Consider the following 288358-nt stretch of genomic DNA (forward strand, 5'->3'; position numbering starts at 1 on the left):
CAACAGAAAATTACAGCACCAAAACACAAACCCCATCAATTATTGTTCAGAACATACTTCCATTATAAGAATGCTTTAAAGTACTCAGAACATTCCTAAAGACTAAGAAAAGAAAAGAAAGGCAGAGGAGGGGAGGGGAAGCATGCTATCCTTGGGCAGAATATCTTCAAATACTCCTGCACCCAACAGACACTTTTTAAGAATTCTCTTTAGCTCTTTTGGAAGTTCTAAGTAATTGTTTAAGTTTATTTGTACCGCCTTATTTATATTTTATTATTTTGTTCTCTTTAATGAAATTTAGAAGAAAATTCAGACTCTGATGTGACTATCAGTGGCCTTTACCTTATGGTCCTTTCTCTTTGTTCTTACTCTCCATCTCTTCATTTATCAAATGCTACATTTGATGATCAAATATTTGAGTAGGATGACTATCCATTATTGTACAGCTTTGTGGTTGACATTCATTTAAAAAACTAGAGGGTGGAAGAAAGGTAATCTTTTTTGCAGAGCTCCCAGCAAATAGGCATTAATCTAGTTTGAAGATCTCATTATTTAAGATCTACTTTTAGTTCTAGGCACATAAATGCAAAATATTCTCAACAATGTGTCTGATGGTTCTTGTAGGATGTCCACCAAGAGGCCATGAGTCTCCTAAAAAAAGTATTCATTATTCACAAGTATTTACTGAGATTCATCACCTGTCTGCCACATTGCCTGTGCAGAGTTCATTGTGCAGAGCTAAGATTCGAATTTCCAGTTGCTTTTACTAAACACAAGTCATAATGTTCATTTCTTGGTTGGCCAAGTATACCCTGTGAAAGAATCACTTTGAGCAAACACTAATGACCGAGTATAAAAAAACCAAACCACCTTCCATTAATCACTTTGCAATACAGATTTGATATTCATTATTATGAAGAATATTCCTACGTTGGAAGGCAGAATACATACCACACACAAAAAGACGCACCAATACAGTAAAAAATAATTTGCTTAAAAATCACAGCAAACAGTAGCAGGCCGTAGGTTCTGTGTGTAATGACCCAGCTGGTGTTACTGCCATGGCTGCAAATTCTGCTGGGCTGCAGAATGATGTTGTATCGGTTGGATATCAAAAGCCTGATGCTGCTGCTGATCGACACGGCTGGAAGCATCCTGCATACAGCAGAGTGTGGCTTCCCCACACAGCTGGGCTCTAACTGGCCCCAGAGCAGAGCTGCAAACGGGGCAGAAGGACAAGAGGCACATTTATTCTGGAAGGCATGTACATTGTGAGGGTTTGGGGTCTGCTCAAATCCCACCAGAGAGACCTTTCTGCTCACTGGAAATCTGCATCTGAAAACTCTGCATGAGCAGCTCTAAAAGCTGTGCGAGGGGGAAGCAGAGGACGCGGGGCCTAACATCACGCACTGCGAGCAGGTCTCACTCCTCCAAGAACATCAGTAGCCTGAGCAACCTGACATAGTTGAAGATGTCCCTGCTCATTGCAAGATGCTTGGATTAGATGACCTTTCAAGGTCCCTTCCAACCCAAACTATTCTATGGGGATTTTTTTTAGAGTTGTGCAACTGCAACAGTTGCAGCATATGCCATAGCACGAAATTCAGCTGTGCCTAAGTACTTCAGGACAAACAAGAGTAACTTCTTCACCCTCTCCTCTTTTTCTCCTTCAAAATGGCATTTTCCTTTTAATGCAACTAAAACTTGTAGCTAGGGTTTGGCAGAAGATACTTTGCTAAAGCAGCTGCCTTACATTTCAAACAAAACTTAAACGAACTACAATCTTTGTAGAAGTTCAGAAAGAAAACATTTGTAAACTTAAAGAGAAGGTGGGGCGGGGGTAGAGCCTGAAAAGAGAGAGTGAACAAAAGTGCCCAGGTTAATAGCCATGGTGAAAGCACTCCACAAATAAGTGCAACTGTACCCCCACGCCAGTCACTTCCACACTTACAGCTCTGAATAAAATATGGTTCACTGATACGATGGTTCTCTAGAGAATTCACTTCTGCTACACTTATAATGCATGCCCAGAGCTACCTTTAGTATAAGTGGGCCAGGACTCCACTGCTTTTGACCTTTCCTGGCCAGAAAAAGCGTTCTTAGAAAGCAACTATTAAGTTGTGTGTGTTGAGTACTTGCTGACAGGAAATTTTAAATTCCCACTAGCAGGTATATATGAGTGCTAAGTGCTTGTTTGTCCATCCAATTAGTGGTAGGAGTTAAAAAAAGATGTGAAAGAAAGCATGCTATTTGAGTTCTCTGTACAATCACAACTTAACAACTCAGTTCAATGCTACAATATTTGTAATCAGTCTATACGGTGAAAACTAAAAGTATTTTTTATTGAACATGTTTGAATAATGGATAAATTTAAGGAAATTGTAATCTGTTTTGCTGAGAAGAAAAGCAGGCTAAATTAATTGTATAAATTATTCATTGTAAATTATGGGCTCAAGTCTGCTACAGTGTTTTCGTATATATACATTCATTTTCTGGCATCTCTGCTGAGCTTGCTAACGAGGATACCAATTAGTAACAACGGTGCTGGTAGTTTTATTTTAACTTTACTTGTCTCTGCATTTCCTGCTTTTGTCTGGTACCAGAAGCTGATGTACTAAAAGGACATGGATTCTTCCATTTCAAACAAAATTAGAAAATACTGGAAGTATAAAAAAATAATAGCAAATAGACAACTTGTCTGAGCTTTACAGCTTGATCCTTCAGTCCAAAGTTTGAATCCGTTTCAGCAAGTGCCCAGGCTTTGGTATAGGTATTTGGAATAAGCCTTCCAATGTTCACAGTTGTTGCTCATCTCTGATTATGAAAAAGCAAAATAGGTATCTGCCCCCAGTAACAAATATACCTCCAACTTCAGGTATGTAAAATAAACCTTATTCTATAGCAAATACATATGCTTGTATAGTGATTTGGAAAGATACATGCTGCATATCTGACAGGTAAATCAAAGTAAAGTCAGTCAAATAAAAATCTATCTGAGGCTTCACAAGAGACCCAGTGGTGTGGGGACTTAAGTTGTTTCACAGACAGACAGTCTGCATTCAGCAAAGCCCTTAGTTTTTGAAATTAAATTCAAGTTTTTCAAAAGTTTGAGACAACACTGAACTAAGGAACTCTAGGGTGGAATAATTTAATCTGATTTTATATGTCTACAATATAGGTATCTGTGAGAGACTACCCTGCATGGCTGCTTTTATAACAGTGCTTTCATTGCAGTTCCTCCTACTTTAGGTGTCTGCTTAGGTTCAGGAGACCTGCTGGACTAGCCACTTTCTGTCTGTGGACTACAAAGTAAAGCAGGAGGGTGATTAACTCAGGTGAAGTCAACCACAATGTTGATGTCTGGCTGACCACAGCCCCTTGTGCCTCAGGACCAAATCAGAGATGGATGAGGAACTGTATGTGGTAATGCCTTCCTCTGAAACCAAGTTTTATTAAAACAACCAAACTAGGATGTGAAAACACTAAACCCCCAAAAGATGACATACTGCTTTCCAGCTTACAGCCATTAGAGAGGTTTCACTTATTTCACCTCCCTTGCCTGGTGGAAACAATTAAGACAACTGAAACAAAAGTGACAGTGTCTTTACTAATAAGTAAAATTGTCTAAGGTCTATTGTCTTGTGAGCAAGGTGTGAGCAATGTGGTTTATGTCTGCATAACTAAGCTGTCTTTGACCTGCCAGCCCTGTGTGGCCTCATTCACGTCAGCTGTTTAAAAGAGTTTCTAATCTGCAGTATTCTCTGAAACGTGTCCAGAGTCTGTTTGGGATAACACTAATTGTCAAGGGCCAAAACTGCCATGGAGTGTGCTAACAATTTAGCAGTGTGGGGCTAGGAAGCACAAGGAAGCACCGGTTTGAGACTATCCCTTTATCTCCTTAGCTTCCTAGCCTGATCTCACTAGGACTAGCTTGGATTATCAGGCCTTATTATACCTATACAATGAGGTGACAATTAAACGACAGACACTACATGAAGGGTAAAACAGGAAACTTTCAGGCTTTACCTGGCTGCATCTTTGCCTAAAATCCATGGACTTTCTTTGTTACACAGTCATATCATACATCAGTCAAGCTTGCAGGGCCCCAATCCTTTAATCGGTTGCTCTGTTTATATACTGATTCAGAAAGGTCTACTTTGTACTCTTCCTGTTCCAAAAATGAACACTGTCCTTCGTTTTGGAAAACACATATAGATACAGCTTATACAATGTGACACGGTGGAAAAAAACTGTGGATTGACAGACTTTCTTCCAAACCCCTCATCTTGACTCTTTCAGTGAATTTATTTGAAAAACATTCATCAAAATGTCAACTCGCAGTTACCATTTCTGTGGCATTTTATTTGGTTTTAAAATGAGTTGACTTCATCTGTTAAGCTAACTTATGACTGTTCTCTGTGGGGTCTTCTGATTTCTCTTCATATCTGCATATTTCATCCTCAGTGTGTACCTGATCTCACACAGAGCAGTCATGGACAGGCAGCCAGGTACAGCAGACAGACTGATATTTTCTTACACTAAGACTACGGACAGATCTCTTGCCATGCAATGCAAAGTTTTGAGATAAGCAAATTCATCACAAACTGGCAGAATATAGCACTGCAGATATTACTTAGTCACATAATTGCTCAGTCTAAAAATTACAGTGAATCCAGGTAGTGCATTGAGCATAACTATATGGTTGCCTTTGCTGTTTTTCCACAACTCCCACTCCCTTGCTATATGTCCCTTTGCAGTCAGCTGGAGCAGCATCTCTGGAAAACTCAGAATTTCTGAAGGGTGATGAAACTTTTTGTTAAGGATTAATACAGCAATGAATCAGCACTATAAAACCAGAACAAAAATTCCTCATAAATGAAACTGTTGATTGTCAAAACAACAGCCTATGCCAGGGTTTTGATATCATTTGTCTCCTAGACTTTCCTCAAGTACTCCTTCTCAGCTTCAATGGGAAGCTGAAAAGAGTCCTTGAACAATACAAACATTTCTTGGCAGCAACTAAAATAATATGCATTGTTGACATTCCTTTCACAGGAATCTCTAGAAAGAAAATTTTAGCCTCTTTCCTGGCTAAAAGCAGGACATCAAGTAAAAAAAAAAAGGGACTCAAAGATGATGTCGCTGATGATGGAAACCCTTTTACCTTTTAAAAACAATAGCCACAAAATCTTGTGATCTCCACTAATCTTTACTCAGTCAAAATTTCTATTAAAACCAAGAGGAGTTTTCCTTAATAAGACAAAAAGCTCTTTCCCAAGTATTTTACAAAAAGGTCTTAAAATTCTGCACTTGTAATAGGGTCATCTAGAAACATTTCTGATATTTGTTCAACTGTAGACATGAATCAGGTTAAAATTATCCTCAAGACTTGAAAATTCTGGAATCAATATTTAGGTTAGTAATTAATTAAGCTAAATTGCTTTAATTAATTCATTAAATGAAATTGATTTAGTTCAACATTAGAAGAACCAAAAGAATGGAATCTTTGGCAGGTGAGGCTTATCTGCTCTTCAGATTTTCCATTGTCTTTTTCTGTGTTTTTAAATCGCTGCATAGCTTGTCATGCCTGAATCTCTCCAACATGTCTATATTGCTGCTGGGATATAGCTAATAGTTACAGAAAAGGCTCAAATAATTTTTTGGGGTTTTTTTTTCTCCTCATTGATTCCTGCCATGACCACCAGGATATTCTTGAATCTCAGCCTATGTATTTGTTTAAAAAGGAAAAGTTACACCACCAACAATAATCCAACCTTGCAAAAGGTGCTGCAAAATTTAATTAACATTTAAACATGCTCAGCGATCCTTAGATGACACAGAGTGTAAGTACAGTGTGACTGTTACACTTTGGAGTGGTGAACAACCATAAAACTCCCCACGTAGCACACCTGACAAATTACTCTGAGAAAAATGAAGGCATGTAGCTCACATGCCACTCAATTTCTGTAGCAGTGTTATAAAGGCCTTTGTATGGGTGAGTGTGCATTCGAACACTAAGCTACATACTGCTGTTATTCTTACTATTCACACATATTTTTCTTTGACTGAGCAGGTTCCAGCAGTCAGATGGATTAATGACATGTTGCTTCATAACAACAAGTCAAGTGTTCCTCCTCATGAAAAGATAAAATAAAATAAAACACTTCACTAACAAGATTCATTAAAAAGGAAAGCAGCCTGATTCAAACTGAGATCCAGTGTAGTGCACCTGCTGCACAGCCTGCCTACCAGCTCCAGCTGTGGGTAGTGAGGAGGGGTAAAGAGCTGGATGTAATCCAGCGGTGCTTGCCCGCAAAAAATGCGTTATCCTTTGGAGAACATGCTAGGATGCAGAACAATTTCCCACAAAAGACTTTATACAATTTCCATGTTAACTTTTGTTTCCTAAATCACAAAAGAGGGTCTTGCTGTTAAGAAAATACGAAATTAATTAATGCATTTTTCAGGCCTTCCCATGGTGCTATTTCTTGCCTCCTCTTTTCCCCCAACACAAGCTACTAGAAACAGTAAAATCACAAACTGCAGAAACACCAGTTAAAGATCTGAGCCTGCTAAGTGACAGGAATCTTCAGGTCAAATTGGTTAACCCTGGCGATGTTCATCTCTTAGTTCAAACCTTCAGCAGCTCCTAGGCTCAACCTCCAAAATGCCATCAGCCTCTTTTACAATCTACCATGAGTATTTTAGCATATGTAGGGCATTACCATTGCATCTTTTACACCTGCCAAATCCACCCATACCTTTACTGTGGTTATCACTAGTGACATAAAACACATGGGAAATGGCTTCATAAAACTGGTACACACAAACAAGTAGCACAGGTGTTTTTTTTCCTAAAGCAACGCATGCAAATCCACTCCAGGACTTGCTATTTCTGTTTCTCTTCTGTTTGTCTTGTAATATGGCTATTTGCACTGTTTCTGTCATAGGTTTCAATACAGGCAACTGAATGTCATGATCCTACTGAAATTGCAGAAGCTTTGATTTCTCTGAGCCTGGATTTATGTACCCTGCATCCTTTTTGTATTCGCTTATCCTACTGATTTTAGTTCTGAGCTGGTGCATCTCTAGATGTCATAGCACGCTTTGTAGTGCCAATGTTGTGAATAAAGAAGTACTGATAGCAGGTGGGGTAACTAACATGCATCCAACGCCACAAGTATCAGTTATTTTTCCATACTCTTTTTCTCACAAGGGATCGCTCTGTTGGTTCTTAGCAAGCATCAGGGCTGGAATTGAAGACTACAACGAGTCTTTAATCTTAGAAATCACAAATCAAGAAGTCCTAAAACAAAATATTGGAAGAGCTGGAAAGGGATCTTTCCAAGCCTGTCAGACTGCTAGAGCTAACTAATATTTACTCCTCTGCCTCAGAGCACTTCAGGAGGTAAACGTTACATTTTTTTTTAGTGCCAGACTTTTGAAGTTATCCTATAGGGTGCAGTCATCCCTATTTCATGCTTTAGGGTCAGATTCTGGGCTTCTAAATCACAAATTCAATAATCTAAGTAGTCCTCTTAAATCACATGCCGAGTAAGAGAAAACATTTTGTGAATGCCGTGTGTAATGAGCGGGGCAAGATGAAGAAATGACATCTTCTCTCCCTACTGAACTTGTAGGCCAAGTGCAGGGCTAGTGCTAGCGCCAGTGGCACTCAAACTGAATGTTACACTGAGCAGTCACATCTTCAGACATTTTGTGAGGAGGAAAGGAATTTGGCGTGTATGAAGGGAGAAGCTGTTCCAGCCATGAGGGGCAGAGTGAAAAGCTGGATTGGGAGACAAAGAAAGCAGTCAAATAGGAAGTGAAGCCAAGTGGATGTGAAAGGGAGGGGCGCAGAAGAACTGGGAAAGAGAGGACGGAGCAAGCTAGCTAGCTGCATTCTGCTTTACGTGACCAGTCCACGGGAATGTGTTACTGAACAAACTTAACGAGGAATGACTGAAAAAAGTATCCACTGCACAAGCAATCCGCACAAAGTTAAAACCTGGGACACACCTTCATTTAAATTACTATTTTTCCTTCAGCCCACAGATTTGTGTGCTATTGATGAAGACTTCTTTTCTTTATTATGTCATAGCAGGCCCCTGCCTAGATAATACAAGTGCTGAACCTGTGACCTTTTAAGCCATGCTGTCAGGCAGGGGGACTGCAGCAATGTGAAGCAGAGCTAACATCGAACTGGCAGGGTACAATGGCCCTATTATTGAGTTTGCTTGCACTTGTCCGACACTGGGTAAAATCCCCTGAACAATGTCAAGACCTTTTAAATGTCAAGTCTTCCTGGCTCTGGGCACTTGTGCCTGAAAGCTCCTAAAAGAGCAGCGGGGTCTGGACTGCGAAGAGTGATTGCAGGCTGTTTATGGAGGAAAGCGAGCAGGGGCAAATGAAAAGAAGAAAAACGTGCCTGGGAAAAGAGATTTTTGCAGCAATCTGTGAGATTTTGCCTGGTAATTAACTTAGGAATCATGCAATTGTTGCCAACAGTTGACCTGAGGCTGCCCTCTGGGTTGAGAGCTAAATTCCGTATTTAATAGCTACCGTGGGAGAGGTAGAGCAGATTGAAAGTAGCGGTGTTGAGGAGTATTTATTAACAAATCACTTTTAAAGCGGAGGGCAAATAGCCAATGAAATCTGGCTTGTGAATTTAATATGTTTTTGTCAGCATATGGTATCACTCAGAGGACATGAAGGAGGCACTTTTGTTACATATGTACGTGTGACTGGCAAGGAAGCTGTAATCAGGAAACTGAAGCAAAAATAGATGTTTCTTGTAAATACACTTAAGTAGAGGAAATGAAGCAACACTGAAACTGTTCAAACAGCGGTCATACTAATCCTTGTGAATTCTGAGCTGCACCTTGCAGGATGCATGGTCTGAATTCCCAGTAGCAGAAATGGGAATACACAGACAAGCAAATGCATCAATAGAACTTTTTTTTTTTCTTTTTTTGTTGAAGTCACTTGTGCAAAATATTATTTAATTGCAAGTCAAGACTTTGGAAAAGAAAAAAGATCAACTGCAATAAAGTTATTTAATATGGATGGACTCATCACATATCCATGCTCCAAAACTCCCACAGACTTCACAGAGTGCCCACCCCCAACCTGTTCCATCTTTTTGGTTCTTCGATCAGAGTCCACTATTTTAACAACTTAACTGAGAGTCACAGAAAACTCATAAACTGCAAAAGAAGAAAGAGGAAAAAGATGTACCATGTGAACTTGAATATATTCCTAGCATTGCCATTCTACCTTGCAGATTTCAATGGACTTTGGCTCAAGTCTGTAAACATGGGGAGGGTACTAGGAACAATAGAAATTTTCAGCAAATGGGTTCTTTTGCACTAATTCTCTAGGAAAACATAGTATTTCAAGGGTGCTAGAAGATCCTTGTGCTAGGTACTGTACTTTTGGTAATGGCAGTAACTTCTTTGCTGACGAGTCTTTAATTCATTTACTACCCACCACATGCTGCGGGCACTTACACTCGTTTGACACAGTATAGAACTGCTGTAATTGCAGCACACAATCCAGCTGAGCTAGACATTTGCAGAAGTAGTGCAATGATCAGTGTATCACTACTTCTGATATATCTTGTATTGCTGGATGAACAGTCCAAAAAAACACATCTAAATCCATGACACATACAGGTTAAATGATATATCTCCTGCAGTCACATTTTTCTTTGCTCCTTATATCTGCCATGAACTGACACGGAACTAGAATGCATTCAGACTTGGGCTTTTGGTTTTGTTTTGTTTTGACTTTTTAAATAAGGAACAGAACTCATCACATTTGAGAGAAAAAACTACAACAATATGAAGTTGAATGCGACACCATTCCTTCATGGTCTGATACTTTTCAATCTTGAATCAAAGATGGAAAGGTAAAGAGAAGGAAAATCTTGGACCAGTGATTCTTCCATGTGCAAAGCAAGCTCTGCTACCTGATTTGATAGTTATTTGCCTCTCAAAAGCAGTGTGTGACCAGAAATTCAGGCCAACAGAAAATTACAGCACCAAAACACAAACCCCATCAATTATTGTTCAGAACATACTTCCATTATAAGAATGCTTTAAAGTACTCAGAACATTCCTAAAGACTAAGAAAAGAAAAGAAAGGCAGAGGAGGGGAGGGGAAGCATGCTATCCTTGGGCAGAATATCTTCAAATACTCCTGCACCCAACAGACACTTTTTAAGAATTCTCTTTAGCTCTTTTGGAAGTTCTAAGTAATTGTTTAAGTTTATTTGTACCGCCTTATTTATATTTTATTATTTTGTTCTCTTTAATGAAATTTAGAAGAAAATTCAGACTCTGATGTGACTATCAGTGGCCTTTACCTTATGGTCCTTTCTCTTTGTTCTTACTCTCCATCTCTTCATTTATCAAATGCTACATTTGATGATCAAATATTTGAGTAGGATGACTATCCATTATTGTACAGCTTTGTGGTTGACATTCATTTAAAAAACTAGAGGGTGGAAGAAAGGTAATCTTTTTTGCAGAGCTCCCAGCAAATAGGCATTAATCTAGTTTGAAGATCTCATTATTTAAGATCTACTTTTAGTTCTAGGCACATAAATGCAAAATATTCTCAACAATGTGTCTGATGGTTCTTGTAGGATGTCCACCAAGAGGCCATGAGTCTCCTAAAAAAAGTATTCATTATTCACAAGTATTTACTGAGATTCATCACCTGTCTGCCACATTGCCTGTGCAGAGTTCATTGTGCAGAGCTAAGATTCGAATTTCCAGTTGCTTTTACTAAACACAAGTCATAATGTTCATTTCTTGGTTGGCCAAGTATACCCTGTGAAAGAATCACTTTGAGCAAACACTAATGACCGAGTATAAAAAAACCAAACCACCTTCCATTAATCACTTTGCAATACAGATTTGATATTCATTATTATGAAGAATATTCCTACGTTGGAAGGCAGAATACATACCACACACAAAAAGACGCACCAATACAGTAAAAAATAATTTGCTTAAAAATCACAGCAAACAGTAGCAGGCCGTAAGTTCTGTGTGTAATGACCCAGCTGGTGTTACTGCCATGGCTGCAAATTCTGCTGGGCTGCAGAATGATGTTGTATCGGTTGGATATCAAAAGCCTGATGCTGCTGCTGATCGACACGGCTGGAAGCATCCTGCATACAGCAGAGTGTGGCTTCCCCACACAGCTGGGCTCTAACTGGCCCCAGAGCAGAGCTGCAAACGGGGCAGAAGGACAAGAGGCACATTTATTCTGGAAGGCATGTACATTGTGAGGGTTTGGGGTCTGCTCAAATCCCACCAGAGAGACCTTTCTGCTCACTGGAAATCTGCATCTGAAAACTCTGCATGAGCAGCTCTAAAAGCTGTGCGAGGGGGAAGCAGAGGACGCGGGGCCTAACATCACGCACTGCGAGCAGGTCTCACTCCTCCAAGAACATCAGTAGCCTGAGCAACCTGACATAGTTGAAGATGTCCCTGCTCATTGCAAGATGCTTGGATTAGATGACCTTTCAAGGTCCCTTCCAACCCAAACTATTCTATGGGGATTTTTTTTAGAGTTGTGCAACTGCAACAGTTGCAGCATATGCCATAGCACGAAATTCAGCTGTGCCTAAGTACTTCAGGACAAACAAGAGTAACTTCTTCACCCTCTCCTCTTTTTCTCCTTCAAAATGGCATTTTCCTTTTAATGCAACTAAAACTTGTAGCTAGGGTTTGGCAGAAGATACTTTGCTAAAGCAGCTGCCTTACATTTCAAACAAAACTTAAACGAACTACAATCTTTGTAGAAGTTCAGAAAGAAAACATTTGTAAACTTAAAGAGAAGGTGGGGCGGGGGTAGAGCCTGAAAAGAGAGAGTGAACAAAAGTGCCCAGGTTAATAGCCATGGTGAAAGCACTCCACAAATAAGTGCAACTGTACCCCCACGCCAGTCACTTCCACACTTACAGCTCTGAATAAAATATGGTTCACTGATACGATGGTTCTCTAGAGAATTCACTTCTGCTACACTTATAATGCATGCCCAGAGCTACCTTTAGTATAAGTGGGCCAGGACTCCACTGCTTTTGACCTTTCCTGGCCAGAAAAAGCGTTCTTAGAAAGCAACTATTAAGTTGTGTGTGTTGAGTACTTGCTGACAGGAAATTTTAAATTCCCACTAGCAGGTATATATGAGTGCTAAGTGCTTGTTTGTCCATCCAATTAGTGGTAGGAGTTAAAAAAAGATGTGAAAGAAAGCATGCTATTTGAGTTCTCTGTACAATCACAACTTAACAACTCAGTTCAATGCTACAATATTTGTAATCAGTCTATACGGTGAAAACTAAAAGTATTTTTTATTGAACATGTTTGAATAATGGATAAATTTAAGGAAATTGTAATCTGTTTTGCTGAGAAGAAAAGCAGGCTAAATTAATTGTATAAATTATTCATTGTAAATTATGGGCTCAAGTCTGCTACAGTGTTTTCGTATATATACATTCATTTTCTGGCATCTCTGCTGAGCTTGCTAACGAGGATACCAATTAGTAACAACGGTGCTGGTAGTTTTATTTTAACTTTACTTGTCTCTGCATTTCCTGCTTTTGTCTGGTACCAGAAGCTGATGTACTAAAAGGACATGGATTCTTCCATTTCAAACAAAATTAGAAAATACTGGAAGTATAAAAAAATAATAGCAAATAGACAACTTGTCTGAGCTTTACAGCTTGATCCTTCAGTCCAAAGTTTGAATCCGTTTCAGCAAGTGCCCAGGCTTTGGTATAGGTATTTGGAATAAGCCTTCCAATGTTCACAGTTGTTGCTCATCTCTGATTATGAAAAAGCAAAATAGGTATCTGCCCCCAGTAACAAATATACCTCCAACTTCAGGTATGTAAAATAAACCTTATTCTATAGCAAATACATATGCTTGTATAGTGATTTGGAAAGATACATGCTGCATATCTGACAGGTAAATCAAAGTAAAGTCAGTCAAATAAAAATCTATCTGAGGCTTCACAAGAGACCCAGTGGTGTGGGGACTTAAGTTGTTTCACAGACAGACAGTCTGCATTCAGCAAAGCCCTTAGTTTTTGAAATTAAATTCAAGTTTTTCAAAAGTTTGAGACAACACTGAACTAAGGAACTCTAGGGTGGAATAATTTAATCTGATTTTATATGTCTACAATATAGGTATCTGTGAGAGACTACCCTGCATGGCTGCTTTTATAACAGTGCTTTCATTGCAGTTCCTCCTACTTTAGGTGTCTGCTTAGGTTCAGGAGACCTGCTGGACTAGCCACTTTCTGTCTGTGGACTACAAAGTAAAGCAGGAGGGTGATTAACTCAGGTGAAGTCAACCACAATGTTGATGTCTGGCTGACCACAGCCCCTTGTGCCTCAGGACCAAATCAGAGATGGATGAGGAACTGTATGTGGTAATGCCTTCCTCTGAAACCAAGTTTTATTAAAACAACCAAACTAGGATGTGAAAACACTAAACCCCCAAAAGATGACATACTGCTTTCCAGCTTACAGCCATTAGAGAGGTTTCACTTATTTCACCTCCCTTGCCTGGTGGAAACAATTAAGACAACTGAAACAAAAGTGACAGTGTCTTTACTAATAAGTAAAATTGTCTAAGGTCTATTGTCTTGTGAGCAAGGTGTGAGCAATGTGGTTTATGTCTGCATAACTAAGCTGTCTTTGACCTGCCAGCCCTGTGTGGCCTCATTCACGTCAGCTGTTTAAAAGAGTTTCTAATCTGCAGTATTCTCTGAAACGTGTCCAGAGTCTGTTTGGGATAACACTAATTGTCAAGGGCCAAAACTGCCATGGAGTGTGCTAACAATTTAGCAGTGTGGGGCTAGGAAGCACAAGGAAGCACCGGTTTGAGACTATCCCTTTATCTCCTTAGCTTCCTAGCCTGATCTCACTAGGACTAGCTTGGATTATCAGGCCTTATTATACCTATACAATGAGGTGACAATTAAACGACAGACACTACATGAAGGGTAAAACAGGAAACTTTCAGGCTTTACCTGGCTGCATCTTTGCCTAAAATCCATGGACTTTCTTTGTTACACAGTCATATCATACATCAGTCAAGCTTGCAGGGCCCCAATCCTTTAATCGGTTGCTCTGTTTATATACTGATTCAGAAAGGTCTACTTTGTACTCTTCCTGTTCCAAAAATGAACACTGTCCTTCGTTTTGGAAAACACATATAGATACAGCTTATACAATGTGACACGGTGGAAAAAAACTGTGGATTGACAGACTTTCTTCCAAACCCCTCATCTTGACTCTTTCAGTGAATTTATTTGAAAAACATTCATCAAAATGTCAACTCGCAGTTACCATTTCTGTGGCATTTTATTTGGTTTTAAAATGAGTTGACTTCATCTGTTAAGCTAACTTATGACTGTTCTCTGTGGGGTCTTCTGATTTCTCTTCATATCTGCATATTTCATCCTCAGTGTGTACCTGATCTCACACAGAGCAGTCATGGACAGGCAGCCAGGTACAGCAGACAGACTGATATTTTCTTACACTAAGACTACGGACAGATCTCTTGCCATGCAATGCAAAGTTTTGAGATAAGCAAATTCATCACAAACTGGCAGAATATAGCACTGCAGATATTACTTAGTCACATAATTGCTCAGTCTAAAAATTACAGTGAATCCAGGTAGTGCATTGAGCATAACTATATGGTTGCCTTTGCTGTTTTTCCACAACTCCCACTCCCTTGCTATATGTCCCTTTGCAGTCAGCTGGAGCAGCATCTCTGGAAAACTCAGAATTTCTGAAGGGTGATGAAACTTTTTGTTAAGGATTAATACAGCAATGAATCAGCACTATAAAACCAGAACAAAAATTCCTCATAAATGAAACTGTTGATTGTCAAAACAACAGCCTATGCCAGGGTTTTGATATCATTTGTCTCCTAGACTTTCCTCAAGGTTGAATATGATGGTCTGGAAATTCCTCACTGACTGTCTCTTTAGAGAGAGAGGAACCTGAAAGGATGATTGTGGTATGTATTCTGTTCCTTCTCAGGTAGAGGTCAGCATGAAGGTTCACCTGAGCCTGATGTTTCACCTGGTGGCACTGATTTTAAGAGAAAAATCCTAATGCCCCCTTGTTGAATAAGGCTGAAGACTTGGAAGTAGGCAATGCTAGTGCTGCCATCCTCTCCTGAAGGTCACTGATGTGATCACCTGGGCTCAGTATTCTCTAGGGATTGCCTATCAATCTATGCTTTCTATCAAAATACTTCTGGGATTAATTGCTATACTTTTCTGTATAGCTCTGGGAATCACACTGATAGAGGATTGTTTCAAGAGGAATCATAGGGAAAATGATCCTGAAGTTCCTTTCTGGCAACCACTCTGCACGGGCAAATACACTCATTAGAGGTGTTGACCAGGGATGGGGAGGGGTGTGTGTGTGCACAACAGGCCATCCCAAAGATCCGCAGAGATAGGAGATTGCTTTACTTTCTGCACTGCACAACCTGTGATTTGCTGGACCATTATTCAGCTTGGTTTCTGTTGCTATGTAAAAATTACAGACACCCAGTACCCCCTGGTAAAGGGTGAATGCCAGGTTGTCCTTGCTTCCTGCTTACAGAGTCTCTTAGTTCCTTGCAAGATGCCCCCAGTGACAGCAGACTTGACATTGCCACAGTTTACATCACATAGACAAGCTGTTAAGAGCCAAAAGAAAGCTGGTTCTTTCCTACATTAGTGTTGATTTTCAGTATAATTAATCCCTGCAGTCTAAATGGCATGGGACCGGATGCTGTTCCTTCTTTTTAAACTTAGCAGCTACCCTTGCTGAAAAAGCATGGTCTTATTTTAGTTGCCTTTTATTTTGCAATCCAATAAATTGTGAAAGTGGTTTTCTGCATACCGTTCTGCAGACACTGTAGTTCATCATTCATCTCTATAAATACTGTTCTAAAGAACAGTAAACATCACACTTTTTACCGTATGAACAGTAAGTAATAAATAATGAAAAAAATGAATACAGGATTATCATTCTGCAGATTACCTGGTGCAAAATAAAGAATTTCAGACTCACCTTATCCACTTTTAATTACTTTTTCAGGTACTTGAAACTCTTCACCAACTTGCCTCATATATGCTAAACTTATTAGCATGAACTAATGAAGAAATATTTATATATTTCACTAATAACTACTAGAGAGAGAGAGAGCAGCTAATTAAATGACAATTGGATGTGTGAAAGACTTCAAGGACAATAAAGAAGGACAACGCTTACAAATTAATGAGTAAGTGGAACCCTGCATTTACAAAAGACAACGCTTACAAATCAATGAGTAAGTGGAACCCTGCATTTACAAAATTTTCCCCTTTTTGTAATCACAAACCAATGTAGCTGTTTTTTCCCCACTGAAATAGTAAAGTGGCAGGCCTCTAATTCTGAAAGATTTAGTGAGAAAATGCTTTTTTGAAACCCAAAACATTAATTTAACCCACAAGCATAAGTGCCAAACACTGCTTTTTGTTGAATTCTAGATGAAAGATAATTTTTCAAAGTTTTCAAAGTAATTTCTTATCAGGGTGCCTTTCTAACAACACCTAAGGGTTTTCACTAGCTCAGGCTTTAACTTGAACTAGACTTCAGAGAAGCACACTTAAAGCCCAGGCAATAAGGAAGCAATCAGTTACAGCAGGGAAGAGTTGCTCACAGACTACGCAGTTGTTGCATCATCATAGAATCATGGAATACTAGGTTGGAAGGGAGCTCAAGGATCATCTGGTCCAATCTTTCTTGGCAAAATCCCAGTCCCAGCACCCTGTCCAGCTGAATCTTAAAGTGTCCAGCATTGGGGAATCCACCACTTCCCTGGCGAAGATTATTGCAATGGATGATTGTTCTCATTGTGGAAAAATTGTCCTCTTGTGTCCAATTGGAATCTCCCCAGGAGTAACTTGCACTCATTACACCTCATCCTTGGTTTGTGAGTAGAAAGACCAGCAGTGTCTCATTCCTGACTGGCACATCTAACATTTGTATGAGGGAGCAGTCCTCTATGCATTCCAAGAACTTGATGGATGATGTGAGCTGCTGTATTGTTCTTCCAACAAATGTTTGGGTAGTTTAAGTCACTCATAAGAACCAGGGTTGGAGGTTGATCGCAGATGCCTACTGTAAGACCCCTCTTATCACAGGGATCAGTTCAGTGTTGTGCTTGGTGCAAGTGGCCTGAATAAATTAAGTAATACAGTCTAATCTGAGTGGTTAAAAGGAGTCTACCCATTAAAAACCTGAAGTAAGTGTGCCCTCTTATACCAAGGAAGTACAAATTGAACTGTTGTCAACAAGAGGCACTTGGCACCTTTGGGAAAGCGAAACATTTTAATTTGGGTGCCTAAGTACATATTTATGAGCCTAAACTGGCTTTCAGTAATCTGGTCAGGATGTACGGAAACACATAGAAGGTTTCTAACATTGTCCATGCAGAGTCAACAGTCCTTGATCTGTGAAAGTCTCTATAAATTGCACCTTTCTGTTGCTGCTGAGTTGCAATTATGAGCCTTGTTTGGGAGGTATTGCCCTTTGCTAAATTGTTGCATATAAGGTCTGTGTCTTGAAAATAATTTATGGGATTTTGTGCCCATCCACCAGAGCACAGGAGAACAAGAAGCAGAGTTGTTAAAACGTGACCTGATATTGCCGGAAAATGCATAGTACACTAAATCCTAACACCTCCTTCCCAGCATCCCATTTCAGCAAGGCAGCTACTCAGGTAGACGCTGTGACTTCAGTACAATCATTTATGCTCTGAATTCTGCAGGTATTGAAAACTTTGTTGAATCACAGCAGCTGCTGGTACGAGTGTCCAAGCTCATTCTGTGGATGCCTACTAAAAGAAGCCAGGACGTGAGATTACAGCAGCCCAGTTAAACACAAAGACTGAAGTGTCACTGTAGAGTTTCATAGAGGAGGGAACTCCCACTGTGAGGAACCAGCACATCTAGCCACATTACAACTGCAGTGTACGTATGTTGGAAAGCGACCCTGGCCAAGCAACGCCTGCACAAATGGTCTTTTTCTTTGTTTTAGTCAATGGTAGAAACAAAAGAATATTTGTTTCAGTGGAATTACAATTTAAAAAAAAAAAATACCCTGAAAATATAAAGATAGTATTTAATTTTGTTTAGTTTATTTAGTGCCTACTAACCTCTCTTAAAATGCATCAATTTCTAAGCAAAGTTATCTGCATTCCCTTTTCTTCAGTACTATTGCTTTCTGATTTTAGTATGAATGTGTGTATTGCTTTAGTCAGGACAAAAGAAACATCAATACCGTCACTGATCTAGCTGTGACTGCTTCCTTCAAATCTACAGGCTACAGGCATTTGTGCCCAGAAAGTACAAATTCTCAAAAATATCAGAGCATTTAGCGTGCCATGCTCAACATGAGGGGGAGGTTCAAGAGGGGTACAGTGCCAAGGATACTACTCACAGTATCATGCCCACTGCATTCTCTAACATTGTGTGTACAGTGACGTTAATACTGTTTTTTGAAATATAATACTACAGCTTTGATTCAACTGCTACTGTCTCACAAACTGCTTGCAAAAAACCTTTCCCTCTTCTGGGAAAAAAAGCAGGTAATCAGATGTGCAGGCAACCTAGACCTAGTTCTAGATATGGGTGAGATATAGTACATAAGGCCAAAACCTTAAGTGTCACACATATTGCTCTCATTTTTATCTATCTTAAAGTCACTATACAAATGCTGAAAAAAAAAAAAAAAAAGTAAAATCAAATATCCTAGGCTAGCAATAAGGGTTACACAATAGGCCAAGGAAGACTGGCATTCTGGTTTTCAATAATAAAGTCCACTGGTGCTTCTCGTGAGCAGATACATCTGTTTCTAAACACTGTGTTGGAAAGCATGAGCACTCCAATTAATGTATTCAAGTTAATGAAAGACAAAATAAAAGATTAATATATTCCATAACCAGTCAAGAAAGGACACAGCGCTGATTATCAGAATGTGGCAGTTTCTGGTTGCTACATTTTTAATCGATTACTTACACTAGGACATGAAGTAGATCTTGTGGATATTTTCTAAAACATGTGTGTCAGCTCGCTATTCAGAAGTTCTGCGTGTACATGTTAGAAAACTTCCTGAAGTCACAGAAAGGGAGAAAATTTTTTCTCCAACCATATCATGGACTCTATCTTTACTACCTGAGTAAATGTTGTAGTTTCTGCTATTTATAAGCCTGGTTATTCCTAGCATGGCTTTAGCACAAGTTGCTTTGACAAATGTAGAGTGGGAATTATTCTGAGAAGGGTGTTAGTAGAATCATCCAAGTGTGCCAAATACATTAAATAAAAGCCTTATTGAAATAAATAACAAGATGAAAAGCTACAATAGTACCTACCTCACTGACAGGTTAATAGCTCAGTGTTTAAAGGCAGAAAAACAAGAGTGGGCGAGAACAGTTGATGGGTTGTGAGGTACCACACTTGAACCTCTTTGTATACCAGACTCACATAACTCCTGTTTCCAGGCTGTACAAAGTAATGCATCACCTTTTGGAGAATCTCTTTTATCTCCACTTACAACACAGGTAGCCTAGGAGCTCAAGCCTCTTATCTTTGGCACACAATATTTTGAGTCCTATCTATAGCCTTCCAGGTTTACACGTCTCAACATAGCATCAAGCTATGCCCTGAATTTACCCTGCTTAAATTTGGCCTCCACCATTGATGCGTCCTACATCACTGTTTGCAAGTGGATCCATTGACTGGTCTTCCAGTGCTGGCATTGGAGAAAAAAAACAAACCAAAACCAAAACCAAAAAACCCTCTCACTTGCTTTGTGTGTAGCTTTTGTGCCAGTTTTTATCTTGGCCTAAGATAAAGGCATGGGGGTTGAAACTGGGAGACAGAAATACAGGGGAGGAGGTTGGTCTGAACACCAATAAGGAACAATTCTGGCAATAACCCTCCAAGAGTATTCCAGATGTAAAAACTTTGCTGATACTTACACTCAATTCAGGCAAGAATTCACCTAAATACAAACCATGCTGTAAAAAAGGGATAAGAGAGTCTCAGATGTCTCAGAGACATCCAAATATGACCCAAATTCAGTGAGAAACACAGCATAACTTTGGGTAAGCATTGGGATTAATAGCAGCATTGGCATGAAAAAAAAATTAAAAGCCCAAGTGAACTAAGAGAACAGAACTGGGAAAAAAATACCAGACCTTATATTTATATTGACAGACATGGCATTGATTCCCTAAAATTAATCTGCTAGAGGAAAACTGAATACTAAGACAGACAGACAGACTGTAAGGGGAATAAAAAGGAGTGGCTGAGCTGGGAATTTCACCAGTGAACTCCTTTCCCAATAACAGCAGGAAAAAAAAGAAATGCAGGTTTCCAGTGCTCCAACCACATTGTTAATTAGCAGTATAATTTGTGCTGCCTTTAATGATGGCTTATTCTGCTCTGGTTGTCAGGAGAAGAAAACAGGAAGGGCATTTGGAAACCTTATGAAAAATAACCACTGTTTTAGGGCATTTGGGCTTGAAAAATGTACAGCTGTTGATGGATTAAAACACACACACACAACTCCCATAAACATTCGAAGAATAATAGATGGAAGGAAAATAGGTAATAAGAGAGTGAAAGATTTTGTTTATAGACTTGACTGGTTGACTAGGGTATAATTATGGGACCTGCTTCCAATCCATCCTATGTAAAATAATTGGTGTGTACAGGAGACGGATTTGCTCATAATAAATGGATCTCCTCACAATGGAGCAGAATGATATCAGTGTGAATACACTAGAATGACAGCATAATTTAACAGGAGTGATGCTGGAGGGTGGACGTTATTAGCTTCAGCATTTCTGAAAGCATGTTATACTTGCAGGCACATCTTATTTTCACAAAGAAGGTGCACAAGGTAAAAGAAGTGGCAGTCTTATAGATCAGAAGTTTTAAAGGAGTTAATTAGATCGCACTAATCTTTCAACCGTGCTGCTGCCAAGCTGTGCTAGGTGCTGCAGAAAGAAAGGTGACCAGCCTCGGTTTAGGCAAAATTGCTCACGTCTGTTTGGTGAAGAACAGATATGGTTAGTGTCCTTGCTGTTCTTCCAGAGCTAAGCTAACCAAGGCAGGTGAGACTAATATACAGTGCAAACACTCATTGTATTGTTCTGTCCCTGGCCTCCACTCCAAAGAAAACCAAAAATAAACCCCAGGGTTGTTCTATCTAGTAACATTGGCTATCAGACTCAGGGAGCCACTCTGCTCCTTTTAAGTGTACTTCAAGTTCTCACAGCTCCTGAGCAACGAGGAGCTAGGTCTGGCTACAGAAAAGACACCAAAGTTGATTGAGTTAAAGGATACCACCATAGCCCTGGTGGACTTTTTAAATCCCCTCTGTAGTTCTGGAGGGTTGAGATGTGTTCAACGTATTGACCTTCCTTTTATCAATCCCCTTTGAGGAATTTAGCATTCCAATCAGAATTAGAGCAGTTCAGAATGCATGCCGAGTTAGCAGTAACCAAGCATTCCCTGTTATATGTTACAAGTGTTCTCATGAACAAGCTTCATGAAAAGCTATCTCCACTGACCCTACCAAAAACCCTCACCAATCACTCTTGGGGCCTGAGGATCTGGAGATGAACATTCCAGTTGAGGAGGGTGATATACTGGCAGATCAGCATTACAGTATTGCCATCACTACTAGATATTTCTTTCCTGCCAGCAAGGAAAGAATGGGCAAGGCTATTGAAAACAGAAATATTATATTAGGACAATTTTGTTAAATTTGGACAGTCCAACTTAGCGAACAGAACCTTAGAATAGGAGTTAGGACTCCTGGGTTATACAGTTTACTGAGTAGCTGCCTTTTTTTGCTTATAGTTGTATGACATAGTCTATCTTACCTATCTCTCTTGGGTGTTGCAGAGCAGAACAAATAGATATTATCATTATTATATTCACTGGTACAGTAGTAGACACAAGTACTAAAAGAAATCCACAAGTTAGCTGTTCTGCAGTATGCAAGAAATAGTACTACTATTACTACTAGTCACAATTCGTTAACTGAGCAGAGAGTTGCAGAGTTATTTGAGGGTAATATACTGTCATCTATACCTATATTCAGTGGAAAGAAATAGCAGGGTATCTCTGCAGAAAAGCCACTTAAAAATGTATACCATACAAAAGAAAATGTGGTGAATGATTTATGTAACACACTTCAGATATAAAAATGCATAGGCATAACTTATTTATTTTTGTTAAATATGTTAATTTCATTTTGGAGGTCTTCATCCCCTACTTGCAATGCTAAGTTGACAAATCTTCTGAAGGCTGGCATAGGCCAAAGCTATAAGTTATATTTTAGTTATCCAAACTCCAAGATACTTGCTCCAATTTGAATTTATTAAGAATAATTGAAAGTGTATGTCAGAAGGGAAAGGACATAAAACACACCGCAGTTAAGTCACAAGCTTTGCCAAAACTTAAATAAAAACATTCATTTCCACCAGCTTTCCAAGGAAGAGGAGACAAATCTATCCTGGAGCAACTCCACTGAAGTCAGTAGGGTGGCACAGGGAATACATTTGGTCAGTGATACCTGGTGTATGGCCTTCTAGGAAGGACTGTGATTTATTAACAGATTGGCCACATTACTGTCTTCAGTATCTCAACTGCACCTTATCTACTCTGAAAAACACATTTCTCCAATGTATTATCCCACTCAAAACAACAAAGAATTAGCAAAGAATGACTGACCACAGAGCACTGCAGTAGGTAATGCAAGTACAAGTTTAGTCAGGGAACATTCTATTTACACACATCCCGATGGTTTTATTTCCTTGTCTGGAAAAAGCTAACATTTACATTGACATGGCCCAGGTAAACTCTGGGCTCTGGTCAATAAGCAGGAACAGGTACACAGGTTGGCGTATCACAGAACAGCTCAATCTTTGCTGCACACATGCCAGAACTGCTTATATTACAGCTCCTGAATCATGGTAGCTTACAGTGTGTCATATCAGCAAGTCTGCCGATGACACCCAGCTGTGAGGCGCAGTCAATGCACTGGAGGAAAGCAATGCCATCCAAAGGGACCTGGGCAGGCTTGAGAGGTGGGCCGGTGCAAACTTCATAACATTCCACAAGGCCAAGTGTAAGATCCTGTACATGGGTCACAGCAATCCCAAGCACAAATACAGGTTAAGCAGATAATGGACTGAGAGCAGCCCTGAGGAGGACTTGGGAGTGTTGGTGGATGAGAAGCTCAACATGAGCTGGCAGTGCACCCTGGCAGCCCAGAAAGCCAACTGCATCCTGGGCTGCATCAAAAGAAGCATGGCCAGCAGGTCAAGGGAGGTGATTCTGCCCCTCTACTCCACTCTCATGAGACCCCTCCTGGAGTACTGCATCCAGCTCTGGAGTACTCAGCACAGGAAGGATGTGGACCTGTTGAATGGGTCCTGAGAAGGGCCATGAAGATGATCAGAGGGCTCAAGCACCTCTCCTATGAAGACAGGCTGAGAGACTTAGGGTTGTTCAGCCTGGAGAAGAGAATGGTCTGGAAAAGACCTTATAACAGCCTAAAGAGGGCCTACAGGAGAGATGGGGCAGGACTCTCTTATGAGGGAGTGTAGCAATAGGATGAGGAGTACTGGTTTTAAACCGAAAGAAGAGAGATTCAGATTAGATATTAGGAAGAAATTCTTGACTGTTGAGGGTGGTAAGACACTAGAACAGACTGCCCAGAGCAGTTGTGGATGCTCCATCCCTGGAAGTGTTCAAGGCCAGGCTAGATGGGGCTTTGAGCAACCTGGTCTAGTGGGAGGTGTCCCTACCCATGGCAGGGGGGTTGAAACAAGAGGATCTTTAAGGTCCCTTCCAACTCAAACCATGCTAGAATTCTTATGATATTAAGACAACACAAAAATCAGTGGTTGTTCACTGCACTGACAACCTACAGTGATACCTGAAGCAGCATGCAGTTGTATAACAGATGAGAATTCCAAGACAGCACTTCCTTTTTCAGCAATAGTTTTGCTGTATTGTTAAAAATAACATCACCTAAAACATCACCTTCCTAAAAGGGAACACTCGGATAATTTCCTTCCTATTTATTTGACTCGTCTTAACACGGATGCTGAACCGTGACCTGGCAGAAGGGGTCCATGCCACCCGAAGGCTTTCAGGAATGGCCATGAACAAGGATGCTCCACCTTATGCCCATTTACACACAGCAACTGTGGGCATCCAAGCTGCAAAAGGTTTTGTAACCATGAGCAGCAGCCACTCCAAGGATTCTCAAAGGGAGTTTCAGTCCTACTCCGAACATATTGGCTATCAATAAACATATTGGCTAAAATCACTCCGAAGCTTACTCTCTTTTTGAGCACTTTGTAGGAACAAAAAAAAATTAGGAACAGGCAGCGAACACAGGACTGCAGCATCTAGAATCAGATGGCTTTCTTCTCCCCACCTTAAATTGCAGGATCAGCGCCACAGAATTGCCTTCTCCCACAAACTGTTGTGGACAAAGATCAAAGGAATAAAGTAAACTTGCAGCTCAGAAAAGTCACTTTTTTGAAATAACAGCCTTAAAGAATGGCCCCAGGAACATAGCTCTAAAGAAACCATTTAGAAACAATCTGATGCTGGAATTAAATCTAAACAGTAATTAAAAAAAACCTCTAAAACTACACATCAAGTCTAAGGAGACAAATAGCATAAACACAGGAGAAAAGTGCTTAGAGCTCTTCAGAAAAAAAGAAACAGTATTTTTTTCTACTGCTGGGAATTAAGAAAGCATTCTACAAACTCACATCTACAAAATGGTTCAGCAATAGGTTTGCAGGTGGAGTGAGGTGGATTTTACCCTGCAGATGCTTATGCACATTATGGCCTACTTAACTTTCAACAAAGAAACAAAAGTGTTAGTTAAACAGCGTTCTCCTTTGCATTGTAGGCTACCCTTCCAAAGCAGATAAACACCCATAATACATGAGTAAACACTTAGTAACTTGAAAATTGTGCTTAGCTGTCTTTGAGTCACATGAATGTGGGTGTGAGAGAAAAGGACATATGTTCTGAAAAGCCTCCGCAAGAGTTAAATCTGAAATCAAAAGCCTACATATTAGCCTTTACTGAGGAAGAGAATATCAAGTTCAATAGAAAGAAAATTAGGTAGGCATCTAAAAATTAAGGTTGTAGTAAGTTAAAACTGTAAAAATCACATATTGAACAATTTTTCTATAGGTTATTCTCTTTCTCTCCTTGATATCCTCTATAGTTGATCTTGGAGTAGTCTGCAACATTGCCAAACAGCTTTGCAAATGGTGTTTACAGTGAAGGTGTCCACAGATTCCTCCTGAAAAGCTATGTATGTGGATATTATTATTGATACCCATTCTTATTTCTTTCTTCCACCACCATCTCTAATTCCAGGAAATAAAATGGAAAGAATTATGGAAAAATGAGAAACCTAGATCAACACGTAAATACAACAGGAAATGCAAAAAGAGATAGCAGCTGACTCTCCACTGCTTCATAATCTATATAGTCATTTAGATCTATGCACCATGATCTGAAAATCCAGCTGTGCTCTTTCAATTACACTGTCATCAATAATAAAAACTCTGCATTCAGAATTTATCTCACAGTTTTGTTGCCGATACATGAAACAGCAGTGTACAGCTTGTTTTGCCTTTCTATCAAGCATACATAATAAGCAAAATCTGAAGCACAGGAAGATTTGTCAAATAAAAAGAGCCTTTCTAAACAACTTTTTTTTTTAAACTGCAACTCGTTTGTTTTCTGTCCTTCTTGTGTTTTGATTGTTCAGATAAAAAAAAAAAAAAAAAGAGACAAAGGGCTATAACAATCATTGTAAAGTACTACTGGTAAAGAAAGTCCATGAGTATGATACACATACATAAACAACCATGACAGTGGGAGGTATTGTTACTGTTCGTGAAATTTTTTGATTAACCGTGAGGCAGATTTCCCAAATACATATTATCAGAGTTACGCAGAATAAATGCACAAACAGCATAGCTCAAACAAAGGGCTAACGAGAATGTACCAGCAGGTGGGAATATGGGAAGAGACAACCGCCTGTAAATATGCCAAGGTACAGAGAAGAACTTGGGAAAGAAAGGAACCTGCAGCATGACTCAGACGAAATTGGTTGAATATAACAGAAGCAGGCCAGAAAAGAAACTAGAGAAACTCGAAGCTACAGAGAGCTGTGTTATTTGCACAGCCAACTAAATAGGTTGAGCAAATACCAGTCGTGTCAAGTGCCATGGAGCTAAGACCCAAGAGACAACGACAGGCTCAACTTCTGCTGATAAAGGCCAGGAGGATGGGGACTGGGACAGGGAACCACAAGTGGACATGAATCAGCTACACTGACATACCTTTGGCATACCTCCATGACCTAGAATCACAGGTTTTGACTGTAGTATGAGCCTTGTAGGATGGTGAAACCCAGCATTAACCATGGAGGGTTTATCACTCATCCCCAGTCCATTTGTTCAGGCCACTGCAGGGGACATTATACTCCAGCAAATTCCATGCTGAGGAAGAAAGGGGGACCTTACTGTGATATGGGACATGGGTGGTTGGCCTTGCTGAAGCTGGGATAGTGTTGTTTTTCTTTCTTGTAGCTGCTGTGTTCAGGATTTAGTATGAGGATAATGTTGATAACACATTGTTTTAGTTTTTGCTAAGTGATGTTTACCTTAGCCAAGGAATTTTTCAGATTCCCATAGAAGCTGAGAGGGAGCATAGACAGGACAAGCTGGCAAAAGGAATATTCCATACCACAGACATCATGCTCAGCATGTAAGTGGGGATTGGCTGGGGGCCAGGAATCCACAATCACTGCTTGGGATAGGCTGGGCAACCAATCATGAGGTGGTGAGAGTGATTTGTGTTGTATCAATTTAGTTTGTATGCTATTTTACCAGTATTATTTTCCTCTTTCATTACTGTTCTGTTAAACTGTCTTTATCTCAAACCATGAGTCTGTGGGGGTTTTTTTCTTTCCCTCTTCTTTTGCTCCCCTACTGGGGGATGGGCGAGGAGGGAGGAGTGAGTGAGTGGCTGCTAGGTCCTAGCTGCTGGTTAAACCACAACAGTGATCCACAAGACTCCTGTGCAACCTTGCAGTTTCTCTCCAGCTTTGGAGAGTTATAAATGCCTTCCTCTGTCCATGCCTGGAGGAGCTGCCTCATTAATGTACTACCTTAGAATCATGGAATTGTCTAGGTTGGAAGGGACCTTTCAGATCATCAGGTCCAACCTTATAGCTAACACTTACAAAAAACATCACTAAACTGTGTCACTAAACTTCATTTGGTTATGAAAGTTCTCATAATACTATGTGGTCATGTTTGGTCATTAACTAGCCTTTCAGGCACATGCCAGTTCAGTGAAGTATTTTTTGGCCCTGTAAATTCCATCTGCAGTTGTAAGTGTATGCTGCAACTCTTTACTTCACCTGCAAGCCACCTGCATGTAGTTGCTATGCTCTATGCTAATATTCTTTCACTGGCAGGTAAAATGACCTCTAAGAGCTAGTTATTAATAATCAAAACTGCTATTAGACATCCCTCACAAAAGACAGTGACAGTAAATCACTTAATGATCATAAAGAGCTCAAGAGAGATTTTCAGGGAGAGATACAATAGACATGCAAAGTATTGAACTGAAAAGGAAAAGCTGAAATAATCGTAACAGTATTTGTTTTGAAGGGAGACGCGGTTTCAAGAACAGTGATTGAACAGTGAATTTCAAGAGAATTAATCTCCTGCATGTTAGTCACCCTGATGGAATCATCCTGTAATATTCCACTTATCTCATAATATTCAATGTTATAACAGCATCCGGAAATTTTCTATCAAGAAGGTTGTTTGGAAGCCCACATACTAGCTTAAATGCTAAATATAAATATAATATAAACAAATGAATAGAAAGATACTTTAAAATCCATTTAATAGGTCTTTTTTGAGCACTATAAATATCCTGTGGTTCTCAGTTGGGGGTTTGAAAAACAGCTGATCCATGATTTACAGAATTGTGTCTTCAGTTTTTCACAAGCCAACTTAATTGCTTACAGGAGGCACAGATTCATTTGATGTTTCCTTTCAAAATAAACCTGTCTGACAGTAGAATTTAACAGGGTAGGGACCTTGTAAACAGATACTTTAAAAGGAACGTACTTAAATTCCCAATTTCATGTGTTTCAAGACTAAACAAAACTATCTCTGTTAAGATAGTACTGTATCATAAACCAGAATATACAGAAAAGGGAGATGATGCCTTTAAAAATATGAGGGCTTTATCAGTCTTTGTCTCCTATGAAAATTCAGGAAGTTTTCAGGGCCTTCATGAAAGGGATATGCTAAACCCCTGCTTTTTCTCTTGTACTATTTCTGAGATACTTCAGAAAGGAAATTTCCTCAGTACAGCTTAATAACTAGGAATATGATTGGTACAAAAAGTTACAGATGATTTTGGCATTATAGATCATGCAGGCAAGGCAGAATGCTTCCTGGGTGGCTTATTCTTTTAGATTTAGAAATGCACTTTGCAGGCAAATTTTAAAAATATAAGTAGTAAGTAAAATAAGCATCCCAGACATAAAAGAACACAAGCTCTGGTACTGTACTCCGAAACTATTATTTGAAAGGAAAAAAAAAGACCAGGATATTCCTTCTCAGTGAGTCAGTGCATTTATCTTGTGTGGTTTTCAGATTTGTTTCTTCAGACTCTTACGCCTATAGTTTCCCATCTCTGTTGGGCCTCTTATAAACACTGCAGGTACTTCTATGAAAATAGTGTGGCTGAATCCTTAGCACTGCAGGAGCAGGTGCTGGCACAGTCAGAGGCCATGGACAGGGAAAGGCAGTTTCTTACTTCTCCTGTTCCTCCTCCCCAGATCCAGGGGATCCTTGACAGCTCAGAGCAGCCAGCCTTGCATTAGGAGTTACACATTCTGTTGCTGGAAAAATGTTTTTTTTCTCCACCCCTGTTCTCATTACTTAAGTCTTTAAATCTCTCTGTTTGGTTGGGCCTGTGCTGTGGTATTGCACGGCACAGGCCAGGCCTCAGGCTCCATCATGAAGTCTGGTACACAGCTAGTCAGCCATGGAAATGGAAACTTAAGTTGGCTGTGTTCTCATCTCACCTGTGCCACTGGGTTATTGTGTTACCTAGGGCAAATCAGCTCAGCTCTCTACATGTACAAACTAATACATATCCATCCCACAGGGGTGCTGCAAAGACTGAGTAATTGATGAGCACTTGTGAAGCATTTTGGGAAGCTTGGATATAACCTGCTCTATAAAGGTAAATTGGGGGTGTGTGTGTGGTGGGGGTGTGTGGAGGAAAGGGGTATTTTCTTTCCAGACCGTTTCATTTTCCGTTTCATTTCCCTTCACTATTACACGGAACTGTAGCAAAACAAGAGCACTGAGATAGGGAAGAGTCAGTTTAGTAGCCCCTTCTACAGGATTTATAATGACATATAACTTCTCTTTGCTCAAGCTGTAGCAGTATATAGTACAACTTCCTCATGTACTCATGCTGTTGTTTCGCTGGTCTTTTTTTAATCTACTGAGGCTTTATGAAGGTAGAAAAATAAATGACTTTACTACTTATAAATCTTACAGTCAAGAAAGCACTTTAAGAGATCTAGGCTACACTGGTACAGCTAAGAAAATTAAGGTGTACCTACAAAAATAGCATTAAAAGAAAATAAAAAGAAAAGCCTCAAAAACCTTGAATCTCCATCCCTCTCACAGAACAGTCTACTGCATAATCATTACAACTCCCTCCTCCCTCTCCAAAGGGGATGTTTGAGTGAGATACATTGACCATGAACTCTTCACAGACAATCAGTAAAAGTTATTTAGCACAGATGTTGCTCTAATTGTGAGATACTGGGAAAATCAATGTTTAATGGCAGACACCCAACTCCACCCTGGCAATGCTCTTCAGTTAACATCACCAGGCTAGAATTTAAAACATGTAGAACAAAATTGGCTGAGATTAGTCCTCTAAAGTTGTTATCATCACTCACGACATCACATGGGTTTTTTTGATCCCTGAGTCACCCACTGATAAATAGAATGTGATTTATATCCATGTACTTCTAACCTTTGCTTATCTACTGCCAGTTTAGGGATGATGCTTTTTTGAAGTGCAGCACATACTATTCGAACGCAACAGAAAGACAGTTTCTACCCTAATAATAATGTTATACGTATGTATCACAGTGCACATTGTTTCAATATGAGGTTTTATCCTGAATGTTGAGAATCTCAGACAGCCATTATTAATGAAACACATAATCATAAGGCGTCAGCAAGAGGTGAATATGGAAGCAAATGCAGAGAAATAAGTGGTGTAAAATTTGGTAAAACATTGCCAGTGTACTCATAGCGATTCTGCATAAAGGATGAAGATGTTGATGACACAGGTGGCACCATTCATTCTTTGTTTTATTTAATGAGACCATCCTAAATGCAACCCAACAGAATTTGTTTCACCTCTCACTCTCAATATGTGGTCTCACCCTCTTTCTTTCCTGAACAATATATGTGTAGAAGAGACAAAATTGCATTTCCTATATATATAAGCTCAGTGACGTTCCTACATGACATACAGGAGCCTTACCAACAATTCGCAGATGTACGCACCACACAAAGGGGTAAAATGTAATTTGTAAGGCTGACTGACTGATCTGTATCCATCTGTACATTCATCCCAGGATAAGCATTCCATCTGCCGCAGATGCTAGCTACAGGGGTTTTGCAATTGCGGCTTTCGAGGCAGGGAGGCATCTACAATATACCTAAAGGGCTGGCTGAGAGAGAGAGTTACAAGGGTGTCGAGTTCCACAGAAGGGCTTTAAGTGGGTCAGCCATCCAGCTGCAGAACTGCATGACATATTCCATCTGAATTAACAACACTTAAAACCTGCATAATCAGTGAGAGTGCTGAGAGGAAATGTTCTCTGCAAAGGTTTACTTTTCTTTGGTGTTCACATTCAGAAGCAATTCCGTTTATAACTGAGAAACTAGGATCCTGAGCTCTGTGCTGCTCTTTCCCCTGCACTCCCTGTGTGGGAGTGCTTAACGTGTGACCCGTCCGTCTGACCTTAATTCTACTGAATCCTTCTCCTTTTTGCTCCCCGTGTCCACTGAATTAAAGAGCACACTGACTAAAATGCTGACACTATTGATCAGTATTCCTATCTGCTGCCTTGAAGGCTTTTGACTTTCCTATTGCAACGAAGGTGGTCTCTGCTGCCACATACACAAGTACATACTTAGAGCAAAAAGGAGAAAAAACAGACAGAACTGAAATAGTGCCTCAACTTTCAAAACAGCATCTGCAGTACTGAACCACACAGGACCCCAATCTATAGAGCACAGCACAACATTTTTACAATCTAGAACTTGAGTACCTTCCAATGCACTACGACACAAAGTGACTAATGTCTGCCGCGTGGTTTGCATTTTCTCTCTCACACCTACACCCACACACACATGTACAAACTGTGTGACTTAAGGGGAAAAAAAAAAAACAAAAAACAAAAAACAAACCAACAAACCTGTTAAAGCAGTATGTCTAAAAGCTGAGGGGAAAAAAAAAAAAGAACACGAGCATATCTTGATCAATGACCAGAGTTTATGGATTATTAAAAAGGCCTCTGTGACTGCATAGCCACATAACATGTTTTGCACACTTCTCTTGGGGCTGTAAGACATTTATAAAGGTAAGGCAAAACTTCAGGCTATTTCTGCCATGGGAGGAGTTACATTCTTCAGTAGATACAGTCACTGATATAAAAAGCAATAAAAAGACTGACAAGGAAAAGACGCCTGTAATACAATGCTTTGCATGTGGAACCTATTTCCACAATTAGCATCTTATTCCAAAAGGTACCTTACTGACTTTTGGGGAGTATTCAAGAACTAAGATGTATTTCAGTGGGCACAGTTTTGTTACAATCTAGCTGTCACAGAAATATTTGGGTAGAGCAGGGCAACAGAGCGATTTGGAAATCGCTAGTTGCTGACCACTTCCCTTATGGAACTACTCATATGGATAGTAATAACTTTCTTGTTCCATTTTAGGACTAACTGATTAATCAGTGACATTGTACCTCTGATATGATTTCAAAAATCTATCCAACCTTGCCAGAATTTTTTCTCTATCAAATAAACCACTCACGATCACCGAAAGTTCTGAAAGAAAAGATGTGATTTTGCCCAGTAACTTTTCTTCATCACAACTAGACCTCAGTGAGACACATACACAGAAAGTTCTTTAAATGTTTTAGGGTGACTGTATACAGTAGGACTCACAAGAAAGGAATAGAATTATTTCCAAATCAGTGAAAGGAAGAAACATTTTGGGTCTCTTAGCTGCTCTCACACTAAGCAGTACATTACCAGCTGCCAGGATCAAAGCTTAGCAGGAGTTCCTAAAGGGGCAAGTGACTACATAGTGTGACTGCTGATTACACCTTCCCCAGACAGCCTTGGAAAAGGAACGTTATTAAAACAGGATTATTTTAAGGTAGTGTTCTCAGTGTCTGTGTCAGGCTGAGCTCATGCGGTAAAAGCTTTAGTTAACAGCACAAGTAAACCACAGCCTGAGGTATGCCTGGTGGAGCCTTCATCCCTACATTTGATCAGAAAAATTCCAGCTGGAACATTTAGTTTGGAAATATGGATGCATAGTACAGGACACCTGCCGGTATTTTGTATGATTTACTTCCTGCAGCTGACTTGTCTAAATCGGACTCATGCTGCTCAGTAAGCCTATCCATCACAGTGGCCAAACCAAGATGCCTGTGAGGATCCGTGTCTCACCAGCAGCCCTGCTGAGGTCAGGAGCCTAGAGCAAGCAGCAATGCTACAGCTTAAACCAGCGAAGAGACCCGATATGACTCTGTCCTGGTGGAAATACACTGAACACGTTTTGCCCCCAATTTGTCCTTCCACTTCTGCCCCCAATTAACACCTTGGTAAAACTCTCCTTGCTTTCAAAATAAGGCCGAGTCCTCATCAATAGAGGAAATTTTAAAGTTTCTGAAGTTTCTAGTTTCTCAGAGAAACCCCTTAAATTGAAATGTGTCCTTCCTCTCCCCCCTCACCCCCTTTTTTTTTTTTTTTTTACTTCTTCTTGGACCTACAAATATGAGATAAAATCCTTGCAAGGAAAAAAATAAATTAGAATAGGATTTCCCTACTTCTACTTTACCCAGGTATATTGCAAGGAGTAACGACCTCTTACAAAATGTCTTTCTTCCTTTCTGTCCCAAATTATATGAAAAGATTGAGGGAAAAAATTAAAGAGAGAAAAAGTACTTATTTTTTCTCCAAGATTCAAGAAGAGTTCTTTGTTTGGGAGAGAGAAGAAAACAATAAGCCAAATCCCATCAAATAAGATGACATTGTTATCTTACTCAAGATGGTGGATAGCACTGTGATGGTCCTTCTGTTCCTGACTATTAAACAGTAATTTGGGGAGCTGCTTTTGCATACAGCTCTGAGGAAGGAGGTCCATCTCCCAGAAGATTCCAAAATTCCATTAAAGGTCTCCCATTTGAGCCCAAGTTCTGACAAAGTTCAAATGTGCTTATCTTTCAGTACCTGATAAGAATGCACATTGAGATTCACAGAATAACACAATCTATATGTGGAAAAGACCTCATACATTTTATTTTTCTGCACAAGCATCCTGTATGTTTAATACTTCTGTTTAAGTCTCATTTAAAATATTTCAAACTATAAAGTTTCCACCACATCCCTTGGGACATCATTAGACTCATAAATCTCAATGTTGGGAAGTTTTTCCAAGGCCTACCACCTAAGTTTCAGCATAACTTCACTACTTCCCTCCCCTTATTATACCAAGAAATTCTCTACTTCACAGATCCTCCCAACATCTGTAGACTTCCCCATCTGCAAGTCCACCACTGCTTAAGCAAACTTCAGTTACTTACCTTAATTTTACATTGTAACGCAACCCCTCCAGTCCCTTCAACCTTCTCACTGCTTTCTTTTTTAATAGTTTTCTGGTACTAGTATGCAGCTAGGTTATATGTCGTTTAGTTTGTAGTCTTTTTGAAAAGAATACCATTGTCTACAATTATAGCACAGGATCTCAGGGTTTAACTCTTCTCCAAAAATAGACAGAACAAACTGACATATTTTTTCCCTTCTGTGTATGTTTCAGAATTATAATTAGATTTATTAGCACTTGCAACTGTTAGTGAGAATCCATATCAACTACTTCTATTTTTTTATTATTATTTCTGCACCGTCCATTTGCCGGCACGAATTGCATCAGTAAGTTTTGAATGGTGAAATACAGAGCTCCTCACTGCTGATGTGACTGAGCTCAGACCAGGAGGTTCAATACGTTCTTTCCACCACTGCAGACCTCTCTGATGTTCCCTACACTAAGGGACAAAGCAACCGTTACAATTCCATGCCTGCTCTGTGCATACTTCCGATAGGAGCAAACTGTGCTTCTTGACCCATAACAGAAGGAATCTCAAAACCACATCCCAAGCGTGCAGGCAGATATGTTCCCTTTGGTGTTTGATCTTAAAACAGAACAAGTTCAGCCCGAACCAAATGATTTCTTTTCCCAAACCCCATGAACTTCTATTTTACGTTTCTGAAACAACACTAGAAATGCCTTCCCACTGTTAGCTTAACACACAGCAACACAGTTCAGTATGCCATGTGAGAGCGTAAATAGTGCAAAACTTCAGCAAGCTCAAATGCATACAAAAACCAGAATGAAATTAAACGCATGAAGACACTCCAGTAAAAAGGTGATTTCGTACCTGAGCTACAATACTTTTAATTAAGTAAACCACAATGTCTTTGATAATTTTCAACTATTATAACAATTATATAAGGAAAATGGACACACATAATTTAATACAACTACACCAGATAAATATGTTGGGGGGTGAAGTAGAACATCCTAGAATCTTGAAAATTCAAGGAAAGAATGGAAAGGTCAGTCAACCGTTCATTTTACTCAAGGATTGGTCTAGAAACAAGTTGCAGGTTTCCACATGAACATTCCTATAAAAAACACACATATTTCTTTGGTCTGCTTTTCTTATCACATAGGTCTCCATTGGAAAGGCCCCGCTACCAGACCACCCCTTCCCAGTCCAGTCACAACATCTAAAAAATCATTTCATAGTAGGAGGCACTTTGGCAAAGGCAGCCATGATAGTTTGGTGATATTGCTGAGCAAGTATAGGATATAATGAATTACCATCTACGATGCAGTAAAGAGGGACAGGAGAAAAAGGTTCTTGCAGGAAAAACAGAAATCAAAAGCAGCTTGTCTGAGTTTTCGCAGCACATCACATTCAATTCATTGGTTGAATCCAATCAAGCTATCCTTGAAATCCCATGCCATATATCACTATTAATTAGTTACTTATCAATCCTTCCTTTTATTTTAAATTACGTCCAAACATCTAAGTTCACACTCAGGCCAGAGATTCACATATGCTTTGAAACACAAACAGTCTTAGCCAATATCTAGAAGAACACCCTCCCCCTATACATCTGCTATGTCCAGCTTTCTGGTACTGAATTAAAATTTGCCTTGACACAGTTAGGGTTTCAAAAGGTATAAGCCTAAATTAGTTCGAACTCCAACAACATACATTTTAATCCTCCTCCAGGCACATACTTGGATACTTTTTCGTATCAAATCTAAGCATCTCCCTGGAATGTTTATTTAATGACCTTAGCATTAGCATCAAGAGATTAATCAGTCAACTGTAAATAACTCAAATGTGTCCCTGAGAGTTTAAATTTTGTCAGAGAAACTAACTATAATGAACAATAGAGAATTGTTCAGTTTTATTCTGAGGGCCCCTGGAAGGAAAAAAAGAAAGAGGAAGAAAAAAAGCTAATCCCAAGCAACTATGTTCATTTTGTCACTTCAGCATCTCATTTAGCTTATACCTCTGATAGATTGATATTTCACTCATTATTTCCTGTGTTCTCATCCAAATACCAAGACAGTAATAAATAAAGTCTCTTCTAAAGTGAATTAGCGATCTCCAACCCTGCTTTAATTTCAGAGGGTGGGACCGGTAATGTTTTTTTTAATAGGTTTCTTTTAATGGACTACAGGACGTTGTTGTAAGGTCACTGACCACACTGACAAGAGAGAAAGGACCGTGAATCGGTACTATTTTCAGGTCACTGAGTGACCAGGAGAGAATGGGGTGTGACTGGGAAGTGCCAGCTTTCATTATTCTGCTTTCATTTGACCTTTCATTTCCACCGTCCTTATTTACCTCTGCTGTAAGAGCTTCCTCTATTTTGACTTTTTCCTCTGTAGTATCCATTTTCAGCTGTAAACTCCTCATTCTATTGAGGAAAACTGTCAGGAGTCTGAAGCAGTCTGCTCAGGATAGGTTCTGTCCCAGGCCTCTCCCCAGTTTGGTTCCCAAACCCTTCTCTGTAACTGTCATGCATAATTTATACAGCAGGGCTGTAATAAAATACAGTTTTAGCCTATGGCAAGCACCCATACGGTTCAAGCTAACCCCGAGTGAACAACTACTGCTCACACAGTTGCCTCAAAGTGCTGTGTTCACTAACACATAAAAGTACAACCTATTATTCAAATTATATGATTTCTCTGGAACACTCAGTTATTGGGAAGCTTGGGGTTTTTTTGATGAAACAGTTATGTCTGTGACTGCTCTGCCTAAAATAGACAGTCACTTATCAGTGACAACATAAAATACAGTGGTCTGGGCTAGGCCACAGTGATACGTAAGAGATGTTCTGCCTTTGGGCTTACAGAAAATACCCTACTCCTCCTACATTTTATCCACCACTACAGTTCTGCTGAGCATCTGCCTCTTCTGTAGCACTGCTGGACTCCAGACTGCACAGTGCAGGTGTTGCAAACCATATAACTACAATATCATTTGACAAATAAGAGAGAGAAGAGTTGGGAAAGTTTAGACAACAAAAGAATAGAATGAAGGAGTAAAGGATGGCATTCAAAACAAAGCAGAAGAGGAAGATCTCAGGAGAGGTCTGAGGGAACTGAAAAGTGGGGAAAAAAAAAGAATAAACTTTGCTTCAGAATGTTCTTGAAAAATATTTCACACTTTACTCTTCATTTATTCAAAGTACTCCTCTACTATCCATGATTTTTCCTCACAAACTAGAGTTACATAAGAAAATAATGTAGTAAGATTCCTAAGTCTTTATTCAAAGAATTCTGAAGCTTTATAAAGGGATACTCAGAACCACAGTACTTAACTGATATTTGGGGTGGGGAGGAAGAATATGAAGGCAAATATAAGTAATATACATAAACATCTATACACTGATCTTTCGCATTCCCCCCAGGAAACACTGACACTGCAAGAGAAAAGATAAGGTGGATCACAGACCTTTGTTATGTTTGGGTTTTTTGGGTGTTTTGTTTTGGGTTGGTTTGGTTGGTTTTTTTAACAACAAAAAAACAGCTCCAAAGATATATATTGAGCACTGCTGGCCGCAAAAAATCAAGATCAAGGCTCCAACATTGTTGTCAAGCAAAAGACTCTTCTCAGCCCTCAGCACTTCTGCAGTTTACCATCCATCTTATCATCAGTTCTTTCAAAGACACAAGTGATGTTCTCTGTGCACCACTTAGCAAGTTCCTGAAAATCTGCAAACTTGTTCTTTCTGAAATAAGGAAACTGTTCCTACTAACTTGTGCCTTTAGAGAGGAAGAAGGGAATTTGGTCTATACAGGTGTGACACAGCAAACCAGAAAATTTGGCTATTCTTAAATATGAGATATTTAGCACAGCTGAGAAAGATCAAGTGCAAAGTATAAATAGCCTGGTGAGCACAGGACTTAGAGCAGCAGAAGAAAGATCAACAGGCCCCAAGGCTTTTGGGTGAGAGGTAAGACAGGGTAATTAGCCAGTGGTGAGTCAATAGAGAATATAAGAACTCACATCACAAAGTTCTATTGTTGCAAATCATTGATTGCTTACACACAATGCTATTTACTTTAATACCAATTTACTTTAATTCCACGTGTCCATCACCACATCTGTCATTGGTGAATTGGTTCATGTTTTTAAGACGCTCACATATTACATTATAGCCACTCCATTTCACACTAACAGCAATACTACATAATTCATCACTGTCACTTCAGGCAGTGTTATGTAGCTGTCTTGACCTGTAAAAAGAGAGGCAATAAAGATGTAGAGCAGCGTGGCTCTTTGAAATCTAGTCAGTCAAGCCCTGTGGCAACATGCTTTCAGAGCTGAATTTCTTTAGCAAACTCCAGATCAAGACAATTCTTCAGTGAAAAGCAGACGAAAAGAAGTTTCTGTCCCTGTTGTCAATGATTAAAATCACCGGTCTGCTAGGGACTGTTATACAGATGGATAGGTAATTCCTAGACAGGGAGCTCCACAGTTTTGAAGAATTTTTGAAATTCTGCACAGCTCAGAGACGTGTGACCTTCTGCATCCACTGGGCAGCATCTGTTTTAATGGAGCCACATATATCTGCTTATGCAAGCTGAAATTAGACAAGTCTGAACATCAGACATCCATCTGTATGGTCGGGATCTGACAGCCTGCAAGCCAACCACATTTTCCAGAGCAGCTATTGGGAACCAAACAATCGTAATGTCAAAATAGTCTGTGCAGCAGATCAGTGTTATGCAGCAACTTTTTATTTCTAGGTCCATATAAAGTCAGTCAGACTTTGCATGGATCAGTGTAAACCTATGAAAAGAAAATGAGAAAAAGAAACTGTAGGCAAGAAAACACTGTTGCCTTTTAAATAGCAATACCCAGAATAAAGTAAATTCTCAAGTATGTGAAAGAGATGGCTAGAGTACTTGGACCTATTTCTTTATTGCTTCGCTCTTTTACGAGTCTGCTCATTTCTTCCAGAAATAAGAGTGCAACTATTTCAAAGCTCAATGCAGCCACAAAGAGATCTCACCAGAATACATTAAAGATGCTTTTTGGTCTCTTGCATGACAGTTGCTATTAATATTGAAGCAATGAGGAACCAGTGATGTGGAAAAAGCGCAGACATACAGAGCCCAGCATAAACTCTCCCACATTTTAGGCAAACCACATTAACCAAAAAAATACCCATTGAGGCTTTTAGGTATAAACGCAAGACAGGAGGCAATTCTTTTTGTCTTTGACCTCACCTATTAAAAAAAAAAACAAAAACAAAGTAACATTAAAAAAGAAAAAAGAGTAAAAAATAAACTTCTGATTAATCTTGCGATAACTGTCCCAGCAAGTCAATAATACGACTCACAGAGAAAACGAGAAAAAAAAAAATCACTGTTGGAAGACACAAAGCAAAGTGTCACCTAAGGTCTAGTCTCCCGCTAAGGTATAATCCTTCTGTCCTCAATGCTAGAATGAAAAACTTACAAGTTCAGCCCAGGAAATGAAAAAATGGTCAGGAAAGGCTAGGGTTAGGGGACCTACCCAGGCAGAATTTGCTCCCATAGCCTGTCATCCAAAAAGGAGCATCTCTGCCTGCCAGAATGAGACACCTGCTCAGAAATAGCAGTTCAAGAATGTTTCCCTGATACAGGTAAATAATGCTTACTGCTTGGAGTTCAACATTGCAGCTGGGCAGTCTGGTAATTTTCAAACAAGCTTGAATGACTTAATGACAAGTAACAATAACATGTCTGATTACCCTTGCCTTAACTTCAACAGTTTTCAGTATTTGGTCAGTTAGACAATCAGGGCTGCAGTAAGAAAAATAAGGTTTCCATGGGAAGAGAAATATTATGATCCCTCACTCCTGTCAATTAGACACTCTGAAAATCACATTAACTGCCAGGTCCTAAACCTTAAAAACCATCCTATTCCCTTGGGTGATATACAACATGTCAATTCCTCATGCTGGAAAGAGTAAGCAGATAATTTAGTTCCCATCACAACTATTCCAACACTGCATGCCTGACAAAGACATCACCAAGACTAAGTGAATAGGGAAATAATTGTCCAGTCCTGATTTTCCATCTGCATTTCCATTTACATTCCAAGATCTAATCCTTTCATGCCTTCTACTGAAATCTTTGTCCATGCATTCATTTCTACCCAGAATGCATAAGAATAATAATTAGCAGTGAAAAATAAGGGGAAGAATCACAGAATCATCATGGTTGGAAGGGACCTCTGAGATGATCGAGTCCAACCAGAAAAAACCCCATCAAAAAAAAACCCCAAAACAACCAATAACACACACAACACCCCACCACATCACACCCACCCACAAACCAATAATCTTGGGCACTAGAGCATACCCCGAAGAGCCATGTGTACGTGTCTCTTAAATACCTCCAGGGATGGTGACTCAACCATCTCCCTGGGCAGGCTGTTCCAGTGCCTGACCACTCTCTCAGTAAAGTAATTCTTCCTAATATCTAATCTAAACCTCCCCTGCCGCAACTTTAGACCTCTTCCTCTGATCCTGTCATTATTCCCTTGGGAGAAGAGGCCAACATCCACCTCTCTACAACCTCCTTTCAGGTAGTTGTAGAGGGCAATGAGGTCTCCCCTCAGCCTTCTCTTCTTCAAACTAAACATGCCCAGTTCCCTCAGCCTCTCCTCGTATGACTTGCTCCCTAGACCCCTCACCAGCTTGGTGGCTCTCCTCTGGACACACTCCAGCACTTCAGTGTCCTTCCTGTTGTGAGGGGCCCAGAACTGAACACAGCACTCGAGGTGAGGCCTCACCAGTGCTGAGTACAGAGGCACAATGGCTTCCCTACTCCTGCTGGTCATGCTATTCCTGATACAGGCCAGGATGCTGTTGGCCTTCTTGGCCACCTGGGCACACTGCTGTCCACCAACACTCCCAGGTCTGCTTCTGCTGGGCAGCTTTCCAGCCACTCTTCCCCAAGCCTGTAGCGTTGCCTGGGGTTGTTGTGACTGAAATGCAGGACCCAGCACTTGGCCTTATTAAACCTCATCCCATTGGCCTTGGCCCATTGATCCAGTCTGTCCAGATCCCTCTGTATAGCCTTCCGACCCTCAAGCAGATCAACACTCCCACCTAGTTTGGTGTCATCCGCAAACTTACTGATGGTGCATTCTATCCTCTTATCTAGACCATCAATAAAGATATTAAAAAAGACTGGCCCCAAAACTGAGCCCTGAGGGACACCACTGGTGACCGGCCACCAAGCGGATTTCGCCCCATTAATCACAACTCTTTGAACATGGCCATCCAGCCAGATTTTTATCCAGTGAAGAGTAAAGAATGGTATAGCTAATCACATTCCAATATTAAGAAAAAAACCCAAACAACATCCAAATGCTTTCCTCCCCCTAAAATTACCTAATCATTACTTTTGATTACAAAAATTAAATACCAAGCTATTCTTCTAGAATTAAAGCTAGCGATTTCTGAACTATTTAGAAACATGACTTGAGAATATAAAAGCTAATGGGTGCTTACCTACCACCATTAAATACTTTAACCTTTTATAGTAATTCAGCATATTTAAAAAAACAAAAAACAAAAAACAAAAAAAAACCCAAAAAAAACCAAAACCAACCACAAAAGAACTCCCCAAACAAACAAAATGAAAAAGAAAGATTATTTGGGAGAATAAGCAAGTTGCTCTACAATGTTGTCATCACCCTCCTAGCCACTTGGCAGAGAGCTGTATGCCTACCAATGAAGGCATTGCATCTTCAAGCTGGAATTGTAGGGCTCTGAGAAGGTCTATCAAACTTCCCCATGCTGAAGCCTTGATTCTTTTTCTACCTAGAAGTCTTACCTAGGGAGAGGCTGTGGAGAAGGGTGGGCAGAAGATTTGATTCTGTACAGTCTGCAAGGGCAGTGACAGTAAGCACATCTCTAAAATGGAATAAAGGTCTTTCGGAGTTGATGAGGTTGAGCCAAATCCTCTGTAGACGGCTCTGAGTCTTTTTGTAGCTCTGAGTCTTTTTGTGGCCTGAATCTGCACCCTTTCTGCTGAGGTGGCGCCATAGCTCATTGAAGAGATTCTGCCCATCATTTCTGTATAGAAGGTGAAGCAAGAAAGCCATTCCAAGGCTACCTTTTCCATCTCCAAGCTAGACTGGAAACTAAGAGGTGGGAAAAAAAGAAGCACTATAAAAAGTAATATGAAACAGTAAGGAACCTTTCACAGTGCTTCTCTCCCAACTTCTCCTCCTTGTCCAGACCCTCTTTTATGCGTGTAAACACTGCTGCTTATGTAACCATGGGTTTAGCTTGCAGAAGTCGTCACAATCCAAGACCCTAATTTTGAATTTCACAGTACAATACACAAGTGCTGAAATCAAGCCCCCTCCAAATACCAAACTAAAAGGGACATAGGAGTCTAATCAAATAAAAACTGAGTATAAACATGGTCCCAAAGTGATATCTTAAAAACAAAACAAACCAAACCAACTTTACTGCATCTGTTTACTGAAGAATTTGTAAAGAAGATAGAAGTTTTCTTTTGCTCCTCTTTCTTCCCCACAAAAGTTTGTTTTCCTTTGCATAAAAATAACTTCATTGGAGAAAAGTGAATTGTGGGCAAAGTTCTCTAATAACAAAAGCAGTTTGATTCAATTTTATTTCTGATGCTCAAATTCTGTTCCTTCTCCAGCCTTTACATCCAGTCGCTATGGCAACAAAAGTGCTGAAAAATCCTCTGCCCATTTGATAATCATTTAACAACAAAAGAGATTGGGAATGGGAGAGTGGGGTAGTGGGAAACACCAAAAGGAAAATAAAGCCTGGCATAAAATAATTAAATCCCCACCCAAAAACCAAAAGAGCAACTTAAAAAAAAATAAATAAATAAAAGGAGAAGGACAAGAATTGAAATGGCCTACAGGACCTCTGTGTCCAAACTGCAAGTAGGTTTAAGTCTCTTATTATGTTCCCTCAGACACCACAATGTCTTTCAATTTTTTTCCAGGGGAGTATACATGCTGTCTGAAACATCCTTCAGGTAACTGAAAAAATCCAGAGGAACTGTATTAAGAGTCCAGAAGATAAGCAAAAAGCTAAGGATGTCCCTAACCAAACAAAGCCACATTCTGGAGTTTTTCTAACTTCTTCTTGTAAGAAAAGGAGGGCTGGGCCTACAAGTGTATTTCAATAGGAAATCTCTGAAATGCTGAATGTAATCCACTGAGGGGATGACCTGGCAGAAATCTCTGTCACCTTTAAGCAGCAGGGCTTATGCTCTCTTGATGATGACAGTGGTGGTCCTCAGCAGCCAGTAGCCTGGATGCATTCCTTCTCCCAGAAGAATAGCACCATTAAGGGCAATTTTCCATCAGGGTGAAAATTCTCCTGCCAGGCAGATAAAAAAGTTTCCTGCAGCATGTTCTTGCCCCTGACAGTCACATCAGGTGAAGTTCAGTTTAACTCCAAATACAGTGGCAGCGACTTCTTTGTCCCCACTAAGTCTGTGCTTGGGATGGAGCTCTAGAATGGATGAGACATGGAAGCGAGGACATCAAATGAGGTTATACACAATGAGACAGATACAGTGCACTGGCGATGCTGCAGTGGCCAAGCAGCTACAGGAGAAAGCCACGATGTTGGATCATTTCTCCAGCACAAATCCTTAATACCTAAACACAGGACATCTGCTCTTGCTTTTATGAATACCCTAGCTGTGAGTAAAATGAATACTTCAGGGTTTGGGTTTTTGTTTTGGTTTGGTTTTTCGTTTGTTTTAACAGCTTCATTATACCCCTATCCCCAGAAAAACTCCTCAAAAAAAAAAACAACAAAAAAAACCAGAGCACCCCAGCAAACATACATAAAGGACAATCCATTTATCAGAACATCCAGGTCAGCTTTCTACCCATCAATGTAGATATGGACACGGAAGCTATCAAGGTAGTAAGTGATTTAACTTACACTTTCCCCTCATGTTGAGATGGAAAACTGCATTTATCTTGACAACATTTCATTAAACAATGGTTTATCTGTTCAAGTTAATTCAATGGAAATAGAAATTCTTTTTCAAATCTTGATGCTAGAAGACAACAGCTCCTGTGTCACAGCTAGCCCATTTGATATGGGAAACTGCAAACGACAAAATGTTCTTGATATACCCTTGGCAAAATATTGCATCACAAAGAAGGTAAGGAGGAGAGGGAAGAAATTTGTGTGACAATCTTGGCTACTCATGCCTGCCAGAGAAAAGCAGCTTTGCTCTTTAATGGATAATATTAAGAATACCTTATGAAAAATATCTTCCAAGTATGCGCCTAACAGGGAAAGGTACAGAATTTTTACATGGCATCGAATTGATAAGCCCTAACATTTTTTAAGTAATTGCTATTTCTCAGTTAGGAATAATGTATCTTCAGGGTTTTAAAATTATTTGTAATGATTTCTCCAAGGTGCCACATCCCTGTGACATCTCAGCATTCAATGCAATTATCCAAACACACCTATTGGGTAGGAAAAGCTACATTATTCCCACCACAAAGAAAGGAAACTGCATACTACAAATTTATCCTTCAAAACCAATATATATGAAGGTCACTAGTACTGTTAGGAATAGAGGCTTGAGCCTTGCTTACATTTTGCAGTGCTTTCACCACAAACCACCCCTTTTTATATAATGGAGGGATGGTGAATACTCATCATCCCCAGAGCTTATGCCAAAAGGCTCTTCTTCTTTTATGCTTTCTCTTTAAATCAGGAAAGTTTTAATGTGGATCTATATCCATTGAGAACATTGACAACCCATTGGCCAACAAACTAAAATACCAAATAGGAAAACTCCAGAACTGGGAATCTTTGGATTTAAATCCAAGCCTCGAGTAAACAACTAGACTTTTATTTTCATAGCTGCTTCTAGATTTGCTTACTTCACATTCACTGCAAGTCTAAATTCTTGTCACAGACATTGAGGTGAGCACAATGGCAGATACAGACCCCTGGGAATTTTCGACATGATCTGCAATCCTTACTCACTCATATTTAAGTAACATTGATATGTATAAGGGCTTCTAACATTGCTTTCTTTAGTATCTCTGCCTGACCTGAAGCACAGAGCCACAGCACAAGCTTAGATAGACGAGCAATATCATACCTGAAATACAAATAACCATTCAAGAAGCTTTCCCCTGGAAGCCCCCATGCGCTTCACACTTCCAAAACTCATTGAAGAATTTCAACCAGAAATTGTCTCAATTCTTCCAAAACCCCGGGATAACACCACCAGAATGTTAATACTCAGTTTTATGCCAGTCTGGACCTAATTGATAACTTCCCAAAGTAGGCAAGTTACAGTGCAACATGAGGTTTCAAAATTCTTATTAAAGTCTTCTGTGCATTTCCCTTAGTGACAGGCAGCCAAATGACTGTTCAGATATAACAGACAAGATAAGAGGGATCAGGCTGAGCACTGACATTTTCGTGCCACCATTGCAGTGTGGCAATCCAGGCTGGGACCACCAATGACAACAAGAGAACACATGAGTGAAATGAGGTGTAATTTGTACAAATAAAGGCCTCATAACAAAATCATAACTTTAGTCTGCAGATGCCTGTGCTACAGAGCAGTGCAGAAATACACCATTCAGCCTTAGCTAAGTCATTTAACTTTTTGGCAGGGTATTCCATGCTGAACCCCATCTATTACTAAAGTATTACTATAACCTGAGCTAGATTCATTAAAGTGATTTCACATTTCACATTTTTCTGCATTGTATTATATTGCAATACAGAGACATTCCTTGCCTTACCTTGCATGCATGCAGGTATCTATTTAGCAAGATCTCTGCACTAATTTTTTTTATTTTACCTTTTACTTTTCACTCTTCACCTTAGATTTTCTAGAAGTTGTTCCCACTACCCTGTTTCCAGTCATTCTCTACTGACTCACATATGTGAGAGGCAGATTCCTAAAAGGAAAATATACTCTGCTTGCAAAAAAATCCATCAAAAAATACGCCTGCCCCCAACATTCATAAAGTAGGCAAAAAACCCAACAAATCTTGCCTTTTTATTTGTTGTTTGGGCTTTGCACCTTAAAAATACACTTAGATTAGAATTCAGAGATTTTCTTCCCACAATCCCAGACCAAAGAAAACTACTAAAAAGCATAGATTTCCTTACCTATCCATTTGAGTCCAAAAACCAGAGCTTTCAGGGAATCACCACATCATGCAGCAGTTGGGCTGAAGTCAGAAGAAAAAAGGCAGGGGTACTAATACTCCACACCTGATTTTGTAGCTGTGGAGAAAGAGGGCAACAAAAGGGTAAGAAGAGAATATGAAGCACATGGTTAAAATCAACCACTTAATTCTTTCACCTCCTCCTGTCTCTTTCTTCCAACTGTGTTATGGAGCAGACAGAGCAAGAAGGTCAACGGTAAGCAAGAGGGCACCAACCCAAAGTCAAAGACACCAATGTATGTTTCTATGAACTCTGTCTCTTTGTACTACAAGTATTTTCTAACGACCCCTGTCAAGCTATTCAGACCTTTTACCTGACCCATTGGGTCACCTATAACTTGTCATCGTATTACAGCCCTATAAAGCCTATGTAGACTCCTGATTACTATTCCTGTGATTTTACTATGTGTGTGTCATGATCATATTGGCTAGGTACTGCACCAAAACAGAAAAGAAAATATGACTTCTGCTTCAAAGAGTCTAACTCTCTAGTTACCATCTATTTCTATTTTGTGACTTACAGAAAAGTTTGTGGGAACAAGCCTTCTCTGTATTGTAGGCAAATGTCATCTTCAATGTATTGAAAGGTAAATTCTACAAAGTGTAGGCAGAAGTGGGTAGTAACCTCTCTCCATACACATAAATCATAGCTTGTCTCCTGTTCTCCAAAGGCAGGATTCAACATTAAGTCCCACTGGGAGAGGGGTGTGCCATCATTTCTTATGCAGGTGGATGCAGAAAAGGCTAAAAAACCTTGGGTTTACATCCAACTAGCTTGTGTTTCCATGAAAAGTTCATCAATTCTAATATCACACTTACAAGATTGTCTCCTGTTCTCTCAGGCATCCTGATTTAAGTCCTGACAAATCCAGGCATTTAACAGCACACTAAAGCATCTTTATTATTGAAGAGGTGCTGGCTGTATTGTAACACAGATGCTTACTACTCCAGTGGGATAAAACAAAATAATTAAGTGCAAAGATGTCTGATATTTAACTAGTGCTGTATTTAAATAACTCATTATTGCTATTTTATAGTAAGACAATTTTCTACTAAAATATAAGCAGTCATTTTAAGTAAATAGTATTATTCCTATCTATAATTAAAAATGACTCTTCAACATTTAAACACCCCTTTTATTTCAGAAGGATCCCAAAATTATATGAAAACTATTTTGTTCCAGAACACTTACATTTAACTCTACCCACACAGAAATGCAGACATTTCTATGAGAGATCCACTCCAAAATGGGTAAGACCATGGAACAGGCAGCTGGAGAGAAAACATGAGGAGCGTATTCATTTGAAACTACAAGAAGAATTTTGCCTGGGCAAAAAGTCATTCTCTAAGCTGGAGTCTCTTCAAGACACTGGTCCTAAAACCCTAAAGCAAATGAAAAACTGGAATGTTTCACTTTTTTAATAGTCATGTAATTAATAGTTTCCTTTTATATATAATTTAACACTAATTACACATCAAGTTGATTCACATAGGTGGGGAAGTGAGCTCTAGTATTTATATTCACATAATTTTTCAGAGGAAATTTTATTTAAAACCAGCTGCAACAAAATTTACAATATTTGATCTCTTACTATACAAAGAGCTTCAACACCTGTATACTTTAATATGACAGAGACATTTAGAAATAAAAGACAAACGTGAAAAATGCACTTTCTTCTCATTCCTTTTCAGTTAGGCAGGTTTTCAGTAGAGAAAAGTTTTCCACTTTTTACGGATCATGGCTGTGACAGATGAAATGTCTGTGCAGCACAGAATTTATTTTTCTTGCAGAAATAACATTCTACCAGTTGAGCCAGGAGATGGCAAGTTTTATGTGCTTATTTCAATTGAAAACATCTGCACTAGATAATATAAGCCGCTGGGTCACATGTTAAATAACACTATTATATGTGACTGCATATAACGGCTGTTTTGCATCTTCTTTGTAATGGTTTGTAACTAAGCAGAATTATCTTGGATCATTAAGTGAATTTGCTGTAACATTAACCCTTAATGCATTTATATTTCTTAGTTTGTCAATTAATTAAGGTCTGATTCAGTTAAGTACTCGAATATGAGCCGTTTCCAGGCCTATAACACAGGTGCCTGCATTGTAATTCATGTACAAAAGGCATTCTCAAATCACCTGCTTGCCTCCTGGAATCATAGATGCCCACAGATTTTTTATGTGAGAATTTCCAAACTATCCAGTTTTCTGTTCCTGAACATATCAGTGCTAAAGGGCTCCTTGCCAAAAACTATGCGCATCTTCTTTGAACTGTTAACGTCTAGATGGTTGTCTAAAGAGGTTTTGCAAACCTGAGTTGCCAAAACAGCCTAGATGCTGGATAAAGTCTGCAAGAGTTGTGAAACGTTGCTACAATACAGGCCCACTCCCACCACCACCAGCATCACTGCCTGCATCTCTCCCGTTAGGCATAGGCTTGAGCACCTCACTGGTATCTGGGTAACTCTGGTTATCCAGCCAGGTTTTTCAAGGATTGACTTAAAATCTGACATGCCTGAAAATCCCTGTATTCAGTCTGAATCAGAAGCTAGCCCACAGTGGAATTCTAATGAAAAATTAACATGCGTCCCATCACATTAAGGCTCCCTAGATTTGAGTAATTGATAGAGAAAGCAACGTGGAATGGGAGAGGATGTTCCATTTGCTCTAAGATTTCTAAAAGTTCACAATTGCATTCTAGTTATACCAATTAGTGACTTGTTGAAAACTGAACCTTTTTTGCTTCCCAATTATCCCTCACTTACGAAGTAAATCTGGAAATGATTTCTAGATAAGAGTTACATCAATGTAAGACTGGTGTGTTTGGCCCTTTTCCCAAATATTTATAACACTGGAATCCAACACATTCCATTGCATGATAACAGATTAATGTGTTGAAAAAGAATGAAAACATCTTAGAAAGCAATGTGCCTTCTATAAACACTTGGCTACAACTTGTGGGAACAGGTTTCAAAAACATGGATGCAATTTTATTCAATACACACTGGCAACCAGGAATCCTCTCATCATGATATACATACAGCTCATTTGCTTCTGCTAAATGAAGGCATCGATGATATATTCCACAGTAATTTACTTTCCTGGAAGTCTATATTGAAGCTGATAAAGGCTAATGATTGGAAGTTATTTCAGATAGCCCTACCCAACTTCTCTGCCAGGCTTCTAGGAGAAGAGATAATAGATTGTATTATGCTGCATCAGTCTAGATCGGTTCTATTCTAACAATTACAGAAATGAAAGGTGCAGAAAAACAAAACGAGGCATATTATTGTACCAGATGGTCCATTTTAGAATAATTCACATGCAGGTCTAGAATAAACTGTGGCTCCGATACCCACTAAATGCATTTGCAGACTGTTCCAATAATTTCAGTCCAGTTTCCTTACGTTGATCAGGACTGCAGAATTAACACATTTTTATGTGTTGGTTGCTTTCAGTATTTAATCTCATTTGTTTAACAGCATTATAACTTCCACTGGCAAGAGTTTATTCATTTATTTTGACATTCATATGGGCTACCATTGTAATTGTTTCACTATCTCAATATCCATCATAATGGGATCTCAGCAGGATTTTCTCTTAGTAATCTCACTTTGTAATTAGGGGTATCATATCCAGTCTTCTAATCAAACTGGCAGAAGTATAGTGGTTGCATGTAAATCATTTTACGTGCATTCCCAAGCTAGCAACCTGTGAAGCCCAGATGTATTTGCACTCAGTGAACTAATGCTAATAGCTTCACAGTGTCTATTTGACATGGCACCAAAAGGAAGTCTTCCCCGTTTCTGAGTAACAAAAAAGATTTTGTTTAGGACCCACAACATGGTTCTCCATTTCATCCACTCCTCCCAAGTCCCTTGGCATTAAATAATATTGCCTTTATATTCAACATTATACTGTGTAACCCAGTGAACCACAACATAACCTGTCATCACCTAATACAACAGGATGGAAAATATTTGAATGGTTGAAATATCTTTCAGGTTGGGTATTTGCTGCTATTGAGCTGGATCCTAGTTCCAAGTTAAGTTCGGGCAGCACATAGAAATAATTCTTCAGGATAGCCCTACCCCAAACAGGTAGTCTTGTCAGATCCCCATACTACTTCTGAGCCATCTGTTGCTGGGATTTTTTGCTTAACACATTCTTTGTGGTGAAAGAATGTGTGTGCATTAAGTTTTCTTTCTTCCGTTTGCTTCCATCTTATCAGTTGATTCAATAAGAAATATGAGAGTCCTGTAAACAGGGCAGTAAACCCATGTTCTGTATCAACGCTACTTAGGAATGAGATTTCCTGTAACATTTGAATGCGGCCTGAAATGAACCAAATATGCAGAGAATTGCAGGCCAAGCTCAGAGACAGCTAACTGATCCTGATTTAACAAGTGCTATTACACAGAGGGAGAGGTCTCTCTGATAATGAATGGCATGGAGAGGTTCTGTGTGTATTTAACACAGCTGCCATCTAAATTCTGAAATGCCACAGAATAACTACAGATGAGGAAAAGGTTGATATTTGTCTCTGGGAAGGACAAACAAGCTGTCAAAAGAAAGCATGAAGTCAGCAAAGATGTTTTTTAAACTATTACGGGCTAAGCCATGACAAAAAAAGGACAACACAATTTATTAGGAATCAAATGCCGTTTTACTAACAAAATTTTGGAACTGAGTATAGACCTTTTACCACATCATACTGATTTAAGGGGAATAAATTGCACCACCTAATTAAAAAGAATACAGATAATACAAAAGGACAGAGGCAGGGTTAAAGCTGACATTGGAGAGCTGTAATTTGCAACAAAAATCTGGAAATCAAAAGCCTGCTGGCAAGGCATGCACTGAAGTGAATGAGGTGACAAATACATGCGCTGTCAAGAGGGCGCCTGTACATCAGCTAGTGTTATAGTCTACTATTTTACTCAAACAAGTTTCCAGGGTTAGGAACAAAGCCAGAGAGTTCAACAATGAAACTTTTTTGTTGGCTCATCAAAACTGAAACTCTTTGCAGGCATAGATTCAGTTTCTACAAGGATCTCCACTTACACAAGTTGTTTGGTTTTTTATTTATTTATTTTTATTGTTGAGATATTCTAGTTCAAAAGGACTGCTATGAAACACTGAAACACCAGGAAGTTTCGGCTGAAAAGGACACTGCTCTGAGTTTCTAGGAAATTAATGACAAAATTCTACTGACCCAATCCTTTCCCCTCCAGCTTAGGTTATTAATTTGGAAACATTCTCAAGACCTTCAACATTACATCCCTGGTCAGAATAGGTGTTAATCTGAAATCTGTTCAGATAGGAAGCCCAACTTTTATTTTGTTTTACTATGGATTTTCCACTGTTGCCAGAGAGTCTGTTGCTACACATGGTTGTTTTCCTTCACTGTCTACAAGTGAGAAGTTTGCTTGCACTGAACATCAACAGGAGGCAGCTCTGTCAGAACTGGTTTGGAAACAGGACCATCTGAACAGAGCTGCTGTTATCATTTCAAAGCAATATAGAAATTCGTTTTCTTGTCGAGATTTAGGGGTTCTCTATCTCTTTTTGGTTTTGTATTTTTGTTTGGGATTTTTTTGTTTGTTTTGTTTTTTGGTTTTGTGTTTGGTTTTTTTTTTGGGGGGGGGGGGGTTTTTATTGTGGAGGAGGGTGTGTGTTTCTCTCGAACCATTTGTTTAAATTTGTCAGTGATCAAATCCCTTGTCCTGTAATAATTTTTAAATTTTTGTGCAGGACTGTTTTGCGTCTACTTTATGTGACCTGATGATAAGGAAAATAAGTTGCAAACCCTCTTTTTTCTTTCCAGTTGTGGATCAGTGATTAGAATGAACTAAACTAATCTATATAGTCTAATCAACGATTAGATTTTTGTTTCTTATTAATTGCTTTGATGAAGCAGGAGGTGCTGGGATGTCCCTCTTGCATGTTCATGTCAGGAAACTGTTCCCTGATGAGCAGGGGGGTGTGTTTGGGGTTTTTTTGTTTTTTTAAGTAGAAAGCCAAGTATAAGCAGATCAAGGATACAGCCAGGGCCTTTCAAAATTTTTCAAGAGAAAATGAAGCAAAGGAAGAAAATGTTTTTGCTCAGGAGCAGCAAGCAGGTCAGCGGTTAGGGCAGCAAGAGTGGACAAGGAGAGAGACCAGGATCAGTAAGGAACAGATTCTGCTCCTCCTTGCCATGTTGAATCTGTTTTCCAATATTTAGGTTCAAGCCAACGAGACCTGTGGAAAGCTCTTCTGGAGTAACCATGCAATCAGTGAACACAGGGCTGGGAAGGACCTTAAAAGGTGAACTCCCTTTCTCTACGTAGGATCAGCTCTACCTCTTGGCAGCTGCTCCCAACCTGCAGTGATTAAACAATTCATTTACTTCAGTATATAATGTTTTTCTTCACTTTTCTCTAGATTCTTTTCTCCTGATCCAAATCTTTGCTGAACCACAGTACCCAGAATTAGCCATTGCCTCACCACTTCTAAAGAGAATGAGAGAATTACACCATGTGCCTTACAAATATTACTCTTGCTTACATGCCCAATATAGTGTTTATAATTTTTCACAAAAGCATGAGATTATTGTCATAGTCATTGTGCCATTAACTACCACCATATATTTCTTTTCATTTGTACAAGGACAGTGATCACTGGTGCAACTATGAGACAGAATTTGAACTCCCAAATTTTTATTGATGGTACCTGTGAGAAAAATGGGGAAAAGGAGAGTAACTTTCAGGTCTCTGGCATAACAGCAATGCGTTCTTCCCTTGAAATGGAACAAATGAGCTACAAAGTAACTAAGACACATTAAGATGGAAATACCCAAGATATCGGTTTTTGAAAATCACTTTTCAGAGAATAACAGTGAAGCAAGAGAATTTGTATGTCTAGTAATTTTGCCCTTGATAGCATAATTGCCATTACTATTCAGATTCCTAGAGGATCTGATTTTACAGAGGTGCTGAGCAGCTGCAGTTAACACTGATTTCTGGTGGAACTGCAAATGATCAGGACTTCTGAAAAATCCATACCCACTGTGATCCAGTCCTTACAAAAAAAATACTACTTTTTTCATATTACTTGAAAGTTATTTATTTCCCTAAATAGGGTACTTCTGATACAATTCTCCAATAAATAATAAATCACACAAAGAACATCCTTCAAAACATCTATCTAGCAAATGCCTTGCGTGTCTAGAAAGTGCCTATTTTTTAATATTTTGGAAAGTTGCTTTTTAGTGTCAACCAGTCAAAGATTTGTTCTTTGTCAAAGCTCTCTCTGTTTATGTATGTTGGCAGAGCTTGGCAGCTAATAGCATGCAGTCTGAACCTGCTGCAGCACTTGGAGTTTACAAAAATCACTGGGTCAGAGCTCAGCAGGCCGTGCAATACACTGAAGCAGATACCATCCGCAAAATGTTTGGACACTAGAACTATTTATGAAGTTGTAAGTGGGCTTTTTTATTAAGAGTTTCAGCATTTGAAATGAGCTAACAGGAAATAGCCCAAACCTTTTCTCTGCTGGGCAGATTAATTCCAATCACATTAGTTGTCGTATTTTAGAAATTAAAGTCTGGGTCTAAACAGCTGCTGATTTTGTTCTGCATTTGGAGGACAGGGAAGTGGAGTTCTGATGAAGGAGAATTAAACATGCCTAACTTCTTCATTGGCAAAACTGTCATGGTGCTATTAACTATGAAGGAAGAAAGTGAAACAGAAATGAAGGCAACAGGCCATTGTTTGAATAATGCACATTTTGAATGAATAATTAGGCCCAAAACAACAGAAGAAAGCAAATATAAACACCAAAGGGGACCTCAGTGGAATACTAAACCAACACTATCATACAAAAGAGGGTGCATGGGTACAATTATAAATATATATTTACATATTTTACATGCTCCCATTAAGTAAAATCTACCATGTATGGATAGCTTATTTATAACACTTTATTTGATCAATGAGGTGGGATTTTGTTTGTGAGAGAGTTACCAAATCCTCACAGAAAATGTTCTGAGGCCAGATACATGCTCTGTTAACCATTCTGCAAATGAATGTATTGGACTGAACCATTTGACCAGATTGAACGTTGGAGGATTTTGTGTTTATTTTTTCCATAATTATATTATGCTGGTCTTCCAGACAAGTTGCTTAAACTATGCCATATGCCTAACAGTTCAACATAAATAATGAATAATCTCAAGGTAAACAGTGCTCAAAAATTCCTTAAGGTTTAAGCTATTAATTGAAAATATTCAGAGACTACTGACAAATTAAAATGGCATTCAAAGAAATCAGGACTAATTCATGAATGATTCACAAACAGAAGAAACAGCTGAATTCATAATTAATATTCTTTACTTCAGTAGTTCAAACACAAAAAATAACCCTATTTGAATGAAAAAAGTAGTGACCTGTGTTGCTTACCAAGGAATCACAAGACATTATATAAGAGTCCAGACTATCTCAGGAAAAGTAAGACTAACTATATGACCAGACGTATTGTGAATAGTAATCTGTCTAGTGAGTAAGTTGGTTGATATGCTGTTTCACCATACTAAATTGTTCTACATTTGCATTCTGTGCATTGTTTGCTGATGAAAGCTCAGAAACATGTTTTTTTGATAAGGTATAGAAAAGAATTAGAGTCAGACTGACTAAATTTCTGGGAATATAAAGGAACTACTTTTGAACAACAACTTGTTCAAAATGTTCCAAAATGTTCCATAACACTGATTTTTCTCAAAATTGAAAAATTCGAGGTTTTACATTTAAATTATTCATCATAAGGAAGATAACTTTAATTCTTGCTCTTCAGAACTTTTTCCTTCATAAAATATTCCAAAATTCTGGCAGTTTGATCAGGTTAGAAGAAAAAAACCTGAAAGCTTAGATTTCCTTCAGATTAGAACTGTTTTTAGCAAATACACTTCTAAGTACAAGACAGTCAATAAAGAGGTCATATAATTTGTTTTGCAGATGAAAACACACTTTGTGAATTCTTTTACATTTTTTATTTAATCGAAATGGTCAACTGAAAAAAAATAGTCAAACATTATTTCCACTAAATGTTTCATGACAGGAAAGAAAAATTAAAAAACAGTGTTCCCATTCTAATGAATATTTGAAGGCAAAAAAACCCCAAAGTTTGAATTTTAAATTATCTTCCCACGTTTTCTTAACAAGAAGCTTAATTCTTACATCACTAAATTTATTTCCTTATTTTTAGTGGAAAAAGGAGGGATAAATAAAAGAAGAACGAATGTTTTCCTCCAGTAAACAGATATTGAAGATGTTAATTCATTTTAAAATGACATTCAAAGCTCACGCTTCCTCTTTCTTAACTAATTCTAATAAGATTTCTCAACTAATGCTAATAAGAATTCCTTATGCCATCTCTTCCACCACAGTCACCACTCCCTGCTGTAATATTAGATCACAGTTATTCTACATTTTTCTTCCTCCCTGCATCTTTCTGGTATCCACCATCTGAATTTCTACACTCCAAATTTTTAGTACCAGTCTCTACTTCCAGAAGTATTTCCTGAAAACCCAACAGCACTTTATGTCCTCTTTTCCCTAAAACCCAATAAACTCTAGCTTAATTCCCAGACAGACTGCCAAACCTGCGAGGTCAATGAAAAGAATGCATTTTAAAGAAGGGCTGGAAATAGTTTGAATTTTTAATTTGGAGGAGAATTGGTTAATACTAAAAGCTGGGTGTTCCTTTCCAGGGGAAATACTGGAGGGCAGATGGGACAAGGAATTTCAGAATTTTGATTTTTATGTGAATTGCTTACAGCAGCTCAACCTTCAAAGTTTCACCTACTTCTTCAGCTTTTACATGTCTTAGTATAGAATCTGCATCCCTTCCATCATAAAAGTTGTTCTGTAATAAATAAAAAGCATAACCGTAATAGACCTGGTATTGCTATGAGCTTGAGTCTTCTATGACAAATTTTGAAAAAAATTAATCTGAAAACAGAAACAGAGCAAAATTCAGAGTCAAATCTTCTGCAGTGTTTGATTTCATCCTGAAGCAGAATAGAAACATTGAACAAATTACAAGGAACAAAATGCACTAAGAAATGTCAAAAGGTCCCATTTTGACATGTTCAGTTAAAACATCTGAATTTCATAGAAATAAGCAGTTTGCTTACTCGGTTACACTTCAGCATTAAACTTATTATTCTCTCAATCCAGTTTTGCCTCCCATCTCCATAGCAGGCAGGCATCAGGACCAAAATAAACCGTCAACAGCATACGTTAGCTCAGGTGAGTCTTATGATTCCAGAAAATGCACTAGAGAATACATGTTCAACCAAAACCAAGCTTATAAAAGAAAATAAGTTCTATAAAGGCAAAATTTATCTATCACAAAATGCCATTTTATTTTATACTTATTTAATATTGATCTGAAGCAAAATAATTTAGATCAGTGTCAAAACAAAATCAATACTCTTATTCAGGTCAACTAACATGAAATAAAATAGCAATTTTAATTTTCCATCAGAAAAATATGACACTTAAAAAATGCTATCATGCTTTCTCCCCCTTGGAAATTACACTTCACAGTGGAATATCATTTTGGTGAAAAATTCCCAACTACCTTTAGCAAAAATCCATGTTCAGGTACTTAAATATGTCTCCTGATTTTGCAGAGGCAGAATGTTGTGTACTTCCACCAGAATGGATTTGTACATAATATAGCCAGAAGGGATATTCCAATTCATTAGCCTGATGTCCTCTATAGCACAGTCAATAGAGATCCCCTGATTTATGTTTGAATTAGATTAAAAAAAAAAAAAAATTTCAGGGATGAAAAATCCGCTGCACTTCTTGGCAGGTTTAAGTTCTTCCAAAGGTTAAATAACCTCACTGCTAAATATTTGTACCTGATTTCTTGTCTGAATTTATCCTGTTTCCACTTCCAGACACCAGGTCTTATACATTCCTCTGCTAGATTGATGAGCTTTTTATTATGACGTGACTGTTCCCCATGTAGATACTTACAAACTGTGATAAACTCCCCGCTTAGCCTTGTCTTTGTTAGGATAAACAGATTGTGCCCTGTGGAATCTTTGACCATAACGCATGTTTTTGAGGGTTTTAGTCATTCTTGTGGCTATTCTTTGATGAGAGAATACTGCTGTTAGCAGACTGAATGCACTGAGTCCAATATTTGGAACACAAGGCCGGGTACAGTGCCCCTGGAGCTTAATGGAAAGCTTCCACTTGGATGCGAGGAGTTTCACTGTATAGTGCAGAATACATGCTCTTTTGTGAGAGCAGGGTACCAGCCAGCACACTGCCCGCTGATCTGCCTGCCCTCCACTTGGTTTCTCTCCAGCTCCCACCTAAGAGATTCTCTGCATCCATTTTGAGAGCTTGTATCCTACCGAGACTTTGGCCTTAACAGCATGCCCATTAAGTCAAAATAAAAGCAATACAAAGCACGTAAATTGAGCCGTCTCCAATGTGCAATTTGTGAATGCTCTTTTTATTGCCTTGATTTAAGTGGAAAGATTTGGAAATCAGGACCGAGAATCTCTCTTCCCCTAGATTCCTTTATGGGGGAATCAATGGGTGTTCATTACCTAAATGCTTTTGACAATCAAAGGCTAAACATTACTTTGCTGGTGGAATGAAAGTATTCAACAGTTATTTAAAAGTCTTTAACATGGGTATGCAGTTTCTGAGACAGATAACAAAATATTCACTTACAAAAAATAAGTCTTATGCTTCTGGCACAAACATTTCATCTCAAAGCATGTTTCACAGTTTCACTGACTGGTTCCTTGAAATACAGACAAAGTTAATTCACGTAATTTTGACTCAAGATGCTGACAGCTGTATTGCTGTTTTCTTTCCGGATTTCATAGCACCTTCTCTAAAAAAAGACTTCAAAGAAATTGAATTAATAGGCTGCTTGTCACTGACAAAGGTTGATTTTCTACCAGTCAGGAGGTACCCTCACTGGCCAAATGGTAACAGCTTGAGACAGTCTCTCAGTCGACCATCATCCTGTCAGGGAACAACCCATTGGATAGAGAGAAACATTTCATACATTTTTTTAGTTGGTGGGACAGTCAGCTTCCTGGACAAATAGAATTGTATAAAGCTTCTGGTCAAAAAGTGACATTGTGAACCAAAATCTGGATGAGTGTCACCTCATCAGATGATAGAAAATAAAATGATTGCTCTTTGAAATTTTGCAACTTTGCATTTGGAAAAAAATTGCTGTGGTTTTCATGCCAAGCATCATGAGGCGTGCACGTGCTGATCTGCCTCGAGGCAAAAAGCAACCTGAGCAAACTGATTCCTTTGGGCCCCACTCCCTGCAGAAAACTTCACACAATTCCATGTCTTTTCCGCACATCACATGCTTTTCCAGCCATCAGCATTTTTATCTGCTGGCTGCTGAAACATGCAATTTGAAGTAAAATGAGTCTTTATTTAAATCTCTTCCTGTTGTCTGATAGCTCTGCAGTAGTTTAACTGTTCATCATGAAACAATATGAGGCCGTTTCACCTGTATTTGTAGTCCAGTATGTTAACAAGATCTGTTCATCTCTTAAGTGATATGTATAACTGCCAGTCAAACAGCTGATTGAAACTAATGATCTCACAGCCTTTAAGAGATTTTATTGTTAACCCTGAAGGTTTTCATTTTACATTAATTTCTCAGTGTAGCAAACTAAAAATTGCTTTATCATAAAGCAACACTTTCTCACCACTTCATTGTTAGATATTCTTATTGATCCTGCTTTTATTTCAAATAAACAGCACGATTCAATCTCTTTGAAGTACTCTGTGGCCAGGTTGCCTTGGCAATAGAGCTATGTGGGCAAAGGAAATCCTCTCTCTCAGACAATTTTCATATTTTGAAATCTGGTTGCCTTCAGAAGTGAGCCTCATCTGCAAAAAGGGGGTCTTCAATCTGTATTAGTAAGTGAAATAACCTATTGGTTGTTCAGCAGCCCTGAGATTGTCTATGCAGACTGCTGAGGAGGAGTACAGAGATGTCGTCAAGAAACTACTTTTTGCTGCAACGAAACCTTATCCGTGATAGATTTTAACTTCAGAGAGTGAGAAAATTCCAACACAAGTTGTTTAGTCATCATTTTGCCAGCTACCTCCATTTGGCAACTCATCAAGTTGAAAGGGCACTGTAATGAATACTTCAAGGGTTTTAATTTTCTCTGTAGCATTTTATATTTTAGTCAGCGTCTTTACTTCCCATGCTATACAACAAATAGCACAAACATAAAACGGTATCTGGAAGAATCACATTAATATTAAGAACTACTATGTACAATGTATAGCAGGAAGGAAGAAGTCGGACAAAGAAACTGCTTTCTAAGTTTAAAAAACTCCCCATGCTTAGCCTAAGCAGGTTTTGTGAAACTGCAGAAGTGACACTTGTTCTTTTGGAAGTACTTAAAATTCAGTCCTTTGGCTAAAGTCTATAATTCAAAATTCCACTTATATACATATGTTGGCTCACTCTGTGAAAATTTTAATATGCCCTACGCAGTTCTGTCCTATCTGTGCTGTATGATGTGGACAAGTCAGCCTCTGTTGATTTAGGGAATTTAGGAGTATTCAGGGAATGGTGCAGCTAGACAGTCAGATACAGCTACTTGGTCAATATGTTGCCTTAGACGAGACTCTTCCTACTCAGACAGTAATAGAAGAGGCTTTTGTAATAAAGCAAGAAAGGCCTAAGTTATGTTACAGTTACGCATACGTGCATGTAAATATCAATATCAATAAATTCTACTAACTTCTCTGACAACACAAAAAACCAAATCAAAAAATCCTTAAAAGCTTCATGTCTGGGAGGACAGGGGATGAAGAAGATCTGTATTCATTTCAGATGGAAAGGACCTTAAATACACTTATACATGACAATCCAGCTCTTTAAGAAGTATTCTAAGAAAAAGCTCCCATTCCACCTTCTAGCATTGGTGGCTAGAAAAAGGAATTCATATTTTTCAGTCAAATGCTGAAATTCAGCATGAGGTGCAAATGTTGATTTACACCTATAAACCTGATGCAAATTGTTTAAAACTCGCTAATACAAAACCAGACTGAAATCACCTGACGGTTTTTCTTTAGCCACTTGAATTTTTTTTTCGTATAAGGTGTTCAGCTGTCTTATTTCAGAGAATTTGAAGAATCTGAGATAGGGCAACAATGGGCCCAAACAGCTTACAGTTACATCCAAGGCCTTGATAAGAGCTTTATAATGCTGTACTTGTTTTGAGAAATATCCACCATGCTGCTCCAGAGATGCAAGACACAACAGAATAATATGGAATTGACAACCAATATTCTTTTGTGAATGCAGCAGATTATAGTTACCTCAGCAGTCACCAGCAGAAGTGAGCCTTACCTTATGATGTAGACTGATGGCAAGCATGAAGATGACAACTCGTATTTATTTAGAAAGCCAGTAAAGAGGATAAATAAACCTGAAATGAGAATTTATCTCTCAGTTAACATTCAAAGGAAGAAAAATTAATCTACTGAAGGAGAGTGGAACAAAAGTGAATGAAGAAGTATGTCACAGTCTGTGAAAAAAAGCTTCGCTTGCTGGATACCTAGTCCAGCAAACAAATTTTACATCTCAGCTGAGATGTGTATACCAGGGGGTATACACAACAGTAAAACACTGAGGGCTATGCATAGAAAAATTATGAGAAAACACCTAATTGTTAACATTGCAGAACAGATGAGAGCTGAGTATGTGCACTATTCCAAACAGTAAGGAGTGACACCAGAAAGTAAATCAATCAATACCTGTTTTTAATTTAATTTTCTTGGTAGTCAAGACATACAAACACAGATAGCATGAAGATGAATGCCAGTTAGGAGTCAGAGCTGCAGACCTGCATTGCTGCTCAGATGAGTAGCAAGGCTCACAGAAACTCTTGAGGGTAAAAGGATGTCTAAAACAAAGATATTCTCTTTCCCTTTCAGAAGTGTACCGGGTTTAGATTGACTGGGTTACTGTGGCTGGGTAAAATGAGTTTCTCATAGTCTAGTGAATTGAGCTATTTTGGCATGAGGGTAGAAACCAGCATTCTGCAGATTTGTGTTTCTGGTTTTGAAGAAGGGTCTTCCTGTGGTCAAGAATTCAAGAATACTACATCACCATGTTAGGGCATAAGAAAATATTTAAGTAACATAGCAACACAAAATTTTCAGCTCGTATGTCCAATATCACGCAGAAAGTATCTTAATCCAAGTTTACTCACTACTACATCTTTCCCTTCCAAAATGCTATACCCTGTATAAGTTATCCAGCTAAATACTTTCTTTTCCATCCAAAGACTCTTTATGCATTTTGGTGCCAAATCTATTGTAATCTATTACTAATTTCAGTTTTGTTATTAAGACAACATTGCCTTTGCTAGTTCTTGAAAATGAATTGAAACCGGCACATTCCCATTAGATGATGCATCTAATGGGACTACGTTCACTAAGGCTTGTTAAATCCTATAGCTTGAATACTGAAAAAAGTAAACATAGTCATGAAATAAATAATTGTGTAATTAAACCAGTCATACAAAATAGGATAATGTCTGACTAAAGTCTCAGACATTTTAGCATGATTATGTGAGTAAAAGGCTTGATGTTGTTGTTACCTGCTCAGTCAGCACATTTTCCTAATTTATTCATTGCATTTTACAACTGTACAAACAGCTCACAACAGAGATTATTCCAGAAAATTCATTGAAGCTGCTTATGGAGTGCCTAAGCATAATGTGTAGGCAAGGCAGAAGCCTACTGTAGTTGGACTATATGATTCATCTGCGAATCATTATCCCCATTCTACAGACAGGAAATTAAAGCCTCAGTGAACATGAAGAAAGTCCTTAAAGCAACTAGTTTCAAGGTATCAGTCTTGGCTGGCTAGTTTAGTCTCCTTACTTGCCCTCTTTACAGTCAATGTAGAAAACTGAAGACCTCTCCTGAACAGCAGCACTGCAAAAGTACATAGAAAGTCTACAGCAGAAAAAGACATTGAATCCAAGTCCTTAAGAACTAAACTGACATTGTATTTTTGCCAGGTGTAAGGTCTCATCCAAGATGAACATCTACTTATGGACGCAGCCAGGTCTTGTTGTATGCATGTGTTGGAAGACTGGAAATAGAAATTAAAATAGGTAGACAAAAGCACAGTTGCTTTTTTACCATAGCCTAAAGCACATGTACTGCTCAAGAGCTTCCTTATCCCACTTTTTCCTTCTTCCTCTCTTTACAAATCCTCTTTTGTAGTAATATAAACTAGAAATGGGACTATGTCCAAAGTATTCTCATTCCCAGTGAAATTTCATCATCATTAGACTGCAGAGTTGATGCTGACTCTCACATTAGCCCAGCAAACTCACAGTTATATCAAGCAATATGAAACAGCTCCAAAAAGAAAGTTTGAGGCCCCTTCACTTCACAACTTATTTGTAAGCTGAGTCAGGGTGGTCTCCTAATAGGACTGAACTACATTTTTGAACACTGGGTCAGGAAATGAAGGAACAATACAGGCAAAGAGCCACAGAGCTATTGGATGACTGAAGCAATTGCAGAGGAGGAACACAATACTTTCCCATCTTTGGAAGAAAAGTCCAGATCTTCCTCAGATTTTAGCCTGGCATATGTTATGCCAGTGGAAATGATCTTATGCAGTCATGTGGTGTGCTTGCTTGTCCATTTAACTCTTCATAAGTGCTTGAATGTAGCCAATTTCTGCCAAATTGGACAGGAAGGCAGTGGCTTCAAAGGTATCATGTTCCTACAGGTTTCATGCAGATAAGCAGTAGTGCATTTGCCCTTCTTGCTGAGGGAAGGACAGCAGTTTGAGCTCACTCTTGCTGGACACTGGAGCATCCATACAAAGAGAGAGAGGCTACCAAAGACCCCCCTGTAAGAAAAGTGCCAAAGGAGTTTGCTCATTATTCAGTAACAGAGTTTCTGGCCAGGAGACCCCAAGCAGGGGGGGGAAGCAAGCTCCTGGCGCTGCACCTTCTGAAACTATTTGTTTCATGAAAAGGCTTTGGTGCTCAGCTCTTGCCTGAGTCTCAGAGCTGGGAGCTCTGGGTGGAGGGAGGCACCTGCCTGTGCGCAGAGTAAGTACCCCTCAGTCTCAGAGAAGAGTGAGGTTTGACATGGCTTTTCAGAAATGGTATTTTGTCACTTTGGCTTTAGAGGCAGGTGGCTGGAAAGGAAAGATAGAAGGAAAGAGGGAAGCAAGTAAGCAAATCTGGTCCAGAAAAGCAGTGATGTAATCCCTGCTGGACAGACTATCATAATACGTCATTAAAAACCTCTGGGATGTTTAAGGGAATTAATTAGTTTACAGTTTCTATAAATATATTCTTGAGTGGCAGGTGTTCTGGCATCCATATGCAAAGCCCAAATACTATTGTGAAACCACCCGCCAGGAAAAAAATCATGCTTATCTCCTGAGAAAATAGATATGTTGTGCCAATCTGTTCTTCTCAGAGTAGCATGTATGGCAAACCTTTTAACTCTGTCATGTCCACGTAATCACAGAGCGAAATGCAGAAATATGAAGAGCTAGTATCCCTGCACAGAGGCTGAGAACACTTTCTCTTTTTTTCACTGAAATTCTTGGTATCGAATGTTTCTTTCACAAAAAAAAAAAAAAGGTGATAAATAATTTACTTGCTTATCATAAGACACTGAAGAGCAGATTCTGCCCTCTACAGTTACTTCAGTTTTTCACTGATGTGAGAAGTGATTCAGCTCCACACTCAGATGTTTGCAAGTACTCTTAAGTCCTTCTGAGAGAAGTATACAGTTCTTTATACTTGTACCTTCTTTTCACTCAGATTCTGTATTCTAAGTTTAAACTGACATTGAGTTAAAAATTCTAGCCTTTAGCATTTAAACCTGTATCAACAATTAATATGCAACACAAAAGCCTGCTGTTTCTTGTACTGTGAGATGCTATGTTTACTTGAATAAGGAATCACAAAATAGTTGAGGTTGGATGAGGTCTTTGGAGATCATCCCAGCCAGCTCCCCTTGCTCAAGCAGGGTCACTCAGAGCTGGTTGCTCAGGGTTGGCTTTTAAACATCTCCAAGGAGGTAGCCTCCACAACCTCTCTGGACAACAGTTCCACTGTTCAGTGGAAATATTTTAATGAGCTTATTCTTTTGTTTCCACTTGGAGTAAAAAAGAATTGTTCTTTTGGCATGACTATTAATTATTGCCAGTGAGAACTATAGACTAGTTCCTCTTAGCTGTGTAAAGTATGTTCAGCTGGATAGCTGAAATCATAGAGTGACTGCACTGTTTTCCACCTTACAAATAATAGGTTAATAATCCACTAGTGAATTTTGGAAAGTACAAGGATACCTATGTATATATGTTACACAAGCGTTGACAAAAACTTTCCAACCACCTGCAGCTTTTGATTAATGGAAATCCAGCCAGCTCTGCCAAAACGATCTCTCCATGCCATTCCTGAGAGAACCTGTTCCTTATTTGCAGAGCAAAGGAATCCATCTCTCACAAATGTTACCCAATCAATTGACTGTCTTAATGTGCTGCTCTCTCGCTACCATGCCTTTCTTTTCTGTCCATACAGGGCTACCTTGTTCTGAACATGGTGCCCTGATCCCACCCCCAAAGTAGCAACAACTCTGCTAGGAGGCACTGTGCATCACAGGGCTTTCTTCATAACATGGAAGACCCACCCCTGTGGTCATGGCTGATGTGACTTTTTGTGGAAGTAGAAGTAAATCACAGGTAATTAAGATTAAGCTAGGCTGAGGTAATATCTATCACCCTAGAGAAATGAAATCTATATTTGACAAATGAATGTTTGTCTTGATGCTGAGATCACAGAAAAACAGTGCTTGGAAATCTTTTACTAACTCTCATCTGCCTATAGCTGTCATTTTGTAGCTAGGAGGTAGTCTTACTAAGTTTCATCAATTCCCTTGCCATTTACGCGGAGTACTGCAGTGCCTACAGAATTTACTTAGAATTAAAATAATAAAAAGACATATCTATGACTCTAGACTACTACAGCACCTTCATTAACTTATACAATAGAATGAAATCCAGCAGCATTAATTTAATCATTTCAGTAGGAATACAACAATGTAGAGAAATTACTTCCTTTCCCTTGATCGCTGCGAGAAGTTTGCTCTCAGCTTTCTCCAAATACTCTTCGAACAGCTGGCTTTTATAGCAGCCTGAAAAGTCACCACAGAAAGGCAATTTTTGACCCCAGGACAGGCAGCAATTTCAGTTTGCTCAGAGCCATCAGAGCTGCTCTCCTCTTTCATAGTGGGAAAGCTCTAGTTTAAGGATTACAGCTGAAACAGCACGGCCCAGAGGAGAAATCTCCCCATGTATCAAGTCCCATGTCAGAGCCAGCAATTTCAATTTCAGCTCAAAGTGCCCAGAGTTTCTAGAGCACCAGGATCACATTTGCCCATACAAAATACCTCCCATAATAAATAGCTGCATTCCTCAGTAGATGTACTTTCCAAATGATTTAAAGTTACAGCCCTTTTGCAAAGGATGGTGCAAATATTTAATCTTAAAATGATAGAAGTAGTAGTGGGGGCAACTGCAGTAAGTGCTAAAGCCAAAAGGAAAGGTTGCGGTCTTCTAGCCTGATGATGATGGTAGAGTGGCAGGCATAACATGAGAGTAGAAATGGCAGCATGCACTGCAGAAGCACTACTGTAAACCATTTTCATTGAGAGGAAGCAGTTTGTGGAAAACCAGCAATCTTTAAAATAAACATCAGGTTAAAGGGTTTGAGGATGACCCTTTTCTACTTTTTGTCTGAGGAAGATTAATCTTTGGAAGGCCACTTTAATCAAATATTATGCAAAGTCCTAAGTGGCATATTCACTGTCATTTCCATCAGAATCTAGGTAATTTTTAATTCTCATGACTTTTGCTACTACCGCTGGGGAACTGCATTCAGAAGTCCCAAAGTAGCTTTTGACATCCATTGCCCAGGAATTTAAACTTCCAAAATATATGTTTTTGAAGCACTCAAAAGCCCAGACCCTCTGAATACTTGCAGGTAAAGATCCCACACAAGTATATGCTCAGATGGGACAAAAATGGCATTTGAAGTTCCTTTATCTTGCCAGAACACAAGCCAGACTGACAGTTGGTTTCTACAGTATTATTAATTTATATTTATTAGCATGGAGTTCAAAGACATTAATATTTTATGCACAGAGGAAGAAATATCCCCTCTCATTATAGCCTGACCACACTGATGCTATCACAGTTATCACTCCAGATTTAAGAAAAACAACAACAGAAAAGCCCAGTACTACAACTGGGTTGTTCTGAGGGTGTAGAGTGTTCCCTCTGTTGCTGATAATATGATGGAGCCTTAGACAGTAGACGAGAGAGAACTGGTTTATAGACATTTTTTCACTTCCCTCTCACTCTGACAAGAGTCAGAGGATTCAAGTAGTATCTTTCTGTCCTCAAGGTGTATCCTTTCTTTACCCATTCCTTTCTTTCTTACTTTACATCTGCCTCTTTCTAGCTCGTACTGTGCAGCAGAAGTGTCTGTGGCAGGTAACTTCCCAAGCAGAAGTCCTCCTGTCCATAGATGAAGTCTTTCTCAGAGTCATGGGCATACCAAATGCAGAGGAGACCTTCTTTGATTAACTGCAGGTCTCATGGCAAACAATATACAATAGCTGCTGAAGGACAGAGCAATCTGACTCTGTGGGAATGATAAAAGCCAGTGGGCACCTTCTTATCAGTTTTTGCTTACTTATTCTTCTAGTATTTCTCACTTAAGGTCAGCCATCACATCTGCAGTAAAGTAATGGAGGCTTACTCCTTTTCTGTACAGTGATCTTAGGCTGTCCTGCACAAATATATGTGGGCAAAAAGACATAATTTTTATATTTCTCGGAGGACGAAATTTATTTCTGCATGTAGCAATTAGTCATGCAAATGGTCAGTAAGCAATGCTTCCATACCCTAATAAAATAAAATCTTTGGTTAATTAGGAGATGAAAACACATAAAGAATATGTGAAGTCTGCCTACTGTTCTAATGCAGGCCTTCAGCTCATTTATATTGTTAATTGAACAATTAGTATAGCTGAATTGTAAACCCGCAGGGGACAGGAGAGTGTAGAACATGTTCCTGCCACACTGCATTACTCTGATTGGCACCAAATAGCTGTGACCACAGGAAAGCCAGTTGCTCTCCAGAGTATTTCAACAACACAGGTGGATTTCAACCACTTAAGTGCATAACTGTTTGAATTTTGGTGAGACTGGTCATAGTGTACTTCTCCAGCAATGTCCCAGCCCATGAAGGCTGCTAGATAGGCAGATAGAGAAAGGAAAAATGGAATGGTCATGAGGAGTAATACACTATACCCAGAGAAGCCAGGCATTAAAGCCATCCTTATCCATGCCTCCTCTTCAGTCGTCAGAAAGTAACAATATCCCTGAGGCTACTCCAGTTGTTGTACGTTGATATGTATGTCTATGAATATTTAGTTTCCAGATTTTAGGCAACAATTGCTGAAATGCAAGACTTCTGAACCTGCTGATTACTACAGAAGGAAGAAAAATAAAAATGCATAAAGAAGGAGCAGGTTTAGAACAGCAGCTGACTGATGGCACACAAGAGGGACTCTGCAGGGGAGAACTTTCTACTGGGTTTCTATCGATAGCCTAGAATAATGCATGGGCTGGACTGGGTTGAAGAGACTCATCTATAAATAGGCCTTGTCTTTCTTTTGCATTGATCAGCAGACATAGGCACAGCCAAGGTATTTAAGGTGGATGATACAACCGGCAACAACAGAAAGGGAATGTTTTTTGCCTAAAATAATACAGTGGAGAAATTGCTCAGAACAGGTAAATAATGGAGTGTTATTGCTGAAATGTTGCTAACATCAGTACCTGCATGGGCTTTTTAATCTGTCACTCACAGTTAATGTTGGCCCATAAATTAAAGCCATCCAGGAGCTAATTGGACTAGCCTTCAGGTTCTCTTGAAGATTGTCTGAGGTTTTTACTCCATTTTTGCTGTTACGCACTGGGAATGCCAACAAGACCTGGAAAAGATAAAATTATTTTGATGCCCTGCCAGTAAAACATCACCACTCTGACGAAGAACCATGAATGGAGATGTGTTTCCTTCCCAATGAGAAGGCAAAAAAAAGAGGGAAGAGGGAGAGGAAGCTACACAGTTTCTCTTATCTTGTGAAATGGACCTCGGGACTAGCTGTTAACTGGGGATACTTCAGGGCATTTAGTGACTTGACAAAGCCACCACTAAGTATCTCCACCTGAACCAAAAAGTGAGTTACTTAAGAGGATTGGGTCTGTTAACCTTACACAAGTCTGCAATCCCTGTTTCACTGCACAACTACATCCATGCTGAGAAACCAACATTGCCTGAGCATAGCTGTCCTGAGAAGCAGGATAATATATTCTTTTCAGTGCTGAGTATGTCTCATGCTATGTGGAAATAACATCACCCATTACTGTGATGAAACATAGAGCTGCCTAACAGAAGACAGCTACTGATGAGGTCAGGAAATGAAAATTATACTGGCTCAAACTGGGTCTTTGTTATACCTATGAAACAAAACCTTAGTTATTCTGTTATTCTTTACACAATTTAAACAGGACAGTCTTCAAAGCAACTGCATGTGAAGTAGCAAAATGAACTATAAACAAGTGGAACACAATTATCTATGTTACAAATCACTCTGTCTGCCTTTTCCTTAAAGTATTGATTCTGTTTGCATATATCTTTTTCTTGGAGACCTTGCATCAAACTTCTTGACTACCTTACACAGGTAACTGAAGGCTAATTGAGACTTGCACAGAAATAATTGCTATGGTTTAATATAAAAAAATACGGAATGATTTTTCAGTGGAATAGTCTGTGAAATCCAGAGTTGCAAACCATTTGGCATATCATTATTTAATTCAAGGAAGCAAGCCACAAACAGTGTATGAAGAGCACTATTTATCCATTGAGAATACATGTCATTGTCACAGGATATTGTGCATTCTAAAAAGTTCACATGATTTCAAAAAAGCAATTAGACAAATTCATAGAATGGAAATCCAACAAGTGCTATAAAAATCAGAAATAAATACCTCTGTACAAGAACATCTGGCCTAGAGATAGCTGACAACGGGGAGATGTATACCAGGGAGGTAGTACATGATGTTTTTCCCAATCTTCCATTTTTCCCAGGTATCCAGTTAATCACTGCCAGTGACAGGATCCCGGGCTGTCCTAAGCTTTGGTCTGCATCATACAGCTATTCTTCTGTTCTTCAAAGAGAATTCTGCACTTACTGTTATTACACAGAGCACGTTTACTGTGTACAAGTGATATGAGATGCAAAATCATGTAAAAGCAGGCATTATTACTGAAAAAACCCTAATCGCTAAATCAAGATTCACCTCTACAGTAGTTAAATTTGCCACTGTATTTTAAAGTAAAGAACTTGGCAAGTCTAGTGCAGCAAGTGTTGATCTCTGCATTTTTAATGATGCACACCATATTACTACAGTTATTACTACTTTGCCACAGTCCAACTGAAACTATACTTTAGAAAAACTTCCAAACATTTATTTCCTTTCCTCTCTCATCTTGTGTGTTGAAAAAATCTAAAACGATGCTAAGAATTAAAACCATTGCCTTAACATGGGTAAAGATAGAGATGTTCTATGCCGTACTGAAGTTTCACCTTTTCCCTCCTGACCTCTGACAATAAGTGGTCCGAAGCAATCACAGCTTTGCTTCATAGTTATTTTTACCAGAAGTAAACACTGAAAACTGCCACTATATGTCATCTATGTAATCGTTTTTATTTTCAGTGCATCATACAAAGATTAACTGAATATGAATGCCTATGTAGATTTTTTTTTTAGTTTATTGATCATCACTGTTGCATCCAGCTAGGATACTGAACAGCTTACAGACACAATGGACAGCTGAGTAGTTCCATGATTCTCTTGTGGAAGAAGACCTAAACCCTAATCTTCCAGTTAAGCAAGAATGCATGGCTTTACTCATGCACACATCTGTGATGTCTTAATGAAAATTATCTGCATTAGCCTTAGTCAATCTGAATTTAACTGTTTATACAATCAGTGCCTAAATCTATAATTGCAAAAAGTTACCACCCAGTGTGTTACATTTCCCTTTCTGAATAAATACTACTAAAAAAAATAAAATTACATCCACTAAAAAGTTAGAGTTCTTGAAACACAGAAGAAAATTTGCTCAAAGTAAAACAGTCTTTTAGCTAGTCCTTTAAAATAAAATCAAACTTTATGACTTCTGAAAGTTGATATGTATTAGTTATGAGTCTTATGTGGCTTCTACAATTGCTCTCTGTAAAATTTGCCAGTTTTTTTTTTTTCTTTAAATCCAAAGCTGTGTATTTTATGTTAAAATTAGAAACTCTTCCTTTGCGGCCTTTTCAACTTAATTATACCTCACAATTGTTCCTGATTCTAGAGCTATCACAGATTTAACCTCAAGTGTCTCTATATTACTAGCTAACTCTTTACTGTCTAGCATAATAATAAAACTGCTAGACAAAGAAACAGCAGAGGCAACTCCAAAGTTTCTACCTCAAAGGCATTAAAGTACCTTTTTTCTTCCTAACATACATTGCAAAATCTAGCAGTGTGCATAGGTTTTATTTGAAGATTAAGATTTCAGTGTTGCATCTCCTTTTGAGTGAGAGTCGAACATTTTTTTTAGACACCCTTAGTTGGACCTAATCTTGGTATTACCTCCGTTTATATAAAGCTGGAATAAATCCAGTAAAGCAGTTATATAGAATAGTGCCAGAGTATGATAGGAATAATTCCTCCTCAGCCCTCCCCACCTGTGCTATGCTTTTAAAGATTGACTTTACCATTTCTTCACTGCATGGCAGCCCACTGTGCAATGAACTGTGCTGGTGCTCTTTTCTGGTGTTTACCTTATATGTCTTTACCACGAGGATGATGGGTACTTCTGAGAGTCAAACAGTAAATTAAATGAAGGGGGTGTGGCATCTAAGGTCTAAATCCCAATAATGTAAAAGAGTGGCAAGTGGGAAGTTTATGAGCCAAATGAGTTGTATACAGTCCAGCTACATCCATTATACCTGCCAGAGAAACAACCCCACTGACAGAAGTTTCCCTCAAGTGATAGGCTGCTGGGGAGACAATAAGGGTGCTGGTGGCAGTGTGAGCCTTTATTTTGTATGACGAAGGAAAAGCAGTATGGAAAGTGTTGAGAAAGGCTACAGCAGAAAGGTGTTCTTCCACAGGGCCAGAAATGCCCATTTTCATGTACTTGTTGCAAGCCCTCTCCTTCTGTCTGCTGCATTCATCACCTAGTATTAGGGTTGCCTGCTGGCAAGGGGAGGACAAGAAGTTGAAGAACTGTAGCCTGGTAGACCTGGTAAGTTTTCTGACTACCATTCAGTTACACATAAGGCTGGTATCAACCAGGGACATGGTGTTTTGCTTTTATTTATTTGATGCTTTTTTTTCTTAATTACTTGCTTTAGGAAAGGGTGCATTTCCCTCACTTTCCTTTCCAGGACTAATTATGTGGCATGTCTCCTAAGAAACCAGGCACCACTAGGGTGCTTCCCTGCCTTCCCTCTGAACAGAAGGGGCTGCCACCTCTCTGCTGAGTTTTCCTCACTGTCACCAGGCAGTTGCTAAGCGGGACCTGCAGATCGTTCATCTGACACATCTAGCTGTAATGGACAGGGAGCTGAGGCTCTACACTTTGACCTTTTGATCTACTTAGCTTAAGCACCTAAGCCAGATATACCCGCTCCAGTTCTACGGTGCCTTGAACACTGGAGACCCCAATTTTGCCTGAGGCCACAGGAGCTTATATAATACAAACATTAAAGCTCTTCTGTTAGCTGATGGCAATCTCTATAGCATTGGCTTGTCCCTTCTCAAGCAGCAATTATTGCAGTTTTGTATTGTAAAATCTCAATAAGATTATAACTCTTACCGAAATGCTTTGCTCCAGCATGACCAGCAGGGACAGCACACCCGAAGTATCCTTTCTTTTTCCAAGTAGGAAGGAATGGCCGACAGGAAGTTTCCAATAAAAAATCTCTCCAACACACTTTTCAAAATAGTCTGGATTTGATAACTTTCTGAATGTGATCCAAATAGCTGATATAATTAGGAAAACCAAATAAGCTTCCAGTTACTCAAGCGCTTCTTCAGTTCTGAAACAGAAATTATGGGAGATAATGAAATTTGCCTGCCTTCTGTGTCAGCCAGGTTTTTCTTTGTGTGTTTTTTTCCCCTCCTAATAGTACCTCTTCATGTACTAAAAGCTAGTATTTCTCCCTACAAATTCGTCTCAGAATCAAAACCTGTCTGAGGGCTCTACTGAAAACAGACTGTGTGCACATTAGATAATGAAGGGAAGAAACGACCACCTGGACAGCTGGAATGGATTTTAATACTACTGACACACAATTTCATTTTATTTATTACATCATTAATCATATTAGGATGCCTAAAACAATGAAGAGGCATCTTTATATGTTTCTAATCAATCAATCAATCACATTATTAAACCCAAGTGAGGTTTAAAATCAGGTCATCCAAGGTGATGCAACAAGAATGTTCTTTCCAAGCTATCTGCCTCTTTTGCAAATGCTTATAGCTAAGGAATGGTCAGTGATTGATGACCATTCTCTACAAAGCCATTCTTTCTAGCAGGGTTATTCATCTATTTTTTACAGAGGGAACGAACAAAATTGTGGAAAATCTGTTGGCTTAACATTTTGTACCCCTTGGGGGGATTTACCTGTGATTCATTCAGTTCAGGAAGTTGGGGGCTGGATCTCCTATTTTGAGAGAAATTTCTTGCTACTCTGTTTTTTCTAATGTGCATCTGAGTACTCCTCAGGAAAATCAGAGAAAGAAATATTTTTCTTACTGACATATACTTCTGTGAACAATCAACAAGCATTTCATTCTGAGCCTTGGTGATGAATGGTCCCAAGGCACTCTTCATAACATCAGGGGTTTCCTCTAAATGTCCTTGGGCAAATGGTAGATCAAATGTCTTTTCACTAAGGGTGGTGACATTCAGAGTTGTTTGGTTGCTAACTGCTGCCTAAAAACCAGCTGCCTTTCACTTGTGGTGGGCATACAGAGATTCTGAGAAACACTGCCCTTGGGGATAGGAAAGCACTGTAGAAACATTGGATCAACTTTTTACAGAAAAACAGCTGAAGGAATCTTGGATCACTGTCATAGAGTGAGAAAGAAATAAATGCATGTCAGCTTCATATTCTCCTGCTAGCCAATGTCAAACAAGTGAGGCCTGGCTTGAAACAAACACAGAATGTCTACTGAGATGCTCTGAAGAACTGCTCAGCAATAGGGATGTCTATCGGGGAGCTCACACAAATGATCTCTCCCTCCCCCAGCAACTTACCATTAATCCTCCTTCTTTGCTGTCACTGCAGGAGTTACTGCAGCAAAGTTGCACTCTGAGCTTCTGTTGGGAATGTGTCTGAGGCAGACAAAAAAAAAACCAACAAACAAACCCCAGGAATGTTCCAGGCTACCAATACCAGATAACTGCAAGTCAAGGGCAACTACTCTAAGGACTTCCACAATTAGATTTCAGTCCTCTCACTACCCCTTTGGTTTCTGAAACACCCTATTTCTCATAATCTCTCACACAATTTTATTTCCAGGGAAGCAGGAATCTACTGTTACCTCCCTTGAACAAATGGGAATTGAGGAGATAAGCAACTTACTCAAAATCAAACATCAGCCTTAAGAGAGAGGAAGGAATTGAATTTATAGCTCCAGAATCGCAAATTTTCACCACAACCCCTAGAACCATCATTGCTTTATTTACCATTAGGGTTTCAGGGTAGATGTTATGGCTACTTACTCCTTTAACAGGGTGGAACCATGTGGCAGTATACCCTCCTCTCCTTCTGTAGCCTCCTACAACTTACCAGTAGTGACAGGGTTCAATATCACGCCAGAAAGTTTTGAAAACAGGGACCCTCATCTGGAATTTTTGTCCTTCTAAGCATAACTCCATATATCCCAGCTACACTGACATACAGAGCACAATACATCGCACCAACTGCCAGCAGTATTTTATTTTTCTGGCTTCTGTGCTGAGGAGTGCATGATGGGAAAATCAGATTGGCCCTAAGGAGATAGTTAATTCTAACTTTCTGAAACCTCCTTATTTTCTTTCTGTGCTTATTTAGGTAATCACACTTCACTCTAGGGCATAGATTTGGAGTGTGCAATTCAAGCTGTGTTATGCTATATTATGATGCAATATAACACAGGGTAAGTGCTCTCTTCCTCTGGGATGCTACACTTTGAGATACACTACTGCCAACACGTAAGTTTCTGAAACACAACTAATGACAAAATTGTAAAATCAGGAAATACTGATTCCAACTTAACTTCGAAAAGGTTACAAAAAAAAAAAAGAAAAAAGAAAAAAGGACAGGGCAGAAGTTATAAACACTGTTGACAGTTTTAAATACAGAGCTTTTTGACAGGCATTTCTTGAACTTCCTTTGAATTTTAATACATTCAATTCTAAAGAGAAAAAACAGTCTCTTTTCCCTGCCTAGCCTGCTATTTCTGCGTAGTATCCAATTTCAGTATCTCTAACAAAGGCATAATCAGACTTATGATTACAGATGTGGGACATCTACTCCCACCACATTTCAAGTTGAAGCTTTAAGATCCACTTTTCACAGACTACTGCAACTACTTTTATTCAGTATATGACTTTCTCCTTTGTTCATAATCTCCAATTGTTTATAAATGTTTAACTATAAGGTGATACAAAGAAGCTGGATATTATGTTATATAAAAGATACAACAGATAAGAAAGAGCTGCAAAAATTCTAAGATAATAACAATAATAATTAAAGAACCCCAATCCTCATGCTCCCAGTTGGCTATTGGCAATTAAAGGACTTTAAAATAGGTCTCACTACACAGAGATTCCTGCTGGGCCTTTTATAACCTTCCTCCCTAGGGATTAATCGGTGGACAGAATCACTGCTGAGATAGGTGGCACGTGTGCCCAAATCCCCACGTCGCCAACCATACAGTGGGTAATTGGCTTCTGTCACATTACTACATTTTAGCTCCAAAACCCCATGTTGTCCTAATGGGAATAAATGAATGGCTGCTACTGAGAATAAGCACTGCTGCTCACTAAGAAAATCGCTCAAAATTGGACCAGCCTGAATCAACAAATTTGGGGAGACACTGAGCTTTAGTCTCACTAATTTCTTCGTATGGTTTAACATAAGGTTGTCACATACAGTACACTGGAAACATGGTACCTGCAGTTTTCACACAGGAAATTCTGAAAGGGATTGTATCTCAGCCAGAGATCTTTCAATCTCCCAGCTTCTCACTGAAGATTTAGAGACAGAAAATAAAGGGGGAAGGTAGGAATTTAGCAGCAAAGGCAGGCAGTTTATAAGAATAGCCCCAGTATGGTCACCAGCCCTTCTACTCTTACCCTTGCCAAAATATACAGGTATAACAGCTGCTGACGTGCTGCTTTGCTGATACTGCATTGATACATCACTTTGTGGAAGTGGGCTAATTACTTAACCCATGACAGATCATATATTCAATAAAATGCAACAAAATAGTAAAAAGTAGTTTTGGATCAGTCTGGTTCCTACTGTGTGCTATTGTGAAAGAGTGATTTTCAGATTATTATTACTGCAAGCCTTAACTATATTGTCTGGATCATATAGTCGACATCACATGGTGCAGGAAAATGATATATCCAGAAATTAATCAGAGGCTGAGGGCACACAAATGTCTTCCACATTACTCCCCTGCTGTTGCTCAGGGACAGAGTGAAAAGATGTGTCTTGTTTCTGTCTATGGCATCTGGTTCGTGTGACAATCTGACTCAAATGCCAACAGTCTGCCTTGAATCTTGGGTCTTAGACCAAGTAAACATTGGATTTTAATGAGGCTGAAATACACAGAAATGCTAAACTGGACTCTTGCTCCTTGGAGGAGCCCAGGAGAGTAGCAACAGGAGCACATGGGTGAGGTGAAAAATTACATCAACCTAATATCAAGCATTACAACAACAACAAAAAAAGGACTCCTATCAAACAAAACCTGTACAACGTGCATCTGGATACAATGTAGAGGTGGCTGCCTTTTCCATCCGAAGACTGACTGACGTGAGAATGCAAATCCTGTGTTTTGCCAACTATCTGGGCTACTGATAAATATAGGCTGCAGACACTTGGACAAAAGACCACTTTTCTTTATGATGTCAAAATTTCTAAACTTCATAATATCTATTACAAATTCAGCTGGACCAGAATTGTTAAAATATATCTTCATAACTATGTGAATGTAACTTATGTTTTAAAACACCACCCAACAGTACAATACAGCCTCTTTGTGTAAAATGAATAGATATGAAAATATCTATATTAATTCTATATTCATATGAAATATAAAAGATATATGAATAGATATATAACTTGATTAGTTTCTTTTCTCATCCCATGTGAACAGCCAGGACCAGCCATTTAGGAAAGATCAAATATTATGTTATTTTTCTGGCAAATGACATAATCTCTCCAAAGCATTCCAAGGTTTTGACCAATTCGCTTAATTGCTTTGCCTTATTTTTCCATTTGTTGGATAGGAATAGTGAAATTCTTACTGTAAGTCTCTCATAAAAGTATTTTAAAATTCAGCATTATATTCATTTCCTGACATATCTATGCAACTTCTTTGAAATCAAGGCTGGTTTCTACTATCTTTTCACTGTTTTCTCAGAAACATTGCAATTTTTGATAAGGACGCACATTTTAATTTGTTGGTTATTTACCATTCACATAGATGTGTTATCCCTATATTTTGATCACCAATGATATGTTATCTCAGAAATTCAAAAGTGATCACAAATCTAAGATTAGAGGAAGCTACTGACTCTAGTGGAGTACTCCAAAGTCTTAGGTGTCTTATGTTACTCATGTTTTGTACACATAGTCCTTTTGGGGAAGCTTGCAGAACTAAACACGTTAGGTAAAAATCAGACAACAGTCATTGCCATCATCATCTTTGACATCATCTCGTATCCTGGAGATACCAGAGTGAACTGAAGGGAATTACTATGAGAATGAGCAGAATTTGGTTCAGTATTTCTAGAGGATTTGGAAACTGAAGAATGCTACATGAGCACTTGATCTTACTTATGGTAATAAGAAAGCCTGACAACCCCAGTTTGGCATATCACTTAAGCATGTGCTTAAAAGCTAGGCATGTTCTTTGGGTGTGCGGGTCATTATGGGCCCCAATCAGTCGTGCAGTACTGTATATGCATGGAGGGAAAATATCCTTCCTGACCCCCTGCGGGCAATCATCTCAGCTCCTGAAGCATGAAATTAGAGTGGCCTTATCTTTGCTTGCATACTGTAACTACAAATGTTATTAGCGATCATAAATTTAACAAGCCCTATTTTAAAATCCATCCACAGCATTATTGCATGACTTTTGAAGATAGTCCTCTTCGAGAACTTACAACTTTTTCCCTTCCATCTTTTAATTTCATTTGGGTGAACTGGGGGAGGAAGGTCACCGTCAAACCTGCTGAAAGGCAAATATTAACAGTAGTGCTTAGCTCCATTTCAACTACCTTAGAACAAACAGCCACTTCCTGATGTGTAGAAATAATAACATTAAAATAAATAGCACTCTGTCCTTCCCTGTAGTCTATGCAAAGACTCCAAACCTTTACACCCTGGACAGAGGAAACCTCAGCTCCTAAATTACAAAATGTTCTGGTCTAATTGAAGTTGGCACCTGGCCAACTTTATATCACTTGAACCCACAACCACGGTTTGTTTGCCTATTTGTTTTTTTCTTGTAATGGGAAAGCCCACTGCAGCTCAGCAGAAATGATTAATCACCAGTACAGAGAAATCACCAATACAGGCAAGGATAATTGGCTGTATTTGGAGGACAGCAGGAAGAACAAAAGACCTATCAATGCCTAATATATATCAGCATAACCTTTCTGTTCAGAAAGGGATTCATTGCAGGTACTACTACTGCAGAAGGAGAGAAAAGGTGAATGGCAGTGCTGCCTCCCACACATGGAATACCCATCTCTCATGCACAATGAAGAACATGTGTTTCTCAGTTCAGATGACTTTGTACTTTAGCTAAAAGAAAAACAACTAAGACACAGTGAAAATAAACCTTCCGTGACCTGGGGTGGGGCAGAGTATATTTCTCACTTGACCTTACTTGAAACCCTTCCCTTCGGCAGATGAGTTCCCACTGAGACTTAAGCCATGAAGAACAGACAAACAGATGTTAATAGCATCTTTGCCGAAGCACGGTGCTAGTCCAGAACTCCTGCTGAAAATGCTACTGGGCTTTATCCTCCCTCCTGTAGGCAGCAGTGCTGAAGGAGGCATTCTGAAAGGATTACAATTTTGCTGCAGGATCACAAAATACAAAAAGCAGAGTTATGAGGGATAAAGCCCTTTACTGAACATCTTTTCAAAAAAGCTTACTTAAGAATCAGATGGAAAAAGACTGGTCTCTCTTCTCCTTCTTGCTTCCAAGCTTTTTCCAAAGTGAATACCCTGAGATTTACATTGCATTCAAATCTTCCGCATGGAGGCCATTGTTCACCCTCCTTGCAAGCCCCTCCTTTCATTCTGCTCCTGATCTCCGTGTCTTTGCTAACACTGATTTAAGTAAAACCATTATATCAGAAACCTTTCAAAGCAGCTGACAGAGCTTTCTGTACTTCACTCCAAGTATTTGCCACAGCAAAAATAATCCTTGCCGCAAAGTACCTGCAATCAACAGAAATAAAACTAAAAAAAGAGAAGAAATTAAAAAGTTCCTCACATCATATCCTCACAGAAAAATCTTGGAGTAGCTGCCACCTTGGCCAAGGAATGAGGCAGGGACTTACAGCTGTTCTCAAGCACAGGATGCTTAAACTAATGAGAACTGTAACAGATTCATTTTGTCTGCAGAAGAGGCACAGAGGAACATACATCAACATGTCAGGATTACTCTGCCAAAAGTTACATTTGTACCTTTGTTTTGAAAAACCATTCTGGAACATCAAGAGGAGCTGAACAGCATCTGTACTCAGCAGGTGGAACTATTTTTGTTTTAAGATTTGAGTTCTGGTACATGAGCTCTTAGGTCAAAGAAAAGCATCAACATTTGTCTTTTTTTAGCCGGATGCTATCTGCGTGTATCCATGAATACAGTGAGACTTGAAAGCTGTTTTCTAGAATAGTAGATGCAAACGCTCTCTTGTCCAGCTCAGAATACAGCACAGCAAAGGGAATTTATGAGGTTTCTGTGGTCTGAATAGCAGACTTTGGTGTAAACAAAAGAGAAAAAAATACTGGTGGGAGAAAGCATCAATGAAAATAAAGAAAACGGGCAACCTTAGAGCTTTTTAAATTTCTGTGGGGTTTCTAATTACTGTGGATTGGAGAAGGTGAAGAGTTGAAGAAAATGAGGACGTGCAAAAAAATAATGTAAAAATTAACTCTTATAGCAGAGAACTCAATCGTATAGAAAAGCAGACATAGAACCTCACCTCAGTACTGATGGACCAACTTCCAGGCCAAGCAACATGGAGCAGCCATGAATACAAGGCTATATGTATTTTCTATACATTGGACTGGGAGTAGAATATATTCTCCTTTTCAAAAAATAGTACATACACCATTTTTTTCCCTTTGAGAGAGAATGACTTTCTAATGTGGAGGAAATGGAAGTGCGACAATGGTTCCTAAATGTGCTAAAATGAGGTCTCCAGTTGGTAAATGGGTAACAGCTTCTCTTCTATTTTTTTTTTCCTCTTTCCTCAAGCTTCTGAACATTATTCAAAGATAAATACATTTCAAGTGTATGGATGCACTTACGTGCAAAGTGCTATTGCATCTCCTTTTTTTTTTTTTTTCCCTTCCTTGCTCCTAGTATTACCAAATGATTTTGAGCTGCAAGGCTTTTACATTAATGGAAGTTCCCATTCAGCCGAATTCAAAATCCTCTTTACTATGAATACCGAGAGACAACACAAGCAACACTAAAACTACATGGATGGCTTATTTTATTCAGGCATCAGTTACATTAATATGTGTAAGAAATTACTTCACATTTTTAAACACTTAAGAAAATAAAGAGGGCTAGGGTCAAGAGGGAAGAGAGACCTGCTGACAGGAAAGAAAACATGGGAAGATGCCCACTGCTTTGTGAGAAGAACAGACATCAGGTTGGCAAGTCTAAAAACTATACAAGCTTTGTGGTGGTTTCTAAGCTTCACAAAACCCCTCTCTGCAAGCTTTCACTCCATATTAAGAGCTTTTTTAATGCTCCAGTAGGTTTGCATCACACTCTGAGATGACCTGTATTGCGATGATTATTATAATCGTTACTATTTTTAATACTAATAATGCAATTTGTCATCGCAATTGAGCACAGAGGCCACAGGAGGCCATGTCTGCTCCTCAAAGCCAAACAACTGCACCTAGAGATACGGAGAAAGTATCAAAAGCATGCTGTCCCCTGTGCTGTTTTGCCCCACTGGAGTTCATTTAATTGGATATTGGGACTGACAACGTTAGCACACAGCCTGACAGGTGATGATAGGGGCCCATCTGTGGCTGGCAAACTGGACTGATCAGATCAGGAAGGTTGCTGGCTGATCTCTGGCAGAAGTTCAAAGCCTGAATTAGATCTTGAGGCAACACTTCTATCCTTGTATGATAAAGTGGGGAAGTGAATATGCCTTTAATTTGGAGATGAAGTATCGAGGCTACAGAGGCTACATCTGGGTTTTGGTCAGAGATGTATACCCTATTTTACACAGGAATGGATAGAAAAACACCCTCAAAAACTGAATCAGATGAGAGGCCTTTTTTTTTCCCTTTTAAAGTTTTTTCCCTTTTTAAAGCCAACTGTATATCACTTAACAGTACAAAAATAAAACTCTGACAAAGCAAAAATGGCAAAAAAAAAAGAGCAGAGGAGAGAATTACATCCAGAGTATGCACAATTCCAACTCAAAAAAAAAAAACCACCCAAAACCATCTTGTGAGCAAGGACTTTCAAGTAGGATATGAAAAAGATAACTTGGAGCTTATGATACAGTTAATCCTGATGCTACATCTACAAGCAGGGAAAATGGAGAGAAGATGTTAGGGTAGTTTGAAAACCAAACCAAAACCACAGGAACAAATCACACCCTTGTAACCTGAAAAAAAAAATCACTTTTATCTTAGGCTTAGGTGCATGAGATCAGAATAGAATGTGGCACAGGGCTAGATTATAATTAACATTTACACAGCAGCACACTTTGGTGGTGCCACTGCCTCATGAGAGACCCAAAAGAGGCTGATACGACTACTAAGAGGTGAGGAATAGGAGTATGCCTTCTCTTTTCTCCCATGGTTACAAAAAGGTCTCTGCAGGACAGGACGTAGCTTACACCCTGACCCATAAATATCCACTAAAGAGGAGCTTCAACATGAAAGAAGGTTTCACTCCACTAAGTGAAGGCAAAGTGGGCTTTCTGTCCCTTTGACCTTTATAATTTGCAGAAGACATGATTCCCTGAGGAGGACCCTTTACCTGACTCTAGTGCTCCCACCAGTAAAACAAACTGGCCTGTTGTTGTTGCACAGACTTATTCTGAGGTCGCCTTGACCAGTCTTCAAGCCTCCTTTCACAAAGAAGCTGCACCATTTGGCTTTCCAAGTGCTTGTCTTTCTTACTCCTGCTGCAGACTAGTTGACCGTCTTTCAAAGGTGGGCCCAGGAAGACACAATATGTGGGAGGGAAGGAGGAGGCGGTCAGTCTCTGAACATTCCTATGACTACACCTCCAGTTGCTTCTTTTCCAAAGCCTTCTTGTTTAGCAAGGATCACAACAAATTCCCCTGTGCACGCTCGCAGGGCCACCTTTTTTCAGCTTTTATTTCATTTGTTTGTTTCTTCAAAAAGATCAACAATATTACAAGAATGAAAATCAAGAGAACAGGAGAAAGTTAAACAGCATCCTGCTCTAAAACACTCTGGTTAAGGCAGAGAGCATCTATGCCACTGTATTTTAAGTAGGCATTTGGAAAAGAAGTACTTTGACAAGATGATAATTTAGTCCTTTTTGACTCCATCACATCAAAGCAAATCTATCTGGAAATTCTCACAGGAAACAAAGTTTTTCTGAAAAATGCCAAATTCTTGACCCCGATGTATTTTGTTTGTATCCCTGTTTGAAGTAAATCGAACAAATTTTGTGTTCTGTAATTTTACATGTTAGCTAGGTCTCCTAACTCTGTGAAATTAACGGCATAAGGTGGAGAAAACTGCTCATTCTCAGAATGATAAGACCAATGTTTGTGCTCCATGCCAAGGAATGGTATGCAGAGAAGCTCTTGCTTATACTTATTGCTATAACAACCAAGGTCAGCCAATTTTCGTTATTTGCCCTTTAGAGGGTCAGAAACAGAAAAAACGTGGAAGGGTCACATCTGTGGGGAGGAACAGACAGGAATGGTGGCCCAACCCTGACCAACTGGGATATTCCATCCCATCTGCCCCATGCTCAGGGGCAGTTGAGGGATCAAAGGGTCAAGGCTCTTCCTGTGATGGCCGATGTCCAAAGACGACCCTGTTTCTTCATCTGCTTTTGATCCCGATCCGTGTGTTCCTGACTCCAGAGCTGGAATCCAGTTCCCATCCATCGCTGAGTCCAGTCTGGGACTTTCCCAGTGCCTGCCAGTGATGGGACTGTCATCCTGGGAGCTTGATATGGTTTTGTATAGATTGTATCTATTTCATTATTTTCTTCTCTTTTATTTTAATATTGATTCTTCATTAAAGTAGTGTAGTTCATTCTAAACTTCTGAATCTCCTTATCTCTTCCTCTCCTCTTTTGCGGTGGGGGAAGCGCCATCTGTCAGTCCAGTTGCTGTGATTTCAGCTGAAACCATGACAGTTTGCAACAATAGGGGTGGTACAAACTTCTGCCTGAGCAAAGGAGTGTTACTGGGATCCCAGCTAGATTTGTCCCTGCTTCTGAGTCACTGGGAACCCTGCCTGGCAATTTCTGTCATCAGCTACAGAATAAGGGCATTCTCAGTTTGCCTTCCTTTTTTAATTGCCTTCGACTGGCAAGAACTGTCATTAAAAAAAGAAGTAAAAAACTCCTCACTCCCCAAAGCAACCAAACAACCCCCTCACAAATATACGGTGAAAGTAAAAACCTTCTTTAGTGAGGTGACCTTGATTTCTTTCTCTCTCAGTAAAGAAAATATGACTACACTGTCAATTCTGGATGTTGTTGATCTGAGATCACTTGGGCTTTATCTACGCGAGGCATTTACAAACATTTTCCCACTGAGCAGGAAGTAGTAGAGGTGACAACAGAGCAAATAAGCTCTGGAGGAAAGACCTATATTTTATTTGTCTTTTCAAATGACTTATCAGCTTTTTCAGCTGTTAGAATGCTTTCTCAGGAAAGAGGAGGGAGGACAAATCACTGATATTGCTACCTCCACTAAATCCAGGCCAGTCTCTCACTTGGGATAAGTTGGTGGAAACACACTGAGAGCAATGGATTGATGTTTATTCACAACCAACCTGAGAATCTGTATTTTCTTATGTGAATACAAACCCATAGAGAGCAGAACCAGGCAACGACTGACACTAGATTGATTTTCTCATTTTCTGAGTTTGGCAGTATGTTACACATCCCAGAAGCAGATTTGCCACTGGCCTAATACTTTCCTACATATATAATATTTCAGAGAATGCTGCTGAAGTCTTTGCCTTTACTAATTTAAATATTTGCCCATTTCACAAATGTCAGCTCAGTTTCTCCTGCTTCATTTCCTCACCACTCTATGGCACACAGTGGCTTACTGCAAGTGAAAAATACCAACCCTGCAAATTGCCAAACGCAGAAATGAACTATGTTAAATTCTTTTTTCTTAATATTGAGTTAATCTGGCTACTCATGTTCATTGGCTCAAAGTTTTACAGCCCTTGCAATGGCATCTATGCTCCCTGGAAACCAGTAGCTGCCACTGTTTATCTGCAGACTGCACCTACACAGGTGTGGGTGTGGTTCATCTCTGAAAATATTCTGACAATTTCTGAACAGTCCTGGCTCCTAGGCACAACACTGTTAAAATGCACTATGAAAGTACCAGTGAAATTAACAGACACATCCTATGGCGTCTGAAAGCTTTCTCGCTCGAGTTGCCCAAAGGGAAACCTTTTCTTTTCTACTTACAAATGACATGAATGAGTAAAGAAACAAGGTTGGCCATAGCTACTTGGTGCCTGATTAACAAAGTTCATGCTGCTCCAGTGTGCTTGAAGGATAATAATTCAATTTAAAGGTATACATTAGAAGCACATGTTACATCTGATTCTGTGCACTTTTAATTGGTTTAACTACCAGGTTTACAGAGAGGAGGTGGAACTCTTGCTGAGATGTTCACTCAGTACAGAATCACTCACCACAACACTGTCAGTTATCCAGAATAAAAGCAAGTTGTGTAGCTCCCTTCTTTCTCAGTGTTTTCTAATCCAACATTCCCCTTGCTCTCATATCCACCCCTCCAAGTACTAATGAAAGCAAACTTATACCATAGGATTTCACAATGTGTGACAAAAACTTACAAACAAAAAAAAAAAAGCACAAAACATTCCTCATTTCTAACCTTTACCAAAACTTCTGTTTAAAAACTGCACTATTACTGCACTTTTTAGGAAAGACTTTATCAAGTTTTGTCTAGCATAATTCAGTCATCAATAACAATATCACAGTTTTGCTTGTTATGTCATTTATCTGGCGTTACTCACTTTCCTTCTCATAAAGTGTGCAAAAGTGTTATTATAACCTTGCTGTTCTCTTAATTGCTGTTAAAATTCATAGCGATCAGAGCGCTCTCATCATTTTTGGCACCAGTTTCCAAGCTTTCTAACAGACTGCTTTCCACCTGGTTTCACTTCAGGATTCATAATTTCCCTCTCGCTGGCAACCCCCACTGTTGCAGCTGCATTTCTATCAGGCTAACACACACAGTTGAGGTAGAGACATCTTACATGGGGAACTTTGGTGATTTGGCCAGATGATTAAATCCCCCTTTCCCCCTCACGTTTCTCTCCACAAAACTCAAAATAGCAGAATATGCACAAGGCTGGGGCTCTGCATTTTAAGGACCTTTCAAGATGCGTTTATTTTTTCTCATGATGAGAGGACTTCAGCTGTGGGATGCAATGGAAGTTCCACCAGGTGAGACTTTCAGGATCAACTGGAAACAAAAGTGGAAAAGTGTAGCATCTTGTATTATGTCCACAGGATTGCAGACTAGGTGACCTAACAGACCTTATCCATCTTTCTAAATCTGTGAACACCAAGTAAATCTTGGTTTCAGGCTTTCTGTGCTGGTTAAGGAAAAATAACACCTAAGAAGCCTCAAGCCATTTCTACATTGAACTTAAACTAATAGCACAGATCATTTAATCTTTAAATTTTACATCTGGAAACAACACACATGGAGTTTTATAGCTATACAAAAGTTTCTTAAGTTCCACCATCCTGGACTCTGTGAAAGTCTGAGTATTTCCTCAGAACTTACAGTGTGGCAGTAATAAGACAGTGTTGTAAATGGCAATGCAAATTACTTTGAAATGTTCCAGATGTTTTTGAAAAACTATAGAAGAGTTCGTGGTTTTCTCTGAATATCTAGACAGAATGGTTTATATGGAAACATGTACATGGCTTTGGCTAATATATCAAAGAATCCTGAAATTTACAAATGCGCTCCTGAAAACAAGGTTTGCTAGTGGATGTAGCAGAGAGATGCTGCCAGAGATATGGATGCAAGCCAGTTCTCCAGGTCTAAATATCAAAGGTTGAGGGAACTCTTTAACCTCAGTATAAATCCATGTCTGAAAATATGTAACAGATACTACAGTGGAGCTCATCCAAATAACAGAACAAACACTCCTTTGAATCATAAGGAATCCAAAGTCAAATCCAAACTTTCTAAGGAGTCCTGTAAGTCTGCAATTATTTCAAAGGAAGTTGAAGGTGTTCAATAGCTCGGAAAAATCACATCCCAAAGTGTACAGAGCACACAGCAATACAGGTGCTGGTATTATTACTCTCTGCCTCAGGAGTTTTGAGAGAGACAATCCCCAGCAGAGGCTGTTTCAGATACCAGCCAATATTTCAGGTTCCAGCTAGTACAATCACATTAGTTATGTAAGCCACTTTCCCCAAATGCATTACTAGCTAATAATTTTGTACTTAAAGATACACATCTTTGACTGTTTTAAAGTGTTATTAGTGGAACTGAGAGGGCTTCAAGGAGGAAAAGTATCTTCCAGTATTTCACACATTAAAAATATTAAATAAAATGGGGAAACATTAAAGTTTAATGCTGAATTTTCAACGTCATATTTTTCACAATTTAACCCCAGCCTTATCAATTCATTTGTTGCCAGCAGTAAAAAACTAACCTGAACGCTTCTTCCAATCAAAGAACATATCTGTGGAACTCTCTGATTTTTTTGGCAATACCAGAAAGTTTTCAGCATTGTCTTAACTTATATCATCTGAATCACTACAATCATTTGTAATGCCATTTCCTTATTTAACAGTCTTTTATGAGATGACAATAACAATTCCTAAACCTTTACTGTCATTTGAAGGGATCATTGTCAAGGACACAGAACTGCTTCAAGTTAGAATAGGAAGGAAGCACAGAGAATAGCTCCCAGAGAGATTCCCCCCCCAAAACAAGCCTGAAAACAGAAAATTCAGGGTTCTTATTGGAACAATCTTTTGGCTTTTCTGAATCTTTGGATGCGCCATGCTCTTGTTTATGATCAAATGGAAAATAAGGGCATAGCAGCCTCATAACTCAGGTGTGGTAGCAAAGTGCCTACGTTCAAGGAAAATAAATACCCACTCACCCATTGACCAAACAAGGTGGCAGAAGGTAGACAGGCTTGATGGATTTTTCCTTATCTTTTCCACCAGATACATCATTATACTCCACCTGACTGTCTGAATTTTAACAACTTTTCACGCCCAGGGATCAAACTGCACCCTGTGAGGCTATGTATCATGAAGCAATACAAAGGGTAGTAGATTTTACTCAAAGCAATAGCTTTTACACATGTGTTCATGTGTACTTCACAGTTCTATCTGTGAAGACTGCAGTCACAGATCCTAGTTCAATTTCAGACAATCTAGGCTTCTTACCCAAAGGTCTCTGATAATATTGCTGTTTTGCTTCATCATATCTTTTCACCAGAGTCCTTCATGTTAGCTCATTCCCCTTCTCATCACTCTGTTTGAAGTCAGCTAATTAAATTATTATTTTCATTCGTTGTCACTTACTATCCGGAGCACATAGTCCCCACTGATCTCAATTCCCAAGTATTCCAGGCTGTGAGCACTTCACCTCACCTGCATGAAAATATTTAAAAGAATGCTATTTTCTCCTCAACCAGCTAGGCACATATTTGCATTTCTTTGCATAAGTGGCCACGGGAAAAAAAAATTAAATGCTTTGGGAAGGATGACTGTCAAATTGTATTGTCTTGAGAAGTTGACATTTGTCCATCTCCTGAGTGTTGTGCCTGTAGCTATGCATTCCACACTCTATTTAATTTAGCGCACACTTCCTTGCAGTTCAACTTTACCCTGCAGGTGGGTTCCCAGTCATGGCAATATTTTCCATACACTGCCATTTGGCGACATGATGAAATCAACTGAATTTTCAAAAAATGCAGAAGCCTGAGCTGCCATATATGAACACAGGATTGGGGTTTAAATGGAAATAACTTTGCAGCCATAATCACATGGCACCATTATTGGTGATTAATAATATAATTAATTATATTAAATATAGTATTAATTAATAACATAATTAATATCATTAATAATTACTATTAATTATTAATGAGTCATAATGAATGCTTGATTAGTTACCCATAGTAATTATTTATCAAGCAATTGGTTTCTGCTACCTCTAAATGAGTTTTTAAAAATCAAATCCATTTTACCTGTTATTTTTTAGCTCGCAAATTAACAGACCAAGCCATCAAATGTTTATATGAGGAGGATTTTATCCTTTGCAAAGAACAATAATCCAATGTTTTATCATTCCATGAAAGTCAGAATTAAGCACTGTTAAACCAGATCAAAAGCTGATTTGAAAAGTACCTTCCTACTCCTACATAATATGAATGCCATAACTTAAGGCTATAGTTTTTGTTCTTGCTTATTTAAAATCAGAAAACATGTATTTATAGATATTTCTAACAAGCATGGTACATTGGATAGAATGCAAAATATGCAAAGTAGTACAGCATGAAAAAAGATGCTTTTACTGAATGCATGACCTTTTAGGCCATGGACCTTGACCAGCTTTTGATTATATATATGAACATAACCCATCTTTTCTGCATTACGTGATCCAAGCAGTCATATTGAGGTGAAAAAGTAAAAATACACTAATATTGCAATGTTACTTGAAAGATACATTTCATTATGCAGGTGCCTATTTCCTTACAGGCTTTAAAGTTACAGCAAGGTTATCAGGGATCTTTAAACACATAAGTCCTTCATTCAGCTCTTTAAATTTCTGCCTTATTTCCTGACTCGGGAATAGGCTATAGTACTTCAGGTACACATGAAACTGCACTCCTTATGCTCAGCCAAATACATAGTCTGACTCTATCTTTTCACTGTTATAGTTTTGATTTTGTAACACCAACAAGGCATTTCAGATGTAATACTCTTTAGGGATTATTCTTGGGTGGTTATAGCTACTCAGCCTCTGGCTCTGTGACTCCACACAGACTAAGCAGTATTCTGCTGCATTCTTAGTAGGTATTCATTTACCTGGCTCACACCACATATTGTTGGGTAAGGCAGCCAGCCCAGAGAAGCAGGCTTCCTCTTGTCCCCTGTGCCAAGAGATTGGGTGCATACCTCTTGCCTTACACCCCCATAAAACCTCCTGTCATCCAGCCTTCTCCCACCCCACTGGGCCATCACAGGAGGGAATCAATTCATAAACTGCTGAAATCAATCTCAAGGGAACTCTTGTTTTACCTTATGCTTAAAGGCAGTCCTGAAGTAGAAGGAGGAAAGTGACTGACTACTCTTTCTCTTAGAGTTGTCAGAATGTAGGTGCTTCAAAAAATGAAACTAGAGGAATTTATCACATGGGCAGGGTGTAAGTGTCTAACACTTTAAACGGGTAGGAAAGTTTGCTCAAGAAATTTCCATGCAAAGCAGCTTCACTTTGTTTTGAACAGCAAGAACTGGATCATTTCAAATTGTACAGTGCTAAATCAGAATTGCTGAATGGCAAATGGCAAACAAAATCCTCTTCTGAGAGGAAAGGTAGTCAGAAATCTTAGGCTTGTTCTGATACACTTCTATTCAAAACTACTTCAAGGTGAAAGGCAGCTTAAAAGTAGTGAGCTTGAGCAGTGAGTTTGAGCTCCATGCTCAATACAACATGGAGCTATTGCCTTTTTCACTATCTTTTGCAAGTTTTATAAGGCTCACTTACATGACTTCTCTTGACTAAAATGTCTTTTAAAAGTCTCTTCTATTTAAGTATCAACAATTGTTTCCTAGCAGGGTTCTTCAATTGGTTCCTCAATCTCAGTGCATTTCTCGTCATTTGCTCACATCTGAGAAAAGTAAATTCATATTGCCAAAACCTCAGAATTACCATTTTAGCCAGGTCACCTGGAAGTCATGCAGCAACAGAATAATCTTAAAGATGCATTTGTGTCTCACTTGAGAATAGCCCATGTTTTTATAAAATGATTACAAGTTCCTATTTGTTATAGCTGCATGCAGACAAGCTGGGGAGAAAATTACCCCTTCTCAGCTTGATTCTGTCCAAGAGAAAGAATCTCTATCTTGCATTCTGTGATCTTCAGCTAAATAAGATGAGATATTTCTCGGGCAGAACAAATAAGAATTAGAACGCTCTGCAAGATGACATGCTGCTGTAGCCAGGATGAACACATAGCCCTTTCAAAAATTCCTCACGAAAATTCTCTGTTTATTTCAGAGATTTTTCCTGTCTTTGGATTTTATTTTGTCTACAGTCTTCTGTGATTTTTTTGCCGGTGGTGTTAAGAAAGTGGAGTAATTTAAGTGAGTGTATCCTGAGCACATGTCCCTTTCCCTCATCCAAAATTGTTGCTGTAAATTTCCAAGACTCGAAATTTAAGCAAAATTGATCTGCTTGTGGCGACACACAGTTTGTATTCTCCATCTTTCTTAACAGTTTCATAGGGGGTTTTCACATAGGCATGTCAACAAGGCAATATACACTTGTAGATACCACAGATACTATAAATTAGGTAAATTTCAGTCACTAGTGTTGGTCTGGATATGCAAACCACACATAAAATAAAATAGAGAAAGAGCATCCTGATGCTGATAGGAATTCTTTTGAAATACATCAGTTCAGCATCAGTACTCTCTGTGTTGAACACAGTTTTTAGGTAGCTCAGTCAGAAAAAAATGGAAGTTCTGAGTACTTCCATTTCACAAACAAGCTGAAAATCAAATAGGGAAAAGCTTTCTGGGAAATTATTTGCAAGCTCATGACTGAAAGTGCAGAAATTGATCAATAATGATAATAATATTATAAAATTAACTCACTTTGTTTGAAAGAGGAAAAGTGGCTTGGAAAGATGCTGTTGCTGTAGTTCTGTTGTATAAAACCAAATTAAAAGAATCGGATGGAGCTCACACACTTGTAACTGGCAGAACAAAAAGTGGCAAAAAAGTTGAAGGAAAATTTGTTCAAGGTTCCCCCCTAAATAGACAGAATTTAATATCTGAGATTCCTCATCCTACTTTGGTTCTATATATATGGATTCATCGTATTTAACTTTGCACAAATATCCATTATTCTTATCAGCAACAAGAAGAAATGCATAGCATCAGAGACAACTTCCCAGAAAACCAGACAAATCACATTACACCTGGTTCAGAATACTAATTTCTTAATGTTTATGCCTGTGTTTTGAGAAAGACAACAGCTTGGATTCATAACACCATCCAAACTTCAAGGCCCTACTTGTGCTGGTTTCTTCCTCTAATAGTTGGAGATGGATGCTCACTTTCAGAGAGTGACTTATCTCACTAAGCTAAGAATCACACCTGGAAGAAATGCCCTCCTCTCTGGTCCTCAATGTATATATTTGACACGTGGGGCTCTTCTGTGAGTGGGTATGCACACATGCCATGGAACATCTTTCTGAGGGTCCTTCCTAAGGACTACAAGATATATCAGCCCGAGTGGCCAAAGGAATGAGGTGGGAAATTGATACGCACACTATACATCTATGCAGTCTTGAGACAAATGCTGAAATTCTGAAATACCATGAGTGGAGTTGTTCAACTTCCTCCGTGCAACTAAAATGACCTCCACATCAGCAAATTACTCCGAGACAGGACAAGAATCGTCCGTGCTCAGGAGCAAGGCACAGGGTTGGGGCTTTACAGTCACTCAGATCTAACTGCCCCAAGTTAGATGCAAAGCCAGGGTGCTGAGGGAAGACTGCAAAGCAACCTAGACCCTGATCATGCACTTGAGCTGTTACAAATTTTACTTTTGTCCTCATTCCTTTTTTTCTTACACACACCAAACACCTTCAGATTTTTTTACTCCAGATTCACACTTCCTGGCAATCAGCAGGAGAAATGCTGATTATGATATTTTAAACAAACTTCATTTTAAGAAAAGTAGATTTCTTTTAAAATAGTTAAATAACTTTTGGGAGGGTTTAGGCACTATTGGTTCAGATTCTTTTGTTATAGAATACAGATTCAGCAAAGGAAAAAAAAAGTGCATATATCACTTGCAGCAACAAAGTTGGGGCAGTGGTGGTGTTGCAATTTGAAGGACTACAGAAACCCGATTTAATTTATTTCTATGACATAAAAATGAACTGGGCGATGGAAACAATCAGACTTTGGTATGGCAGGATTCCCCTCCAAAAACTGCTAAAGACAGAAGCACACAAAAAAGCACAATGAATTTTCTAGTGGCCCATCCATGTGTTTGATAAGCACACAGGACAATGTAAGCCTCATATTCTAATTTGACATAAGCATATCTGACTGGGCAGATTATACCAAGGGAATGAACAAATAACAGACATCATCCTCCTCATCCTAAATCTGTACTTGTGCTGTAGCTTGCCTTACAGTGAGCTTAAATCAAATCTACAAATGTTCAGGGCATATAAAAAAAAATAAATTAAACTGGAATGCAGAAAACAATAGCACTGTAGTAATACTACCCACCTATCTTCCTTTTCTGTAGCTTTAGCTTCTGTCGGAGCCTCCTTAGGTGCTCTGCTGTGCTCATCTTCTGTTAAGAACTTGTTTCAGAGTTGGAATTCCAGAAAATGAGAAAGATTATTCTTGCATAGGTCTCAGAGCACCGCTGGGTGAAAGCTCTGAACAGGAATGCTCTGTCCACAAAAGACCCAATTCCAATCAGGCAGAGCTCCAAGGCAGCAGGAGACCTAACAGATAAGGGCACATCACAGTTATGCAAGAGGGCTTCATTTCTGGAAAGGTAAAGCTGCAATGATGCCCAGATCGCTCTAGGACAGCAGCCAGAGACTGTGCCAACGGGAACACCTGCAGGGTGATATAAGAATATTGAAATTGCAGTAGGAGGGAAAATAAAAAATGCGGATGTCACTGGGGCTCACTCTCCTACCTGGGCATCTCTCAAGTTCAGGAGACCCTTTTACACATAGGTGCAGGGGGGCAATTCACAGTAAGCGATGAAGAGGTGAGGGTGTTAGGAAGAGGCAGTTAGACCCAAAACTGGCAGGAGCAGCTGCTGGAGCTGCAGTGATGTTGTATGACTCTTTCATCACTTTGTCCCTGATCACCTGCCATCATTATCACCTGTTTGCTGCAACCTCCCCATCCGGCCACCTCTTTTGCCCCAGCCAGAGCGTTGTTCTCCTCTTTCTCCTTCTGCTGTATCACTCTCCAACTACTTCCACACCTTTTTCAAATAAATGATCCCCTTTTGGTGAAGATCTGCCTCAGCTACTCCTTAGATCATTCTTCTCGTTCCCTTCTCTCCCTAAAAGGCTTTGCAGGTCATTCTGCAAGTCAAGCTCTGTCCTCTTCCCTAAGTTGCTTCTCTTTAACCGTTAGATGCTCTGAGGCAAAGCACTTCCTACAGGTTTCTACAATACCAGCCGCCTGAGGTGAGCAATGGGCCCATGAAATCCCACTGACCTTCTGGTTTCACAGCACTTCTGTACGTCATGGTGTTACAATATTTCTTTTTTAGTATTGTGAAATATTAAAATGTTGCCACCACCACTGCTCAGCTCATGGTGTTAATTCACAATTAACAGAGCACACATAAATAACACTAATAAGGCTTTGTGAGTTGAATGTGGGGAAAAAAGGCACTCAGTTTTGTGGAAAACACACTTCTGGCTATTCAATGAAATAAGCAAACCACTATTTTCTTCTTTATATATATACATCCACCTGACCATGCACTAAAGAACATTTTTACAGCAATTTCATACACTATTTTTAGATGTTATAAATAGTCCTTTTAAAACACCAATTGATGAAGCCAATTGGGATGGCCTAGTACTAAAACAGAGGAAGAAAGAACAAGAGCAAAAAGTCACATACAGAGGTATATAATCACACATACGCTCGTATGATGTGAAATCATTCTAAATTTAAATTTAAGATGCTTTTAAGAGAGGTACTGACATGGGATGGAGAAAAGGGGAGTGCAAATACAGAACAAAATTTCCAACTCTGCCAGCAATGCTGGAGCAGTGAAGGAGGAAGTAGTATATACACATGTACAACTAGACAGGAGAAAAATTGCAACACCAGGTTTACAGTAAACTATGTTTAAGGTTTTGCAAAGCATCAGCACCAATTAACCGTCAATCTTCCCCCATGTAGCCTGTCAGCATACTGAACTAGGGGCAGATATAAGATGGACAGGAGTTCTTAACCTGGAGAGAAAACATACTGCATCCAGCGACCTTTTCTTCCAGATGCCCGCTAGTCAGAAACTCCCTGGCATCCCCCAGTACCTGTTGAAAAGGTTTTTTCATATCTAGAAGTGGCCATCAGCCTCCATTCACTAACAAAAACAATACTGCACAACTTCTCAGCTTGCTGTGTTGTCCCTCCCAGACAGGCTTTTACTTTCAGAGATAAAAGTCTTAACAACCTGCTCACCTCTGCTCCTAGCACCTCACTCAGGTACTCATTAATTGATGCGATGGATTTCCACTTATCATGATTCATGTTGGTAATAGGGAGTTTTTCCCTCCACATCTGGTACCTCCAGATGTGCCACCAAAGTGCACTATGACTGCACTCACTGCTCCATTTTGCTTCTTCCTGTATGAAGTTTGCCACAAACTTCTCTGCTTCTCTTGGCTAGAAAGAGCGATAACTCTGTTCAGCTGCAGGCTGCCTTATTAGCATTCAGAGGCCACTGGGAGCCTCGTGCTCTCTCCAAAAGCTTTTTCATGATCAACACAAGTGTTTCCTCTTCTGCTCCTCCTTGGGCGCTCTGGAACACTCTCAGTCACAAGTTCACTCTTAGGGACTTGGGACTTGAAACCTGATCTAAACAGGGTTGGTGCTAGACTAAAATGCCAGGATCCCCAACCTCTTAGATATTTGTTTTTAATTTATATAAAAAAACACTCCTATACCTTCAGGCTACCCAAACCACTCTGCAAGTGAATGTGACTTCCTATGACAATACCACGAGCTTTTCTTAGTGCTTTTAGTGAGGCCAGATAATGGCTCATTTTCTGTAGTTTGTAACACTTGTGAATCAGTACATTTCATTTTCTGAAGTCATACCAGAGACTGGGACCCAGGTGAGTTTAATCTCTTTGGAGAACACTTGGCCTTTGTATAAATGCTCAGATTATAAACGAAGTCTTATGAAGCAATTCATTTTTGCATATAAGTGATCTTATTGCTTCACAGTTACACTGTGCAGTGACTTTGTAATTAATGTCTAATTTTCCAAAGCACTGGCAAATATTTTTGATTGCTTTTCTGTAGCTATTTCAGCTGGGGTTTAATAGTTTTCTTTATCTATCCCATTTATTAGTACTTCTGGTTTGCCCAGAGGCATCTTTTGGAAACATTAAAAAGTTAGGAAAAAAGATCCAACCAGATATTAGTTTGTGAATAATTTTTTTTCCTAGAGCTCAAAATGTTTTGAATTCAGTACAATTTCTAATCATCAGCTGGAACAAGAAGCAGCAGTCAACACAATCTAATTATGTACTGAGAACTGTTTGCAGGAAAGTTACAAATACTAATAAAGATTAAGCTTAACCATAAAATTATATTACATAAAAATAAATAACGGCATGATGCCTTTAAGGGCTAAAGTAGTATTTTTGTTCAAAATAAACATAAATGCCATCAAGAACATTCTGCAAATACTAGTAACAGACACACATACCAATCGTGAAAAAATCAGACTAAATTAAGGACTGTCATAGGAGGGGGCCTAGAGGCTCTGAGGGCATCTTCAATGGATTTCAAACACTTATCGTACTAGTTATTAGTTTAAATCCTGTCCAAACAATGAGCAACTGAACTGAGAGAATTATCTACAGCAATCAATTAATACCAGTAAATTTCTCTGTTTATGAACTGTCCATAAATCATTCACTGTATATGAATAATCATTTAGAAATGCATGTTTTATGCCTTGCAGCAGCCTATGGAATGCTTGCAAATTATTTGCTGTTCAAAATTTGTTGTCTGCACTATAGATTTCATCACAGTCGCATATTACAAAACACAACAATATTCTGCTCATGAGTTTTGTGGTTCATTCTGCATGATTTAAAATAAAATTAGACCACTTCTATGTACTAGTTTAAAAATAAATTTGAAAATTTTCATGCTGAAAGTTGATTGCAGTTGCTGTCCAAATACTATTAGTCTAAAGACAAGCACATGCTTGGACAGAGATAATTCATGTAATAAGTGTCCATCTTTCAAGCTACATGGAGAGAACACCTAATGTCTATCCTTGCACTAAGATAGTAAGGTAACTAGTGTTCCATGCCATGTACCATATAACAGAAAATTAGAAAAAAATCAAGGTATATTTACAAGGATATTCCTGGAGAAGTGCTGAAGATTGAAATTCGCAAACTGTTGGCTTAAAAACAGAATAGTCATGAGGAAGCCATCATGACACATGAGACATAGCTTCTTGAGTTCAGAAAGTGTTGGAGAAAGAGGATCTTTCCATCTCTATCTCAAAGAACATCCCCTGGCTGTTGCTACTGAGTTCAAGGGAACCTGTGTATTTGTAAATAATTGGATTACCCCCTGCACCCTTGTTTGCCAAAACACTACTTGAAGTATCCAGTTCTCATCTACAGATAAGACAGTCCCTGGAGTTCTAGTCATATCATCTATCCAATACTGAATCTACCGTTTCCATAACCAGCTGGTCACCTAACTCATGGAAGGAAACCCATACTACGAGAGAGAGGGCAGCACGCAAAGCCTGTGAACATTCTTGAAGAATACCCCGAACACTGAAACAGTTGAGTGCCTACGTAAGTTTTACAGTTCTGTTCTGAGATTATTTTCTTTGATATTGTCTTTGTTCCCAATAAATCTGAAGTGTACCAAAAAAAAAATATTAAAATTATATATATATATATCTATATAAGTACCTGGGACAGGACTCAACACAAAATTTCTTCATACCTTCATACCTCAACACAAAAATATCTTCATACAAAAGCATCTGAAGCATTCTCTATCTTTGAACATACTGGTAAATCATTTATGTGAAGTTGTGATCATAAGAAGCCAAAGATATAGAAGAGACCTTCAAACAGAATTTCAAGTTTCTACCTGACTTGACCGCTAGCTGGATACAATTTTCCATCAGTTGCCTGTTCACCATAGAACTTCTTGTCTCACTAAAATTAATAAAAATTACTGATTAATCCAGGATTTCACCCCAGTGACTTAACAACATATTCTCTGTCTTGGTCCAGCTCCAAGAGGTGGGTGAGAGAAACGTTGTAAGAAACCAGAACTAGCTTGAAATTCAAAGTTCCTTGGATTTCATTAAAAATCCACAAATTGGTCTATTTTCCAAGAGAAACGGGACAGGTGTCAAGCAAAAATAGAATCCTTTGCTGAGAAAACATGGCTTAACTATCAAAAATGTAGCAATTTCCATTTAGGCATTTTTCACTGTGAAAAATAGCTATCCTAATGAAACTGTGAATGAAGCCTGATTTGGGAGAAGAGTTGGAAATGAAACAGCAAAAAAAAAAAAAACAACCAACCAACCACAACCCTAATGTTGAAGTCCGCAAAACAAAATATGTAAATTTTGCAAAGCATTGTGTTGAATGAAACCACAATTAAAATGTTACCCATTCTAGCAATTTCCATAAATTATTGGAACAAATCCAGTTGATACAAATGGATTTTACATCAGGTTCCCAGTAACTGGGGGATATTCATTTTAACAAAGAGGTAGTTCCCTGTGTCACAGTTAAGATGCATTATTTGGCAGTTTTGATAGAGTGAACATTTATTATATGGATAATATTAATTCTATCAGCAAAAGCAGATGATCTTTTTACGTCAAAATGGAACCTCTGCTGAGCATTCAGTTCCTTTAAAAAGAACTTCTAGAACTGTGCTTAAAAGGAAAAATGTAACAAGTGCTACACGCAGGTCCTTGAAATTTACCTCAATACACCATTCTTCATCACACTATCACAAAATTCTTTTGATAGGCAATGTAAGGGATAGGTAATCTTAGAGCTATGCTTAGGAGGGAAAATGTGACTTGGCTCCCTGGAACATGAAAGAATGCTACAAATTAGATCTAGTCAAGTAGTACAAAAAGTCATTCATTAACATATACACAAAAAGAAAGTACCCAGTTAGAGCTATAATTATTCAAGGAGGTCAAAATTAGTCCTTCATGTACATTCAGTTCATCAGCAATCTATTTGCAAGAACTTTTGTGAATCCTAAAAAACGCCAGAATTTTAGCACCAGTAATTATCTTGAAAAACTTCATGAAATGTGCATTTTTATTCAATACTTAGCCTTTCTTATTTTAATTCTTCCAAGGAGGAAGTATTTTGTGCTAGCAACTGAACAATCCCACAATGTTAGTGATGGCCAGTCAGCAATGTAAAATAAAGTTTTCATTCTTACCTACTATTATCTGTCTTTGCCTCCGCGGTCACTAGACATCATCCATAATACAAGCAGGTAATTTGATATATGATATATGTTTGACTAACAGTTTTAGACAGTATTTGTGTGACAAGGAAGTAGCACACTGGATTAAACTATTGATTCATCTAATTGATATCCCAGTTCCACAAGGCATCCAAATGATTCTCAGTAATTGCAAAAAGATTCCTACAGCAGAATTTTTTGGTGTGCAAGTGTTTTTCCACCTTGAATGTTTTTTTGTTCTGCCTAATTCAAGCATGTAAGCTGACCCATAATAACTCTTTTGTCTTTAAAGAGTTTTACTAAATAAAGGCAAATAGATTCTGAAAATAACAAATCATATGGAAAAAAATTTTAACAACAGTCAAACACCAACAGATTCAAAAGGTAAATTAATGAGATAAAAGCAGCTACAATGGGAATATGTTATTTCAGTTATGAAATTACTATTTCAGTTATGAAATGACTATGGACTACTCATCAGCACAGAATAACTCAGGAACAGTGATTCAAGAAAACAAAGGTTGAGAAGCATAGATTTACAGTCAAAAAGTTGTTCTAAATTAAACTGAATTTTAATTAAAAAGGGAAAAGAAGGGAAATAGTAAAGCAGGAGACGAAAAGGGTAGTTATGCTTTCATTGTACATGTGTGTGAGTCAATATCGCTAATTTCCTTACTAACTATATAAGAGGAAAAGCAGAATTCTCAGACTTTTATAAACATAATAAATTTCTTTTAAAAGGAGGGAGGGGAGACTTCTAAAGAGAAAGCAGGCAGTAAGAGCCAGTCCTACCAATATCTGGCCTGCAGTGAGCCTCCAGACCCAGGAAAGGGAATATACAGAACTGGATAGTTTTACTTCAGAGCTTAGATGCCAGCTAAGCCACCAAAGCCTTCCATGCATGGATCATTCCTTCTGGCTTGAGTAGGGGTTGGGGTGGATCAGATGGCTTAAATAAATATTCATGGTCTACAGGAAAATTAGTAGTACAGAGGTGCTCTAGTTTTCCTGTGTTTTCTTCACCTTTGTGAAAACGTTACATCTCTAAGACTTTGTTTTCCTTAGGATAATAAGATCAGGATGCTCACAATACTGAAGAGTTACGTCAGCCAAAACTGATGCTAAAGATGATCTTGCAGTCAGCATAGAGAAGGATAAGACATGCTAGCAAGTATATTCATTAACACAGTTCCTAAAATTTCTGTTTGAGCAGGTTAGTTTCTGGCAAAGACAAAAGCTCATGGGCTTAAGACACAACTCACAACAGGGCAGCTCCAGCAAAATTACTCTATCCAGGAGCACGGCCAGCCATAAGGAGACCCAGATACTATGGAGGAGTATCTAGGCATCTTTCTGAGGAAAGTGGGGAACTCCCAAAGCTCACTGATGAACTTTGCAAATGACGTATGCTCATGGGAGAGTAAGGGCATTCCTCCACCTATTGAAAATGAAAAGACAGCTGAAAAACCTGTGCAAGAGAACCCCTGAAGGAAGAAAAAACCAACCAACCAACCAACAAACAACAACAACAAAAACCAAAACCAAAAACCCCAGACAAACCTCTATAAAGTTTTTCAGTAGGTTTTCCTGCATGACAAAGCGATCAGATTGGCTATTAGCATGGGGCCCATTTCATCTAGAATTTATTTGCTAGGATGGATATTGAGGCTGCGTTATTCCACCTCAGTATATTTTTGAGCTGTGGGTGTTCTGCATGATTAACAAAGACAAATATCATCTTTTACCAAGGTTTATTCCCATCTAGGCAATTGGATTTAGTCCATAACAGAGAAAATCAAATACAGCATTAGGAAATGCCATTTCTTCTCAAATACAAGCTTGTCAACATATGGAGTTTGTGTAGAAATATATTTAAATGGATATTTGTAGGGTGTTTGAACACGGAATGGTTTGGTTTTTTTTTTTTTGTGTGTCAAATGTATTACTTCTCAGAGCAAGTAGCTAATAGAGTTGGCAGAAGACACAAAGTGTGCAAGCAGTCATTCAACTGTGTAATAAAGATACCTTGGCCTCTACCACACCTTCTTCAATGTTACTTTATTGCAGGGTCTTTTAAAGCCACTCATAAATGCACCTCTTCGTAACTGGGCACTGACTTGTAATATTTCTGAGAGGTAGTCAAAGGGACAAGGCCTCTCGGAATGATGCTAGGGGATTTTCATACAACTGGCATTGCCTATGGTTGAAGTAAGATGTCCGCCAAAACAGAAAATGCATGCAGATTTGGAAAACAACATCATAAACATGTGCAAGACTTTGGTTTCTGTACTCTGCATATGGACAGACTAGGAAATTTGTCTTACCAAGACATCACTGAACCCTAGAAGCAATTAAATTTGGTATGTATCCCAGTTTTATGTTAAAGTGTATTGGTTACCTAAGAGTCTGCTTCTGGGCGTACCCAGATCTGCTATAGCCTTTTGGCCTGCCTCACACACAGTCCTGATCAAGATAAAAAATTAAGGTGTTCTTTTCTGCTTACATCTCCTAAGCTTCCCAGAGCATTGATTAGACTGGCATCTGATGAAAGGCAGATGTGACTGATAGCCATTTTCATATCCTGCCGTGTGCCACAACCTAGCGTTACAGGAAGATGTGGGATACATCCATTCCTCTCCTTCTGTATGAACCCATTACAACACATTAGATAGTGCTAAAATCTTGACAGTGCCTGCTCTTGGGTGGAAATGCTTTTTTCACTTATTGAAATAGTTTGTCTCTGAAAAAAAAAAAAAAAAGGGTTTATGATTCATGGGGCTGAATATTTTTTTTTTAGCTTTAAAGACAGAATCCTTTGCTGTAGTCAACTAATAAAAGACTTAACCACTCTAAGCACAAGACAGTTCTGCACATTGTTTCTGCAGTCATTCAGTATTTTGTTCTCCACGGTGGCACAGTTTTCATGCCAGCCAGGGATGGATTCTACCCTTTATCCAGACTTTCTTAACACCTGGTGGGTCGAAGACCCTCCCAGGAGGAGGTGAAAGCTAAGCTTGAATTTGACCAAGATCAAGAGGCAGGGAAGCAAGTTTAAGTCTCCAGGTCTTGTGCGGGTTTGCTCACAAAAAGGCTAAGTAATAAAAGGGATTGGAAAGAGGTGTGGGCAGCACCATCTGTTCCTGTTTTTAAATGAAAGAGAGAGATTCCCTGCTGTAGGCTCCCAGGAAAGGACATGGGGGTCTACTTTACAGCAATGATTTCATTTTGTTGGTCTTAATGGAGAAAGGATCTCATTTGGCTCTGCACAATTATAACCCCAGCCCTGTCTTAGAATTTCTCATCAGTTCAGCCTAAATGACTCCCCAGCTGACTGTGCTGAATTCAGCGCGGTAGTGTCTGTATCCCAGCTCTCTCCTACCCCTCTCAGCACCAAGGAGGAACCCTGTGCCACGAGAGGAGCAGCAGTGCATCACATGGTTCTGCCCTGTTCAGCACTGGGCACTGAAGCATTGGGCACGGCCGTGCCCTTCTGCACCTTCTGGGACGGCACTCAAAATATTTGCTTTTGGGGAGCCGTTGACTCAGGTTGCTCCCACTGAGAAACCTGCTGCACAGCACACAGTTAGCAGCCAGCTCACAAGGCTGAGTTGTAATTATACGCAGCCCCTGCCGGAGCTCTGTGGGAAGCCTGTCTATCCCTCTCCGAGTAACAGGAGGAGGGAGGACTTGCCTTTTCTCATTGAAGTGACACTGTGAGATGTACCCATCCATGCCACTGGCTGCAGGACCAAGTTCTTGATTAGGCAGTTAGGAATGCTTTTTTTTTTTTTTTTTTTTGCTTTTTTCAGCATTTCCCCGTTGATGTAAACATCTGCTGTCCTCAGTTATGACAGCAGAAAAGCGGCTGTTACAAACCCAACCACGTAAATTGTCAACAGTTAAGCTGTCTGTTTCTCTAACCAGTTGCAAAATAACAGTGAGAACTGCAGCAGATTTCTTACTATCATATGCCAACTTCTGCTCAGCTGTCCTCTTCCCATGTTTTCCTCTGCCCATTTCAAGAGAATGAAGAGATAAAGAGAATGGTCTGCCCCCAGTGATGGCAGTGGTAACATTATTATACCCACAATGTCGAAAAATGAAGATTTCCATAGAGAGCTACTGCGTGCCACGTAAATTAGAGGGTCACTATTCACCAATCCTATTAGTTTACAAATGCTCAGTGTTTCATTAGTTCCTTGACAGCTGCTCCAGGGAAAAATTTTCCTTTGAGGGTGAGACAATGAAGATGGCATTTCTGCTCATTCCGCTATATGTTAGCAAAGGGATTAAAAAAACCCCAAACTCCTGCCAGAATAAGTTTGAAATCCCTGGCTTTTGTCTGAAGAGAGTGAAATACTCCACAGAGAGGGTCAGGAATTGTTAACCTCTGTCGTTGGCATTCCTTAGGTATGAGCAGCAAGCATATCCTCAGAAGTCACAGCACATTTCACTGTATACTAAGGTATTTGTAAATTTTAGTTCAGTTTCAGCTAATAAAAGAAACAAGCACAGCTTCCAAGGGAGGGAGGAGAGGGAGCTCAACTTTCACATATGATACTACAGTAAATTTTTAAAAACAAGACAATCTGCTCCCTCTCCTGATATCTAACATGCAGCACAAAAGCATAAAACAGGGACTAGTTCAAACTAGTTGCATCATCGGATATTAACTAGTAGATTTCCATGTTTGAGGTGCAATATACTCTCTTACAAATCCATTATTTTTCACTACACTTTTCATTTTGTGCCTGTAAGACCTGAATAATCAGATAAATAATTTTCTTACGTGCTTCACTACATTTCCCCCTTCAATAGCATTCTTTTAATTCCTTTGTGGTTCCTTGATAACTAAAAGAAACTTTAATCTTATTAAACCCTTAAAAGCTTTCAATTTTTATGATAACACTTCCCTTTATTTATCTGAAACAATATTCTGTTTTCAGTCAAAAGTCATTATTAGTAATGTAGTTATGATGCACATACTATTGAGCTGAACTAATGATGAGAAATGTCCTTCATCTATACCTTTAACCTGACAATGTTCAGATCACCAGCCCTGCAAATTATTGGCCTCAGAAGTAAACAAAATGATGAAGGTAGGCTTAGAAGATACATTAATTTTTATATTCAAGAAAAGATCCTCCCAGCATTCTAGTCTTCCTCTTTCATGTTACAATCACAGTATCTGCCTGTTTTAAAGGGTCATCTTCCATATTTGGCCTCTGTCAGGGATACAGCAAAAGAGAGAAAGGTATGCATTTACTGAAAGTAAAGGAATTATACAAATGCCCTATACTCTTACCTATCAGGCTGATGTAAGTCTTTCTGGAGCAAGTATGATACTTTCAATTGACTTGATGAAAACTGTATTAATGGTAAGCCAAAACTCCCAGCCTTTAATAACCACTGATATAACTACCAGGGCTGACCTTTAATAACCACTGATATCACTATCAGGGCTGAAGCTGTATATATTTTTTTTAGTATTTGAGACAACAAATGTTTCAGCAAGTCTACTTCCTTGATATCAAGCTATGACTAAATGACCCAGCTTAAAAAGTTACCTTGTCTTAGCATTGAGTCTTATGCTAACTTATGTGGCAGTCATGAGATTAATTTCATTTAGCTAAAATTTTTCAAAGCCTGAATTAAAAACAGAGCTCTTAGTTTAATACGTGACTGATTTTATCTCATAATTTTTCTATGTGAAAGAAAGATAATCAGCCTTATACTGATTTTCCTCCATTCTTTTGCATGAACATGACCAAAGGGAAAAAATAGAGATGCAGAAAGGACAAGTAGATTGGTCATTGAAGATAATGTAGGCATGTGTACATGAAGATAATGTGGGCATATTTGAAGGCTTGCAGAGAAAAAGTTCACCATAGGCTTTATGCAGAGATAAATTTTGGAGTACTAGTTCCAGAAATTTAGATGACCTACCCCTTATTTAAAATTAACCATTAACAAAAAGATAGGGACAATTGACATCACTGTAGAGAGAAATTTCTCTTTCCTAATGGTATAGACTATGCCCATACAACAAAAGGGAGTTGTTATTGCAACACAGTGCAGCACTTTCATGTTAACTTTATGCTTACTATTAAAACATAATGAAAGCAAGCAGTTAAGGGCAAATTACTTGAATTCTTGTAACAAAAGCTTAGATTTCAGCCTCCAGTGTGAATGCTACCTACATTAGCCAAAGTAAAGCAATTCTGCAGAGACAGATCCTCTGAGCTTCAGGAAAATGTAAACTAAACAGCACTAGGTCTGTGTAGCTTTTTGATGATGGTAGCAGGCACAGTGAAAAGGTGCAAGAAAAGTGCTCAGAATTAGTTCTTCGAAGATTTTCTGCTTATGTTCATACCATAAGGGCAACACTGGCATGAAAATGTTACCGTCCAGCTGTGGTGTTCTCATTGATCATGTGCTTCTGGCTTGTTCTTAGGGTATGATCAGACATATTCAAATGGATAAAGCTGAATTAAGTGACACAGTCAAAGAGGATAAGGTCATACTAAAAATATGGAAAGTCAGCATTAGCATACAGGTATATATTAAGTTTCACTAAGAACACAAAAACCAGTAGATAGTAGTAGTAGTAATAATAATAATATACCACCAAATCTGAAATAAAGGGCTGATAAAAATAGATGAACTATACAGAGAAGGGGATTGTGATGGACAGAAGCATAAGGAGGATATAAGAAAGTATCCATCAACAAAACTGGGGTCCTTAAGTGGGTGTCAATGAAATTCTGAAAATTATATTTAGCAAGTGGCCTTCTTTACCCTCCTTCATTGTGAATGTTTTGGAGTTCATACGTTGGCTGATACTAATGTCACAAACTACATGATGAAGCCATTACAAAGTGGGAGATCTTCCTGGGGACGTTAATTAAGACAGAGGTCACTTGCATGAATTTGAAATAAGAGAAACTCAAAAGGAAAGCATGAGGAAAGATTGGAGATCTGGACATAAACTGCCAAGGAACTATTGAAGGACTGATATTATTTTGTAAGAAGGCTTGAAGGGTGGCCTTAAAACTGTGTTAAAATATCAAAATGGGAAAAAAGGCACAGAGGAAGAAAAACATACTATTTTCCACATGTACTGTCTTAGGACATTAATACTGGGCTTACATTTCAAAACAAGTGAGTTTTAGGTAAAAGGACAGTGGGGATATGAAGGTTGTGGTGTGTCCCCCAGGAGACTTTAAAAAAAGGTGAGATAAAACACTCACAGAAATATCTCCTCCCAGGGCAAGGAGATGGACTAAATAACTTTCTGAGATCCCCTCAGCTCCATTTGTAGAACATAGAGTCAAGAAGTGTCTGGATAACAGGACCCTTAAGGTTTGCATTCTATACCAGTCATCCAATTCACATATGCAAACTGGATGCAATCTGAAAATCAGGAGACTCCTGCTGTTAATACATTCCTTAAACAGAGCTTCCATGCAAACTTCCACATTAGACGTTACATCCAGAAAAATCCTCTCTCGTTGTTAAGAGAGGGTTAAGAGTTAGAGGAAACATAGAATCATAGAATGGTTTGGGTTGGAAGGGACCTTAAAGATCATCTAGTTCCAACCCCCCTGCCACAGGCAGGGACACCTCCCACTAGACCAGGTTGCTCAAAGCCCCATCCAGCCTGGCCTTGAACACTTTCAGGGATGGGGCATCCACAACTTCCCTGGGCAACCTGTTCCAGTGTCTCATCACCCTCACAGTCAAGAATTTCTTTCTAGCATCTAATCTAAATCTCCCCTCTTTCAGTTTAAAACCATTACCTCTCGTCCTGTCTTTGGCTCTGCAAACAACTGCTGTATGTTCATGAAGAAGCCAGTTCATCTGCCTGCATCTGTGAAATGAGGAATGTGCCATTTGCCTCATTCATACAATAGATGGGAGAGGGTTATGAAACTTATTCACATTCCTAAGTAGTCTGAGATCATTAGACACACAGACAAGGTGTCATTTTTCTGCACATGGGCATTGTCGGAAGACTAATCTTTAGTATGAACACAGCTATAAGAACGGCTTGCACATAAAAAAAATGAACTGTAGAACTTGTAACACTAATGCAACACTGCATGTTAGTTTCCTGTGCTTAAGACTTTATATTCATGAATATGGAAATTTCATTAACCACTATTCAGACCATAGCACTTTGGGGGTGGGGAGGGGAGAGAGAGGAGGGAGAGAGGAGCACCATGTGTAAACCTTCCAGCTGCCCTGCAGCGTGCACAGAGAGGTGAGATGAGGTCAGTGATTATTTATACAAGAAAAAATGGAGGAAACACTGGAACAGCAGGTGATTAAAGACACAAAGGAAAACAGGATAACAGTACTAGAATCATTGTACACGTGTCAATAGCAAATTATGCCTGCAGAGAAAAAGCCAAAACATTTGAGGTTTACATTAAACAGGGAAACCTGTTCTTTTCAAAGGAGATTTTAAAACAATAACTTCACGTGCAAATCAAGAAAGGGTCTCCTCCTTTGCCTGGTCAAACTATTACTGTAAAGTTGTTCTCCTGAATTCGGGATTAAAACTCGTTTTATCTTCACCCAGATCTCATCTGTGGTACATTTAACAGAATCAGACATTAAAAGTGACTCACTAACAATTAGGCTTCTGCTTCTGAACAGAGAACTCTTTGAACATGCATGCAGCAAGGGATGTTTTGGGGATGTTCTTTCTTGTGAGATGAAATTTTTAAAAAGAAGTGTTTCTCCAAAGGAAAATGCAAGAAAAGTCATTCAGGTGGTAGAAAAAAAACGTATAAACTTCAACTGTACAGAGGGAAGATGATGTTCTCTACAGAATGTCAAAAGCAGCATCCTTGCAAAATTAGATTGGAACAGTGAATTGTGCACATCCTAATTATATTAACAATGTTACAAAAATCCAAAAGCATAACAGCTGTTTCATATCTGAGCTGTGGTAAACAGAACCTCAGCAATCTACGCCTGAACCATTCAAACACTAGAAAAAATTCAAAGCTGCTTCAGATGTTTATATGGTAAATACACCAAGAAAGTAAAAAATATAAAGCCATTTGGCCACTCTTCCCTACCTCATAAAACACGCAGTAAAAAAGAAATGCTTATACCCTTTCTCTGATGCTCTGCTTCTCATGAACAAAAACATCTCTATTTGCACTCAGAGTCCTGTGCTGATGCCAGCCACACTTAGGACAAACAGGGGCTACTAGCAGCTAGCCTGGGATTTAAAGGAGCAGGGAGCGCAGAGCCAGCCTGACTAGGGCTTCATTTCTCCCCCAAAGCCAGTGCTGCCACCAGGATTACCTACACGGTTAAGCAGCCATACTGCGACAAGCTGTGGCACAGCAGTGCTTCTAAATATTTATGAAAAGTACTCTAAAGTTTACCATGCTGAGAGTAAAGATTTGCTCAAACAAAGATTCCAAATTTTCTATGAAAAAAACGTGAGCCCCCCTCTCTTCCTCTAGCCTCCCATAAAATTCAGCTCAGTAGAAAATTGTAAGAGAATGATGTGTAGAAGCATTTCAACTCCCCAGCTTCCTAAGGGAACTACTTAAGAACTCCCAGGCTTTCCATTACCTGCCAGTATGGGGGAATGAAAGCTAGAAATGGGGGAGCAGTGATGGAGACCACAAGTTCCCGGCTTGGGTTCGGGTGCAACTGAGCTTGCAGGGCAGCACACTGACGGACTCGGAGCTTGGAGGTGAAGACTCCCCAGCTCTCCCAAAGGATCTCTGACCCTGATTGACACGCCTTGCCCACCTCCAGAAATTTAGATGATTACAGAAATCCAGAAATTATGAGAGTTCCTATGCTGAATTGCTACAATGGCTCACAGAAGAATTATTTTTTTTTTACTGGGGATATTGACTTGATCCTGTGCATATTTTTTTTAACCACAGGGAAAAATAGAAGGACCATGATTAATAAAAGAAGATTCAGCATTATGATATTCTCCTTCCTTTGTGCATTTCATGTATACCCACAGTCTAACTGACCATCTACTCACCTTTCCAACTGTACTGAAAAAGGTTTATTTTCTTGATTGCCTTATATACATAAAATCCCCTGCTCTGCTTCTTTCCGTCTGCCTAATCTATATCTTTTCCTTAAGCTGAAAGCTCTTTGGAAAGAAAAGAGCTTGTCTTTCATAAATATATTTTGATGCCTAATAAACAGCTTTATTCCTCTTCTATAGCTGTTGGTAAATAGAGCGCACAACTAAAAATTACACTGTTTTTAGGTTTTCCACCGACTAATTTTTACGACTTGCAAAAGCAAGTTAATTCTTGATTAAATGGAGTGTGCTCAAGTATAGTTAAGATGCAATCACCTAAGACTGGCTGACTGATTAGGTGAGAAAAATAGGGAGAGGAGAGGCTGGCTCACTTTGAATCCTTTTTTTTTTTTTTTTTTTTTACTTTTTAAAAATATTTCATTTCTTAATTTTCTCAATAATATTTCCTAAATTTTTTTTTTTTTTTTTTTTTTTTTTTTTTTTTTTTACCTATTAAGAATACTTTCAATACCTTATAAACACCTAACTTTTCACAGAAATCAGAAAATAGAAAACAACACCTACTCAACGTAAAACCCAGCCTGGATTTCTAGTAAACATGACAGTTAGTTACATGAAGATTAAGTCTCAATTTTATGCACAGAACAAGCGTTCTTGAACAAAGCTTCCAATAGCCTATCCACAAAAGTTAACAGTTCCACCATCCCTTTGTGGTGACAGCCTTCAGCTTACCTATAATTAATACAAATCAGGTACATGCATAATACTTTTTCCCAGGCATCATTCATTCCTTATCACACCTTACTTGCTCCCCCTGGTTCTCTTTAGGTTCAGCCCCATGCCCTAAGTCCCATGGCACACCAGGAACAGACACTGACTAGCAGTGATCACTGCAAATTATTATTCTTCAGCCATGGCCTGCTCTTAAACTGGCCTGGAGATCTCAGAGAACAGTACTGGAGTCCTGGACAAAGCAGGCATGTTGTTAGGCCCACATTAAAACTTCCTCAGGTTCAAAGGAATTGAATGCCTTCTTTGTTTCAATACCATAAAAGAGGAAAGACAGCCAGGCACAGAAAGCAAATGTGTATTGCATGTTTGCAAAACTATAGAAACCAGTGAACATAAACAAAAAAAAACAACTCCAAGCCCCTACATATAATGTTACAGCCACTTATTAGTGAAATTAGACCCAAAGCTTTTCCTCCCCTCCAGTACTTTACTGATAAGCTCAACAAACTCTTCACACGCTAAGAGCTGGAGATCTATTTCTACAAGATCCTACACCATGAGGTTACATGCACAGATCATAAGCTTGATGTTTATCTTTCTCTTTATACCCCAAAACAGTGTGGGAAGGCTATCTCCAACCAAGGGTCTCCCTTCCCATTGTAACAAAAATTTTCTATACCAAAAACCACTTAGAATAATTTTAATTACTCATCCTGATGGTCCCATTGGTTTTGACTGGGGTTGACAAGTACAAGGGTACATGGGGAAAGGGGCCACTTTCTCCTTCTTTAAGTTTCTCTCTGGGTATTTGCTTGTAAGTTTTCCTGTAACTCCCACGCAGTAAGCAGGATTTATTCATGTTATATGGCTGTGCAGATTCAAGAAAGAAACTGTATTCCTCCATCGAACCTGCACGGCTGAGCTAGGAACAGGACACATTGGCACTACATTAACTAGTTCTTATTATTAAGAAGAACTTACAGTGTTCCCCTTTTCAGAGTGAATGCTGGCAGTATGAACTGTACCATGAGACACATTTTTACAGAGTCTGGTACAATTGTTCAACAGTGACTCACATCTGTAGGGAGTTCTTCTGGTAAGTAAGAGAACAGTAGCATCAGACACAGGAGTACATCTTACAGGCACACAGACTACATGCTACTCTAGTGTCTGCTGTTTGGGCTACATTACTTTAAATATAAACCAGTTTTCTCCATGCAGTTTAAACATATAATCTAAAATAAAGATCCCGTTTCACAAATAAGATGAATTTCTAGATGCTTTCCTGAATGTCTTAAAAACAATTACACACATAATTTAGAAATATCCACAATTCCAGAACAGAAAAGTGAGAGCATCCCAAAATTAGACTTGTTTCTATCCCACAGCATCAGTAAAGGTGAAGAGCACACAAGACAACTTGTAAGTTTACTTTTACTAGCTTTCCATACACTTCTCTACATAGCCAAAAACTTGTCACAAACCTGACATTTTTTTTTTCCTTAAATTCTTGGCTGCATATGAGTTTAATAAGTAATGTAAATTGGGCAGGCAGGTGACCTTGAGCCAAGTTCCTCTGAGAATCTGCAGCAGTGGTATATAGGAAGAAAAATTGTTCTTAGTCTAGGAGAAGGTACAAATAATTTACAAGAAAATGGGGCATTTGGAGCCACTGTGAATGGGACCAGCTGTGATTGATCCAGTAGGATCCAGCTAATCCAGTATCTTATCATCAATGACAAGAATTCACAGAAATATCAAAAAACTTATCATCATTAAAACCAAATGACCTGTGGAAGCAGAAAGCTTAATCAATAAGACTGATTCCCAAATAAAAGTCACTGGCTTTTTATATGGGCACTCTGTCATCTTTCTGCCCATTTGCATTCCTGATAAATTAAAATTGTGACCCCAAAAGATATGTCTCATACCTGCAGTGTCCAGAGGCCTCCCAGCACTCTCCTGAATTTAGCTGCTCTTCCAAGGTCCCTGAAGAAAAAAAGAGAAAAAAAAATGTCTAGAAATGAACTGGAGCACAATTCTGAAAAAAAAAACCTGAGCAATTGGGCTCGGAGCACCCCACATAGTCTCTGATGGCAGGAAAAAAAGAGGTGTCTTAGTATGTGACCTCTTCAATAGTCCCTCCTTCAGTAGGCAAGGATAGTCAGCAATGTCATTAAGTAGTAAGACAGCAGAGCAACATCACAAACCATATCAAGTATTTTCCACGCCAGCATACAAAATAAGCACAGGACCAGCTTCAATCCAAAATTCATTGCATTAAAGCTATGTCACAGGCCATTTAGATTGCATTTTCAGAAGAGTAAGATTTCTTGCTGGTGGTTCTCCATTAGTGTTATGGGGTCAGATAGGAGTCCAAGATCTAGACTGAATATAACAACTGGGCTATCAGCAGCTAAGGACTACGCTTCGGGGCACTATGAGAGATTTCCTGGTTTTTAACCAAGATCACCTTAATCAACAGACTTTCCCATCTGATTACCAGTTCTTGCTGGCAGATCTTACTTGTGGTTGCAGTATTGATGACACATCACACACTTGTACCATATCCCAACGTTGGTCTTTTAAATCACTATTAGGTCTCACAGAGAATTATTTCTCTCTGAGTGGGGCATTGACATTTCCTTGTTAAAGACTCTCACCTTTAGGGGAGTTTCTATCACCAGGGCTATTAACAGTGATCTGGATCTAAATACTGTACTGTATTATCCTCACCCACATGGCATAAAAATGGAAATTTCTGTAAGATTCAGTCTTGACCTTTGGATGAAAACCATTCTTTCCCTAGTTACTGCCTGAGGTACTCCGAGGTGTTTCTCTTCAAGCATAAAAGCAAAATGGTGATTTATGATTAGCATAAGAGAAAAATAGCTTGGCTATGACTTTATGACAGGGTAAGTCTATTTCTATGCCATTATTCTAATAAATCACAATGTTGCTACCTACTCATCCTTTCATGAGTAACATATCTGGGTGTTAAACCTGCACTCGTGTTTCATTCTCCTCTCCCAGATTTTTTATTTTTATATACACAATATATATTTTTATATATGTATATAAAAGTATATAATGCATATTTCACATGAAATACCCTATACATTCCACAATTCTAAAATGCATATACAGTAATAAACATAACCCCTTTGTCATTAAAATATTTTATCTTTGATTTAGAGGTAAAGCTTCTGTTGAATATTTAGAACAATTTGCGAAGAAGGTAAAACTCATCCTTCTCTGAAATGACAGCACAAAACATATGTGTCACTTCATTACTACTTCAATGCCCTTTTTGGAGGGCTAACTATTAGCACAAGGTTTACACCAGTTCTCTGCATAGGCTAAAACTGGCAAGGACCTCTTATGAATGCAGGTATGCGTTTCTTGTAACCCCCAGTCTTGCTGTCTCAGACTGTGCTTTAATTTCCCTAGTGGGCTGAGTTGCAAGTAACTTTGGCTTGAAGGAGTGACTAAGAGAATATAAATATGAATAAGGTCATAGTCTTTTGGCAAGTGGAGCCATCTGTTGCCACATATAGAAAAATACGTGTTTGTATTTAAATCTGTTGATGATATTACTCATCCACTTCTTTTGGTGACAGGCAATACTATAATGCAAGTTTACTACATTCATTGTCTGGATTGGATTTGGGGGGCGATAGGACTTCTTTTTTGGAGGGGAGAGGGAGGATCCTCACATATTGTTGCACGTCATGAGCTTGTTCCAGCTCCCACCGATATTTCTACAAGTTTTTTCATAGGTTCCAGCAGCTGCACTTCAGTCCAAATTAGGGTACAAAATTGCATTCTAAGAAAAACTCCTATCAAAAGTATTCAATAGGTGGTTTCCTTGCAAGAAGAGTATGGGGCTAGCCTTATGGTTATGTTGTAGCTATATCAAACTTATGCGTATGCCATTAGTCATATCTGCAGGCACCACAAAAGACTGCATTTTTGGGGGTAAGGTAACCATTTGATTTTTGTAATTTATCTTTAGATAGCAAAATAATAAACTGTATTCTAAAATCCCAAAGCCTATTCTTACAGTTAAATATTTAATTTTGCCTTGTTGGATAAAATGTAGATGCTTTAATATTTTGTTGAAGTCACAGGCCTGGAGACAGAGATCATCTAACTAAAGAAAATTAACATACTTTTATTATTGCAGATACCTTGCACAGGTAATTGAATATGAAGTTTTAATGACAACTACTGTATGATGAAATCCTTTTTTTTTTTTCTTTTGCAGCAATTACGAGTCCCTACTTACCAAAGGAAATTCAAATGCACAAAAATATGGCCTGTTATATCTGAACTGCTCCATTATATGATACCTCATGCTTGTTGTCTGCTAGCCATTTTATTCATTTAGGTCGAAGCCAGTTATAACCCAGTTAATTTTCTCAATAGTGATTTTTCCCAAACATCATATTCCGTTTGCTATCATCATGACTCTATGACTGTGATTATCTAGCAGTAAAAACAAAATTTTGATTAATCACTGTAGATAAGAGAAACAAATTCAAATGCAAGTTATTTTCTGGCATCTCTTCATTTTATTGAAGAGAAGCATGTGAATTCAATTAAATGTATTTAGGACATTTATCTAGTTAATGTGATTCTCAAAGATCATCTGGTGTATGTGATAATATATAATCAATATAGCCTGCAAGAGCCAGTCGAAGCTTTGTACAACACAGTCCAGGAGGTCACAGGGATATGCAAGTGTTCATTTGATTTGGTTTAGCTTTTAATGATGTACATCAGTACATCAGCACAGTTATCTTGAAGTCAGCTTCAGTAGAAAATGTTGTTGTCAGAGCACTGAGAAAAACATTGATGACTTGTGTTAGACTCAGGAGCTGCTGTGTTTAAGTTAAACTTAGTTTCATCAGACAGCTGGATAAAAGATCCAAGCCACATCCTAAACAAACCACATCCGTACTAGTAATAATGTATAATATTTAGCATATGACTTTTCAAAAACCTAGATGCAACAGAGTTTGAAAGGGCTGAAGGGAATTCTTGTCTCCTTTTTTAGAAATGAGGGAAGGTGGCATTAAAAGAGCTTATACTAACTCTTTCAATCTTATATGAAGCGTTAATAACAAATCCAGAGATTTACCATACAACTCAAGACTGTGGTATCTACTAAGTGATTCCTGCAAGAGCTAGCCGACTGTCATCAGCAGATCTACAGTTTTACAATGGCTTACCTAGCTGGCCTGTTTAAACACATCAACCTTGTTCCTTTCTTTTATTTTCATGGTACCATTTTAGAGCCTCACCTTACCTCACTGCTCAAAAAAAGTGCCTGATGCGAAGCCAAAATTTCAGTAGAAGTTTCTCAGAAAAGTACCTGCCAGATTACATGTCCGAACAGCACGTTCTGCTGGACCCTATTAAATAAAGACATTCGCCAAAAGGGTGGAGTAGACTGATGTAGTGTCAAGCTCATTACTGCTGGAGTAGCACTGAAGATGGATATCATCATGTTCAACCTTGTATTAGCAGCATCCATTATTCAATAAATTATTAAATTAATAGACAGACGGTAACAATGGGTGTATGTTCTCATTTAATTAATTAATGAGAAGGAACTCAACTTACGGTCATCTTACATCTATAGATTTAATAATTTATGGAATAATAATTTATTGATTTCCCACTATTTCTACAGGAGATAGAATTCTATTTCAATAATCATTCATTCTTGTCGGAAGTTGTTATTACCAGGCACTCTGGTGGCCATACATGCACTAATTGTGAGATGGACTAATCCTTCTGCAACTCCATTCTAAATGCTGGAACTGGAACACATTACACACACAAAAAAAAAAAAAAAAAAAAAAAAAAAAAATCACCAATACTGAAATAGCCTTACAGCAGCACAGCCACAAAATTGACCTCTAAAGAAATGAATGGATGAAGGGAGTAAATGGTGTTATGTTTCATTAGTTTGAACAGAACTCATTTGGCTCTTGTTGATTAATTAAGCTTTTCTAATTGAATAAAGTGCAGATTTTTAAGAAATATATTTTTGATAGGCATTATCGAAAGTGGAATAAAAGCTCTTTTCTAATTAAAAATGTTCTTTTTATATTCAAACCTGTGGCTTACATTGCAATATATTTTGATATGGCATCAAATACGCAAATTGGGAAATACTCAGCACAATTATTCATATATAATAGCTATTTTCCTACTTCTGAATTTTATTATTCAAATTATGATAAGTTCTCTGAAGACAAATGACACCTCTCCCATCTTTCACTTTACAGAGAAATCTGAAAAGCTAGTTAAAATTTATGATATTTTTGATTTAATTATACATTTTGGCTGAACTATTTTGGAGTATATAAAGTGATAAGATTTTGCTGGTTGCCAGTTTCACACTACTTGCTTGAATCTGTAGCACTGGAGAAGTGAATGAAAAAGTTGGTTTTCCGTCCAAAGAAACAGTACATCTGGAAATAACATTTAAAGCACGTCACTGAAGTGATGTTTACTCAGAAAGAGGATCCCAACTCATTCTGAAACTTTCAAAAAAGCAAAAAATTGTTTTTCCAAAGAAAGAAAGAAGGATGGATCAGTGTCATGTAGTATTTAGTGGACAGGTGTAATAAGAATTTAGATGGATTTTATAATGAACTTAGGTCCTGGCCTAAATAATTTGGAGTGTGGTCTATTAGCAGGCAGACTTAGGTGATAAGCAATACAGGCCAGTTAGAAAGCAGCCACCAATAGAAGAAGGAGCTTAATAAGTTTCTCTTCACTGCAACTCATTTCTGAACAACAAATGCTGCTACAGGTGAAGTAAATCACAGGAAACTCCACAAATAGAGCAGTTAAAAGCTCAACTGTAGAACTGAAACTTGCCAGAAGCTTGGAAGGCAAGTGAAAAAGATTAAAACGCTGCTTCTCTCTTTGTCTGAAAACAGTGGGTGAAAACAGAAAAGAAAAGGGAGTGGTGTTATTTCTTACAACAGTTGACTCTGAAGCACTTGATGATTTTAACAGTTTTCAGTTAACTTGGCAGAAGAAGCTGTATTGAAACTGTATTGCAGAATTTTGAAGAGAACTGCGTTCCATGCAAAAGGAAAGGTGAGACATGTTTTTAAATGGAAAATACAAAAAGTACAGAAGCCTATCTTGCAATTTTGCAGGAGTTAACTAAGCCCTTTATCAGCAGCTCAGTTGCTGTTGGGATGGATCTGGGACAAAAACCCTCAGAAGTGCTGGAAGAACCCAGAATCTTTTGGTACAGCCAACCAAAATTAGCTTTGTAATAGCAGTCATTTAAAGCAAACTGAAATTTCTGTATTCTATGTGACTGAAGTCACATTTGAAACAGTGTTTCGACACTGTCACAGTGAAGGAGAACTCAAAATAGTACAGGAAAACATCCTAAGGAAGAAAGACATGGAGAGCTTTTGCCAAAAAGCCAGTTTTTGCCAGTAAACCTACGAAAGGTGATGAGTGGCAAATAACAGATGGCAAGGCGAAACTACATATTTAGGGGAAAAAACACCCAAACACATGCAAACACCCAAACACAAACAACTGCAGCAAGTAATAAAGCTTTTTCAAGAGGCTGAGAAATAGCACAGCATGCAAGCGATAGAACAAGTGGACAAGATCAAGAGCTGTTCACAGGACAAGAATATGGTTCAGTAGAAGGTGAATAACCAATAAGGCCTCTATTAATTTTAAATCAACAAGAGTTTTCAACACAATTCATGTGGCAAATGAAAAAGCGTCTATAAAAGCCACAGACAGGAAGGAATTAGGCATGTAGAAGAGGGGGATGATCTTACCTCCATGAATCAGGAGGTGAACAAAACAGAAGGGCACATAAGGAGCGTCATCCCACACCCCTAGATAAAACCAGAACTGAATATATCCAGTATTTGGCTAAACAGTATCATGTCTGCAACCTCATCAAGGGAGTTAAGCATTGCTGGGAAGGCTAGCCAAAACCCATGATAATTTTAAGGTCCTATTTCCCATAACTGCAAAGCTCTCTGCAGAACAGACAACAGAAATGGAAATGCCCAGCTCTCCAGGTCACTAAGAGAATTCATTTATACTGAAAGTCCCAAATAAGGGGGAAAAAAGTAATTAAAAATTTTGATCACACAGTGGCTTGACAGTTTCCCCCTCAGACTTTATCAACAGTTTTAGTGCTTTTTACTTACTAGGTTTCATTTTACTGAGAGGCAGTTAACTTTTAATGAATGGTATACTGAGAAAAATATGCTAAGTTTAGAAGGATACGAAATGAATTTGCAAGGATTTTGTGTTAAGCAAAAGATCATTAAGACTGGTAGCACCAGGAAAAAATATAATAAAAAAATGTACAAAAGTAGGTGTAGATTTGTTGCTAGTGTTGATTGAGAAACAAAACCCCAACACACACACACCCCTGTTGCTCCCAACTGCTCCATCCTCAAAGGAAAAAAAAGGCAGCAAAACTAAGCAACAAGTGGAAAGAAAAAAAGTGCTCAACCAGCCACCCAAATAAACAACTCAAGAGTTTCCCTGGAGTAATATTGTATCTCTTTGCAAAAAGTTAGATAAAGAAATAATTGTGCATCTCAAATCTACTTTCATTGTTAGTGTTATAACTTATCTCCACGATATCTGACCACAGCACACAGTTTAATGGGCAGGAATTCAAGCAGAATGAAGGTATAGGCATGTCACCACAGCCATCCACTATTACCCATCTGAAGTATTGACAGAAAATGGTTTCAAAATGTGTGAGAGTTTTGTGAAAAGGCTACACAGGCAAACTCTAACTTATATTTAAGTCACACAATCGCAGAGCAATAATAAAGTACGAGTTGGCCTCTGCTGACACTCTCTTCCCCAAAATGGCTTGTGTTAGATATTCACATCACAGTCCCTAAAGAAACAGAAAATACCTAGAAAAAAACAAAACACCACAGTTGGATTTTGGGGTCCCAGAAATGGCCACAGCTTTCTCAGCAACACTATAAAGAGTAATAGTCGGAAACACAAGTGGAAGTAAAAGAGAAAGCCTGTGGGAGCTGTGAGATTTTCACATCCCTAACCCTACAGTAGCAAAAAAGACATTTTTTCAAAATGAAAAATGAAATTAAAATGGGCAAAGAGCTGACTTGTCCTAGGGAAACAGCAACCACAGCAGGCTGGGCCAGCTGAATCCCAGGACACAGCGCACCTGAAAAGAATAGTCTTAATGCTTCTTGACAGTACAGTAGGTAGTATTGAGAAACTCATAAGCCTGCAAAAGCACACAGAATCACAGAAACTAAGCAAACTTTCATCATGAGTTTGACAAACACAGAGGTCAGAAGCATTAGAAATTCTGTATCTTGTTTTGTTTCATTGGGAAAGGAAAATTCACATCTTTAGAAATACGCTAGTTAGAAAGGCTGATGTGCAGATCCAGGTGACAGCACAACGTATGGTGAGAAAGCTGATCTGAATTAAGCTGGATTCTCTGAGAGGCGCCAGCAGAGCTTTGAGCTCCATTTCAGGAAAATTAAGTACTTCAATTTACCTCTGGTGAAGAAACCACTTAAAGACATACTTAATAATAAGTGATTAGTCCTAATGACTTCAAATCAATTTAAAGCAAAATTTAAATAATTTCTGTCTGAAGAACAGAAAAAAAAAAAACAAACTATGAAAATTTTTATATGTGCACAGTACCACACATTTTCAAGTAGCGGAATAATAGCACCTCAATTTTTTTTCCTTTTGGTGTCTCACTCTCTTTAACATCTGTAAAGGTGATTTTGACTTCTTCCCCTTTTTTTCAGTGGTTTTTTTTTTGGTTGTTGTTGTTCTGAGTGTCTATATCGCTATTGGACATACAAATTAAGAGTTTTAAGGAAATAGGAACATGCTCAGAACCGTTTAAGGACATTTAAATTAATTTTTAGTGTATAATACTCTAAACCTTACCAAATAAAAACCTTGTTACTTGAAGCTGTTAGCAATAACACGAAATAAATATAGACACATTATGAAATATTCAGCAAGCTTTTTTAAGGAAAAAAACTAGTATAAAAAGCAAATTAATTAACTTTCCTTGTAAGTAGTAGTGTACATCTTGTATTATTAAGTATGCAATTACTGTGTATTGTGGCACAGCTGTAAAATATTTAAACTGTTTTCCACTAATTTTAGTTTGGCAAAACTGCACGATTTCTGATAATTCCAGCATTGTTAACATGATGGGGTAATTCTCTGACAGACATTTGGAAAGGACTATCATACAATTATCACAAAGTTCTCTTCATGAAGAGAAGGGTAAAATTGCCTGTACTAGCCAGCAGTATAAATCCTACTTTGAAAGACATGGTAGCTCCTAATAAACGTAAGGCTGTACTGACACGCAAAAGCTTCTTTCATGACCAACAAATTAACTTATTTTCTCTCAATTCCATCACCATGCTTCAGTGGTCAGCCCCTTCTGTGTGTCTCAAGTAATGGTTTCTGTGGCATATTCACCAGAGAAGCTCAGGCACACAAGCCTCAGCTGCTCTTGTGAGTTCATCCATTCACGTGTCGGCCCAACTTTCAGTCTTGGTTTAAGTCAAGAAGCCATTGAACAAAGCATCTCTAACTATATGGGGCATTGACCTTCAGCAGAGGAGTGTCAACAAGTAGCTAGAGGGCAGAAATGACTTAAACAGCCACAGCAAGGTTTACCCTAAGTTTCTGCACTGCTTTCACCATGCCTCGATTCTTTTACTGGCAAAAGAACGCCAATAGCTATTCTTAGGGTGGATGCCATTTTAGTGACCAGTCCATATATCAGAGTGACATTTCCTCCAGCAGAGTGAAACAAGTTGCCCCAGTTTTGCTAGTGTGAGGTTACTTACATAAGTTTATTTTAACTTGTCACTTCTGCTGGAACCAGTGTGCAGGCAGAGGAGACGCGATTCTCTTCCCTCCTGGTAGCTACAGGTATTCCAGAACAGTGCAGTGCACACACTGCTAATGCAGGATGAAGGGATACAACCCTTGTTCCTCCTGTTTACACCCACAGAACAAGTTCTTGCTGAACACCACACCTTCCTATCAATGCAAGCGCATACACACCGGGTACAAGAAAGGCTCTTGGGTGATTTTGACTACTGCTCCTCAGTTACTTTGTACAAAGTTGAAAGAAAGAATCTCACCACCAGCTGCACTGAACACACTGGATAACTTTTGTTAAATGAGAAATGAGGAAATATTTTTAGCTTAATTTTTTTAAGCAGAGGTGGCTAATAACTGAAGCTTTACTAGTGATTTTGTTTGGATCCTAACCATTATCTCAGCATTACAATCCATCTCCTACTTTGTAATCCAGCTCCTAGTTTGAAAAGGAAGTAGTGAAACAAAGATAATGCACCATTATTTTGCTCTGACTGTACAAGCACAAGTAACATTATAAATTTCAGCCAGTACCAATCTTTTCTACGGTTAATGATTTCTTCTACTTCTTCTGATACAATGAAAACACCTACAGTACAGGTCTAATTTATATCTGAAACCTGACATTTTTTCCCTTAAAAAAAAAAAAAAAAAGGTGTGGGAGAAGGAAATGGGTCTAATTACTTGAACTCTAGCTGTATCCAGTTCCCAATCAGAATTTAGCCAAGACTTTAGACATGAAAGACTATAATAAAGGCAAAAAACATGAATACAAACATCAGAGACGCATAGTGGATCTCAGTCAGAACTAAAAGTCAGACCAAAAGTCAAAGCTCCACAGATAAGCTAACTACTTACGTAATTACGTAACTACTTACGTAGTTAGTTTCTACATGAGCTGCACAGTATAGAGTTGGCTATGCTTCATATAAGGGCTACGTAAGAGAGGCAAGAAGGGAAAAAAATTACATTGCTCATTAACGGGCCCTCCAGAAGCATTTGGAACATTCATACTCTTTGAATGATTCCTATTTAGTCATTTAACAAAATACTCAGTAGCCACCCTTTAATAACCTGAAGATGGGGGAAGAAGACATTTTATAGAGAGGACAAGAACGTGTCAGGAACATAACAAAGGTGATGAGAACTATGAAAAGGATCTAATAGACAGACAAAAATCTCTAAGCAGAATTTTAATCTCTTTTAGTTTCTCTGCATCTATAAAATATAAAATTCAAAGAGAAACCACTTTTTTCTCATACTCTGGACACGTCATGTAATTGATAGCTGTTGGTGACATCTAGTCAGGATCAGCGAATTAAGTATCTTCCTACTCACACAGCTTGTAAACAGTTCAGGTTTTCATTTTTATTTTTTTAATTCAAAAAGAAAGAGGAGGTTTTAGTCAAATTCCCATTCTCTCTCCTACAAACCAAACATATCTGGCATTTGCCACCTACAACACAAACAATACTTATGTAACATAAATCCTGGATGACTGAGACACACAGAACAGTTTAAGACAGGCATTTGATGACTGCTGAAATCTCTCCACAAGTAATTATGAAGGATTAGCTACAGAATTGTCATTCTGTTTGCAGGTAAACGTTTTAGGCTTTGGAGACAGTAGGACTTGCACAATGTATTATTATGCCAGCAATAGAACTATTACATTCAAATGACAAATTGCCATTACAGGGAAATATGATTTAGATTCAGTGTATTTTATAGCCATGGATTTAGTCTGGAAACAAGTAAGCAACTGAGCCTTTGTTAGGAGGTAGGGGCACAAAGACTATGAATAGAACTGTGAGATTTGGGTTGGATGGGTATTTCTCAATGGATATGTGCATAGCCTGTTTATAAAATCCTATTTTATTTATATATATGTGTGTGTGTACACACACAGGCATGGGGTAGCATCAAGAGCAACTGAATAATTGAGAAAAAAATATGAAGAACTAGCTCTGAAATCCTTGAAGATGGCCAGTCTTTAATCAGAGATTCCAGAGGTCTCCATACCTTCACTTTCCATTCTTGACGCATCTATCTGAATTCCAGTTACGTTCTTACACACAAAAGTAAGCAGCAGATAGCAACATTTCTGAATCATGATTTCCCCATCAATTCCACTCCATTTTTTCCTCTGCAATATCCATCTTGCCTATCCTCCAGGCTCTGTCACTGAAGAAACCTCAAAAAAGCTACCAAGGTTTAAGAACTATCCCTTCACTACTCTACCCACAGAAATAGGGTGTTTCAAGCTAATTTACACCAGCTACTGCAAAACTCTCCTATTTGCATAAAAAGGAAGAACATCAACAATGATAGTTCTGCTTCTTGGACCATGTGCACTACATTCTTAAAATGTCTTTACTTGATTTTTGATGAGGGAAACATTGACTTGGCCAGTTCCCACCATCAACACAAGATGCTAGCTACCAAGCGAAAGAGAGATCTGGGTTGGGTATTTCTAGGTCTAAGATTCCCTTGGACTACTATGTCTAAAAGAAGGAGGGAGAAAGGGTGGAGTTGAGGTAGGATTTTGCTGTCCATCTTGTTAAAAGGACCAATGTTCAAATAAATTGAAAATTGTTGCTGGTAGTTCGCAGGAGGCATTCAATTATGTCACCTCTTTGTTTCATCAAAAATGTACTTGCAGTGACAACAACATCAAGGCTCAGATGCCAGACAGAGTTTACTAGGAAGGTAATATCTGTCCTACTCACCAGTGGTTGGCAAATGATGGAGACAGGATCCTGAGGTGGTCAGACTGCTGCCTGTATAAAATACAGCCTCTAGCAGCATTACAAGCAAAATGACAGCTGAAAGAACTGTCATAATTTTGTCTTGTTGTTCCTTCTAACTCATATCAGAATATACAGATAGTCAAAGCCAAACAAATGACCAGTGGAAAAATCAGAGAATACACTGCCTCTGAGCAGATGACTGCAGTTTTTATGGTGTGGCATACACACTGCCTCACTCTTAGACAAGCTGCTAGATGCTCAGAGAAACCCAGTCATAAAGAGAGACCAACCATTGCTAAGAAGAAATGTTTATTAAGCACATCACATCCCTTGTATAAAAGAGTCAGCAGCAAAACCAACCCTAAGTGTTCCCTTATAGTTTCCAAACAATTATTTCCATACCAACATATTGCTTCTGAGCTTGGTCTTATTCAGAATACAACACTCTCTTCTTCATACACTCGTATACCTATAATTGGCATGCTTTCAGGTTCCTAGTCTTTTCTTGGAGCAGAGGTTAATCTTCCTTAGAGGCTTGGCTTTTATTACTGTTTAATTTTGCTCAGGAAAGTTCTTCTGCATTTCAAAAAGGTGTTACATGAAACTGCTTTGGAAATCAAGTGGTGATGCTCAGAGCACATTACATTTGACCTACAGAAAAATCTCCAGGAATATTAAAAAATAAATAAATAAATAAGAAACCCCAAAAGCTCATCTATTTTTTGTTTTTTTTTCGGCCAGCAGTTTTCAAAATGTCAAAACTTACTGCTTATTGCTACAGAAGCACAAGAGAGAGGATCCGTACTCTGTCTAAGTAAAGCCTTTTGGATTTTTGCAAACTTAAATAGATGCAGCATTACAAGAAGCTTGCTTCTTCTGTAGCTCATCTCCCCACACATACACATAGTATTAAAACCCAGTTTATGAATGTAATGTTCATAAACATCAGTTGTTCAATTAATGAGCAGGTGGCTGTTGCTCTGGTCTGTGGATCCTGGGGAAATGCATGTTAACCTTTCTGAAATTGAATAAAGCGGGACAAGATATTAGTTTAAATACAAATCAGGGCTAAATTCACACAGCTTATTCTGAAGGAAGTGAATGTTAGCTGGATAAAACAAATTATCTTATTTTGTTTCATTCCAGAGATTATGGTTGTCAAATTTAGCTGAGTGACTGGCGGAACACACTATCAAAAGAGCACATGAAAGAAAGCTGGAGCGAGACTTTTTACAAGGGCATGTAGTGATAGGACAAAGGGTAACGGCTTCAAACTGGAAGAGGGTAGATTTAGCTTAGATATCAGGAAGAAATCTTTCGCTCTGGGACTGGTGAGGTACTGGAAGAGGTTGCCCAGAGAAGTTGTGGATGCCCCATCCCTGGAGGTGTTCAAGGCCAGGCTGGTTGGGGCTTTGAGCAACCCGGTCTAGTGGGAGGTATCCCCATCCATGGCAGGAGGGTAGGAACTAGATGATCTTTAAGGTCCCTCCAACCCAAACTATTCTATGATAATATGATTCTATGAGTTCAAAGCAAGGTGAAGGCATGTTACCTAATTAAGTCCCTGAGCATTGCTTAGCAAGGATGTCTTCAAACAGGCAGACCAGACTGGCCAAGAGGGAAATGCCATGTAGTGTGAAAAAACAAACTGGCTTTCTCATCTGCTGCAGACAGGGTCTGCTTCTGGAGTGGTATCAACAGAATAGCAGTGGAGCAGACTTGAGAGATTCGGATACTATTTATGGACCTGAATAGGAGACATCAACCTTCTATGAATCAGTTTTCTGGGCTGCTTGCAGACAGGAGAACTTTCACTTCACCCTCCACTTCCACAATGAGGGAGGCTGCACCATTCTTTTAGTACATAATAAAAGTGGAGATACTGACATGCCAAACACGTCCAAAGGCCTTAGCTGAGGTGGTTACTAGAGCTAGCCTTTCACCCTTGCCAAGGCTTAAAGAGTCTCAACATGTGTAAGTTTAGCTATTGAACTGATAACTTATAAAAGGGTAGCATATAAAAGTTTATAATAGAATATGGAAGACACTTCTATTTATGTTTGCATTCAATGGGATCTACTGCAAACATAGCTCTTGGAAATCTTTTGAAGCTATATAAAATCACATCAAACCTCTTACAAATCTATCACCTTTACCCCTCTAATACATAGATAAGAGCGTAAAGAGCATGACATCCAGATAAACTGATGTGAAACAGCTGACCGGTAAGTTAACACCTGGTTTCTTGAATTCTTTGTACTGGGGGAGAAAAACGAAAATAAACTCCCTGACTACCTTAGAGAGGATAGAGAGAAATGAGGTTGGAACTCACAAGGCACAAGTTTACCAGTTTCTATTCCCTTTTATACATGAAAAACATTAACATCATAGTGGGTGTCTAAAAGATTTTCACTAACAGAGTGTACAGCCTGCAGATACAATCAGTATAAACGTTGGCTTCCTACATATTTGAACCTGAGAGGTATTTTGGCACTGGAGGATAGCCAGTTAGTTTGGGAGTGTGCGTTAAGGGAGTTATAGAAAATAATTTCTCATGGGAAACAGTTCATCTGTGGAGCAAATGCAATGTACACAAGCAAAATACAAGCATCTGCGGTACTATATAGAACAGGGGGAATAAGGGGAGGTAAAGAAATAAATACAACCAAAAATCACTAGTGCTTCTGATGAACAGCCCTCCTCCCACCCCTGGAAAGCACAAGTGGTCCCAAACTCCATTTGAAGTAAATCACATGAGATTCATTATTCCATCTGAAGCACAAAGCATGTGTTAACACTAAATCATTTCTATGAATCTGGAATATATAATTCATTTTATATGGCCTCCTCCCCTGGAGATTTTTATTTCATTAATGAAAAACAAAACTCTTGCTAAACAAAAAAAATTACACTGTTCAGCACTTCCACTTAAAAAATGCCTTGATCTTAAAGAAGGCAGCCTCATCAGTTTAATGACGTTTGCTGATTACTTTCCATTAAAACTGACGGAAAAATATGGCTTTGTAAGTGGCAATTTAACCTTGGAATTAAAATACACCTTGCTTTTTTCCCTCGTCTTACTCTCTCTATTCCCTCCCCTTTTAGATATTTATTATTTGCCGCCTTTCTGCTCTGCTCTGAAAGCTTTTACCAAGGAACAATGTGATAAAAACCAAAACCTGGTTTCATCCCAACAGGAAAAAGCCCAGGAGTGGCAGGAGCCTTGTGACAAACTGTCCCGTTGCCTATGCTCTCCATCTCAGGTGTACACACAGTTATCAGAAGGGAAGACCATTACAACAGTTTCTAACCCAAAGAGAGGACTATTATGATTGCATTTTGGTCCTCTACTTCTGTAGACCAGATGTTCTTATGGCAACCATTTCCATCAGAGACAAGCAACTCGGTACTGCTCTCTGCTGCTTGCTTCGGCTTTTGCAGCAGCAGCAGCTTTAAAACTGTCATCGTGTAGAGAGAAATCAGTTAGGTGTGGGGAAAGAAACAGAAGAGGATGATCACTTCAAGTGTTTCGTTCTACAGGTAAATTAAATTCCAGTCCACTTTCTGTTCTCTCCTTCTCCCAGACTGCTTTCTGAGACTTGCTTTCTGAACTGTCTCCCCTTTGAATTTTAGAGAAGAAAAAAACCCTCTGTTTTTCTGAGTTTGGTGCCTGATCTCATACGATATTCAAGCTATCTTGCAGTCACTTTCTCAAACAATGCACGCAGTAAAGAACACATTAGGCATTATTTGTCACTTCCACACATTAGTGCAGTGCAGGTGATTGCAACTAAGTCAAGCTGTTGTTTTTAAAGCAAATGAAAATATTAAGGGAACAGGGCGGGGGTGGAGAGAGGTGAGGTGGGGTGGGCAACAGCTTCCTAAAGAGCAGGGAACATTTGTAAACAGAGCTGGAAAACACAGCTGGCTGCTTCCTGCTTCTTAGCATGTTTTAGTTAAATGACCCAGGGCTCTGTCAGCCACTGTGGTCTAAGAAGATAATAGAGAAGCCACATTCAGTCTTGCAGTAGGGATGCAAGTGCAGCCAGACAACTGCCAGTACACAGCAGGGATACAAGAGGAGATAATGAGACTAGCTCAGAGCTCTCAGTTTTGTCTTATCTACTGCTCGCGAAACTACTCCAGCAGAACCTTGCAAAGTTGCTCAGCTCCACCTCAAAAGTCTCAAAACAGCCTATCATGTCTGGAGCAGAGGTTAAGACAGCACATCATAGACAGCCATAAAGAGCAAAAGAATGGAAGCTAGTGCCTTGCCTACTAACGCAGGTCTGTAGCTTTAGCACACACCAGTAGAAAACTTTGATCAAATGCCCTGGCTACGACTGAAGCAGACAGTTCTGCTGTTAAAAGATTTACATACACAAGGGTACAATAGGCTGGAAATTGTTACCGAGTGAACATGTGAGAAGGGGTTTTGAAAATGAGGCATATACATATTAAGCCTAATATGCATTAATAGCATATGTTAGAAAATGTCAAGAAGGTTGCCAAATATTGCAGATCATTCTCTTCCTCTAGACACATCCAATCTGAAATATTTGTATCAACAGCTTCAGAATTGCCTCAGCTGGAACAGAAAGGCAGACCCACGCACGCAGTGGTTTGAACACCCCCTCCCCCTGTATGCTTCCTAAGGAACCTAACCTCGTTAGCCAGGGAGCTGCAGGCAACTAAGACATCAGAGAAATTGCTGGCTGTAACAGGAGGCTAAACACTGGGGTAGGGAGGATCATCATGAAGCAACCAGACTCCAGATCTCTAGTTTCAGATGCAGCCCTTTGACCTGTGTAAAGTCCCTGCCTGTGAAATGGGGATATCATCTTCTTCTCTTTCTTCTACTCAGAACATAGGATCTCATTAAAGTGGGAATCACACAAGAACACACAAGTTAATTAGAACAGGAATCACACAACTGTGCGACTCTTGCCACCACATATGGTTTGCTGGCTGCAGTTAGTCTTTGCTGAGACTCCCAGATCCCCGTAAAATGCAAACAGCAAGCAACAGTAAACTGAGAAATGCTGAACTGACTGCATTCTGTTAAGGAAGGAGAACAAACAAAAACTACTAGATTTTAGGCATTACTAGATTTTAGGCTGTGTGCCTGTGATATCAAGGATTTAGGACTCAATAAATACATCGTAAGAAGTGCTGGATTTAAACTGTTATCATGCAAGGGTGAAACAACGATGGACTAGGACAGATTGGATTTTTCGGTTACTTTTGTATTTTGCTCTGATGCAGGTTTCAACTCAAGTACCTGAGACACTTCCACTTTGTTCTGGGGGAGCAGGATTCATCTCACATACTGATTTTGAATTCTACTTCCAGTTCTCCAGTTGTTATTAAAAATGGCTGTGATATGTGCTTTCTGGAGGTTAATGTATACAGCCTAGTCCATTCAGTTCCTCTTGATATGCAACTTTTATTGCTTCAGTGCTTAGGGAATGAAGAGGATTTTGTTATTGTTTTAATTTTGCACCTAGTATCAACGTTGGTATTTCCACACTTATAACAAGAACAAAATAACATCAAGAAAATTAAGACATGCTGCAAAGGGACAGCTGTTTCGCTTTAACATATACATGCTAGTTTTATCATCACTGTAACTGGAAACCTAAATAAAATAAGAAAGCCATCAAAGTCCCTGTTACGCAGCAATAGCTAACTTTTCTAACATCGGTATCTCAGTGACAGTGTTCACATGCTGGTGTCCTGCCACCCCCACCTGAGTATGAAAAATGCCTTGTCACCTTAGAATTCACAGCACTTAAAGCCAGAGGAAGTTTAGCTTGACTCTGCCAGGGGCAGGTGCTTAAATAGGTCAGATGTCTCATCAGGGCTTGCATGGGAGGAAAATGCAGGAGAAAATTTTAAGCCATTGATTTTGTTTGCAGTGTAACTGTGTGGACCTTCAGATAAAGTAATTTTCTGGAATCTAGGACTGGTAAAGCTGGGCTGAACCGGAAATCAGTCTGAAATAGTTTGGAGATCACCAGCTCCCCCATGGGAATGTTCGTCCAGATGAAGCAGCCATGCAGTGGCAGGGCCAACAATGAAATTATTAGAGTGATTCATTTCCTCTCTTTCCTTTTTAGTACCATCTGGCAGCGTGAATACAAGACTAGAAGCAAAAAATGCAGTTGTGTTCAGCCTGACAAAAGCTGGCTAACAAGGACTGTTTTCAGTGAGACAGAGAGCTGTAAGCATGTAGCTTACACTGACTTTATAACTGCAAGGAACCCCAGATTTCTTCCTGTCAAGCAGTCCATATGGCACCCTGGTGAGTGACTTTAAACAGTAACCCTCTCAATGATTAAGGACTTGTAAAACAGTCCACTGTTCTGTGGAGTTTCTATAAACAGCACCCATTTATTTCTAACACATTACAAATAGCCCAGTTGTTCAGCATCCAACACTATGTTTACAGGAGAATCAAAACTCAAAAAGGAAACAAGGTGTCCCACAGGTGACTTTAAGAACTACATCCAAATGTTTGCAGAGACTGGTCTTTATTCATGTCTAATGCTGGCCCCACACAAGCCATCTCACTCTCCCAAAGCTACATGTGCATCCATACATGGGATTGTGATGCCTCCTCCTTCTGTAAAGCACTTCAGGATCTGCAGGGGAAAGCTGGATCTGCCAGGCAACAGGTATTAAGACCTGTCCTCATGGAAGAGTCCATGTTGGCCTAAATTTCCTATGTCAGGTGAACTGGGCTCTGTGCATTCCCCTGTTGGTATGACAGAAACCAGATTTAAAGCACTCTAAAGGTGCTTCCTTGCTTCACAACCGTTACTCACCTAGGCTGTTTCCCAAAGGCATATGTGAGGGAGGATACGTTCGCTTTCAAGGAAGTGATCCCTTTCTCACTCCAAAAAAGGAAGGGAAAAGGGGTTGTTGCAGGGGCTGAGCCACTCCACACCCTGCTGCCAGGGCTTGCAGTACCAGGTCTCTGGGAGTTCACAGGGAGCCAAGTGACTTTCCCATTTAAGCAGCTACAACTTTCATTCATTCATTCATTCATTCACATTCATTTCGTTTATTCCTGTTTGAAGGCTTTTACAAAGAAAGGACTAGCCCTAGAGCCCATTCGTTACAGAAAGCAAGAATTGGCAGAGAATATGCTTTCCACATTGTTCAGTTTTCACATTAGACTCTGATTTGCCCGACTCTCCATCACTAACCTGTTACGTTGTAAGGCAGCAAACCCTTAAGCTTCAGAACGTCTCAATTTCCTATGGTACTCATCTTAAAATAATACCCAAGATGACACACACTAGCAGCTCGGGGAGGAAGAATTTGCCTTGCCCTTGACTAGCTGCCAGAACAGAGGAAGCTCCTTGCAGCAGCCCTGAAGCATTAATCCAGTAGGAGGAACCTCAGAAAACACAGAAGCAGATTTTCACAGCTCCGTGTAGGTGTTTGATACACAAAGGAATTCACTAAAACTAGTGGAATACAGGTTATTTTTCAACTATTTCATGTTTCAGGCTCTTTAGGGAGGTTTACATAGAAGTTCCAAGCATCACAAACAAATCACGAGACAAATTTCCAACACACCAAAACTTTGAGGGTCTTTTAAAGAGTTCTAAACTTTGCAGATGACTACAGCTCTGTTCTAACACAAAATGCTTAGGCTGTTAAATCACACAGATGTACTTACCTATTGCATCATTTACAAAGCAAAGCACTTAAAACCCAAGCAGTGAATATTAAAGGACATAATAAATTTTACATTGCCTACATAACAAACATACATTATTCATATATTATTCACATTTACATAAAAGGAATGCATTTTTCATCATTACAGAATAACCTTAACTCTGACCTGTGGATTTTCTCAATATATTTGTTGTACTAGTTTTAGTTTCTAAATATTTTATAGGAAGTGTTACATGGGAAATATTATCATTCATTAACTTTATCAACTGACAATTTTAATTAGTTTTTCCAGAGAATAGTGTTGAACATACAGTTTCATAAAGTGTATAACAGTGTTGATTTATGGAAAAATTATGCATCCTGATTTGCATTTGGGAATGATTAAAGCATTATTAATGTGTAGATACATCTTTTAAGTTTACATTGGGATTATAGTTGAAGGTTAGTTATGAAAATACGCTTTGCATCCTTCAACCCCCCTGACTCTGCATTTCAGTTATCAGTCAGATATAAAGGAGTCCTTACTATTCCTTCCAATCGGCAACTGGATCAGAGAATAGTGTGGTCAAACACCAAGGCTCCTTTCTGCCAGGCCGTCACACGTATGCTTACAGTTGCTACTTAAAGAAGACCCACTGGACTTTGTATGTGGATCAGGATTAAGATTGATGGGGACAGATAAAATTTGTTTCTTAGTAAGCGTAGGAAAGTAGGATCGAAAGGGATCTCCTTGGTCATCTTTCTTCATGCTTACAGGAGTACAAAATATTTGCATATTGACTACATTATGCAGATGCTATAAAGTTGATTATGTTGTTAATTATTCATCTGTTTAATTCTCTTTGCTTCTGTTGCCTAGGTACTTCAACAAACTAATATCATTTGGCTATTTCATTGCTTCTAATACAGATTGGATGACGTGCAAAATTTGCACACAAATCAACGTCCATCTTTTAATCACTTGAAACGCTTTACTGTGCTAATGAGATAAGAAGAACCTACTAAGACAAATATGCATTAAAATGCTTAGAGGATTACGGTCACACTTCCCATCCTACTTCTCAGAAGCAAATGCAGAACCATACAAACCGACTATCAATGCTTGAAGCCAAAATCCAAGATTTAAAATTCATCTGTACTTTTGGTTAATCAAGCTCTAGATCCAGACTCTGTTGAGACAGCATATCATCCCCTAACATTTACCAGCCTTATTTCAACACAGCACCTACAGCAGCAGCTCCTCTTAGTGCAATACTTCTAATAACGTGGTTTCTGGCAGTAGATTTTTTGCTGGCATTCTGTCATGATAAGTCTTTAAAAAAAGTCTTTCTGTACTGAAGCCATAGCTCCCTTTTTGAGTCTTAGTTTCTTTGCTAGTGGGAAATGTGAGTGACAGAAAGCTGAAGGGGAAATTAGGGGAGAAAAATCAATTAAAGGAAGAATTCTTAGAATGAAAGGTGTAAAAAGATGCAAGTCAATACAAAAGAAACCTATCAGTTCTCTTATTGAGAGAATATTAGAAAACTGTAGCTTCTCCTTGCCAAAAGCATGAAATCAGTTATTCTTTCCTTTATCATTACAGATTATGGTGACACAACTTAGGTATGGTATGAGAGGAGATCTAATTATCAACTGATGAGTCATGCTATACAATTTTAGTTGTAATCAGTCATGTTCTAAATGGAATCCAAGTTACATGCTGATAATTAGCCACTGTGGACAGGAAGATGTGATGATTTATTTTTCAAACTGGCAGTGCCATCTGATACATTAACGAAAAGGCTACAAAAAGAATTAACTGTCTAACAAATATTAACACAGCATGAAAAATACCTAAGTTTCTATAGGTATCACAACCCCAGATCTCACTCCTGAATGATGATGGTCAGTTCAGAGCCCACGTGAAGCTAGATTGTCTTTCCCTAGTAAATCTCTTCACATTGTACATTGAATATGATATGCAATTTTATTCTCCAGTCTTTTAGCCTTGCAAAATCCTTCAATAGTTCTTCAGTTTCCCCTTGTCCTGACAAACATTTGTATCATTACCACTGCTCATCCCCTTTTCTATGAACACGTTGACTACCATAGGTCACAACAGGTAGCTATGCAGAACTCCACTAACTATTTTTCTCTTAAACTTTCCTACAGTTGCTTCAAACTTCGTACAATGCTCCAATGACTCTCCCAACCTAAGCCTCCATACAAGTTTCTGACATCTGAATCAAACTTGGGCTGTATAAAGCCGTCAAAGGAAAAATGTTCCAAAGGCAATTGACCACTCTTAAAAATACTGAGTTTAAATACTGTAGTTAGATCATGCAGTCTAGTATACCCACCTCATTTGCTTGCCGAATGCAAGACTTCTTGGGCTACCTCAGATAAATACTGGGTGGCATTCATCACAATAACCTCTAGCAGCAGATAGTGGTAGAATGACTCCAGACACCTTTGGTGTTCCATACACTGTAACATTTATTTAAAAACTTTCCTTGTGAGCTTACGGTTTCTGGATTTTGACTATAGTAATGTGTGTTGTGTTGTACTCTGGAGCCCTTCCGAAGCAACGCAACTGGATTTGCCAAGGAAACTTAGCCACAAGTTTCCAGCAAGGCAGCCTGGAGGAACAGACTGGAGACAAGAGGCTTTGTCAACTCAAGCACAGCTCTCAACAGAAGCATAAACGTATGCTTCGGACACCTCTGTTAGACTGAATCCTGCCAACAGGGATGTTTCTCTCCTTCTGAGACTATAAAGAGAGTCTATTTGGCTCAGTGCCTAACTTCTAGATGATTATTATTAGGGAAGATGAATTCTAACTTCTGTGATTCAGATTCTCCTGTATAAAACACAGGGATCAGATTCCTGCCTTGTACCTCAAGGGGAAAACCACATTAAATATTTCAAAACACTCTGATACCACACTTGGAATGAAACTCTCAAAATTAATGCCTTCCAGGGAACTCAGAGAGAATTCAGAGCAATTAGTTTTGTTAATTGCAGTATTTTGGAATTTCTTCACCGCTATTTTAACTTATCTAAGGCAGCTTAGACAAGGACTTTGCTCTCAAAACTAGCCTGAAAATGCTATGAAAATAGACTGTTTAGGTACTCTGGCATTTTATACCAATTGTACACTCCTTTACACTAGACTTTCATAAAATGACTCTGTGTGACAAGATTTAATGTTTTTTCACTATCGGAGAAGTTTAAGTTTTAGTTGGAGGCTCAGGCTGTTTGGTTTTTTTTTTTATCATATCAATTTGATCTTCTGTAATAAATATAAAGTTAATACAGAGTTTATAAAATAGGTATTATTATTTACTTAATGGCCCATAACAACATCCATAGAGAATTTATATTTCACAGATCGTTGACTTGATAGATTGTGACAGCTCTTCTGAAGATGTTCTGGTCTACTGGGTCATTACAGACAGCATGCACAGACAGTAAATCTGTGTCCTAAATATCCTAGTAACATCTTGCTCAAAACAGCTAAGTGAATGGGATCAAAGTCAGTTCAAAATATTTATTTTTTAAAGGCAAACCAGAATGAGGCACATTACAGACCATTTGCTAGCAAAAGCCTGGAAAAGTCATGTTGTGATTTATACAAATATTTTCATGTATGCACTGCTGAAACAAGCAGACACATCACAGTAGGTATAGGAAGAAACAGGCCCTGCCTCAAAGAACTTATGCTTTAAACCCTTATTCCACAAAGATTTCCCTTTGTGGTTTACAATGCAGTAATGAATAATCTGGCTGGATTTGGATTACTATAAAATACCCAGTCCCAGCCCTGAAGGGGCATAAAAACTTTCTCCTTTCAATTTTCAATTGTCTTCACATGAATTGTTTGCATGGGCACCTATTTCTTCTTCGATGATTTCAGACTACTTTTAGGAAGCAGAGGAATCCTTCAGCAAATGAGAAGGAAGACACAGAGAAGAAAGGTTGTACTATTTTATAATCATGAAAGATCACTCTGGCCAATGTGTACATTTTGATGATTCTATTAGTCACTTGTTAAAATGAACATTATTGATGCCTTCTTAGGATTCAGAACTGTGCTGAAACAAGGTTATTTTTTTTTCCTTTTCCAACTTCATGTTAAAATAAATTAAATAATTCCTTCAGCTGCTATCCCATTTCGTCAAAAGTGAATGACCTAAACTAGAAGCTGTTTGCTAAAATAAGACATAATGAAAACACTGTGATCTTGAATTGTAGTGCCAAGAATGGCAGCACTCAGCCACGAACTCAGTTGATAGACACAGATCAGACATGCAGTGACAACCCACAACAAAAGCATGGAAACCAAGCACAAGAAACAAAGACATGGCAGGAGGGAACATATTACTAAAATGGTCAATAAGGAGTAGCAGGTGAAAAAGAGAGTAACATTTTGACTTAAGTAGGCTTAGATTCAGAGGAGCAGAGATTTCACGCTTGGCCTAGTACTGCTACTAATTTCTTCAGAACAGCCTTCTAGCAGCCACCCCTGAAGAGCAAATCACTCTGGAGGCAGCTTACCAACCTCTTCTCACCAAAGTTTAAAAAGAGAGTGATTCTGAACCAGCTGCTACTTGGGATGGAGGAAAGCTGGAGCAACAGAAACCCTAGTAATAACAAAAATGGCAACAAAGAGGGGTGAAAATCACAGACTGATACACATAAAAGGAACAGCACAGAAATGTGAAAGTCAGATCTTCAGCAGCAGAGAACATCTCTTCTTTCTCAGGACAGCTGCTATCTCTTCTAATGAGGCCCTAAATGGCCAAAAAAAAAAAAAGAATAGAAGGTTCAGTATTTTTAAGTTTATGTCAGCAAGTAACCAGCTATCTTAAACTTAGTTCAAACTAAACTCAGCAGCAAATATCTGATGAAAAATGCTGATGTACCCATGATTTGCATCTGGACCTTTGGTGGCAACATCCATCTGACAAGCATCGTCCATTTACATTAAATTCGGTGCTATGACCAGCACCCTTCTTCCCCTGCCTGCATTTTACAAGGAAGAGCTGAACATCAGTCATCTCCATGCAGAAAAGGGTGTAGATTCTGGCAATACAGTAGCTCACATGTAGACCTGAGCGGGCAGAGGTGCTTCCTAGAGCCCTAAGTTAGGCAGTGAGATCTTGAGAAATGTTAAGACTTCCTCCTTGCCTTTTTTTCCACACGTTTTCTCATGGTTTAGCCCTCAGAGGGCTGCACGCTGTGTGGGCTAATCTTAACTACATTTCCTCTTGGCCTTCTGGCCTGCACAGGGTCCATCTTCAACTGCTGGCTTTCTTCAGAGTTTGCACTCTGCTATAAGCCATTTCACACTGAGGCACCGCAGTGCTTAGTTTTTGGAAGAGGAAACTGGTGTACAAATTTCAAACTGTCCATTTGAATTCACCGCTGAAAAATTTTTAAGTTTATGTCAGCTAGTAACCAGCTATCTTAAACTTAGTTCAAACTAAACTCAGCAGCAAATATCTGATGAAAAATGCTGATGTACCCATGATTTGCATCTGGACCTTTGGTGGCAACATCCATCTGACAAGCATCGTCCATTTACATTAAATTCGGTGCTATGACCAGCACCCTTCTTCCCCTGCCTGCATTTTACAAGGAAGAGCTGAACATCAGTCATCTCCATGCAGAAAAGGGTGTAGATTCTGGCAATACAGTAGCTCACATGTAGACCTGAGCGGGCAGAGGTGCTTCCTAGAGCCCTAAGTTAGGCAGTGAGATCTTGAGAAATGTTAAGACTTCCTCCTTGCCTTTTTTTCCACACGTTTTCTCATGGTTTAGCCCTCAGAGGGCTGCACGCTGTGTGGGCTAATCTTAACTACATTTCCTCTTGGCCTTCTGGCCTGCACAGGGTCCATCTTCAACTGCTGGCTTTCTTCAGAGTTTGCACTCTGCTATAAGCCATTTCACACTGAGGCACCGCAGTGCTTAGTTTTTGGAAGAGGAAACTGGTGTACAAATTTCAAACTGTCCATTTGAATTCACCGCTGAAAAGTTGGCTAAAGATATTATTATTTTGCACAACAAAATTCCAGACTTGTTATCGATATGTAACCCACATACATCAGTCCTTCCCTCCCTTGTCAGTGCCATCAGTGACTGCATGGCTTCCCCTCCCTGCTGCCATCTGTATTTCCATGAATGGCCTCATCCCTGGTGTAACAGTGTCACTAACAGGCCAGAGCTGAGGAGGACAGTGGGATGACCAACATTTCCTCTGTTTTCTGTAGCTCTTTCTGCTCATATTAATGGATAAATAGCTTTTCCTCAGCACCACATATAGCTGCTTGTTTGGTTATTTTTAAGTACCTCTGAAAACCTCTCCCTTTTCTTCCAAAATCAACTATGGGACACGCAAAAGAATCACTTTGCCTACAAATACATTTTGAACATAAAAAGATAATGTTATTTTTCAAGACCACTCTGATTCACAGAATGCTGCTTTTAGACACGTCTCCCCACAACAAATAAGAAGCCTAGAAACTACTGAAGTACATTCTTTTTTATTCTTATTTTATTTAATAAAACCTGTCCCTGTCAAGATTCCCTATATCCACTTTTGAGGCTTTCCTGCCTAGGCAGAAAACCTGTTACAGCATTTATAAGACAGGAAGATAAATATTTGTTAGGCATGCAGGCAAGTCAATTAAATAAGTTACTTCAGCCTCCCAAAAAAATTTTTAAGCAATAGTCATCTTATCTCTGCAAGTTGCCACTACACTCATTTCGAACAAACATCTGTCCTTGCCTTATGAGAAAAATGGGTGATTTAATATTTGATTAGCAAATACTATTTCACAGTTGTCCATGTTTTTAAATGGAAATAATACTGCAAATTCCAGTATTGATTTCAAGAAGCTTTGTGCTGCATTATTTTTTAATTCATACTGTATATCACACTTGCAAGAATTCATTAATATTTCTAGGGAAAGGGTAATAAAGCCTGTACTTGGGAGAAAGGAATACAGAAGACAGGATTAAATGGCTCTCATTATTTTCTCTGATAACATCAGCTTTATTTGGAAACAGATTCTGGCACCAATTATGCTTTTTTAGCATCTTAATAATAAAAGTAAACTCTGTGCTCACCATCTGAAAATAAGCAAGACCTAAAAGCTTGTCACAATGAGAAGGAAATATATTTGATTGCTAAACTATGCCATTACTTTATCTTGCTCTGGTTTAATGTTTTGGAGAAAGAAGATTTCAGAAGAGCATTACATCGTAAAACCTACTTACAACCATTCCATATTATTTTTGTGTATTTCTGACTTTCTAATTTGTTTAAAGTAACCCAAAACATTTTGTCTTTGCACAGACTTTGACCTTATAAGATTGTAGAAAGCAAAGAAAATGGACAGAATAGGGAACAAGATATAGAAAAAAATAATAAAAAAAGAGATTAAAAATGTGCAGGACTGGTTGGTGCACATTATTGTTATCAAATGGTTTCCCTTTTGAAAACTGGTTACAGAGAATCCAGATGCACACAGCTTACTTTAATAGCTGTTATGTTGCCAGAATAGAACCTAGAGGAGGAAAGCTCTGTGGCAGAGACGGAAAGCCACACAAAAAGGTGCTGGAGAACCACCAGCGTGAAAGAGAGCACTTCATGTGAAAACAAATGGTGATGTTCTGCATGGTTTGAAGGATCGTCCTCTGGCTCAGGCACTAGGCTGGGACTCGGAAAATCTTGCTTTGGTTTCCAGTTTTGTGACAGTCCTTCTCTGACCTTGAGCTAGGGAGTGTGTCAGTTAAATTCAGCCTTTCTATCAGAGAGTAATAGTGCTGTGCTCAATAGCATTTCATCTGTTTCGACTGCAAGCTTTCTGAAGCAGGAACTGTCTCATATTGTGTGGTTGTACAATGGCTTTAGTGCACTTGGGCTTCTCAACTGGGGCCTTTAAGCTCTAGCAAGAAGGATAAAGCTGATTTAGGGGATGGGGTTTTTATTCCAGTTTTCAGCTGTGCTTGATTAGTTCAGATCGGACTTTGGGCATCTGCTAATCTTCAAATTTAATGCAAAATGTAGAATACTGCAGTACGCTCAGGAATTTGGGAAATATATTTACTTTTCTTTTGTCTGATTTGAAATCTGATTTACCTTTGTGTCAATTCAGTGAACCTCCAGAGTACCTGAAGCCCCTCCAAGAAAGGAGCAGGTCAGAAAAACAGTGAGTTTAACACAATGCTGTGGATGCTAAAAAGAGTAAAATGAACAGTGTTCTGCTTGTTGGACTTAAAACTCCGAGATGGGTAGCATCAATTTCAGATGATTACAGCTCACTTTCACCTCTTATCAGCTGTTGGGAAGAGGTTGTAGGACTCACAGGGGAGGTTGTAGGACTGGGAGGAAGACCAGGACTAAGAGGAAGGCTCCCTGCCTACACAGTCAGGTACACCCTTCTGCAGCAAAGGGAGAAGGTTTCTGCCACAGAGAGATGTTGTGGGGATCCTTTTGCAGTGGAGTAGGTGAGAGAAAGCCAAGAATGAGAAAAGAAAGCCTGAAGGGAATGAAGCAGATGTGGAGAATAGGAGACCACCAAAACAACCTGGGAGCAGACAGCCAGATGGCTAGGGTCACAAAAAACTCACCCTTGGGATCCAGAGGGTGTTGTGCACAGTTTTTGAAATCTGAGAGCTATTGAAAATTGCTATATTAAGAATTCAGCCTGAAAGAAAGACTCACTCAACCAGGACAATAAGAGAATGTGGGACAGTTTTGCTTACAAACGTCTTATTTAAATTTGGTTTTACTTTGAGCTTTTCCTGTACTGAAAAGAGTTCAGAATTATGATGCTGGATGTCTACAACATACAATCCTGCTAAACCCTGCCATATTTTGAGAGTCAAAGCCCTTTTCACTGTTTATGGTGCTCACTTTAAAGAAATGATCCAAAGCAGCACACCAATCCACCATAAAGCCCCCCGCAAACTCAGGGACCCATGAAGAGCTGTTGTGTCAACACTGTGATCAAGGCAAACAGTTTGGAAGAAGACATGCCACAGGAAATGGAACTGACCTACTAACTCTTGGGTGCCCACAAACTCCACAGTGTACATGACCTACCTTCAGGGAGTGTAGCTAAGATGACATTCAGTCTGACCTCATGATAAAGGTTACTCAAGACAATTTCATAGGTTGGTTTCTTTAAAAATAAAAATATTTTAGAGTTAGATCACCATTTGGAAAAACAGCAAAATCACTGAAGTAAAATCACTGAAGGAGCCAACTGTATCAGACACAGAGAGCTAAATCATGTGTTCGCTAATTCAGGTATCACTACTGAAACCACAAATGGCATTCACTTTCTTATATTATTGGAAACATTTTAAAGCTTTATTTTTAAGTGTTTTAGTCGGCTATTTATCTGGGGCTTGGGACCCACACAATTAATTGAGAGGATTTGAACCTTTATCTTGCATCTCCCAGGAGTGTGCCTACAACCATTATTCTGAGGTGGTTCTCTTTTTTCCTGCTGTTACTTTTCCAATATGCATAAAATACTTAAAAAGTCATTTAAATGGAAAGAAATAACCAGGTGGTTAAAAGAATAGTTTTCATGAGTCTAAAGGATGGGTCATGTATATGTAAGGATACTCAGCTCTGGGAGCCTGTAGAAAGCTAAGGCAATCACCTGAAAGGTGAGCACTTTGGATTCTGATTCCTAGTGAACTGAAGTCAGTGGAGTGATTAAACCACAAAAAACTTCATTTAAAGGAGAAGATCAACACTGCCTTTTTCAAAAGGCTCCAAATTTTGCATTTGTCACATAAAAAAAAAAAAAAAGAAAATAGAAAAAAGAAAAAAAGAGGAAAAGCTACATATTGCTGCTGGAAACAATAGCATGCCTAAACCTAGGCATGAATTACCTAGGGCAAGACTTAAGAGGTGCAGCTGAGGTCATTTAGCTTCTTCAGCTTAGAGAAGAGAAGGCTGAGGGGTGACCTCACCGCAGTCTACGACTTCCTTAAGGGGAGCAGTAGAGGAGTTGCCGATCTCCTCTCGCTGGTGACAGCGATAGAACATGAGGAAATGGAATGAAGCTGCATCAGAGGAGGCTCAGACTGGACATTAGGAAAAGGTTCCTCACTGAGAGGGTCACTGGAACAAGCTCCCAAGGAAAGTGGTCATCGTACCAAGCTTGCAAGAGTTCAAGGAGCATCTGGACAATGCTCTTAGTCGTATAATTTAGTGTCAGGTAGTGCTGCAAGGAGCAGGGAGTTGGGCTCCATGTTCCCTTCCAACTTGAGATATTCTATGATTCTATGATCTATCGTTTCTTTAAAATTTTATGTTCAATAGTTCACTACTTCATACTACACAATTACTTGTATTAATTACATTCAGCTTATTAGAAAGAAGTTTTAAATTATTACCAGATCCATGCAGTAAGTGGGTCATTTGTCTTAGTAGATCAACTACTGTATAAGATAAAAGGATCAATATTTTGATTCTACATGATATCAATATCAAAACAAGATTAAACCTTTCGGACACAATTATTCTGGTTTTAGAAGAAGTTTCTATAGAGCGGAAAGATTCTGTAGAGATAGGAGGACGCAGACACATCACAATGACAGTGTGTGATCTGGAATTCAAGAACCATAGGGTATTACAGACAACTCATATCAGAAAAACTTTTCACATGAAGAATTCCATGGAACAGAATGTAAAAACATTAAAAAATAAATTTAAATGTTCCCAAAGTACATCACGAATTGTGATATAATTCAGTTGAAAAATGTTATTTAAGTTTTTCTTAGAAGATCTATGACTGTTATGACAGATGGGGGAGGGAAAGGGAAATCAAAGAAGTGAGGAAGGCCAAATGATGATTGCAATGTTAATATGGCTAAAATACTGCTTTATGTAACAGTCTCAGAAGAAAACAGGACAATGTTTTTCAGAGATCCTGTGGAACATCTAATTGAGCTACTTTCATTCAATTTCTTTAAAAAAATGTCTGTCAGAATGTTAGAAATAAATATTACAGAAACTCTAAATTGAAAACTTTATCATGGATTGCATTTTGTAGTTCAATTCTCAGGACACAATAATCCTCTCTTCCCATGAACAAGATGCTAGGCAGAAGTGATTACATAAAATATCTAGTTTTCAGCCAAGTCCTAAAAGGACAATGAAGACAGACATGAACAGCAGTTTCTGCTTCAATCAAAATTATTGATAAAAGAACTGGCCTGAAGCTATCAGACCATGAAAACGGTAGAAAAAGTGTTCCCTTTCTCATCAACTCTGATGAGCACAATATCTTCTGGAGAGATTAGGACTAAGCAGTCAGTTGCCAACATAGAAACACCCTGACAAATGAATTTGGTGGCATTACAGCGTGACATCAGCACCCATGAAGTAAATTATTCTTCATCCTTTAAGTTACATTCCTGTTGACTGAAGGGTATATATCACGTAGACTACCAGGAGGACCAGATGCTTCCTTGTGCTAGTCCACACAAGAAAATTAACTGAATCTATTTGAACTGTATGCAGACTCTTTCTGTTTTAAGACAACATTCTTCAATAATCCTGAAGGATTTAGCAACTTTTATAAATATAAAAACATGTCAGCTGGATGCAACTTAGGAGTAACTGCTTTATCAAAAATAGACTTTTAAAGACAATTTCAAATATGGTTACCAATCTTAAGAGAGTTTCAGAAAGGAACCATCTTATCCCAAAATACTGTGACTACAACTGTCTGCTGTTCTGAAATACAATCTAGAAGAACTTGACTCTCTCCAATAAAAGTCATAAAAGCATAGCATAGCTCACACTTATTTTTTGAAGAACCAGAGATCTCTTAGAGGAGAAGCTGCCTGATGCTTAGATAAAACCATCTTCATTCCTGAAATTCAGCCTGCGCCTCACATTGCTATTTTACAAACCCAAACTCAATCGTTTAGCGTTTCTGCTCCCATGGTCCAAGAAAAATAATTAGGAATTAACACATTTTGAGTTAGCATTTGCAGAAAGCAAAAGAGAGAACTTGGCTCCACATTCAACAATAAACTAGAGAAAAATTAATAGAAACTACAAAGCCAAGTTAGGTAATTTAAAGACTCAAAATGTTAAGACATCCTTTGTAACACATCTCGCATATGAGCAAATGATAATGTCAAGCAGCATTCAGCTGCTCAGTGGTGACAGTTTGTTGTTTTTATTCACTATCTACAGATTTGAAATGCTTAAAAGGATGTTTAATTACTGACTATTTTCTCCAATTAAATGCAACTCTGAAAAAAATTGCCAATTCTTAGAAAATTACTTTTTCTGGTGGAAACCTCTCTGTTTCAATGACACACTCATCAGAAAGGTTCTGCAGGCCAAAAGCAAACTTTGTATTAAAATTAAACAAAACAAAACACAAAGATAACCCCCAAAACCCAACCCCAACTCCAAACAACAAGAGACAGACCTCAGAGCATTCACTGACTAGGCCACCCTCCTGACCTCAGATTCAGCTCTAGGTACTGTACCCTGAGCCACTGGGCACTCCTTCGCGCTTCGCTCTTCCCCTCCAATCCAAGTTTTGAACAAATGTGGAAGCCTTGTTCTTTTCCCTTAACGTAACCGTATTACTCTCCAACCAGCCTCCAACAAACTACAGCAAACTGTACAGCTCTATTTTTTGGATGGTGCCCATACACAAATCTATTGAAAGTGGAAATGTATTCAAAATAATCACTAAATTAGTCATTCACTAAAAATACAGGGAAGAGAAGCAAAGAAACCACTGGTTTCACGATTATTTCATGCCTATATAACCGGTTATAAGTTTCAAACCTATACATGTTGACTTCACAATGCTGTCCTTTCTTTTTTGTGAAACTAACACACATGAAACGGACAGTAAGTTTTGTAGGACATGGCTCAAAGCTCTGACTTTTCCTACTGTTTGGGAAGAAGCACAACTTTCAGCATGCAGCAATATATTTTACTTTGCCTTTTAAAAAGAAAGCAGACACAACAATAGATAATTTAAGTAACTTTCACAGTCAGAATATTGTTAAAATGTTTGAATAGCATTTGTATTGAACTGCTAGATTTTTAGCAGTGCAAATTTGTATCTAGCATGCCGAGAAAAAAAAAAAAAGTAGCATCAACAATGACAGGAAAATCTTTTGAAATACTGCCTCACTCTTAAGCCTGGAGAAGTATCTTCTGTGGGAAAAGAGAGAAGAAACACTCAAAGACTAGTTCTGGATGCCAAAAAAGTAGCTCACAAAGTCTGTAGAGAATGCCAGAGAGGTTCAAGTTAGTGTCCATTTAGATCCTTTTTTTTGTTTTTGTATGCAGCATACTCAGGACTGAATGGAGAGCACATCTCTTTCACATAGGTTACAAACAGCCGTCACTAATGACATTTGATTCCCTCCCACCTGCTCTAGTTTCTAAACACGACCCTCTGATGAAAGGCTGGCCTCCAGCAGCAATTCTCTGAGCCATGTCATTCCTTCACAGTCTTTGATTTATATTCAAGTCATGAACATGACACTTCTTTTGTTAGCTTTTGATTTTCATCTTCTGTTTCGTGTGTTAATCCCTGTAACAAAAATTGCCATTGCAATAGGTACTTTAGAAATCAGTAAAATTAATAAATAGTTGGTATAATATCTAAATAGTCTCCCCTATCAGGATGAGTATGGTCCTGAATTTATGCTATGTGGAACAGCTGACAGTAGAAATAGTTGTAATAGATCACTTTGACAACTTTAGATTTACATAATGGATTCATCCACTTTGTAGACTGGGTTTCTGTACATCCTTTCTGCATACAAAGCATACCTATTACCTATAAAATATTTTCTTTGAATGGTATATGCTTGCAGCCTATAGCTTTAAATACATATTTTTAAAAGGCATGTATTAGTATGTTTATATGTGATGTGCAAAGTAAATTTATGTACCTGCACCAGAGATGCACCTGTTTAGTGATTTTATCATGCTTTCATTTAATTCATACAAACTAGATTTTTCTCCCCCCCTTTTTTTTTTTAATTTTTTGGAGGGTACACACAACCTTTTTTCAGATTTAGGAAACATTATTAGTAGAAAACAAAGACATTGCAGAACTGTGCCTAGAATGCTGATACCTTTTCCAGTCTGCTCACACCAGATCGCAAATGTACTTATTATCAAAAAAAACCCCATAAAAAAAAAAAAATCTAGGATTAATTCATTCTAGTTCTAGTCCAATTCCATGGTTACAGAGAGCAAAAGCAGCAGAAAAGGCTGAAAAGGGCCATGTATCAAATATGAGATAATCCCCTGCACAAACAAAGACATCATGAAAGAGGCCATGCTGCTGCTTTCTGAGGTCTTTTCATTTGGGAGGATGTGCAGGGCAGGACTGCAGCAGCCAGGGCTGTGTAGATTCTGCTTAGTGATGAGACCAACAGGAAAATTCAATACCACTAAAATTTTAGATATGAGTGGTGTATAACTTTGAAAAGGGGATTGCACACCTTCCCAGCAGGACACACAGCTCTGAAGAAGCCCAATTTCAGGAGTATGAGGGTCTTCAGAGAATATTTCTGCTTTGACATCACTCAAACTGAATCCCAGCCCAGGGACAGCTTGCCAAATGACCACTCAAGATGAGGTACTCGCAGTTCCCAGTCAGAGCTCTTCAACCTTGCAGGATGGGCAGCTCTGGAACAAGCCCACCAAGCAGATTGTCCCAGGTCCATGCCATGGCATTTCAGTGTACATATCCAAAACAGTGGAGTCTTTGACCCATCTCCTACAAATGTCTTAGTTGACAGACTTTTGTCACATTTGCTGCAGTTACAGGATCTGGAGAACATACCTTGCTCTATGCTCTGGAAACACAAGTATCTGTCTCTCTGACAAAATAACCTGAATTTCCAGTCCAGAGGAAGTCCTAAAAAGTGAAATTTCCCATGAAACAGAAATTCTACTTTTTGGGCAGGAATAATATTTGATCATTTACCACACATGAATATCACTGAGGAATTAAAGTAATTTCTCTGTATCTACTACTACCACAGACATCTAATTCTAACAAGACAAATGTGTTTTTCCTTGGGAAACTGAAGGACTTTATAATACTAGGCAAGGTAAGCACCTGGCTATCTTTCACATGTTTTTTCCCATTGGTGCTTCAAATAGTTGGAAATATTTCCCACATTAAGAACAAGTTGCTCAAGGCAAAACAGGAAGAAAGAAATCAGCTGAAGATGGGCAGTTTCAAAGTCAAATTATTTAGATCAAGATATTTAAACACAGACTGGATTGTATAATGTAAACATTATACTGAATTACGAGTATGAGTTCATGTATGGGCTGTTGTTGCTTTGTATGGTTTGAGGAATGTGATTAATTTGCAAATTAACAGAGGTACTTTAAGATAATTAGAGCCTCAGATAACCCTTAGTTTGAATATATTAGCAATTTTTTTTTTTTGCAAGGTGGAATATGTTGCCATCATTGAACTAAACCACAAGCAATGTCTGACAGCAATAACTCTAGTTAGTAGCTCTAAACAGCTGCTGTAATTTATTTGATTTTATAAAGTAAATTTGTAAATAAAATCAAACCTTCAATTAGCCACTTTGTTGCTCACTAATATATATTTTCTTACATAGTGTAAAACACAATAAAGGTTTATACATGTTTCCAGCTGTCAGCGCAAATGTTCCAGCCCCATTAATGCAAGTTGTTTCTCCTTACTACATGGCTAGCTAGACTTCTGCTGCATCCTCACACGAATACTTACTGACAGAAATATACATACATCGTTAGTCAAGGATTAATTACAATTTCACATTTTTCTTAACCAAATATTGGTTATTATATTTCTTAGTATCCAAGCAGCCCATTATTTAAAGTGATCCTAATTCTGCTTTGGAGGTATTAATGAAATAAATGCTTCAGAACTACCCTTTCAGGGTGATTCTATGGGGTTGCATGGCTATAAATGAGAAACTATCCATGTGCAGTTAAAAAAAATAAATTCAAAAGCATGACAAATTTGGCAGCACATTCCCTGACCTCTCAAAAATTGGCTGTGCTTTAACTGCAAACCACCAGTGAGTCCTGTCTTTGTCCCCCTCTACTCTGCACTGGTGAGGCCACAACTGGAATACTGCATCCAGTTCTGGGCTCCCCAGTTCAAGAGGGACAGGGAACTACTGGAGAGAGACCAACGTAGGGCAACAAAGACAATTAAGGGACTGGAGCATCTCCGTTATGAGGAAAGGCTGAGAGAACTGGGATTCTTTAGGCTGGAGAGGAGACCTTATTAATGCTTACAAGTTCCTAAAGGGTGGGTTGAAGGAGGATGGAGCCGGACTCTTTTCAGTGGTTCCCAGTGACAGGATGAGGGGCAACAGGCACAAGCTGGAACATAGGAAGTTTCATTCAAATATGAGGAAAAACTTCTTTATGGTGAGGGTGACAGAGCACTGGAACAGGCTGCCCAGGGAGGTTGTGGAGTCCCCTTCTCTGGAGATTTTCAAGACCTGCCTTGATGCAGTCCTGAGTAATGTGCTCCGGGCAATCTTGCTTTAGCAGGGGAGTTGGACTACATTATCTCTAGAGGTCCCCTTCCAACTCTGACAATTCTGTGATTCCATGATTTATTCTGCCTTTTCTTCTAATTGGGATGTGCATTTTTCATGCCAAATGGTCCTAGGTAATAACACACTCTCCAAATCCCTACCTGATGGCATATTTCCCCAACAGAGTGGAGCTGTTTCATTGAAACAGATCTTAAAGTAGTCAAAACCTGCTGAGACCAACAGGCTATGCCATCTTTTAGCTTCCTTAAGCACATTGCAATTGCTGTATGATGGAGTGTCTTTGAGCAACAGGGAGACCCAACAAATAAGTCACGGTTTCAAGTTCTTTGTAGAACTTTAAAAAAAATATCCTATAAAGCTGATGATTTTTGTTGTCTTTGCTGTTACTTACAGTTAGTGGTGAGTCCTGAACTGGATATTTGTAACTAAACCCAAAAGTTACACTTCAGGACTGAAAAAGAGCTTATGTTTTCTTGAATGGACTTCCTGTGTAGGAAAGGATTTACTTGCTCTTTTCTTTTTCACCCTACAATGCGGGATTCTTGGAATTGGTGGGAAGAATAACTACAGCAACTAACAAGACTTGAGCTTTCAAATGGTAAAAGAAGGCTGGCTGCTCCTCCACTATGCTAAAATTTCAAATTGCTTTAAAGAGTAAGAACGAAACAGGAAAAGAAAAGATGGCATCTTTTCTTTCTGAAAAATCAAGGCAAGAGCTGCAAAGTAATCAGACCACTTAAGTGAGAAAGAAGTGATAAGGATGTTTTAGGAAAGTGATATTACTGAACCTCATCTTCCATTCTAGACCCTACACTTTTATATTCAGATTACTGCTCACAGCAAGCTGTCTTGGCTCCTGGGCTTTCCCTTTGTCTCTGCTATGATTATTACGACAGATATTCCTTCCAGCCGTTCCTACTCTCTGCTGTGCTGTCTCCCTCATGCACTTGCTGTTTCTCTTTCTGCCTCTCATTATTTGCTCAGGCTTTCAACCTCTCTGACAGCATTCACAGAACAAAATTTTGCCATTACATTTATCCCTATTTATCCTCCTTTGTTGCTGAATTGAATTTTGTTCTGCTAGCGTGAAGAAAGCTAGATTTGTCATCATCTTCATCATCTCTATTTTACTTAAATCACCCTGAACACAACTGTAATTTATTTCCTAAATTTATCAAAATCCGTTATGACCAAAAACTTTTCACCAAACCTTTCCTCTATTATTTGTCTACTGAAGAAAATGAGGGAAATGCAGGTACGTTTGTATCCAAAAAGCCTATAGGCATTTTCCTCTTGTACCTTGAGAGCCCCCTAGGAGGTACAGAGTGGCCAATTAGCCAGCTGTGTATACAGATAAGGAAGAAAAGAAGTTCACATAATAAATCTAAATTATCGTGTTTTGTTTTTTTCCTTACTTTTCACAGAAATTCTAAACCGATTCATAGGTAGGAATCAGTCTCACTTAAGTCAAATGGCTCAGAAAAAGCATCAAAAGGCTGAAAATGGATCAGGTTATATAAAATTTTGCCAGTCCATCGCCATATCAACTCCAACTCCCAGAGCTATTAACCATCATTATATTTTAAATGGCTGGGCTGCAAAGTCTCCGCGGAATACCACCAAATGGGAAGCATATAGTTGCAAAGATACTGTAAATGCAACAGAACTAGGTTGTTCCTGACTTCTCATGAAGTTGATTTAGTGACATGAAACTCTGAAATATTCTAGAGTGAGGCACTGGCATGATGTATTTATCCCTACTTCTAATTTCTCACAAAATCAGGAAGCCACTATATCTCAGAATGCTCCAGTGTCATCAGTGCCATCCATATTATAGCTTTTTTACAGTATGCATTCACATAACTTTTACAAAGTAGTAATTAATTATGACTCCCCCCATGCCTCTGGAGTAATAAACTAGTGTTTACCCCATTTTATAAAAAGTATATTGAGACTAAGCTAAATCTGTTGTCCAAAATCACCACTGGTGAATCCAAAACTCTATAGGGCTTATGACTGACTATTATGCATATGCATATAGTGCTACCAAGCTCACAGGGAAACTATGCAATGGCATCACCAAAACTTCTGTCAGTAAAGTGACAAGGGGAAAGACTATTTTCTCCCAATGACAGCCCGCATACTGGGACTGGAGTAACTATTGCCTTCCCAAATGAACTACCAAATCCAACTGGACCAAGAATTCACAACAAAACATGAAAAACTGTAATGAAGAGTCCAAAGAGAAGAGAAACTACATTTGCATTGAATTGCATGTGACAGGGATGCCACAAACACTCAGGTTGATCGTCATTGCGCCAATGTTCAGCCTCCCCATGAACACAGAGGCAGCAGAAGTTGCAGAAGATGTTACGTTAAGCTGGCCACTGTTGCTTCATTTTTGAGAAAGCTATATATTTGATTGTGGGAAAAGGGCTTCTCTCTGCTAGGAAGGACTATCTACCAGCTACTTGAAGTTTACATTCAAAGATGGTCTTACCAATTAATTCTCTATGCTCCACTTCCCTTTTCTTGGCAGTGAAAAATGAGAGCCCAGCACATGCTGTTTGCCAGCATTAAGCAGCTTTTCAAAAACAAGCTTCAGGCTTGGATATGTCAAAGAGACAATGCTAATAGCACAGGATCAATGACTTCCTTGTGACTCAGGGTAGAGGTCAAATCTATACACTCTTTGACCTCTCTGCAAATTTTGACACAGCCACTGATTGCTGATGATCTGCTAAAAGACTCCACTATCATGGGAAATTTATGACTCTTATCACTCCGATTACGGATCTCAAACAGGACCTTAAATGTAGACAGCAGATGCTATTTTTCCCCCAGAGTCCTATATGCACTGAGTTTGAAGATCAATACAGTTGCCCACCCTCCACTTCAGTTGCTACAAGAGATGTCCTGAAGATACAAGACCCCAGTCCTTAAATTGCTTGCTGCACCCCTCTTCTCTAAAGGGAAATGTTTTTTAATAACATACAGCTCAGAGAAAAGTTTAGGATGAGCCCTACATTTTTCTCTTCTTAAGAATAAAGGAAAAGATTTCTTTATCATTGCAGGGATAAGAGTGTTTTCAAGTCTGGCCAGTCACAGGCCTGCTGTGTGGACATCAGAGCAAGGATTCAATGTACTCACAGTACATTAAGAGGCATAATTGGTAACAAACTAGGTCTCTCTAATATCTTAGAAATTTAGGAGCTACAGTAAATGGTTCTTTCTACAAAAGAACTGGCAAGAAGTTTGAGGATCCTGTTCAGTTTTTCAATATCATTAGACATGTGGCAGCGAAGCTTTCTCTCATTCTTTGATCAAAGGAGAAAAACTGTAGCGTGGTTAATTGGGTTGGGCTGTACTTTGTCTAATTTCCTACTTTGAATTTTCCATTTATTTGCCAAGGATTTATAGAAGCACATTGCATAAAGTCAATCTCAGAACAAACCAACAACCTTATTCAACACATAGAGAAACCGTTCACAAAATGGAACATCCTTTTCTCAGTTCCTACTAAACACCACCTTTACACTACATCCTACAGAAAATCCTCAAATTTTGTCCAAAATTCATCCTTCTCTAAAGCTAGAAGCCAGCCTCGTTTCATTCTCTAAAGTTCCACGCATTCAGATGAACATAAAAAAAAGCAGAATTTAAATGGCTGTGCTTGTTTTATGAAAGTTTTATTATAAAAGTCAATGTATCATCTCATTATACTTGTGAAAAAATGCAATGACAACAAAGAATCTTCTCCTCACATTTAGCTGCACTTTTGGCTCCACTCTGGCAGTATTCATGTGTTTTACTCTATAGAAATACTAACTTCTAAGGGTATAAGTGTTCTGTTGGATCATGACCTCAAAATATTAGGCAACAGCCACAAAGGGTATGAAAGATTATTCACAGATTTAGATGATATGGCTCAACATGGCTTTCATGTTTACACAAGTCTGACTCATATACATCCAAAGGGAGCTGTTCAGTTTAGAGACTCACAAAGCTCAATTTAAAAATTATATCATAATTTTTGAATTAACAAAAAATTGAAACCATAACACCTGTATCTTATTGCATATCTAAACCTATTAAATATGTGGTAGAGTTAAATTGAGAAAGAATAAAAGAGCCTTTGAACTAGAAAGCTTATTATAAAAAATAGGTCTTAGTTCAGAGTGGACTTCCACACTAGCTATAAACCCTTCAAAGTGGCACTCAAAAAGAGGAATAACATCACATCAGTATCTCTTTCATGCATCCTCACAGCCACTGTCATTATTTCTCACCCTTAACACAGAGTCAGTAGCATCTTACTTGTTGCACATACGTATAAGAACCTAACAGAGACACAAGCATTTTAAAAAAATTGCCATTAAATTACTAAGTTGAAATAATTTTTCTTTCTGGTCGGCCACGTATGTTTTGTGGCTTCAGAGTTGAATCCAGAGCTTTGGATTCAACCCTACCATAACACCAGAGAACAAGCAGTGGTGGTGTGGTGTTTTTGAACTTCAGACATCATTCCCAAATGAGAATACTTAAGAAAACAGCCCATCATTACACAGCAAGTAGAGAATCACCTGCTGGCAGGCTCTAATCCAATCAAAGGTTTTAGTTGCATAATAAACTTTATTCAAGTGAATTAGGAAAGCGTACGGCTAAAGTGGTGGAGGCACTTAAATACTTTGTCAGGTAGGCATTGTAAGAGCTAAGAAACTATGTTTACTTCTTTTTATCATAAACAAGAGACCTGGGGTGGGGGGCCGGGTGGGAAGAAAAGCCAGAAGAAAAAAAAAGGGAGAAAGAGAGAGAGGCAATAGCTGAGACTACCAAGACCACCAAACGCTGCTGTCAACAGGCTATATAATATAAAACCTTATTACATCAGCATAAAAAAACCCGCAAACTTTAGAGATGTTAACATGTTATATCTATGTCTTGCAAAAGATATGCAAATACCAGAACAACACAATTTTCTGAAGCCCTACAAAATGTTCAGTTCAGAATGGCACAAAAACCAGAAGATGTTCTTTGTTCTTGGGGTTGACGTTTACATTTTGCTCATTCAAAGTATGCATAACATTATTTTTAAGTTAAGATAAAGAAAACATTATTTTTTTTTCTCCCCTGTAAGAACAAGTATATGCTAATAGCCCAGGCTCAGAGAGTTGCACAATTCCCCTCTATTGGCAAACAATTCAAAACATGTACCTCAGCAGACAGTGGTTTCTGGCCACCTGCCTTGTATCAGAGATATTCGTGATACTTCTGGTGCACATTATAAGTGATGATATCTGGTGATATTATAAGTAAATGACAAATAACGTGAAATAAAGTGAGATAAAAGTAGAATTAAGAGAGAGACAGACATTCCTGGGACAGGACAGATGCTGTCCATTTTGTTAAGGGACCCCTGATGTGCAAAGGCAAGCGGGAGACTGCAGTCACTTCATGCCGAAAGAGTAAAAGCCAAGAACAACAATTCTGAAACTGCATGTTTCACAGTCCCCTACATCATTCTAAAGCTAACAACAAAAAATAGACATCACACACTCATTTGACACACTCTTTACAATACGACACTTAAAATAGGTTCCCAAAAGCCAGTGAAGGTCTTTGGTCATGAAAGAGCAGTACCAAGACACAGGATGGACTACTTGACATGCTAGATGCTCCAACGTTTGCCGGCCAAGAAGGGGAAAATCTGCAGATAGCCAGCCTTGCAGATGAGGTGGCTAGCAAAAGCGCTGTGCCCAGAATAAACTGGTGCCAAGCAGCAGTCTCCGAGAGGTGTTATTTTCCTAGGAGCTCTGCATGTTTGCTGTGCAAGAAGTATAGATTAAAGTGATGTGAGTTGACTTCCAGAAGATAGGAGGAACATTTTTTATCAGAATTTTTACTAAAGTGCATGACACCCTCTTCAAGCTCAAATGAAAGAACCATATGTGACATAGGTGATTTCTGTTATACCTTTTATTACATAATGAGAGCCCATTAAGTAACAGAAACAGGAGAATATGAAAAAACAAAGAACAGTTACCTAAAAACTGGACTGAGTTCAGGGCTTCTCAGGAAAGATAATGCTTTGCTGTACTGAACGAGACACAGAAAAGCTAATCTCACAAAATCTAGTGGAGCTGCTCACTGTCCGCTTGAGACTGGTACATGACTAACTGAGAAACAGTTCTGGATGACAGACTTTGAGGCACTCGCATGCTTCTGATCTGTGAGCTCTTCAGTTGCATGGGGAAAAAGCACAAGAATTTTCGATCAAGTCTAAAGTAGCCTTTATCTGAACACACCTAAAAATGGTTGAACAGGTATTATCACAGACTGATATTTAGTGCCTGCAAACACACAAGGAGCTGAGTCTTCAGGGAGCTGTTTTTTAGGATGAGTTCTGGATCAGAGAGATCCTCATTTCAGAAATGCTTTCACTTCTGCATTTCCTTTCTTTCTATTTGCATTTTTCGATGATACAGGAAAAAAACCCAACCAAACAAACAAATTCTCAAGATCAGTCACTCTTGTTAAAATATGGTATCAAGCCCACAATTGGCATGTATTACCCATCTTCTCTCAAGTAAGTGAAGCCACTCTCGTTTACAGTACTGTAGATCTGGATCATTCTTTTGAAAATAAAATCTGTTTATGAAATGCACATTTAAATCCTATCCTGTTGTCTTCAACTGAGTGATTAATTATCATAATCTGTGTGCTAAGTGATGTGCAAACTATGAGGATAGACATGCTTCCTGCTCTAGGTGTTCTTCCATAATATCTTATCAGACTGCTTTAATACTGAAAGCAGTGTCATTAGTAACAAGCTTCTCTTCATCTGTTTTCAGGGTGAGTAATGCCTCCTTTGAAAATACACTAATTTAGGTGTAATGCTAATCATTTACACAAGCTTCCAGAAAACTCCAGTAAATCAAAGATTAATACTGCAGGGAGAGCTGAAGAACAAGGTCAAAAAAATGCAATTTTGCTTGTTTAACACAATCCTATCATATAGCTTCTACGAATACCATATCCAACACGGCAAATTAGAAGTCTTAAATCCAGTTCGTTTCATTTTTGTTGACTTTCCCTTATAAAATACCTTTACCTCTCATATGAAATGACACTCTTGGCTTCACAAAATTGAATATTCACATTCAAAAGCACAGATTTTTCTCTCCTTTCTGTTACCTGCCTTTGTTTCTCTTAACCCTCCCATGCAGCCTTAAACACCAACTGAAGGGTATAAAGAGTGCCTGGAATTAGATTTTTACCTCACCAAAGAAAAGCTGTAGATAGGAGTTTATGACTTGTTCTTAGACACATCTCCAAAGGAAACCTCCAGTATGTATGACATGTCATGCACACAGCTGCTGTCTTCTTTCGCTTGGGACCTCTCAGCACTTCCTGACTCTTCTCCTTTTGAAAGTCCTACTCGAACTTTAGAGAGTTTCTGATAGCCAATAACATTTTTCACCAGCAGACAAGGCTACTCTGAATTTTGTGCTTTCTGATATATTTTGCATCTTAAAGATGCCAAAGATCAGCACTTCATGTCACACAACTTTGTTCAGTGGCTTTAATGGAGCCATACGAATTTATTCAAGCTGAGGATACGTACCAGTGGCTTTTTTTCAGGAAAGAGGAAATGTCCCCAAACTGGCCAAATAAAACAGAATAATTTTCTATTCAAATATATATTTTACTCCATTAAATAATAAAAAGCCTACACTCTATAATGCAATTCATACTTTCAGTACTATGGAGTACTGATACAGCTTTCAGTACCCATGGATGCGTTGCACATGACCAGTATATCTCAGTGAAATCCCCAACAGATCAAAGCAGATATTAATATAGCTCTGACAGAAACAGGCAAATGATTGACTGACTCGCTAAGTGCTATCCAGTTTCAAACCTTTTAAATATGTCAGAGATTTGTTTTTACGCCGTGAGATTCTTCCCAAGGGACAATATATTCAGTATGTTGAAAAATTATACACCACTCAATCAAGTTTACTTGGATCTTTTTACTGTTATTTTATGGACAAAAGTAAGAACCTTAAGCTCTAAGGTATCAAAGCTGGAGATTGCCCACCATCACACCCCAGCCCCAGGCTTATTACATACAGGTGAAGGATAGTACTCTGGTTGCATTGTAAATCATCCCCTCTCTCTTTCTTATTGCTTGCCAACATAAACAATTGTCTGGTACTTTCCAAACAGAGGGAAACAAATAAACAAAATTCCCCAAAACCCCACCTAAAAAGAAAAGCAACCCACCCTGCACAAAACGCTTCTAAACATAAGAAAGATAAAAAGGTAGCAGACTACTAAATGTCATGCACAACTAAAAGGAGACCCAGCTGTGTATTTATGCTTTGGTATACTGTACTTTAAAAGCTAGTGATATGATACATTGAGATGCAGTATATTACTACAATCAAGAGAGAAGAATATTCCATAGTCACCTACTCTGGAGGAAAAATCTGGAGCAGAGAGGTCTTCTGACCTTGCAGGTAAGTAACCTTCATAAAATATGCACAGGCAGGGAGACCCAGGCCCTTGGAGACACACCAGACATGCTTGTACCACAACGTGTTATTCAAACTTACGGAAAAGATCATTGTCACAGACAAAGCCCTGTGTTAGAGGATAACACAAGGGTTCCTCTTGCCAATTCCCACCAAGGTAGTTGTGCATAGCTGCCCCTCAGCATACCCATCTCCTGAGAGTCAAGGCTGACACCCAGAATCTAATCTTCTGTTTCTCATGACATTATTTGGGTTGCAACCAGACACCTCCCACAGTAGTTCCTGATCTTTTGTCTCATATCAGGTATCACATATAAACTGTCTCCCAGAGCAAAAAAAAAGTTAAAACAAAAGCAAGCCCGACAATATCTTAATCTATCATATAGTGATTCATTACAGCTTGGTAGTTGTTCTCAAAACCTTCAAGACAAGCTATTTGATGACTTTATTCCTTTCTTTTCCAAGTGGTCCACAGCACTCTGATTTTATCAGTGTGCTCACCACATGCAGCCATAAATTTTTCCTGCCTGGTATTAAACCACTTTACAAACCTGGTGCTAGAGGGACAATGAGCTGGAAAGTTGAAGGATTACATTAAACAGCTGAGGGCACCAGTGTCTTCTTATGCTTTCTAGATTCTCACATGAAGCTGTAAGAAAACTGGATCATCCTACAGCAATACCATCAACGATTCTTCTCCCTATAATCTTTGGATGAAAAAGAGACTGCAAATGTCTTTTACAACTGCATATTACTCTGTCATAATGCCTGCATCCATCTAATTCTGCTGAGGTTGGAAGGCTGCTTTAGCAGAGGTTAGCATTCAAATTTACCAAGAGAGCAAAGACGAGTGGAAGCTAGAAGCTTGCTTGCTTTTTCTTTTTCTGCCAATCTACTACCAGAGTATCTGCACCTTTATATTTCTGGACATAAAGGACCAGTAAAAGTTTGTAAAATACCAGGGACTGTAATGTTTCTTGCGTCAAATTGGGAAATTATTTTAAATCCTTCCTTTTCTACTACCTTTACAAATTCTCTCTTTACCCTGGATTTTGAGAAAGTACTATGTAATAGCTTCATAAAGATTAAGCGAGCAGTTACAGTTGTAAGAGAATATTTACTAGTTTCATCTTTTATGTCACTATAATTTTAAACATTTCAAAGGCTCCAACAGTCTGTGATTGCTGCCTCTGCCTTTAGATTAGATATTCATATAAATAAATTAATTAAACAGAGACAATATGGAAGATAGAGTAGAAGCCAAATTCTGCCTGCTACTAACATGAGCATTAAGAATGTAGGTCTTTAAATTAATAAAAACCTGAAGTGAGAAAACACTACTGAAAGAATAAATGTTAATAGTTCTTAAGATGGACATGCTTATCACTCAGCTGGAATATTTCAGGCTGTCATTTACACAGGATTTTAGTTTTGTTCTAAATATACTTAGAAGCAATTACGATAACTCCGCTGACTGAAGGCTTCTGGTAAATTGTTAAGATTAGTCCATTTTTAAAATAAGCAGGTTTGTGGCCACAAAAAATTGAAAGCTCTGTGAAGTCCACTTTGGACCTTAAAGCAGAAAGCTGGAAGGAAGAGCAAAAACTGCTATTAATGTGGCAGGGAACTCACTGGAGTACAACAGGAAATAAATGCACAGGACAGAAATGCCCAGGTGAGTACACCGAAACAGGAAAGAGCGTGGGTGTTCAGAAAGTTAAAAGATCAGATGAGACCTGCACACTGCCAAGTGTCAATTTTGCTCTATTATAGCTTTGCACCAAATTACCAACTTGGAGGCAAATTTGACCCCAACAAAATGCAACTTGGCACAGCCATCATGAATCAGGCATAAAATTGTCAACAGGACTACTGTAAGGGCATGGGAAGTGTAGAAAGCAAGAAGATAGTGCAATGGTGTAAGAAGACACAAGTAACAGGAAGCCATTTAAAAAAATGGGCCATTGAGGCTGAACAATAGGGAAGAAAAGATGAATTAGACCACAGAAATGTCTCCAGAAGGAATCCCATCTCATGAGATGTTTAGAACAAGACTCAATGAAGTATTAACAAATATACTGTAGAAAACAATATTTCAGGTCAAAGAAATTTTTTCTGTCTCTAACTGCATTCACTACATGGCACTTCAGGGGAAAATCAAAGAAAGAAAGGGGGAAAAGAGACTGGCTAGAAGCAGCATCCTGTCCATACAGGTGAGAATCAGTAGGAGCTTTCCAGCAATGGTGGGAGTTAAGAAAATTTTCTCAAGATGAGCATTTTATGCAGGCTACATGTAGGGAGTTGGGGAGGAAAAGTGGAGTGTTGCAGGGAAAGAAAAAAGTTGTACCATTGGGGCACAGGCCATACAGATTGGGGAGGAGGTAGAAACGTACAGCACCTACGCTCATTTGTATAAATACTGTTGTACTTACACGTTTGTTGAGGACAATAAGATAGAAGACCAGATTTTTTTGATTTTTTTTTTAAAAAAAGATCAGAGATGAGAAACTGCAGCTTTATGGCAATGCAGAGATTCTCAGGCTATGCAGAAGTGCAGATGCCAAAGACAGGCACAGCTCAGCTCTCCATGCCAGGGACTACGCAAGGGCAACTCAGCCACATAAATCCTGTTGTAGGCACCCAAGCAAGAAAAGCAGAAAGTCAGACAAAGAGGAACAGCTGAAAGAGAGGGCTCTGTACTACTTACTGCCAACACTAGGGAGAACCATCCAACCACAGCTGGACGCCAAGGTAGACACCCTGAAAACACCCAACACAATGTGCTGGTTCGTGGAGCCACTGGAGAGCACAGATAAGCTCAAATACATTCTGCCAGGTTGAAAACTGATAAGGAGTCAAGAACACATGCTCTTTCAACAGGGGTGTGTGAGGCCAAAGAAACTGTTGACTGGACTCACCAGGGACAGAGACAAGAAATACAGGACTGTAGTTATCAACCTAGGATTAATAGTTAGTTCACTGCTACATTAGAGGCATTGTTTGACAGAGCTGGAAAATAATATTTGCTGGCACAGTCACAGAGCATTACTTTGTTTGATATGAAAATGTCAGTGAACATCTCTTTCAATTATTCTTCCTTTCTCATTCTAAAGCGATGTTTATTTCACACAAACCTAGTGTTATCTCGGCTTAATTCAGAGAATTACTCATATCAGTGAAGCTGAATAAAAAAATAAGGTTGTGCAAAATGTTACAAAATACAAAACCCATGTAGGACATTTGGGATTGATCTTCACAAAAGGAAAGAAGATTTTCATCCAAGCTAAAAGGCCTTGTGGTAGGTTCACTGGTTTTAACCATGCATAATAAACAGAATGATAAATCTTTCAACACTTAAATAAAAGTTTCCATGAAGTAATTCACAAGCTTCCTTCAGTGGAAGGAACAGAATGTTTTCAAATCATCCGACAAGAACCTAAGACCTTTAATTTGCACTTTATACAAAGCACATAACCTGCTATGTCTGCCTGCAGCAGAAATGGTAACTTTTAAATACTGACACTGGACTTATCAGGCGCCCAGATGTATGAGTGCTATAAAGTGAGCACACAATATCATCACTTACATGATCAGAATTACCCCTCTTTTCTCAACAAAACCAATGGAAATCTGAATTTCCAACACCATAGACTAACTGGCCACTGAGTTAGAAAAATCTGAAAGAGGGATCAGAGTACAGTCATAGATTCCATTTTGCATCTTTTATAAAACCACCTGTAGCTGCACAGAGAGCCTTACCTCCCCATCCAAAATAGATATATTGATATTTTTATTAGATATACCAAGAATACATATACCAATTAGATATACCAATTAGATATACCAAGTTCTATCCGAGTGCTCACATAAGCAATTCAGGGAGTGGCCTATGTTGATACCACCTCTCTAAGAATTGCTGGAGTAGATGATATCTCAGGCTTCATGCCTTTACATTGCTGTGTTGCTCCAGCTCTTTACCTCACCCTTCACAAGCACCCTGAGATCTGACACAGTGCTATTACCAGCTCTATGACAGCCAGATGCTCGCCAGAGTCTAGGTCTGTTGATCCCTACACAGCCAGAGGAAACAGAAGAAATGCTCCCATAAGAACTGAGGGATACAGGACAAAGTGCATGGCTGGATGGTGTGGTGGCTAGCGTGACTAATCACCAGGTCAAGAAGGTATGAATGAACAAGTAGTGTTGTTTAAATTGGAAGTCAAGATTGCCAACGTCTTCACTGTGTTTTGTGAGAAAGCAGGGTAGATTCTTGTCATGTAAGAGAAGGCCATTACTTCCCTTCAGCCTGAGACAGATGACGAGCAACATAAAACTTGAGCAAGGCTTCAATATCAAAGGCAAGGCTAAAGTGTGCTTTAGCGTGCTGGTGGAAATGCAGTTAAGAGTATGTGCAAGAATATCATTATGGTAGAAATTACACAGAGGGGCAGGGAGGTGGGTAAGAAAGAAAGAAGCTGATTTTAGAAATCCAAAATCCATTTTTAAAAAAATGTAGTTGAGATTAAGTGTGAAGACACAGTTTCATTCATCTCCATGTGCTTCTGCTGGCTGAAGATCTCTTATAGGGTCCCTTATGCAGTCAGGATTAGGTACTTCTGCAATTTCTCATCAGTCTATTGTCAAATATCTGTCAAAGGCATCAAGTGGAAGTACATGACTTCCAAGATGCACAGACAATGGATTCAAAGCAAGTAGTATATAAGATGGAAGTCTTCAAACTGAGCAGCTGCAGAGCTATGAGACTGATAGGTCTGACAATTAACTTGGTGTTTTGATGACAGATGGTAAGTAAAAGTGTGATCACCAGATGACAACAGTTACCTAGAATGAGTTCTCCCCAGTAGGAACACAGTGGTTATAGGAAAGACTTTGCAGCAAGAGACAACATTTTCCAAATCTTCTATTTGGCATCTACTAGTTAACTACACATCTTAGAAAGGACAGAAAATATCAGATGTTCATTAGAAAAAAATCTGAGCAGTTTCAAACCTTTTATCTGACTTATTTATTTACCAGAAAGTAGCCATAAGAACAGAAAGAGATGACTGTTTCAGCAGATAACCTCGTGCAAGTCCCATTTAAGCCCATTGCTAGCCTCTGCTTTCAGGTACCTCTCTGCGATTCAAGCGCAGACACTCTAGATTTGAGCTGCAGTAAAAGGACAGTCACATGTGGTGTTCTGGTTGGGTGTCTGTGGGGATAGCTGGCAGTGAGGCGGCCTCCTGGGGCTGCCTTGTTAGAATTCCACACAAAAAAAAAATTAGGGGAGTGTTTGGGATAATGATTATGGTGCATCAGCTGGAATCATTTCCCCTCCGGATGCTGCTAAATCATCTCTGACAGAAATAGTTTATCCCCAAGGCTCCTGAAAACATTTCTGAGACACAAATTCTTTGTCTTTGTAAAGGACTTGATCTGTCTGTGAGCAGATACTTCCAAAACATTACCATGTGAGATAACACTCTCCGAAACCTTTTATCCCTTCTCAAGCCTCCTACCAATCACACCAACAGAATACTCTACTATACCAAACAATAAACAGAGTGTGGTTATCCAGGCTTTGCCAGCAGCATTCATCTAATACTATTTTGTTTACACAGAAATCTGAAGGCTTGCCCATTGCCGTACAAGGGAAAGTTTTTAAAACCTTCTCAAGCTTCTTTCCTGCTCAAAACAGACATGCCCAGGGAGCACAAGTGTAGCAAAAAACAGAAGTATTTGGAAGCCCAGTATCAAACACAGGCATCCTATCAGTGACACTGAGCCGAGTTCTATGGTCATTTTTATCCTTGCAACTACACTGTCTCAAGCAGTGCTGTGACACCTTTATTCTAAATGTTCTATTGCTTAATAGGAGTCTTGAGTTAGCTAAAAGTGCTGTACAGTTGTGTAGAAATTTCCTGCAGAACTAAAAATAGAGATTCTTTCTATAATTGCAGATGTGTCAGAGAAAAAACCGGCAGCTAGAGCAGACACAGGCTGAACAATGGAAACAAGTAATGTGGTGAAAAGATTAAGGGGGAAAAAGTTGAACAAATTATCAGAAAAACAACAACAACAAAAAATCGTAACAAGTAGGGTGGAAGCAAGGATCAATGGGTAAAGAAGAATCATGGATATGATGGGAAGAGGCAGCCAGGTCTGTGCTCACTGAACTTATCCTGCCAGATTTAGTATGAAAGTTTCCTGGAGTCTCCCCATTCTTCTGTGGCCAGAAGGGATAGAAGGAAAGAGAGGGGAAAACTTATGAAGGCAAAAGAAAACCACATAATGTTAGTTCTTAGTCAGTCAGAACTAATGTTCCTATGTCAAGCTAGACAAGTAGCTTAAAGTGAGCATTTTACTGCTGGTTACTCATCATGTGTTCCTCAATTTCATGTTCAGCCTGAAACACGATTTGCAGAAGTGCTGAGCCCTCACAGCTGCAGCTGGGAATTGTGCTTGTACTCTGGGAACTGCTCAGTTAGAATAGTGCTTCTATATATAAAGCATAAGTGTTATAAACATGTTGTTTATGTATGGTGTTAACTAATGCTAAGTATGCTAAAAAGAAGAAAAAACCAAATTCTTTAGGCATTACAAAATAGAACCCAAAGGAAGTAGCAATTTCATGTGTTATTTCCAGTACTATCACCTCAGTTCACAACATTTCTCTGAAAATAAGTTAAGTATCTTGTAGTACGCAGATACCAGAATTCACATATTAAAAGCAATAATGCTTTCTCCCAAGATGATTTTAAACAGCATCTAACAGGTGAGGTTTAGAGACCTTTGTGAATGATGGGGAGAAAACAAAGTAGCTGCTCATCAAGCACGCACTGCCCATCTGGCAAATGAGGTGAGGCTTCACAGACACAAAAAATTAAACACATTATACAGTCCCACCTACCTTGTAAGATATTATACAAAGAGGCTTAAGTAATATTTAAAGTTTAACTCTGGCATTTCCTATTAACTGCAGCTTTGATCTTGCAATTTCAGTTATGGCCTCCTGTACATTATAGGAAAAGTAGCATCTCACTGCCATACATTCCTGAATCCCATAAAAAGGTTTCAACATTATACACATCTCTTGGGGGATTTTCCAGCTGAGAGAGAAAGTAAGCAAAAGCAGAATTAGTACATCAGTGGTCACATTACCCACACTCTGCCTCCATGCAACAAGTCAGGACTACATCTGCTCATTCCCAAATTAAGCTTAGGTTTAAAAAGCATTAGCTAATTCAGCCTTAACAGGGTGGGTTGGAGAGGAAAAGGGAAAGATGTTGATTCATTCTCATGAACAGCTTTAGGCTGAAGATTTTATGCTGGAAATGGTATGGTTGATTTAGTTTCATTAAGCCAACTACTACCAAAGTCAAAACATACAGGGATGCAGAGTTTACATGCAGTTAATAATGTCTTGGGGAAGAGGTGAGAAGAAGCAGGAAGAAAAAATTAGTGCAGATGAGAGAAAGGAGATAAAATACTTAACATTTTGTAAATATAAACAAACATACACACAAAATCAAGTTATACAGTAAGGCCTCTGCTTGTTCAACATATTGCAGTGATTTAAAAACCAGAATGCCGAGAGACAGATGAAACATTTGGAGACTACATATGCTATCACATAGGGTATGTGCCATTATAAATCACTTGCATACACAGAATGAAAACCTTGTGATTTTAAATGTTGCTGTTGAAACAGAGTTAATGTTAAACTATGCAACTTGACTGCCTCCATAGCACTATCCAAACCTGCTTCCTTCTTCCCCCTTCCCTATCCTCAACCTTCCTTCAAAGTAAAAAAAATAAATTAAAACCTTAAAAATCAAGCTTGCCTTCTGTTCCCATGGAAGTATCATAGATGAATAAATACAATAATTTACTACTTTTGAAACAACAGTAATCACCTGGTAAATATACAGAGACATATTTGTCTTGTTAATATCACTTGTATCTGCCAACAGTAGCTTTGAAGATTCCCCAGGGCATAACAATTAAGTCTGCTAGCGCTTCAAACACGTACAAGGCAAAGTATGGCATATGGATTTGGGTGTCTGGGTCTTTCTATAGAGCTTGATAGGAATCATGGATTTCCTATTTATTCTGTCGGAAAAGATTTATGAGCTGCTCATCCTCTGGCTGGAAGGTATCCACAAGAGTACTATAAACTCTCCATTTAGAAGGATGCATTTCTGTACTTTGAGTATTTATAGGTGCTATGATATCATAATGCTGGGAATCATAGTATTTATATGTTTTCTGTAAAGGAATCATTTACAGTAAAGCTATTAGAGAAAGTGAAGGATACTAGCTAGCCCATCAACAAGTGCTACGTAAACACAAACAAGATACATAAGATGAAAAACACCCTGTGAACCTAAAATTAATCACATAGCTGGCAATTAATTTTACTTTTGTGATGACATGCACATTTGAGGAAAAGAAACGCAAGGCAATAAAAATCCAAAAAAGGCAGAAACTAAAAGGAAGAATATTTTACTAAAAATATACTAGTCTTCTGTTCACCTGCTGTGCTAGCTGTCCTTCAGCTTTGTCCTCCAGTTTCTCCTGTGACACTTTTACCCTGTTCTGCAGGTTAATTGATAGTCATTACATCGGATGTGGGTTCACCCTGCTCTAGCTCTGTGCAAATGCCTGTAATCTGAAAAATGTTTTGGTTTTCCGTGCACGTAATAAAGTAGTTGTCATATATGGCAATTTTGCACGATGCTGCATCTATTCAACAGGGAATGACAGTTATCACAAGGGAACGAATAAAAAGAAAAATCCACTTTTGTATGAAATCAAGTTTTAATGAAATTGCCATTAATATTTATGTTAACTGTCATCAAAACCTAAAGAGACACGTTAACATTAAAATCCGAGCAGCCTGGAATCACATTAGTCTCCTGTTTCAGAGAAAAGCTGCTTTAAATGCAAAAGCTCTGATTTCTGTTCTAGCATTGATTGTTTCTTTTAAAAGTGCTCCTCCCCACATCCACCCTCATCTTCCTTCCAGATGTTCATGGAGCAAACACCAAGTGTTATGGATAAATGAATGCATACAGTTACAAGAGCAAATTCACTCCTATTTGCTAAGTTTTCTAGTAAGTTTTGCTACTGACAGAACAACAAAATCTTGCCTCTGCACAATTCCCAGTTCCCTAACTACTGATTTCCTAATATCTTATCTTTTCAGTGGCCAGGATGCAGATGACCTTCTTCGTGCTCATCAGGAATGGACACTAACAGGAAGCCTATTTTTAAATGATCATTATTATCATCAGCGTATTATTGGAGGTTGCATTCTATACAAGTTGAATATGAAGTGCACCTGTGTTGGAGGTGATGGTTTCTGATAAAGATGCACAATCTATGCACACAAGAGCAAGATAAAGCAGGAACAGGTGAAGGGAAGGAACCTCTGTTGCCTGTACAGGCAGAAATAGCCCTTCCTTCCACAATACCCTCACAGAAAGCTGTGCAGCTTAACTTCTAGCTCAGATCTCTTCTCTTTTCTCTGGACTTAGAATTCAGCCAGGCTTCATAATAAGCATTCATTTCTGTTTTGCAAGCAGCTACACATTGCACTAAAGAACACGGCAGACTGGAAAGGCATATGGTATCTGACCACACCCACCTTCTCCTTAAAAAAAAAATAAACAAGCCACCAAACCAAAACAGACCTCAGAACAAAACTCATTATCTCACACACACACACAGGACAACATAATGTATTCCTCTCAAGAACCGATATGCAGGTTCTCACACCTCTGATTAATCTCTCATGACTACAGAGGGCAGTGAATTTACAGAAAGCCCCATAACATGTTTTACTTTAAAAAACCCAACCAAACAAAACAAAACACAAGAAAACCAACACTAACAAAAAAAACCTCACCACACCTGGCAAAAAAAAGTGTCCAAATTAGCTCAGAGTCAAGACCAGAAATGGAGCCACTGCTGTTAATCTGTGTCCCAGACAGTAGATTTTATGAAAGGTGGCATCAGAGAAATTGTTGCAATTTGTTTATAACTGCCTGGTGTGCTCTGTCCACACCAAACTGGATTAGTCAATCATTAGCAACCTTAACTGTGAGACTAAAAATCCACTAGCAGATTAAACACTAAATGGATGGCAAGTCAGGTACGGACACTGCAAGGACAATTCAAACCAGGCTCCAACAGCTCCTTCCTTCCAGGCAGGAAAACTCCGGGGTCCTTGTTGGCCAGGCAAGTGCGTTCTACAGGAGGTACCAGCTGTGTCTGCAGGTATCTCCAAATCTGCATGCGACTAAGTTTTCCAGGTCATTCATCTAAGGGCAGCTTTCCTCCTCCTGAGGGGAGCCAGAGGGAGGGCTGCAGGGAGCAGGCTTGGTAGCCCAGATAGAGCGAGAGTCAACCCTCACTGCTTACATCTCTTTAGCGCTTCACCACCAACAGGACCTGCCTTGGGGGTTAGAGGGGCTGTCACATGTTACTAGATGTTATCAAGGTAGAAGGGTGTTTTCCAGTGCAGAAGACTATCTGGAAGTACACAACACACAAACACAGAGCTTTGTTAATGTTCCCAGTAATTAGGAACCTACCAATTATTTTACAATCAGTACAGTCACTGTTCAACCTTTCCTGGCACGAAGTAACTCTGCAACGGAAATGCATTTGTCAAAAACAGATTCCTTCCCTCAGGTACCAACTATACCAGCAAAGCAATGATGAACTGCCACAAGAGGCATTTTTTTTTTTTTTTTTCAAACCTGTTCTGTCTAAAATCTCTTGCAGTCATTTTTAGGCATCTAAAAAAAGGTTATAATTTTTCAGGGAAGGCATTTTCAAAATACTAGAGCCATATACTTAGGTGTAAGTGGGTACATGCAAAACCACCACTAAATAAGTCCTTTGGGGAATCCTAGATCACAGGTGTTGGGCTGTTTGTTGGCAGGCCTACTGTTTAAAAAAACAGCTTAAAAAGGCTTAACCATGTGGCTCTCAGGTTAAAACCTGAGAATTTTTTTTAGAGAAAAATAGGCAAATCAAAGTGCTACAGGAAAACTAGATGCAAAAAAGCAAAGTCTAGTCCTCAATCTGGAAAAAATAAATAATTTTTTAAAATGTCCGAGTTCATGACTGAGGCCTGTACATATCCCATGGCACATGAAGGGGATGGCTCCATCTTGACTGTTCCCCTACCTCTCCTAGCGTAAGAGCTAGATAACCTCAAGTGAAGGTGCACATGGCTGAGGGCTGTTGCAGGTTCTACACACAGTATGTGGTTTCACTGGGATGCACTGTGCCACAGGATGCTGGGATGTCTTAAAAAGCTTCCATGACCTCAAGAAGAAACTGGAGAAGATAAAGAAGAAAAATCCATTCAAGGCTGTTAAATACATAGAAACTACCCTTTGACTCAGGAAGTGCTTGGCTTGTGGCTCAGGAGGAATATGCTTACCCTTTTACTATATTCTTCCCTAAGCACCCACCTTCAGCTGACAGACAGGATACTGCACCAAACAGACCTTGATTTGGCACAGTCATTCACATGTAATATAATTACTTAAAAAAAAAAAAACACCAACAAAATGAAACAAAAAACAAACCAAAAGCAAAAAACCCCAGACCTTACAAATGCTTTTGTGATTCAATTAGTGTGTTTTGCAAGCATCAAAAAGTTTATGGAGTTATTTATGGTCTTTTAACATAAAATTCCCATTCAGTTCTGAGCTCCTTGGAGTTTTAGGGAAACCAATGGATGAAATAAAGAAGTAGGTGAAGGGCCCTTCTTTATTTTCCTCCTGATTTTGCTTTAGTTTCTTTGTTCGCACATGCGGAAAAAGGTTTCATTAAAAGTGTTCATCTGCTAGAGTCAAATAATACACAAGTATGCCACCCCTGCGCCTGCATTGTTTACATGTGTATTATTATCCCAGTTTCAGTGAGAGACATTAGAGATGGTGATGGAGAAATTGAAATGGGAAAGATCTTACTGCAGTGGGCAGAAGTGGAACTACATGCCTTTTTCTCCCTGATGAGCCAAGGGCAGCTGAATATACAATTACCCATTTCTAAAAGAAAGAGGAAAAAACGCAGGAAAAACACATGACAATGTTTTGCAGGAGACAGCATGACGTTCTTATTAGAAGAATATGAAAAGCAATCAATTTTGTTTCTTGATATGGCAAATCCTTCCTCTAGTTCTATATCTGCTCTTGAATTCTTTGATTCAGTAGCTACAGAGTATATTTTAGGGTCCTTTGAAAAAAAGGTGGGGGCAGGGGGGAAATTCCTTTACATACATACACAAAAGCCCACATACTTCCAACCTTTTATAAACCAAGTATTAGACACTCAATTATTGTAGCTGAAAGCTATGTCCATTATTTCATTTGAGTCAGAGTTTGCAGAAGCCAGAGGCTCTTGAGTTGATTTCATTCCTCTGAAGCAGGTTCTACAAAACTGTATACGTTTTTGTAGTACATCTTGAAAATTAAAGAGCAACTTAAGTATACACTGATTTCACTTCCCTATTCCCACAGGCTACACATAGACACAGGTCTATGTGGAGATTTCCCACAAACGAGCGTTAGAGATCTCTCATTTATTTTTGCACTTTTTTCATGTCAATGGAAATCCACACATCCCACTTCTGTTTTATTTCGTCTCCCCTCCACTACGCTACAACTGAGCTGAGGAGGCTGAACTAACATCTTTTATATATAAAGAGGAAAAACACCGCAGTGGAAGCAGCAATAAAGCAAGTTCCACTACTGCTCTCCTCAGCATGTTTTAGTCACTTGTCAGAGCAGCTGGATGTGGAAGGCAAATCCCCATACCTCTGCCCACAGCACTGACCTGGATCAGAGGGACAGTAGCTTTTTCCAGCACTACGCACCAGTTTACTAGAAAGCAGAAATAGATCCTTCAGTTTATATTCCTTAGAGCCACAGAGTAATAAAGGGGTGGAAAAGCTTTGAGGCAACATTCATCCTGGCTGGACTTGATCCAATGACCTATAGGTGAAAGGCTCTGTGTATCCCATTACCATTTCTTTGAGTCATCCTGACCCTTTGTTCCCCACCTTTATTAAAAGACCTGAAGATTAATGCAGGGAACAAATGGTAGAGAGATAAATCTTGGTCTGTGTTACGTCTCAGAAGTGATGTTTCACAAGTGTAATTCAGTGGAAAAAGTGGTTTGGGATTTTTTTGTTGTTGTTTTGGGTTTGGTTTTTCTGTTGTTGTTGCTGTTGGTTTTTTACATACAACAAAAGTCACCATAAAATCTGATAGCTCTGATAAGCGTCTAGCTTGAGGCTTCTATAACTTTGAAGTAATCATAGGTAAAGATATTGTTCAGAGTTTAAGTTTTATAACATAAAATGGCTTTATTATCTTTCAAAGCAGGGGAGTAACTCAGTTCCTCCAGGAACACAACACAACTAGTCATCTGCAGACATTACAGAATGATTAGGTTTTTTTCCTAACAAAATGAAAATCCTCTAATTATCTTTAAAATACTTGTAGCTTATCTTGCTTTAAAATTTAAAGAGGGAGAATGTATGCCAAATTATAATTAAATGTATCTTATTTACCCAGCTTTCTATCTTGGTCAAATTTGGACTATTGTTTCAAATGAGCAATCACTCTCTACATCATCAAGGCCACCCTTCAGTCAAGGTTCTCTTTATCTTCCTTTATTTTTAGGTGTTTGCTTGATCTTGCTAAACTGAAAAGCAGGACTGACTTACTTTTGCATGTTCTAGACAAATCTACTCTGACTCAGATAATTTGTAATCTAAAAATGCATTTTCTGTCTTCTCCTGTTTTCATTTGGAAGCTGATTTTGATTCTCATACAAGAACTCAGGACATTCAAAATAGTAAGCAATGAAAAATATCCTGAAATTAGTGCTGACCCTGCTCTTGCCTCACGGGCTAATCTTCTGCAGCCTTAGATGTTGGCACCTGCAGCATCACATTCTTAAGTAACTACTCATTTTGCAGCTAGCTTTTCCACTACTTTTACCCAGAATTTGTGCTTAGATAAGCATACACACATCCCCAAAGTATTTAGGTAAGTTGTCAAGACTTTCTATTAAGTAAACAGCATGTAAAGATCTGCAAGTGATGAGAGGGAAAGAATACACCGTTTTTAAACACTTAATCATGAAATAAGTACTCTTAAAAGCATGATCCATAGTTGTATACATTGGCACAAACATCCTTGCTTGCTGTCTCTTTACACTGCTAACACATACTTATTTAATGCTTTCCCTCTTCCTTGGGGAACTTTCTCATTGCATGTCTCCTAAATGACTTCAGGCAGTTCAGGAGTTAGCCCAGACGGAGCGGCGGGGAAGGCACCAAACCCTCTTAAATATAAATAACTGATCCAAGCTAAATGCTGGTCCTTTTAAGGTTTAAGCTGGTAGTAGGAAGAAACATTATTTTGCACTTTTTTCTGTGCAAACTTGGAGCGTCTGGCACTTGTTTGCCACTCCCCAAACCACTAATTCTCAAAGCACATCAACAGCCCTTAACCTGCATTGCAAAATGACACACTTTGGCTCTAATTACAGAGAAAGTAAAACTGTCCCAGTTTTGTGTCTGCCAGGGTTACAATGGAACTCTCATACTACAAATACCGGGTTCTTGCTGTAGCTTTTTACATGTTTTTCCTGTTGTAAATAATTTTCTCCCCTGCTTCCTGTTCCCCAGCCCTAGCTGAGCAACAGTTAACTCTACACAAAACAGCCCAATCAATTGCCACATTTTCAGTGAAGGGTCTTTAATATGTTTTTCCACCACCTTCTGCCTTTCCTCAAGACCTAGGGAATAACCTTTAGAGGGACAAGTGTTCACAGAAAGAACTGGCAAAATTTGAGGCAGTAAAATACAAAATTTGAGTACCTTTTTCAAAAAAATCTAACTCTATGTTATTCAAACCATGGTATTTTATTTAATGAGCTAATCAGAAAGAATTATTGCTCAATAAACCTATAGAGACTATACACGATGTACAGTTTGGAATAAAACCAAGAAACATGGAAGAATATCAGTAAATATGAAAACTATTTTAAGAAAAACACATGGTCCATGACTCTGATATTGAAGGGAATTGCCAATGAACCAAATTTTAATTCTTCTCTACAACTAGCCTGCTGCGTGTCTCTGACCAGTGATACATACAAGTTACCGTTTTATCTTCTATTTTATCACTTGCACCTGTTAACTTTAATATCTTACAGAGAACACAGCAGTGGAGACGGTGCTTTCCAATGTACTAATTGTTCTAGGTGATTCCCTTCCAAAGTGATAAAGGATTGGCCTCAAATACACATTTGTTATCTCTGCAGTACACCAAATACACCAGTATACCAAATCTTCTGGTAAAGATGGTTCCAGCACTTGGAAAACTGAAGTTACACATACTGATTCTCTAAAACATCTCAGAAATACTGCATATACATCAAAGCTCTATTTTACATGTTACTTTCTACAAAACTGTGAAACCAAAAGTCTTCCTCCTTACTTTCAACACACTCCTAAGAGACTACTTAAAAAAGCATGATGAAGACCTCCACTGAGATCTGTCCTTTCTGGCATAAGGAGACTCCTTACAAATCAGGATAGAACTGATCTAGGCTTAGCCCAGAGTTTTCTTGAGATGCTGGTCCAAGATTGCACAATAAATCACTCTCCCACCAACAAGTTCAAGACGTTACACACACTGCTACAGGTATGTTTTGAAAAGCAAACCAACCCTCTGAAGTCAAGAGGACCAATCAAAAAACAGGACCAAAACACCCACCAAAAAGAAACCAACCAAAAAAAAAAAAAAAGTGATGCAGTCTCATTTCCTAGTGCTCTGGGAGGACAAGAGCTTACTCTAAATGAAAGCTCAGCTGAAACCAGTGCTATCTAATCCAACATAAACAATGATGACAACAATATGATCTGCCCAGTGAAAATATTAAGAATCCTGGAGGGTCCATTTGTCAAGAAAGCTATTTGTTTTGAATTATTCACTTAGTTCCTCAGTTAATAAATCCCAAGAATCTGGCTATTACATCCAGGCTATGATCTTTCAAACTGTGCTTAATTGTCATTACAAAAGATGAAATTCTCCCTCTCATTTTGAAGCTGAGACAGAAATCATTACAAGAAACAGAATTAAAAAACAACAACAACAAAAAAAAACAATGAACAAACACCACCAAAAACCTACAGCTCCCAGAACAGACAGAAAATTAACATGACTTAATAAAATTCATGGTGGGCTTGTTATTGCTGCTGTTATCTAGAAGAAAATAAACATATTGACTAGTGCTCCTTCACACAGAATCCCGCAGTTGTCAGCATTCAGATAAGCCTCTGGCTATAAAGAAATAAATAAATGTTGATTTATCTGTGCTATAAATATACTGTCCCTCTCACATATGAGCAATTTATAGACAAAATAAAAGCATAATGCACAAACAGGAGGGCAGGGCATGGACCAGGGCTCTGTTCTAGCCCCCTCAGATTCAGGACAAGTCACTGGCATTTGAGTCCCATTCATTCATCAAATGAAGCCACTGCAAACTCCATACTCAGTAAAATGACCGTTCTCTGCCCATTTCCACCATGAACAAAATTGGTACTTTCCTCATTCTTAGGAGCACATGCAGGTTTTTACCTGCGATTTTCAAAGCAGCACTCCACATACAGTCTTTCTGTTGTACACTCCACTTTTCAGATCCTCCTACAGAAACCCAAAATAGTTTGTCAGATCTGTATGTAAACCCTGTTTCTCTGAAAGACCTCAAAGAGAATTTATATTCATACTATATACATGCATCTACCCTCTGTGGGATATTGCCAACTAAGCTAGGGTTTCTTCCCCATCTAATCCAAGCACATCAAAGCATCTTAGCAGCTCTGGAATGAATAACTACAGGCTTTCATGACATAATTTATACACATATCTAATGTGGTGAGCCATAGATATCTGCAGTCCTGTGATGCAATTCAAGCTTCAGAACTGTGGTTCTGCAAGTTCAGCCCAGCTCATGAGGCTTCACAGCAATTAACCAGACTCACCATGCTCCCCTCTCTGATGGGACATAAGGTGGTATTAGTGAGACTGTCACAGAGCAGTGCCACAGCAGTTACATTGCCTGTGCCACTTCCAGGCAGCTGGTAAAGCCATGCAGCTACAGAGCTTCCACACCAGCTCACTGCATGGTAGCATTTGGGATGTATTCTACCACTACAGGAGGTTTTTGTTAGATCCTGTCAGCATTCAGGAAAAGCAGCATCCCCAGCATTTGGACAACCCCACACATCCCAGTAAGTTCACATCTACAGAATGAGTTGCAACATTACCTTGGAAATTTTTATTTTTATCAGAGATAAAAGCATTCAAAATCAGGCTTCAGAAAGCAGCTGTTAGCTTCTCTTTTTTCCTCAAACACTCCACATTGCTCCTTATATAGGGAGTATCTTCCAATTCAACAGACCATAACCTTTTCCTAATTTAAATTCCCCCACAAGCCATCCCTTGTATACAACCTGGCACAGTGAGCTTTACCTGAAAAACTGAAATTAAAAAAAAAAAAAAGGTAGAAAGTACCTTCTACTTCTCAGCCCTCAAGTCTTTTCTTGTACTCACATGTACCAAGACCTTTAATTACATACCAAGACATCTTCTGTCTGTAGCTATGAAGTCTCCAAAAGAGCTTTGCATAAATAAAGTGAATCCAATTTTACTTTCTGTTTAAGCAGAGTAACTCATCAGATCCTTAAAAGCATTCAGTAAGAGAGGCATACAGCCCTCCAGATCCCCAGTGCAATTTTTGTCTTGAAGTGTCACAATAGCAACATCTGACTGCAAAGTTTTTTTGTACAATACTTCAATGCTTTTACTCTGTACTTTATTCTGGTGCTGTAGAGGAAACAGTCCTTCCTTGGGCATTTGGATTCAAAGGAAATTCAAAACCAGGCCATGGGCACATGAACAATGAAATTTAGTCCCACTAAATACTATCTGGGGTGTATCTGCAAAAAAGGTGTGAGAACAGGACACTTAGGTGATAAGATCATATATCACTGTACTTTTTAGATAGAATCATTTCATGCAGGTGAGCAAAGCCACTAACCATCAAAATATTTTTTTAGAAGGCAATCTTAGTGTCATTTCTTCTGTAAACAAAAAAAACCCAACCAAATGAAAAAAAAAACCAACCTTGTTATCCTCAATGATGATGTCCTCAGACAGAAGCTTGTTAAGCCAAACCAAATTGTGTGTCACTGCATTGCTCACATACCTCATGGAAACTGTAGTTCAGGAGCCTCATGCTCTCCTTCCAGCCTCTGGGCTGGGCTACATATTTATAACAACCAGATCTCCCACCTACTTTTAGCCAGGTCACAAGTCTTACAGGCTCCAGCTACAGCCTGCTTTAAGGAAAACATGAGTAGGATGCTTTTGAGCTACAATTCCCATAAAGCACTTATACCTGAGACACAGTTATGTCTAATCCTACTTCTGCCCTCACAGAAACAAAACCAAAAAGCATCCTTTCTGGAGGCTTTGTGAAAAGTACTGTTTGCTAGCTCTTCCCTTCCCATTCCAAGATAGAAATGATTGCTGATACACTGACATCCTACAAAACGGGCATTGCTGTTTTCTGTAACACATGGCTAATGATTACTAGATTCATATTTAAAGAAAATATCAAAGAAAGCTGCCCTAGATGAGGACTTGGCCGTTGAAAACGTTGGGCTTTTGAAGAAGTCCGCTTTTAAATTAGTGAAACTCTATCAAAGGACTTCTTCAGCTGCTAGAAGAAAAACGGTATGATGAAACATTCAGTTTGACTTGTATCTCTATCTGAACAAGTAAACATGTCCCAGTGCATTTTGACATTACTTACACAAGGCATGAGAATGACAAGCCAAAGAACTAGCTAGCTGGTTTTCTCTTCAAGGCTCATCTTCAATGATTTGGATATTTACCAACACTTTACTTAGGCTCTATCATTCAAGTAGTTCTGTGCTCCATGCAGTGTAAATCAGGCTTGGAGAATGCTGTAAAAAGGCAACACATCATCTTTATACCTGTGACATGGTAGTCTTTGATCTTTAGGTCTGCCTTAGGTGACAAACAGAAAGAAGGGAGCAAAGCCAGAGACTTTAGTTCTGCTGTGCCATTTTGGTTCAAGTTATAGGGATACGCTGATCCACTCTGCTAGTCACATCTTTCCATCTGTCTGCAATGTCAGTTGGACAAAAATGAGAAAAAAATTAGCTTTTGATTTTTTTCCAAGTATCATTGAATCCCATCACTTGAAAAAATCCTTGGAATAAAAATCAAATATAAGATAAAAATGAACAACAGCTTAAGATGGATTACCACAGAAAAAGAAAAATGAGAATGTGCTCTTCAGGTAATGTACTGACCACCTACTCATGTTTGTAAGTGCACTTTCTCTATGTATTTAAAACACATGTTAAGGACTCAAGAGTTCTTCAGCAACAGAAATCCCCATTGCCATCTGCCTATAGTCCCTTTCTCTTACAAAATGTACATGCATACATTGCTTTGCAGGCTCCCTATGAAGAATTTGTGCCAAGCATCTGAGACTGAAGTTATAATATCTAGTTACAATGATAATTACAGTTATGATCCTGGTTCTCTTCAAAGTGAGTTCCAAAGCCCTTTTTTTCCCCTGATGTTATTTACAATGTTCTTCTTGTAAATTAGTTCAGATTGTTAGATAAGATTTCCCCATTCAACAAGTAGTCTTAGACCGGCATCTTTCTGTTAGAATTTTCACTGCAAGTAGTTGGAAGACAAAGCGAAATGAATTTAGACAATGAAATTTAATTGAAACCCACCTAACACAGAACTGTACTACTTTGAAGCCATGTGTTTCAGTTGTAAAAATTCTCCCAATGCCTATGCAGACAGGTTTACTGGGAAAACAAACAACAACAAAACCCCTCAACACTTTAGGGTAGATTTTCACGGATTTTTAGTTGATACATGAGTTCTAGTTTCATTATAATTTTTCACTGCAATTTCTGCTTCCAAATCCCTTAGGCCCATTTTCAAACTCTGCTGAATTACTATGGTTGTATATTCTTCCACCAAACAACATACATATAAAGGCTGCAATACCCAACAACTGATGAAGTGTTTGCAAACTTAATCTCCATTTTCTTAAAATCAGGCATTGCTATGACAACGTACTACTACCACACCACAGCTCCAGCAATGCAGGCTGGAGGAAACACTATTCATCTATCTCTACATTACTTTCCTCTACATTCTGCCATCAGATTTCCAATTTCCTGTCTTACTTATTTTGAATCCTTGTGAATGCAATTCACCTGGTGTTTTAATTTTCCCAGGTCTAATGTATTATAACCCTTACTTCCTCACAGAAGAAATGCCTAACATAGTCTCTAGCACAGGATCTTCAGGTGCTCTTCTGGACAAATATAATAGTAAAAAATCCATTTCAGCTTTTAGTAACATTAACCTCATTCGTTAATAACCCCATTCAGGTTTTCCAACAACCCCAATGACCCTTGGCTTCATGCAGAGATCTTGCACACATTTTTTAATATTCTGCATATTTAACCTGGTTTCTCATGTATCATTTACTACTTTTCCTTCCTAGAGTTTCTATATTTCCCTCATGTTTTCCTGACATCTCTTTTTATTAACTTTCTCCTTCAATCTCTTACACTTCAAATAAGCCAAGTCTTATTTATACTTCAAATACACTTCCTTTGTTTTTTTTATCAGTTAATTAAAAAAAGACAAAGCCCTTTTATTCATCTTAGTGTGTTTTTTCCCACCTCTTTCACTATTCTCTCATACAGTGGATCACAGTACAGACGAACATGTTCAGTTGAAAAACTATTCCTTTGAAAACTGAAGCCCACAACCAAATTGAAAGGACTTTGGAGAACAAAATTCATTTGAAGGTCCACCAAAGGCAACAGGTTAACATTAAACGTTTTTTAAAAAAACAAGCAACAATGAAGGACACCAAAGTGAACATGATGGGTGTCCATAAGGGATCTCAGATATGGGTAAAGTAACATCCTGAGAACAAGGAATTTAGGTTGCCAACTTAATCAAAGACATTTCTGCTGGCTGAGCAGCTGTTGCCAACTTAAAGGCGATTATAAAAACAAAAATAAAACATATGAACACAAGCACACCCTACCAAAACACAAAACAAAAAATGTTTATTTCAAAGTATTTCAATCATATTCCGTGGGTAATATGGACTATCTGCTAGAGGTTCAGTCTCTAGCCCCCAGCTTCAGTGCTCAGCCCCCCATTCCCATACTGATTTCTGTGGAGAACATAATGGCAAATTAACACACTGTTTTATTGCACGATGTGGACGTCGGCCTATTGAGTATTGGAATGAAAACCCACCCACACAGATTTCATGTAGGACATCAAACAGCCATTAAGAAGAAAGAGAAGGTTCGCTTCTTATTAAAATATCCTGAACAACAGTGAGAGAAATTTAATCATTCTACACAATGTTAGCAATCCCCCTACATCATCTAGTCCCCCTTAGTAGCAGTTTTAGAAATATACCCAGTTCATAATATTTTATTAGCCTATATAAAACACAGGATTCATCTGTTCCAAATATCCACTTATTGTTATTCTTAAACCCAATATTTTATTAGTATTTCAAGCTTAGATTCTTACTATTTAGCAAATAAATCATTTGTTTAAATTGTTTTATGCCCCAAGCGATACCACTACATAACTTATGAGCAACATGCATTCGTCATTCCACTCTTTCAATCCTTGCTTCACAATACGGCATTATTTATTTTCTGGTACTGGTCCACTGGTCAATGTACTCCAGATATCCCAGGCCAGAGACAATAAGTCTGTTACAGTTGCTGACAGAGCTTTGCTCTTTAGCTTAGCTGTATGCATTCTATTTTCCCTTGGAGATCGCCTATGACAGTATAAAATAAATAAATAAAAGGGAAAAAGAGGGGAAAAAAAAAAGCCCACCTACAACAATTCAGCTTTGATTTTAGCTGTCCAAGCACTGCCAGTGACTCCAGACAGGGTCCAAAAGAACTTCTATCTACCCACGTCCTCATATTCAGAAATTTTGAAGTTTTCAACATCTGACACGCCACCTTTGTAAGTATAACCAGTTCAGGTATAACAGCACCTCATGCCAGACCACCATCAGCCTTCTTGTAGGCTGAACTGTTTTTCATTTTACCAATGGCTTTCCATATCCCAAAGGGTATGTGTCAGAGAACTTGTGTTGCTGGCTGTTCTTAGAACTTCCCAAAAACATCTGCTTTGATTTTCTTCTGACTTTACAGAAACAAGCACCTTCCTATTACAAATGGTTTAAGCAAATCCTTGGAAGTGATTGCCAAATCCAGGCTGCACATGGTTTATGCTGTCTTCTCCCTCCAGTTCTTACCTAAGCTCTTCTTTCAGACTCTGCCACACTACATGCCAAAGGTGCCTGCAAGCTTCAAAGGAAGAGAAAAGAAGGGGCAGCAGGGAAAACATCCAAGAACAGAGTATGCTATTTGCAGTGAGGATCCAACCTATCGGCACAGATCTGTCTGTCTCCACTAGACTTGTTTGCTGTCCATTGTTATGTGACAACAGAGCAAGAGAATAAAATACCATGCTGTACTAAAATTTTAACCTGTACCTGCTGGGCTGGAAATCCCAATGACACAGTGCAGATTTGACAACACTGTCTGAATCTGCACTGCTTCTTGGAGCTGTTTATAAGCTCCTATCCAGAATGTTAAAGCATCACTGGGCAACTGTAATGTCAGCTTTATTTTAAGCAACATTTTAAAGAGGTGGTAAAATGAGACATGAGACTTCAACCAACAGAAAGGCAGACTGAATGGAGATCCTCAGACAGGCAAGATGAATACACATTGTAAAAACTATCAAGACATTAAATAGCAATGATCTAGGATCATTCTCTATGCATTTAACCTATTTCTGATGAGAGTAGGCTGGGAAAACAAATACACCATTTACTTAGCTATACAAAAGTGCTCAGTAAAGACATGATGAATATAGCTATCTTAGCAGAGACACTTATGACTGTATTGCATTAATATGCCTAGAAACTCATTTACTAAATGCCATTGGCAGAGAATGTATCTTACCACAAAATTTTCACTTCCTTATTTGATTAAAAAAAAAAGAAAAAAGAAGAAGAATAGGAGAAAGGGGTGGTTATAGAGCAAGAAGAAAAGGAAATAGGTGTTCAATCTACAGGAAGGAAGAGGTAAATTCTTATTTTCTTTCTGGCACAATGTTTTATTGTAGGACAAAAATTCAATACAAATATCAAGATCTCTCACTGAAATGGGTCAACACTGTCCATGAGACCTGCTAAGTCAGAAAAAAGAGATGATAGAGAGTGTAAAAGGAGATTAAACTGGGGGTCCAATTCGACTTAATAATTTTTTACCTGGACAGGATTAGAAGGATGACCTCACTGTTTGATGACATCTTACTGTGCTAGATAAAAGTAGTACACTGCATTTCTTGAAGGGAAGAGATTCACATTTTGCTATATCTGCTTCAATGATGGTCATCTAAAATAGAGAAATCAGCACCCCCAAAACTATGACTGGATTTCAATGAAGAAAAGATCTCAAGAACAAGCAGGAAGTAATTCCAGGCTTCTCCCTAAAATGTCATCTTTGTGACCAGGTGTTAACTCTTGTTTGGTTCACAGAAGCAATTAGGACTGACATGCTTGTACAAACATACATTAGTATAAAAATTTTACTGGAATAAAGCAGGTTATGATATTTCTGGCACGTTTGAGCTCTGACACAGAATTAGTATATTGACAGAAGTCACTCTTATTCCTCACACTTCAGTAGAAACCATGAAATTCAGAGTGACTTTTTTATTAGCTAAAGAATAATAACTGAAGCATAGTTTTCAGCGTTGTCTGTAGCACTGTTTGGGCTTCACACATCTGGAGCAAGTTGCTCAACTGATAACAACGTTTCTTGGAAGACAGGATGAGATCTTGGAAAAAGCACTAAGCTAGCAGTGACTTCAGAAACAACCACACATAGCCTAAGATTTTGCATATGTTAATTACTTTATGAACTGGAGATTATACATAGTATTCTCCAATATGCTGGTTTACAAATCATCCTTTCAAAATACTAAGCATTCCCAACAGATTTTATCCTAGGATTTCCCTCAGTATGTTACTTTGTTATTTCCACAAAAGAGGCTCTGTCAGTCAAAAGCTTCATCTTGATGCACTCTTTGCCCAAACAGCACTCCCACCAAAATCAAACAACAGTGCTCTCTTGGACAAAGGCTTCATAATACACAAGCAAGGCATGTGCTATAGTTAAAACTGTATCAGTGGCATTTTGCCATGTATACTTCTTTGCTTTCATCTGTTATTATCACATCCCTTGTACCCAACTGAATAGAGAGCGTGCATTCAAGTAGGGTTTGCTATGGGTGAATATGCTCCTGAATATGCAATGTGTGCTCTTTTACTGCTGGGTCTTTTATTAAACTACCTGAATATTAGTAGCCTGAAATTGATATGATTAAGGTTTAATGAACTACTGATTAGCACTAATGAACACAACTGAACACACATTTTATTAAATGATTTGTCTCTTTTGAAATGAAAGTAATATTAGGCCCATTAATAAAAATTATTTGGGTCATTTCTGAGCAACTGTTGCACTCCTTGGAGAAAAAGGAGAGAAATAAGCCAGTCTGCCATCTGATTAGTGTTTCAGCAGGTCTAACACATCAATAAGTCAGGGTTCACAGGCTGTATTTTCTAGGCTTAGTAAGGTCAGAGGAAAAAATTAAATAAGTTACTATGAGTGCCTTCTGACAGGAGGGATATGTCCTTATATCATGGCAGAATCTGAAATTATACAGCATACAAGAAAGGGGAGGACTGTCTCCTAGTTCTAAGTAAAACAATAGGTGTGATTGGGAGAAAGGTAGCATGCACATGCACACAAAAAACAAAGCAAAGAAATCCCCTACCACCACACACACTACACACAATAACCAAACATGATTGGAAATATATTATTTCGTATTATTGCATATTTTCTACGTTATCTTCTAGTTGAAAGCATTTTGAAAGCCCCACGTACCAACATCTATCCATCTACCACAATCTACTACACTAGTTTACATAAAGTCTGAAAGTTTAGAGATGAAAATGGTATCCAAAGCATTTTACAGAAACACTGAGGAAGTGTTAATGAACAACTGTTCCCATTACGTGAGGGTAAGATGGAGTTAATTGTCTTTCAGTACAAAGTCATAAAACATTCATAAATACTCTTGGATCTATGATGACAAGTAATGAGAACATCACTTTTAGCTTCTATTTTAGAACCCTATGTCCCACAGTATCCAAAATGACATGTTGGGTTATTAAGACATCATTCAAATTAACAAGCCAGATTGCTACTAAATAGTTGCCCACTTCCTATGTTAACTCAGTTGTCCCCAGGAGGATTTCTTTCCAATTATCCCATCAGATATGAAGGAGGAAGGAGTGACAAGAACACAGCCCAGGGCAGTGTTCTTCAGAGACTGCATTATCTGGTAACAGGTAACATAAATAGACAATGCACTTCCAAGCACTGAAAAATTTACTCATTTTCTTCCTATTATAAACACTAATATTTGCCATTCCAGCAGCACAGCAACCCTAAAGTAAAATCTGTGCATTTTTACATGAGTCCCCTATCAACAGTATGCATTATATTTAAGGTCTTGATGATGAGGAGGAACCTGAAGGAAACCGGTCATATATTGCAGATTTCCTGGCATAGTAAAAAAAAAATAATTAACTGGTACCTGTTGATTTAATAGAGTTTTCTCTAGTGCCAGCTCATTATAGTTTTGAAATCATGTATCCCTTTCTTAAATCAAGCCCTACTACTGTCAAAAGAAAACCAAAGAACATAGCTAGGGATTCAAAAGCAGTATTATAATATAAACTCTCCGTATGTAAACAGCCAGACCCAATAACACACACATATTAGCTGGAGTGATTAATGTAGAAAAATAGCAGCACAAATGGAAAGACTAATGAGACCTTTACAAGATGATTTTCATATAATTAAGTATTATGGGCTAAATTCTGCTTCAAATTGTTCCAAAGTGAAACCAGAAGAATCCCTATGCATTTCATTAGATCTAGTCCTCATCAGAAAGAGAGAAACCGCCAGCAGAATTTGACCTATTGCTGAAAATAACGGCTTAGCAAAACAGCTATTTTTCTCTACCATGCATCTAATCAAATGAATCCACAAAGTCTCAAAATAGATCTCTTCTATATTATGCCTTAAATCTTTCAAAGTTTCTAAGAAGAAAAAGACAGAGCACACAAAAGTGGAAGTCAGCAGTTGCAACAGGCTAACCTTGGGAAGTCACAGGGAATCTCCCTAAGGATTTTAGTCTTTGGACTATCTTTACTGATGAAGGGAGGGTGTTGATGGTCACCTTTCCTAGCATATGGATATACACAAAGGGAAGAGATTCTCCGTTTTGCTATTGATTGTTTATGGGGATGAAGAGGCACAGGAAGACTATGTAGAGAGCTTCCCTTTGGACGAAACTGAGAAAGACCACCCAAGCAAGACCCCTGCACAACACCCCTGCACAACTGAAGTGCTGAGGCAACTACACCAGGAGCTGGAAAGGTCTTACAACTGCTGGCAGTGGGCACTGCTGCCAATTTTAAAAGGTTTAGTAAGGGTTTCAGCATGCACCAGTGATGAAGGTGGGACTTCAGAGGGCACAATCTCCCCACAGAAACTCCTATGATCTCCTCCTGAATGTTGCCTCTTCATTAACAGTTCCTCTGTTGCCAAGAAGAAACACTTTGTCCTCACTTAATAAGTAGAGAGTTTCTTCAATACCAACATGCACAATTTATTTGTTATCTCCTCACCTGCTTAACTAGACAATCTTCCTAATTGTTTACAGAGAAAACATTCACTTTCATTTGTGAATTGCGACAGCATTACTTTAAAGAGTAGTAAGCCAAATTGAAACCTCAGTGTTAGAAGTCAATTTTGATTAAAAAGCAAAGAAGAAAATTAATACATGCTTTCAACTTGCAGAAGTATAACCCGGGGTAGAATACTACAGGTAGGGGGTGGTGTTTTTATTAATTAGGGTATTCAACTAAACCACCATTGCTAAAAATCACCTAGAATACCTAAATTAATAAGTGGGTTCCCATAAAATGTCACATAAATGTATGTGATGCAAGCATTATTTATGGAAATAAGGTCCATAATATATATACTGTAGATAAAAAGTAACAGAGGTTTTAAGAAACAAACCTTATAAAATACTAGCATGAGGGCAAGCATTTAGTATGTGATAAATCAGACTTTCTAGGGCATAAAACAAAGACTAGCTGCTTGGGTTCCTCTGTGGGAAAGTTTTTCTATAATAGACATGTTTTAAGTCTGGTACTATGTACGCCTAGTGCTTCCGATGGGCTTTTGCTTTGATTCACAGCTAAAATTGTTTCTAAGACTGTGGTCATAATAAAGTTATAAATGAATATAGGAAATACTAGGAAAATACTAGGAATACTAGGAAAAATCCGTATTAACACACCAAGACATTTTACTTAGCCTTATCTCTGAGAAAACTGTGTTGAAAGACAAAACGGTCACTTTGAGGGCTTGTAACGCAAAAGGGAACGGCAGGATTTATACACAAAAAAACACTGCCTTTATTAGTAAGTGGCTTAGTCATATTTCTTTTTAATAAAAACATGGAACTTACTTGCTATAAACTTTAGGAGATGCATGTTATTTGACAAACAGTGAGTCTATATTTCTCTGCAATGAAAAAATTCACATGACTGTTTAGAAAATACTCCCTTGGTTTTGCAATAAGTATTAAGCATCAACAAATCTATTTCTATTTAATTACAAGTAAATTAGAGGTTGGTTTAAGCATAAATAATTTGTTTCACTTTTAGTTAATGCTTCTCAGGGGTTAGAAAACAGCTAAGAGAAAACCAAAAGCTTAGGAATAAGAAATTTTGAAAAAATAATTACATCTTCATTTCTGAGGGCAAAAAACCTAAATTCTGGATTATCTCAGCATCTTATAAAGAGATAAAACATTAAAGTTATGTACCAAAACCTATACATTATTCATGAACTGTAAAACGTGCATTCTTAACTAGTTATCCCCCCCAGAATGTAATTAAACCCAATGGCTCTTCTTTCAGGGCACGTAAGAATAATAAACGAGACTGTTAAATAAGAATTGAATTAAAGTTCCTGAGAAATTTATTTGACAAGAATTTCCATTATGAGGACAAAGAAAGAAAAAAAAAAAGAAATAGTATCAGTTGCTTGTACAACTACAGCTTGAAGAGTACCTGGTCCTAGAAAAGACATGGCTAAATTTAACAGAAGTATGTTCTTTTTATCTACGCAAGTCATCTCTCCTATTTAAACTTCCTTACCTATGTCAGATGATTGACAGCTGGATACCATTCAAGACACCTGCATTTGGTCTGAGTGGCAGCCTGAAAGTCTCAGGGGGCTTTTCTGAGCTTGTACCACAGGCAACGGGTCAAAATATTTACTTCAGACAACAACCATGAAACTTCATTTGCTGCTGTTATTTTCTTCCTAATTAAAGACTCATTTCAAAGCAGAGTGGAAATAATGTGTCTGCTGTGGTTAATATTTAATCAGTAGTCTAGCGTGCCAACAATGTATCCCTTGTAATAGCCCAGGGTCAGAGCCCTGGATCCCACTGGGATGCCATATGGCTGTGTCCAGAAGACTGGAAGCCACAAATGACCCATCATGGGTTGAGTGATAGTGTGAATCAATGAGGATACTAATTATTGTGTTTGAAGAGCTGACTCATCCACTGTGGGAGTGAACATTATCTTAACAACCTTGAGTGTTTCACATCATAATATGCAATGTGCTATTATCAAAAAAATAAAGCAAACCAGATTCAAATTAGCCAAGTTTTTCCTAGCCATTTACTGTTAAATAATTTAACTATGATTTATCTGTATGTAACACAAGTATGATGCTTGTATTGGTTCTCCAATCCAAGGATAACATCATAGGCAAATTCTGGTTTGGATCTATTTAGAATCCAGACTCCCAAATGTCCACATGAGAACTCCATCCTTTCTTACTCGGTTACAGCATGAGAATTATTTCAAATCCATTTCTGCAAATTGAATATTTCTCTCAGATTTTACAAGGACCTGGACTAGATTTTGAAATACAGAAATTGGGAAAGCATTTAGGTGTACATTCAACCCTCAGTAAGAACACACATGTCTAGAATAAAGCATCTTCTGAACTAATATCAAGCCTGGATTTGCTGCTCCTATGTTCAGCAAACCTAGAAGCCTATCCATAAGCTGCCCTCTAGAGAGCATAGCATCCCCCTTCACTGCACTCTTCTAGCAGCTAAGTACATTTTCCCAGTGTGTTAGAACTCCTGATAAAAGAAAAACCTCATTACTGTTTCTGATTCATTACTGATATCTCAGAAAGTAATTTGCTCTGAAAAAGGGACTGCACTCTAGAGATTGCAGGATCCCACCTTTTGTAGCAGGATGTGAGGCAGATAGGATACCATCAAATACATCAAGGATCTTTGGGGAAGAGGAAGCTGTAAATAAAACTAATCTAAGCAAGACACAGTCATGAACAACTGCTCATTCTTCCACCCTTGGTTTCAAGCCAATGCTTAATTATTTAACCAAAGCGAAACTGGAAACAGTTGCTGCTCCAGCAGTCAATTGGGTGACACAAGTTTAAGGTTTAAAGACCACACCCAAAATTCAGACTCGAAGAGCATCTCACAGGCAGATCCTTCTTTTACAGAGACTGGATTTTCGTTTTTCTCATTAGAAGCAGGGTAGTTTGTCTACTGCATAAGGATGACTCAACTCAGCGTGCAACCTCCAGCAGAAGAGAGTTAGTACAGCTTTAAATTTTATCTCCATTGCAGAGCAGAGGAGCGTTAAGCCTGTGTTGTAGGTACTTCCTAAAATACAGAGCAGGACTTAGGTTCACTCAGTGAACGTGGGGCAAAATGATCACCAGCAGGATACACTAGCCAACAGAAGTCCTGTAGCCAGGATCTCCACCGGCATATAATAGCAGCCTTCCAGTACCTGAAGGGAGCCTACAGGAAGGCTGGGGAGAACCTGTTTACAAAGGCCTGCAGTGACAGGACGAGGGGAAATGGCTTCAAGCTGGAGGGGAACAGATTTAGATTGGAGATTAGGAGAGGGTTCTTCACTGTGAGGGTGGTGGAGCACTGGAACAGGTTGCCCAGGGAGGTGGTTGAGGCCCCGTCCCTGGAGATATTCAAGGAGAGGCTCGATGAGGCCCTGGGCAACCTGGTCTAGTTGGGGGTGTCCCTGCTGACTGTGGGGAGGTCAGACTAGATGACCCTTGGAGGTCCCTTCCGGCCTGGGAAATTCTATGAATTCTATGAATATTCCGATGAATCGCAGAGGTCCCTGACTTTGCACTGAGCCAAACGCACTGTCCCCTGCAGGCGCTCACCCCACGCCTCGCTGCTGCGGGCCAGAGGGACCCTCGCCCCCCCAACTTGCCCGCAAGCCCAGGGCCAGCTGCGGAGCGGACCCATCAGCAGCTCTGCCTCACCGGCTCCTCCGTCTCTGCCCGGTTCCTGAGGAAGCCTCACGCCTGACCCGGGACAGCCCAGCGCCGGTCTTTAGTCCCCTCTAGCGGCCGAACGGCTCACACCGCTCCCGGCTGCTGCCGCTGCCTCCCGCCTCACTCCTACCTGTCCCTCAGCCAGAGCCTCACACCTTGAGCTCCTGCACAGTGCACTCCTGTGAAGGGTTATTCTACTATCAGCTGGCTCCTGCTGCGCCGACAAAGGCTTTCCACTCACACCATCCACAGAGCCTGGCTAGGAAAAGATGCAGCCTCCAAGGCTTGGATGATACTTAATCTAAGCAATCTACTTTCTGAAAAAAAAAAATTTGCTACCCATCAATAAACTATATTACACAATGAGAAAGCAATCAGTATAATTATCAAGAAGTGAGGAAGTATTCCAAGACCTACACATTTCCATGAGTGCTCCAGCCATCTAGTGCTGCTGGTTTGAACTCTTTCAGGAGGCTTATCAAATTGGGAAGGATTCTGCCTAAGATAGAGCGTTTTTTCTCGTTAAAAAGATACATCCTTTGCTCTTATATCTGTTAGAGACTTCCTGTTTTGCAGCTGGATCCAGGCCAAACTATTAGTCTCTGGAAAGCAGCACCGATTTCATTGAAACTCCACATTGGAGTAGTAGCATGGACTAATTTTGGGACTTTCATCATTGCAAGCCATGAAGGAAATAGACTTTCTACTACAGCTTAGCTCTGGGATTTGGGCAACTGTACAAGAACCTCAGAGTTTTCCAACTCCTGGCCTGAAAAACCACAGAGAAAACCTCGAAAACAAAAATTTTAAATGCTAAAGAAACAGAAACAAATAGAATGAAGCGAGTTGTTCTTAGGAAAAGAAACAAAAGGAAATTGACACTGGACTTTGTTTTGTGTCATTTTTGTTGTTGAAAGTTTAAAGAGCTACAGTTGATGATCAGAATCAACAATCAGTTTTACAGTCATCATCAACATTTCTGTAGTCTGAACCAGTGAAATCACTGGCAGAGAAGAGGTAGCAGAAATATTTAGAGTTAGATACGTAGGAATTCTAAAACTTTTCTCAACTAGAGTTTTGTGGTTTTTTTTTTTCTAACTAGATAGTAAATGTCAGAATACAGCATACATATAATCTCTTTCTACATTTCTCATGCCTTGTCACCAACGGTCTATCTAGAAAAAGAGAAATTAAAACACTGGGGGAGTCATCCTCCAGGAGCACGCATAGCTCTCATTTAGCCCTCAGTAAACAAACGGATCAGTTATGGAGGAAGGTGGGCAATCTACAGCATCCCAGGCACTTCTGTCTCCAACCAGGCTGAAGATTATGTGTCTGCGCGGAGTAACACAGCACAGCAGTTTCTAAGTGTCCTTGTAGTTCTTCACTGCTCTCTGCATTTGGTGGGCATTTTTTCATTTTACACGTTGTTCAGAACTTGCTGCAGTGATTTCAGAAGTTATATAACTGTGTCAGATGCTCATATGAACGACAACTATTTCTCTGGCTCTATTTTTCCAGAAATTCTTCTGGCGCTGCTTTTCACAGAAACACTAGTACAGCAATAGCTGCAGGGAAGTGGTGGAACTCTGCCTCTTTAGGCACAGTAAAGATCATCTTTTAACTAGCAGACTGTTATTAGTTTATTCCTACATTGCTACATGATGTATTGCTTTGCTGATCCTATCAGATTATGTTAAGCATTAACTATCTAAACTTCAAAAAAAAAGCAAAGACAACTTATTTGTCTTCTATATTTTAATGACATCTCATTTCCCCAGCACCCTGTTCAGTGTTAACAGTGCATATAAAAGCTCATTCTCATTATTAAAGCATAAAAGAAGAGGGAAAAAGACACAGAAGGGAAAGATTGCAGCATGGTCATTGCTCTGAGTCCCATCTCCTAGATTTACCAGGTGTTTGACCAAGCTGAATTTGATCAGCATGTTATGTTACTGAAGGTCTACAGAGAGAAATTATTATCTCAAAGCACATTGCAAACAGTGAGTGAATTCTACAGAAAGACACCCCTGTGAAGAACGAAGGATGATTCCTTATTTAATCAATGAGGGGAAAAATGAAGCACAGAAAGGTTAAGTGACTCATCAAGGTCACACCGAAGATGTTGATTCTGTTCACAATAAAATTTGCTGCAACGTTAACAGGAGTGAGAGTAGATCAAATCCAAAGACAGAGTCAGCATCAACCCCAGATTGTGGATTAGCAGCACTGACCTTTCCACCATGAAGGCACACTTCTTTCCAAAACAAGATTACTCTCGGGAGGAAGATGACTGGTCTGCTTTTCTATACAGATATTAATACCTCTCTGTGAGATATCCAGGCGATCTCACCCTGTATCCTCCATATACACATAGACTGTGTTAGGCAATGAAATACGCCGGAGCAACAGGAGCTTGTATAAAACTATGCAGTTTATTACTGGTGGTATTATTTGCCCAAACAATAAAGTAATGTTTCAGAGGAAGCAAAACCACTTTTTCAGTTCTGGTGAATAATGCTCTGTAAAGTAGGGAGAAGGGCTAGATTATAAAACAGGAAAACAGAACTGTTTGGTGACGGCAGTCCTTCATTCAGACCTTGTCACGAAAACCAAATTTGCATTTCAATGCAATATTTTTGTCAAAGGAAAAGTTGAGTTTTCTTAAATATATAAAGTGAATCACAACACTCCATTCCACACAAAGTGAATTAAACACTCCAAATGACCTTTTATGCTTGTTCAGTGTGATTTGCCAAGATGTTTCTGTTCTGAACCAAATTCTTACTTCTTCCTTTGATTTTACAGTTTGGCTGGTGAACTGAAAAAATCAATTCATCACCTGATTTTATCATGATTTTCCAGATGAGAAACTGAAGCCCAGAGAAATCATGCAAATTCTTCAAGCTAGCACAGAAAGTCTGTGGCAGAACAAGAAATTGGATCAACCCTGCCAGACCTGTGCTAACATTATCATGCTTTGATCATCCTTTTTGTCTGTGCCAACATATCGGCAGCATTTTGTTTAGCTGCAACAGATGAATCAAACACATGAACTAATATGAAATGGGCAGAGCGATGTGATCTAAAGAAGTTGCTTTCCCTCTGACAGCATCCATTAGGTTTAGGAAGACAGGATGGAAAAAGAAGAATCTCAACAGTGGCGCTCTGCTCTTTACAAGAAGATTGCCTGTTTCTGCCAGACACACAAGGTACCTACAATGCGGAACATCCCACTGCTTTCCAGCAGGCATCTGCCAAAATAAGCTGGTTCATTCCCAAAGAGTGCATGGCCGAGTTGTATAAAGCCACATATCCATCCCATCTTCTCACTCCCTGAGCAAGAAGCACTCCTAACGGTGTTCAGCTAACCAGATTAACACAATCTGATTGGAAAAGGTACTTCTTCGGCAGCTTTGTCTCTCTGACGGCTACTGCTGTTACTTCTGCATCACTTTCTACTACAGCCAGGTTGTTTCAGTTTCTCTTGATGCTTGAAAAAGAAAAGCAATCAGGGATTTCTTTGTATCGGGACATGTCAGGGTTAATCACTGCTGCTCCTTGCCTCACTTCAATCTGGTTAAGTTACTCAAGATTTCCCTACATGCCATGCTTGTCTCAGTGAAGACAATTATGAAACATGAAAGGAGGAACATCAGAGTCTCCTGGAACAACCTGAGTGCTGGCTGCAAGTCTAGTGACACAGCTTGAAAAGATGGCAATGAAAACCAAATATACCTCAAATTCCCTAGCTATACAGATACTGCTTAAGCATATTACAAAGCATTATGTGAACTACTGCTCGCCTTCCAGTCCTGTTTTCGGCAAACATTTAATTTGCAGTGCTATAGCTCTGGATAATGTGTTATTATGTTGGTTGTTCTTATTTAGGAATAGATCCAAACCACAGCATTTGGAGCCAGAATCAGCATACCCTGAAAAACCGGGTATGCTAATATGAGGAATGTTTGAGATCAACAGATTTTTTCATTTTTTCCTCTCCTGTATTTTAACCATGAAGGGAACCTTTTACTAGTTTACAGGTTCAAAATTTCTTGGACTTCAGAATAGAAATTCAAGGCTCAGCAAGGGACTCTGGGCAGTGCCAAAAATCCACACTCTCAAAAATCATCTCCTGCAGCATGATTGCTCACAGCAGAGTGTTGTCAAGGGGCCGGGCAACTAAAACAGGATCATAAACTCCCATTTGGACGCACCAGCACAACAACCATTTACTCCTTTTCACTGTACATGCAGCATCAGAAAGCTTTTAGTCACGTACAGGCTAAAATTTTAGCCCTCACATTCACAAAGACGAGTTCCTCTGCCACAAGCAATGTGTGCTCAGCGAGGCAGCCCCTGCAGGGTTGGAATTAGCTTAAGTGAAGTTAATGAACGTTCAGCAAGAAGGGTAAGCAGGAAAGAAATCAAAAAATAAAATGTTGAGAAGGGCAAGAAGTCAAACTAAGGGAAAGATGGAGCGAGAAAGCTGCCATCCCTGCTGCAGGGAGGTGTTTCCACCCCACGGTGTGTTATTTCAAGGTGATGTGATGCAAAGCAGCCAGGCCAGAGTTGGAGGGAGGGGAACTGCAGAGCAGGAAGGAAAGACAGTGCTCAGGTCAGGCTGGCAGGGCAGAGTGTCTTGAAGACCTCGGCAGAAGGAAATACCTGAAGCAGAAGCGTTAACTTCAGCAACTGACTGTCAGCTGCCTGCAACTGGTGAGAGGGTAAGGGAAAAAAAGAAAAGGGGTGAAGGGGGATGGGGCAGTGTTAAAAAGCAAGTATCTATTTTGATAACTGAGTTTTCACCCCTCTGGAAATACTAAAAGCTGTATTTTGGGTTTCTCTTCTTTTCTAAGGATACAATACAGAGAGCAGGCTGCAACAGATGAATCAAAGACACAAACTTATATTTATGGGCTGTTCTTAAGCATGTTTTTGAGTACATAAATATAGCAACAACAACAACAAAAAAACTATAGTGCAAAAACACTATAGATATCTCCTAGAATTAAAAAAAAACCACCAATATTTGTCTTTTGTTTAAGAAAAATACCATATTGGTCCAAGATTCAATTACCACCTTTTGATTTGATCATAAGCATTACCACTGCTTTATCAGGCAACTTTCTTAACAAAAGAGAGACATTATTACCTTTACCATTCCTCTTAGGCAGAGCCCAAACTATCATACCTCGTCTTAAGATGAAGGAAGGGTGCCCACTAGCTCTTCTGTTTCCCTGGTTCCAAATACAGTATTTCTCCTTTTGCAGCTGGGTTGGCTTTCCTGACCATACAGGGTTGCCAGCTGGTTGAAGGTATTCTAATGGTTTCATGATTGAGAGACTTCAGCAGCTGCCTAGCAGAATATAAAGGAGACTCAGCCCTGCAAATCCACCTGCAAATTATTGGCTTTTTGCATGAGTAAATCCACTGTAATAAGTTAATGAGTAGCCCCATTATAGTGTTCGCAGAACTGAAACATAAGCTAGGAAACATTGTCAAGTGCACCTTTGGATTAGTTGTCTCTATAGGCAAGCAAAAAATATCTGCAAAACAAGTTCAAAAGTCTCTATTACTAACATTAGCAAGACAAAAACCATTGAAATAGCCAACTGCAGCTTCTGAATACAGAGACACTAGTATTGAAAAGAAGGAAGGTGTGACAATAATACCAATAACCTGATCAATAAGAAATAAAGTGTTTTTTACAAATACAGCCTTAAAAGCTACCAGAAATCTACTCATCTACCATTCATTACAAATTTTTACTCCTCACTGGACCTGCTCGTGCCACTCAGTGCAAGAGGACAATAGAGACAGCACGGTGAGAAGCACAGACAAAACAAATGAATTTAGTGTGATGGAGAAGAGGGGAATTCAGGTGAAAACAGGGTAATTTAGTTCAGTAATCTGATCATCAAACTTTATTATTTGAAAGTCTTGCATATATATTCTCTATATAACATGCTACATGCAGAGAGGGTTTAGTTTTTAATTAGGTCAAGCCTGCAAAGGCCTCCTGAAAATATAGGAAAATCCAGTTTTCCAGGTCCCAGTAAAACATTATTTATGGCATAGGAATTGTGACAACTTAATTACATACACAAACAATATCCCCTATAGAAATCACCTTGCATCCAGGACAGATACTCAAAGGGACCAGAGCTAAAGCTGAAAGGGTAACTTCTAGGTCAGACATTTCTAGTGCTTGATTTTGCAATCTAAATAATGTTCTTCAAATGTAAGAGATTTTATATGATAATTAATGATGTAGGAATTACTATCATTATTGCTGTCAGTATGTTGCTTCATCAGAGTTTTTCAGAACTCAACCTCTGAAGATGAAGTGTAGTTTTTGTTTTATAGCTTCTTTCATGCAAACTATGTCCCCAAAATGTCAGAGTTAACTGAACTGTCACAGAGTCAACTGAGCTGTAGAGAGTGTAACAAAGGGAAAGAGAAATAAGGAGGCATAGGCAACAGAAAAAAAACAACACCCAACTATTTTCACTTGAGTTAGGAGATAAAAAGACCACGCTGTGACAGGGGTGAGTATTCTATCAACCTCTTTTAATAATTATGTTTTATTAGGTATTGAGCCATAATACTCTAAGATAATGACATGTAAACGGGACCATAATAACCTAAGAAGAGACAAGAGGGTAAAAAATGGGAAAACAGGAATCCTGACAGTGCAGCACTGAACCAGTCTATTGATGTCTGCTGGGCTCTAGACAATACAACTATATCAGTACCTAATTTTTTAAGCCCCACTTAGTTATTTCACACAGAGACCTATGCAGAGCCCTATCACTATCACAGTATTGATATATTGCTTTTAACTACCTTGTGTTCACAGCTGTGGAGTAGCATTAAAAAAACACAAGCAAAAACATAAGACAGACCAAGTTATCAACAAGTCAAATAAAAACCTCCCCCACCCTTCAGTACTTCCTGTAGGAGGGGAAAAAAAAAAAAAAAAAAAAAAAAAAAAAAAATCTGAAAATTAAACAACAGTTCAAAACAATTTCGGTCAAGCTTCTTATTAAAGGCAAATTTGTCCCCATTACTCATATTGATTAATGCCTTATTCTTTATGTGGCCCCACTGAAACATTCCAATCTCCACAACATCAGAACTGTTGACATAACAATATTAATATTTCCTTATAATTAAATGAAAACCAGCAAATTATGCAACCGAAGCAAATGGATTCATACAACACTGTTTGCAATCTGCCTGACAGAAATGGGGACAATGAGTATAAACTCATTGCCAAGCATAAACTGTAGAGTATTACTTAACATCAGCAAATATTACATATGCTTTCTGATAAGTGTACATAGTAGATAAATATAATATTGGTTTCCTCACATAGTATGTCCAACAACCACTGCTCGTTATCTGAACAGGCAAAACACAGGCAAAACATCCCAGCATATGAAACTGTTAAATTGTAGAGTATTCCCTTAGCCCTGATGTTGCGTATTTACTCTGCAGCATCCTCCTGTCACTCTAAAACTCAGCTTCTGCTGAGACACTGTAGGACAGAAAGAAAGGAAGTTGAGCTTTCTGAAGGAAATACTAAGTTTCTGTTCAATGGTATTTCAGCAAAAATGGTCCTCAGCTTCTAATTTTGTAAAGTGTTTTTTAGTACTTCCTGGAGGAGGGAAAAAAAAAAAAAAAAAAAGAAAAAAGAAAAAAAATCAATAAAAGCAACCACTAGGGTTTTGGAAGAAGACCTAGCACATACTGTTTCAGAAATACAAGTGCTAGGATAAAAAGCTTACATGAAATGCACGTGGATATACAAAGGACAACACTCCAAAATACAATACAAACTGCTGTTTGAGAGATATCAGACCACAACTCTTCACTTTTGCAGAAACATAAAAGAAAGATGCAAGGGAAAGCATAATCAATATCAAGTATACTCATCAGTTCCCACAGAGAAGAGTTGCAAGCACATTTGCAAAACAGCCATTGCTTGAACCTTCCACATTTCATGGGACTGCTCCAGATAGACATCTCAGGCAAAGATACCCTCCAGGGCAAATTCAGGTTTTATTTTCCCAAGGGGAAATTACCTTGTTATTCCGGAGAGAGTTTTTCATCAAAAAATAAGAAATTGTGAATACCAGCCATGGTCATTAAAAGGCTTACATATGTATGGTCAATCACTATCAACCCCATTGAAATTTTCTCAGTGGACCACGTGCAAGGGTTTATAAAATTTCAGTCACCAACTAGACACAACAGTTATTAGAGAAGTAAAAGTATCTGTGCATAGTTAAAACGGAATATGTTTTTGTGCTTGCTTGAGCAACAACCTGAATGGTTCTACCATTGCTTGTGATGTGATTGGAACAGCTTAGGATTTTAAATTTGTATTTCTTTAGATGCATTTTGATAGAAAGTGTACTGGTATGTCAGTGGCTCGCAAGAAGAAAGTGAGAGTGAGTATTTTACCACTTTTTTCCACAGTTTCCTCATATTCCCAAGACAGAGGTGAGGAGAGAACTGAGTTCTGAGGAATCAGAAATACTTCATGTTAAAAATTAAAATAAGACAGACGTGCACATTTTTAAAAATGCGTTACCAGCTTCCTGACTGAATGTCTATTTTTATTGTTTACCTCTAAAGGGGAAGAAGCACAGTCCATTTCAAACCTTTCCAGGTTTAGTTTGCTCATCTTGCTCTGCTCCAGTGAGAGAGATCTGTACCACAGAAGAAGGAAGAACAGCTACTCATTCCTCTCCAGTAGACTGCTTATACACACACCGGAAAAGAGACACTTCCAATCTGTTGCTGACCATTTCTAATGACTCTAAAGTCATTAAACACCCAGCTTTAACAGAGGTCTACAAGGTAAATTATATGCCTAGTCAAGTCTGTTGCTTTGGTAGCAGGAAAGAAATTTGTATTCTGACCCCCACAATCATCTCTAAGTCTTCAATCTTTTAGGAACATTTTGAGGAAAATTCAGCAAAGTTTTGAAAGTGCCAGCCACACCCAAAGTATTATTAGAGACGGACTGGATTCAGTGGGAATCACAACAGGGAACAATGTCACAGGTATCTACTTGCCACAAACATAAATTTGTGTAGTAAATACCCAAAGTCAGAAACACTGAGGATTCAAGTGCAGCCAGTCATCTTCCAAGCAGACAGGAGTAACAGTGGCACCAGTTCTGCATTGCAATCCACACTGGTGTAGCACTGGGAACAAGAGGACCTGATCTCTCTCTTTGTTCATGGCCTTGGAGCTCTAACAGAATCACAGTGAAGGCTGCTTTATGAAATTATACCACAGTCACTCAAATGGTCTCAAATAATTCTTCCCAAACTCCAACCTACAGGAAGTTATTTTCCTGTATGAGACATAGCCATCCTGCTTCTCCACACAAACAGCATCATTATGGGAGTTTCTATTATCAAAGCATTCCTTGGCCTCTGTTGGCAGCCACTAAGTTGTCCCACCTACTGGTGGGACTTTTTTCCTCAATTTTAATTTCCCTTAGTCTTGAAACAAACAAAGCAAAACAAATAAACAAATGAAAAAGAAAGAAACCCCAAAACAACCAGTACTTTAATTTACTTTCTAAGCTTGTCTCTTTTTTAAATATCTAGTACAGGAAATCCCTTCCTACTGACTACAGAGACACTGTTAGAGGAAGGCATTAAAACAGCTTTGTTGTACCTTGCAGAGTCCTGCCCACGAGGGAAATGTGTGGTTTCTGGGATTCTTCTGACACAGACTGATTCCCAGTCAAACTGCAGAGAAAAGACAGCATCAGTAACTTTGAAAAAGAGGATAAAGGAGGAGCAGCAGTCCAGGAATGAACAGCTTCGGTTCATTTATAGCAGCTGAAAGATTTATAACAGTAGAGCTTGTGTGAACACCTGGAAGAATATTTTTGGGTTGAACTTTAATCTAGCAGTTGATACCATTTCAACTTTTACTTTACACTGCTGTGTTTTATGATTTCATCATTCAGCCTCTTCATGCTCCCACCAAGGTAGGATTTGCTGAGCACATCATCAAAAAGTTGAAGGCCAGCCTCATCTGATTACCTGACGACTGCTCTGTGCTATATATAGATCTGGAGGTTTGCTGCAGGGACTGCCACCACTCACTATGTATGAATCTTCTGTGGGGATTTCTGGCTTCCAGATTCAGCTGCAGTGAACCCTCCCTGATAAACACGATGCAGAACTGAGGTGCACTTAAATTTGAGCACAAAACAAAAGAATTCTTCTTTTGCCTTATTTAAGATGCTTTACCAGATGAAAGCGTGATCTAAAAGGTAATTCACTAGACACAGGACATTCAGGTCAATTCCCACTTCATCAGCAGACTTTGTATGTGACCTCCTTAATCTGTTCCACATTTCTATTTCCCAGCTGCGAAATGGAAAAATTCCCTGCTTCAAAATGATGAGAGGAGAGAATACATCAAGGATTGTGAAATACTCAGATATCATGGTGAGGGGGAACTTACAAGCACATAGACAGTGATACTTCATTTTAAAAGCTGACCTCTGCTTCTGTAGCATTCATAGTCCTTGCTCTTTTAGACTCATCCCATTTATACCTTATGATTAATATCAGTAATTTAGCATTTCTATTACTCCCTACATTATGATAGGAAATACCAAAAAACAATTAAATAGCTCAAAGAGATGTTTATTGGCTGGGATTCTACACTGCGATTGCAGCATTTGGGCCATAGGTCTCTCATGCATTTAGAAGCATTTTTCCCCTGGGTGGCCCCTTCATTGCTTTACTATATCATAATTAAAACTAGATTGCATTTGGAAAAACAAAATGCTGGACGTTTTGTGATGCATTATTCTTGGCCTGGATTTGTTTTGCTTATTCACTTGGTAATTTGTGAAACTCGGTAATTTGCAATGGGTATCCCAGTCATTAGTGCAAATTATTCTCCTTCTACTGTATTTGCATGTAATTGCTTTTTGAAATTAATTCATTTTAATTTCTTAAAAATAATTTGTTACAGGATGTTATTTTCCTTAAGAGGCTTTAATTTCTTAAAAGATTTCTTCCAGGGTTGTAGTTAAGATGCATATTTAGAGGAGGCATTCTTATACATTCACCTCGAAAATTTATGTTTCATGTATTCAGAACTAGTATGTGCCACATGCTGGGCCATACTTAAATTGCTTGTTTGGGGTCAAACGGTCTTATATTTGACTACGCTGTGAACTAGAAGATTATCCAGTATCCCTGGGGCAGTACTGATACCATACCCACATCACATCACTTTCTAGGGAATAAACATACAGGGATGGACAGTGTTTTCACCCTGAGTATCACACTGAAATCTTAGACACCTCTGTATATCCTGGACACTTACACGGATTTTAATTTTTTTTTTAAATCAGTGTTTCTCATATATTAATGCATTTATTGTATAAGATATGGGAGGTATATTTTCCTCCATTTGGAAAGTAAAGCCACATTACAATAAGACAAATTTTCTAGTGGAGATGAACATTGAACCTTGATCCTCAGCTATAATCACCTGACCAGCACATTCTCCTTTTATGCAGCTCCTATACCAGTGAAATTCACCCATGAAGACCCTTGGAAATGTGGTAAAGAACAAACAACTCAATAGTTTAAGTGAGTAGAAAAGCAGTTCCATATCACTAAAAATATTCTCTGAGCTTTGGTGAGGCTCTAGCTAAAGATCAGGTTGTAGGCCCTTCCTCCTGGTGACATTAACAGTTCTTTTAGAATAAGGAACAAAATTATTGTGTGATGAACCTCAAGCAGAAGCTCAAGCCGCTGGGTTTTTTTCAGGACATTGGTGGCTAGTAGTTAAATATCTGCTTAGGAGAGACCTGCATATAACCTTTTACTTCAATGACTCCAGTCACATTATTAAAATTTCAGCCATTACAGACAACAAACTAAATTTTTGGAAGGTGACACTGCCTAAAAAGTAAAAAAATAATAATAATGGAAATTTGCTTTGTACAATGTTTCCTTTCAAAGTGATATGCCTTGGGCTGTTTAAATCACTGAATGTCAGTGTTCATCTTCCTTTCAAAACTAACTTTATCCAGACTCAGTGGATTACCCAGCAGATATCTATCTATTCATGCCTTTTGGTTGCACAAAAGTCTCAATGAGACTTTGAGTACCATAAGGCATTTTTATATCACTTATTTCAATTAGCATGTGTATATGCACACGCACAATATAATACCTACCGTATAGGATACTGGCATAACACTAAGGCTTTTGCATATAAGCAAAAGAGAAACCATCCCCATGATACGTATCAGTGCAACTGGATGATTCTGCGCAACTGAAAACCAAGGCAAAAGAGGCCAAATACCACATCCACTGAAATACCCCATTCTCGCGTGACTAGTGATCACAAAAAGCAGTAGCTCGTTTAGTTTATTTACTAAGTACTGAGAATACTCTCTGCAGCGTATATAACACAGGGAAGAAAGGGACACTGTGCTTGCAGGAATTTTCACTCTAGGAGGCAGACAGGCAGCAGCTGGTACACAAAGCAGCAAAGCAAATGGAGTAAGTGCACCACAGTATGTGTTGTTTGAGGCCAGCAAGCCTGCAACAGCTGCAAAAGCCATTGGGAACGAGAGCTTGGAGAGGAAGGGTAAAAAAGGAGTAGTTCTTACATCCTAAATGGTCACCCTTCCTTTTCTCCTTTCTCCCCGGCAAGATGGGGGAAAAGGAGGAGTTTGCTCTTGTCGGCACTTAGCCGGTAATCTCCTTGGGAGAAAAGCAAACAAATGGTTAGGTTTCAGGACATTTTTTCTGAATGTTATGTTCCCTAAATTAAATAAAAAGCTTTGTGGGGAGTAGACACATTGCAATTTTTGTTTCACAGAGATTCTATTTCTAGTCCAGACTTCTGTCTAAGTAGGTTTTCTCATGGACAGCAAAAAAAGGTTGGGGTAAATTATTTGTGGGTGTGGAGTTATACAGAGATTTGAGCAGTGGGATGGAAAGCTTAAACACTTAAACCTAATGCAGAAGGTGCAGAAAGTCACCCAGTACTGAGCTTTTAAGACAGTTTTAATGCCATTAGGTAGAAATGGACTGACTGGAGTATAACATGACAGATTGGAAAGCCAGAAAGTGTGACATACTAAAGAAGCATAACAAACGCAGCTAAAAGCAGTGTACCAACTAAAGTCCAAAGCCACATTTTCAGATGAATAGGAGCACAGGCCAGATTACTTCCAAGAGGGAATACCTCATTTATAGACCCCTCTAGAGATTCACTGGGATCATTCAGCTGACTTATATGGAAGAACCACTTCCATTTAGTTTTCTGACTTCCACACTGGCAGCATAATTTTGGCTATTAGCATTTCTCCAAGGATTATTATTCTCTGAGCAGCAAAGAAATTTTCCCTTTTCCTCACCAAAAAAATCTTAGGAGAACAGCAACTGTCCAGAAGGGAAGAGCTCAAAGCAGAATCAAACTGGATGCCTGAAAGCTGGGAACTACCTGACAAAGCCACAGCTTACGTAGGATGACAACTGCACTAATCTGTTATATTTCCACAATGTATTTCTTTCCAGCAGTTCAATTTTCTCATTCTTTCTGCAATCTAGAGGATAACTCTGTATCAGCTACAGCTCTATCAGTAAATTAAACAGTATTGGGAATGTTCATAGAAATACTTCATTTTATCATATAGATGCAGCCAGAGTATCTAGAAAAAAAGGAATAGCTGTTTCCCTATTGCTTTAACAAGCTTTTGACTTCTGATGACTGGATGAGTTAATCTGGGTATAAAGCTTATTGATGTCCCTAAAAGTTTTCAGTTCAGATATTAGTATCATTTGCACTACCTGCTCGAGGAAGCTTTTCACATCCCCTCTTGTACTTTGATAGTGGATAACTGTGCTTATATAATAGGAAGGACATACTACGATTTGAAGGATGAATATTCCTATAATGTTTGTGATTTTCAGACTGAATAAAAGCTAAATAAGAAGTTGCAGATTCCAGGAGATGATGTAGCTCTCTCTTGCTACAGGTATATGTCCTGGTTTTCAAGTGCAACCAGGTAGAGCTGGATAAGGAAAACTGGAAGGCAATGTAACAGAAGAACCATTTATATTTCCTCCCCTGAATTCTGCAGGTTTTATTCTCATTCATCTTCTATTGCAAAATTGATGCCAGCTTCTGGTTCCTCCTTCTTACTCCAGGGGAAGTAAAGGTCTTCCAGGAATGAGACGCCCAATTACACGCGTTTTTCCCTTCGTCACACACTCAGAGCTGGGGAAGCTCAAGCAGAGTTGAAATAACTCTTGCAGAGTTATTATTAAGGAGGCTGAGGGGTGACATCATTGCTCTCTACAGCTTCCTGAGGAGGGAAAGTAGAGAGGGAGGTGCTGATCTCTTCTCCCAGGTATCCAGTGACAGGACACGTGGGAATGGTTCAAAGCTGCACCAGGGAAGGTTTAGACTGGACATCAGGAAGCATTTCTTTACCGAGAGGGTGGTCAAACACTGGAACAAGCTTCCTAGAGAGGAGGTCGATGCTCAAAGCCTGTCAGTGTTTAAGACGCATTTGGACAATGACCTTAACAAGGTGCTTCCTCATCTTTTGGCATCCCTGAAGTGGTGATGCATCACTGTAGGTTGCTTCCAAATGAAATAGTTCTCTTCTCTTCTCTTCTCTTCTCTTCTCTTCTCTTCTCTTCTCTTCTCTTCTCTTCTCTTCTCTTCTCTTCTCTTCTCTTCTCTTCTCTTCTCTTCTCTTCTCTTCTCTTCTCTTCTCTTCTCTTCTCTTCTCTTCTCTTCTCTTCTCTTCTCTTCTCTTCTCTTCTCTTCTCTTCTCTTCTCTTCTCTTCTCTTCTCTTCTCTTCTCTTCTCTTCTCTTCTCTTCTCTTCTCTTCTCTTCTCTTCTCTTCTCTTCTCTTCTCTTCTCTTCTCTTCTCTTCTCTTCTCTTCTCTTCTCTTCTCTTCATGTTCTGGTTGATATTTAGAAGACAATTATATCCCAGGAGCCAAGAATTTACTCATATCCAGAGGCGATGAGTCAGCCCTAGAGTATCTCCACTCATTTTTGCAGAGTTACACCCAAACTAAACTTGTGTAAATGAGTAATGAACCAATGACCTGATAAAACTTGAGGAATATGCCAAAGAAGAAGTAATGAGGATGACAGATGAATCAGGCAGAACAAACTGTGTTACTTGGTCCATTGTTGTCCTGGGTCCATTCAAACAAAATACACTTACTGCAGAGAAATCAATAAGAAACACCTGGGGAGAAGAGATATAGGCCCTATCGGCACTGTGTCTTGGGAGCTGTATCCTAGAATGGAGTGACTCTAAAGTAATTTTGTGAGTTATACTGCATAAGCCATGGTGAATGGGGGGGGAACTGGGGGAAGAAATGCTAGATGCTAGAGCATGGAGACAGGATATAGGGAAATGATTTACTTCTGTTACATTCACGATGCTGATACTAGAAAACTGCATACATTTTTAATAGACATATTTAAATATATTATAAACACTGGTGAGTGGGTAGGAAAATACCAGACAAATTATTGACTGGAGAAAATATTTTACAGTAGCAGACTGAGGAAGTTCAATCTGTTTACTTTATCAGAAGAAAAGATTGACAGCTAACTTGATGTCAGCATATAAATATCTTCATGAGAAGAAAATGTAAGGTGCTAAAGCAGCAGCTTTATTATCAAAGTGAGGAAAGACATAGATTCAACATTCTTAAAGATAAACCAGACAAATTGAGAAAAAAATCACCCACTTTTTTTTTTTAAGTGTGGTCAACCCAATAAAGCACACTACAAAAGTAAACAGCAGATATTTTCAGATCAGGACTAGATATTTTCCTTGAATTCTTGTATTTTAGTCAGCCCTAAACCTGAGTTCAGTACAAGGGCAATTAGGTGAAAGTTAATAGCTGGCAAGAGATGGTATGCCAGCATAGATGATAAAATGGTTCCTTCTACCTGAAACACTGGATCCAATGCCTGTTCACTTGCCCACAATGGACATCCCTAACTGCCTTTGTATTTATATGATTCTGAACACAGATTTCACATATCCTTTAAGGCAGACTAACTCATGAGTGGAAATTTATTGGTAGTTTTGCACTCTTGCTTAAGATGTCTGGAAAGCCTCTCCTTACTGTTTTGGAAATTATTCTCTTCAATAACCCCTTGGAATAAAATAAAATAAATAAATAAATAAAAACCCTCACAAACCCCCCCAGAATATCAGTAGAGGAAACACCTAGACAACTTTAATGATACTTACCGGAGAAATGCTATTTTGCTATTTCAGTGATTTCTACATACTTTGTAAACTTACTGTTTCTAAGTCCTCTGTTAAACAGAACAACATAGCCTATTTTAGTGGCTTGAAAAACAGTGATATCAAAACCAGCAGCTTTTCTTTTCCCTTCCAGAAAGCAGCAATGTCAGCTAGAATTGGCAGCAAGTTGAAAATAAAGTGAAGCCCCAAACAGTTGAGAGACGACTGTTGACATTTGCCACACCATTGTACCTCTAGGCTTCTTTCCCTGTAATTCTGTACAAGACTTGCCTGTTTTGTGCTGCTATTTAAAAACAGGATTGGGGCAAGTTAAAGTGAACTGTTAGTTCAATAACTCTATTCCTCTGCCTTCACTCTTGTGATTACATTTCCAGAATGACAGTATGTGTTTCAATTGAAACAGTTAACAGTTTTTCTATGTATTCATTATAACTTTTTTGTAGAACTATTATTTTTTTTTCTTTTGTTTGCTTGTTTGGTTTTTTTTTTTTCTATTCTGTTTGCTATTAATGTACACCGCATTGGTAGTAACCAGTATTTGTTAAGTGTGAACAATGTCCTTCAGGACATTTAAGAGCCAAGAACAAATAGGTCTCAGTTCTAGGCAACTTTTACCGAAAATAGAAAATATAATTCAGAAAAAAAACAAACAAACAAACAAAAAAAAACCACCAAAAAAATAACATCTTAGCTGATCCAGAGAATAAACTTCTCACAGACTGATGTTGTTTCTAGCATGATCATATATCCTATAGGGTATTATGGAAGACCCAGATCCAGCCATTCCTGCTAGAGAGTTCTACAGATTTCAGTGGGAGCTACTTACTGCATAATTTAATATTATTAAGGCAGGCAAAATCAGTCCCATAACAAGTGGATATTTTTTTACAGAAATGGATTAGCATTAGTAAGTTTGCAAAATAGAAATGAGGGTTTGAACGCAGAGTTGGGTACAGCTACATATGTAAGGAATTCAGAAGACAGAGGAGAGAAATTTAAGAAAGGCTTCATGATAGATAGAGAGTATAAAAGTTAGGAAGGAAAGACGAGTACTTCTATAGGGCACTGCAGGGAAAAAGCATTATCTTAAACTCCTTGAAGAAAGAGGGCCTGGATGAGGCCCTCTGAATAACATATTCAGAACAGTCTAAAGTCTTTTGAGCTCATGCAGTTCTGACAGACAAGGATAAGATAAGACTTCAGTTGGAAAGAATTAATGTAACAACAGAGAAACCTGAAGAAGATTTTTGAGAAAGAAAATCAGAATCAAAATTTTATCATTAGACTTTGTGTTAGGAGACAAGACAGTAACACCCAAAGTGCCTCTGAGAGAGCCTGAAAGATTGTGATGGTCAAGAAGCTAAGGGAATCTGCATCAGTGGAGGAAAAAGCAAACTGAAGGGATGATCCTAAATGAGAACATGCAAATGTTCCTTGCAGCAGGACAGTGCAAAAGGCTATCCAGCTTCAACACAAGGATAGTACACAAGAAGATGAGGTCATTCACAATTTGAATGAAAAGACAAGCTGGCAGACAGCTTTTAAAATACAAGTGACTGAAATGTGCACCTAGGTTGTGACTTATTTGAATGATGAGTTCTTTTCATCTCCCATTAAACATCTTTTCAAATGAACTATCTTGAGGTAATACATTCATAAGTGACCAAGTATCCATTTAAGAAGATGCCAGTAGGATTGAGAAATTCAAACTGAAAGATCATAGAATCATAGAATGGTTCAGGTTGGAAGGTACCTTAAAGATCATCCAGTTCCAACCCCCCTGCCCTGGGCAGGGACACCTCCCACCAGAGCAGGTTGCTCAAAGCCCCATCCAGCCTGGCCTTGAACTTCCAGGGAAGGAGCACCCACAGCTTCTCTGGGCAACCTGTTCCAGTGTCTCTCCACCCTCACAGTCAAGAATCTCTTCCTAATATCCAGTCTAAATCTACCCTCTTTCAGTTTAAAACCGTTATCCCTCATTCTATCAGGGAGGATAGTATCTTGCTCAACAACAAGGAAATAATTTATTAGTATGAAAGAACCATTGCAGAAAGGTGCTGTTGCCCAAAAAGAAGTGAAAATCACAGTAAAGACAATAGAAGGAAACAATAAAAATAAAGATGATGCCTTAAGCACCAATCAGGGGGAAGGATTAGGGTTTTGACTGAAATCAGTAGAAAGAGAGTGTACCAAGGACTAATAAAGATGAGCCCAGAGGAATAATAAAAAACAATGAAGACATCAAAACACTTTAAATCAGGTTTTTGAATTAACTCTTCTTACAAGGAAAATCAAGGCTTGCTTTAATTAATTTTTCTTTTTTCCCCATTTGTGATAAAATGGAAGAACAAAATACTCAATCTTTTTGTTTTTCATATATAATTTTTCAACTTATTTTCGAGGGCAAAGTGGAAATGGAAAAAGGAGGAATACTGCATTTTCAAATGAAAAATGTTGTATTGATTTTTTCAACGAGAGTACCTGGTTACTTTTTGAGCTATGCAAACCAAAAATTACATCAAATTTTTAAAGATTAAGAGATAAGCAGGGTGGCATTAAAGACAACAGACACCTCTGGAAGTTACTTGCAAAGGCTGAAGCAAAGGCTTCATTTCTTGGAGGTTAGAGTATAAGTCCAGTCTAGTGGATCTGTCAAATCAGCAAAAATCTTGTGAAATCAGCTCTCCTGCTAGTATATCTTGACATATAAGGGGTTTTAGGAAGGTAAGGCAGAGAAAACTGTGTCCTGACTGGCATGTGTTTTTTTTCTTGACTGCCAATGATGACAGCTGCTATAAGATAAAGAAGTGCTGTTTTGCATACACCAGGGCTGGATCCAGGATGCATCCTCATTACTTCTGTTATCAAAATGGATCTTTGTTTTTGAGAGTCTGGGCTGTAAAATGTAAGTGTGAAATAAATGAGAAAAGCATACAAGGTTTAGAGACAAGAAACTCCATGGAGACAAATGGAAAGGTAATTGCACAGAAGAACAAAGGGATTTATGTAAATGTATCTGGGTACGTTAGGTGAACTTTTCAGTGACTGCATCTCCCCATGCTGGGGAATTCAACTTTTAAAGACTCTCTCTCCCAACACTCTCTTTTTAATCTTGTCTTCTTCACAGATTTCTGGCTTTAATTGTGCAGATCTTAGACCTTATGGATGTTGTTTTCCATTAATTATGATATACAATGCTGACATGAGGTCAGAACTTAATTAATTTCAGTTCTTTGACTACTTCTAAAAGGCAGCAGGAGAGGGGAGAAGATGAATACTTTATGTCTCCCGAAAAACCAACAAAAATTACTTTAAATAAAAAGACCTTCTTTCTCCAGGAGTAACAAAAATGTAGTGTACAGAAATAGATGGCACAATTTGTGACTGTGTGAATTTTTTATGAAGATATATTTTCACATTTGCTTCTCCCAGATCATGTGAGTTACAAGCGTGGCTTCTGATAAGTATCCTATTTTTGTGGCTCTGACTACATACTGCTAATTCCAGTTTTAACTAATGTATCTTTTAAGTGGCATATGTATGTTTGTGTCCTACAAGCCTATCAATAGAAAATAATATTGAATCTAATAGATCTAGTCTTGACAGCCACAGAATATAGTATTATATTGGGATATGTAATTGATGCATTTGTCTACATCTCCCCAACCTAGGGAAAAAATTTCTGGGCCTCTGGTCTGCTTCTGTAGCAAGCACTATCAATAAAAAGCAACAGAGCTGTGCCAATCACAGTTAGTAAAAATTTTCCTCTGAACTTCTTTCATGCTAGAAAAGAAGCTTTTGTAAAAAACATTTCTGTATGTTGAACTACTTGCTTTCTTTATAATCAGAACTTGCATTTTAAAGCACGCTAGAAAACCAGAAAAACTAGAAAAACTAGAAAACCAGAAAGCTGGTTATTTTCATTTTGGAGTGCTGTCGTCATATCTTAAGGCACATGAAGACAATTTACTTCTTTTTCCTGGTCATTCCTATGAACTTGATTTTGTGGTGAAGCTGTGTGACTACCATGAAGAGTCTTTAAAATGGACACCATATATCAGCTTGGGTACTGCGTCCCAACCTGGGAGACCTGGCTGTTAAATAATACAAGGCAGATGAACTAACTGGAGGGGAGGGTGTATCTTTTCCTGAAAAGTGAAAAACCAAACAACCAAACAAAAAATAAACCTGTATGGAAGAAACAAATAAACACTCTTAAAACTATCTCTAGGGATGGGTACGAATAGATAGATAGATATAGATAGATAGATAGTTAGTCTTTTCCTCTCAATTAGGAAGTCAGTGCAAAAATAACTATGTCCACAAATACATTCTTTGCCAGGGTGATATTTTATTACCTGCAGTACTGGCCCCTTAGATCCCTCCAGAAAACCCTGGGGTATTGTTGACATCATGGCATTCCTCTCATATTTTCTCCCTTTCTCTCCTCATGTTTCCCTCCCTCTGCCTGTCTGCCTTTTCCTCTCTCTCCCTCTCCTATTCCCTCTTTCTTTCTTTCCCTCTCGCTCTCCTCCTTCATCTTATAGTTTCCTAATTAAAATATCATCCTTATTGGATTTCTCTCTGCCTGTGTGCTTATGCATATAGGATGTGGGCCTTACCATTACCTGTTCAAAATGGTATCACACAGCTCCCAGTGAAAACTGGAAGAAATAGTGGGATGGATAAGGAAGAATCAGAGAGGAAAGTGTACCCGAGCAAATCGCATACCTGAACTGTTCTCTCTGCCCTGTACTAGCACAATTGGCATCCCCTTCAGTGCCCCTCTGATTCAGAAACAAAATCTAGCATATAGCACATAACTACACATGGATATAGATACTCTGCCAAACTGGCATATTTGGAGATACTCACTCCTTTCAATCAAGATCGTTATTTCAGCCTTTCCATACACTTCCTAATTTTGCAATCTTGCTTATTTTAGTGATCATCTCTAAAAATAAGAAAACAAGGTAATACTCTTCTGTCCCAAGTCAATGCACACCACAAATCCCTTTCTCTAGTTTTCAGTCGCTCTGTGACTCAGGCATACACTAATTATTGACCACAGACAAACTTCTGTTCTTTTAATGCAATAGAATAAAAGAAAGGGAATTAATATTTACAAATATGATGGATCTGGCTATTTTTACTAGATTTATCTTCTACTGGGAATAATCCTTTTAAAGCTGTAATGGTATCTGAAATCTTTCCATATTTCTGATAAAAATAGCCTTCCATGAACAAGTGAGGTTCATCATAACCAGGCATATTATTAGCTTTTATAATTTCTGGCAGAAACACACCATTGGCTTATTGGAGCTATTAGAGTATAATTTCCTGAATTTGAAGACTGTTGTCTTCAGAAGACAGACAACAGAACTGGGAGGGAGATCTCTCCCTTCCCTTCCCTTCCCTTCCCTTCCCTTCCCTTCCCTTCCCTTCCCTTTTTTAATAGAATAGTATATCTGGTATTTTATATGGTCTAATTGCAAGTAAGATCACACTCAAGAAATGAAAGCCTATGTTCAAGCTGTGCGACAGATAACCTTCAAGACCGCTATAGCTTACGAAGGGATTAGGGGAGAAAAACTGCAAAGTGAACTTTTGAATCAAGTATTTTGAGCTAGAGCTATGAAAAAGGAATCCAGCTCATTCTAAACACCATCTGTTTGCTGAGTGTACTTGCATATTTTCAATTGCTTTATTCCACAAACTGCTATTTACTTCCCTGAAATGTCCCTCGGTGTGAAGATAACATCTCATAATAAGATGCTTCCATTTTGGGGCTACTGTTTGTGGGCAGTGCAGCAGTATTAGGATTAACAAACTTCTCCAGAATCTGAACAAAACAAACAAAACAATTAGCAAAACTTTAAAAAGTAGTGAAAAATATGCTCTCCTCTGTGAGAGGAACACTGAAGGGGAAATTACAAAAATAATAATAATTTAGACATTATGTCTCTCATCATGTGTACTTCCAACTTCATATTTTTTCCCCATGCCTACAGTTTCTATTTTTTGATAATCACAAAGAACTAGCACTGCATGTGTTCTGATACAAACGCGAACATTAAAAGTTTCCTACCCTAACAGTACTTTCTGTATATTTCCTAACTTTTAAAAGATGTTTCCTTTTTCTCTTCCCTTTTAAGATTTCATTATTGATGCAAACAGAGAAGTTATCAAAAATTATATGTAGAGGCACCACTTAAAGCTTCAAACAGTAATCTGAGTTGGATTGTATTGTTGAAAGCGTGGATTCATCTGCTTTCTATAAAACATAGCATGCACAGTATGCTCCCCTAAATTATAGCATTTAAGTATGGCCTCCTGAATGTCTGCCTGTGCCAGCATGATTGTCTGTGTCAGAGAACCCCAGAGAGCTGGGGAGCTGTTTGCACAGTACGAGCTAAAAATTATGTCCTATGGTAGCCCACTTCCACATAGACACTATTCCCATTTCTGGCCCACCAGCCATAACACAAACATTTTGCAGAAAATACTGTATTTTTCTCTGCCTGCAAGCTTCAGATTTAACATTTTTATTCCCTAGCGTAGTGGGTAACAGAGAAGGTTCTACAGACAGTGTGTTGCCTGTGAACCATGGGTCAGGAATATCCAAGATCTACATTTTGAGACCATTATTCAGAAAAATGAACCCTTACACTTTCAGAAAGTTAAAGCTAACTGAGGTAAGCAACTATTACTGAGGGGTACCTTCGTGTTCTTGTCAAAAAATCTACTTGTTGCTGCGTTCCATCGCTGCTTGAGTCAAAGCTACAGTGGTCTATGAGAACAGTCACAATACCTGGAACAATTCCTATGTGAAACTGTTTTCACAATGAGAGCACTTGCAAAGCCAGAGAATGATGGAAAGTTTTCTGTCCTCATGAAGCGAATATATACACATATATCAATGCAAACATGTAATGTGGTAATTTTATCGCATATAGAACATAACTACTGATGTATAGTGTAGTCAGTTGGAACATACTGCAAATGAATGATGATGAGGCCAGCAGATAAGGAAAATCTCTTTATGCTGTTATATAATCAGCTTGATCAAGTTACATTAACACATCGGTGCTGTTTTGGGCTCAGTGCTATTAGCAGAAAAAGCACTTAAAAAATTAACCTGACACTTATCTTCTCCAGTTACATTAACCCATTTCCTGCTTCTTTAAAAGTTAATGTATTAATTTAAATTTCCCTTTTTGGTTTTTTTTTTTTTTTTTTTTTTTTTTTTTTTAAAAAAAAAAAAAAAAAAAAAAAAAAAAAAAAAAAAAAAAAAAAAAAAAAGTTCTAGGAAAAATATTAAACCCACCCATTTCCTGCTTCTTTAAAAGTTAATGTATTAATTTAAATTTCCCTTTTTTTTTTTTTTTTTTTTTTTTTTGTATCATTACACAAAACATCTTCTTACTTTTAGGTGGGTTCCTAAATTTTATTTTATTTTATTTTATTTTGGTGTCGGATCATGCTCTTTCGCTTGATATTTTTTATTTAATTAAAACCTTTGGACTTTTTATGTTGTACTAGCATTGTTGGAGCTTGGGTCCAATAGAGCAAAGACAGTGAAGGTCAATTAAACCAACACTAGAAAGCTTTTGGATTCAATTATTGGAAAGATACTGAGCATTCCAGTGTATATTGAAACAACCCCACCTAAAAAAACAAGCTCTCAGTCCCCCTACACACATAACACATGTTTCTAGGCATATAGTAACACTGGCTTCAACACAGAACATCTCGGCCCTAAACATCTCCCGAAATCCTCATGGAAGCAGATATCTAAAAAGCTCCTCTGAGATCAGTTAGACACTGACATCTTAGACTCCTGGGAGAGTCTGAGGGTTTGTAGCTTGTCTGTTTCAGCATTTGGGGATGCAGTAGAAATACACTACTTTTTGGTTATCCAGCTTGTTTTGGCTTTCCTCTGATTTCCTCTGATTTTTGAGTGGTACATAGCTTTTCAGCTTTGTCACTGCTGACCAAGAAGGACTCTACCAAGCTGTTGAACTCTCACAGTCAATCATTTCTCACCAGAGAGCAATCTGAGGCACTCTTGGACTGAGGGATGGGATATCTCAAATAGCTTTCAGCCTTGGCAATGCTCTGTTCCCTCAGAATTTAATAAGACTTTTCCTTTCAAAGGGAATGAGCACGGAGTCAGACTAATGTTTAAAGCTTTAGAAAAATCTCATTCTTCGTGTCACCTCTCTTCCATTAGTCTTTGAGTCAGATCCTCACCTTGAGTATACCAGAATAGCTTCATTGATTTAAAGGGAGCTGCACTGATTTACACAGCCAAGGATCTGTCTGCTTCTATTTAAAAAGCAGTTCTTTGACCCTTTAGTGAGTATAGGAGCCTTATAATGAGAGTTTAGAGACTAATTGTCCAAACAAAATATAATTGTTTCAAAGTAATGAAATGTTGCCTCCAGTCACCAGGAATCTGCTGACACCATGTCTGATGCTGACCCGCACATCATGCATACTTCTGACAATCGCCATATATACTGGACCAGAGATCCCAGGCTGGCTTTTCAATGAGGAAAGCCATCTCTAAAAACTCTGCAGCCAAATTAGTGTAGGACTCACAGCAGGGCTTGTTAGTATGCTGGAACAGCTGCCCCCACTGAAAATGAGATAGACCAAGTCTGCAGGCTACATGGCCCTGTGCTGTGCAATATAGACATATCCTTGATGGCAACACCAAGAACTTCAGTTACTCAGAACTAGTCTTCTACAATCTCTTTGTCTTTACTACTCTTACGTGGATAAGACTAGGCAGCTGCTTACCTCTGCTATGCTCTTTAAGTGCACGTACCATCGCTGCACCCCAGCAGTGTTGCCCTTGCAACACATGGCACACAGCGCTGCTCTTGCAACACAGGACCCATAGCAACTGGAAAAAACCTTGTACTAACCCCTGCCTTAGCAAAAAGCCAGAGCATTGCAATCATTCTCCAAAACCCTTCTGTTTAAAGCCAGACTGAATAACAGCTGCCATTCTCAGCACTTCTTTTCCTCTTTTACTGAGCAGGAATTGAAATAAAAGAAAACTGAGGGACTGATCCATAAGGATGCTTAGCTACTGCACTCATCAGAAATTACCTGGTGCCCACTGATATGAAAACATTGTGACTTGGAAATCAATGGGAGTGAGGGACTGAAACTGGCACTAGGAAACCTAAATAACCTTTGTGGATTCAAGACTAAGTGATTTGCTCAAGTTTTCACAAAAAGTGTGTGGCAGAATGAGAAATTCAGGTGGGATCTTTTGAGAACTAAAGTTAACACCTTTTTCCCTAGGACGTCCTTCCTGTCCCTGTATAGCTAGAGGGAAATGTCTGAAAAAAACAGCACATTATGCACCACTCTCTAAAAGAATTCTGCGTTCTTGTCAGCTGGTATATCTTTCTTCATGAAAATCAGTCTCTCATCATCTAACCAGCCCTGCAGCTCTCTCTGCATAGATTGTCGTAACTGAGCCTTGACTCCCTGTTTTGCCTTTGAAGATAAGACAGCATGGTTTTATTGCAATATCTGTCTAAATTTTCTAATGTGCCAAGCCAGGGGCTGGTCTACATTTCTTTCTCCTCCCTCCACCACTTTGTTGTTATTGCTCTAATATGAAAATGTTTGAGGCTGATATAATAGCCAGCGAAGTCTGTGGAATGACCCATTGACTTGACTAGAAACTGGATCCAATATATAACAACAGACAATTTCAGAAGCAATCTAATTCAATTTAATTTGGTATAAATTCAATTTAACCTAATTTAAGTTACCTATGTACCAGGACTAGAGGTACTGCAAGCCAGTTCACACTATGTAACAAGATAGGATGGTTCAGAGACTTTGCCCCCTCCCACCAAGTGACCATCATTGAGTTAACTATGACACTGGGAGCTAAGTACTCATGTCAGAATAGCACTGCCCTCAGCCTAATGATTCCCCCAAGAGGCAAGGCTCATTAGCTTGTTCACTGTGCCATCCTAATGTACCATTATCTAGGATACTTCCATGCCTTCGAACCAGTCTATAAAACCAGAAATGCCCCATGGAGCTAATAGACTTGAGTCATTTCCCCCATCTCCATTAGAAATCAGGGTATCAGTCATCCCCTTTTTTAATCTCTGACAAAAAGGTGGGGGATCCACTCCAGACTGGTCAACTGTCTCTGGTCATAAGGCAGCAAGGCAGGCAAACCCTCTTGTAGCAAAACTGCTTATCTGAATGCCAAAATTTGCCTGACATATTTTTCTACACTGAGACAAATGTTTTCATATGAAAGAAATGAAGGTGATTACAAACTAGCCATGTTTTGAGAAGTTAACCATTTTTAAATATTTTTTAACCATTTTTATTGAGGTTTCCTCTGTGATTTCCAATTTAATAGCTAACTTTCATAATAAAATACTGAAATTTCTTGGCATTTAAAATTTTAAAGTTATCCAACATTACTTAATTTCACTAACGTAGCATACCTTAAATAAACATAGGACTGACCTGTGGTTCATAAACAGTCCACACTCTGGATCTGTGGATTCTTTCCAAATTAGGGATCTTCATTTTCCTACCACATAACCAGCCATTAATCTGCCACTAGGACAATTATTTATTTAATTTCTTTTAATACACAATTTTGTTTAGACAGTTGTGAGTGATAGGGAAAAGAATGCAGAAGAATGCCCGCAGTCTCTTACAAGACAGCCTAATTCGCTGCTCTCAAAAGCGTTTAGAAATTCAACAGTTGTCACTCCTGTCCAGATACTAAGATTATCATTTATAACCTACATCACCTGAGAAGCTGAACGTATGGAATTTGTCAACATTTGCTGCCTGCCTGTGCTGCTGGTTGCACAGTTGATCCAGTTCAAAAACATGTCTTCATCCCTTTGGTTGGCTGGCCCTGTTCCTTTCAAGGATGACTAGATATTATCTCACAGCCCCAGTTCTCCCTTTTGAGTGGCAGCTTATGACGTTTCAGACTTCAGTGAACTGCAGAATTCAGTTTAGAAAGCATCTAGTTTGCCCTCCAGTCACTGGGTACCCTCAACATCTTTATCATACCTCTCCTGGGGATCTCTTCAGTGTCCACAAGACCTCCTACTTCATCATGTTTTGGAGGTTTCAACATATAGTTCTACTCTGCCAGTTCATTTATTTTTCCCTTGAGTTCCAGTGTAAGATGCCTTTTCTGTTACATATGTACAGAAAGCTGTATCTTTTAAAATAACTTTTAAGTTTAACCTCCCTTGCTGTACAAATCCACTAGCTCATCTTTTCTCAGACAAAACATTTTCTATGTTTCCCTGTTCTGCTCATCTAAGAGAACAGACAACTGCAAAGAACAGCTGTATTGCTTTTTTTTTTTTTTCTGTAACACATTCACCCCACTCTGACATTTCACTTGTTTCAAATTCTCCAAATTTTGCCTACTGTTCATATTGTTACCAATACAGGGAAGCTATTGGACTACTAACAGTTCTGAATTCTGCTTTCTTTCTGATCTCCCTGAGCATATAAATTTATCATCTTCACTTTAATTATCCTCTATATGTACCAATTGCCTATTTTCTGGAAAGTTTAGTTGGCTTCCTAAAGAGATACTTTTTATCAGGGAGGAATCCTATTTGGGGATAAGACCTTGTAGTTCCTTCTTGTGAAAATACGCAATATAGCTTGGTAGATATTTGAAAATTAAGGATGTTTGTTTAGCATCAATTAGAATTTAGTACCATTGCCTAGCTTTTAGAGTATTTGAAACAGAAGTTCATATATATACACCCAGTCTTACCTAATGCTACATTTCACTAATGCTTAATTAGAGTTGTGGCAAAAAATGGTCTGATGATTCTTCTTTGTGTTGTTCAAGGTGCTGCTGCTCCTAGCTTTTCATTCAAACCTCTTCCCATAAATATTTTCATCTTCAGCTGTAATAAACTGGTAATAATTAACATCACCCTGTTCCTTATTTGCCTTTAAGACAGCCTCTCTGCTGGAGAGAAGGAGAGTTTGAATTAAGATACAAAACTACAAACTGGAGGGGCTGAAATGCCGGCCCATGTCCTCTTCTAGCAAGTCTTCCAGGGAGACGGAAATTTCTGGCAGGGGAATGGTTTGTACAGCTGAAAAAAACGCAGTAAGATTCAATGCAGACCTCATCTGCAAAAGCTCAGGCTGGTTTTCCTTACAAACTAGAGAGCAAGGCTGCAGGCTCTTCCCAGACAGCCAAGGTGCTTTTAGCCCTTGCTCACAGGCATGCCTCATGGTTCATTTTTTTTTCATTTTTGCTTTCTTGCTCGCAAGAGTTTTCTATATCTGCTTGTTTACACAGAGTAACGTAGCAGTCTCAAAAGCTAGCTCAGAGCAAGATGACATGACAGACTACAGGGATACTAACCAAGCTATTTAATCCTATTTGTTAGCAAGGCTAGTCAGCGTGGGTGGAACAATGTTCTGATTGTAGATTCTTTGCACCTAATCCTGTAGCTACTGAGAAAGGGATTAAAGTGGAAGATGGCCATCAACCAGATTAAAAAGCAACTGGGGAATTACACTGACTTTTGATATAAAGAAGGAATCAACTTGAAAAGAAATAAATGGGAAACAGGAACATCCATAACATGGGGGGAAGATCCTGGAGTGGGAAAGGAGAAGCAGCCAAAACCTGGTCTGGCACAGACATTATTTGCCCAACCAGCACGGCTGCCTCTGCCTGGGCTTTACGGAGCACCTTCCCCATCCACCCCACGTGATGAGCAGCCAGCTCACGGACTGACAAGACTGGCTACAACATGTAGGAATGCACACCTCATTAGGCATCTATTAACTTGCAGGGTGCTTTTCCACGGAGTGAACTGGCAGATTGTAGAGAGCAACACAGATACACAGAGCCAGCAAGAGGTGTGTGCAACTAGGGGGAAACGGGCACTCCCAGGGGAGGGGAGCTGTGTCCTTGCAATCCACTGGTATCCACTGGTACTGAGTATGGTGGGTCTGCTCGGGGGTAGCATACATATAACTGTGCAGGGTGAGGGGGCAATTAGGTTAGGATTTTTTAGGATTACTTCAGAAGTATGTTTAGAAATTTATAGCTGTTTATTAATATTTTGGAACTGCGTGTTATTGTGGTTTATTTGCTGTATGGCTGGGGCTGATCCTGAACGTATAGTTCAGTGATTGCCAGTTAATTACAAGTCATTAATAAAACAATCAGTTACTTCAACCATGATTTGATTTAAATTATATGAACCAAGTAAGTTTTTTCCCTAAGAGAGGTCCATTCTTTAAAAATAAATAATATTGCTTGTATTTAGAGCAAGTGCTGGATGAGGTCCCAGAAGACCCCTTCTGTTAAATAGCCTCTCACCCTCCTTGGTATCAGACAGGTCTCAGAGTAACTCTCTCCTGCAGTCCCCCTTCCTCTCATGGGTTTGGCCATGTTCTTCTTTATAATACCCAATAACCATCACACCATGGCTTGCTCTGACTGTTTCATGCCTTTTTTGCTGGATAAACCCCAGCCAGAATCCAAAGTAAACTGGTGAATATAGAGTCAGATGAGCAAAATACAAATATAGATTATATTTATCATTTTCCCAAGATTGGATTTGTTTCACATAATGACAGACAACCTGCGTTTGCTTGATTTCTTATAAGGATGGTGCGGGGGGAGAGGCAGGAAGTGGCTGTATTAACTAGGAAAGAATTTCATATCAGAATACTTGACCTGCAGATAGCTGAGGTAAGATTCCTTGGTGACAGGACCTAACCTGACCAGGCTGGGTTTATATGTGGTCTTGCTGCAGTGGCAATTAAGCACTTTACCCATAGCCTGTAAAAAAATCTCATCCTTGTCCTTAAGGAGATAAAAAAAGATTTTCGTGACAAGAAATTGAAGAAAAGAGAACTTAAGTGACTATACTTAGACAACACATCTGCAGCACAGAAAGTCTTGAAATTCCAGCCAGGGTCCTAAAGATTGAATTGCTCTTCCCCGGGAGAGTCAAGCTCTGAACAGGAAAGCAAAAAGCCTGCTGGATTTATCAGAGCATTCAATTGCTGAAACTTGCGCTTCCAGTGCCTACTGTAGCCACATGCATAGCTCAGTCTCAAAAGCTGGCTTCTGGCTGTGCTTTAACCATCTCACAACGAACGTGACCTGAAGCTACAAATCAGCCAGGGGAAGGAATGAAACAACCTCGCTAGTTCATATTCCACCTCCTCTGCAGGAGAAGAGTAAGCACAGATTTACCAGAGGAGCCAAGGGACTCTGCTGTTGCACCATGTAATGAAGGATGTGGGACACATGCCACAGCTGCACCCCTGTGCTTGCGCAGTCCCCTAGGTCACATTGTGCTTTACAGTGCCAGAGGAAAACACTGACACTGACAAAGAGGAGGCTGTCTCGTCAGCTGGCATATGCTTCACATAAACTGAAGAGGAACCATCCTGACAGTGCAGGCTAGAGGTTTTTTTTCCCAATAAGTCCATTGCTGAGCCTGAGAGCAGAAGCCAGAGACAGCTAGATGAGAGACTGGCTTTTTGCCACAATAAGAAATTATTCATGTGTAATTTAACCCATAAATAAAAAGAGGAAAGAGGAAATAGTAGGAGATTACAGGGAAAAACAGGAAGAAGATGTAGAAGCGAGAGTTCAAAACAGAGAGATAGCATGAGTCAGGGGACATAACAGGGACATAAGAGGGACACAGCCCTGTGAGCCTTTGGTGGAGCTGGAAAGAAATTCAGAGAGATGGAAAAAGAAAAAAAAAAAAAGCCCCACTGAAGAAGAGAGAGGAAGGCAGGAAATTAGAAGAAGGAATGACACAACACACAAAACGAAGAGAGAAAAAATGAATAAACAGAAAGGGGAAAAGAAAAAGATTTAACAAAGAGAGAAAGCAAGAGCAGCAGTGAGATATACGTTCTCCAAAACAGCCATTAAGGTAATGGGGAGTGGGTTTAATTTTATTGCCTTCCCTGCATGGCACACTACTTTAAAATGGCAGCTCACATTGCTATATAGAACGTAAACATTTTTTAGATATCTATATATAATTTCCTCATTTATTTCATTTCAGCATCTTCATAAATTAATGAGTTCTTCATTCAAAAAATGCTGGAGGGAAATGAGATGCAGTATTTACGTAAAAAACCCAAAGAAGCAAATAACCTACAAAAGCACAGTTCACATTTTCTGTATAAAACACCAAGTAATTCTGTTTCAGAGTATCTGTTTTGCAGGACATTAGGGGATCTTGATTTTCAAAGAATGCTTTCTACATGTTGTCTAAAAATCAGACCATCTGAAATGTCCAGCTGGCATCCAAAAGCTGAGACATGCAAGATTAGCAATCATGCCTGGAAACCCCAAATCACCAAAGGTAATTTTTGCCACCCCTTATATCCTCCTCCCCACTCGCACACATTCTCTGCTGAGTCACTGGACTTGAACATAGACAGCTCTCCGTGCTCAGAACAAAGTCCATCTCAAGAGTGGTGTCAGCTTCCTTCTCTGATATGCTCGTTGAAAATTATTAATCTAATGATTGTCTTCTGGCAGTATCAAATGTGGACAGACAGCTATGAATGTTTGAAGTTTAATTATGTTTCTGAAGATGTAAAAGCACCCGGAGGCTTAGGGAATGGGGATGTGTTTTAATAACTACTAACATAGGTTAAATAAACAAACACATTATTTGGTTGGATGGAAGGGGGAGCAAACTTACATTCATTATTCCTTTCTTTTCATTATAACTGAAAAGCAATTCAATTCAAAACCCCACTCAAGCAGGACTACAGAAGAGGAGAGAGCTGCTTCCACAAGGTCACTAGCTACACCTTTTCTATCTCTGTTGTTAGAAAAACAAAATTAAAGTTGAACCAAAGAAGAAAAATAATCATAGGAATCTTTTAAAAAACACATACAACCGTCACCTCTTGCTACAGACACACAAAGCACTAACTTGCTGCCAAAGTCACTTCTGTTCTTGGGAAACAATTTGCTCTGTCTTCTCATTGGTAAAATCCCAGTGAAAATTCATTATTTTACTATTTACAGTTTCAAAAATAAAGGATGAAAGAAGAGCTTAGTCTCAAGATATGTATGTGTGTGTGTGCATATATTCTCAAGCTCTAAATTTGCTAGCCACCAAACAACTCTTTCAGCTGGGAAGACTACAGCTGTTTTCTCTCCACTTAGAATTTTAACCTCTTTATTCTTTTTAATGTCTCCTGGTTTACTTTATGCTTAAAATATTAGAATCAAGTTTACAGGTTGTGATGATCTACTGGTAGCACTATTGCTAATGAAATTTTGCATAACTATAATAATTCAAAATTATTTTCCTCTGCTGTGACATGATTCTGTGCAAAGGCAGAAAAACACCATTCCTGAGGCTGTGATGTCAAGGAAACAGTATTTTCTTAGGGTAAAGGTGGTTGAGTTACCTTCTCAGTTTCTTGATCTCCAGAAGGCTCTTCAATCCAGACAACCTAGATTCACCATGAATTTATTACATACAGATTTTGCCATCTAGAATAACAATCGATTTACATTAGTGGCAAAAACTTATCTTGCTGATGTTATTTGTTACAGCCCCATCAGATGAGTGTGTATTACTGACTCAATACCCACCAAATGGGCAGTTTCATTCACACAGTTCTTTTCTCTGGAAGAGTTTCCGTGTGTTAGTACTAAGTGCTGAGATTTCTCTTCCAAGGGTATAGTCTTGTGACACCAAGAATTACTCCCATTTTGTCCTTGTTCAGCTGTTAAAATAGTGCTTCATTTTCCTCTAGAGGTTCCCCAATATTCTGATACCACTTGCCTCTCTTCTTATCCCTTATGTTACTGACACACCCTTAAAGTTGCAGTTCTCTCCCAAAAGTCAACCGGTTCCTAGAAGGAAATGTGGTTGTGATGTTACAATAGGGAAATACATCTAAATAGACATGTGCTGTCATGTTCCTTAAGCTGCTCTAGTCTTTTCTGACCTGGTTTGCAAAAGATGCCACTGCTGAGTTCCCGAGCATTTAGTTTCTCTGGCACACAGTGCCTTTTTACCATGTCCTAGAGGATGTGACGGTAATTCTTCTGCATTTTCTGCCTCTTTAATGTCTGCCTTTCTGTCCTTCAGAATGAATTACTACAATGCACTGTATTTGGGAATATAAACGTTACCTAAGACAAAAGCCATTCAGTTGTCTTTTACTGATTTGAGGGGTGAGGGGTTGGGTATTGTAACCCTGACCAGTGGATTGAAGCCCATAATTCAGTTAATAAGCCAGAGCTTTGCTAACTTTTAGATTCACCTGTAGTTCTGGTGAAGACTCAGATTGGCTCACATGTTCAGCTCCCCTGTTTATTTGTCTCTTAATGAAGTTTGCAGCAAATCCATCTTAGAACATAGGCACCTCAGAAGTTGCTACCATACTACTAAAGATATTGTAACTCTGAAAAGAGAGTCTTAATATTCTATGGTGACAGCGATGCTTCCGTCTGCTCTGTTTTTGGAGTACAGACAGAACAGCTGCTTTTGACAATGAAAGCTGTTACAATCATTTTAGTTTAAATTAAGAAACATTTAATCCCTTTGCAATAGCTAACTCAGATGTGTCTCTGTCTGTGCAGACATCTCTGTCTGCAGCGAGTTCCATGGCATTGGGTTTCAATTCCCAAATGCACTCCACTCCCAAAATAATGCATGGGACCAAGCAAAAACTACCTTACTTTTCTGCAATTATTGCAACTGAAGATGCATCATGCAAGTAAAGAAATACATGAAAGACTGAGGGTCCTGCTACCCTTAGTATGATTCTGTAATTTTCCAATATTTTTACTGGTTTCACAGAGGAAGTCAGAGGGGATGGGAAAGTTCTTCCATCAAACATACAAAGTCTCAGATGATGCTTTTTCTGAATCTTCCAGAATAAGCAAGCCATATGGTTTGTGTTGTGGGAATCTCATTCTTGGCATAATTATCCACTAATTTAAAATGCAATTCAATAGGCAGTAGGCACAGTGCTTTGTTTATTAAGTGCAACCTTCAGAAGCATGTCAGCAACATTAATACATAAGGTTCTAATAAACAATTTTTTATAGCAGAATATTCACAAGGGAATTGTAGCCCGTACCAGTATTAAAAACAAAGGGAGAAAACAATCTCAGTTTGACAGCAAAATAAAAAAATACAGCTGAATGCCCAGCAAATGGAAGTAGGATATTGCTTAGCACAGTATCGCTACAGGATTTTTCTTCTTATTATTATGAAAAAGTAACTATTAATTTAGTATTAACCCGAAAGAAAATAGAATTCCTATAAGCTACTCTCAGATAATACCTTCTAGCAAAACACTGATTTAGAGGGCTTTTACTATTCAATTTTTTCTACAGAAGTAATCTAGGAACTAGACTTAGACCTTCAAGTACACTACAAGAGTCACTCTCCAACACAGAGTATTGCAAGCAAATTGTGTTCACAAAGAATATTATTCACTTCCCAAGCACATACACCTTTAACAGTTGCTACTAAATATAGTTTGCTTTACTGATAGTAGGAAGTCACTTTCAGACCTCAGTAACAGAATAGTGAGTCTACATTATAAACCTCATTAGCGTCCGGAAAAAAATACCTATTAGTGGATTTCCTTCCTACCTCTTCTTTCCCCTTTCTTTCACCCATTTGTCTTATTTGTACATCTGAAGAGAAATTAATTCTGACCTTGCCTACTTCTATGAAACTTGAGCAGCGGCACACATACAAAATAGGATTCAAAAGAACTAACTCAGACTTGCAATTACATAATTAGCCTTATGAATGGCTTACTTAGATGTGTCAGCAACTTTGAGTTTATTCTTGCATTCTTAGCTGGAAAGCAGTATGAAAAAAAAAAAAAACAACATTTGAAAGATCATGCCCTACAGTGCAAATAAATGCAGTGATGCAAAAAGTAATCGTGCTTGACCTCTATAATGAAGGGATGATAAGTCACCAGATTCTTAAGAACTCATCCAGAGGGGCCAACCTCTTTAAGAATAAATGGTATTTATATCTATGCTAGCTCAATCCTCTTGAACAAATATGATCACATTGCTAAGCCTTTTTAGTGACTATCTATATGCAATGCTGACCAAAAGCCATCAGCCCACAACTCATTTCTCCAAATCTTGCAAATTGGACTTTAAAAGTTTCAGAAAGGTTATAGAGTGCAATATTATTACAATACAGTAGTGGTGAGGTCAGGTCTTTGGTTGCACTGAAAAAGTGCAAAGGTGCAAGGGAAGCAGTGAAGCTGATGTATAAAGTTGACAGGTACTGGGATAGCTCATGGACAATTCTCAGCAGCCATATGGCTGATGTGAGCTGGGATCATCTACAGTAGTTGCTGAATAGTAGGCTCCTAGCTGGAAACAGACTTCTACACTAGCAGGTAAATTAAATCTGTCTTGGACCATTCCATGCCAATAAGGCCAAATGCCAATATCAAACTCATCCTGCAAACAGGAAGGCTACATCAAAACAACCTACTGGGAATAGACTTATGTCATATTAATTCCCTAAACAGACCTGGAAACTCTTTGGGATAATGATAACTGATTTAACAGTGTGGATGATTGAATTCTATTGCCCAAGCATATTTTTTGGCATAATTTTATATACTAGTAAAATAGCCATGAAGCTTTCTAGCACACCTCTATCCTTCACTTGTTCTAAAGGACCCTTTCTACCCCTTACCCCTTCTTCAGACAGTTGAATTGTAATTCATCGGTTCTCGGATTCATTTGATAGACACCTGGCTCATCAACAGTTCGTGGTACCCATGTGATGTAAACAACCACTTCCAACACATACACATCCTTACCGAGGTGAAGGAGTGCCCTGCCCATAGCACTGAGCACAGGGACAGACTGTTGTCTCCAGGCCTGGTGCTGATGATTCCACATCCCATCACCGGACAGGGTCTCTCTAAATCACGCCACCATCACTTACCTCGGATGCTGGTGTATGAAATCAAGCAATAAAATACAGAATTTTATAATCTAGAGATGCACACGAGCTGTCTGTACCTAGGAGCTGTGATTTAAGAAAAAAATTGCCTATGAAGAGTGCTAGAGAATTGAATATATAAAGCTGGTTTTCTATCCCCAGTATGCTGTTTCTATCAAAATCTTCATGCAGCTTTGGGCTAAGTAGGTCAAGACATTCAGAAAAAGGCCAGAAGAGCTACTTTTTCAATCCTTTCTTTCCAGCATATGAAATTTTTCACCAATAAAACACAGGGCCAAAGTATTTGAGATGTTTATGAGAAAACTCTTTTTTTTCTGTATTGTTATCTTCCTCTTTCCTAAGTATTAATTGTACTGTAGAAGTATCTCTCCCTCTTACATGTGAAACCTCTCTCACCTCAGTATAAGCACACAAGTAGGTTACTGGAGAGTAGAACTGAAAGCAATGAACACAGATTTTTCCGCTTCTAGAAAAGTAAACCAAAATTAATTACTAAAAGCAACACAGGCTGAGTTAGAGAAGCACCAAGCTTGCAGAGCATATCAGCCCATAGTGCTGCATTAAAACTTACTCCATCATCGCAGATCTCACAGGCCTGCCCTTTAACAACTTGATAAAAAATAATGGAAATCCAACATAATACCCACTAGCCCCTTCCAGGTTGATAGGTTACAGCAGAAACAAACAGTATTTTTCTGATGTATGGTTGCAAAATGAAGCATCTTTATTCCCCAAAGCCATTTTTATTCTCAAAAAATGCTCAGACAATCTACTATAAGAAGACAGTAGCTCTTCAGGGGCTTAGGAACTGCTCCTCCCTTGCTGAAAAAGTGGGGAGAGGTGGGATCTTCACCTGCAGGATTTTACCTTGGCCAAGATTTTATCTTGGAGGTAATGGCTAATGCTTGGTTGACACTAATGCTAAAAAATGTTGGAAATTCTCCAGGAGGAAACCAAGTTTCTTCATTCAACTGCTTATAAGTCTGGATATGATGTTTTACCTGCTGCTTCATATATTTTTTGTTTTTTACGTGCTCCAGAGGGATGCATTCCTCTAACCAACAGCTGTCTATACAAGCCTTGCAAAGCTGTCTTTTCCACTTAGTAGCACACCTCTACCATAGTCACTCATCTTTGAGCCTGTAATGTGATTTCATGTGTCCATTTATCTTTTTTCTTATGGTTTTTAGGGTTGATATATATGCACTGAAACTCTAGGACTGAAGTTTTTCAAGTGAGGTCCTGAAAAGTTTCCAGTGCTCTTTGCTTCAGACAATTTCACTACATATTAGCTTTTAAGTAAAACCCATCATTTTCACAGTATTTTACGCAGGGGTGACTGAAGCTATAAAGAGTTAACTAGTTGATTTAGCAATTGGAGATCAACTTTCAGTTTGTATTTATGAATTCAAACTGTATGTTCTGAATGTGGTAGGTTATCAAACACAGATGCTTTTAGAAGTCGTTATAATGTCAACTGTTCCTACAGATGACACTGGAAAAAATAATAGGCAATAGAAGTCACGAAGTTGAGGAAAGTGGGAAGCATAAATCTTGTCAAGAACTTTATGACATCACAGAATCCTTGCATGAAAATAATTAAACAACAGAATCACAGAATCACAGAATTATCTAGGCTGGAAGAGACCCTCGGGATCATCGAGTCCAGCCATCTACCCTACTCTAAAGTCCTCCCCTACACCATATCCCCCAACACCACATCTAAACGGTTCTTAAACACAGCCAGGGATGGTGACTCAACCACCTCCCTGGGCAGCCTATTCCAATGCCAGACCACTCTCTCTGTGAAGAATTGTTTCCTAATGTCCAGTCTAAACCTACCCTGGCGCAACTTGAACCCATTTCCCCTTGTCCTATCATCTGTAACTTGGGAGAAGAAACCGACCCCCGCCTCTCTACACCCTCCTTTCAGGTACTTGTACAGAGCGATAAGGTCTCCCCTCAGTCTCCTCTTCCCCAGACTGAACAACCCCAGCTCCCTCAGCCTCTCCTCGTAAGACTTACAACATATTGATAAGAAGATGGATTTTTTTTCCCACTTTTGCATTAAGAAGTTTAATGTGCTTGACAATACATGGTGAAAGTCTTTTTCAAAACATGAAATGTGGGTTACAACGGAACTGATGCTGAATGTTCTTAAAAGGAAATATTGTCACATTGCCATGAACTGGAAAGGAAATCAGCCAAGAGCAGAAAACAGTTCTTTTCATCCTGCACAGTCCACAGCATTGTTTTTTTCTGCAAGTTTTCTATGTACATAATTATTTATTTCATTAACTTCCACCCTTTTCAGAGACCTAACTTTGATCTGATGTAAATCTTGGTAGTTTCATTTATTGCAGTGAAACTACCCTAATTTGTGCAGCAATGGCACCATAACCAGCAATATATATTAATACTGTTTTCACTGCATTTTATCTATTTCACAGATGGGTCCAATACAGTAGAGAGTAAACACGTTATGCAATTTAACCATAGGAAACACTACCTAACCAGGAACGTATCACAGAGCTTCTAACATCTGCAGTAAGGTTCTCCAAAGTGGTTCTACAAGACTAATTATTTGTAGAGTATGGGTATACCATAATAAAAGATACCACAGTGTACTCTATATTCCGTGTATTATTCTAATAAATAATAATTCTGTTCTTTTTAATAAATAAATTATTAAAATGGTTCTCTTCTAACTTTGTCCAGAAAGAGAAAATAAATGAAACAAATCTGAAACATCATGCTCAAAACAGAATTGATGTATTATTTTATGTTTTCAGTCCTCCAAAAGTATTTCAAGATTATGTAAGGTACTGGTAATAACAGATTTTTGAAATAAAAAATAAAACAAAAATGCCAGAAGAAAATAATAATTACATAAGAAGAATCAGTACTACAAAGATGAGTTAGAATCTGATCATGGAAACATGCTAGAATTCAGCATTTATCTCCTGGGGAGACATTGGCTCCCATGCAAGATGCGCATCTCTGTGAACTTCTCCAGACTTCATTGCATGAACTGTTTCAGAATGAAATGAGGACAGTAGTGCTTGCTGTTTTCTAGCTCTTCCTACACTGAGGTAACATACACTTACTTTTATCAATAACTGAGCCAGAAGACGATGCAATATTATGGTCATAATTCTATTGAGGAGGATGTTTAGATGGGCAAGGGTGTTTACTGAGAAATACTTAAAATTATAAGATGCAAGTTTGCCGGTAGAGGAGGAGGGGAGAGTTCAAAGACTCCAGATATTTGTTTTGAATGCACTGGAAGATAAGACTGCAGAATTATATCAACATGATGCACTCCTCTGTGCATGTTTGTTTATTGGGGTGTTTAAAGGCATTGTTGATGCACTCAAATCAGGTGGGGAAAAAAACCCCAACCAAACAGTTTAATAACAGTTCCCTCAGCTGGAAGTTGTTACAATTGCTGTAAATTTCACTCCCTAACCTAAATTCCACCATCTTTATTCTTCTCCATGTCCAGCAGATACACACAGTTGAGAATCATTAATTTCCCAGACATGAGTCTGATGGAGTAGGGGAGGGGACGTAAGAAGGGACAGAAGAAGAAAGAATCAGTTTGGGGGTTTTGGTGGGGGATATCTCTGCGTATGGTCTTAAATACTCTCCTGTTAAGCATAGTTTCAAGCAGTACAGGGGTAACATGGAAGAAGATGGTAATTTTTTCTCCTTCTTCTCTATTACATATGCATTTCAGCAATGTGGATAACAAGCTAAATTGTGATGACCTTTATCAGAGACAGGGTGTAACTGCTGAGGGAGAAGTAACATTGCTGCATGCCATGTTGTCCATTTGCTGCTGCACTTTCTAGGCTTCCTAATACCACATAACCACACTAATGAGCACATCAGCTCAACACACTTACTCACAAATCCCTTTTGAATCATTCTATCAGCTCCAATTGCAGGGATGAATGTAAATGCCAATCCCAGATCTGCAGCTAGTTTAACATGCAGGAAATGACACACATTTTAATTTACAAGAGCCTCAACTATGGCTCATCAAAATAAGAAAGCCTTCTCCTAATTATATTCCATGCCTATTCCATGCCATTATGACATTTTAACCCTGTAAGACTGCATTGTCAAGTCATGACAACATGCTCAACAGCCTTCACAAATGTCGCATATAATGAGTGGTATGCAAATATAGTGAAGTTGAAAGATGTCCATTTAGGAGTCTTGTAATTTGCTCACCAAGAGAAAGATGAAATTGAAGCCATTGCATCACTTGATTACTTCTTAGGAGCAATTCTCCCACTTTTAAAACTCATGCCAGAGATTGCTGGAAGCAGTTATAGAAAGGGACAGATAAAGGTGAATTCAAACTCCATTCATAATAGCTAAGAAATACCTACCTACTTCCAGGTAAGAACTTCCTATCATAGCAGCTCTAGGTATGACTGTCTCACATACTCATTTTCCTCCTTAGGGCAACACAGAACTCAACAATCCTGTAATTTCTGCTTCATTTCCTCACTGACAGTCCAGGTTTCCAAGTTGGTACCATCTCCTCTTTCTTTCCTGCATGATTTGCTGAGGCATTTTAAATACCTCCAAGCAGGTTGTCTTTTTTCCACTAAATTCTGCTAATCTAATCTTTAAATAAGGACAACACTTAAAAATATGCCTCAATCCTCTTACATAATGACTTCTGATCATTTTCACGACACCTCATTGCTGTTCCCTCATCCCTTACACTTGTTCTCTTCTTCTCTCCAGAACTTTGACTTCAGTTGTGAGCATTCAACCTGCTGTAGGTCTGTGCTCTGAGGAAAGACGGCAATTAGCACTAGAAGGCATGAGCTTCTTAAACCCAGTCATTCAGAAAGCTATGCTGACTACCATTTTACCAACTTTGAGATACGAAACCAAACCAATAAGGGTTGTGTATCCTGTTGAACACGTGAAACTCATTCCAACTGAATTTGCATGGAGTTATTCGCAGGCAGAGAAAAAACAGTATAGAGGACACACAGCTTGTCATCGGCAACTGAATCCCCATTCAAGTTCACAGCAAGTGACACATGCAACTGTTGTTGCTGTTAAAAGGTATTATGGATGTCACTTTCCATTTAACACAAAAGATCCCATCCTCAGTACTTAGTAATTTTGAGTAGCGGGTCTAACACATTGAGGCTCTTCAGTGGAAATCGAATAAAGTTACCTACCTCCACATTTCTCTTTTAAATACAAACTTTGTGGAAGTGAGTTCAAGAATAAATAAGAAACCCATCTCTCTTAAAATCTGCCCCTTTAAGCATGAAATAACCCTACATGTGCAGACCCCCTGCTTAACTTGCAGTGACGGTTATCTTGTTATTTCACTGATGCCCAAATAACCACAAGTCAAACATTATTAGTATGCACAGCATAAACACGTACTATTGAAACTGTATTTTGATCAGTTCCCCAGGTTTCCTTCTTACTTGTGATTTTTCAACACATACAGAAATTCTAGCTAATGGAAGTTAAAAGACTAAAAAAGCTAGTAGAGTAAGGAATAAGCAAGTTGATTGCTCTTCACAAGCAGACACCTACTACATCATTTTGTTTCAGAAAACAAGCAACTGGAATGCTGAGTCATGGCTGATTCTAAATTTGCATGAACTACACACACTGATTTTCAGTGTGATTTTTCATAGCTAACAAGGGCAGTATGTAGCCTTGGCACCATTGATATTTAATTGGGAAGGAAGATTACTAAGGATATGATATTAGAATCTGTGCCTGGGTGAAGTGAAGCAGTTGTAGCATGTGTGCAGATAAAAATTTCCTTCCATAAACTACAGAGATTACAATACACATTCATCTTTCAAAAAAGTAAAAGGTAACAAGAAAATACCAGTGCTCCTTGTTTGGTGTTGATCGAATGAAGATGCATCTATTCTGTTTGCATAATAGTGGCCCTACCTCCTGAGCCATAACTTAAAATTAATATCAGCACAACATTTAAAACTCTCCCAGTCGTTAGCTTATTTGTACATCATACCCTTTACATATGAATGCCTTGCTTACATTGCTCACTGAATTTGTCAGGCTCTTTCACAGCAGAAATAATTTTTTATCTGGGGCTTGTACAGAGACCAGCACTGTTGTTATCCCAAAGCATTGGTAATATAAAGGAATAAAAATTGTCAATGTCACTCAGGAAGTTGTTCATGATTGTCGTCAATCGCTGACCTGCTTAGATTTGATGTGTATGCTGAGCTCTTTTCATTCAGGGTGAATGAAATGCAATAAAATTACATTTCACATGGGAGGACCTGAAACAATTGCAACTGCTGTCCCAAGACCAAGTCAGTATGGAAGGTCTCAGGAAAGCTTATATCAAGCTGGCCAAGAACTAACGCAAGCGCAGAAGTCAGAGGACTGGATGGCCACAAAGGGTGGGCCAAGAAGCTCAGTGAGGAAAGCTATGAGAAAACCTGAGCAAATGCAAGGAAACACAGAGGCAGAGTTTCTAATTTTAGGCATAATATTTCTCTTGCAGCAGAACTTTCCCACCTCCTTTATTTCTACTACATACAGAAAAGCAAGAGAGCACTTTCTTTGTAAAGTAACACCCGACTCTTCTCAGCAGTTTTGCCACCTAATGGGAACAGTCTTGCTAGCTGCTCAAGCAATAGATATGACACACAGTGAAGTAATTAATCAAGATGCCATTCTTGCATGAGAAGAGGAAAGAAATGGGGTGAAAATCTGAGAGAAAAGAGCTGAACAAATTTATTTCCTTAAAGAGTACAGAGGTCCCAATCAATAATAATAATGTGAAGGAGAACAGAGATTGGTCTATACACCAAGTTACATTTGCCTCCTACCTCTGACTGCAAAGGAAGAAGTGCCCTAACACTGGGCACCTTTGTATTAGTGTAAGGGAAAAAAAATAAATTACTTTCATGGAGCTGGTTCTACATGATTTCTTCGGCAACAGAAAGTGGAATAAACTCTATATCCCAGTAGCAGGGATAAACTAGGACCTCTTTAAAAGTGTTAGTGCAACATACATGTAGTGATATTTTTGAAGCGGACACAGGGGAGCTAGGACTAGCCATTCCAAATATCAAGCAAACACCCTTAAGGTCTTCAGCTGTCCAGACAATGCTGTGCAGACCTGCACAGCTGAGCTCTCCCTCCATACAGCTGCTTTTGCCCCATCACAGCCTGTCAGCAGCTTTAAGCTCGGGCATCAACCTTCTGAAATGTCTACATAAGTAGAGTCTAAAGCAACTAGGTAACAAGAAAGGATTTACCAAACCTGAATTTGCTATGTACAGAAAGTTTTTAGCCTGAATGAGGAGATATAAGAAGGCCAACATATTCATTTCAATATGGGCCTGGTGAGGTCACTGAGAATCTTCCGCCGGCATTAATGGGCTTTTCGTGTAGCTATGCAAGGCTTGAGTTCAACCACACAGTTTAGCACACACCTAACCTTTGAGACAACAAACCCTTTTGTTACCTTTGCTGGAACAGTTGCTCATAAGCTTTAAGGTTAGTCACCTATTCAAAAGCCTTGTTGAGTTTCAACCATAAATCTTTACCCTAGAATAATTAAATGGTATAGTCCCACAGACATTTAATTAATCATCCCAGTGTATGTTCGCACGTGAACCAAATGGGGTGGGGAAATAAAATCATATTAACCTCCAGAAAAAATACACCAGAACAATTCTAAGGACACGTGGACTTCATTTATTGGTTTGCTGATAATTTACTTATGGCAAGATCAGTTTTCCAGTAGTAAGCTATTAGAAAATGTTTTTCATTAGTTGTTCACAATGCCTGTTTTGAAAGGGTTGAGTTTATCAGTCTTCTCAGCTGAAAGGAGCTTAATTTTACATATAAAAAATGCTCTCATTAGTCTGTCTGTGAGTTACTTAGTCATACAGCTAGCAATGCAGGAAATACAGATATTGATGGAATCTCTCCTGCATCTACATTCTAGAGATTCAGATATATCTTATAGATCACAACAGATAAGAGAGTTAGTCAGTACGCCAAATAAATTCCAAATCCTCTCTCTTCTGAGCTATTTGGATGAAGCATTGAAATAGAGGTTAGGATAGCAACCCAATTCACCAACATTTCAGAAGAAAAAAAACTAACCATTTTCCCTTGCTTAAAGTTTATTTGATTTAACACTGAGAACTTGAACATTTTCTAACACCAGAGGCCATGGACAAGAGGCAAGTAAAATCCCTGCACACTACTAGGGTGAATTAAGTTTATACTAGAAATCCTAAATCAGTGGACAAAAATAGATTAGACTATAAACGCGTTTTTCTAAGAGGTCGAAAGGTCAGATGTCAGGAAATTGGACAAATAAATAGAGGCGAATCTGAGAAAAGAGATAGGCAAAAACTAAGGCATTTTTCAATAAAAATGATAATGAGCAGCAGCTTATATAAGACTAGGAATAATAAATAAAAAGGTAATCTGACAATACATTTCTGTAGTTATTGAATAAAGAACTTGGACAAAACTTTCCAGAAAGACTTTGAAGAAGTATCAGCTCTGGCTGGGGATACTTGAAACAAAAGGGAAAATGATGTTCTGAAACTCAGCAAGTCTAGAAATTAAACTTATGCACTCAAAGGACACAAGTGGACCAAATCCCCTTGAGACACTTAAGTTCCACAGAGATGTCACTCACAAATGAGGTAGTGATTTGTGTTAGAAAAACATGACTGACTGTTGTGTCTGCAGTTACATTGAAAGCTCACACTGGACTTTAAGGGCTAATCAAAGTTAAAGATTTCTATGTTAGTAGAGATGATTTGTAGAATCACACAGTAGTTGAGGTTGGAAGGGTCCTCTGAAGGTGATCTAGTCCAATGGCCCTGCTCAAGCAGGGCAACCAAAAGCTGGTTGCCCAGGATTGTGTCCAGTTGGAATATGCCCAAGAATGGAGGCTCCACAACTTCTCTGGGCAACCTTTTCCAGTATTTGGTCACCCTTACAATAAAAAAAGTTTTTCCTTACATTTAAATGGGATTTCTTGTATTTTAGTTTTGCTCATTCTTTCTGTCCTTTCACTGGGCATCACTGAAAAGAATCTAGATCTGTCTTCTTTACAAATTCCCATGTTGGTCTTCACTATACCCAAACTAGTAGACCTGGGGTACAGATCTGTGATACTTTTTGTTTGTTTCATCACAATGTTTAATCTTCATAATACAGAAATTGAAGAGAATTTAAAAATCTCTTTCTGATTGATAAATATTTTTTCCAACAGCTCAGCTTCCAGTTGTTTGAGAAATATTTATCCTCCAACTTTATTCATCCTCAGTGCAAGTATATTTTTATACCCATAATACTGTATTCATTAGTATTTTCCTTAAGCTGTTATCAATGGTGATTTTATGTCTATCCCTAAACTTTTCATTTCTACTGTCTTTGAAGGTATATCATTATAATTCAGCTAGGCATAAATCTTGGACATAAAAGGTTTTGTTTGTTTTTGTAATTGAATGTTGCCATGACATCAGAACAATTTATGACCCTTATAAAAATGGAAATATCCATGTATTATGCGCATGAGTTTTTACCTATTGGGACCCAAAACAGTCCTTTTCAGGTTTTGCTAAACATTTTTAAAATAGTCAAACCAGTTGATTTTTAAGATTGTAGCATAACCTTTCCTTGTTGCTGTAGAGATTGAAATGGGCATAGATATGAAAGCTAAACCATTTCCATAAATATTTCAAATACCAGATAAGGTAGGGGTCTGTCCACATTTCTTTAAAAAAATCATTATTTTCAGAGAGACTGCAACTCAAGTCTGGAAAAAAAACTAAGCTGCTCTTTGGAATGAGACTTATCTTAAAAATTTTGGGGGGGTGGGGTTTGTCATTCACTCTAACAGAACATTACATCTAGCAAACATGAAAAAATACAAAGGTAACACACAACTTCCCTCTGCCTCCAGCCCTCCTTGCAGAAACTATGGGTCTCAAATGCTATTGCTATTTCTGTAAACTATATTCCCGTACCTAAAATTAATCTTTCTCATTTAAAGTGGAAAACTTTTTTTTTCAAGTGTCTTCAACACAAATTACGGGTTTTGAACATGAACTAGTATAGATTAGAGGAGGAGAAATAAATAGAAATTATCACCATACTCTAGTCTCAAATCTGGTTTGCTGTGTGTTCATTCATTCTTCTTAACAGAAAAAATCATAAGTGTTTGAGAAGATGGAGTGAGCTTTTATCTCTACCACCCAAATAACTCTGGAGTTTAGAAGTCTGTCTCTTTCTCTAAATCTTCTTTCAAAGTGATTTTATTATACTACAGTGCTTATGCTATTATATAGTAATGGAGTTTACAAATAATATTAGCTGGCTGACAAAATAAGGCATACAGACCCGAACAATCCTTTTCAAAGTGTCAGCTCACACACCAGTAATTCTGGAAGAAACTATTTGTAAGGTATGAATTTGTATGAATTAGTAGGCAAAAATAATGTCAACAGTAAGCACTTGCAGGAACTAAAGAGCCTGTATGAAGTAGTGTGATTGCCATCTCATTTCTTACATTTGTTTAAATCCTTAAAGCTACTGAAAAGTTAAGTAAGGAATTTATAACTTTCAAGAACTGATATTCAAAAGGTTGCTGAACTCCATTTAGGAGGACATGGCATCAAGACAAAGCAATTGTTTCAACTATTTGCAAAACATCAATAACCATCCATCTCTAGATACATTTTCCAAAAGTCTGGAACAGCACCTGAGAGACTCCAACCTGTTTCTGTGTTGTGATATTGTCTACAATGGAGTAAAATGTAGGTAACAACTCCACTGGATTTAACATCTTCATACCCCACTTTTGTTTGTACCATTTCATTATAGGCATTATCACAGAGGTAGTGCTATGAAAGTGAGGATGTTGAGTAAAAACTCAACATCCCAAATGTTCAAGAGGTTTTGAGAATCATGAATACACCACCCAGAATGGTGAAAGCTTACTTTATAATAAAAACACTTAACGCCTTCTCCTATCCCTCCATATTTCTCTACAGTCACCAATCTCATGCAGTATCTGTTTACCACAACTTTCTGCTTTAGCTAAAACATACTTTCTGCAGTATATTACCAAAAAGTCACAGAATACAACTGAAATGTATTTTTGCTTTAGTAAAGAAGCGAGTACTTGCATTAGAGATTCAAGATTTTGACATTTGATATACTGACTGTTATGTCAATGACTTCTAGTCAAAAAGACACATGCCTTGGATTTCACTACCGTTTGCCAATCTGCGTAGCACCAAGAGTTGTGAACATTACCACTTTTGAGCACACCCAACCAACCACATACATAAAATTCAGTCACCTCCCAAATTTTCCCCACCTCTAGCTGAGAACCCCATTTTGCTGAACTCATGATTCCAAACAACAACTTAGACAGCTGAACTGCATGTGAACCCATTTGAAACAGTCTCAAACCCATCTGGGACCAGAAGTACTTCTTTGGAAGCTACTACAATTCCCTTTTCCCTGTAAAGACAAGAGCGCAGCGAATTAGTAAAAGGCAATGATCTTAGGGTGCTATTCAAAATAAAATAACCGTATTTTTCTTAGAATGTGGAAAAAACATCTTGAAGCAGCCAAAGGTTGCTACTTCAACCTTTTATTTTATAACAGTGACACTCAACTTCAAAAAGAAAACTAAAACCTCTCTGCAGGAAGAAAACCATTATCTGAGATCTCCTTCAAAATTCTGCAAATTTGCATGCTGCTTTGCAGAAACAAGTACCATTATTCTACATGGTATGTCCCGCTACATACCCTACAAAAGCACTGCTAAAGTGACACTTCAGCCTTTTGCTAATTTATGTTTAAAAAAAAAACATCACAATGCTCTATATGGAGCTAGTAGCCCTGTTAATGATACTTGACGCTTCCTTAGCATAAGTCTTTGTTTCATTTGGCTATAACTTTGTGTGTTTTAAGTATTGAGGCTAAACTTTATACTTACACTTAAAGTTAGAGATAAAAATAGCACGCCATTTTTCACAACCAGGAGAAAACACTCATTGATTTTCTGATTTTCTTTTATCCATTTTTTTCTTTTTTTTCTTTTCTTTTTTCTTTTTAAGACACATTAGCATTTTCAGGATTTAGGACAATGGCTGAAGACCTATCTACCACATCTATGTGTTACAGCTGATAGCGGTCTTCCTTGTCATCTCTGCTGCAACAGATGGAAAGCCAAATCTCTGAAAAATTCTATTTCAAATCTGAAGAAGATCCTTAATGCCACATAGCTCTCTTTTCAGAAGATTTTATATATGTTGAACTGTAACTCTCTTCCTCTGAAAAGTTTTGGGATAACAGAATCTTAACCTTTTGCTAGATTGGGTCCCGCCTCATCCAGTTCACAAGCTGGCCATTTGAGAAGGAATCAGATTTGTGTATCAAGAGACTGTCTGTAAAAGTCCTGGATACTTGTCAACCACTTTAGAAGGTCTGAAGTCAAGGTGGCAGGAAAATGCTTAAAAACGGAGGGACTATTTAACGGGTAGGGCAGTTAAACACTACTCCAATAGCCACTAGTGCTGCCCTGCCAACGCTTGTGCTTAACACTAGCAAGTTACTGAAAACAAATTTGTCACAGTTTACTCACTATTAAATATTCACGTTTTTCTGCCAAGATGCCTGGGAATGCTTTTGCATAAATTCGGTAGCTAAAATATTGGAAGTAGGGTTTGAGTGTAAGAAGTACCCTGTATGCTAAGTAGCCTGAAGATTCATGCCTTAAAATAGCCACCCAAAGTTTGGCTTCGGTCTCTTGGGCCTACAAAAAGGGATATTAATAGCAACCAGTCTCAACTAGGAGTTAAATTCATGAATATTTGCAGAAGATACAGATTCTGTGTTGAGCCATTCCTAGTAAAGTCCCTCAATAAATTAATAATTTTGCATGCAATACGAGGATCAAGGAGGTAGAAATGTGAAGACAATATTAAATAAAACATTCATTGAAGAAAGCTGGGGTCTTGGACAGAGGAAAAAAAGACCACAATCTTTAATTACATTATTGCACATTTTATTACAACAAACATGTGCAAAGGTGATGAATTAAGGTCACACTGCCAAACTTCATTCCGGCGCTTTCCAATTTCAGCATATTTAACTTTGCAACCTTAAAAGTCTTTTAGTGTAGCATTTTTGGATGTAGTACAGTATATTTCTGTAAGACAGCCAAAACCAGCTGCATGAATAAATGTAAAACCCTTGCATAACAAATTTACCTAAATTTGTCTTTTTATCCAGATCGGGAAAGACAGAAAGTATGCAAGTGCTTATTTCGGGGGCTGGGGATTCATTTGTTTGCAGTAATTTAGATATCAGTGTCAGAGTGTGTCAAATCACTCTGTTCTGTAATTTCCAGTAAAAATTCATAACTCAGAGAGAACAATTTCCAGACAGTGTGAAAGGGTTCCGCAAGCATGAGAAGTGGCGGGATTGACTGAAGTTACCCTTGCAAACCACAAAAAGACTGGTTAGGGGAGAAGACAAGGAACTAGGACTCAAGAGTCATCCCATTAACTATGGAAGCACAAGCAAAACTTATCCTGGTGATTTTATTCTGGCTGTCACTTCTTGAAAGATTCCAGCTTGTAGAGTGTATTAAGACATTTCATCCTTGCAGGCTTCAGAAGAAACTGAGAATAAGGAGCATCCTGTAAGACCTACACATTCCAAATTGCAATGTCTTATACATGCAAAGATGTTTAATTATTTGCAGAGCTGATTTTTTTTCTATTTAAGGACATTCTATAACTTACACTACTGTGACTTTAATTATGCAGCAATACCTTGTCCTTTACATTTCATTGTCCTTGAGTTTATGAGGTAGTTAACACTATTCCATCCAGTGTAGGATACTTGGGTTAATGATGGGTTAACATGGACATGCCCAGCACCCATTTAGTTGGGTTGCGCAAGCTCCTGAGGTATGTAGGAAGAAAGGGAGTCAGAAAAAGGAGGTCTTCTGAAAAGTCACTTTGTAATGGGATACAAAAGTTTATGGGAAAGTTGGCATGTTCTTATGGGACAAGGGGGATTTGGACTTAACCTAAGTGATATAGCTCTTTGAAGTCAAAAACTTGGCCACAGCTACCATAAACATTGTTGAGATAACTCATGCTCTAGTCTACAATATAAACAGACCTTACATCAACTTAGCAGTCATTATTTCTTAAAGTCTAAGAAATGAAATGCAAAAGCCACTCAATGTGATTCTTAAGTAGGAACAACCAGGCTCTAAATTAGTTAAATATTTAAGCACATGCACAAGTGCTTACATTAAAGTTGCTTTTCAATGTATGTGCTATTTGCTGGGCTAGTATGATAAATCACCAGGAGTCAGAAAAAGCACAAGTTTGAATTCTAGCAGTGACATGATTTTGGCACTCATAGGACTTTCTATTTCTGTTTTCTCATTAAGCGTATCGCTTAATATGTATTAGTCAACCCTATTCCTTGTCAAACTAATATAATAATTCACTATCACTAATACTTTCTACACGAGTTTGTAATTTTTCCCTTTTATATGCATCCTTTAAATATTTGCATCTTAAGATTTTGTAAGTTTGCTTACACACCGGCAAGAAGCAGCACCTATTTTTAAATACTACCACATTTAGTATTCCTTTAAATCCTCTTGTAACTGAACGACATTCTCCATTTAACTGGACATTGGATAAGGACCACACACAGAACATTCTTATCATAAAGGATCCTAAAACAAACTGTAAACTAACTGTTCTACAATTCAGCAGGAGTATTTTGATAAACTCCTGTGAAATGCAATCAGCTGTGGCTTGAAATGCAGCCATTGTTTACCAGTATATAAATACCACTTTACAGTTTGTAGCAAGTGATGCAAAAATTGTACCTTTTCTATTAAACAAAGATGCAGTGGAAAATTAAGTAGGCATATGTCATTAGCAGACCTGGAGTTCAGCCAAGACAGAGATGCTAATCTCACTGCTCTTCTGATGAGCCCCAAAGAATACAAAGAGACCTGAGGAGATCCTCAGTTTTATGTATTACTCAAAGGACAGCAACTCTAAACATCACAATACCACACAAGAAGCTGATTTCCATAGTGGTTAGTGTCTTTTTATAAAGCCAAATACAAATTTTCTTTCTCCAATCTTTACATAACCACCCGAAAAAGCATTGAAGATTTTTTTTAAGATCCCAAGTAGATATAGTTGCCCAACTCTTACCAAGAATATTGAAGACAAGCATTAAAATTCCCTGTGAGGTTACACATTATCCCCCTCCCTCCCTGGCCCTGAGTCCACCTTGTGTTGCATACTGTTTATGTTTTCTTTGAAAACTGAAATAAACATTAAATATAAGTGTTTGTGTTATGATTCCTGACTAGAATAACACATCTTCTGTATAAAAAGGCTCTGAAGATTTTTTCATTCACTGTTTTTAAATGACCCTCAGCTTGTGTAATAGTCGCGCTCTCACATATTTGCTGCATCTCACCAGTAACTTCCAGCACTGGGGGGAGGAGCTGCCCCAAGGGTAAAAGCAAATTCTCTTCAGAAGAGTAGGCTGGTTTTCTACACAAAACAGGAGAAAAAGGTGAACACAAGCCTTAATTCCATCACAAGTGCAGTGTGCAATTTCCTGGCAAACTATTGTGGTACTTCCTCAACTAAGTATGCCTTCAATATTCAGTAAAGGCTGGAAGAAATGTATACTCATCAACTATTGCATTCCTATTCTTATCTTCTTATTCACCTTTCTGCAGCAGCTTCCAGCTCCAATGCACTGCACAAGACCACTGCCCTCTTATGTTCTTGAGATCAAAAAAAGAAGAAAATGATTTGTCAAAACACACCAAAGCTGGGAGTTGGAAGAGAAAGGACTAAACAATGCATCTGAATAAGGAAGGAATGCTAACAACTATGGAAAAGGTGTTCATGGTAGCTGAAAAGGTAGCATCAAAAAACTCAAAATAGACATTTTTTGAAAAAATACCCACAGAACTTCTAAAAGCAGGGATGTGTCAAAACTGAAACCAGAAAATGAAAATCCCAGTTGAAGGCTACGCCGGGTTTTGGTGCCTATTTATAATACTTCCAGAAAAAACATAAAGCAGATTTGTACTGCACCTACACAAAAAAGGTGCAATTAACACAAGCAAATAACAAAATAACAGAATGAAGAATTCTGAAGTCCAAAGACGCAGCATTCCAACCTCAGCAAAGTAAAATAAGCAAAACTTCCCAGTGCTATTCACTCTTCTTTGTCATTCTATTTGGACAGTTGATGGTTTTATTCCTTCTCTCTGCTTCCACAATGCTATACTCTTGGTTCAGTCTGTCAGAAGGCTGTATAATTCATCAAAATTCTAGGTCACATTAGTTCAAGGATTTGCTTTATATGCTGCTCTTGCCCTCAATAGCCTTCCATCCTGGGAAATGCTAAATTCTGGAAATCCAACTGAGTTCCCAATTTTCAGCAAAATCAGGTCTACAGAAAATAACAAACTTTTGACAGAAGTAACACACAGAGTCAGTTTGCACATGAGCTATATACTTTACATTTTCTCTTTATGACCACTACTAATGGTCATGGAAGAAATTATCCCAAAGCCCTTAATTCTATTTGGAGTTCCTTAAATACATCCTTCTTTTCCAGGGAGAGCCTGAGAAACTGTAGTGCATCAAAGTTTGACTGAAGTAGTTACGTTAATGTTTGCAACGTAGCGATATATGTGCATATGTAATACAGTGTACCAATACTGAACAATGAAACATTTTCAACTCACCGCCAGAAAAATCTATAGGAAACTCATACAGATTTTAAGGAGAAAGAAATTAAATTCTAAAGCAACATGATAAAGTGCCACAGGAACCTTTTGAAAATGTTGTGGCATTTACTGTCTTCTTTACAGGATTTCTATACCATTTTTTAAAATCAATCAGCTTTACACTCCCGTCAGCAGATTGTATAGGATGAAGAAGTTCTGAAGAAACCTCATTATCAGCTTCTCGCTTACGTAAGGATAAAGTCTGAAGCAAGAGAAGAATATTTTTCTGTTTGAATCAATAGCCTCCTAGGGAAGACCAATACTACTAATGAGAGATACTCCAGCCAACAAGAAAAGTACAAAGTCAAGCACATGGACAAGTCCCAGAACTGTTGTACATATGTTGTATGTGCAAATGACAGCAGCAGCTGAAGTTAAAGAATCTGGAGTACCCACGTGCATCATCTTCTAAGAGAAACAGCAGGAACTCTCCTGATTTAAAAAAAAAAAGAAGTGCTTAAAAAAAGAGAAGCTTCTCCTTCCAGCAGTTTCAAGAATAATAGCTGCAGAGGAGCCCTGCAAAATCTTAGAGGAACTTCATGAAACAAAGACCAAGGCATTAAAGACAGTGAACATGCGTTACTACTGTCTACAAGCTAAATAAAGCACTTACTGCTTATTCTTTGCACAATTTATCCAGTCAACAGTCCTATTAGATATTGCTATTGTTGTTTTGCAAAAGAAAAAATTGAAGAGTTAACTGAAGATTTCCGCATATGCACAAAAAATAGCTAAGAAATTAGATCTCCAAAGTAGGTACCTTTGAGTCACCAAACTACACCCTTTCCATACAGCACATTTGCTATAGATGCAAGTACGCAGATGGGAACAGACACATTCCTGGCCTTCACGTTTGCAGGACAAGCTGGAGCTGTAACATAATGTATACATGGACTGAAGCCAAAATTTTGGATGTTAGCTCTGATGACAGATCTAGGTTCAAATGACACTGATCTCCAGATAAAAACCAATAAACATACAAATCTGTAGTCATAAGAACACAGATGGTGCTGTCCGTATGTTTTTATGGCATACACAGGGGAAAATCCAATAATTTAATATGCACTTTTTCTTCATTGACATGATAATTAAATTCCCTGAGAAAGTACTCAACAGCTTGTAAGAGAAGGAATCATTGGAAACTTGGTAGTATTGGCTTATTTAACAAGCAAGAGAAGTGAGAACTGCTACAATTTATAGAATTTACATGATGACAGAGCAAATCTACCACAGCATGTTAACCCACAGACACTCTGTAGAGACTAAGGACACAGGATGAACTGCTGTATATGATGACATTTCATTTCTAGATCACTGGACTAGCTTATTGAATGAGCCCAAGGTGACAGAATTATTTTTGCTACTTACAGAGAAGCAAAGTTTTAATAAGAGTCCAGACACTGAAATAAGAAGGACAGTTTTTCTCCCAGGTTTATTGCTAACATTTAAAACAATGCTTCCATTAAAAAACTATTTTCACACTTGATCAGTTTAAGGGGTTCATTATTTTCATGCTGTGCAATTATGTAGACTTCTAGTAAGTATTCTCTGCCTCTGCAAACTAGACCCAAGTGCTAATTTTGGTATTTGCTTGATGCTCAGAATGTGATAATGGTATTTGGAAGGAAGTCTTTTATTGAGCTGTGTAAAAATTGACAGTCTCAATTCATATGCATTTATGTGAAAAAAATATTCAATAAGCATCTCTGTGATTTTCACCCACATCAGGTTAAGAGTTTCAAATGAAAGCCTGCAATCTTTATATACTTTAACAAATTCAGAATGTCCCTATGGTTCAAATACAATATATATCTACAAAGAATACATTTTTATTAACTATAAAGAAAAAAAATAAAAGAAGACTCTAAGACTCTCCAACTTGTGGGTCTTCAATGCCATCCAAACTGATTTTTGTATTACTGCAAAGCTAATTCATATGTATATATAAACTTATGTGACCTTGTACAATATTACATGACCATTAACATAATACACAGTTGGACACAGGGGTTATTTACTACATACCTAAATTTTTTATAGACTGTTTAGGAAAGTTTAACTATGACTAATTCATTCCAAATGTGTTTTTCCTGTGTCTTTGTTAAAAGATTTGATGGGCATTTTCTAAGGAGTTCTAGAAGAACACAATTCTAACATTTCTGCACATTGTTTGCTGTTGAGAAAACAAATAAACAACAATAACATTCCATATGTGCCAGATGTGAGTCTGTTAGTATACTTATATGTCCACAAAGAATCAATCTGAAAGGACAGTACTTGTGCAAAATATAAACTTTTCTCCTTTTTTTTTCATGCTTTGTCTTTTCTACCATGAGCTTATAAATGAGCATGTAAATGAAATCTTAAGGTTGACTAAAATGCAGGAAGGAGAAGATGCGCAAAAGCACATTTGGGAAAAGAACGTTTGGAGTAATGAGTATGTGAAGAGTCTGCAGTGCCAGCCTTAGGAGGATAACTTAGACTGTTAAAATCAAATGAAGTATTGCCCTCAGCTAACATTTTTTCCCCAGAGAGAAGTATTTCTCAGGGGAAACATCCACCTTTAGAAAACAAATCATTCTTTCATGGTGAGGAAAAAAAAAGTTTCTTAACCAGTTCTTACAAATAGCAGCCTATTTAGCATCTCTGCAAAGCTTAGAGAAAAATGCGCTGTTTTAAAAAGAACCTTAAGACCACATGGCTGCGTACTCACAGTTAAGAAACACCAGTTAAAAACTGCTGTACATCCTCTAATTCTCTTATGCATGATGCACTGTGATGCAATCTTCAGTAACCACAATCACGTGACACTTTTTTTCCACAGGATCTTGCCTCATTCGGTGCACAGGATACAACGTGCTCAGATAATGAGCAGCTATTCAATAAACTTAACCTCATTATCTTCCCGGCAGCACCTTTTCCCGCTGTGACCCCAGCATTTCTGCAACACTCCCTGGAGATTGTAAGCCTGCTCTCAGGCTTTAGAACTGCATCATGTCTCACCTAGCCAGATTTTGCCAAGAGAGAAAGGGGGCCTCCAGATCTACCCCTCTTGCTATCCAATGTGAGGGGAGATCTGAGCAAAGATCACAGATCTCTTGAACCTATCCATCCCTCTTCTCCTTAGGAAAAAGGACCAGGGAGCAGGGCCAGATTGCCAAGGGCAGGGAGCCATTTCTGCATGCACTAATTTGCAGCTACCTGAGCCCATGACCCTACCTCCCAACACACAGCAAACATTAAGATGGACATGCCCTTCTCCACATCTCCTGAGGGTGCTAGACACTACTCCCTTCTCCATAAGGTAGTCTACTTCCAGCAACACTCAGGAAGACCTGACAAATCCAGTACACCCAGATATAAAACATAAATGCTTCATAAAATAGAAATAGAAAAACATCCCTGTAAGATTATGGTTGCCATGAGAAGTTAAACTGTAGGTGACACTTACTAGGTCTTGGCATCTCATGTAATACGTTTACAGCCTAATTTTTCAGAATGCCTCTGAAGTACACTCCATGGTGCTGTGTATGTCACAAAAGGATCCTGACCCATCTGCAGCATGGGTACTCTAGCTAACTACTAACTAACCTCTGACAGATTTGCATTAAATGACTTGGGTAGTACTAGAGCTCTACAGCAGAGACAAGGTGAGGTTCTATTTCTTTAGGGAGCTTCCAGTATCCTTTAACTATCATATTGTTCCATCTCTTCTTCAGTCCTCTACAGTCAGTTCCTCACCACACACCTAGCTGTAAACAAAGCACAGGGTCTTATGGATAAGAACTGTTTTTACAAGAGTTGGAGTACAGTTGGATACTTGAGTACAGTTGGATAATGCACCTGTGCAGTTGTATAGTTTTCCCTGATTCAGCTCTGGAGTAGAGCAGTCTACGTACTGAGTAAGATGACAGTCACAGAAAGAAAGGAGAGGGAAGGGATATCTGTCAGGCTGCAGTATCAGTTTGGATGTCTCAATACTAAGTGCTAAGTATCCACAGTCAGTGTTGCTGCTGCCTCCGGAGAGAAGTACCTGTCCTTCTTACCAGCACTTCCCACACACTGCTGCCTCAACTACATCTCCCAGTTGCTTCTGGTGCCACAGTAACCGAGTGTCTCTCGTGGTGACTGCTGAAGCAATTTCTGCTGCTTCACCAATCCTTGTGAGGCAGAAAGAGTATTTGACTGGATAGTATAGTCCTCCATACTTCAGTTTTCCCAGATCCACCCATCAGAGGCCAACACAGCCATTGAAAATATGACTTTAAGTTAGCAATCAGGATTTGGTAGTGAGAAGTGATAGGGGAGCTCGTGATGTCACTGTTTCTGTTTAGAATAGAGTCTATAAAAGAAGTTTATTTCCAGATCTAGGTACTGCCTGCTATTACAAGCCACCCTTTTACAAGGTTAACTGGGCATTTCAGCATGTTGTGAAAAATGTGACATCCCTGGGAAGTTTTGGTAGAGAATTTTTTTATTTTTTTATTTTTTAATGTTTGGTTAATTATTTAGTAAGCAGTTGAATGAAAAAAGTCTGCAGAGCTTTGTCTCTCTCCATTCCAAGGTCTTTCCCTTTATGTTTTCTTTTTTTTTTTTTTTTTTACATTAGACTCACCACAATTATGAACTGCAACTAAGAGCTTTCTATTATCATCATGCAGGAACACTACAGTATTGAAGTCATTGCAAATTAGTTTGATTTACTGTTACATTTGCAATTTTATAAGCAACTGCTCTTACACGTATTCAGCTTCACTGAAAGGAGTAAGACAAGAGCCGGCATTTTCCTGTTTGCTCACCAGAAATTTGAAGTCCAGAGGAGGGGGAATAAGCCATGAAGAACTGCATGAATTAGTTACTAGGCTATGGATGGAAAAAGCACTTGGCATTACCAACATTAAAACACTTACACTGAAACATTGCCTTTTTATCTAAATCAGGCTAGCTGTGAAGAAGGAATGATGTACAAAGTTTAAGTGCCTTAATTGCTTTGGAGATCTACGTTTGGACATATTTAAGCTCCCTTTAGGCTTATAAGCTTGTAGAACTCTCAATTTTTTTTTTTTTTTAAAAAAAGGAAGTTTAACCCTCCCCCTCCTCCATCTAGTGTTTCCAGACTTTCTCAGATCTAATTAGCAAAGATTTAAATCAGTGAATTAAGCCTGTACCTTTAAAAGCGTAACCTACATGCTTGCTTTGCGCTGAGCTTAAACAGCACTAAATTGCAGCCCTAATTTTACTGTGCCCTAAAAAACCATTCCCTCTTTTTCATCATTTAATGCACATACAACTCTTCGCATTTTCAGCAGGATGGTGACAGAGCTGAAAGAATAAGGAAGAATCTGTCTTAATCCCTCATAATCTTCCTGAGGATCAGGATCTGTGGGTAACTTCATTATTAGAAGTATCATTGCTCCAGCTTCCTCTATTACTAAGTAATTATTTGAATAATCCATTTTGCTTGAGTGAGTTCATAAATCATTTGTTTTGGGAGATTTATTTTGGCAGTAATTTTAGGGAAATTCATGTGCTTAGACCTGAAAACACTCATTTCTTGTTTGCCTTGCAAGCCTGATAACCGATTAGCCCTCAATTTAATAGAATGTCTAAACCAGAGGAAAACAATTCCTCAAGATACAGTCCAAGACTGAATCACATCTCATTCACACTGATGTAAATAAGGGAGAGAGCAACTGAAAAGAAGGCATTTATGGCACTTTAAATAAGAACAAAATCCAGGTTTGCTTAGGGTTGCTTTGTAATGCCTTAGTGTTGCAGTTGAAACTCTTTTTCAACTCAATAGTTGAAACTACTGAGCACTCTGCAATGGCAAAAACTGATCAGAAATAAACTTTATCAACTTTTTTAACAAAATCTTACAGAAATTTCAAGGGATTCAGACCAAAAAGCACTCTTTATCTAAGTCTATGAGAATTTGATAAAGACTAGTCACCCCTACAAAAATTGTAGCGATTTTCTCTAACAGTTTCTTCAGATGGGATACAATTAGTAAAATAAAGGGAATACAGAGAAAGGAAAAAAAAAAAAGAAAGAAAACCAAAGAAATCTTATTATATGCTATTAAACTCAATAAGGCTTTTCCGTCAGATAATATCAAGTCTTATTTCTGGTAATCCCTGCACTGTTGTAAATCAGGAGTTACTGCTATAAAGACTACACAGAGCTCCAACAGAATAAAATTGCAGTAAGCAGAAGCCAGATCTTTGAGTCATACTGCAGAAGTCTAGAGAACTGTTAAAGACAAAAATCTTTGCTGCTAGCAATTGTTTTCTTGTAAGTCTCACAGAAATGTTAGCACTTGAATACTGACAGTTTGGCAGCTCTGCCCTAAACAGTCTGAAAGAGAAACCTCAATGTGAAGGCCAGTAAACTTGGGTCTCAGCAGATTTTGTTCTACCTAAAACCCAGTGGCCCACAGCTGGATTCTCTTCAAGAAACTTGAAGCAAAACACAGAAAATAGCATGGATCATCAGCCCCGCTGCTAGCAGTGACCTTCTGCCTCCAGATGACAAAATGCCAGCTAGGGTCCCTCTGGATTATTATCTCTCGGGTCCAAACTGATCTTGCACCTCTTGCAGTCCCTTGGCTCACTTTAACTTGCAAGGATATGTCCTGTAGTTAGAATATTTTTTATGGGTATAAGAGATGAGGGTTTAAACCCCTTGACACTGAGGTTCCACACTTCCTAGTCATTTCTGAGGCTACAGTGCACAAAAGCTGTCTTCCCCAGGTACAGTCTTGAAAGACAGTGCATTCCTGAAATTCAGCTCATCTTAGGTAGAAGTCAGGCAACAAGCTGAAGAACTTGGCAATCCAACAGTGTATGTCGACATGAATATTCCACAAATATGGGGGGATGGGGGTGGGGTGGTGGAGGAGAGGGAGGCAGGTGCGTAATCCAGGGGGTTTATGGATCCCTTAAGAATTAGGCCCCTAGACTGTATCTACCGTGAATCTTTCCACCCTGACATACATTTGCAAGCTTGGACTTGATATAATACAGTGATAGCATACTGAGATACCGTGCCACAGACAACTTCAAACATATCTATACGTACATTTAGATTAAGACAGGTCAGTGAATACAGCGACTCCTAAGAGACTTATTAGGACTGGATCTTGCTATTTCTTTTTCACCCTTCCTCCTGTTCCACTATAAAGTAACAGAACATGAAAGTACATGATGTCCTGACTGAGGAAACAGTAGAGTTTCCAGAAACTGAATCTGAAAATTATCAGCAGGTGAAAAACCTTGGATACCTTGGAGAACAGAGATAGCAGTAGTATCATATTTTTACAATAAAGAAAATATGAAAATCACACACACAACCACTCCATCAGAAGTATTTCTTGGAATTATCTGGTAGGAGGCAGATTTCAAGTCAAATTTTGATTATAGGCGTACTAGTGCTATTCACAGTTAGTAAGATGTGCATTATAGGTAAATATTCACCTCGTCAAAGAATATATGCCATAATAAAGTCTGTGTTTTTACAGATACAATCCATAAGTCTTCATTTTCTGTGAGCTATGCTGAAGAGAAATATAAAATTTTTCTGAAATATTTTTATAGGTGATGTATGCTATACCTTACTACAAAGTACATCTGAATAAAACCAGATATTTTACAGTATGATGTAAAGCAATGTCATTCCTCGAAAAGTTGGTGGGATTCATTCCTACTTAGCCTTGAGCTAAAATTGGCTTGAGGCGTAGAATTCTGATGATTATGCTTCATATCTTTATCATATCTGCCTTGATCCCAAGATAAATAACTATTTCTCAGTGATACAGTATTTCTAGATATCAATTACTGTAAAATTCTCTGTAAGCACTTTCAGTTCTCATGGAGACTCTGTTGTATTTTCAAAAAGTTCAACAACAAGAAAATGACAGTAGAGGATGAAAAGCAAGTTTTTTTTACAGTTGAAAACAAGTGAAATTTTGGAGTTTCACACAGGTACTGTCAAAACAATTAAAAAGCAACATATCAAGGGACTTAGTGGAACCTCAAAAAAGGGTAAACACTTAGAGTCCAGTTCATTCTGCTATCAAGCTTCTTGACAAAAGCACAACCACCTCCCTGCAAAAAACTCTGCCCAAAAAAAAAAAAAAAAACCCCACCCAAACCCAAAAACCCACAGGAAAAAAGTCTCTGGTTTGGTAAAACAAACAAAAAAACATACCATGAGAAATCCTAAACCCAGCAAATATTTTGACTGACTTCAACATGGACAGGAATTCACCTTAGACATTCAGGGAATGTTTGGGGCCACTTGTGATTCTACACCTAAACTTCTAAATCACCTCCATTAGTCAGAGCTGTTTTATGTTACAAGAGGAATAGCCTACGTATGGAGAGCAGAAACACTCCTCATACAAAAATGGTTCACACCGCCACCCTGTTCCAAGAGGTGATGTGATTCTCCCAGCACAACGCTGGCTGTTGCAACCAGAATTGGTGCATGTGGTGGAAGATTCTTTCCAGTCTTCCTACTTTCTTCACACCGGCACTGCAGCTCACAACAGATGGGCTTTCCAGCAATAGTATCTGACCTGAGTCCCTAAAACTACTTTCAAAGTTGCCTGAGAAAATGATTCGAAGTGATATTTCTGAAGAGAGCTGTTATTCCTCAAATAGAGTCTGCAGTAGGAATGCCTTGAAATCCAAAGGGTGCCCATAAGTAACAGATGCAACATGTTACCACCCTCGAAATCCTGGCTAACAAGATGAACTCTGCTCATCTCAACCTTGATTGCTCACAGAATATGAGTCTACCCAAAAACCCACAGGAAAAAAGTCTCTGGTTTGGTAAAACAAACAAAAAAACATACCATGAGAAATCCTAAACCCAGCAAATATTTTGACTGACTTCAACATGGACAGGAATTCACCTTAGACATTCAGGGAATGTTTGGGGCCACTTGTGATTCTACACCTAAACTTCTAAATCACCTCCATTAGTCAGAGCTGTTTTATGTTACAAGAGGAATAGCCTACGTATGGAGAGCAGAAACACTCCTCATACAAAAATGGTTCACACCGCCACCCTGTTCCAAGAGGTGATGTGATTCTCCCAGCACAACGCTGGCTGTTGCAACCAGAATTGGTGCATGTGGTGGAAGATTCTTTCCAGTCTTCCTACTTTCTTCACACCGGCACTGCAGCTCACAACAGATGGGCTTTCCAGCAATAGTATCTGACCTGAGTCCCTAAAACTACTTTCAAAGTTGCCTGAGAAAATGATTCGAAGTGATATTTCTGAAGAGAGCTGTTATTCCTCAAATAGAGTCTGCAGTAGGAATGCCTTGAAATCCAAAGGGTGCCCATAAGTAACAGATGCAACATGTTACCACCCTCGAAATCCTGGCTAACAAGATGAACTCTGCTCATCTCAACCTTGATTGCTCACATCATTCTGCAGTACCTCCTGCCACAAGGACTGGGGGAAATTCAAGGATTTCAAGCACCCTGCTGCAGTACAGTGTGAGAAACTACAATGTTTCCCATAGAAGGTGGACGTTGTAGCACTGTCACTGTCTTCATATACCCCTTTCCATTCAGATATGCATGTATGCCTTCCACTTTTGGGGGCAACTGTTGTTGGAAATGTCTCCCTTACTCTTTTCACTGCTTACTGCTGCTTCAGGCTCTCTGACTGACCAGTCTGCCTTCCCTGACAAGCCTCTTAGGGTCTCTCCTTGCAAATCCTGGAAGCCTCCAGAGGCATAACAAAGAGGATATAGGACACAACCATGGAAGCCAGTTGTGAAAGACTAAACAATGCGTGGCAGAAAAAGAGCAATCAAGTGAAGTAGAGAGACAAAGTCCTTAGCTCTCAGGAGTTTGTGTTAGTTGAGCTCAAGTTACTCTCCGAAGCTTCCTCCTATGGAGATGATCATCAACCCTAGAACTGTTCAGTGACTTAAATTACACAGCAGTCTCTTCCAATTCTTACAGCTCCCACTCCGAATCCATTCATGACCAGAAGACCAATTTGTACTGTGAATTTAGCTTCCTTTAAACTAGCCACAGCTCCCTTTACTAGGAGAGGTTATGCCACTGATGACAGCTTTAGATTCCCCCTAAACTGCCAGCTTCACTCCAAATCTAATGTGAATCTCATCTCAGAGGTTTTACCCATGTTCTTTCACATCTTGGATTTTTGCACTCCCATCACTCATTGTGAAATCCACCTTTTCAGATATAAAACATGATCCACATGATTCTAGACATGAATTGGGGATAAAGCTCTTTTCTGACTTTTGCTTAAGACTTTCTTCTTTTTGGATTGCCATGTAACACCAACAGGCATGCACAGCTCCAGAATATAAGGAAGTTAGCATCCTGAAGCCAAATAATTTTTTGCAAAATTATTAAGTAAGATCTAGAGTCTGGTAGCTCATTTGATAAAGAAAAAAGTAATATCAATATATATAGAAATGTTTACATCCTTTATCCATTGGCATAACTGTATGCTCATATCCGAGTGCTTAGTAAGATTCTGTATTGAAATGTTTGTCTTTTAGACGCTGCAACACACCAATACAAAAGCAACAGCTCTGAATACATTGATATTCACCTGAACTGGATGTTAATAAAGCACCTAGTCCAGGAGACCTGGCAAATTTTGGTAACTTTTAATCCATCATAGCTAGCTGTTACTATCTCTACAATACTTTGTCTGTTTTGAGCTGATGATTTCCCCTCTGAATAGCGCCCTCATAACATAGTGTTCACTCTACATCATTTGGGTTGAGTAGGACAGATTTGAGTAATAAACAAAAACTGCGATTCTGGAGATCAAAATACAATCCTTATCTAAAGCACAGGTTCACTGAATGCTCTTGTCAAACCTTGTAATCTATCCTAAAACTCCATGTCTTTCTTGTAAAATTGAGACACCTTGCTATCTGATGGGGGATAGCAGGAAATGAGAGATGCTCATTTCTATGCTAATGAGGGTTTTAAGTAGATAAATACCAAAGAATGCAGAAATGCAGAGTTTCAACATGGTTGGCACAAAAATGACTACCATTGTGTCACTACAAGTTCACATTTGGTATAGTTTAATTTATCCAGCAATATTGAAATTGAGCAAGTCAGTTACACAAAAAAAACAACCAAAAAAACACACACACACAAAAAAAAAAGAGGCAGAGAGAAAGAGGGAAGGAGGGAGAGAGGAACAGAATGTAATATTACGGATGGAAGGAAAGTAACAAGGGTACAATCTATTATAAGAAATTACTATTACTTATGAATAAATTGCAGGAGTGTAAGAGCTAAGAAAACAAGAAGGGAATAACAATTAGATAGAAAGCCCAGACACTCTAGGATAAAAAATTCTTTCTTAAAAGAAAGGTGTGAGGTCGTTTGTTGATTGAGGACAATAAGTACATCAATTGGCATGTTAAAAAGTCCTGGAGAGAAGCTCAGAAATCAATTTGTTATACAGGAATGAAACAAATCACTGAAGCTCAAAGAAAAAAAAAAAAAAAATCATTCTGCAGTTGGGAAGATGCAGAAGGACTGCTGTCATTTTTGGTAGAGCAGAAATAGCACACAAAGTAACCATTTTTAGAATCAGTATGGTTATTCAAAGAGAACTGATAAGCTAAGCATCTCTTAGCTTCGTTAGGAAACAAATTATCAGGGATTGGTACCGGGGATGCAGCTGGAAGGTTTCATTATATAAAAAAAAGATTCTACATTAAAATTCAGTTTATTTGAAACTCGTCACACCGTATTTCACATAATTGAGGTAGAACTCATGTACCCTTCTTTTGTAATAAAATATCCATTATCTAGAAGCTCAGCTTAACCAATTTGAAGTCCACCTTTGCAATCAGGGGAACAATCTTCTACAAGTGTAATTTATAAACATTTACAGCTGTATCTTGTGGCACTTGTGTCCACAGGAAAATTGTGGATTTTTAGGTACCAGGCTAAGATCTGCTTGATCATTCTAACATGAGCTTACAGCCTACAAATACCCCAAAAGAGAGCGAGCCCCTGCTACCATTACCATGAATTTTCAGTGAAGTGATCTCAACTTCAAAATAACTTAACGTGGCCCTATGAGTATAGCTAACATGAAGCAATTGTTACATTCTCAATCACGTATAGAGAAACTCAATCTAAGCTAGTGATAGTACAATACCAGCAAACCAACCATAACATCAAGATACACACCAGAAACGAGAAAATTGATTTACATACAGCCTACAGAAGTCTTTCACTGGACTCAAGGTTTTTTAGATTTCATTTTTAATACATTTTTTAATTTCCACACCCTTCTGTGCTTTTATTTTGTTAAAGTTATTTTTCAGGAATAATATACATGTTGAGTTTTCAGTCCTGTGAAATCTACATTATCCAAAAATATCTTTGCTGTTGAAGGATTTGCTTAGTCTTGCTGGCTGCTCTGCTTCTCTCCTAAAAAGTTCTGTGGCTGATATGACTTATTACAGGTTGCCTTCATTAAAAAGTCCATTTAAACAGGCTTACTGAAAGGCAAAGTAACAACTCTATTGCAAGCCTAAAAAGTAATAATCCTTTTCGAATTCGAATACTCCAAAGTTAAAAGAAAAACATCCCTTCCAATACAATGGCTTATTCACTGAGAAGAGTAATTTTCAAAACCTATTTAATGTCTTGATCTAGTGGTAACAAAACCTGAATAATTGCATGCAAGCTTAATAAATTTCAGTGAAGTTACTTGTTACTGGTTTATTTTCCTCCATATTTGTTTATAGCACTCTGTCACCAAAAGGCAGGATTTCGAATCACTGGGAGTGACTATACTGTCCAATAAAACTTTCAGCCATACGTAATGTTAAATATCTGAATAATCCTACTAGCTGTTCAGACTTCTGACAAGAATCTGCATAAGATTAGAGTTTCTTACAGTACAACATTAAAAGGCACCTGCATAAAGTTCTGGTATAAAAGTATGAAAGAAGCGCAACATTTTGTAAAACACTATTAATCCCCATAAAAACTTAAGCACCTTGCTCTCTTATATGAAAAGAGTGATAAAGATATCATGCTGAGATTAACAGCCTGACAGCTTCCTGTGGTTGTTTAGAGCCAGGCTGTCAAAACTGATATTACAGTTTACAGGACTTCCTCATTGTTGACTCGAGTAGGTAAGGAAACTGCCTCACCTCCAGAAGATATTCAAGATGCCTTCAAAGAGCTGAGCCTTTGAGACATCACAGTCAGATAAGGCAGGGACCATGATCTTTAAACAACTTGTTAGCTTCCCAAATCTGAGTGGCTATCAGGTTGTGTGATAGCTTTTGATGCAGCACATACAGTTCTGAGGACCTCACAGTGCTCTTTATATTAATTTCCTCTTCCCAGACTGACTCCCAGTAAAACTCTATATTATACCTTGTGTGTGGCTTCCCTGAGGGAGAGTTTGCAGCTTTCATCTGCAGTATTTGCTCAGAGGAAAACACTTCCATAGCTGGACATGAGATTTTAGAGCCCTATTAACTAAGAAAAAACTGTCAGGAGGAGCGTAAGATATTTTATATTGGAAGAAGATGCAGTTTCTTTGGGATGATCAGAGGGATGAAGCACCTCTCCTTCGAAGACAGGCTGAGAGAGCTAGGGTTGTTCAGCCTGGAGAAGAAAAGGCTCTGGGGAGACCTTATAGCAGGCTTCCAATACCTGAAGGGAGCCTACGGGAGAGCTGGAGAGGGACTCTTTGACAGGAAGTGAAGTGTAGTGACAGGAACAGGGGCAAAGGGGCAACGGATTTAGATTGGATACCAGAAAGAAATTCTTTACGGTGAGGGTGGTGAGACACTGGAACAGGTTGCCCAGGGAAGTTGTGGATGCTCCATCCCTGGAAGTGTTCAAGGCCAGGTTGGATGGGGCTTTGAGCAACCTGGTCTAGTGGGAGGTGTCCCTGCCCATGGCAGGGGGGTTGGAACTAGATGATCTTTAAGGTCCCTTCCAACTCTAACCATTCTATGATTCTATGACAGATTTGGCCGAGTACCTCTGCTATGTTCTTCTTCAGATGCTGTATGTGTCATAGGAGTCAATACATGCTGAAGGAGGCAGAATCGCACTGTGGCCACAAGCTGAAGCAAGCTTTGACTTAAGTGACAGTAGGAGGACTTTGTCTAATTCCTATGCAAGTATACGAAAGTGGTAGAAAATAAAGTTAAAAAATCCTCCTACCATGCCTCATACCAGCCTGCCAAGGCCTTTTGTTTGCCCACTGACTGGATACATACAACCACAAGCAGGAGATGGCAGCTCCACCACGTAGCTTTTCCCTGGCTCAATTTTCCACCACACTCTCAGATTGCAAACCATCGGCATTAACGGCTCAGTTAAGAGAGACTGCAGAAACACTGCCACTAACACCAGTCCTGCCCTTTCCCCTCTCTCTGAGAAGAACAATGTTGTTGTCTAGAGCTCACTGATGAGGAAGTCAGAGAGGTACATTTTTGTGACCTCCCGACTCCCATTAAAGACTCAAACACAACTTTGAAGTCACTTGCAATGGCAGATCAGACACAAGCAAGTGATACTTGCATCAGCCGTGTCACGGAGCCATGCAAGGTTACGGCACGGTCGCTCAGCAGCAGCAACATGGGGTTTGTAATCGCTTGTTTGGAATGCCTCTTTAGTCACAAGGACCAAATTCAGAAAGCAACTATACGACAACCCGATTCAAAGCCCTTTGAAGTCATTAGGAATCCGATTTTAGGATGCTGCTATTCCCAGTTCAACTGAGAAAGCAGCAGAGGATAATAAAAAAGCCAACCCCATTCTTCCTGGAAGCCTCCACCTGCTCTCCTTCACCCTAACCACGTGGCAGCATAGGCACTCTCACCTGCCCCCCTGGAAAGACTTTTCAATAGAAAAAGAAAACAGAGGCCAAATCTGCAAGTCTTTTCAGCTATGAGTTAGAAAAATGTATTCCTTTCTTATTCTCTCAACTCCCTGCCCCCAACAAAGACAATCTCGAATCAATCTTTAGCTCAACCAAGTAACATCACAAAATAATGCAAAGAAAATGAACATTATATGTGATTTCAGAGCCCAGAAAACATCACAGTAGGAAGAATTTATTGCTGACCTTCACGCCTAGCATCTGCTGAGGAATATACAATAGTTGTAACTGGATAAAAAGTTATTTTTATTTAGGACAAACAAAACAGTAAATGAATAATCCAACAGTGATTTTTGCCTGTTTTACAAGACTAGGGTATCTATATACATTGGCTGTCGCTTTGTTTTAGTTAAAAATTTAAATTTGAGCACCTCTCCGAGAAAAGAAGGGTTAAATTGTATACTTAATTAAGAGACTTCACACGTTAGCAATCGTAGCATGTGTAGAAATCAGATGTGTTTGAAATATTCATGATGAAATGCAAAACCACTATCACACTTTCACATTTCGGTCAAGCTTGAAAACGGGTTTGTTTCTATGAGAAATGTCACTAAGATACATGTTTTTCTTTTTTCTTTCTCTTCTCTTTTTTTTTCTCTTTTGCATGAAAAGCACTTTGCAGCCAGTTTACATGAATTCATATTAACATTAGCTTCATAGGGGTGAGATTCATGTTTCATGTTTTCAATGCACTGACAGCCATATTCTCAAGTATAACATAAAGTTACATTTGGGTGCAGGGCAGAGCTGACAAAGCTGGATGAATGAAAAAAAAAAAGTTAAGAACGCAAATTAATAAAGCATTAGGCACACTTTTAAACTTTAGCACCATTCTTACAGAGAAACACACATTTCAAACAGTTCAGAATTGGGTTGTGGTTGAGTTAAGCATGAGGTAAAACTTTCAGCTATCATTTTGCAGCTCTCTTCATATAAGTGATCAAAGTTTATTAAAAGGGTCATAAAAAAAGCAGAGTGAATTCCATTCTGCTTGAGCAAATGTTAATTGAACGCTTATCATCAATATACTTCCAAAATGCATTGCTTTCACCTGCATAATGAACCGCTGGCATTTTATGTCCAGAAAATATGCCATCACAGGATGTTCCCTGATACCTTTACATGGAAGCTGTTGGTATTGCCATTCAAATCAAACAGTATTCTGCTCTCTGATGTCCATCAGAGCTGTTTGGAAAGCAAAGGCCTTTCTCACAGAAAGCATCAACTTTTTATTAAAAAAAAATTATAAAGTTGCAGTGAAAACCAAAAAAATTTCAGTTTCAGACCAAAAGGTTTCAATGAAAACTCAGTAATTTCTTGATAGAAACAGGTCTTTTTCCACCAACGCACTTGAAATGCTTAATTGAAATCCTGTATCTCTGTTGACAGGTAGGAAACCTGCTTTACAAACAACTCTTACCAGTCTACTGTTTGGGATTACCTCCTGTTGCCACCTCATATACCCATCAAGGTTTCAGTCTACTTGTCTCCAGTTAATCCACTACTCTCCCCCCTCACACACCTTATATCCCTCTGAAGAAGAGAGGCCAGAAAGGGCAACCTCATGGGGGGCATTTGGTACAAACCACTTCACCAGGGAGAAGAAGAGGGTGAGATCTCTGAACAACTTCAGAAAGTCTCTGTATAACAGACTCTGGTTCTTACGAAAGACTTTTATCTCATTGTCCTCTCTTGGAAGGGACAAAAACAATCCAGGACATTTCTGGGGGGCAAGGTGACTTCCTGACAGAGGTACAGGATGGCCAACCCACAAACAATGAAGTGACAGTGACCACGAAGCAGCAGAGTTCAAAATCCTGGGAGAAGAGAAGAAGGAGAGTACCAGAGTGCAAACCCTAGACTTCAAGTGAGCAGACTTCAGCCTATTCAGGGAACTGAGTAGAGGGATGCCACAAAAGGTGGCTCTGAAGGATAAGGAGTTCAGGGAACTCAAAGGTAAGGTGGAGATGACATTTGCTAGGGACATCAAGGACAAGAAGAACTTCTGTGGCCCCTTTAGTAGTAAAAGGTTGAAAAAAGATTATGTGAGACCACTGCTAAATGACGCAGGTTATTTAGGGACCTACACACAGGTGCTTGTCATCAGAAGAATACCTGTGCCTTATAGAACATCACAAGATGTAATTTTAATCAGTTCAGTGCATTTCCCAATGTTCAAAACTGACCAAATTTAAATTTTTGTCTCACAGTCAAATGTTGCAGCTTAAATGAACAGCATGCATTAAAGGTTTATCAAAAGGGAGAATAGCTTTTTAATAGTAGTTATCACCATGGTGGAGGTAATGCAGTCCCTCCCCAAAGGCAATATTAAATCTCTTCAGCTTCAACACAGTATATCTATGATTAGTATAATCATGTAGCCCTGTCGTATGGCATTGCCATTGCTCATAGCAGGCTGTAAACTGTGTACTGAGTTTACAAGGCCTCAGGACTGAGGCTTGTCAGATTTGCTCTGTCCACACTTCTCTTGACCTGCCTTTATCTTTGTTTTACTCTATTTAGCTGTGACAGCAATTTCTCCAATTGATCAGGTGTCTGGCAAATTTGTTTTACTTTTATTTATCTTGTGTGGTACAACCACAGTTTCATGCAGAAAGCAGTAACAAGCAGTTATGCTATAAAATGAAATATTTATGACTCTAGAGCAGTAACATAGTGCAGAGAAATACAGGACTGGTACAACAGAAGAGAGCTTGGGAAGTGGAGACACAGGATGTGGCATAGAGTATCAGCATGAGAAGACAAGGGTGGGGGCAGGTTTTGCACTGGAGACCCCATCACTCTAGACAGCTCAGTCACAGTCAGTTAAAAACAGGCAGATCTTGAGATGGACAAAACTGGTTTTAGTGGTAACAAAGAAATAATATCTAATATAAATAAGGTATATAGTAGATTTAGATGTAACCTGGAACTGTAGACAAATGAAGAGAGAGAAAGATGTGAAAGCCTGTCAACAAAGATACAAAAATGATCCCAAGTCAATCTTAGGAAGAAGGAAGCACCCAACCTATTCAGCCTCATATTCCTCCTGCCAAAAGACTCCAGATGCTGACAACTCATTCTTACCCCCTACACATTTGCCACCACCAGAATGAAACCACTGACTAGGATCCAGATTAACAGTGGTAAGATAAGTATAATGCCAGAAATGGGATAGCAACTAAGTGTTATGTGTGCGGCAATTTTAACTGCTTTATTATTCTTTCTTGTTCTGCAGAAATTAGATCTGGACTAATAATGATCAAACTCTCCAGACTTCAATTATACTAACAACAAATTCTTAGCTTTAGTAATATATAAGGTGTGCTTTCTCCTTGCCCAAAAGAAAAAGGCTTTAAGTGTAACATTGGCTGGACTGAAAATAGGAGAAAATGCCACACAACCACAAAATCTGGTAATCTGGATAGGAGGTGAAACACAGGAAATGCACACTGAAATATAAATATTTTTAAGATGGATTTTTAATCTACCATGTCAACACTTTCAGTCACTTAGTCTTTCAATTTGGCACCATCTGTGCCTTGCAGTTATTGCTTGGGACATCACTGGATTATATTAGTTTGCAATCAGAAATCTATTTGAGAGGAAATCATTGTTTTAAATCTAATTAGAGTTTGCCATATTTCTCTGATTTTGCAATGCTTCACTGTGAAAAACAATGGGATATTTACTGTCTACATTCTGCTGATTATTGAAGATTTTCATATATTGGAAAAGATGCATTGATGCAGCTCATTGGTATGCTCTACAGCATCAGTGTGATCAGCCAGTCACTTCCCTTAAAGTCACAGTCATTGCAGCTCCTGCTACTGTGAAGACTCACAATTAGGCTTTACTTTACCCATAAATAGAAAGTCATCTATTTGCAAACCAAATCTTCATGGGAAACTACAGGCTGGGGATACATCTGCTGGGTTGGCATTAACATTTTAGCTTCCAGCCAATTAGGACAGAACAGTACCTTACATTATTCTAGGGCATAAAGTATTGATTCCAAATTACAATTGCTGGTTTCAACCTTAAAATGTCACCTCACCTACCTTTTCACAAAGTGAGATTCATCAGCTTTTACAGTAACAATCCCTCCTGCTACAAGAAAAGTATAGGAGCACTTAACAACAATTGGACATGAATCTATTAAATTACAATGAATTTTTTTTAGCTTTGCGAATTATAGGCATATTAATACCAAGCAAGTTCTCTATGAACAATAAACGTAAAAGGATTTTTTTTTTCCCAATGATTAGCCACCTTTTGTAAAGTGTCGCCATTTAGTGCATACAAATTTCCTGCCTTGCAGATCAAGTGTGATTTAGAGCACTAGGCGGCCGGCTTGTATGAATAAGCTTAGATAGTGCTAATTATAAAAGCAGCATAGTATAATCACACTTAAATTGTGCAACTCCTTTAATGCAACATGGGTGACCCTTGTAAATTTGGTTGGCGAGAACAGAATTCTTTGTCTCTGTCACCATATTTTGATATACGAGGTTCATCATAAAATAGGGATTAGAAATGTTGGAATCTTTCAGAAACTACAGGTAAAATCTACTCAAGGCTAGAGTATAGAGGTTAGACCATGCAACACCTATGCTTCAGGCACATGGCCACTAAAGCAGGATTCAAAACCCAAGGTTGCCAGTATCCTTCCATGATAGAACAGAAAAGTGAGGTGTCTCAAGATGTTCAGAGATCCAAATGCTGCATGGGAAGGAAGCTTAGATTTGAGCAGTGGGAAAAGTGTCAGTGGAAGCATCCACTCATCAACCCTCCTGTCCTTGCAGGACATAAATAACTCCCCAACAATTGGGAAACTTCCTTTAAGTTTCAACTTTATGGAATAGTCACGGCTTCTCAATTATTATTTCCAAAAACAATGCTCAGTACACCCTCTCGGGGACTTGAAGTCAGCTGAAGAGGTCATCTTCTGTCCTCATGAATTCTGCATTTTAGCAGAACACAAAAAAGACTTCAAAGGAAGGACAAGTGGGAATCCAAATCCCAGTGTCAGCCCCAAATACAGTGTAGGCTGTGGCTCGGTAACGGGCTTGAAGGCCCTGAGGCCAAGAAAGAAATAGAATTCATCAAAACTGTAGGAACACCTCTAGTCAACCTATTTCTAGCAGCAAGCAGAAGTTGAAATTTATGGATTAAAACCAAATTAAATATTCCTCCTATGTTTAAAATACACATCAGAAAAAACACTATGTAAGTTTAAAGCACCTTCCTTGCTCTTGTCATAAACCACACGGGGAGCTGTGCAAATCTGTGTGTTTCTCTTCAGCTTTCCTGTACCTTGTCATTCATGAGTTCTGGAGATTCTCTGCTGCTAGAAGAGAAGATTAGAGAAACCCAACCGGATGAAGGCGCTATGGCATAACACAGCAGATGCCAAGTCTGAAACATCATTTCCTTAGTTAACGCGATGAAAAGAGACGTTTCCCCTAACAATATGAAAGTGCAATCTGGGACTTTGTCTCTAAGTTTGGCCGCTGACTCCCCTCTGCTTCAAGATTATAAAAAATCTTATCATATTGAGAAAGCAAAGAAGCCACAGGAAGCAAAGAAAAGCAATTAAAGCATGATGGAAGAGCAAAGTGTTATTAGGACTTAATCTTAGCAACATCTTTTCCTCCCTTTCTTCTAAAAGCCCTTTAAAGCTCTGTAAAAAGGAAAAGCCTACCTTGCAGGGCAAGGACAGGGACAGCTGTGCTGTTCTTCATTTTTTCTTGGTATATGTTGCTTGTCCTTACGTTTCAGAGTCAATAAAGCAATTCACCAGGGCAGACATAAACTTGTTTTTGTGAATTACCCATTAAGCATTTACTAAATTAATTCTTCTGTTTCTATTTAGCACATTCATAAATCTGCATGCCAATAGAACTTTATCATTCCTGTGTTGTCTTTCTTTTTCCTCTGCTTTTACCAAAATTAAAACACTATCAATACTTCTGTTGTCAATATATGCAGTTATAGAAACAAAATGAGATTTGCAGAATTACTATACGGATAAAGATAATGCACGCAATGCACACATAAAACACTCTACATTTTACCACCCCTAAATCCCACACATTGTTATAATCAATGTAATGTAATAGTAAGGCTACTGGTGCTGAACTATGTGCAATGTTAATTCATGGTACATAGATAAAACTGAGAAAACCAGATCACACAGTTAGCTTTTTCTTACCCATAAAGTTCCATGATTTATGCTTTAATTGGAAAAGCTTAGAACATAGAGGTTCAAAACCCACAGAGAAAAATTATTTTGCATTCCAAAGACCCTATTTTACATCTATCAAAACATTTCTTGTTCATTGTCAGTTTTGCTCTACAGCAGGACAACAGAGGCTTTGTTATACTTTCATCTTGGCTACCTACAAGACCCAATCTCACATACAAAGATCTGCACATCTCTTCTTTCCACTTGGAAAAAAAATGCAGCCAATTCTCTTTATTGCTGAAGTGTTTTCCAGATAAAACTCAAACCCAGAACAAAAGTTTTCAAACTAACACAGCAACAGTTCATTTTAATTCAAAGCTAGGCTTGTTGGGAAAGAGCTAGTTACTCTTTTCTTGCATGAGGCCACAAAGAAAGAACAAAAAGGATCTATCTGGACAGAGGCAATCCAAATAAGTGCCAGAAGCTGGGTGCTACTTCTGGCCCACCCTAGAGTCAATGCAGCTGTCCCTGGAGTCTAGGACAGAGTGAGACTTGCTAGCCCCTGGCTTGCCTGATGCTCCATGAGGCAATGCTAGCCCACCCCATCTCTGTTGATCCCCAGCAGAAAATATACTGCGCTTTGCAGAGCTCCTGCTTTTTTTTTTGTTTCATTGAACTAAGGAAGGGTTTGAAGAGCAACGGACAGACTGAGCACTACTAGTTGCTCCACAGGGGAAGTAAAGAGGCAGGGAGCTGGAAGCAGCTTTTATTGCTGTCCCACTGTAGCTTGAATACTACTCAGTTTTCTCAGTAGGAAGCAGGTGGGACAGTGGGGAAACTGTGGGGAGAAACTCAGAAGATGATGGGTTTCAGAATCTTGGTGTCGTGTTTTAGCCCCAGCTGGCAACCGGTACCATGCAGCCACTCGCTCACTCCCCCTAATTGGGGTTCATGAGAGAATCAAAATAGTAAAAGTGAGAAAAAACTCCTGGGTTGAGATAAAGCAAAAAAAGCCATGCACACCCTCAAAGCAAAACGAGGAATCCATCCGCTGCTTCCCATCAGCAGGCAGATGTTCAGTCATCTCCAGGAAAGCAGGGCTCCATCACACGTAATGGTTACTTGGAAAAACAAACACCATCACTCCAAATGTCCACCCCCTTCCTCCTTCTTCCCCCAGTGTTATATACTCAGCATGATGTCACATGGTATGGAATATCCCTTTGGTCAGTTGGGGTCAGCTGTACCGAATGTGTCCTCTCCCAACTTTTTGTGCAACCCCAGCCTGCTTGCTGGTGGGGCGATGTGAGGAGCAGGAAAGACCTTGACTGCTTAAAAACAACCAAGACCACCAGTGCCCTATCAACAGTATTTCCCACCCCAAAACACAGCATTATACCAGCTGCTACTTAGAAAATTTACTCTATCCCAACTGAAACCATGATACCTGGAAAACAGCAGGGACAGCTGGAAAGCAGAGGAACACTACAAAAACATGGAGAAATGCAGGAAAATTTCATTTGGAAGTGGGGGAAGGTCAATTAAGTGGGAAAATGGGAAGGGTAGAGGAGGAGACTGGATATTTTGTATAAAAATTACTGCAATGGGAACAGATTACAGGGATGAGAGGGTTATAGAATGAACTGATTTGGAGGATGGCATTATTCAATGAGTTAGTGGTACTACCCAGTTTTAAAATGCTTACTCATGTTAAAACAAAGATTCAAATCCCCAGAGGAGAGAGTCGGTTTCACAGTGCCATGCTACTTAAGTGACTTATTGGGAAGTTTACTATTGAACAATTAAGCATTACATGACTTCATTATTTTGACTTGATAATTGAAGACTGAAATCTTCAATTTGGGCCCAATCTCAGGGCATAAAAATCCTAATCTGGGGCCATTATAGCAGCAGCACACAAATGAGAATTTTACTGCTGTCCCACCAGTGGCCTAATAGAACCTTTCCTCTAGTCTTAAGATTAGGCATTTGTTTATATATGTGAGCTCAAATTCTGCAGTTCAGCTTTACTAAAATACTGAAAGGTGATCAGAGAAGCACCGTTAGGAAGGAAAAGAGGAAATCCCACACAACCAGAGAAGTATAACATTAGAATAAAAATGCTCATAAAAGAAAGGAATTTTCCAGATGTCTGTCTGAACTCCTCTGAAATTGCCATCAAGTGTGCTGATATTTTTATTCCCTTAGTAAAACCAGCTAACTAAATAGGGATCTGAATTCCTTGCCCTTCTCTTCCTCAAAGGCAGTAAGAAAATTTGAGGTCCAGGTTCAGAGACAATGCATGAAAACATGGTAAGAAAATTAAAAGTCCCTACTAGTGAGTCCCTACTCAATTATTATAGCAAAGATTCCCCTAGAACTTCCCTAGAAATATTTCCTACCTATCAAATATTTCTTTATGCCAGGGTCATCTGTGAGAAAATAATTACAATAGCTAAAACCTACGGTAGTCATAGAGACAAGATAGAGTATTAGAAATGGCATTGTAAAACAGATTTTAAAGGGATTTAGAAAGAGATAGGAAGAAAAAGGGGATGCCCTGCATAGACAAGAAAATGCATACGGGTTTCTGGTGCTGCATGATATGAATTCCTCCCAGTATTCAAATGCAAACATATCCTAGTAAGAGAGCGGCTCAAGTATTTCTTCAGTATAAGCAGAACCCCTGGCGTCTCTGTAGTCCCACAGAGCTAAGTGTCTTACAAGAAGGAAAAAGATGCAGTCTCTATTTCAGAGAAGTTACATATGAGACATAGAGGCTGGGTAACTTCTGGTAGTTTACCAAGATTTCCATCATAGATGCAGGAGAAAGAACTGAATACAGACTAGATCATGGTCTAATATGGCGATTGAAGGGAGGAATTATATGAAAGAACAAATGCAAACATAGTTACCCACATTATTCTACAATGCAAAACACCATACAATTGAAAAAAAACATAGCAGTATCTAAGTATTGCTTGTCCAAATAAGCAGTTCCTACTGTTGTTACAAAGAAGGAGTGCAACAGTGACCAAAGACAGCAGGAAGGAGATGGCCAACTTAAATCCAATAAGATTGTCCACATAATAGCATCCATATTAGGCTGAAATGCACTTTATGAGGACTTTAGGCAGAGTGCAATTCTGACCGTCTTGGCAAAAGAATATTTAGGCTTGGATCTTGCTACGATGGTTTCTGCAAACATTTGTTGAAAGGAACTAATTGTCTTGTATCATTTGAACAGAAAGGGAGTAAGCAAGCTATAGTCTTTCCAGTTTTTATGAATCACACCAGTACTGTTGTTTAAAGTATCATACGAGTGGGGGAGGGGGATAAAAACAGCTAAAATTAAAAAAAAAAGAAAAAAAAAAAGTTATTATAGACTGGAAATCTCCCCACTCCTAACCTGTGAGACAATTATTCTAGTCCTCCTGAAAATGTAGAAAACTCTGGAGGATTGATTTTTTGTTTCATTGATTTTTTGCTAGAAATAAACAAAATGTTTTTCAGCAGTATGGGAATTTAAAGTAAATGGAGCTGTGTCTATGGAAGAGTACAGTCAAGATTATATTTTCTTTGTTGTTGGTTCCTTTAAAAGGGAAGGGAAAAACTTACAAACAAGAAACCCAAGACAGATAACAACAGAAGACATTACTCAATAAAAACAGTAAACAATTTCTTTTGTATTCTCTTTTCAGATAGTATGTAGATTTTGGCAGCAAAATTTGTTTGCACCTGATAAAAACAAAATTCAGCAGAGAAAAGGACAAAAACCAATTTGAGAGTTGTGTCCTGAAAATAGATTTTCTCTGTTTGCCTCCTAAATATGGACTTAGCAGAATGCCTGCTTGGAAAAATACTCAGATGACAAGCCATGACTGATTCGCATGCTGGACCACCAAGCTGGCAGACCTTGCCTTCTAACTCCCTTCCCAGCAAAGAACTCACAACCTTCAGTTAGGTGCCCAGGCTTCCTGCACACCTAATGAAAGGGTTTGGGAACCTCAGGATGAGATTTCCCAGCCCAAGCCTACAAAGGAGAAATATTTGCCAGCCCAAGCCTGCAGAGGAAAAAGCTGCTGGGAGGTCAGATCAGATATTTCTGATCACGGGAGAAATTGAGGCGCTCAGCCTAGAACTCACACTTGGGCCCTCCCTTCACGCTACTAGCAGTGCTAACAGCTTTACTAAAAAAAAATGAGCAGGTTCAACAGGTGCATCGATAGATCTGGGGTTTGCCACTTTAATGCTGCAGAGCAGTTTCTATGAGTGTCATGGACCAGCAAAGACTCTTTGAAAGTCTTGCCCTTCACCACTCTAAAATAAAAGGTTGCCAAGAGGGGAGACCTTATTACTCTCTACAACTACCTGAAAGGAGGGGGTTGGTCTCTTCTCCCAAGTCACAGGTGACAGGACAAGAGGAAATGGCCTCAAGTTGCACCAGGGGAGATTCAGATTGGATACTATGAAAAATTTTTACACTGAAAGGGTTACTAAGCATTGCAATGAGCTGCCCAGGGAAGTGGTTGAGGCACCATCCCTGGAGGTATTTAAAAGATGGGTTGACATATTGCTTCCCATCCCTGGAAGTGTTTAAGGTTAGGCTAGATGGGGCTTGAAGCAACCTGCTCTAGTGGAGGTATCCCTGCCCATGGCAGGGGGGTTGGCATAGTGCTTAGAGACAGGTTTAGTGATGGTTTTTATCAGAATTACATTGATGGTTGGACTAAATGATCTTAAAGGTCCCTTCCAACCTAGACAATTCTATGATTCTAAGCGGAGAAGGAAACTGACCAAAAGACCCCCTTGCTGCTTGAACATTCAGATCATTAAAAGTTCTGTTCCAAAGCTCATGTTTGGGTTTTTTCTCCCTTAACAAGTAAAAATTTAAAAGTTTTACTGAATCAATGCCCAAAGGCAAGAGAGGCTGTTAAAGCATCTTTTCTCTAAACAGAGACTATTTGCTTGCTGACAGAGGGATGGAAGGTGTTTATGTGGTTATAAAATGCATTAGTGTGCCAGATTCTAGAGTTTTAATCAGTTAAACAGTTGAACACATTATACAAATCTTAAATTCCCCAATCAGGCTATGTTCCCTCTTCTTTTCTATGAAAATGGAACAAAAATTGAACTTGAGAAAATAAGCAGGTCTCAAAAAATGTTACAAAACATGCCACAAAATGACCAAAACACATTATTTATCCCTTGTCTCTCAAACTAATACCTACCATTCTCTTTTATGAATTGCATATCAGCAACCAGGTGAAAGATCCAGGACACCCCTGTCTGGATGAAAAGCACGCTAATGTATATTTTATCAGCAGATGGAATCAGCCAGTAACATACAAATGGGTCTTTCTACTAGAGTTTCTCTCAAAAAAATACATACATTCTCATCGCTGATTTGTTCTAAAGGAAGGAAAAAGTCCTGTATGTCAGACTGTAGTTTTCCAAGGTTTTTTCCCTTCACAAGACTTTCAATCAGCCACATCCCAACAGGCAGTATGTTACCAAGGAAACCAGGAACAATGGTAAGTCACAGCATTTTTTATTTGTCCCTGGCAAAGGCAGTGAAAAACCCATTCAAGCAATATTTCTTTATCTCTTTACTCGGCTCTAGGTCCAGCCTTTCTCCTTCCTTGAGGGAACAGCTTCAGAAGTCTTTTTTACTTTTCTCCCTGTTTCTTTCTAGAGGACCATAATCCATAAAACTACCTCTTCAAAATACAAGAACTGGTCTCGGCTCTGTGCAATAGTGGTACCCAGGATTGCATTCAATCCACTCTGCACTGCTTGAGTCTGGTTCATTCACACCTGTCAGTCTTAACCAGGTACAAATAAGTTTCAAATCCTGTTAACATTGCAGGATTAGTCTGGCACCTGATACTGCCAGATCATAGTCTGTCCTAGCATGATGATCCTGCTGAATGTTGCAGTAGTTCAAATCCCTCCAGTGGGATCTTACTCACAGTGAACAAGATTGACAGATCTTTGGCTAAAATACACTAATCTATGTCACAAGCATGGAAGAGGATTCTCAGTTTTATTCTCTGAATCAGCTTTAGGTTTGGTTTGAAACTGCTGGGTTTTTCATTAAAATATTAATATGCATTTAAAAAAATCAACAGACATTTAAGCAAACAAGTCAGAAAGCACAAGATGACATTTTTATTGAAAGACAGGTGAGATCCAGCTTTCAAGGCTCAGCTAAGTCACAGTTATGAAAATAGCATAATAAAACTCAGTGGTAAAAATTAATCTGTTATGGAGATAAATGCCTAAGGCAATGGTAATAGCATGCCCTAACAAACATGTCTGCTCTTCTGAATTTTGCAAAAGTTTGTAATTTAGAAAAAAAAAATATCTATGGCTTACTGTTGATGCATGCATTAAAACTGTAATTTTCTCATCAATATTTTATATATATATTCTACAATCTCTAAATTCTCTGTTTCTATAAAAGTAGGAATAACCCAAGTTCAGTTCTCTGACAGTGCTCATTATGCACTCTTACATGGATTATTCAATGCTGGATCTGAACATCTGATCCTTGCCAAAGTCTCTGCTTGTGCAAAAACGTGTCAGAAGAAATTTGTGCTAGTAGAATTGACACTGTCCTGATCTATGTCCTGTCCAGGCAGCTATAACTTATTTTAGTCTGACTGAACATCCAGTCTGATAGCTGAGGATATGACAAGTGGACAGGTCTAGTTGAAGGTTCTGTGCACTAGGAGGGAGTTTCCTCACAAACTGGATGTTAGCATACAAGTGCTTAAAACTGTAGAAACCTAAATAGGAGAGTCCCTGCCTGCTAGTTAGAAGAAAGCTTATAAAATCCCTCTCCTTCCTTACAGCTTCTGAAAGATGAAGTAAGGGATAAGAAGTCTGCAAAAAGAAAATAACATTTCAGTTTTAAAGGACTGATAGTCTAATTGACAGTTTTAAAATCTGCTAAGACTTCACAGCAATCTTTCTCTGAAGTGAATCTATTTTAAAAAATGAAATTTGAGATGAAATTGGAAAATGAGCTTTTCATATCTATAAAATAAAGCTGATTTGTTGAATTTGTATCACTTGAAAAAGATCAGTTCCCCTGTTACGTCTTAAAAGAAAAGGCAAGTGAAAGAGAAAACCCAGCTCTATAAATCCTTTTAGAGGATAAAATCATACAAATCTACTTTCCTTCTCTGAACCAAGTACCACAGCAACATTATTCTTGGTGTCACAAGGTGGTGCTCTTCCTTGCAAGTAATCTCTTTCACCTTAAAAACGACCTCATTAATTTAGAGAGAAAAGCACGTTTTAGACTTATCCACATATGCTGTCACTGAAAATGAGAAGCATCTCATCTATAGTAATTTTTGGCAAAGACATGTACAAAAGCCAATTTTCTTTATAGGTGACGAGCATGATAACTTCCAAACATGACAACCTGGACTTGTTAATGCAAGCTCTTTTATAGTTTTAAGAGCCCTGAGTTAGTTAAGTGTTTAAAACTTGCAGTTGTGGGGTTGGTTTGTAGGAAGTTCAACTTACCTAAAATTTTCAACTCTTCACACGTAACGTTCTAATGATTTTAGCACCAACCTATTCATATTATCAATCATGCCATCTCTGTGTTGTTTATTTTATACTAAATCTGTTTTATTATATGCTCCTTCTACTTGTTTCATTTTTAATATGCCAAAGATTCTTGTATTGAACACGCATAATTATATCAAAGATAACAACGAAGAATTAGAGGGTTTGACAGCTAGGTGTAATGAGCTGTGATTTTTGGTACCCACTAATGTATTTGGAACTTGGGGGTATTAATTTTGCCCATTTAATCCTGCAAAAATTACTAGCAGCACAGAAGATGTCTGTCTTCATCTCCTGATTTATCATTCCCTTGAGATCAATGCGATACATCTCCAAAACATCTTCTTTCCAACTGTCAATAAACTTGTACAGGTAATGCTGTATCACAATTCACAGCCTGTGTTTTCTTCAGATTCATAATTCTGGAGAAAGTTCCATGGCCACAGAAACACAGAATGCCTGGGGCACTAATCATAATCATAGGATCATTTTGGTTGGAAAGGACCTTACCATGTAATCTAGCATTTAGCCAAGAGATTAAAGACTACTGAATATCTGAACTAAAAGTGTAACTCGCACAACAGAGAAAGACAGTGCTTGCCTTATATCAGCAAGTTATAAAGTCACAGACATAGCACAATAAATGAAAATTAAAATATAACATTAATATATTAACTGAATGTAAACTAGGACAATAAAGCAAGTAGTCACCAGAAATAAAGCACTGCCAAAAGCCACGGACACGATAAAAAAACAGGGCACTGCAGGTAGGAGGAACACAGCAAGAGATGACACTTAGTGGAAGGCTGCATACCAGTGGGCAAGAAGAGGAGTGGTGCTGAGGAAGGACAGATAAAGTTGAAGTCTTTCATTGCCTACCTACACTTGAATTGCTCACTTCTGCTTTAAGCCCCCCAAGCAGTCATACACATCAGAAAAGCATGAAAACAACCTTGTCCCTGATCTGATGCTGAATTAATTCTAAGTTCAGGTTTTTGAGGTACCAAGCATCTCAGAGGAAGTGTTCAGTGCTTTAGAAAGCCCCAAGTCCTCAGAGAGGACTAGCTCATGAATATTTCGCTTCTCAGAAAATCCCCAGTTTCTTTACTGCTTTTAGGATACGAACTGTGTTGTACCTATTTATTTCCTCCCTCACGTATCAATTCCTCCCATACTACAGAGGATCACTTAGCTAACAAGGAGCACTCACCATACAGATCACCATCCTGGCATGTTCAAACACCTCCCAATTTGTCACTGCCATCTATGAAAGGGCTACAGATCAACAATGCAAACATCTCTAGCACGTTTGAAAGAAGAGGACAGTGCGAAACAAATGGAAAATAACAACCAAATACATATTAGAAAGCAGCAAATGCAGTGATTGTGTTTGGGAAGTTCACATTTAATTTATTAAAACCCTTCTGCTTTTTCATATACAAGGGAGCTGCTCTGGAATTCCCGGTGCGCTGCACCAGAGCTCTGCGGCAGCCAGGGCTCTGCTGCAGAGGACGAGCTTGCCTGGCTGTTGTGGTGCCTTGAGACCAGCTCTTTAGGAAGGCAACATCAACAGAAGCTTTAGTGCCCAATGCAGCTCTTACCATCTGAGGAAACCCTTATTCTGAAAAGTCCACCTCCACACCCTTACATTCAGTTAGAAATTTTGTTCCTGTGGAAAGGAAATGTGAGACCTGTAAACAGCGGCGTGTCCCAAGGGTCAATACTCAGCCCAGTCCTGTTCAACATATTCATTAATGACCTGGATGAGGGGACAGAGTGTATCCTCAGCAAGTTCGCTGATGATACCAAGCTGGGAGGGCTGGCCAACATTCCAGAGGGCTGTGCCACCATCCAGGGTGATCTGGACAGGCTGGAGAGCTGGGCAGAGAAGAACCTAATGAGGTTCAACAAGGGCAAATGTAAGGTCCTGCACCTGGGGAGGAAGAACCCCAGGCACCAATGTAGGTTAGGGGTGGATCTTCTGGGAAGTATTACTGAGGAAAAGGATCTGGGAGTCCTGGTGGATGGCAGGATCTCCATGAGCCAGCAATGTGCCCTTGTCACCAAGAGAGCCAATGGAATCCTGGGCTGCACAGGGAGAACTATGGCCAGCAGGTCGAGGGAGGTCATTCTCCCCCTCTACTCTGCACTGGTGAGGCCACAACTGGAATACTGTGTCCAGTTCTGGGCTCCCCAGTTCAAGAGGGACAGGGAACTACTGGAGAGAGTCCAGCGTAGGACAACAAAGAAGACTGAGGGATTGGAGCACCTCCCTTACGAGGAAAGGCTCAAAGAGCTGGGGCTTTTTAGCCTTGAGAAGACTGAGGAGAGACCTCATCTATGTTTACAAGTTCCTAAAGGGTGGGTTGAAGGATGATGGAGCTGGACTCTTTTCAGTGGTTTCCAGCGATAGGACAAGGGGCAACAGGCACAAGCTGGAACATAGGAAGTTCCATTCAAACACAAGGAAAAACTTCTTTATGGTGAGGGTGACAGAGCCCTGGAACAGGCTGCCAAGAGAGGTTGTGGAGTCCCCTTCTCTGGAGATTTTCAAGACCCGCCTTGATGCAGTCCCGAGTAATGTGCTGTAGGCAATCCTGCTTTAGCAGGGCAGTTGGACTAGATGATCTCTAGAGGTCCCTTCCAACTCTGTCAAATTCGTGAATCCATGAATCCATGAAAGCTCTTTCCCAGCAGAACTGATCTACTACTGTGTTATCAGGTGTGTCTACAGAATTTAGGAGGGTCCAGCATGGGCATGACAGTCTGCTGCCGTCCTGAGTGAAACACCTGTGAGACTACAATGTTAACCCCTGAAGAGGAAGCACAACATGCAAAACCTGTGGCTCACTAAACCCTGGATTGGACTATGCCACCATACCTCTGAGACTGACATGTACCATGAAACTCACTCTGCAGTCATCACTGGCATTCAAATAGTTGCACAGTACTAATCCAGGCAGCAGCCCCAGGAACAGATGTTTCTCTATATGTCTACCAATCACCTTCAGGAAAGCAACATTTTAGGCTTAGAAATTACTAAAAGAAGGGAGAGTTTTCTCAGTTTTTCAAAGTATTAAGAAAATAAAGGTCCTCTGATATTTCACTACATTTAAGTTTCAAAACCCATCAGAAATTCAGGTCTGTGATGTGACATCTCTGAAAATCCCTGGCAAAGGCGAAATGCATTAGCACCCACCACTCCTAGGGACAGGTTCCTCTTGATGTGAATTCATTCTACCTGTAAGAGCACCACTGTAGTTGGCTTCGATCAACAGCATGTGTCTGGGACTAGCAAAGCTGAAAAGGGCATTTTAAAAAAATGAATGCATGGAGGATTTTTGGTCACCATTCAACAAACAACGAAGCAACAGGGATATTGACACAGCTGCCTGAGCAAAGGACAGGAGCCACCACTGCCAATATAGTTTTCCCTCCGGAGGCAGGTAGAGGAAGAACTGCATTGGACATAATTAGTTTTGCAGTGGAAAACAAATCAATTGAAAAAGCAAGTTTTCAATCCTCTAACACAATAACAGGAAGCATAACATTGATTTTGGTTTGAGGTGGATTGGTCTCTGCCACGTGATATATGTGGGGCTTGCTTTGTTTTATTTATTTTTTCCTGTCCAGAAGGTGACAACTTCCAATGAGTTAAGGCTTTTTACTAAGCCCTTCCTCTGTGCCTGCTAAAGGTGGACCTCCAAAACTCGAGAGTTGGATTTAACCATCAAACTCCAAGAGACTGTGGTCCTGGGTCCACAAAGAAACATAAGGATTCCACATTCCTCTCAAGGCATGACATACCTTAGTACATCAGTCAAATCTCATTAAACAACCATTCCAACAGGAAGGTAGCTTGCCTGCAAAACTCCTCTCCATCCTTTCAAGAGCTGAGACATGAATGCTCAAGCTTTTTTAATAAACTTGCTTGACCTAATTTCTTTCCCAGCATATCCCAGCAGGCTGCCAGTTTCAGTCTTTTTGACCAGACAGGAAAGCAATCATGGACTACAGAGGAGCTTAATTCTGGGCCCGTATTTGGCAACGACCTGGTTCATGTATCTTGGAGGCTGTTCTGGATGGCATTCTTATCTGAAATAGTACCTAAAGGAATATCCATCACCAGCCTTTCTGAAAGTTTCTCCCTCAGCAGCAATATAACGACAGCCATATGTTGCCACACAACTTCACCTCTCCTCTTGCACACTCTCTGTCTTGCTGCTCCTCAATTGCCTTCCTCCCCATGGCACGGCCAGGCACATTCACCCCATCTGATACCTTTTTCTTGCTATTAGTGTGTATCAATATTTTGGAAGATTTAATCAGAAGAGAAAGCACAGAGCAGAAGAGATCAATAATTGATTATGCACTTTTTTCCTCTCTCTAAGCAAATGATTCACATCCACCACAGCAGTTCAGTAATTTCTGCCAAGGTCCTGTGGATCTCCAGCCTAAATAAACTTCTACTATCTGAGAGGCTGGATAGTAGAGGAATTGGGGACAAGCAGCAATCAAATGTATTCATTTTATCACTTCCAATTAAATAAAATAAAGAAGAAAACATCAGATGTAACCGCAAGCAAAGTGTAATTATATCTCAAATAAGCAATTGAGCTGTTTCAGAAAAAAATACCCTAAAATAAGTAGAAGAGTTCTAGTTTGTCTAGAACATAAGACTGTACATTATAGAATAAATATTACAGACCACTATTAAAAGATCATTTGAAGGAACTGATGAGACTGATCATTTCCACAGTGCACCAGAGTACAAGACCATCAAAGCAGCACACACAGCAACACCAAAGCATTAGATTATCAGCAATAAAAATCAAAACAAAAACCACAGACACACGGTGAATCAAAATGCAGAATTAAAAATATAATAATAAAAATGAACTCTCCAATATGAAAGCATACCTGGAACTAGTCTGTTATTTAATGCATGCTATGAACTATGTGAGGGCATAACAGAGATCTTTTCAGGTTGATGCCAAGGAGTAACACCCCACCACAGAAGGAAGTGCAGAAAATGAACTCTGAAGAAATAATCTTGTCTAAACATGTGAACTTCTACAGTGTTACTAGACTCTTGGGATTTTCACTGGTTGCTGAACAGTCACAAATGCAACAGGTTCATTCCCAGAGTGTCTATCCTTTTAACACCTGGAAAAGTCCCACATGCTCTCTCCCCCAGTGCCAGTCCTGACTTTGTTCCCTGGCTTAGCTGGAGCCCGGATTTCTTCCTCTGCACAGTCCTGCTGAAGGAAAAGCAGCCAGCTGTGGCTTCCTGCAGGATTCTTCCATTTGCTAATGAGAAGACTGGCCAAGTTACAATTCCCTTCTTGTCACACAACTGCTCAAAAAACAGATACCTATTATATATCATACAGTTTCTCAAGCGATCTGTCACAGCTCTTGCCATTCCATACTTCTGCTTGAGTTTATCGAAGTCCAGGCACTTCTTGTCTAAAGCTGACATGCATCATATATCACAATATATGAACTATATAGAGCTCTCCATGTATTTGCATGTGTAATGTAATAACTAAAAAAGTGTAAATAAATACACTTTTCTGGATTGTTTGCTGTCACTTACACACTGACAGAAAGTTAGCCATAGACCTATGAATGGCCATCACATGTGTGTCACACAACAAAAGCAGCTCCTACTGTCCTCGCACAGAAATTATGCTCACAACAGCTCCATCTTTTTTGAAAAAAAATCACGCTGATTCTCTGAGAGGACTTAGGCATTGTGATAGACAAAGTCTGTAGGAAAAGGTTCTCAGTGACTTAAGTTTTGAAACAAGAGTAATACCATGAACATGGCTTGCATTAAACCTTAACACTTAAACATTAACACTTAAAAAGAAAGAAATCCAGAATATCTGTTCTGTGGGAGATTCCAGTACCTATTTTTATCCTGCATCAGACTGATTTCCATATATTCCACTTGGACTTCATCTACTTATTTTCTAGTATTTTCACAGACTAGAAATTAAGCTTATAAATGTTTTGCTTTAACACTTCTGATGAAAACAAGCAAGCATATTAACATTCCTCATATCAAAATGCTTAGTCTAGCTATAGACTTGACTCCAGTCTTTTGTCTAATGATTAACATTAAGCTGTATTTTTCCACAGGGGCAGAGTGCTTCCTGGGAGTTTTAATTCCTAAGTATTCCCATATAACCCAGAATCCTCAGAGTCCCCTTCCGACAATGCATTTGCATTTATTTAACTGTAATGAAGAAAAGTAATGTTGACTCAGTTCACTCAGGAAACCTGCCCTGCACTACACCAAAGTAGTCTGGAGCCTGAATAATTCTCAAACGAAACCCTGTGCTAAACTGCCTTACCCTCATTCTACTCTGAGTATCTTGGTGCAAAAAAAACCCTGCAAACAAACAAAAACAAAACGAAAAAACCCACCCTTGCCTGCTTACTTCTGCCATGAATGCCTAAGCATTTTCTCACTGCTAGGCTCAGAGTAAGGAATCCTTTCCCAGAAACCGTTTCAAAGCCCGTTGCTCTTTCGTCTTCCAAGACTCACTTCCCTTTATGATACGCTCAGGAAAAGAGTGCTTGTGGAGCACTTACATATAATAGACGAACCTTTATTTATCATTAACAATGAACATTGCAACAGCAAGCTGCCTGTTTTCTCTTGATCACTCCTTCCAGGCACCCTTGCGGGCTGCACCTGCAGAGCACCTTGTACTGTCTGACCTCAGGCACTCCTGCAGTGGAAACAGAACTAAAAATAAATAGCTGAAAATCACAATTGCCTCAGATTTACTTTGTAAATCAGAAATTATGCTGGAAAGCCAAGTGTGAGAATGAACTTAAACCCTGGCTTTGTGCTGCAGGTTCATCTCTCCCTCATAGCTGCACAGACGTGATGGAATTTCCTCAATAAATAATAGTTCCTCTTTAAATTTGCCTCTAACAGTTTTATGGAAATATGGATCAAGTTTGAGAGGGCTTTTAACATCCCATTAAAAATTAACTGCTTTTTTTTTATTGATTAGACAATTTGCAATGTGGTTGACTTTGTAGTTTGGGGGGGCTGGGCTTGTTTTATTTTTGTTTAAAAGAAAGCCTTATGCGGTTGCATTCTTTTTCTGTTGGTCAAGTGAGAACTTTCAAAGCACAGCATGTTTTGATGGGGTTTACTTCCCACAGCACTATTTAAAGTAATACTATTGTACAATGAATTCAGTTTGTTTTTTGTTTTTTTTTTTAGGAAAATATAGATTCATCAAACACTTCACTCCAGTTAAAAGTTTTATTTAAAAGTGAGCACCTTCAAAGAACGTAAGGTCCAATATTAACAAACATGTTTACCCTCAGCAATGGTGATTTACAGAAAGTTCTCCCAAGGAAAAACAGGAAATAAACAATACGGTGATTTCAAGTTAATAACACTTCTGTTTCTGCTCCCTCCCTAAGATTTTTTATACCATTTTATAGAACGGTAACAGAAAAATGGGTAAAACTGTTGTTGAACTAACTGCACTGAGCTCAGAACAAAGGCAACTTTGAGCGGGCATACATTTACTGAAGGAAGCAGGGAAGGGCTGTAACCTCCCCCATGCAAAGAACTTTCTTAAACACGCACGTTATGAAGCTCTCTCCTTTCTGGCTGCACAGTCCTCCCATCCAACACTGACAAAGGGCACACAAACAATCTTCCTTTCCCAAGATCTCAGCCCAATAAACAACATCCAGATTCAAGTAGCAGCTGAAAAGAAGCACACCCTGGTGACCCCTGACCCCAAAATGCCAATAGTAATAAATACAGCATAGTCTAAAGAATACAACTAGCTTCTTAAAAATAGTCCTCAAAAAAAGCTTGAATTACTATAAGCAGACTCTAATGTGCATGGCTGATTAGAATAGTTAAGTGAAATGTAAAAGCAGTAAATTACATGTACTTAGGCCACATGAATACCAGTAAGAACAGACAAGAAAGATTTAGGCAAATTTCTTTCAGACCGTTTATCAAACTGTTAACGATTGAATAAAATGAAAGTGAAGTTTGCAGTGTCAAATAACTATAGCATTTCAAGTCTGGAAACTATCATGACTGAAAAATGATTGAAGCGTGAACAAAAGTTAGGGGAAGTTGGAATAGTGAAGATGAGTCTGCCTAAAACTTGGGAACAAAGAATAAATCTTGTTTTACGATGCAAAACAAGTTTTTGTCTTTGAGAACTCTGGTGATTTGGCTTAAGAAATCACCCACTTTACAAGCTGCCTTTCCTCAGAGGTTATCTACACAATTTTCCTGTAGGCAGCACCTGGATTTGCAGGATAGCAAGATGACATTAGGTTTAGTGTAGGACAAATAAGTTACTAGTCATTTTGTCCCAGTACTCTCCCTCTTGCTCTTCTGCACATACCACCATCACATAATCTGCTAGGCAGGTACCAGGTATTTTTGCAACCTGATTTATGAATGACAAGAAAGCTGAAAAACATGTGGGAACAGATAGTACATATGTGTGATTAGCAAACCTCAGCAGGACAGCTCTGATTGTTTGTGTCCTGAAATGCCTGATGATTGCTGAAGAAAAAGAGTGAGGATGCTAGTTCTTTCTCCAAACATGAATTTTACTGGAAAATGAATATATTCATAAACATGCTTTTATCATTAAATAGAGCCTTTATTTTCTATTTTATGCATGTATGCATTTATATAAAAAAGTTTATGTTCAGTTTCAACATATACACCACATATATATATGGGTGTATAAAACATATATGTTTGGAGATTTTCTTTTAGATCCTCCTCATAACTTTACTGTATTTGTTCATATTGAAAAAGCTGTATTTGAAACATCCCTAATAGCACAGGGATAATGTGACCTCATGACTTACTGTAGCACTTGCACCTCTTGGTTGGATTCATATCTCAGCAGATTAAGAAAGCAAAAGGATTTCAAAATAAGCCCCCTCAACCTTTTTCCATAACCCTGTAGAGCATCAGTAAGTTCCTTAGGCTTCCTGGCCTGCCAAGTTGATTTCCCCTTTCTCTGTAACAACTGACACCACAGTCTTGGGACACAAATCTATCTCCCAAAAACAACTGCACACTAGCTAGCTACACGGGGAGCTCTCTACATGCAAATTAAACCAATGCCTGAGAGATAATAAACACCAGCTTCCTTTTCTTTCTTGCCCATAACCCTAGCAAAGCCATCCTCTGGGTCCATGTGGGTTTGTGCAGGGGCACCACCACTGTTGCTGGAAAGATCCATCCCTGTGTGACTTTGTTGCTGGCTACAAGTCCCCAGCTGTTACACCAGCAGTAGCACCTCTGCCTCTTCCTCCGTTTGTTACAAGACCAGCAACAGCAACGAACATCACAGTACAAAGCTGCTCTCACCAACCATCTGCAGGCGATGGGAAGGCAGACCTGAGAGCAGAAGTTCTCCATACAATTAGGTTTTGTTACCCTGGCACCTGAGCAAAGGGAGGAATAGTAAGAAAGCATAATGTCACTTTGTACAGATCAGGAAACGTTTTGAACTTCAAGACTGACAAATGAACGTATAAATGTCCCTTCAGGAGGGCAGTCTAGCACCTGGCTGGTGTAGAAGCAGAGGAAGGAAAAGAACATCACGCCACCAACAACATTTTTTGTTCATAGCACACTCCTTAAGTCAAATGCCCCTCTCCACTGTAGAACTCTAAATTACCTTTGAAGTGATGGTCCTTTCCACAGTGCTGCTGCTGTACTAACAGGCACTCTCTTAAGAGACCCTGAACTTGCAGGGACGTGACCCACACTTCTTAACAGCTGCTTACAAGGTACAATGAATGCACTGCTGTAGGTAGAACAGCATTAAAACCATCAAAGCCCCCTAGTTAAAATGGTTTGGAAACAAAGTCCTCTACCTTACAGAGATTCGAACCAAGGCTCATAATTCTGCATCTTTACATACAAAGGTACACACGATTGTATCAAGAGCAGGCTCTCAGGATGCAACACAACTCCACTTACAGCAGGGATAAAGTTCCCTTGGAAATTGCCAATTCAGGAAGAAGCATTAGAGGCACAAGCAGCATGGAAGGGGGCAGAATGGTACTGGTAATGCTGCTACCTGCATGTGGGCTTTACCATGCTTGCACCATGCCATGGCTAAGGGAGGACTTTACTCAGCAGACATGTAAATAACTAAACTGATATATTTTGTTTCCTTTTAACAAAACCCCCTTCTGTAACAGATTATACAGCACTGACATTGAAACTCCAGAAGTTAAACTGTTTACAACAACAGTAATTCCAATTAATAAGGCTGCGCAAATCTTGGCAAGTGAAGAATAAAGAAGTCCCTTGAAAACCAGTAATGACATCAGTCACAGAGAAAGTATGGCTGTGGGCCAGCACACAAGCCCCCCAGTCGCAGGTCAGCTAACTGCATTCCAACAGTCCTGGCCCATTTTACAGGATTTGCCCATTTTGTGGTTAAACACTTGCAAGTACTGAGTTGTTAGGATATAGGAGAGCATATATACATTGTCAGCACATTACACAGGAATATCTAATATTAGGGGTTTTTTATACATCAAAGATCCTTGATGGAGTATTATCCAATTTCAGCAATGCTAAGAATACTGTTGTAAAAAAGTTACTGACAACAAAAGCAACATGAAACAGAATAGCTTGAAATTGTTGCCACAAAAACCTAACACAAAGAATCCTACTAGTGGAAGATTTACTGACTCTACATCTCTGAATAACCCAACACCTCCAAAGGAGGAAGCCTGAGTCTATTTAGGTACTGAAAACAGGCCAGAGCTACAAAAAATACAGAGCATATCACTGTTGTGTTAATCTTTTGCCATAATTGGGTTGTTTCAGGGGTTTTTTTTGCAAAACTAATACAGACCAAACTGAACAACTGAAGGGAATGTGCATTTAAGGAGAAAAATGTGGTAAGTTGCTGGCAAATCTTTTGGATGCAACTATTGGGTCTCTTTTCATGCATTTCTGAAGTTGTTTACATTTACTTCATTGCAAATCATTACATTTTATCTGAGCGGTGCCTATGGATTTATTTCACAGCCCAGCACTCATTGACATGGATGGAGCACTCCCTCCTCCAAACAGCACAGCCTATTACAGCCAAGACAACTCCCAAAGTGCTACCTGGTGACCCAGCAGCTACAGCTCACTTAGAAAGACCTGTACAATAGCACGACAAGACTACCTTCAAATGACTATCAGAAACACTGAAGTACTTTGTCTTTTCACTTCAAAACTACTGGCTACTCCCTGTTCAGCTAAAGACCTCTTTAGAGGCTGGTGGAGACAGATTCCATCTCTCTTGTCTTCTGGACAAGAGCTTAGCAAGGCAGCACCACGCATTCATGCTTCACACATGTTCATATAGAAACCATTTGGTCCATCAGGCATGCCTCTCTTGTGCTATTGTTCTGGATATTTTTTGTCCAGCATTATACCAGATACAGTGGCTCAAGTTGGTTGGCAGATCAGTCTACCTTCCCCTACCTCAACTCCAAGTAGTATAGGCGCTGCTTGGGAGGACACCAGCAAGAGAAAGCATATGCAAAATCCCACCATGCTGTGAAGATTCCCAAGTTGCTGTTCCACAAGATGTTGGTGTAAGGGGGAAGGGTGGAATGAGGGATGGCAGGAAGGAGCATAGTAGAGTCCTTTTCTAGTCAGATGGTGGAAACAGACCCAGGTAGAGGTGCAAGTAGCACATTGATATGTTTTTCTTTTAAGAGTACAGGGAACTTTAAAAACAGTTCAGAAAGAGAAACCAAAAGACTTCATGTCTGCTTGCTACCTTACCCTTGAATGTAGCTCCAAAGAGTCAGGACAGCAGTGTCTGAGCCTTCAGATATAAGAACTACTCACTGTGCAGCAGATCCTAAACTGCCTGAGTTCTGAAATCTTAGTGACTCCTTTGTTTATGTGTTAGTCCTGCCCTTCCTCCTGCTTCCGCAATAAATTTATCTCCTCTGCTCCACTTTCTGAAAGTCACGAACAAGATAGCCTTTTGTCTCACCTCCTCTGAACTGCATTCCTATGCTAAATTACATTTATGGACATTCACTCTATTTCGAGAATTTTCATCTACAAAGCACAATGTTGCATTTTTGCTGGGTTGGTGGGGCAGAGAGAGAAACAAACGTGGACGAGCTATTCCAGCTGCTGTTTATTTTCTCCTACAAATCACTTTCCTGTATGTTACCTAATACATTACTTCCTTCTTTATTTCAAGTTAGCATAAATGATTGTCTAGCTACTGCATACACCGATACATGGTGAGAAAAATGCTGTTGTGCTTAAATCAGGAGATACATAAATGAAAAGAAACTGTCAATAAGCAGAGTTAGAATTTTTTTCTCCCCTCTTCCTTTACTTAATTCTTCTCAGGCTGTCTGCAAGCCTCTTACTACTAGAGGGTGGAGCAAAGGAAACGGAGGTGTTGGAATAGATGAGCTTTGTCGCAGATTGCTGTTTAGTGGTAGTTGGGAGACAGTAGAGAATCATTTCCATTACTGAAAAGATGAGTAATGCCACAAGGCTCAACCCAGAAAAAAATAAAAGAATGCTCTAAAAGGACAGTTTCATTATGAGGACATTTCTGTTCTTCATAGACTGGAAAGGACGAAATGTCATAATCTTGCATTTGACACACTGTCCTATTTTATCTTTAAATAAACACCTTTGGTTTTTAAAAATTATCATTATGTACAGAATTCAGAAATGCTAATCATTAGATAAAAAATAAGGAAGAAAACAGATAATGAAATGAAATAAGCTGGAAGGAGATTCATTTGGGGAATTAATTTACAATGCCAAAAATATAATTGCCAACTGATTAACACATTTTTTTCTCCCTCTTATGGGCATTTATTTTTAATTTATTAATTTCAATGCTCATTATACCTTGATTACACTCTCTTTTGGGAGGAAATAAGATTTGAAGTGGTTTCTATTTTTTTTCTGTGTTTTATTGTTTCCATACAGTAATTGTATGTCATGTACTTGAATCTGTTTGTACTTTCTCTCACTTGAGGTTCTATTTTCAGTTAACCATATTTGGGGGGAACAAACATGTTTAAGGGCACTTGGTTGCAAATCAATCACTGACTGATGAGAGCTAATTTAAAGTGGTACTAGCATCTGCTCTAGGCTGCAGAGTGTCCTTGTGACACTGCCAAGACTCTGTGCAGAGCAAGGAAGAAGCAAATACACAGGTTACCCATAAAATGCTCTGAAGTTCTCGGTAGATTTCTAAAAAAGAATGTAATTTTCCTGCAGTAGAAGCACTGCCCTGTCCTAGGTCAGTAACTTCTCTCGTATCTACCTGCATTTCTACAAAGCTTGTCATTGTTATTGCCATGAAGCAACAGAAGAAAATGTGAGGACTACTAGGTGAGACAATCTAGTGTATTGGTTTCATTATTTTGAGCAAGCTGCCCATGGTTTTGTTTATATTCCAATCATCTGGAAACACTCTGGCACCCTACTGAGTATTGCAACAAGATCTGTTAATGGGTGGACAAGGCTCTCTTGGGCGGCAGAGATAAAGTTCCAGGCTTTTAGAAAGTTACTATCAGCTGCACAATTGTCTAAATGCAGTTTTGTAAATTGTAATAAAAGCATGATAATTCAAGTTACACTAACTGGAAACAAGAATCATAAAATTATTTAGGTTGGAAAAGACCTTAAGGATCCAATCGTAAACCTAAAGCTGCCAAGTCCCACTAAACCGTGTCTTTAAGTGCCACAACTACATGTCTTCTAAATACCTCCAGGGATGGTGAGAAAGAAGCCACATTATTTTTCTTTTTTGCCATAGACCAACATCCTCACACATACATGCATATGTCTACTATAGCTCTGCTGATATGTGTTATTGAAACACCATAACTTACTCAAAAATGAAACTTCTCATTTATCTGGAGACATCTCTGGCATGTTCTAGAGAAAGCCTACAAATGTCCCCCTGCTACAACAGAGAACGGAGATCACGATCATCTTTCTATCCCAGCGTGCAGCTCACAGAACTCAGGCTGATATGGAAAGGCTATCAGCTGTCAACATGAATACTTCCTTTCCTCACACAGCCTGACAGAGTAGCAGTTGTCTTTGCACAAGCACAATTGCCACTAATATTCAAAACTTACAGGACATCTCCACAAAGAACCATTTTTTGTTGGTACCTTAAGTACCAGAGTTCTCTGACTTTTTAATGCATTTTTTTTTAATGTAGAAAACAAGTATTCTACTAACCTGAATTCAATTTTTCACTTTTCCAGACTTCTCAAGAGAACCAGCAACATATATCTTACACATTTTTAAAGGAGAAAGATGAACTTCTCACAAAACAAGCTTTAGACCCAAGGCTTTGTTAAAACACTGAACATGGCAAGATTTAAGGAAAAATTATGAGCTTGTAATCTTCCTTGTATCTTTAACTCCGAGTTCCTAAATTCATTATATTTTATGGCAGCTATTATACCTCCGGATTATTCTTACTATTTATATAAATAGCTAGGCTTTGCTGGAATCTGACTAAATTATTTGCCTCAATAATATCTTAAGACAGCAAGGTCCATAGGTTAATTGCATGCTTAGCAAAGCAGCAGTGCCTCTTAAGCAGCTATTTGCTTATTCCTGCATTTTGGTTTGGTTTTTTTTGAAAGAGTAAGGAAGCTTACCTGGTTTCAGTACCGTGCCTGCAGTTATTCTTTTGAGACATAATTAGTGGAAAGGATCACAATAATTTTCTTAATAGTAGAGATTATTTACAGATAGACATACTAGAGCAAATGTGATTTCAGCTATAATCTCTCATGTTTTATATGGGTTTCAGGGGATAAAAAGGCTATAGTTATTAGGGATGTATTTAAGACATGCAAAGTTCAGAGCCTGGTACAGAAATCATAAGTGGGATCTTGGCTGTATAAAACCAACATGAGTTCTGCCATTAACTTAATTGCACTAGGATTTCCTTTACCTCTCAGCTTCTACCTTTGGAGTGTATTCTATAGCAACTATCAATTCACTCAAGAGGACTATAACTCACAAAATTCAGACAAAGGTTTAAAATGTGTATAGGTGACATATAAGCCTAAATCCTATTATTAAAAAAAAAAAAAAAAAAAAAAAAAAAAAGAAAGAGCTGTGTTTTTCAAAGTAATCTGATCCACAGATACCTGTCCAGAATCAGATTTTCCAACCTAGATTTGTAGTTTGTTGCAGGACTGCAATGGGTGATCTCATCTGTGCCATTTACTTTAGTGGGTCTTTTCCTCTCACCTGAATTACATATTTGACATTTATATACCTTTGAAAATATAGCCCTTGAGAGGAAGACCAGCTGCTGAATAAGTCATATTCCATGCCTAGACTCAGGCTGCCATTACAAGCATAGCTACAATAACAACATTATGTTGTACATACATACAGCAAAGAGTTCTTACCATGGACTTAAGTGGACCAAGAAGGCAGCAAATTTGCAGCCACACAGGAAAATCAGCTGTGAGTTAAACAAGACAGACTGGTAACAGAACAGTTTTACTAATACAATTCCATCCCCCTGGGGTTTTTGCTGCCAAAACACACATCAGTCAGGGCTCACTTGTATGGGAGTACAGAACTAGCTCTAAGACTAATCAATTTAAGTCTGTATTAGTGGACCCACTGGGCTTTCAAGTGCTCTTGGAAGTGGGAGCAAAGCCCTGGAGACTTTTGTAGTATGGAAAACAAACCTTATCTTCAAGCCTTACTGAAATAGGCACCCAAAGCTGTATCTCCATATCAACCAGCCTTTAACTTCAAAGATCGTCCTGCTCTAAGGCCGACTGTCAAAAACTCAGGCCTCTCTCCACTTCTTTGATGATCTATAAAGAAGGTGGAAATGCAAATTGTCACAGAGGGGGGAACAAATCAAATCTCTTTCCTGGGGGGAGGCCATCAAGAGACTCTCTTCAGCAACACCTAACATGTACCTGCATAGCTGTGAGTTACATCTTAACAGCAATAATCTTCCCTTCTTTTCATTTTCTTCCATGAAATGGACCCACTTCTATCTTTACTCTTTCAAGCACTCTGTGTGTTTGATTTAGCTCTTCCTCCTCCCACTGTAGCTGCTTTATAAAAGGATGTTATTGAGAAAGGAAATGCATGTAGGTGGGAGAATGAATACATAATTATTATTGTTATTATTGTTATTTTTGTGTGGAAAAAGATGCAGAATTTGGCATTCTGAAATGTGAAATACAAGACTTAGATGAGGTATGTAGCTCAGAGAGATTATTCTTTTCCATTCCAATATCCTTTACACAATCATACAGCCTCTTTGGTCTAAATAATTTTAATTAAGCAATTCTACCTTCTGTAGTAGCCATTACCAGAAGATAATTGACTGCATCGGTAATGAAGCTTTCTGAGGGTGCTAAACAAACAGCAAGGTTAATTATCTGGCAGTAATGCTTGTTATGGAAGTGCAACACTGGCCAACTAAGTTTCCTGTTCTCCTGCAGTACCCTTTCAGTAAATCAATATAATATCCGTGGCTATATATTGTCTTACTGCGGTAGCAGTATTCAGCAACGGAAACAGGAAGCCACCAACTGGTCAGGCGTGCATGGAAACCAATAGACAGAAAATATGACTTTTTATTGAATTTGTTTTACTCAACTACTAAGTTTTATTAATTTTTTTCTCCCCCTTCTAACTGAAGAATGTATTTCCAAACTGTGTTTTTGTACCAGGTACATTGGACAAGAGAGATGTATTTCAATTACAGAGTCCAGAAGTTTATATTACCCACTATATAATCCCAGAGTGGATCTGATATATTCTTTTTTCATTCAGCTTGTGTTTTCACAATTTCTCCTTCTTGGTAATAAACCCACTCACAGTTAATTAATTGGATAGATCACATTTGAATTTCGTTTTGTGGGTTTAAATTCAAAGTGTTGATGGTTCATGCATTTAATTCTATATCGCTCAAAACTAATCATAACCTATGTGTTTCTCCAAAGATAAAAGATTGTTTTAGATTCATGACAATGTTGATTTTTTTCAGTATTAAAAGTAAATGCATCAGGTCAAGTTTATTTGACCTTTAACTTGGGAAAATGTCAAAAGTTAGTTTTATTTTAGGAGCTGGCTTATTTGTTTGGGGAATTTTGCGAAGAGAGATTCCCAGCTTTATAGCTAAAAGAGTATGTGAATGGAATATCTTGATTCCCAGGGCCAAAAAGGCTATTCCCACCCTCATTTCAGCATCTCAAAAACAAAGCAATATGTTTTTATGCCAGCTTTCAAAAAAAAAAACAAAAAAAAACAAAAAAACAAAACAACAAACCAAAAAACCCCAAGCCAAGCCAGATGTAGCTGATCTCTGAGAACAACCAAATACCATCCACTGGCATTTAGACATTGAAACATCTATACAGCATTTTGTGGGGGTTGGTTGTTTGGAGTTTTTTGCTGCTCATTACCCTTACCTGATTTGCATGAAATTCAGATGTTTGCATAGAGGTATCAGATGTGTACAAATTCTATTTGTTAATAGTAGCTCAGTTGTTTTACATAGATCCAGTTGCCAATTACAGGTGGAAGAACCCCAGCAGCCACTAATAGTACATAATTTTAGCAACAACCCTTTCACACAGAAATCTTGCTAAGAATTCTCCGAAGAGTAAATGTTACAGTGGGTTCTGTGGTACTCGCTGGGTTGGGACTATCATAGAGATAACCCTTCTTCCAGGGTCTTTACTATCTCTCTCTGGTATATGCATAAGGAAGGGGAAGTGTGCATAAATGGAAAGACAGAAAACTATTTTGCATTAAAGCAAAATGGTAAAACAAAATGCTTACCGCCGTTTTCAAAGCAAAAGTGGCTTACCAGTAATTGTAGTTCAAGAGCATTGCTGTTCCTTATGTACACTTATAGGACACTTTCTGGAGGCCATAGACCTCAAGATCTCAAGCAAAAATCACAGAAACCACTTTCTCCAAGTCTGAAAGTGCCAGACTTATGTTGTACAAGGACAGGAAATATTGCAGTGTTGAGTCAGCCCTTGATTTGTTGAGATTTAAGTTTGCAGGAGCTCCAAGAACTCATCTATAACTGCTGAGCTAAGGACAGTGCTTCTCACTGATGAAAGCACAGAACCATCTCACTGCTCCAAATGTACCTTTGGAAACCCTAAAAAACAACTGATATGCAGGCTAATGACCATTCCTATACAGCAGCATAAAGAGAGGTGAAACAGTTTTCAAGATTATAGCTAAAGACCTGGAGATGAGTAATATAATTAAAAGTTCAGCAACAAAAGTTATCTGAAATTATGCTAAGTACTTTTTCTTTTTTTCTACTCTGCAGTCAGGTAGTGACCTCTCTAGGGTAAGTAGCACCGCTTCTGTTGTGTTGGCAGAGTGCCTGATTCAAGAGGCCTGCAGCCCTGACTGGAAACATGAATTTCACATCAATACAAAAGCAAAAAACAAAAGTAGAAAATAAACTTAGGAGGCACGTTGGGAACAAAGAGTCTTCCAGAAATCATCTATATGTAGACAACGGCCCATTAGGAAAGGACAAAATGTTTTCACCAGGTGCCAAACTCAGTCATAGCCAGGAGCAACCCAGAAATTCTTAGGAATTCAGATCGAATTTGAGACAGAGTTCCGAGAGGGAGGGGAAAAAAAAAAGACAAAGAAGAACTAACTACTTTTAAACACCATAATGTTTCATTTTAATCCTTTTGGAACAAAGCATTTCTTTTTAGAAAGGCTGAAGCACCAAAAACATTAAAGAAGATTTTAAAATAACCCAACACTTCAATTCACTGTTCAAAAGAACAAAGTGGGGAAAAAGTTATTTGGAGAGCCTTCCTAGAGTACAGTCTAAATCCATTCTCCCTCATACCAGCAACCCCAAAGGCAGGCTACTATTGGCAGGAGAGCTCAGATTAGTCTGTGCTTTGTTGTTGTTGATGGTTTTTATGATTTCCTCACTCTATTTTGTGAAGCTTTGAGTTCTCTCACCAGTTTAGCTCCAGAAGCCTTTTCCAAGGTTTAACGTAGCCTTTGAAAGTGTTCCCATGCTCTCAATGCTTGTCTCAAAGATCCCCATAATTTGTGATCAGATGCTTTAATAACGACACAAGTGGTCCAAATTTTGACCTATTAATCCACTGCATGATGCAGCTTCTTTGAACCCCATAGTTCTTCTCAGCTTCAGCGGTGGCTGTGAAGGGAAAGCATGCTTTTGAACAGAGTATGGTCTCTCAAAACATTATTCAATTCCTGAAGAGCTACCAAGCCCCAAACTCAACACTTACCAGCACTCCAAGACAATGCCCTCAGCTTTAGTCGGTTTCTCAGTATGAATCATCTGACCAATTATAGTATTCCACAATTTATATTTCTACTTTATGTCTGAGGTTTCTGCTTTTGACGGAAGGGGAGAAATGTGCATTCTGGTACCATTTATATCATGCTAACATGGACATGAAACAAAGCATGTCCTGCTTATTTCTGCTGACTGCAAAGGGAGAACACCTGGTTTACTTAGACAACTAAAGTTAGGTTAGATGAATCCATCCCACCTGCTACAATGGCACAGGAAAAG

The sequence above is a fragment of the Calidris pugnax genome, unplaced genomic scaffold, assembly GCF_001431845.1.
Source record: "Calidris pugnax isolate Ruff unplaced genomic scaffold, ASM143184v1 scaffold95, whole genome shotgun sequence".
Taxonomy (NCBI): Eukaryota; Metazoa; Chordata; class Aves; order Charadriiformes; family Scolopacidae; genus Calidris; species Calidris pugnax.